The 238,649-nt window shown below is 40.1% G+C and overlaps 3 protein-coding genes and 1 long non-coding RNA gene across 13 annotated transcripts; all 4 read right to left on the reverse strand.

The window, feature by feature from the left end:
• Positions 1-18,557: 18,557 nt before the first annotated feature.
• Positions 18,558-65,163, reverse strand: LOC139356401 (uncharacterized). 2 transcript variants are annotated; one of them, XR_011608209.1, is made up of 5 exons: positions 64,962-65,163; positions 63,120-63,227; positions 39,706-39,829; positions 22,686-22,890; positions 18,558-19,263 (listed from the first exon to the last, which is right to left on the reverse strand). It is a non-coding gene; the product is annotated as an uncharacterized lncRNA (long non-coding RNA). The 2 variants fall into 2 exon arrangements; XR_011608210.1 differs by lacking the exon at positions 39,706-39,829 and adding an exon at positions 45,976-46,240.
• Positions 65,164-78,292: 13,129 nt separating this feature from the next.
• LOC105480042 (sperm associated antigen 6) lies at positions 78,293-144,055 on the reverse strand. Of its 4 annotated transcripts, none has more exons than XM_011738479.2 (11): positions 143,891-144,055; positions 143,709-143,804; positions 125,170-125,336; positions 121,539-121,722; positions 102,285-102,490; positions 101,257-101,430; positions 99,937-100,089; positions 97,331-97,522; positions 87,674-87,790; positions 83,688-83,833; positions 78,293-78,441 (listed from the first exon to the last, which is right to left on the reverse strand). In XM_011738479.2, exons 1-11 carry the CDS (start codon positions 143,913-143,915, stop codon positions 78,372-78,374), a joined length of 1,530 nt encoding a protein of 509 aa, XP_011736781.1. In that variant the 5' UTR covers positions 143,916-144,055; the 3' UTR covers positions 78,293-78,371. The 4 variants fall into 4 exon arrangements, with proteins under 4 accessions (XP_011736781.1, XP_011736782.1, XP_070926494.1 ...); XM_011738480.3 differs by having other exon boundaries at positions 143,901-144,030; XM_071070393.1 differs by lacking the exon at positions 87,674-87,790.
• Positions 144,056-157,969: 13,914 nt separating this feature from the next.
• LOC105480043 (BMI1 proto-oncogene, polycomb ring finger) lies at positions 157,970-167,890 on the reverse strand. Of its 6 annotated transcripts, XM_071070395.1 has the most exons (11): positions 167,755-167,890; positions 162,922-163,052; positions 162,498-162,594; positions 161,829-161,884; positions 161,686-161,736; positions 161,421-161,529; positions 161,300-161,345; positions 160,778-160,876; positions 160,344-160,424; positions 160,121-160,259; positions 157,970-159,809 (listed from the first exon to the last, which is right to left on the reverse strand). In XM_071070395.1, the coding sequence occupies exons 2-11, from the start codon at positions 163,031-163,033 to the stop codon at positions 159,682-159,684; spliced, it is 918 nt and encodes a 305-aa protein (XP_070926496.1). In that variant the 5' UTR covers positions 163,034-163,052; positions 167,755-167,890; the 3' UTR covers positions 157,970-159,681. The 6 variants fall into 6 exon arrangements, with proteins under 6 accessions (XP_070926496.1, XP_011736784.1, XP_011736787.1 ...); XM_011738482.3 differs by having other exon boundaries at positions 157,970-160,259; XM_011738485.3 differs by lacking the exon at positions 167,755-167,890 and adding an exon at positions 167,281-167,422 and having other exon boundaries at positions 157,970-160,259.
• A 1,271-nt stretch (positions 167,891-169,161) lies between these two features.
• On the reverse strand, positions 169,162-173,066 carry LOC105480045 (COMM domain containing 3). The gene is made up of 8 exons (XM_011738487.3): positions 172,928-173,066; positions 171,466-171,577; positions 171,295-171,358; positions 171,167-171,201; positions 170,764-170,824; positions 170,617-170,673; positions 170,448-170,507; positions 169,162-169,531 (listed from the first exon to the last, which is right to left on the reverse strand). The coding sequence occupies exons 1-8, from the start codon at positions 173,064-173,066 to the stop codon at positions 169,472-169,474; spliced, it is 588 nt and encodes a 195-aa protein (XP_011736789.1). The 3' UTR covers positions 169,162-169,471.
• Positions 173,067-238,649: the final 65,583 nt, after the last annotated feature.

A 238,649-nucleotide genomic window follows, 5' to 3' on the forward strand; every position in this document is an offset into this window, starting at 1 on the left:
CACGCCCCACCACCCGTCATGTCTTACCGGGTAATTCCTACTAATTAAATACTCAGGATAAATGTCAGCTAGATTTACTTTTCATGACAATGATCGCATTGTTTGATGAAAATCTTGAGCTATTTGGAATGATTGTGATTTACACTCATCTGTCTGCTGGTAGGGGTTCAGGCAGAGAGCAGGCAGGCACATACCTCCCTCAGCTATGATGGCAGAGGTGGTGCCTGCCAGCCATAGTGCTTAGGAGATATGGCTTTGAGTAGAGCAGTTATACAATAAATCCTTCCTCTTTTGCACCTAGTTGAATAAATCTTTGGATCACTGCTTTTCCATAATACAAATACACAGGTATCTGAGGGGCAATGCTAAATTGTGCCTTTAAAATTCAGTAAGAAGGCACTAAGATTTCTGCATTCATTGTTCATCACAGCTTTGGGAATAAATGGACTTCCAAGAATTTGCAATCAAGCCTAGTGGATTTTTCAGAATTTTGTAGCCAAACCTACCACGCTTCACAGAATTTATAGCTGCAGTTTAGCTACCAGGCAGGGACTTTGCTCTGGGGATACTGTACTAAATAAAAGTACTTAATGCCCTCATGTAATGAGTTCTTATTTTATGTGGCCTTGGCCTCCATTTTGAATAGAAGTTTAACTTTATCAGACCAGAAGCAAGGCTCAGTCACCCTTGACACAGTTTCCAGTTCTACTCCACACCCAAATGGTTTAAGCCAATGGCCAGAGATAAACACTTAGAAGCATCTCTCCCGCCTAGCAGGCTGGGCTCCCTACTTTCCCGACACTTTCTTTAAACTACCCATTCAGACATTTGCCAGTGAACTTAAAGTGACCCATGCCCTATTCCTTTATACAGATGCTTCTTGACTTACGATGGGGCTATGTCCCAATAAGCCCATCATAAGTTGAAAATCCCCTAAGTATACACCTAACCTACAGAACATCATAGCTCAGCCTAACCTATCTTCATCACACTCAAAACACTTACGTTAGCCCAGAGTTGGGGAAAATCACCTAACACAAGACCTATTTTATAATAAGCATTGAATGTCTCATGTAATTTATTGAACACGGTACTGAAAGTGAAAAACAGAATGGCTGTATGGGTCCTTGAAGTAGTTTCTACAGAATGCACATGGCTTTTGCACCACAGTAAAGTCCAGAAACTGGAAGTCAAACCACCACAGGCCAGGTACTTTCTGCACTGCTGGTTGCAGCATGCTGTTCATGCCTCTGCCTGACCCTTCATTCCTGCCACTGGTGACCCAGGGACAGAGGACTGCCCTCCCAGCTCATTGCACTCTCGTTGCCTAGAATCTGTAGGTAAAAACCTTTTAATTTGTTCCCTACCGTGGTGGTGTATTGAATTTGTGCCTTCCATCTGAAGGACCAGGGGCTGCCCCAGGCTAAGTTTTCCCCTTGGGTGCCAGGGAGAACACAGGTCAGGCTCCCAGGACCACAGCCATGGTCAGACAAGGGCATCTGCCAGTATAAACAAATTTCCCATATAAGGGACCACTGGTCACAGGTAGACATTAAGCCATCCTCCCGGTAAAAGAAGAATGCCGTGAAAGGCACATGTTAACCATCCCGATTCAGCTCCCCTTCATTTACTGTTAGGATAGCGTTGCTAGCTGCCCTGGCACTGGAACTTCAGTTTAGCTGGATCTCAAAACACCTAATCTCTGGGACATTTCTTATTGGAGAAGAGGACTGAGCTATCTACACCATTGCATGGGCTCATGAATGGTCGGCCCCTGGTTGCATCAGTTAGTTTTGCTTATCTGAATGGCTCTGGCATTCCTAATGGCAGTTGCGGTTTGCATATTTCTATTTCATATTTCTGTAGCAATATTTCTATTTCTTTCTCCAGCAACTAATTTGTATAAGGTTTTAGCCTATGAAATATTGCTCCATGAACAGAAGGTTAAAATGAGTTGGTTTTTTCAATAACAAACTCAATGGACATTTTGAAAACAGCTAGGCACAGACCTCTATAATAGTTCCTCTCACAAGATGTATTTATCTTTCCTGCTCAACCTCTGTAAACTCCGATGCAGTGGCAGAATATGTGATCTTAGTGTCTTCATTTATTAACGCATTCACTAGACATTTGGCGGGACTATATTAGTTAAGGTCACCTAGGTTCCAGTAACAAATAGACCCAAGACTTATTATGATGCCAACACTCTAGAATGTAGTTCTTGCTCAAGTTGTGGTCCCTGGTGGGTGTCCCTAGCTGCAAGGTGGCCTTCCTCAATGTGATAGCTAGAGACCGAGGCTCCTTTCATGTGTGGCTCCATTATCTTCTGCTCCTAAGTATCTGCAGCAAGCTGGTGGAGGAGATGGAGGAGGCACACCTACTTCTTAAAGGCCTTGGCCCCAAGATGCCACACACCTGCTCACATTGTCTCTGTGAGGACCAGTCACATGAGGACTTTGTACCTGGTGACAAAGGGGGCCAGGCAATGTAGCTTATGTTTGCACACTGCTTCCTAGCTCTAAGTCTGTCCTACGGAGGGAGAGCTGTCCTACGGCTTTGGCAGACAGCTAAGCATCTCTGTCACAAGGCCAGCTACTTTCTTGATTGATACACAGCTTTCTTCCAAAACAGGTTGCAGGGGCCTGAAAGCTACTCTAAGCCTGGCACCATATTGGCTGCTGGAAAGCATTGCTGTAGTGAGATGATAATGCCCAGTTCTGGGGTTGCATGAAGGAAGGAAGGTGGAAGTCACCTTAAATAGGAAGGAAGTGGTCCCTGTGGCTTATATGACACATACACCACAAGGCAGTGTTCCTACCTCACGGCATCTAAACCGGATCTAGGCATTAGCAGGGTTTACTAAGTATGTCTAGATGGTAAGACAGGGATCATGTTTTTACCTCATAACACCTTATGTTTTCCAAATTATAATAGACATGTTTTAGTTTCATAATCAGAGAAAACATCTTTTTTAAAGCAAAAGTATTATCAACAAATAAAACTAGCATTTAATTTACAAAAGAACTTGAAGAAATAAGACGAGCCCCTTAACTCTGCACCTAGATAGTGTGGTTCTAGAAAATCACTCTTTGGCCCTCTGTAATGGTGCCATGCAGCAGCACCTGTGACACTCCGGTTGCTTTGTAGTCAGCAGGCAACTGGCCCCATGCATGTTGTTTCAGCCCACTGGCTCTCTGCTGGCATGCTGCCCCTTGGAAGCTGGAGGTTTGACAATCACAGTCATGTGGGTAATGAGATCAGAGAGAGAGAATAAAGATCCAGAGACAAAAGGCTGCATCTCTGCAAACTGAGTGTCAGGGCAAACCAAAGAGACAAGGCGGATATGGGTGTGTACAAAGGTCAGAGGTAGTGATTGAGAGATGAGCTAATGCCAGACAACTGTCCCACCTAAGTACAGAGAACCAACCCAAAAGTCACTACAGAGCTGAAGGTAAAAGCCAGGTTTGCAACCAGACCAATGGTAGACTCCAGACACAAGAAGATTTTGAGTTGGGAAAATGCTTCCTCAAGCATGAAACCTTGTATGATCTTCCTTTTAGAAAAAGATGAAATATTTCCTGCAGTACAACTGGATGCAGGAGGCAGATCGTGACATCCAACCAATCACGTAGATAGATCCATTCATTTAACTACTATTTACTGAGCACCTATGGCAGGATGGAGACTGTCAGGTGCTACAGACGCAGAATAAGACAGGCAAGGCCTTGTCTTCGTGAAACTTGAATTATGTTAGACTTTGTATGCCACCTTGGAAAAAGTAGCTCATTTGCAAAAATTTTGAGCATATTTGAATAGTCCATTTAGCAGCAGAAGTGCCATTATTTGTACAGTAATCTAAGTTGTACCAGGTGGTATAGCTGAAAAATAACTCAACCCATGGGATGTTCTACTGGAACACTAGATAAGCAACATGGAGGCTGCTGCTTGAACTTTCCATTCCAGTCCCCCTCCCCTGCAATTCAGCCTTTCTGTTGGTACATGAACTGGAACTCCCTAAAGAGTTAACTCATCAGATAACGACACAATGCTAAGAACTCTCTAGACGTTGATGTAATCGTCAGCTCTTCTCATTTGGCTCTGCCATAATAGTTGTATGTCAGTGATGACTGTGCTCTCAGGCTGACCTTAGAAGTAGGCGAGAATCAATATCACAGGCTGGGTGTGGTGGCTCACTCCTGTAATCTCAACACTTTGGGAGGCTAAGGCTAGAGGATTGCTTAAGGCCAGGAGTTCAAGGTCAGCCTGGGCATCATAGTGAGACCCTTCCTCTGACAAAAATAAAATTAGCTAAGCATGGTGGCACACACCTGTGGTCCCAGCCACTTGGGCCCAGGAATTTGAGGCTATGGTGAGCTATGATTGCATCACTACACTCCAACCTGGGCAACAGAGTAAGATCCCATCTCTAAAATAAGTAAATAAATTATATATATATATATATATATAATGTGCATTCACACACATTTACACATGATCATCAGTGCTTGTAGCTAAATCTGGGAGGTTTTGTTTTTTTAAGAGAAGTGATACTTTAATCCTTGAGTTTCAGGTGTTTTTACTAGATTAGGTAACACTTTCCTTCTGTGGGGGGTTTAAAGTACTATGTACTCTCCCCTTCCTGGAACCAACCATAGTTGCAATTTTACATTAACGTATGTGGTTATTCTATTACTGTCTCTTTCACCTAATAGACTATAAGAGTCAGAAAGAAGCACCATGACTGCTTTGTCTCACATTTCATGCCCTGAACCTAATATAGGGCCCAGGACATGGTACAAAACTTTGTGAAAGGCCAAATATGGTGGCTCATGCCTGTCATCTCAGAACTTTGAAGGCCAAGGCAGGAAGGTCGCTTGTGCCCAGGAGTTCGAGATCAGCCTGGGCAAGATGGCAAGACCCCATCTCTACAAGAAAATTAAAAAAAAAAAATTAGCCAACCGTGGTGGCCTGTACCTGCAGTCCCAATAAATGTTTGTCATCAGACAGATGGGTCATGAACAGGTTCCTTTATTCCATTTAGCATTTCTTTCCATCAGCATACTGTTTTCTTTACCTCATCATTGTTCTTTAGGCTTCTCAGAATACCTTGGCATATTTTTAGTATGGCAATTCTTACTTCCCCATTATATTGAACAAATAGTGATATACTTAGCAGACAGGGCCAGATCTGGGAAGTCTTGATGATAAAGAAACAAGTTGGGTCTGCCCTATCTGACTCATAATGTGTTTCCCAAGAGAAAAACCCTATACTACATGGAATGATGCAATTGGAGTAGATTTTCAAATGTATTTTACTTCCCATAAAAGACTCCCATGACAAGTACTCCTTTTCATAGTTGGAATCCACACAGCTTCCAAAATACCCTCAAAATTGAAAGGAAACTTCTGTACAGTCAAGTACCTTTTTTTTTTTTTTTTTTTTTTTTTGAGATTTCATGATGCACTCTCTTCCAGTCTTCTGAGACCGGCCCAGGAATGAATGCTGTGTATCAGAGCAGTCTGTTTCCAAAATGACCCCTGGTTTCTCTGACAGGCTCTGTCATCTGGCCATCAGTTACAAGTTTGATGAGGACATTAAACTACAACTTTCCATGCTTCCTTGCCATTTGGAATTTGACAGTGAATTTGCTAATTTATTTTCCATATAAAACACTTACTTGGTCTTTATGAGTCTTTACATGAACTTCATCTCTTTTGGGCTGGATTCTTTGAGGGATTAACAAACTGACAGTGATGTTTGATAGAGCTTTTCCACCTGCCAAGGTCTTGTTATTTGCAGATAACTCAACATACCCTGAAACTATTCAGCCCTTTTCACCTCTGTGATTCCTCAAAAGTTGTAAGTGGTGTTCCTACGTTTAGCAAATATGTATTATAAAGGTACCATGTAGGAGGGTGCAGTGGCTCACACCTGTAATCCCAACATTTTCAGAGGCCAAGGCAAGAGGACTGCCTGAGGCCAGGAGTTCGAGACCAGCCTGGGCAACACAGTGAGAAAAATTTTTTAATTTAAAAATTTGCTGGGCACTGTGGTGCATCCCTGTAGTCCCAGCTACCTGGGAGGCTGAGGCAGGAGGATCGCTTGAGCCCAGGAGTTGGAGGCTACAGTGAGCTATGATGGCGCAACTGTACTCCCGCCTGAGCAACAGAGAGTGACCCTGGCTCTAAAAAGAAAGAAAGAACCACGTGAAAAGCACCAGGAAGGATACAAAGGAGGCCCTGCCCTCTTTCTCAAGAGGAAAATGTTAAACAATGTGCAGCGAAAGGTGTCAGTGGCTGTGCTTAGAAGTTCATGGAGGGAGACAGCAGCATCACCTGCGTGATCAGGGAGGACTTCTTAGAGGAGGGTTAGCTTTACGTGAGCCATGGGAAGATGCAAGGTATTACAGACCAGTAAGGACTGCTGATCAGAGGCCTGGAACAATACATTTACAACAATTTAAAAATAAGGAGTGATGGCTTTATAAATAAACAGGCAACAACAGGGTTATCGATAATGCAATCTAGTCGGGCACAGTGGCTCATGCCTGTAATCCCAGCACTCTGGGAGTCTGAGGTGGGAGGACTGGTTGAGCCCAGGAGTTTGAGACCAGCCTGGGTAACATGGCAAAACCCTGTCTCTACAAAAAATAAAAAAAAATTAAAAATTAGCTGGGTGGGGTGACTCACACCTGTGGCCCCAGCTACTTGAAAGGCTGAGGTGGGAGGATCACTTGAGCCCAGGATGTTGAGGCTGCCATGAGCTGTGTTCATGTAACTGCACTCCAGCCTGAGTGACAGAGCAAGACCCTGTCTCAAAACAAAAAATAATACAATCTATGAAATAGATAAGCAGCCACAATCAAGCTAACAATAAAGGCTATAAAGTGACTTCACTTCACACCTTTCATGATTTCTCCAGATCCAACCATCTTATCTTTATTCCATTCTTAAAATTATCTCAAAGGATAACTTGTCAGGGACCTAAGGTGATTCCAGGCCATACTTGGATTTAAGCCAGGTGGGGCCAACCCCAGCTGTACTGTTACGGTTTCAAAGAGATAAACCATGTAAGGCTCAGCTTCCTGATGTCTGAAATAAAGATCATAATGCCTACCTGAACAGATGGTTCAGAAGATTAAATAAAATTATGTGTGAAGAATCCTTAGCACAGAGCCCAACATGTGTTATGAACCCAAATAAATGCCAGCTATTATTGCATGGTTTGATTCCTCTGGTTTAGTAAGCACAGAATGACGGGCAGATGTTCCTTCCAGTGGGGGCATGTGACAGGCACACAATAAATGTGTACTGAATTAATTACTGAATTAATTAAGCAAAGGTCCTTTCACTTCATTTAAGAGCCACTGTCTATTAAATCAATACGGCATCCGTTTGATAGTCCAGTGACACTTGAGCTGTATCATTTTGAAGAAAGTCTGTGACAGAAAAATCTCTTCCCTACTTGACCTCAGAGATGATGAGCAAATAGTTCTGGTCCTTTACAAAAATTGCAAAGAACCGTGGATGGAGTCTTCCATAAATGAGAGAAGCTAAAGTGTAATCAGGAGACTGTAAGAACTATTTTGTACAGCAAATAATGGGTACTGAATTCAAACTTGAAGAATTATGAGTTATCTCTCTTTTTCCTCCAATAAGGGTTTTTCTGGGATAGCAGGAGTCCAGGAGTTTGAGACCAGCCTCGGCAACAGGACAAGACCCCACCTCTACAAAGAATCAAAACATTAGCTGGGCATGGTGGCATGCACCTATAGTCCCCGCTGCTTGGGAGGCTGAGGCAGGAAGACTGCTTGAGCCCGAGACGTTGAGGCTGCAGGGAGCTATGTTTGCAGCCACTGGAACAATAATTTGTAGGGAAAAAATAAAGGGGAGTTCAAGTAGGAAGAAGGCCAGGTGACTCTTTAAACATGTGAACAATGTTTGTTTCAAATAAATCTGCTTAGCAAAAAGATTCACCACCCATCAGAGAACACAGTTTTCTAACTCCTCTTTCTCAAAAAAGTACCTATAAACTGGTTTTATACATGAATGTTGAGATTTTAAGGAGATATTTCATGCCCTGGGCATACAGCCAGCTTGTTGGCATATTTCAAGAAGAAAAGTATCTGGAAATATGTCATAATTGGAGAAGGAAGGCCAAATGATGACTTGGTCATCCAGTGCAGCAGATCAGAATATGCCAGAGAGAGAACCCTGGCAGGAAAGCTGCCTCAGGATGGATTTCTTGGTATTCTGGACACCACATGGATTAAATTAACTTCATGGTTCAAGGATATCCTGTTTTCTGAAGCTACTGTGCTTTGAACAACTTCGTAGCATCTGTTGGAAGCAAAATATAATCTGTGGCAACTCATTTATATTTTCAGAACTTTGCCTTCAAAGTCCTGGGGAAGCTCCTCTGATGTTCTAAGAATATGTAACCCATTTTTGGTAGCAGAGCTTTGGCAAAAGTTGATGGTCTCTTAGAGAAACAAGGGACTCCTTCCCGGCACTGAGAAGGAAAAGTGGCAATGCTAACCGTGGCCATTGAGACAACAGGGCTGTGACCAAGTGCAGTGGCTCACGCATGTCATGCCAGAACTTTGGGAGGTTGAGGCAGTAGGATCACTTGAGTCCAAGAAGTCTGCAACTAGCCTGGGCAATATGGCAGCACCCTGTCTCTACAAAGTATTCTACCTCTACAAAAATAAAAATGAAAATTTTGGGGGAAAAAAAAACAGGAAACAAAAAGACAACAGACCCATAATTGCCAGGCCCCTCACACAGAGTTGGCACTATTCTGTAAACATTTTATTTTCTTGACTTCTTTTTATCGTTTGATTTTTCCTCTGCATATTTGCAGCAAAGAGATTTCCAAGACAGTCAAAGTCATATATTCTCCTATATTAAAAAGGAAAAACTGAGGGATTGTCTAACTCAATGCAAAGTTCTAATTCACCAGGGCTGGACACTTTACAAAACAGGAGTGTGTGAGTGTGAGTGTGTGTGTGTGTGTGTGTGTGTGTGTGTGTGTGTACAATAAGGAGGAGAGGAAGCTTCGCAGGAGAGAGCAACACTTTTTAATCATGACATTCTCTCAACTAATGGGTGTGTTCCTGGTCCTTAAGGGTAGACAGATTAAAACAAGAACAAAAACAAAAAAGGTGGGGTGAGGTAGCTCACCCTGTAATCCCAGCACTTTGGGAAACCAAGGTGAGCATATTGCTTGAGTCCAGGAGTTTGAGACCAGCCTGGGTGGCATGGCAAAACCCTGTCTCTAAAAAAAAATACAAAAATTAGCCAGGCATGGTGGAGCATGCCTGTAGTCCCAGCCACTAGGGAGGCTGAAGGCTGAGGCAGGAAGATCATGAGCCCAGGAGACGGAGGTTGCAGTGAGCTGTGATCATGCCACTGCAATCCAGCCTGGGTGACAGAGTGAAACCCCATGGCTACCCCCTCCATAAAAACCTCCATGGGTGGATTGTAAAAGATTCAGTACGCGTGTGTGTGTGTGTGTGTGTGTGTACATGTGCATGCACATGCATGGGGAAAATGCACAACTTTAGGGCATGTGGTCAGATACTGCACCTTAAATTAGAAAAAAAATAACTGATATAAATGGTATTTCCACCTCAGAAAATCTTTTTATAACTAGAGCAGAACAATCATGCGTAGTCCCCCAGAGGCTGTCGGCAAGACTACCTAGAAAAATCCAGAAAATGTTTTCTTTTCAATTTTGGGAAAGTACCAGGAAAAAAAAAAAAGTGAAAACTAAATCTGAGTTAACAACAAAATCTATCATTTCAGGTCACTCATGTGGACTTGAATGAAATATTATTTCTATTCTTTACTTGGAAATGTTTTTACAACTAAAAAGCATAAAATCAGAGATGCCCATGTCAATTTCTGTTAAAAAAATATATAACTATTTTTAATGAAAAACATAAAGGCTGCATAAGTCTACTTTAGTTACTTGATTTTATTTAAGTATCTCTTACTTCAATGATAGAAAATGGCAGAAATGTATTCTTTTTTTGAGCTTGACTTGTTAGAGTTAAGGTAGTTTACTCCCTACTTCATACTCATCAACTTCAATTAGCTTTCATAAATAAACTGTATAATCAAAGTACCACTGAGTTATCTGGCAAGACTGCAAAAATTGGTCATTTAAATTATTAAACTATTTTTTAAATGTAGTCTACCAAAACTTACAAGGCCAATCAGAGAGTAGGACAGTATTTTAACCAGATATGAAAGACAAGATTATGTATAGGATATAAAGAGATCATCCAAATTCATGAGAAAAATATTGTCACCAGTAGATAAATGGGCAAAGTGTATTAATTACAATTCACAGGTAAGAGGAAGGACAAATTAGCAAGCATCTAATAAATATGTCTTCATTTGTAATCAAAGAAATATGCATTTAAAACAACCCCAAGAAGCAATTTTTTATCTGCCCATGTAGCATCTTTTTAAAGAAATCACACATCTGATGTTACCAAGGTTAAGGTAAAACTGGTTTTCTTGTTCAGTGCTAACAGAATTATACACTATTGCAATCCCTACAGAAGGCAAAATGGCAGTACATAAACCATATGCATTTGTAAAGAAGAAATAAATACTCAATCACTTTGCTGGCTAATCATTTACATCTACTTAATTCAAAGTAATTCCATCTTAGACTAGCACTTTAGAGGTTGACTCATTCTGGCATAGGTACGTATTAGACCATTCAGAAGAAGCAAAGAGAAAATGCTGGAGTTAATTTAACCAGATATGGAAGTATAAAACATTTTTTGGAATTAGAATATAACTTCTTAATGTAATTGGCTTTTTAAAAAATTTTACTAACAACCAAATGCACTAAAACAAGGACACAAATATACATTTTAGGAAATAAATATTCTGAGAACATTTCTAGCTAATTAACCAATTGGCCTGGATTTCAGTTTCTTGATCTGTAAAAGGGAGCTGATATCTCTAACTTAGGGCTGTCTGGGAAATAAGTAAGGAAATGTAGGTAAAGCACCAAGCTCAGTGCCTAGCACTCAAAAAACTGGTTTTTCTTCTGCAATCTCACCTGCCCATTTTCTAAGAAAGGATAATATGTTTTCTCTCTCTCTTTTAATATAAGAAGAATAAATGAAATGATATGTATGGAAAAAGTACTTTGAAAAGTAAAGAAGCACTCTAAAAACAGAGTATCATTACTAAAAAATAGGTTTAGAGGACTAAGGGAAACACATATGTGCCAAAAAACCATTGTGAACTATTGGGATATCTAACAACTGCTGAAAACCAGATGATAGCTGGAGAGTCAAACAGTTCTCTATGAAAATCTTTAATTGCCATTGATTTAAAAAACTATTCATATATTAATCTAGTCGCTCTCATTCTCTTGCTCTCTCATTTCCAATGCTTGTACTTTTGGTTTCATTTCATTCACATCTACTCTCTCAGGTTTATTTCAGTTAGTTTTTATTCCTGTTCATTTCCTCTGATTTAAAAGATAAATTAAAAAGCAGTGATATGACAAGCCATAATGAAGGGTGGGACAAAAAGATCAGTAATAGTATTTTTAGTTAAAAAATTTACTATTTGTTGATTGTGAATTTTTGTGTTAATTTTGATTTTTTAAAAAAACATTGCATTAAAATATTTATCCAGGCCAGATGTGGTGGCTCATGCCTGTTATCCCAGCACTTTGGGAAGCCAAGGCAGGAAGATCGCTTGAGCTCAGGAGTTCAAGACCAGCCTGGGCAAAGTGGTGAAACCCTATCTCTACCAAAAAAAAAAAAAAAAAAAGTAGCCATGGGCAGTGGTGTGCCACTGTAGTCCCAGCTACTCGGGAAGCTGAAGTGGGAGGATCACCTGAGCCCAGGAGGCAGACTGTGCAGCTGTGATTGTGCCACTGCACTCAGCCTGCACAACACAGTGAGACCCTGTCTCAAATAAAATAAAATATTTTGATCACTGAGAAATATTTGGCAGCCCATTAAATCTTGTGCCCAAGGCCAATGTCTTATTCACCTCACCCTAGTACCAGCCCTGTGAAAAGGGGAAGAGGTCAGAAAGCTGGAAATGCTCCTAATAGAGCTAATGGAAACTGACACCACAGTGAAGGGTCTATACACACAGGAACCTGGCTCCAGTCTTCCATGCATCAAGTAACCTACATGTGACTGTTCTTTCTATGTTGCCGAACACATACATCTCCTTTCTGGAGAAACTGCTCTGACAGTCTGGATTTGGTCTCCTGTCTGAACGTCACCCGAAAGGGATAAAGGAGTGTTAAGTCAGAAGAGTCAGGAAAGCAGCTCTGAGCCATGCTTCCAGTTGGCTCCTGGATAGCAGGGTTTCCAAACTCTGATTGGGGGTGGGGAGAGGGAGGGCAGACAGGAAAAGAACGATTTAGGAAAAATGAGTTGCAATGTGAGCCACCAGTACAAGCTGAAAGAAGGTGAAACCCCCTATAGGAAAGTGTCTGGGCAGGACTGCCCTCCTCTTTTTGATCCTGAGGTTGATGAGTTTGCATTTTCCTCCTTCAGAAGGCACAGTGAATCACTAGCTTCTATCTGGGGGCAGGCTGGCCTAACCTGGGATCTTTTTAACAAGGGAAGCAGCCTTTCATTCTGCAATTAGAGACAAAGCCCCAAGTGCAAAGAGGAAACACCTAAAATGAGAGGCCATGAGTGAATTTTCTTTGTAGACTGCAAATGCATGTAATTCATGTAAAAGGCACTATTGTTACCGACCTAAGAAGACACATCTAGCCGGGCGCGGTGGCTCAAGCCTGTAATCCCAGCACTTTGGGAGGCCGAGACAGGCGGATGATGAGGTCAGGAGATCGAGACCATCCTGGTTAACACGGTGAAACCCCATCTCTACTAAAAAAATACAAAAACAAAAAAACAAAAAAAAAACTAGCCGGGCGAGGTGGCAGGCGCCTGTAGTCCCAGCTACTCGGGAGGCTGAGGCAGGACAATGGCGTGAACCCGGGAGGCGGAGCTTGCAGTGAGCCGAGATCCGGTCACTGCACTCCAGCCTGGGCGAGTCAAATGGCTAGCAGCAGGAGTTTTCTAATGCATGGCAGCCTAGCCAGACTCTGTCCAGGGCATTGCTGACTGACAGCTGTGTGGGACAGTAGGTTACAGGAGGAACTAAGGACAACAAGTCATCCCATTTTTAATACTTGCCACCTTCCTCCAGGCATGGCCACAGGCATCTCAGCTTATTCAGAGGAGAGGAGGAAAAAAATAACTTGAAATGTGTTCCCTTAAAGACAGTAAAAACTAGGTGGGGCACGGTGGCTCACACCTGTAATCCCAGCACTTTGGGAAGCAGAGGTGGGAGGATCACTAGAGCTCAGGAGTTTGGCACCAGCCTGGGTAACATGACAAAACCCCATCTCTACCAAAAACAAAACAAAAAAGAAAAAACAAAAAACAGCCGAGCCTTGTGGCCCAGTTACTTGGAGGCTGAGATGGGAGGATCACTTGAGCCCAGGAGGCGGAGGTTGCAGTGAGCTGAGATCAAACCAAGATAATAAAGACTTACTTTCCAAATGAAGCCACTTGGCATTAATGACTACAACTTTGGTGAAGCCGGCTTTACCTATTTGGTTGATGGCTTGTGCGTGCCAATTCACAGGTGAACAGAATTTAGTCAAACCCCAACTCTGCTACTTACCAGCATTGTTACAGAACATCTCTATGCCTCAGTTCCCTCACCTGTAAAATGGGTACACTCAGAGTACTCACCCCATATAGGGTTGTGGTGAAGATGAAAAGAGGTAATAGGTGCTCAGAGTGCCCTGTACACAGTGGGTGCTCATAAATGTCCACTATCATTATCAACCAGACTCACTGCTTTGGTGAATGGCAATTGAGCACTAATTTTCACACATTTATAAGTAGTCAACAAAAATCTTTACGCCCCGCAAAAGCTCATTAGACCCAGGCCTACCCATCAAAGGACACCATCTTTTCTATAATACCTACCTAGTTCTTTCCAATATTTTCTATGCCACCAAGCTTAGGACATGAGCAGCTCTAAGTACCAAATATGAAAATCCAAGCAAAAGAGAGAAAGACTGTATCCAATTATTGTAGATCTCAGTCTCATTTTCACAAGCTCTAACCAGGTGTGAAGTGTAGATGAGTGTTGGTTTTTATGAGCATGAGTGACGGGTGTGTCTGGGTGTCTATGTTATATAAAATCCAGTAGGTTGTATAGGTGTGAGATTGCTGAATATCTAGGGTTGATAAATAGCACATCCCGCAGCTTCTGAGGGCAAATAAAACTGTCCCAGCCCAGGCCTGCACTGCTAATTAAGGGCAATTGCCCAGGCCTGTGTCCAATCAGGGGCAGTGGAGGGAAGAGGAGAAACAGGATCTATGGCCACCACGGGGGTGGGTGTTGGGGACTCCTCCTGCTGCTGCTGTTATCTATCTTTGTGAAGGGGGCCTTCCAGCTTATGCATGTCACATCCTCCGCTGGACACCTTTGTCCTGTGGAAAGGTCTAGCTCCCACATGTGCCTTTGGTTCTGTGGCCTGGACTGCACCTGGTTTCTTGTCAGGCACTGTATTAGTCTGTTCTCACACTGCTATAAAGAAATGCCTGCGAAGGGGTAATGTATAAAGGAAAGAGGCTTAATTGACTCACCACTCTGGATGGCTAGAGAGGCCTCAGGAAACTTACAATCATGGTGGAAGGTGAAGAGGAAGCAGGCACCTTCTTCAAAAGGTAGCAGGAGAGAGAAATGGGAGCGGAAATGAGAGAGGAAAAACTGCCCCTTTTAAAACCATCAGATCTCGTGAGAACTCCCTCACTATAACGAGAACAGCATGGAGGAAACCACCCTCATGATCCATTCACTTTCTTCCCTTGACATATGGGGATTACAGGTCCCTCCCTGGACACAGGGGGATTATAATTCGAGATGCAATTTGGGTAGGGACACAGAGCCAAACCATATCGGGCACCCCCTGGTCCTTCTGCCACTGAGAGCTGTGTTTTGTGCGCCTCCTGCCAAACACAGCAAAACACAGTGAAGATGCAATATGAATTCCAGGACAAAACCATCTCGCCAAAAAACGATTATAGCTCAGTGTCTCCTGTTGACTCTACGGTGATGGTGATGGGTGTGGTAGCTAAAGCCCCAAGACAGACACAGAAGACCCCCATTCTCTGTATATGGCCTAAGCCTAACTGCTTAACCTCTCTCGGCCTCAGTTTCTTCACCTTTAAATGCAGATAATAAGGATCTGTCATAAGGAACCAGCAAAGATTATGTCAGATCTAAAGTCCCATAACAACAAAGGGTGTTTCATTGTGATTTCTGCAGCAGCTCCAGCCGTTGGGGGAAAATCACTCAGCAAAGCTCTTGTTTGGTCCAGTTCTCTGTGGCACCTCGAGGCAAGACTCAGCCAGCTGGTGACAGACACAGCAGCTTTCTGGGCCCTGTTCTAGTATTGCATCATCTGGGGAGGAGCAGGGTGAGGCTGAGCTAGCAGAATTCAAAAACAGCTTTCAGACTTTTACCGCCAGAGAAGACCAGGGGTTGTATGTAGCGTTTCCGAGAGACAAGTTGGTATGTGACTTTGATCTTTATCAAGCTAAAAAGGGCAATATAAAATACAAAAATGGCAGATTCATAAGTGTGTATATGTGGGTGAGTGTAAGAGAGAGAAGAGAGACAGAGAAAGTTGGGTGGGCGGGGGGAGGGAGAGGGGGGGAGAGAGAGCGCACACAGGATTGTCATTAGCAAAGAACAATTTTTAAACGCCTATCCCAGCCTTGTGCAACCCTTCTTGGTTGAGATGAAAGAGCTTCCGAGACATTCCAAGAAATACTCCCACTAGCAGATTTCCAGATGCCATCTTGTGCTCCAAAGGGACAGGAGGCCTTTGTGACTGCCTGGCTCCCACCACTGCCTGCCTCTCACACCACAGCAGAAAGAAAAGTGGGACAGAACACACTTCACTCCATGCAGCTCGAAGCCTGATTCTAAATGAAGTGGCTTAGCTCAACGGCCCGTTAGAGAAGGTCAACCCCACATGGTCTTCATGTAGCTCTGGGTCCTTTAGAACTTACTGAATCACTGCTGGGTGCAGGTATAAGTAAAACCCATACCTGCCCAAATGCCCACTGCTGCCATCCTATCGTCTTGCTGCTCCTGCCCTCAGTGACCTCCTCCTCCCAGACGACCAACTCCTGCCCATCAGGCAGCCTCCTTTCCCACCCAGGTGACCTGAGTGCTAGACTTGGGGTTGGACTGGGGAAGAAAAGGGAAGATGCAAACCAGAGTGGTTTTATGAGAGTAGCACTGACCTTCCACCTGCCCACCAAAATGGGTGTCCCCAGCTCTGGGCCTCAGTTAACTATTTGCTGCCAGAGCCTTGTGCCTATGTTAATTACACAGGAAACTTTGATTTAGCAAAAAAGCTGACCTTGCCTGGAATGACCTTCAGAAACTGCCCACAAGAGCTACAGTCTTGAAGCAGCTCAGGTGGATTTCTTGTTTCTCATGTCAGTGGAAGGTTAGCAATCATGAACCTCTGTGACCATCACAGTCTGATCACTGACAATTTCAGGTTGTGGAACACTTAGTGTCTTTTAATTGGGTCTGCATTCTAAATTGAAATATAATTAAAGCTAATTTAACTTCTTTGGGTGCTTTACCTGGATCCTTATTTTGCAATTTGAACTTTCCTCTTGTAATTTAAGTGGAAATGTATCAAGTAAACAGACAGTTATGTATTTAAATGACCATCATAATCCCCAGGGAGTAGACAGCACCTCTCTACCTTGGGCAGCGCTTTGCCGGCACACAAGTCTCAAACTGCAGTAAGAAGGTAAGACATAATTAGGCAGCGCCTCTCGGCCTACAGTGGTGCCTTAGGAGTCTGTGAGACCAGGTCTGCGCATGGAGAGCCCGGCCTTCTCAGGCGGCGACAGGTGTGTCCTCCGAACGGGCTCCTGGCCGCCTCCACCAGCTTTCCCGGGCTTAACGCGGCTGGGCTCCCCCAAGGCCTCCCCTTACTGACGGCTCCACGCCTGGGGGACGAGAAACGGCCTCCCCGGGGCGTCGCAAGCCCCTGGGACAAGAAAAGGAGCCTAAGTTGAGGGAGACCTGAGCAGTGGACGTAGCCAGCGTCAGCCTGGGCGTCCCCGGAGTCGCGGCGACACCTCGGCTCCCCACCACCGCCCCAGCTCTCAGCTTTGTCATCGCGTCTCCAGAGAGGGCGGTGGATGACGAGGAACTGCAGCAGTGCACGACATCCGGGCCTCCAGACCACCCCGGGGAGAGCGCGCTGAGTTCCTTGCAGTCGGGCACCCCTAGTCGGCCGCGCGCAGCCCCTTAGGGGCACAAGATGAGCCCCTGGGGAGGGAGCAGGCTGCAGGGGCTGTGGGGAAGAACGGAGGGCAGGCCGGGCCTGCAGACTGGAGAGACGTGGGCTGCGGTGAAACCGTTTGGGCTGCTTTGCCGCGCGCAGACGCGGAGGCCTTTACAAGGCCGGCAGGCCTCGCCCAGGGCCTGGGCCGCCGCAGGTGCCTTTGGGTCACACCGGGGGCGAATCCCACCCCCTCCCGGGGCGCTTCTGTTTACCAAACCCCTCAGACCATTGCTTTAGTTGTGCGGGGAAGGATAGAGGCAGGATCCTCTGGCAGAGGGGAGGGAAGTGGGAACCCGGGGCTGCTGGGGACGCGGGCGACAGAATAAAAGGCGAAGAGGCGGCAGCTCGAATCTGTCTGCTGGTGATTTTAACCGGCGCAGAGGTGCAGCATATGGTTTCCAGGTTGGACTGCGGAATACAAAGAACGACTCTGAGCCCGGGTAGCCTCCTGACACCGAAACCAAACGATCCTGACCTAGGGGGGCTGAGTGGCAGGAGACTGGATTTTTTGTTGAGTTGCAATTAAAGGAAGATAATTAAGCCCGTAGCCGCGCAGCTTATTAATATTTATAGCCCGGAGCGACAGGGCCTGCGCTCGCTGGAGGCGGATTTGCAGGCCCAGGCGCGGAGTCGGTGTCTCCAGAGCCAGGGGCTTCGCAATGACTAGGGAGGAGAAGGCTCGATTGGGGAAATTGGGGAGCGTCCGCCTTCTGCGTTTCTCTTAATCACGCCAGCGGTAAAAGTCCGGCTGGGCCGGGAACGTCCCGAAGGCCGGGAACCGCGCGATGCCCGAATGCAGGGCGACCGGGCCGCAGTATCTAGCGTTTCGGAAGCCCCGTTAGGTCTCGTCTCTTTGTTAATTACCCAAACACTGCATCTCGCAGTGTGTTTCTGGCTACGGGGACACACGGCGCATTAAGGAAATGACCCAATAATTAGGACTCGGGGTAGAATGTCTCTTATTTTCTTGGAGCATGCGGGGCAAAGGAGACAGTGAGTACGGCCCTGGCTTTGGGGCAATTTTGCAAAAATAAAACGCCCTCCGGCCTCGAACTTCGTCCGCGGTCGGCCAGGCGCCGCGTTGCGGTTCTTTTGCCACTCCATGGTCCCCGGGTGTCGGCCAAAGCCGGGACCGGCGGGAGGGGCTCCCGGTGTCCGCATCGCTGCCCCGGCCTGGGGGATGCGCCCGAGCGGGCTGGAAGGAGGGGCTGCGCAGGCGGCGCCCACGGGGTCGTAGCGCCGGGGCTGGGAGCCTGAGAGCGGTGGGTTCCCGGCCTGCGGCCGCGCGCTCAGCCCCCGGGAAATTTGTGAGAAGCGTTTGCCGTTTGTACTGCACGCGGTTCTCGGATCTCTGCTTTTCACGCACTGCGGGTGGGGGCGGGGAGGAAGCGCGGGTGGGAGTGGGCGGCCGCTGTTAGCTTCTCCTGTTACAAACGCAGGGTTTCGCTGGGGGCGCCGCCACGGTTCCTATGGCAACGCGGCTCCTCTACGGAGCCCAGGAGTCGCGGTCGCGGGAGGCTGCGCCGCGCACCGAGCTCTTCCCTGTGGCCGCCGCGGCCGCCAGCCTCTTCCTGCTCACGATCTTCCTCATCTTCATCTCGGTCTACGTGGGCTCTGGGCCCCTCCACCAGTCTCTGCCCCAGCACTGTTAACTGCGGCTTGGGGGTGGGGAGGGATGGAATTTGTCGTCACAACGCGTGTTCCGACGGAGCCGCACGCCACAAAGGAAGACTCATGCTGCACCCCACGGGGCACATGCGGCGACGCCGCACATCGCTGCACAGCTGGGTCTGCTCCTCCGAGCGAGCCGTTTCCAGAGCTGGTTAGCGCCGACGCCCATAAATGAGGAGGAAGACTCCCTGTGTATTAAAAGGGGGATCCGCAGGGTTTAATTTGATAAGGATTATAGCCTTCATAAAGTCATTTTTAACAAAAAGATGTAGGTGGCATGGTAATCGAGTATTCTTTACACATCTCTCCGCACACGCACTCATACCTGAAAACGTTTTGGCCTGCACAAAATGATTTTTTTGTGTATAAAGAATGTGTGTAACTCCTGGATGGTGCGGTTCAGCAGGATAGGTTAGTGGCATTAGATAATTTACACGAAGATTATGTTTGTGCTGAAAATAAAAGCTATATTGTTTATTTAGGTCATTTTCATTTACATGCGTCCAAGCCTTTTATTAACATTAACCAGCTAGAACATAATGGGATAATGACCACCTAACCTGTTTTATCATGGGAAAGTAAACGTGATGAAGAAGTATTCAGCACCAATACCCAGTAGATAAAAACATTTGCCCTTTGTGGCTAATTTACACATTGTTTGAAATAGATAATGTATACTGTTCTTTTAATGTTCACTTTCTTGACCTTCCTGCAGTATTTTCCGTGACTGTCACACTATTTATTTTCTCTCTTATCCTCCTTGTTTATATTTTTAAAAATAAGCTTTTTGAAATTATAGAATAGTTTTAGGCTTACAGAAAAGTTGCATAGTTCTATACCCCACCTCCAGTTTCTCCTACTGTTAACATCTTAGTGTGGGACACGTCACAACTAATGAACCAATATTCACACGTTGTTATTAACCGAACTCCATATTTCCTTTGGATTTCATTTATTTTTCACTTTTTCTGGTCTTGGATCTCATCCAGGATATCACATTTAGTCCTCATGTCTCCTAGGCAGGCTGTGACAGTTTCTCTGGCTATCCTTGCTTTTTATGACCTTGAGCGTTTTGGGGATTGTTTTTATTTTTAATGGAGGTATAATTTACATATAATGAAATGCAAAGATCTGAACTTATAGTTGTAAGAGTTTCAACCATTGCATACTCTTGATATCTCCTTTTGCCCGGAAAGCATCAAGTCTGATATTTGAAATATTGTCACGGAAATATTGCAGAGGTATTTATGTGTTAGTTTCTCCCACATATATACACATTGTAGTAAAAATTTTCCCATGACTTTTCAATTCTCACTTAATATTTAACATTTTTCCATTTCAAAGTTCGTTAAAGAGTTGTTAACATAATAGTAGCTTTATGAGTTGTTGATAGTTTACTTTCAACAGCCTTCTTTCGGACACAAGTTAAGCTACTGATTGTTTTTTATTCTAGAACATTTTCCTGTCTGTAGAGAGTACAGTCCAGGCATGCTCCTTAAGAAACCAGACAAACTGGGGGATAAATTAATCCAGGAAGTATACTGGAGTGGCTTTGAAATTTTAAAAACAGTTTCTTTGTTTTTTAGTTCTGAATATTAAAGCAATAATTAATGCATTTATTTGTGCACAGCTCTTGGAAGAAAAGTTTTTCTGTATCACATTGGTAATTTTGTCATAGATAACTGAATCTCCTAATTGTAAAAAAGTCTTCCACGTGTCCTTAAATCTTTGAGAATTTGACACATGGTGTAACCCCTAAAGATGTATTTTTAAGTAATGTTTAAAAACTTAGAACTGGTGCTTAACAATGAGGAAAAAGGAAAAAAAAGGTATTAATGTCATTGTGAACCATATTGTAGCCGAAAGCTTGAGGCAGACACATTTTTTAAACAACTGAGTAAAGCACTAAATTAATGGAATCTAATTTCCTCTTCACTTCTGTGATGTTTTATATGAGTAGGCTCATATAAAACATATATGAGTGGATCATATTTTTATATGAGTGGATCATATTTTTATGGCTTGGTAATACAGAGTGGTGGATATCAGAGAGAAAAGGTAAAATTTAAGGTTGATGTTTTTTACCAACTATTTTTAAGAAACCCACAAACCTGCCCAGTGCGGTGTAGACCTTCTGGCCACGTTTAGGTAAAGCTGGTCATCCGAGAACCTATCTGTCGGTAATTCCCTGAGCTGCCTTTTAAAAGTTTTTGGCTAAAATAGCTTTTAGAGTCAGGCCATATTCATGCCAACAGGATTCTGGCCACGTTATACTTATCTTTCTCAATCCACAAGTAAAAACCAAGCCAACTAGGGTAAAAAACTGTTCCAAAGGTGTGGGTGGCTGTAGGCAGATGGTTTTCATTCTTTTGCCATGACAAGTAAAGATTCAAAAATCCGTATGTTTTAGCACTAGAGTAAATGTATTTTGCATCCATTCTTTAAAAAACCTCAACTCCTATACAAATCAAGTAATATGAGCAAATATCTTCCAGAATGATAATTTTGAGAAAGATGTTGAGGAGTAATGCCTTTGAGTGAAGTCTACCTTCAGTTATAGCTAAGAAAACACATAATGTTAAACACACCTGAGCATGTGTGATTATTTCAATTACTTGCCTGAATTTGAATAAGCTAACTATGACTATCAGAAAGGAAGTCAGAAACAAAATCCTGGTTTTTCTCTGCCTGCTACAAATCAGATTTCAGCAGCTGTCTCTCACCGGCTGAGAGTTAGCTGAGCAGAGGATGACATAGATGTAGTCACATGTGCACAGATTTTGGCATAGTGGGCTCTGAAATTAGACAACCAGGTCCATATCTGGTGCCATTACTGACTTGCGAATGTTCTTAACCATGTCACTGAAGTCTTCTGGGTCCCGTTGCTCTCAAATGTTAGAGATAATAATAATACTAACTTCATAAAACTGTTGTGAGGACTAAATGAAATATTCACATCATATTCAGAATAGGAAGTACATAGCACATGGGAAGCATTCAAAAGATAGCTCTTATTATCATTGTTTTTATTATTTACTGTTTTTAAATACCTGCTATAACCAGGTATTATACTATATCATATGCTGAGGTTTTGGTAATATTGAAAAAACAGATGTTTTTCTACATCACAGAGCCTAAAAACTAAATCCTTAGGTTTGAGCCCTATTTAACCTGCCTGTTTTAATTTAAAAAGTGTATTTCTACAGTACTTTGGGAGGCTGAGGCAGGAGGATTGCTTGGGCTTATGAGTTTGAAACCAGACTGGGCAACATGGAGAAACCCCATCTCTGCAAAAAAAAAAAAAAAAAAAAAAAAAAAAAAAAATACAAAGACTAGCTAGGTGTGGTGGCACACATCTGTAGTCTCAGCTACTCAGGAGGCTGAGGTAGGAGGATTGCTTGAACCCAGAAGTTCAAGGCTACAGTGAGCCGTGATCATGCCACTGCATTCCAACCTGGGCAACAGAAAGAGACCCTGGCTCAGGAAAAAAAAAAAAAAGTTTATTTCTGACCTGTAATATTCATAACATTGTGCTAAATGTCATTGATTTTGCTGTGTTCTCATTCATTTTTGCAAAAGAGATGCAAACAAAAAAACAACTGGGACTTACCCAAAGCCACAGATGGAGAAGCTGTGTATTCACGCTCACATCCCTCAGGACAAGATTCCCCCAGGAACACAGAACACAGCACCAACTGCAAATCATCCTCCATTTACTCAACAGACCATGAGTATCAGTGATGTGTCGGGCATTGTTCAGAGCTGACCATTCAAGGATAAAACACAGTCCTCATCCTCAAGAAGCTTATGGTGAACTGGAGAAAGAGACAAAATTAAATATGTAATCAGTGTACATGGGATAAGATGCAGTTCTGCCAAGACTGAGGGATGCAAGTGGACAAGAAAAGCCTCCCACAAAAGAGGCCAAGCATAGATGTTGAGGAAAAACCATAGCATTAATCCAGGTGAGAAATAAGGAGAACCTGAGTCGAGAATGGGCTGTGCATGGAGAGGAGGTTCCCGGGTAAAGGCAAATCCTGATCACCATTTGGATGTGGGGAAGAAGGGAGAGGAGAGTGTGAAGGAAGGCCCCAGGTCTCTGTTTGGGGGACCAGAGGGGCAATGTACCCAAAGAAGGGGTGGAGCAGGCATGCTAATGGGTGTCCATGGTGGTCACATTGCAATTACCAGCTCTAGAAGGTACAATAGATACTTATCCCAAAGAGAGCACCAAGAATTGCACGTGAAGCCAGCCTATCTCTTCAGAGAAATCCCTGTAGCCGGGAAGAGAGAAGACAAAATAATAGGAAAATGCAGGGTGGGCACAGGGGCTAATGCCTATAAACCTAGCACTTTGGGAGACCAAGGTGGGAGGATTGCTTGATCCCAGAAGTTCAAGACCAGCCTGGGCAACATAGGGAGACCATATCTGTACAAACATTTTTTTTAAAAGAATTAAAATAAAAATTAGCCAAGTGTGGCGGTGCACACCCATAGTCCCAGCCACTTGGGAGGCTGAGGTAGGAGCATTGTTTGAGCCCAAGCAGTTGAGGCAGCAGTGAGCCATGATCACACCACTGTACTCTAACCTGGGCAACAGAGTGAGACATTATCTGAAAAACAAAAAAACAAACAAAAACAAAAGAAAAATAAAATAGGGTAAAGGGGAGATACTTGACCTAGAAACTTAAAGTCTGCTACAAGCTTTTCTAGGGTATGATCACTTTCCTCATCCTAATACCTTTAGGTCAGGATAATTTCCCGTGAAAAATAGACTTACGGCTTTAGCCAGTGGAAAAATCTCAAAGAAAAAATAGCATTCACTCTGTAGAAAGTCACTTCAGAGCCAAATTTGACACATATTTCAATCTTAAAATAAAGTATGTACAGAATTATAGTTAGTTCCCTCATATAGGATTAAAGTGTTTAACCCATATAAAATTTCTCAAGGAGTTTTAAGATTTGTGAAAATTGATTATTATAAATGTGTTTCACTCTAACCAATTCATTTGCTTATTCTTCAGGGAATATGAATGCCCAGATATAAAGCTCTAATTCATATGAACAAAGAAATCACTCTTACCGTATCACAGAGCCTGATTGGCATGAGTGTTGAAGGAGAAAGTACTCCTGTAGCTTAGACAGACAGTGTGGCATGGCAGACAAGAGCACAGGTGTAAGAGTAGCTGGGGTAATGTGAGCCCTGCCAGGCTCTATCACTTCCTTGCTCTGTGACCTTGGGCAAGCACATACCTCCAAGCCTCAGTTTTCTCCTGTAGAAACTGGACACAGTGATAGTACTTATCTTACATATAATTAAGATTGAATTAGGCAATTACTGTGGTGGGAATGTCCATGTCGCTCCAAAATTTATATGTTGAAACCTAATCCCCAATGCAACAGTATTAAGAGATGGAGCAGAACCCTCATGAATAGGATTAATGCCCTTATAAAATAGGTGGGAGCTTGTTTGTCTCTTCTGCCATGTGAAGATGCAGCAAGAAGGCACCAGCGAGAAAGCAGAAATCGAGCCCTCATGAGATGCTGGATCTATGACTTGGTCTTGGACTTCCCAGACCGCAGAAACATGAGCAATACATTTCTGTTGTTTATAAGTTACCAGGTCTAAGATACTTTGTTATAGCAGCCTGAATAGACTAAGGCAGTCATCCATGTAATATCCTTAGCACAGTACCTGCAACATAGTAAGTCTCAGTATATTTATTTAGTGCTGATAACCCACTTAACTATCTTGGTGCCAAGTTTTATTTACAGAGAGTTGTTATCTTTTAAATTATTTATTTCAAAAGTCTGGTTTTTCCAACAAGTCATTCCAGGATTTGCTATTGTACAAAGAATTATGCCTGCATTTAAAATGAATGATACCAGAAGGAATGGCCTTATTTATGTCAAGGGCTATAATTTTTAAATTGATAAAAACAAATGTAAAGTTTTGAGTATCATTTCTTAGGTAAATCTGACACCTCACTCTGTGCCTCTCCTGAGCTATAATGGCAGCGACAAGGAAAAGCTCTTTCCTCTCTGATGAATGTAACATTTTCTGAATTTAGGTTTGGTTGACTCTTCTGTCAACTCTCCAAACATTCCTGAAAGAGGGCTGCAGGGTGACCTCCAGCAGACTGGATGAAGGAGGCTGGTTTTTGTGTCAACAACTTATGCAAGCATCAGGTACTTCCATTAAACACAAGTGAAGATGCTTCTTTGCTCTGACCCTGGCATGCTAAAACTCAGCTTCAAAAGGAAGCACAATATTCTTTTTTTCTTTCCTTGTGTTTTTGTTTATGTTTGTTTGTTTTTGAGACAAGGTCTTACTCTGTCACCCAGGCTGGGATGCAGTGGTGAGATCATGACTCACTGGAGCCTCAGCCTTCTGAGCTCAACCAGTCCTCCCACCTCAACCTCCTGGGTTGCTGGGACTATAGACGCATGTCACCATGCCCAGCTCATTTTTTTACAGACAAGGTTTCGCCATGTTGCCCAGGCTGAATTCCTGGGCTCAAGCAATTTTCCTGCCTCGGCCTCCCAAAGTGCTGGGATTATAGGCATGAGCCACTGTGCCTGGCCTGAAATCACAATTTTCAATTTCGTTTCTGACAAGGGGGCATATTTAACTTAACAGAAAGTTTGCACCTAGCAATAATGGCAATTGGCCAATATCCAGCCCCCAACCCAGCAGAGAAAAGATCTGGCGGTAAACGCCTGCGAGAGGTTGTGCACTGTGTAAGACCAACACTCTCGTGTGCAGTCTCCATGGAGAGCCAGAGCCTCCCAGCATGGGTCAGGCTCAGGAGAGCACCACAGGGATGTGGGGATCCCAGGAGGAATGGAGCATTTTGTTCTTAAGCTCTTAGGCACCAATATATCACCCAGGGACTGTGAGTGGGCAGCAGAGATGCTTCCCCTCCTGCTCACTCCAGAATCCTTCATTGTGACTTCTGCAGTACCAGACCTTTCTTTTGCTCTTAGTACACTTAACATTCCAGTTGCCTGGTTATTTTCCTTGAGTTAAAAAAGAGCTCTAGGGTGAATGACCTCACCTAATCCTGGGGTTAGAAAGTGAAGGGTCCAAGAACCTGGAATAACACCCATGATTATTTTTTAGGCAGAAGAGTAAATATTTATCGAATAAATATTTGTTGAATGCTCAGTCAATGCTGCTTAGACATGTGTTTGTATTTCCTAATCATTTAACATTGCAATGTCATATCTTTAACAATCCTCAACAACCTCATGGGGAAGTCTCCTACATTGCCTCATATTTGGTAGGTTGAAGTGAGCCGTGCCAAAATAAGCAGTTTCTTAATGGTGGCAAAGAAGTTAGTTAGCTGAACTGCAATTTCAAACACCTTACTTCTGAATTCTACCAACACACACACCTTTCAGTATCAAAAATACCATTTTTAGACTCTTTCTTGACAGAAGTGCAGAAAATAGGTGACGGGTGACATATATGTCAAATGCTAAATTTTTTCCTGTGGTTTTTAAAAAATTTGTTCTTTGTTTTTATAATAAGCAAAAAGAGCAGAGAAAATTACCAGAGTTCTGATTTTTTTTTTTTACACAGTACTTACCTACCTAGAATTATTTCTATTTCCCAGGAAATATAGTTTCAACTATATAGAATACACAGTCACATTTTTAGAGAAATAATTTTCAATATAATCCCAACACACATAGTATGAGATACTTTGAGTATTTGCTGTCACATGGAATAAAATATGGTAAAAAGAACAAGCTGCAGGGCTGACCAGGTGTGGTGGCTCATGCCTGTAATCCCAAAACTTTGGGAGGCCAAGGTGGGAGGATCACTTGAGGCTAGGAGTTAAGACCAGCCTGGGCAACATAGCAAGATCCCCATCTCTAAAAATAATTAAAAACTTAAAAATAAAGAAGTACAAGCTCAAATAAGGATGACTGTCAAGTCAATGTATAAGTCCGATTTTGTTATTAGCCTATTACGTGCAGTAATGATATCTTCTGAGCCCAAACCTGGCATATGACCTGGTAAATGCAAGCGGGGGGAAATGGGACAACTATTTAAATTCCGAACGGTCTATGAGAATCAGATGACCTTTTTCACGGTACTATTAAGTGTGAGAAAAATATTTTGGAATGACTTGGAAATACTTGAACACTCTTAATATTGACTTAAATTGTTCCTTGAAGTTCTTATTGTGTGCATTCGCCTGTTACAAAACTAAAATTACTATTAGTAATGAGAATTCAACTTAAGAGTCTTAACTATGAAAACATTAAATATTAAACTTCAGATAATACAGCACTAACTTGTTCCAAGTCAAACTCCAAAGACTATTTCTATAAAGTCATTGGTTGGGCTGGCCTCCATGGCTCACATCTGTAATCCCAGCACTTTGGGAGGCTGAAGCAGGTGGATCACCTGAGGTCAGGAGTTCGAGACCAGCCTGGCTAACATAGTGAAACCTCATTTCTACTAAAAATACAAAAACTAGCCAGGCATGGTGGCACACACCTGTAATCTCAGCTACTCAGGTGGCTGAGGCACAAGAATTGCTTGAACCTGGGAAGTGGAGGTTGCAGTGACCTGAGATCACATCACTGCAAACCAACCTGGGTGACAGAGTGAGACTCTGCCTCAAAAAATAAAAATAAAAATACAATAAAGTCACTGGGCAATTGCACATTGAACAATGTCAGTGTGGGCAGACATCGTGGAAAATCAGTCAGAAAAGGATACCTTTTCCCTCAATTAAGAAATGTTAACTTTCCCTGAATTAAGTGGCTGCTTTGATCTGTTCTGTATTTTAGTCATGGCCAGATATGTCATTGTTTGTTCAGTTTGAAAGAAAAATAAAAAGAACTCAGAGAACTGTATCTGGAAAAGCATATTTACTGAGTACTTACTGTGTACCAGTGTCAATGCTCAGATACAGAAAAAGAACAAACAGCCAAACCAACAAATGGCAATTTGGCTCCTGGCCTTAAGGAGCCTCTAAGGAAACAAACCAGTAAGTAGATGACTGCAAAATAATGTGGCGAGGTTCTGACGGGGACAGCTAGCTATTCTACCTTGTCACACAGCCAGAAAGTGGTTGAGTGACATCATCTAACATGGCATCTACCTCCCAGAACCACTTCCCGGGGATCAAACCTCCCAAGTTTCCACTGAAGGAGACTTCTTAGGGTTTAATAGAATATATGCAATGGTTGAAAATAGACTTTGAGAGGATTAAGATGGGTGGTCATTTTGAGAATAATCCTTAAACCACACAGTGGCTTCTTACAGGGATCTGCTCAATAAGATGTTAATGTCACGTCTGAAGAGTGGGTACAAAAATGCAAAGCACCAGAAAGCATGCACCACTGACGAGTTTCAAGTCGTAACCTAAATATGCAGGCTTTTCAATGGTAAGATTAGGCCTGATTAGGAACTAAAAACAATGTGTTTGCTTATTTACCTAACCGAAGTGTTTGATATTGGTCAAGTTACTAATCTCCCCAGGCCTTATTTTCCTCATCTGTAAAATGGGATAATATTAGGACTGTTGTAGGGATTAAATGAGATAATCCATGTAAACTTGGAACTTTCCCTGCTGCATAATGCTATATATTTTAAGCCAAAGCATAGTGTCTAAAGTAGAGATAAAGTAGAGATTTTTGTTTTGTTTTTTATTTTGAGACAGGGTCTCCCTTTGTCACCCAGGCTGGAGTGCAGTGGTGCAATCACAGCTCACTGCAGCCTCAATCTCCCAGACTCAGATGGTTTTCCTACTTCAGCCTCCAGAGTAGCCGGGACCAGTGGTGCAGCCACCATGTCTAGCTAATTTTTAATTTTTTTCTTTTGTATTGATGGGGGTCTCACTATGTTGCCCAGGCTGGTCTTGAACTCCTGGCCTCAAGCGATCTTCCCACCTCCACCTCCCAAAGTGCTGGGATTATAGGCTGAAGCCACTGTACCCAGCAGGATATTTTTAAAAAGTGAATAGATGCAGTTTTAAAAATGTTTGGGAAGAAAGGCAGAAATCGTATTCCGAAATCTTCCTTCATTCTCTTTCATTTATTATTCGTGTGAGAATCATTTATTAAAAAATAGAGTCCCCATCTCTTAGAGATTCATACTGAAGTATTTGTGGGTGAAATTATATGATATCCAGGATTTGTTTAAAACTAATACAGTGGGTGGGGGCTGGGGAATGAGTGAATAGATCAACGAACCAAGCTTGGCCGTATGCTGATCACTGCGGGAACCCGGTGATAAGTACAAGGAGCATTGTTATACTATTCTCTCTACTTTTGTATGTACTCGAAATGCATACTAAAAAGTTAAAAAATAATAATAAAGGCCGACTGTATAGCTACTATCTGCTGTTATGTGTAAATTCTCTGGTGCAGATTGAATGTCCAATTTTTCTTTTCAAACCAGGCAAGCATGAATTTCTGTCAAGCTGAGGCAGAAATCATGTTGCTACGGCAACTCTTCACCACATTAAGTGGCTGTAGAGTCAAAATGGCAGCAGCTTTTTTTTGTTGTGTTTTGCTTTTCCGGGAAATGATCTTCATGTCAGAAAGAGAAACCCATCCCAAAGACCCCTGCCAGCCCCCATTCCCTAAATGAGCCTCCCTCCACTGCCTACCATAAGGACTGAGGGGTGTAGGCTTCCACGGTTTTGAGCCAGGAAGAATAGAGGACAAGGAGTCCCTGGGGCAGACTCGTGGGGGAAGCAACCTAAGTTAGGGGTTCTGCTGACTGTTGGCTGGGGCTTTACAGCTCAGGGAGGGCTGCTGGTGGACAAGCAAGGAGATCCCCTTATCAGGAAGGCGCCCCATCAGGAAACATCTGTTTCTTGCCTTTCATGCCCTTTCCTGACATATGCAACTGATCAATGACAAGAAATGGGGCCCAGTCCCCACTTCCTGCACATGGGACTCTATTTCCATAGAGGCCCACTATGTATCTTTAGAATTACAAGAAAACCATTCTTTGGCAGGGGATCTCGGGGTATCATTAAGTCCATCCCCTGCCTTCAGAGAGAAAGTCTCTAAATCATTCCATATGTTGACTCCAGTGGCAACATGAGGGCAGAGGGAGCCCAAGCAAGAGACATTGGGGTTAATTTCACAGCACAGAACAAACAGGCCATCCTGGCTTTGCTCACTGGAGAGATTAGATGGGGTGCCCACCCCTTGACTGTTTGCTGTATTATCCTGGGCAAGTTATTTAACCTCTGTGTGTTCAGTTATATAAGGCCAGGCACAATGGCTCATGCCTGTAATCCCTGCACTTTGGGAGGCCAGGGTGGAAGGATCTCCTGAGCCCAGGAGTTTCAGACCAGTCTGAGCAACACAGCAGGACCTCATTTCTACAAAACATTTTTAAAACATTAGCTGGGCATGGTGGTGTGTACCTGTAGTCCCAGCTGCTCAGGAGGCTGAGGTGGGAGGATTGCTTGAGCCCAGGAGTTTGAGGCTGCAGTGAGCTATGATCACGCCGCTGCACTCAGTGTGGGCAACAGAGTGAGACCCTGTCTCTAAAAAAGGTAAAATAATATGAAAAATTTTTAAAAAGGGTTCCCTCGAGGTTGTGGTAAGAATAAAACAAGATAAAATATGAGGAAATGGCTTGAAGAATGCAGGGATGATTTGCTACTCGTGTGAACAGGGAGGAAAATTACAAAGCCACTGTGTCATTTATTCTCTCCCCTTTTCCTTTCTTCCTTCCTCCCTCCCTTTCTCTCTCCATCTCTTTCTGCCTCTCTCTTTCTCTCTCTCTCTCTTCTTTCTTCTCCCCCTCTCCCTTTCTTATCTTTTGATTTTTAATTCCACAAACTAACCTGAGATTTATTTTTCTGGCATGTCCATAGAGACTGTCTCCTCATGTTTTCAACAAGTGGTTCATTTGTAGGCTTCTGGATGTTGATAATAAGCACCTAGTACAATGCGGGCTAGTCTGTGGGTCCAATCATTTATCCAATACCCTAATAGCACCTATCAGGCGATCTCACAGTGCTGGCTTTCTCCTTCCATCTCCCTCTAGCCAATCAAATTCAATACTTTATCATGCACACTATTATTAAGTGTTTCTGGAAATTTCCTGCACAGTACAATCCAGAAATCTGACTACCTGGAATTTCATGCACTCAGTCAAGAACTTGTCTTTATTATGAGAGTAATGAAATGTTTATTTCAACTGAGTCAACATGTAGGGGGTTTGGTTTGTTTGTTTTTATGTTTTCCTGACACTTGTGGCCAGCTACAAGAAGCCCCTAGCATCCTGCTTGGCATCTGGGATTCAAAACATTTTAAAGAGACAGGAAGTCTGTGCTGGCTTGTATTTTCATATATCTCAGTGCTTTTGAACAGGCCATTTTTCACGAGGCTGCTTCTGTTCCCTGGGTTGTTGTTTATTTGTTTGTTTGCTTGTTTTTATTACTTCAGGTAGAATTGCTGACAAAGGTAAACAATCAGAGCTGGGCCTGCTGTAAGGGTTGCCATGTCTCTCTCTCTTTACTCCCGAAAACAAAGTAATACAAAGTCCCAGTTTTGGTTTTCGGAATGCTTGATGCTGCTCAGGCCATAAACAGTGTGTTAGTTGTCAAGTGCTGGAGCATGTCTTTGTTTAGTTTCCATAGGATTTCGTCTCTGGGAAGTGAAGCACATTTCTCCTCTTGAGCTCCCATAGGGTGGAGGCCCCAGAGCAGATGTGGCTGAGGCACAAATTGCAGCACACAGCAAGGAGCCTGTGGGGCGGTGGTGGGAAGAGGAGTGAGAGTGTGGAATGGAATCTCAGGTGGATCCAGAGCCATGGGAAGCCACTGTAAAGTCTAGAACAGGCTGATGCAGTGAGATCCTTTGAAACCCCATCTGTCTTGTGGCCTCCTTCTGGTCACTTTGGTAGTCTATAACAATCACTTCAGGTCATAAAGCAATCTACCTGATGGCAGAACAGCCAAATGGCCTAGACGGGGCTCAAACCCACTAAAACTAAGACGTGTCAGTATTAGACAAAGGAACTAACAGACTGTGAACATAATCAATGAACTTTTAAAATGGGAGCGGAGGACAGGTGCAGTGGCTCATGCCTGTAATCCCAGGACTTTGGGAGGTGAAGTGGGGAGGATAACTTGAGGACAGGAGTTCAAGACCAGCCTGGGCAACAGAGCAAGACCCCGATCTCTACAAAAAATAAAAAATTAGCCTGGTGTGGTGGCATGCACCTGTAGTTCTAGTTCCAGCTACTCTGGAGATTGAGGCAGGAGGATCTCTTGAGCCTAGGAGTTGAAGGCTGTAGTGAGCTGTGATTGTGCCACTGCACTCCAACCTGGGGGATAAAGCAAGACCCTGTCTCAAAGAAAAAAGAAAAATGCAGAGGAGCATCTTTCTCATTTCTAGGAAAAGTACAGATACCAAGGATTTGTTAAGGAAGGAGGCCCCAGGAATTAAAAAGCTTTAAGAAGAAGATCCTATCCCTTATTAATATTTGCCATCATCATAAAAAACAGATAAAAAGTTGGCATTCATGCAACACTTTGCAAAATTCTTTACAAAGAAGCAAGTGAAGTCTTTGCAGAAAAGAACCTTGAACTCCAACTCAGAAAATACCTACAGTGATGTGGAAAAGATACAAGACCCCTCAGGCAAACAGACAACTATTCATTCACTGTAAATGTAAGTATTTCCCAGTATTTCCCAGCCCACTCATTTGGGAGTAGAAATAGCATCCCATCAATAATCACGATTTCATATTTCTCAGTACACAGTATGACTCACTGGCAGTAGCTCCCAATCCTTTCTTTTTCAGATTCCCAGATTCCTCCCAAACACTTCCAGGACTTCAGGGGCAGTGTTTGGCTGATGTGAAGAGTGGAAGTTCTCTCTTGGTTCTCATACCATTGTGTAATTTTCCTTCTTTTCTGCCCATCTCACAGCAAGGTGTCATGTGTGGCCATGGAGTAGGGGGAGCAAGGAGCTGCAGGGCCTGCTTCAGTCACTCAGGGTTTACTAAGGCTCTGTATATAGGATGTCTCAACTGGGAATGGTGGCTCACGCCTGTAATCCCAACACTTTGGGAGGCTGAGGTGGGTCAATCACTTGAGGTCAGGTGTTTGAGAGCAACCTGGCCATTATGGCAAAACCCCATCTATACGAAAAATACAAAAATTAGTTGGGCATAATGGCAGGTGCGTGTCGGTCCAGCTACTCTGAGGCTGAAGAGTAGAATTGCTTGAACCCAGGAGGCAGAGGTTGCAGTGAGCCGAGATTGAGCCACTGCACTCCAGCCTGGGCCACAGAGTGAGACTCCATCTCAAAAATAATAATAATAATAATTAGTTTGGAATGGTGACGTGTGCCTGCAGTCCCAAGTACTGTGGAGGTTGAGGCAGGAGGATCACTTGAGCCCAGGAGTTGGAGGCTACAGTGAGACATGATTGTACCACCGCGCTCCAGCCTGGGTGACAGAGAGAGACCCTGTCTCTAAAAAAAAAAAAAAGTAATAATGCCTCTGTCTTCATGGCCACCAAGAGTGCTGTTTTTGACTCCTGTGTTACATGGAAATGTTAAGGAAGCAGCTCTTAGTTTTTATTCCCTCCTATTTAATGGAAGACAGTCTACTCTATTATAAGCAAGCGATCTGAAGTCAGACAGACTTGGGATTTAGATTTTTAGATACTCTTTTCTTTAGCTGTGTGACCTAGGGCCAGTCATGGAGCCTCAGTTTTTCCAGCTATAAAATGGGGATGATCATAATAGTACCTCAGGACTAGGGATATCCCCAGGACTTAACTAATTGATCCGTGTAAAACGCTTGCCACGGCGCCTGATCTTTGTAAGGCACTCGGTAAACATTGTTATTGTTGTCTTTGTTGTAGTCAATGTTATGTTACTGCTGTTCCTACCACTGTCCCCTTCATGTTGGGATTTAGCTATGAGTCCACTGGGACAAGGCAAGAGAATATCATGAGTGACAAGCACCACACTTTTAAAAGAACCTTCAACCCTATAAAGCACCTACACAATGCCTGGCACATAACACCTTCTCAGTAGGGCTGACTTCCCCTGCCGACACAGTCTTTCCCCTCTTTAAATAAATATGTATCTGTCACCCACGGTCTGAAGGCAACACTTGATTATATTTTCTCCCCGTGTGTGTGTGTGTGTGTGTGTGTGTGTGTGTGTGTGTGTGTGTGTGTTTTAAGCTTTTGGGATAGCTTTTAAGAGATATATCATTGTGGTTTTGGGGAGGGGTTGTATTTTGTTTTGTTTTATTTTGACCTTTGTGTCCCTGGAGCTCCTAGCTAGGTTAACGGTTCCCATTCCATCTCTTCAACAACTCTCCCCACTGCTGGAAACAGATCGGCTCAGCACTGCAGGAGTTCCCATTTTCCAGCTCTAGTGCTTCTTATAGGAAGTTATAAAGTCCTGGGCCCAACGCTGCTGTCTGACCCACTGCTTCAACATCGGCCTGCTCCAGCTGTTCTTCCTCCCAGATTCTGTTCTGCCCAACAGCACACGTGCCTGGCTGGCCAAGAGTCTTCATTGACAGTGAAAGGAACCCTCAGATGATTTTAAGTATTTCAAAAAGTCTAACAACAATCAGAGCTGGGCCTGCTGTAAAGGTTGCCATGTCTTATTAAAATGCCATGAGCCTTGGCGTGTGGCTGGAAGTACCTCAGCTTTTTGGGGCAGTACTTGTCGGTCCTGCTGGTTAGATGCGCTGAGTGTCTAACAGAAGTGGAAAACCAATTAGTCATAACTTCCTTTTTCTCTTGATGAGGATTAGGAATAATAAAGAGTTCTTGGTGGCAAAAGGCTGGATGCCTCTGCTCTAGTCAATTCCATTTTACCAGTACGAATTTTCATGAAAATCAAACCAAAGGTAGCAAAGCAGGATACACAGGAATATGAGGATATTATGAGCCCTTGTAACCTAATTGCACTGAGTCCATTTGCCCACGCACAAGGAAAAGCCAAACACCGAAGCACCAGATTTTTGTAGAAAGAGAGGTTTATTGCAACGTGGCTGTGCAAGGAGACAGGAGATGGGCTCAAATCCATCTCCTTGTACTGGTCTCAAAGCAGTACATGGAAAGGAGAAATTCTGGCGGAGGGGTTTTGGGGTTGGTGAATGATTGGAGGAAGGGGAGGGGAAGTTTGCAAAGTCCCTTAAGTGGGTGCGGTTGTCTCTTTGTGCTTCTTTGTGGTTGTATGTGCAAAGTTGGGGGAAATTGGTAGGAACCATATGGTATGAATTCAGACTGTGACATCAAAAGGTCACCCATCTGGCAAAGTAAGACCATTCTGCATAGACTATAGCCAGCCATATTGGTTGCAATTAGTTTCAGCCAGTTTGGCCAGTTTTTTTGGTTTTGTTTTTTATTGTTGTGCTTCTTTGTTTGAGATAAGTTCTTGTTCTGTCACCCAAGCTAGAGTCTGGAGTGCAGTGGTGAGATCATCACTCACTGCAGCCTTGAATTTCTGGGCTCAAGTAATCTTCCCACGTCAGCCTCCCAAATAGCTGGGACTACAAGCATGTGCCACCATGCCTGGCTTTTCATGTTTGTTTTTGTAGAGACGAGGTCTTGCTATGTTGCCCAGGCTGGTCTCAAACTTCTGGGCTCAAGCAATCCTCCTGCCTTGGCTTCCCAAAGTGCTGGGATTAAAGGCCTGAGCCACTGCAACTGCCCCAGTTGGCCAGTTTTGTTGTAAGTGGAGGGGACTGTTACAAGCTACTTCCTTATATGCCATCCTATAAGACAAGCTCAAGAATTCCTGTTACCAACTTCTTTAACCCTTTGGGCACAGTTTCACCTTTAGGGTCGAATGCCTGATATTCCTGAAGCTCAAAAGTCTGGTCTCTTTTAGGCTGCAGGCACTGGGGTGAGCACTTGTTTTCACGGGTAAAATATGCTGTTGCTTTCCAGGAGCAGCATCACCCAAAACTTGAGAGATTTTTGACCGCCTAGCTTGTAGAGCGCGGAGACACAAGGAGGAATATTCCCTGGCTCTTTCCCCAGCCCTTCCTACACGGGACCATCCTGCGGTACTGTTGCCTATCAGTCCAGCTTTCCTGTGCCCAGCCAGTTACAACAAATGCACCGGAATCCTGTCCTTCCCCGGAGCCCTGCGGGTGGCAGATGAAGATCCTCATTCCTCATCCCTCTTTAAACAGGGTTAGTCTGTTCATACTGAAACCTAAACAAAACAAAACAAAACTTTTTTTTTTCTTTTTTTCAGACAGGATCTTGCTCTGTCGCCCAGCTGAAGTATAGTGGTGCAATGACAGCTCACTGCAGCCTCCAACGCCTGGGCTCAAACAATCCTCTCACCTCAGCCTCCTGAGTAGTTGGGACTATAGGCACACACCACCATACTCAGCTAATTTTTAAAACTTTTTGTAGAGACAGGGTCTCAGTACGTTGCCCAGTCTGGTCTCGAACTCCTGACTCAAGTGATTCTCCCACCTTAGCCTCCCAAAGTGCTGGGATTATAGGCGTGAGCCACTGTGCCTGGCCTCCCCCATCCTTCTTTACAAGTGTTTTCTGTGCCAGGTAGTTGATCATTTAAGGTCTTGCATTCTCCTCTAACATCTCATGTGCTTTCATTTTAAAATATATATATTTATCTGGGGCAGATTTCACATACTCTACAAGACAAAAACCCGTAGGAGGCATGTAATTACTTTATTATGCTCACTAATGTACTTCATGAACAAATCAGAGTTACAGCAACCCAGGTCCCTTGCTGCAGGCCCCAGGGAACTTTGCAATGAGTGCTTTATGATCCAGCCAAATATGAAATAAAGGTGTGTTTGACAAATCTTAACTCACATTGCGTGGCACACTAACGTTTTGCTTGTGGCTTAGATGGGAGTTTGCTGGCCCTGGTATTAGCAGAGCCAGCAGCCTTGGAAGTGATGCAGCTGCCTCCTGAGCCTACATTTGGGATCATTCCCCTCGCCAAAGCTTTGCCCAAACTTGGTGCTCAGTGTTTGTCCCCAGACTGGATCCTGGCTCACATTAGACAAGTCCAAGATTGGTGGCAAGCAAAGTACAGCAAGTGTCTACCAGGCAGGCAGGAGAACACAAAATGAAAATTTTAAAGCTGTATAAATCTTCCAGGATTAGAAACACATGAAGCAGGAATCAGGCAAGGGTCGTGACAGAGACTGCAGAATGTCTCTAAATATTATTTCTGACAATACAAAATCAATTTACATTTAATACATTTTAAAACAGCCAACCTACCTATATGATTTGATATTACTAAGGAGAGCTGAAATGGAATCTTAATGCAGTTTGTAAGCATATTCAGCAGAGGTTTATTATTTCTAAAAATGCTTTGTGTAATCACAGTACTTTATCGTTGAAATTGCCAGGTTTTGTGATACAAATATATTAGATTCATAATTAAAATGCTGTTGTCTATTAATGCCGCCACAGCATTTTCCCCAGGCAGACACTTAAAAAAAAAAATCCTATATACTTTCAAGGATGAGTGAGCTCCTCTTTTAGGAGAGATTCCTCCCTCCACATGCTTTATTTATTAATACAATCAATTCAGGGAAGAATAAAGCATCCTCAGAATGAGACTAATGAGGCCTAAGAGCACAAAATTGAAACTAGTCATCACCTTGGCCCAGTTGTGAAATAGTCTCTCCAGACTACCCACTCTTCTGTAGTTTTAAAGTGGTATCAATTTCTAAGGCTCATCAAACAGTGTTTTCAGAGTAATCATAGAAAAAAAAAAAGATACAATGAAATTTGTTGTTTTCTGGGCATGGTGGCTCCACCTATAATCCCAGCACTTTGGGAGGCTGAGGCAGGAGGATCGCTTGAGCCCAGGATTTTGAGATCGGCCTGGGTAACATAGCAAGGCCCTGTCTCTACAAAAACCAAAAAAATTGCTGGGCATGGTGGCATGCTCCTGTAGTCCCAGCTACTCAGGAGGCTGCGGTGAGGGTATATCGCTTGATCCCAGGAGTTCAAGGTTGCAGTGAGCTGTGATTGTGCCACTGCACTCCAGCCTGGGTGACAGAGCCAGACCCTGTCTTCAAAAAATAAAAAAACCTGAGATGAGGAGGATGAGGAGGAGAGAAGCATCATCAGGGCAGGAAACCAGCAGTTCAAAGACCAGAGGCAGGATGCACTGGAGAGCAGGGTGGCCTGATAGAAGCAGAGCAGTGCAGACATGGAGGGGTCCCAGCCGGGAATTACCTCAGACGTCTTAAGGCACTGAGAAGCCAGTGAAGGAGGGAGTGGGGCTGTCACCAGAAACATATTTTATATGCACATTTAAAAAAATGCTATAGTTGCTGTTGTAGTCTGTACCCTGTGTCATGTCCTGCTCTTCTCCTAGCTGTATATCAGAAACCTTTTCAATTTGTTCGTGAGAGCCACTGTTAGTTACAAAATGGTAACTCATTCAGCCATTCCCTTATAGTCAGATATTTAGACTTTGTTGAATAATTTTGATTATTATAGAGTAATGCAAGTGACTGTGTACATAATACCCTTCTTCCTATATAAGAATAATTTTGTGTCAAGATATGTTCCTAGATGTCACACCAGCCAGAAGTGACAATATTCATTTCCTTGACTATTTGAATGGGTGAAAAAATCATTATCTTCTAGTTTCAGTTTATATTCCTTCAATGACTAGTAAAATTGAGTAGGTCTCCATATTTTGTGACAAGTATTATCAGGGCAAAAGATAAAGTAATTTAGTGAACACATAAAGAGAATTTGGTATTTTACACCCCAGTAAACCTGTGGCATGTGAAGACCAGTGAAACCATTTTAGATTAGGCTAAAGTTCTTTAATAAAGCTACATTTTAAAAAATCACTGTGTTCTCTAAAGGCTAAATAAATTTTTCTTTGAAAGAAAGGCATTAACAAGCTAATAAAGTATACCTATAGACATGGATAGAGGGTGAAATCCAGTATCTATATGACTTAGATACCAGACTAATCTGTTTATATGGCTTAAGCACAAATCTATGCCCAAACCAGTGTCCAAGTATCCGCAAACCCGCCTAGTCTACCAATAGAAACACGGGCTCAACTTCTTTTTTATTGAGCTCAGGATGTATCTGTAATGATCTCATGGAGGGTGGCTTTTCAAGGAACTCCGGGTGGTTTTAAAATAGTGGTTTCACTGAGCCACCCAACACAGGAAAGCTATGTTTTTCAGCCCATTAGGACAAACCCCAAATCAATTTACAACTGTATTCAGGAAAAGCTCAGAGCAAGATTGCTGAAGGAATTCACTTCAAAGGCCAAGTTCTAAGAGGGATTTTTTTCTCCCTCCAGCTGCCTCCAGGATAGGACCCTAATCTTAAAAGATTTGTTTGAAATTTACGTAAAATCTGGCTGGTTCTCTGGGCAATAATCACAGCCACTGAGGCGAGGTCAAGCCTCTGATGGAGCTGATACCTGAGGTCTGCCTGCCTCTATAAGATGCAAAGATGACAAAAAAGGTTCTGGCGTGAGTAGAACCATCCTTCTTTCTGAGGGTTGTTTCCAGAAGCCACCCACAGAGGGCCAGCATTGGGAAGCCCCAGCAGAAGACTGTAGAGCTGGCCCCTGGCCGGCACATCCAGTAAAACACCAGGGCTGAGGATCGTGGTGCATACCTGTAGTTCTAGCTACACAGGAGGCTGAAGCAGGTGGATTCCTTGAGTCCAGGAGTTCAAGGCTGCAGTAATCTATGATTGTACCACTGCACTCCAGCCTGGGTGACAGAACAATACCCTGTCTCTAAAAATTTAAAAAAAAAAATGATAAAAATAAGCAGTCTGGTGCCATCAGTTCAATAGCTATTGAATACCCCTGTAAAAGCCAATAATTTAAAAACTAGTTTTAGAAAAGACTCAGAATTCTACATGGCTGTGAAATAAACTGTGAATTAGATGGAATGAATTCAGGAAGGAAGAATCATTCCTTCATATTTTGTATTATAGTATGTCTAAGACAAGATTATCTTACAGCTGAACTGAGACAGCTTTATGCTTATCTATAAGTCGAGTACAGACTATTGGTCAAGATAAGGATGGGAGTGCTAATTTGGAATTTGCAATGTGCTGTTTAAAGCTTGAAACTTCTGGGGCTAGGCCCTGGGGCCAGCTTGTCTACACTGCTTAAGGATGTACAGATAGATGGCTTATACCAAATTTAAACAGTTATGTAACCTGGTTTTAGCTATGTAACCAGTGCACAGAATTTGTGCAAACTCTTTCCCAAATTCCCCTGAAATAAAGATACTTCTCACCTAGCATGCTGGTTCATGATTTAAAAAAAAAAAAAAAGATTTCTATATGACACTCCATAGTCAAAGTGAAGTGCTGAGGATAATGACTAGTTTAAGCCCAGTCAGTATAAAGCCACTGGGAATAAGGTTTAGCCTCTTGACCGTAGTAGCCTGTGCTTCTCATGCTGGAGTCTTGCACATTACAACCTCCATATGCATCCAATTGAAGAAGAGAGAACATTTTGCCAAAACCCTCCACGTGGAGAGCCAGTGTGACTAGACAGACTATCTTTGATTTCATTATGGTCTGAGGTTTAGTCACCAAGCAGAGCAGCCAGCACAGGACCTGAGGGGGGATGAAAAGGTCTCCAGTGTATTTTCTGCCTCAAGAAATAGGGACTGTTCACTTTTGGGGACTTAACTGTTTTCTTCCATGCTCCTAAAACTGGACACCACTCTAGTGAGGGAAGGGTATGAAGAGCCAGGATGGCACAAAGAAAACGATAATTAATCAGGTCATTCCTTGGCACTCAGCCATAGGTTCCTTGGCAACATGGATCCTTCAGCTGTCGGCAATCAGCCTACAGGCATCTTTCAATTATCAACGCTATTGGAGGGGGCAGTGATGTGGGTAATCCCAAACAGCAGATAATCCCTCCAAATCATTTAATTTATCTTTTGAATGATTTTCACATGTACACACATGATTTCTTCCTTCCTATTTATGTTCTGCTTAGGCCAAAAATAAAACTGATGTGCATTCTTTGAGCATACACCAATGAATGAGAAGGTTGGCTGAAGGACACTGGTTCTCAGATTAGACAATTTCCTTGGATCATCCACTCCTGGATAATCCAGGGTTTCATATATTGATTTCATAGACTCATAGCACTGGAAGGAACCAAGAGATCATTTCTTATTTCAAACCCTTTGTTTTGCAGATGAAGAAACTGAGTCACTGGCCTAAGACCATGTGGCTAAATATGTATCCAGCTGTCATTATTTTATCCACAAAACTTCTGCCATTGACTGTTCCTTTAACCAGTTGTTCCCAATGAGGGAAAACTCATAAGAACCCAGCTGTAGCTTCTGTTCAATCGCTTCTCATGGGCTGCATAGTAGGATGCTACAAAGCCAGGCCCCAGTCCAGTGGCCCCCACTCTGGCAGCTTATTAGAATCACCCAAGGAGCATTTTAAAATCCCTGGTCAATTAAATTAGAATCTGGAATGGGGGTTGGGTGATTAGTGGGTGAGACCCAGGTATTCAAAGTGCAATCTGCTGGGCACAGTGGCTCATGCCTGTAATCACAACACTTTGGGAGGCCGAGGTGGGAGGATTGCTTGAGCCCAGGAGTTTGAGACCAACCTGGGCAACATAACAAGACCCTGTCTTTACACACAAAAATTTTTTTTTTCTCTTTTTTTGAGACAGAGTCTCACTCTGTCGCCCTGGCTGGAGTGCAGTGGCGCGATCTTGGCTCACTGCAAGCTCTGCCTCTTGGGTTCACGCCATTCTTCTGCCTCAGCCTCCCAAGTAGCTGGGACTACAGGTGCCCGCCACCACAGCTGGCTAATTTTTTGTATTTTTAGTAGAGATGGGGTTTCACCATGTGAGCCAGGATGGTCTCGATCTCCTGACCTCGTGATCCACCTGCCTCGGCCTCCCAAAGTGCTGGGATTACAAGCGTGAGCCACCACGCCCGGCCACAAAAAATTTTTTTAAAGTAGCCAGGCATGGTGGTGTGTGCCTGTGGTCCCAGCTACTTGGGAAGCTAAGAGAGGAGGATCACTTGAGCCCAGGAGGTTGAAGCTGCTGTGAGCCATGATTGCACCACTGCACTCCAGTCTGGGTGACAAAGGGAGACCCTGTCTCAAAAACAAACAAACAAAAATACCAAAGTGCAAGCAAAGTCAAGAATCATTACCCTAAAGGCTGACTCCTTCCCCTACCAGCTGTATAGCCTCAGACAAATCCCCTTACCTCTCTGGGCCTCAGTTTTCTCTATAAAATGGGATAATGAGGGTGGTAGTTTAATATTTGCCTTACTGAGTTGTTGGGAGGATTAAATGGTTTTGTATATATATAGAAAACACTAAAACAGTTCCTAATACATAGAAGGTGTTATATGAATTTAGCTGTTATAATTAGTACCACTACTACTGCCAGGACGATTACATGAGGACCCTGTGGAAGAAGGAACATGCTGAGGGTTCTTGTTGAGACACTGGGCTAAATGGGGAATCATTTTTGGAAAGTTGGCTTGGGGCCTTGAGTTTTAAGTTCACTTCTCCACTCAACAAAATATCCTAGGAGAGGTGGAAAGAAATAAATCAGCTCCTGAAAACAGACTTACCCTTCAACTTGGTGAGGAAGGAGGAGTATTTTAGTGGGTTATATCTGAGTGATATCTGTGTTTTTTAAACATACTTTGTTATTTTTGTTTTTATTTTTTGTAAAGATGGGGTCTTGCCATATTGCCCAGGCTGGCCTCAAACCCATAGGCTGAAGTGAGCCTCCCACCCTGGCCTGCCAGAGTGCTGGGATTATAAGCAGTAGCCACCAGGCCCGACTGGATATCTGTGTCTTTTAAATTACCATAGCATTTGGCTATTGTTCACTTAATACTTACATCCATATTGATTATAAGCATGCAACCACTACCAACAGAGTCTGAATTTAAAGCATTGTCAATCTCCCCTTTGCATTATAGCACAGCCCCCTTTGAGCCTCTGTGACACACCTTACATTGGGATGAATGTAGATTCCTAGGCCCACTGTGGTGGGGAACACTTTTGATATCCGTTTACTCGTGGTTTTAAGGACTTTTGTATTATAACTTCACTGTGATGCCAGAAATTTTTTGATTCCCCATTGTTACGAACTAAATGCCTGTGTCCCCAACCCCACATTCATATGTTGAAATCCTAATCCCCAAGGTGATGATATTAGGTGGTGGGACTCTTAGGAGAAATTAGGTCATGAGGGTAGAGTCCTTATGAATGGGATTAGTGCCCTCATAAAAGGGACAGGAGAGCACTCTCTGCTCTGTACCATGTAAAAATATGATAAGAAAATGGCCACCTGCAACCTGGAAGAGGCTTTCACCAGAACCCAACCATGCTGGCACCCTGATCGTGGATGTCCAGCCTCCAGAGCTGTGAGAAGTCAATTTCTGCTGTTTGTAAGTCACCCAGTCTATGGTATTCTGTTACTGCAGCCCAACTGAGACCCCCAATTTTATTTTATTAGCAATCTAATGAATTATAAATGATCCGTTACTGGCCTTCAGAAATTGACCTATTTACTATTGCTTAACAAAGTGGCAACCAATTTTGTTCTAAGGAAGCAGACACACTATACAATTAGTTTCAGGCTAAATAAAACAAACTCACATGCTTCTCACTAAACACTTATTAAAAAGATGCTAGCAAATGGGCTTCTTTCTAAATAGACAACTATCATTTTACAAAAAAATGTTGAGACTAGTTATATTTAATAACACATAAGGCACGTTTGTATGCTATAAGATTTCAGAATTTACTTTATTTCTACTGGTAAAGAAATGATGTAGAAGTCAACTCGTGATTTTTATTTTTATTTATTTTTATTTTTTACTTTTTGACACAGGGTCTACTCTGTTGCCCAGGCTGGAGTACAGTCATGTGAACGTGGCTCACTGCAGCCTCAACCTCCTGGGCTCAGATGATTCTCTCACCTCAGCCTCCTGAGTAGCTGGGACTACAGGTGTGTGCTACCATGCCTGGCCAAATTTTTGTGTTTTTTCGTAGAGATGGAGATTCACCATGTTGCCCAGGCTGGTCTTGAATTCCTGGGCTCAAGTGATCTGCCTGCCTTGGCCTCCCAAAGTACTGGGATTACAGGCATGAGCCACTGTGTCTGGCCTGCAACTCATGATTTTAAATACCTCTTTTAACAGATAGGTTCCAAAGACCTCACTGTATATTTTTTTGTAAATTGTATTGAAGTATAACACACATATAGAAAAGTGAACCAATCATGAGTACACAGCTTGATGAATTTTCACAAAATGACAAATCCATGTAACGAATAACTTTATCAAAAAGCAGAGCATTACCAGCACCCCAGAATTGTATAATGCCTAGTCACTGCTCCCACATAATTATGATCCTGATTTCTAACACCATAGATGAGTTTACCTTCAAAAATTGTTTTTTATACTTTAATATAAACATCTTGATTTTATGTAAGTAGAATCATACACTATGGACTCTATTGTGTCCGGATTCTTTGCTCAGCATTGTAAGATCCATGTATATTATTGCATGTAGTTGTAGTTTTTTCATGTCATTACTGTGTCCCACATATAAATATGCCACAATTTATTCATTCTACTATAGATGAACTTATTGTTTCCAGTTTGAGGTTAATATGAATAGTGTTGCTATGAACATTCTAGTACATGTGTACATCTCTCCGTTGGCTATACACCTGGGAGTGGAATTGCTGGGCTTTGGGGTATATACATGTTCAGCTTTAGCAGATTCTCCCAGGTTTCCAAAGTGGTTGTACTACTTTTCCCTTCTATCAGCTGAGTGTAGTCATTCCAGTTGCTCCACATCCTCACCAGCCTTTGATATTATATACCTTTTTCACTGTAGACACTCTCCCACCGAACATTTTAAGAAAATAAAAAATAGACATTACATATCATGATACTGGAAAATGCTAAGCCTGTCCTCAGGACAGGACAGTCTTTCAGTCTGCAATAAAAGTGAGAAAAGGACCTGACTGGCATGACCACAGAGTTACTGTCTCCATAGCTTTTCCACGTTCCATGGCTGAGCTCCTTAGGCAGTAGGGAAAAGAAGACCAGGAAAGAACATGGCCCTGGTTCTTGCCCAGGGTTCTCTCTTGACAACAGGAACTTGGTGATCCCTGGAACAGTTCATAGACATTTACTGAGCAGCTCCCATACTGGAATCTTGTCAGTAACCAAGCCTCTGCCCTCAAAGAGCTTACAGTAACCTCAGTGCTTTGGAGGGGTGACTCTGGAAGCCAGGCTGGGCATATCAAACTAGAATAGGGAGGAACTGAGGCCAGGAGGTGCTACAAAGTCCAGACACACAGAAGCAGGTGCCAGAAACAACAGGGCAAATTCCCAATGATCTCACCTACTCAACACCTCCCTGGAAGTGTTTCCTTTATTGAAAATTCAGACATCTTAAAGTTAGTTTACCTTTGGCTTTTTACCCTGGCTTCTAAATGCTGAGTTTCTGCTAAAGAGGTCCTTGGGGGTCTTGGGCCAGCAATCCTCCAACTCCTTGGCCTGTCACCTTCTTAGTTGTCTCTAGATATTTCTAGAGCATGGCTCCTCAGAAACAGTCTAAATGCTTACAAACTTTTGTCATTGGGGCTTGTTAAACAAAAATTCACCTTCCTAACACTACTAGTCACCCTCAGCTACCATAATCCCTGCCAGAATATGCCTGGGCTTTAGAGTCCAAGAGAAAGATCTTTTAGCTGCAAAATCCCAACTTCTCTAAGCCTCAGTTTCTTCGTTTGGTTCTGGAAGGATTAGATAACTTATGTAAAACACTTATTAGTGCCCCTGGCATATATTGGGCATGCAACAAATGGCAGATAATATTTTTAGCTATTACTTAACGTCTCACCTGTCAAGTCACATGGCAGCTTGAGTGGGGAGCGTCATCTCTGCTGAGATTGCACTGACACCATGAATATGGTCACATCAGGAAAACGTTCCTTCATTACTATAGGAATCAGGCAGGCACCCGTGGCCTGGGGAAGGGGTGCAGAGAGTCATCTGGTTGTGTTTTTCTCTCTGAAAATTCTGTCCTCTAAAACCATCAGGTGTTTTGACTTGATCCCAGTATTATATGAATTTTCTTCCATGGGTTGTTAGTTTCTCCACTTGTTCTGCAGCAAGATCACATAGTAAAACCCCGAATACATAAACTTTTCTGGTTAATTTATCATTTTCCAAATTTAAATCTCATTTTTTTTAACCTTGACCCCAGTCTTTGGCATCATTCCTTTTCTCCCATTACTTTATGTAGTTTGAAGCCTGCAAATGTGTTCTCAAACATTTTTCTTAAATGGTTATTCAATAATCACATATGGTCAGTCCCAAAAGTGAGTTTAAAATATGCTGGCAAAGAGCTTTCAACTCCTGTCCTGAGCTGACACTTGAATGATTTGCTGAGATTTTCTAACAAATATTTATTAAATATCCACTTTAGTTAAGGAGTTGTGAAATCCCCAAAGATTAATGGAAGGCTGCTCTTTAAGGGTTCACACAGGCTCGCATCTGTGATCACAGCACTTGGGAAGGCTGAGAGGCAGAAAGATCTCTTGAGCCCAGGAGTTCAAGACTAGCCTGGACTAGATGGCAAAACCCAATCTCTCTACAAAAAAAATTTTTTTTTTTTTTTTTTTTTTGAGACGGCGTCTCGCTCTGTCACCCAGGCTGGAGTGCAGTGGCGCGATCTCGGCTCGCTGCAAGCTCCGCCTCCCGGGTTCACGCCATTCTCCTGACTCAGCCTCCCGAGTAGCTAGGACTACAGGCGCCCGCCATCACACCCAGCTAATTTTTCTATTTTTAGTAGAGACGGAGTTTCACCGTGTTAGCCAGGATGATCTCGACCTTGTGATCCGACCGCCTCGGCCTCCCAAAGTGCTGGGATTACAGGCGTGAGCCACCGCGCCCGGCCAAAAAATTTTTTTAAAATTAGCTGGGTGTGGTGGCACACACCTGTAGTACCAGCTACTTTGGAGGCTGAGGTGGGAGGATTGCTTGAGCCTAGGAATTTGAGGCAGCAGTGAGCTGTGCTAGTGCCACTGCACTCCAGCATGAATAACAAAGCAAGGCCCCATCTCTTTTTTAAAAAAAACAAAAACAAAAAAGGGGGGAGGAGTGAGGTGTTCACAGTCTTGAGGAGAAAATGATTAATCAGAGTACAAGGGGGGAAATGGTATAAACCAGGGTAATAGGCATCCAACTCCCTGCTCCCCCTGCTTACAAGCTGTGTGACCTTGGGCAAGTGTCTTATTTTCTCTGAGCCCTTCTTTAATATTTCGTACAAATTGGAAATAGTAAAATTCTTCATGACTGTGTGTCAGGAAGGTTAAATGAAGCAACACCTGAAAAGCACTTAGCACATTAGCTGACAGAATAGCCATTCAATAAAGGTTGGGTCTTAACCTTCTACACCTGCTTCCCAGTTATACAGCAACATACACGTAGACATACACCTGAAAAATTCAGATATATTTAGAACTAAGAAATATTTTTAATTAATCTAAAAACTTAAAACGTTTACATATGACATTACTATTTCAACTAAACACACATTTAATGACAACCATCAATTACAAGGACTAAGGGACTCAGAACATTCATACTCTTGGGGGTAGGGGAGGCAGGGTACTGAGCCCACATCCTCAGACTCTACTGGACAAGTCTAAAAAAGAAAAACAAGTTTTGACACACAATCTTTAGGTTTGGGAAAATATTTATCATAAAAAAGTAATGTTAAATTGAAAATACAAATGATAAAACATTTAATATTCTTTCTAAGTAACCCATGTTGTGTAAAGTGATTCAACGAAGCTTTTTTTTTTTCCCCCCCAAAAGCACTGCCCATGTCAGTATCACCATACCTTGTTTAACCACACTGATAAGAACCCTTGGAAACCCACTGTTTAACTTACAGAACTTTGGACTTTGTGGAAGTGAACAAACTTCAAAATCTACTTATTGCTGACATTGTTGGTGATGGTGCTTAGAAACTATTTTTCCAAATTTGCTTTGCACCTAAGAACAACCTGCAATCAGTAGTAATAATAAAATAAAGTAGCTTGCTAGTTGATATATTATTATATAGATATCACTTTGAAAAACAGATGTTCCTAATTGGATTTACTCATATTTTTCTAAATTATGTCCCTTTGGGGAATATTTTAGCACATATATAAATACATTTTTAAAATTGCAGATAACCATACGTTCAACTTAAAAACTTTTTCACATTGAGGTGAGGAGTAATCATTTTAACTCTGTTATTAAAATACTATCAGAAAATGATTATTTTTTGTTTTTAAACAACACAAGAAAAATTTCAAGCACACATAACAATATTTATATAGTGACTCTTTGTATGCCCATCACTCAGCTGCAACAACCACCAATCCCAAAGCCAACCTTGCCTCATTCACACTGTTGTCCATTTCCTCCCTCCCTTATTATTTTGAAGCAAATTCTAGATATTGTATCATTTCACCTGTAAACATTTCATTACTTAACACTGAAATATGGCTACTCTCCTGTCAAAATAAGTACAACAACAACATCATGCTTAAAATAACTAATAGTCCTTCATGTTATCAAATATCCAGTCAATGTTTAAATTTCTCATTGTCTCATAATGTCATAATTTAATTTCTTAAAAATTAGATCCAAATAAAGTACATGCTTTGCAATTGATTGTTATGTCTTCTAAGTCTCTTTTTAATTAGAGGCCATCTTCCATCTCTCTCTCTTCCCTCTTTGTAATTTATTTTTCAGAAAACTAGGTTGTTTGTCCTAAAGAATTTCCCCTCTTCGGGTTCTGCTGATTGCATTTTGGGGTAGTGTTTAACATCTTTCTCTGCAGTCTATTTTCTGCAAACTGATCGTTGGAAGTTTTATATATATGTAAGATTTTTAAGGGTTTTTTCTTTGGCTTTTATCTCCTTTCATTCATTCAACTTTTACTGAATACCTACTATGTGTCTGTTACTGTGGGTTGCTATAAAAACAAAAATGCCTCAGAAGCTTAGATGAGTGAAGGAAATGCATGCAAACAGAATTATAATCAATGTGTTTGAAGTTTAAAATAGCTGCTAAAAGAGCCCTGAGAGGTAGCAACTAGCTTGCCTGAGGGAGTCAAGGGAGCCTTCACTGAAGAAGTGATTTTGAATTAGGCTTTGAAAAATAATGGGTAGGAGTTTTCCAGATGAGAACATAGGGAGAGAGGAAGAGAGGAAGTGCAGGCAATTTCCAGTCCAAGGGATCAGCACATGTGAAGGCAGAAAATCATGTAAGAAAATAAATACAGCTCACTGATCTAAGTAGAAACATTGACCGCAGTGCCCCTGGACTGGATGAAAAGAGCTTAAACTCTTTGGTTCCTGCCTCCTCAGTCTCTAGAGAAGTTTAAGGCTTTTAGAAAGAGTTGATCATCTCGTTCAAGGGGAGGAGGAGCAGTGTATGGAGAGGATTCCAAGAGCAGCAGAGAATGACAGCAGATGAGTAGTCAGGGAATCTGAGTACTCCATAACAGAGCTTCGGACAGAGCCCAGCTGGCCTGTTCCAGGACTGGGGTCTTTGGTATATCCAGTGACTGGCAAGTTTTACACATGCACTCAAAGGCAGCCTTTGGTAAGATGGTCAGGTGAGTAAAGTTCATTCTTGTTATTTCCTCAGCCCCCGCAGCACACTTCTCTCATTTTCCCTGCTCCTGCTCCCATCACCTCCACCCCCAACAGCAATGACCCTGAACAATATGAGGAAAGAATCTGATTCTGCAAATATGAGAAGATACCTGGGGGAAAAAGAAGGACCAAAGGGAAATGCAGGGTGGTGGGGCGGGAGCAGTGAGAGGAGTAGAAAGCTCCTGGAACAGCCCTCCTGAAACAATGCTCCCAACTACTGGTTGCTTCCTGAGATGATGCTCCCATTTCTCTCCTTCTCCAGTTGGCAAACTCCTACTCATCCTTCGAGGCCAGCTCAGGGGCCACTGTCCCTTATCCCTGTGACCTTTCACCTTGCTGGATAAATGCTCCCATCACCGTGCTCTCACTGCACATGTGCAAATCCCAATTCCCACATCCATCACTCTGTATTATAATCATCTACTTGTGCCCTCCCCATCTCCTCCACGTGACTCCTTCAAATAAGATTGTGGTCCACTCCTCTCTAAGTCCCTGTGCCTACTCTAGTGATGGCACATCAAGATATTCTGTAAACATTTGTTTTTTTGACAAATTAAAAGTATTTACTAAAAGCGTTTGGCCTGCATCCTTTGCCACACTCCATCTCTTTTTTTTCCTCCCAGTTATAAGAGGGCATAGTAGATGGTGGTCTAGAAATAATGTCCTGACTTTGCTATTGTGGTGTCAGACCTAAAAGTAAGGAGCAGTATTACTTGTCATCTGGGGAAAACCGAGAGGGCCGGCCTCAAATGGCCTAATTGAAAGTCTTCTTCCCTCTCTGTTTCTGCAGATAAGGTCCCCTAGCCAATCTACCCTCCTCATCAGGTGCTGTTCCTGCTTATCCCTGAGCGTTGGGTTTCCGTTCCCTGCCAGCCCATGGAATTGAAACAAGCCAATCACATCAACCTATAGGAAGCAGGGGGCATCCCACCCTCTTGTTACCACAAAGCCTGCCTCCCAAGCCCCTGCTTATTCATTCAGTTCCCGAGGACAACCTTCATTTGCTCTTGTGTGCCCTATCCCTCTCCCCCGGCTATGAGTATATGTGACTAATAAGCTACTGTCAATCCCAAGTGTCCAGTGTCAGGTGCTGTGTGTCTGGCCAACAGCATAACCTTAGGGTGAGAATCCCTTCCTCACCAATGTGGTAAATAGGAGGTGACTAAAACCGTTAGTGCCACAGGAATAGTAGTGATGGTGGGAAGTGGGAGCCAGCCCGGCAGGGATGTAGGAGACCTAGAAATTTTGGTTTGTCTCTGTCGTGAGTCTCATTTCGTGCTGGGCTCCTGAGGCCCTAAGGTAGTACTGGTGACCTGTACGTGATTGCCAATGTTGATTGGAAAAAAAAAAAAAAAACTGGCAAAATGTGCATTTACCTAAGTAAAAAGTCTGCATGGGTAATGAATAATATCACATGTTGGGTAGTCCAGATATTTCAAAAAATGGCAGCCCCGAGAGTGGAAATATCGCTTTTTTAAAGGTCTTTAATTGAAATATTTGGGCCCAGACTAAGCTAAATTTTGTAGGATTGCTGAGGTTAAACTCTAAGAGAGCCCTAAACTGATTTCTTTACATTCCACATTGTTTTTCCCTCTTTAATCCAACTTAAAGCAAGGGGAATCCGTTCGGTACCAAAGCTAACGGTAGCCAGCTGGGGTTATCCAAATAAGAGTAGATATTTTAGGCTTGAATTATTTCCATAATTGCACCACTTTCCACTTGGTAGTAGAGTTATTCTGCAACTGCATTTCATGTTTGTGAAGGAGCAGACTCCTCCCAGCCTGCAACTATGAGACAAAAGCCACAACTCTAAGATGCAAATCAGTGTCCCAGCCCTCATTTAATAAAATGCTTATTATATAATCGTTTTTAAGATATAGGTATTAGAAAAATGAGGAAGTAACAACAACCAAAACGAAAATGAAGAAAAACCCAATCTTCAGAAATGTATCAGAGCAATGTTCTCTTGAAAAAAACTTTCCCTGCTGAATCATTCATTTTTCAAATATGACTTTGTGTTAGAAAAAATTTCAGATTCCATCCAAAGTTCAAGTCCATTGTTCTCTGGGTAATTGCCACAGATCAGCAGGGTATTACTCTCTGATGTCCCAGCAGCAAATCATTCAGCTGACAGCATTTTAACATCTGTTGTAGACATTTTTTAAAAAGCATCTTTGGCATCCAAAGGAATTAAATACATCTGATAAATGTCTGAGACTTTGGACAAGGTTCAAAGTCATTTTTTCTGAGTGAAGAAAGTACACTAAAAAGAGAGTAAACTGTATTCACTTTTTCAAATTCCCTAAATACTAACATTTACATTTTACTATGGGTTGCTATACTATTTATTATTTCAACTCTATCTTACTCTATAGAGCACATTACAAAAGCTAGCAATAATTCTCACCTTACAAGTCTGAAAGGTGGGTTTATTAATTTAGTAAAATCTACATAAATAACAACATTTCAATCGTTCCAGATCCCTCCTTGTCTTTTCCCATCAATACCCTCCTAGGACACCCAAGATGGCACTGCTGGCCACAGATGTGTGGCATAGGTGCTCTTTTTTTCCCATGGTTTTCTATTCTGTTTCTAAACATTGTTCCATTCACTTTTATTGTAGACACTGACTCGCGAGGAATAGTTACAGGAATGTGTCCATAGTCTCTCAGAACTAGGAACAGAGCACAGAAATCTCTGTTCTTGGCTGTTTGTACTGACCCCTGGAAATTCTGTGTTTCAGTGGGACACAGGCCAGGCATCCTTTTCCCTGATCCTGTTGAGGATGTGGAAGGAGTGACAGGAAGACTGTGGTCAGGAGTCTGGATTCCAATCCTGCTTTTATCACAAACTAGCAGAGTATCCTTTGGCAAGGTCCACTTTCTGAGCCTCATTTTCCTTATCTGTAGAATGAAGACATTGGACCACAGGATCATTTAAGGTCCCTTCAGATCTAACTTTTTATGTGTGGTAGATCATTTCTGATGGTGGTCCTGACAATCCTTCCTACCTCCTATTTCGTACCTTTTTTTTAAAGGTATGCTTTACCTAAATAACTGCAATAAAATGCATACATTTTGACAAACATATACATTTGTATATATACTGCCACAATCAAGGTACAAAACACTTCTATCATGCCAAAAAGCTCCCTCATACCCTTTTGCTGGCAATCCCCATCCTCTAGCCTCAGGCCACCAGTGATCTTTCTGTCACTATAGTTTGCCTTATCTAGAATTTCATATAAATAGCATAATATATGTGCTTTTTTGTGTCTGGCTTCTTTTACTTAGCCTAACCACATTCCTTTTGTAATGTGCCTGTACTATCCACCCATCAAGGGTAGAATCTATTTTCCAGTTCTTTGAATCCAGAATGGCCCTCTGACTTGCTTTGACCAACAGAATACAATGAAAGTAATGCTCTGTGATTCCTTCTACCCCTTGGTAAACCATTGCCATGTAAAAATGCCTGAGCTAGACTACTGAATCACTCAAGACCATGTGGAATGAGAGGGAGGCACATGGAGGAGAACCAAGGTCCAGACTTGTGGATTAGGCCAAACTTGGATCCTCCAGCCCCTTGAGATACCCCTAATCAAGACCACATGGAACAGATAAAAAGCCATCCTCCCTGACCCCCGCCTGAATTCCTAACCCAAAGAATTTTCAGCAATAAAATGCTCTTGTTTTAAGCCACTAAATTTTTGGGTGGCTCGTAAGAACCAAAGCTAAAATGATGAGTCTTCTATCCTGTCTTCCTTAAGGTCCAACAGAATCTCTTTCCGGCCCTAAGACTATTAGCTAACTATACAGGTGTTTTCCCTGAAATCTTTTCTACTTCTCTTTCTTTCCTTTTCCTATTTTTCCTCCCTCAGGTGTCATAAATTGCATTCAAATTCTTGTAACTGTTTCAGGAACTTGAAAACTGAGCGTGTTTTTCTTCCATTTCACTTTACAGGGTTGAAGAGTATAAAATCTTTTCTCTCTTCCCTTCAGATCCAGTGTTCTGGCATTTGAATTACAGCATGTTCTAGACAAAAGGATAAAGAGTTTGGGAGCCAAGAACTCTCATTTTATACCTAATGAGCTGTAAGGTTCTAGGCAAGTTTGAAAGCTTCCTGCACCTGACTTTCTCCATGTAATCTCATGAGCTGGTAGAGGGAGCATAAACTGCAAAAACGGATGGGAAAATTAGTCAAAAGCAAAGTACTCTCTATTTCCATAACTCGGACAAGTTTTCTGCAATGATATCTGCATGCCCTTCATGTGTCAAGTTCTCTGTCACAGGCTTGAACATGCAAGATAAGGTTTGCCTATCACCAGGAAAACAAGATAAACACTATTTCTGCCTTATGCATTTTTGCTGGAAGTGAGATCTCTCTCTTCCACTCTCACTCGTGTGTGTGTTTTATGTTGCTATTCTCCACAAATGTTTTGTTGTGGGCTACTGTAAGACTCGTTATGGTCAGGCAAAATCTGGGCGAAACATTCTCATGGAGGGTGAAAGATGAGGTTTATATGAAAAAAAAATGCACAGGGCCTAAGACTTCTAGAAACTACCCCAACATAAAAGAATTATGGTAGTCCTCTTTTCCCAAATACAATTTTAAATTTAAAAATCACACTAAACCATAAAATAAAGGTAAAGAAGCTCATTTCTAATTTGCACCTTTATAACTGCTTCAAAGCTTTGTTTGAAATCCCAAATAAAATCTTTCCAATTTTTTCTCTCATTTTTTTCTTGCATGTCTTTGTTTCTGTTGGTCTGAGAACAGAGGATCTCAAAAAATGATCCCTGAACCAGCAGCATCAGCATCACCTGTGAACTTGTTTGAAATGCTAATTTGGGGGCTCTACCCTAAATCTACTGAATCATTAACTCAGCGGGTAGGGTCTAGCAATCTGTGTTGTAACAAGCCTTTCAGGCAATGCTGAAACACTGAAGTTTGAGAATCACTGCCGAGGACAGATACTTGGGCTGCCTGCTGCAGTTTGTCAAACTGGCTGTTCATTAGAATATCCTGGGAAGCTTTATAAAAATATCAGTGTTAGGACTCCAATGCCATAGATGCTAATTTATTTGGTCAGGGGTAGGCCAGGAAACCAGTATTTTTAAAGTCTCCTAAGTGATTCTAGTATGTCCACCAGCATTGAGAATCACTAGCATTTTAAGTAATCTGGCTGTGATTCCTAGGCTTGAGCAACCTGGGGGAGAGAAGTGAGGAGCTCAGCATGCTTCCTCAGTTTAGGCTGAAGAGGATAAGCAGGGAAGTAGGGAGAGTTCACAAGAATGTTTAAGCAAGTCTGAAATAAAACACATTTAAATGTGAAATGTGGAAGGGGAAGAATTATAGTTAAGCCATAGTCTTCAGGGAACATTTGAGGCAGTGAGCATTTTAGACTGAATGACAGGAAATAAGTTTAGAGAAAACTGGTGGAAGAGAGTCAGAGATAATACAACTAAGATAAATTAGGTTTGAATATTCCTTGTGGGGCTGTGCTGTGCACTAGAATCCCGTCATACATTTACATTCTAAGCCTCCAAGCTAACATTATTTACTCTTTAAAAAAAATCCTGGAAAAGAAACCTCTATTTTTCAAAAAAAAATGTGTTTAATTTTGCTATTCTCCACATTTTTTGTTGTATATTACTATAAAATTGGTTATGGTCAACCAAAGTCTTGTGAAGGAAATATTCTCATGGAAGAGTGAAAGCTGATTTGATTATAATAGCTAGTAGTAGGATTTGGGAAGTAATTTTCACTTACACAACAGTCAACTGAAGAAAACCAGCAAGATCATTTTTAGGCTTTTTAAATATTACAGGCATAAAAAAGAAAATTTTAGAAGTGGATTCGTTCTGGTTAAAAGTTTTTTTAAAAAAGGATCTGACTTTTAAATTGTATTTCATCATATATTTTTGGTATGTTCGTATCTCAGATGAGTTGAGGGATTGAAGAAATGAGTTTTTAAAAAATTAGTGAAGAAAGGGAACCAACTAGCAAAGAAGGTGGTTGTGGCAAATGCTAAAATAAGGAAAACAACATATTGAAAGGATGAAAGGGCCCTGGGAGTGGAACAATATGAAAGAGGGGATTTTTGTGTTTTGTTCACTGCTGTATCTACAGCATCTAGAACAATGCCTAGCACATGAAAAATGTTCAATAAATACAGTGTACTTGTTGAAAAAATAAATGACCTCCAAGGATACCTCCAGTTTTGTGTACCAGGATGCTATAATTACTGGGTGACTGAGGAATACACGAAATTTTTAACTTGTTTTTTATTTAGAGCTTTCCAACTGTACCGTGACAGGTGTTATAAATTTTCCCAGGCAATATGTGGCCTTTTCCTAACAAAAAGTTCCAAAGGAATGGAGATTGAGACTGGGGTAGTTTCTCAGAGGAGCTGGCTACCCTGAACCCCTTCACTCCAAAACAAAGTGTACTCCTCCCTCTCACTTCCCTCAAAACAAATCCACCACTTATAAATGTGCAACCTGTGGGGCCATTTTTGAAACAGGTAATAGGAGGATGTGGCCAATTTTCATCTGAAACACTCCCCAGATATGTCTCCAAGCACTATGTACACCACCATCTTGTAGGTGTTCTGAATGTCCCCAAGCCCCATGTTTTGCTCATGAGGCATGCCACCCTAACTCCCTGCTGCTGGAAATGAGAATATGTCCGAGGGTAACAGAGGAACAGTAATAAATGGCTTCCATTATATTCATAAATTTTTGATGGGTTGACCTCAGAGAACCAATCCCTCTAATGAAGTGGAAAGCATCCCAGAAGTGAGAGCTCACTTGTTTCACTTTCTTATTTGGAAAATGGAATGCTGGCGTGACTCCTTCTTAGCTAGTCCTAATGTATTACTGCTCCAAAACACAAAGAGCAGGTTCAAAGAGATAACTTTGCCTTGCATCATTCGCCTTTTGGTTTTATGCTTGTCTCACAATAACTTTAGATCATGTGCCCTGTTTCTTTTTTATCCACTGATTCAGCAAATATTTACAAAGCCCCCAGTACACTGCTAGGTACCGTGCTAGGCTCCAGGGAAGAAAAAATTTCCCGCTCTCCAAAAGGAGATAAAAATCAAGTGGGCAGAGAAGCCAAAAAACGTGTAAAATGCGTTATCATACCAGGAGGTTATAAATGCTACAAAGAGAAATAAAACAGGAGTATGGGAGATGGGCAGTAACAAAAAGCTCTAAATCCAAACTTTATTGCGCCGCTGTCAAAAAAAAAAAAAAAAAACTCTATGCTCCCCCCAACCCTGTTTTGTTTTTTGTTTCGTTTTTTGCCCTCGCAGCTTGCCTGCTCTAACAATAGATGCCTTTTAAATAGCAGTCACCCTGAGGGATGAGAAATGACCTAATGGGTCCAAAGGACACTATTTGGGTGGGGGCAGCACTGAAAGCCCAGACTTCACCGCTCTGCAATACCTGGAAGTAACAAAGCTGCACTTCTACCTCCTGAATCTATGAAAACAAAACTAAAATAAACAATAGAGCTTCACTGCTGACTCCAAGCCCCTTCCTTAGGTTCAGTTGCCTCCCGCTTCTCTGACCAGGCGCTTCCACTGGCTCTGCATTAAAATTCTAAGATTATGGGATCCCCAAACCAGCTTGCAGCCCCACAGCCCTCCCGCCTCCCTCAGGCCGGTGGTGCCGTCAGGGCCCGTGTCTGAGGCGCCCGGTGGATTCAGCAGAACAAACATCGTAAAACGATTATTTGCGAGAGGAGAAGACGATGTTGTGAGAACTTGGTCCCAGACACTGTCTCAAAGCAGCAGAAAAACCGCAGGAAACCTAAGGAGCACGACCCTGACGGCGACGGAGGGGGTGCGCGCGGACAGCACTGTCCCCTCCCGCCGACGCCAGAGCTCAAATCGGAACGAAGACGGAGCGGCCACAAATCCCGGCTTCTCCTTTCTTTCGCTAAGGCGGAGAAATCGCCCCGCGGTCCCTGGCGCGCCTCCCGCGGAAAGCGGGCGGTGACCATTCCGATAGGCCGCCCGCCGCGCTCCTTTTCCGCAGACAAAGCTGCCTCGAGGGCGCTCCGCGGCCCCCGAGTCACCACGTTCCGTTCGGCAGAAGAAAGCGAAAGCGGCTGCTCCCTGACAGGCAGCCAGACAATAGCGACGGGCAGGCCGCTCCACGCCAGCATCTTTGTTTCCCTCGCGCCGGGAAACTGTCCCCAGATACCACAGAAACCAGAGACCGCTCTTCCTGCTCGGTCCTTTACAGCAGGCCGGAGCGCGGCGCCCACCTCCGTGGCGGGGAAGCGGCATGCTGAGCCCCGCGCCTCGCTGTGCCCTCTAGAGCGAGCGGAGGAAGCAGGCGAAAAGCCGCTGCGAGCGGTTGCTGCCTTGCCGACGTCTCTGCTCCTCCGGGCCCGGCGGCCTGGTCGCGAGGGAAGTAGCACCGGCCCCGCGCGGAAGGAAACGCGCAGCGTGATGCGGCTCAGCGCGCCTTTATAGAACTGCGCCTCCGGAGACGCCGCGGTGGCTCCCGTCTGTCCGCGTAGTGTGTTGTCTGCATGTGGTCCATCGCTGCCCGCTGCGGCCTTGCCCTTGCGCCTCGGAGTAGCCGCCGCGGGCCTCTCTGGTGGGGCAAGGAGACCCGGAGGCCGTCCTGGTGGCGAGGGGATAGCGGCCCCGGCCTCTTGGGCCCTCAGCCTCGCGCCCGCCGAGCCCTCTGCCTGGGCTTGGGCGTGGAGCTTTCGACGCGCCTGCTTCCTGGGCTGTGCGTCTGCCCGAGCCGGTGCCTCTCGTTGACGCCAGGTCCCGTCTGTCCCCTCAGGCTTGACAGCGGGTGCTAGCAGGTCCAGGCCGACTGACCGGCGGAAGTCGGCCTTCAGCCCGGGTGCTCCCTCCCACGCCCACACGCCGGGCGCGCCTCAGTTTCTTCTATTGTGACAATAGAAATGAGATGATGCGGGTTAAAATTACCTAACGACGCATAATGAGTTCTCCAGCGTCTAGCTTGTCCTACCACAGGATTAATACCCGAAACCACGTGGGTGGAGCTGAAAAACACGATGCTGTGTGGGGGGAAGAACCCAAAAAAGCTATGGTCGGCCTGATGCCATTTATAAGACATTCTAGAAGAAGCAACGGTAGCGATGCAAAGCAGTTACAAAGGAGTGGAACTGGACAGAATGGAATGCACAGGAGCGGGGGAACTTTGGGGCTGTGGTGGGACAATTTCATATCTTGATAGGAGTGGCGTCAACATGACGTATACAGTTGCCCAAGATCATCAAACCGTAGTTTCTAAATGGGTGCGGTTTATTAACATTCAAATTATAAGAAAAATCATTTCCTCAAAAGTTGGGGGGTGGGGGGAAGAGTTAAAGAAGGTCGTGGCTAGGTGATCGTTGAGGAATAAGGGAGAAAATCACCGTTTACAAAATCTGAGAGCTAAATCCGTGCTGTTTCTGAATTGAGAAGCAGTGAACACCAGCAGCAGGAATGGCTTAGGTCCAAGAAGGCTATGCCCTACCAGACCCGGTTGATGTGCCTCCCCGGATTTACTCGGTCCCACCGTCCACCTCCACGCCGGCCTGCAACTGTTGCTTAGGGTAGAGGCCTGGCCTCCAGTGCCATCTCCCGACAGCCTCCCCCAGATGAGGGTCATGCTTCACCACTGCCTCCCTGACACAGAGGCTGTGATGATAGGATGCTCTCAGACTCAGGTGAGAAATTTGAAGGAACAGAATGCTCTTCCCTAGCAGTTAACCTGGAGGGATCAGGTGCTGCCCTCAGAAGACTGGGAGAGTTAGAGCCCCGTGAGGCATACTTTCCCCAAAGGGCACAGAAAGAATGAAGTAGCCAGCATAGAAACTCCTTTCCCTGCCATCCACACAGTCCCAAGGTATGCTGGTTCTACATGGTTTGTCTGGAAGCTGTCCTTGCATGTGAAGTTGTTTTCAGCTCAATAATGTACCACCTTGTATTTTTGCCTGCCTTCGCCTTTCCTTTCACCCTTAAAACCCTGGAATTGTACCTCCTAGTAAAATCAGCACTTAAACTTGGCCTCAGGCTCTGCCTTCATGTGAATCATTTAGCAGGCTTGGGCTTTAGATCTGTGCTTTTCTAAAAATTTTGCAACCACAATAACACAAAATTAGGATTTTTTTTTTCTCTGTTTGGGCTCTGGTTTACTGTCCCATTAAAGTGCTTCTGTAAAAGGCAACCAATTGAGACCAATGCTGAATATATAAATTTTTATACGTGTGCCCCTATTTGAAGTTGCTAGAGATAATAAAAGTTTGGACTTCCATTTATTGGTTCCTAGTGGTGTTTATTCTCAAGAGTAAATTCCTAGATCATTAGGCACTTAAATGCTTTAAAAATTTGGAAACTTAAACCTGAGATGCATGCAAGTGCAAAACAAAATGCTTTCAAATCATGATCATAAAGCTGTTAGTCTGGGGGTCTACTTATGGTTTTGGTCATGTTTTAGCTTTCCTAAAGACATCAGGGGAGGATATGTTAAAGCCTTTTTAAGTGATTTCTGGTTCATAGTGCTTTGCGAAACAATTTTTCTTTGCATTATTTTCTATATTAAATACTTCAGTAAGTGTTTAATGATAACGGCCACTGGCTTTGTGGCCTACTGTTTATTGCAATTTTGTCAGGGCTTATTCTAGGCTTCCCTTCCACCTGGGCTTCCCAACCATCTGTAACTTGATCAACAGTAATTTGAGATGGGACTGGCCAGGGTCATATGTTAAATAGGACAGTTCCACTTTTCTGACCACAAAATCCTCCCCTTCCTGACCACTTAAAAACTGTTACATAATCTACAAATACATGGCTCTAATAAGTTCTGCTGCATACCTTGGCAAAGGTCACACCTGAAATCTACCTTTCTATTGGCACAATACATTTTATTAGAGATTATTTTTATTGCTTATAATTGTGGCCTATCAGAGCACTTAATTATTTTTAATAACACATTCTGCCTTCATCCACATCATCAATCTGCTGAATTGGTTTTTGCAAGGAAAACCTGTCATTCTAGCATGTGAACAATTTTTAATATTTGTTTGAAAAATGTTTCATCTGAGGTTAATTTCTATTGGGAGCAAAAATGAAGCCAGACTGTATATATGATGTGTTTAAATACATTTTCACAAAAAGAAAAATATTAAGAATATCTTGGTTTACAGACATGCAATATCAGAAGGCATCCCAATAAACAAAAGTGAAAGCTCCTTTTTAAATCCTAGCACTTGATTATTTCCAAATATATAAGGGCAGATAATGTTCAGCAAACGTGCAGGTTTTACAAATTGGCTCCTTCAGAGTAGGTCATAAGCTTGCTACAATTGCGTTCCCATTACTCAAACATTTTTAGAATTCTTTAGAAATTTGCCACAAGAGTCTGAGTCACATTCTTTTAAATGACATCATCAGTGATAGCAAATCTTCCTCCTCTGAGAGCAGATTTTTAGAAAAATTACCCAAGTCATTTGAAACCACACTGAGTTTAGTAACATCATTTGGCAGGGAAAAATTGAACTAGAAAGAGCAAAAATAAGTGAACTGATTAATGCTTTTTAAAAAATTAAACTCCAAGAAATGGAGGATTAGGGGAAAGTTTGGAGCAGAAATTAATGATTAGAAAACAAACAATGTTTTTGATCAATTCCAAAGGTAATTCTTTGGAAAAAGATCAAGAAAATGGAGAAATCGCTGATGAATCTATTAAAAAAAGAAAAGAAAAGAAAGAAAATATAAAGGAAAAAGGAGATATAAAGATATAGAGACCTTTTTTTTTTTTTTGAGACGGAGTCTCACTCTGTCACCCAGATTGGAGTGCAGTCTCGCTCTGTCACCCAGGCTGGAGTGCAGTGGCATGATCTCGGTTCACTACAAGCTCCGCCTTCTGGGTTCACGCCATTCTCCTGCCTCAGCCTCCCAAGTAGCTGGGACTACAGGCGCCCGCCACCATACCCGGCTAATTTTTTGTATTTTTTAGTAGAGACGGAGTTCAACCGTGTTAGCCAGGATGGTCCCAATCTCCTGACCTCCTGATCCGCCAAAGAGACTTTTTATAAATTATGTGAGACTACTATATGAAATTAGCTACGTTCTAAACATTTTTTTCTGGAAAACCATAAATCACCCAAATTGAATCTAGGAGTAGAAAAAGTAAGTAGATCAAAGCTAGGGGAGAAATTTAAAAAGGCCTAAAGACTGAGAGAGGCTTTAGGCAAATTCTTGCAAATTTTGAAAGACATAAAATCCCCTTTCTAAATGAGTAAAGACACTAAAATTTAATTTTTTTTTGTGAGTGAAACTCTTTTTTATTATAAAACCTATCAAAAATGGTATATGCCAAACATAACGGCTCATACCTGTAATCCCAGCACTTTGGGAAATTAAGGGGGGAAGATGGCTTGGGCCCAGGAGTTCCAAGAGACCCCATCTATACAAAAAGTAAAAAATTATCTGGGCCTGGTAGTAGGCTCCTGCAGTCCCAACTACTCGAAAAGATGAAGTGGGAGGATCATTTGAGCTCGACAGGTCAAGACTGCAGTGAGCCGTGATCTCATCACTGCACTCCAGCCTGGGTAACAGAGCAAGACCCTATCTCAAAAAAAAAGAAGATAAGGAAAGGACACTCAAAAAATAAAAGTTCACGTAAGAAACTCAATGCTAGAATTCACCCCAAAATACCAAAAAAAAACCCCAGCAAATTATATTCAATAATGTCAGTCATTTTAAACAATCAGGTAGATCTTATCCTAGAAATACCAGGATATTTCAATACTAGGAAAATAGTTTATATAAAAATACATTTAGGTTATATAAGAATAAAAACCTTATTGTCTCGATAAGTGATAAAAATATAGCACCTATTCCCAATTACAACAACTATATTTTTAAAAAACTTTTAGTAAATGTTAAACTGATAGCCAACATCATATCTTTTAATAAAATTTTATAAAAATAATAATGCTACTGGTAAGACAGTCAAATTAAGTTTACACCTTCTCTCCAAAGGCCTCCTGAGTAGCTGGGATTACAGGTGCACGCCACCATGCCCAGCTAATTTTTGTATTTTTAATAGAGATGGGGTTTCGCCATGTTGGCCAGGCTGGTCTTGAACTCCTGACCTCAGGTGATCCACCTGCCTGGCCTCCCAAATTCTGGGATTACAGTGAGCCACCACAGCTGGCCTGCTTTTTATTTTTTAATTTCATAAAGTACCTTGTACATCTTCCTACATCAGCACATACAGACCTTCCAAAATTTTTCATAGTAGTTGAGTACAGTTATATGAATGAACCATATTTTTCACTCACCTGTTAGGGACCATTTAGATGATTTTCTCATTTTCTGCGATTACATACAGTTAGAGCATCCTTGAATGTCTTTGTCTATTGATGCAGGTGTACTTGTTGGATTAATGCCTAGCAATGGAATTGCAGATCAATATTTGGATAGATACTTCCAAATTAATATTCAAAAGACTGGATTAATTTATAATTCCACTAAAAGTGTCTGCAAAAATGTTGATAATTGTTGAGGCTAGGTGAGAGGCACATTAGACTTTCATTTACTTTTGTGTGTATTTTTAAATTTCCATACTCAATGACAGACAGGCATTTTCATTAAAAGCAGGTATAAATATGCCTGCTTTCACCACTATTATTTAAAATTATGCGAAGTCATTCTGTAATAAGACAAACAGAAATACTAAGTAAAATATTGCAAAGCAGTAGACAAATTGCCTTTATTTGCAGATACTTTTTGCCTAGAAAACTTAAGAAACTTGATTGAAAATCTCTTATAAAATAATTATTAAAATCAATAACTTTCTACTGATCTAGCAATAACTTATTGGGAAATATAACTTTTTTGGGGTGTTGAAACCTGGGAACAAATATATTTCTTAAAAAGATTCTATTCACATATAAATAATATTGGCAAGAACTGAAAGGGATTTATACAAAGAAAAAGAGAAAAAATGAAATAAAAAAGGTTTGAATAGATTGAGAAATATGTTATGCTCCTAGACAAAGATATCTATCCCTTAATTTGCAATTGTAACTAAAATTCCAACAGGACATTTTTAGAAGTTGAAAAAATGTATTTCCATCTGGAGGAAAAAACAGAGTAGCCAGAATACTTCAAAAAGGAAGAATAATAACATGAGATTTACTCTACCACATGTTAATACATATTATAAAGCCATAATAATTACAGTAATATTGAACTACTGAAGAAAGATTGACAAATATTTCAGAACAGATAGCCCTGAAAGAAAACTCAATATTCCAATAAATGAAGCGTCACTAATGGGGAAGACATGGATTATTCAATAACTGGCACTAGGAAAACTGGCCAACCATTTGGAGAAAAAAAATCAGATTAAATGTTCACTTCATGCAGTCTCCTGAAATACATTCCAGATAAAAAAATAAATGTGAAAACTGAACTAGAAAAGAACTAAAAAAACCAAAATCTAAATGGACAGCTAATTGATTTTTGGATGGAAAAGAACCACAAAACAATGGAAGAACTCACAGATTTATCTGAAATAATTATTTAAAGCATCTGTATACCAAAAATTATAACAATATCAAATAAGAAGTTGTGAAGTAGGAAGATATTTGTCATGACTATCGTAAAGTGGAGGAGTTAGTATTTACATCCAGGTCCTTAACAACCCTTCTGAAAGAAGAAATCCCAAAACATTTTGGGCAACAACAGCATCATTGAGCTTAAATTCAGAGAACCACTCTGAGAGGAGAGTTCATTTGGAAGAATCACTAACTTACTGAAGTTTTAGAATATTAGGTTTTTATTGTATATTTTGTTTCTTCTCACCTCATTTCCTGTGTTCAAAGTAACATTTGGAAATGCTGTTTTCTCCAGTTTATTTTTCAAAAGCTTCCTAGAATATTATACTTCCTTATATCTTTTGGAAGAGGTTCAATTGATCTCATGACAACCCCAGGGATAGATACTCTTACTATTACCATTTTCCAGATTAGGAAGGATGTATTTTTGTGGCTTTAAGCATAAATAGGCGGCAAATTGAAAAAATTGACATAAACAAGTCATTCTAAATAAAGTCATTAAAGGATAATCCAAGCCAAGTGAACACTATTTAGAGAAAGAGAGACAGCTGTTAAAAGTACCTGGCAATCCTCAAAAGACATGTGCTCAGCCAGGATCCCTACACCCGCCCTTATCCTTAGTTGTGACAGACCACGCCCAAGGGATATAGCCCAGCTTTCGCCTTGGGCTAGAGAGAGATGAACCTGTGAAGAAGTACACCGATATCAAGGGAGAAACACCGTCTGATCCCTGCACTTGTACTAGCACTTACTGGGGGCTTAAAACTGAAACTGTTCTAATCATGTTCTGACCTCATAATATGTATGAATCATCTCATGTCACCATCACCAAACAACCCCAGGATTTAAATACATTTATGATCCCCATTTTCCACTTTATGAAACTGAAGTTCCACAGAAAAGTTACGTAGCTTGCTGAAGTTCACACGGCTAGCAAATGGTACAAGCTGTATTTGAGGGCTGGAGCGGAAGCTCCTTGGCTACGTGAAGCCAGTAGCTATGTACAAAGCCCTTTCATACACAAGAGCTCATTTGACCTTCACAACTTCTTCATGTTGAGGTCAGGAAATAGTCTCCCCAATTTACACTAAGACAACGGGAAGCTAGAAATGGGTTATTGGAATTAATCACCTTTTAAAACAATATCTGAAAGAGACAGACAGCAGGGCATGGATAGACGTGTGATAAGGAATGACTGGACAGAAAACAAGGCTTAAAAAGCTTGAATCACAGAAAAAAAAGTGCCCTAAACCTTATATAGATTAAACACAAGCTGCATGAAAGGCAAGGGAGCTGGGGAACAGGTAGGGGAAGGTTATCTTGAGCACAGCAAGAATGAAAAGCATACCAGTTCATGAGCCAGCAAGGGGTAGAATGATACTAGATAATAAACATTGAGAGAAATCACACCCATAGCATTTCCATTATTTAGAAGCTATCTAACTTCCTGAAATACTAACTCCTAGTCCATGTCACTGTTTATCTAAGAATCATGCTGTTAATTTATGTCTGTTTATTTACATGACCTTTGTTAGTTTAGATAACAATACCAGAAGTTGTGTACAAACCACTAAGATGACGTTCCCACTGAACAATAGGATTTTCACCTAGCTTTTAAATACAATCATGGTAATAAAGTTTGTACAAATACTTTTAAAATTTGTTCACATAGAACTAAAACAACATCCGTTAACCTGTGAACTTGTTGCTTGTTTTTTCGATCACATTATTTTTTTATTCTGAAACACTGTGAGTACAAAGGAACTTCACAAGAAACATGCATGTTCTGAGAAACTTACTTTTATAAAATGATTCATGCTAAATGCACTAGCACTCCATCTGTTTAAAAGTAGGAAAATAATCCTTTTGCTATGACTTATTACCTACTTATTTATCTGATTTTGTTTAAGTCCAGTTTGATGGGTATCAGAACAGATGCATATGTATTCTATACTTAGATGTATTCTATACTTAGTTCACAATGTTTAGTTCTTTGGAATTTAAAATCAATATGCATCATCAACTGCAAGGGAAACTATTTTATCTACAGTAAATTATAGCATTCTCCTCAAGTTTTATGAAATGTTACTTAGTAGCATAGGATTTATCATAAGAACATTGTTTCTGTAGTATTCATATTCAATTCAACATTTTCTAAATAAGTGTCTGTCTAAATCCTTTCTCAAAAGTGACCAAATTCCCTGTAATCAGCCCTTCTTGACCTTCCTTGTATGTGTTCTTTCCTTCTATAATTCCGTTCCATCAAAATCCTTCAGTGACCTGTAGCAACCAAACAGGTTTTCAGTATTTGATCTCAAATAGTTTTTTTAAAAAATTGGAGGATTGTTCAGACTGAAATATTTTGGCTATGCCTCCAGGGTAAAAAGTAAAAGGCACTCTTAATCCATGGTTATAACAACATTGTTCTAATTTTTTTTTTAATTGCCAGTGTTGGCATGAATGAAATATAGGATGACTCATCCAATGAAAATTTGAATGCTGGTGTAAAACCATAGAGAAAATTCAGGTGAGTTGAAGGAAAAAGAGATCAGGGACTTGTGAAGAAAATGCAGTCAGAAAATGAAAAGAGAGTCTCTATGAATGCAGGAAATCAAACTGCAACGCTAAAACTGCATTTTAGAGTTCAAACAGGTTTGAATTCTAATAGTTAAATCCTGCTAAAGGCTACTGACATATGACACCAGAATGGGAGAAAAGCCGAAGGGTGAAAAGTTTCTAAGCTGACTATTAAATAGATGTAACTCACTGACGAGCGTGCCCATGTGGGATTTTAATTACTCAGACATCTGTTTGGCGAAGTGTACTACTAAATAGGGATCAAATACAGAGATCAAATTACGTGGGGCAGGGAGTGGAGATGACATTCATGAGTCAGAAAGGAGAGCTATCGGCCAGGGAAAATCAATCCCAGCTTTACATCTCACCAACAGAGAAGCAATTATTTTAGATGTGGGGCTGGTTAGCATCCTAGGTCATGAATTTAATTAAATAACCCTCGAGTGGCAGAAAACAGAACAAACCACTGTATTTAACTGTCAGTAAGACATGCTGCAAATAAATGGTCCCAATTCCTCCTTTTCTCCTTCCCTCCTCCCACATAGATTTGTTGTAGTTTTTCTTAAATTCACAACTCTCTTCCCTTTCCTAATGTAGCCTTCTCAGTGGCATCCAATAAATTCATTTACATACATGGCTTGAATCAGAGACAGGGTTTGTCTCCAAAATTCCCACAATGGGACACTTGGGAAGGGGCAGGAGGGGAGAAAGGCACGAATTAAATCACCATTTGAATTCCTTCCTTAGGTTCAATAAAAAGGCTAATAATTCACAGAAATATCCTGGGATCAAAGAGAAGATCCTGTGGCCTCGTTGGACATTAGTTGGTGCCTTGGAAGTTAGCAGAGGCAGGAGACACAAAAGAGTTCAAGTGGTTGGAACAAGAACTGTAGAAGTCATACCTAAGCACAGGAGAGGGGAAAGAGAGCATTCAATTGCTTTTGAAATGAATATTTAAAAACCAGCCTCACTCAGGGTGGCCCCTTGCAGTCTTCTGCTGAGTCAGCTCTCTGCTTGGCAGCCTCTTGTGCATAGCTGACTCAGCGCAGAAAGGTGATTGATTGCCTTAAGAGCCTTCCCCTGACCTCTCCACTCAGCTCTCCTTCCTCCACCCCACCATTCTTCCAGACCCCAGCTCAGATTCACTGGTTTCCTCCAAAATGCCTTTCTTCCATTTGCAGATAACAAAAAACAGTTGGAAAGAATATAGGTAAAAGTGTAAATTTACTGGAAGGAAGAGTCTTACAAGGAAGAGTTGAACAACTTAACCTCCCTCAGGAAGAAGTGGCCCAGGGCAGTTCCCAGGACCTCAGAGGCTGAAATCTGCAAGTTCCTCCAAAGGGTTGCTGCCATTAATGATGTAGCTACCAACTCCAAACCACTGTCTCTCTGCAAATCTAAAGTTCCTGGGAGAATCTGATTGGCACATATACACATGCACTCACATACACACACACACATGCACAAGCTGTTAAATAACCTCAGAAAATCATCCTACAATGTGGTTCATTCCTTCTAAACTGGTCTTTTTGCTACCATTTTAAAGTTCTAAGAAGAACTACTTCAGACACCATTAACCTGAGTTGAGCGGGTGTGGAGGATGGTAGAGCCAGATTCCCATGCCCAATGAAAACAAAGTGGCAGCAGTCCTGACAGAGTAGATCTTGAAAACAGCCTTTTCTTACTTGGGCAAGCTACACTTTTAAAGTGTCTTGGCAAAATTCCTCTCAAGGGTTGCCAGTAACTAGGATGGCTCCTGGAACTTTGAAGCCTCATTCATTTATTCAATAATTATTTCTTGATCTCCTGCTGCACACTAGGCAACTATGCTAAGTGTTGTGCTGGATACAAAGATGAATCAAGCATGGTTCCCGTCCTCATGGTGCATAAACATAGACCTGCATCTCTTGTGTGAGCAACACTCAAGGGCTTCCAATAATAATTTTTCATATGAATACTGATTTTTAAATCCCCCCCTCCTTGGATGAGAAACCTAAAAATTGTGCCTGAACTGTGAGGCAAGGTCATTTGTTAAGGTTAAGATTTCACTCTTGGTATTCAGAGCCTTCATTAGACTACATCAGATGAGAACTGAGATGGCTTCACAATTAACCACAGCCAGGCATCATTTATTTTTACCATGTGACTTGGAGGGTATGATGGTGGTGGATATGGAATTACCTTTTGAAACATCACTGATGTTTCTTTCTCCTCTGAACCAAATAGATAACTGAGCATAAGTTAATTTTTAAAAATTCTAGCCATTTACCTTACCTTCATTTGGGAGCGTAGTTGGAAAGATGCTTGGTAGCTAAGCTCCCAGAGGTAATACAGGAGCTTCTAATTAGCAAGGACTGCTAAGGCCACAGAGAGTCTACCCGGGCTGTATATACTAAGTGTCTGAACTTCTGGTTTGGATTCACATCTGAGAAAATGTGATGTTCTGGTTTGGTTGGATTCCAGTTTGAACCAGTTGCCTATGTGTTCTCAAATTTGGGGTGGGGGTGCTCAAATTAAGGTGTCAATTTTAAGATTTAGCAAATTATTAAGACCATTCTGGTTGTGGGTTGAGGATTTAATTCATTTCATATTTGTGGGTAAGGATATAAAACGTGTGACCAAAAATCACAGCAGTTGGAGGACGGGTTTGTTGGCCCTTGGTCCTAAAAAGGAGACATGGGTGGAGCGCTAGAGTATTGTGGGCCACCCTTTGTGCTGCTCAGATACACTTGCCGCTTGGGATAAGTTCATCCACCCAGTACTCGGCAATTCCAGGATTCTCATTGGCCTTTATTACTGGGAAACTTATAAGGTTAATCAGCAAATTATAGTCACTGCAGCTGCAATAGATCTCAAGCCTGAGGTAACTGACATTTCACCCTCTTCTCTACCCTGTCCTCATTCTAGAATTGTCTCAGCCATTGCCAGCAGCCATGCTGGTCTAGGCAGATTGCCTGATGGGGTGACCCAGACCCTTGTCTCCAAGATTGTGAGTCCCTGGTCCCCATGTCTATCCCAGCCATAGCTTCTGTTCTTGTCTGTTTAGTGTTAAAACTAGACATGAGAACATCAGGAAACATCCCATCATATCACCTGTGTGCCAAACATTCTTCCCTCTCTGTGTTCTGTGACAAAGTTCTACCTCCTCCTCATGATCAGGGTCAGTGGTCTTGCTAGTTTAGTGACTCTTTCTTCACTGGTCTCTTGGCATAAGAAGACTGAAGTGACTGAGTGGCAGCTGTAGTGTGAAGTACAATGGGACTGACTTTGTGTCCACTGATAAAGTATTACCCCAGTGAAAGCCAAGACCACTTGACCCACAGAATCTAAAGTTTTGGGGACAGGAAGCACAAATTCCCCAAATGTACCACTAGAAATGACCATAAGCAGAGCCATGCCTACTTCCCCCTTCTTCCTATAGTTTCTAGACCTATGTATTCTACCTATTGGGGACATAGCACCATATAATGGCATTGATTTAGGGTGGTATCTCAACCTTGTAGGGGTATCTTCTCCAAGCTGGAGCCTCAGTTGCGTCTTTAAGAGGACAGTCCACTATTCTGTCATACCAGTGGCTCATGAATGATGCAATATGTGTGATAGTACCAGTAGACTCTGATCCAAGGCAGTATCATATGGAATCTAATACCAGTGGATCAAGCATTCTTAAGTCGTTGGGTAGTGGTACTGGCTGATGTCCTATGGATAGGAAAGGCAAATTCATGCCAGAATATACAATAATCCCAATCAAGATGAATTCCTGCCCTTTCCAGGGTGGAAGAAGTTGAAGTCCACTTACCTCCAAATGTTTGGTTGGTCTCTTTGAGGGATACTACGTTGGGGTTTCTGTTATTGACAGGTTAGACATTTGGCAGCAGCAGTGGCAGTAGCTGGATCAGGTTTGGTGAATGGAAGTCCATGCTGTTGAATCTATTCATAGCCACCATCCCTGCCAGCATGGCTACTCACTCCATTACTCATTCCATTTATGTGCCCATTGTGCCAGCACTACAGTAGCCAACGAGAGAGGCTGCTGCACGCATGGCTGAGACATGAATGTTGTTTAGTGCCTTTTGGTAGTGGCTGCTTTGATGTGCATTAACGTATGACACAAAGTTCTTCACACCTTATATCCATATCAGTCCTTCTGCTTCTAAGCCCCTGACCAAACAACCACCCCATCCCCCACTGTCCATGAGCCTGCACATATTCTTTACCTTGAACCACTCTTCTTTTCACACAAAGTGGATGACCAAGTGCATCCAGTGGAACTTTGCCCATTGGAAGGATTTCTCCTTCACCACCCTCTTTCAAGATCACCCTAAGTAGGGTTGTAGTGCAGCAGCATCCATTTTTGGCTTGCACTCTTATGCTGAGCCAGCCAGCTATGAATGAAGGTCAGCCCTTTTCCTCCTCCATCAGCTGGCCACAAGGGACACCTCCATGCACTCATGGTTGTGAGCTGAGATAGTTGTGAACACCATAGTTATAAACACCAGTGCAATAGGAGTGGATGACATGTAGGTCTGGGCCATCAACTGCTACAACTTACTTGTGTCCTCTGACCCAACTTATGCCCAATCCTGTATCTACCACTTCCATTTTGTGATAAATTGCTGTCAGGCCCACCCAACTTTATAACTTGGTGGGTCTGATAGAGCCAGCTCATGATGAATATCTCAGGCTGCATAGTTACTTGATGTCTCATGGTCAGGTGCTTCATTTCAATCAGGGGTCTGCAAGAATTTCCTTTATTTATTTTTTTGAGATAGGGTCTCTCTCTGATGTCCAGACTAGAATGCAGTGGGGTGATCACGGCTTACTGCATCCTTGGCCTCCAGGTCCCAAGTGATCCTCCCACCTCAGCCTCCCAAGTAGCTAGGACTACAGACACACACCACTACACTCAACTATTTTTGTATTTTTTGTAGAGATGAGGTCTCTCTATGTTGCCCAAGCTGGTCTTGAACTCCTGGGCTCAAGCGATTCTCCTGCTTCAGCCTCCCAAAGTGCTGGGATTACAGGTGTGAGCCACCACAACCAGCCAAGAACTTTAGAATCGTATATTGTTGTTTACTACAGATAACATGGCCTTCTCCAGCATCCTAGGGGGTCTATGCTGTGATTCTCTTATTGAGATTGATTACCAGCAACTATCCCGAGCATTCTTTCCCACCACAGATACCTCTAATACGGGGTCTGTTGAGGGATATAGCAGGGCTTCTTGTACTGCTGTCTAGACCTGCCACAGAGCTCTATCATCTGGTAAAAGGGTTGGAACAATATTCTGAAGTGCTGGGGGAATAATTACTAAATATACTTGCTCAGGTGCTTTAGGTTCTGTTGGCATAAGGATCATCCTCTCCTTCAAAGAATGGGTCCCAGATCTGAGATCTGACTCAGGTTTGGAAACTGAGCTAGTGACTGACTTTTTACCTTGACAGCTGCCTTCAGCCTCATATTTATTTTTATTTTATAAATTGATACTTGTTGACTGCCCATTTATCTTGCTTCTAGGAAATTCTATTAAGCATTTTCACAGCTCTCTGTAGATTGGGCCCTGGGTGCCACATCAATCTTACCACTCATTGCAAAAACTGTGCACAGCTTGCTTCTGACAGTTAAGTCTTGCTACTTGGCCTCTGTTATTTCAGGATCCTATCATCCTTATTTCTATTAAGGATCCCAGTTCTGTAGCAGTGTCTCCTCCAATCAACCCTGGCATACAGAAGAGTGCCTCCACTAAGATTCTCAGTAACCCTCTTAACAATGCATTTCTTATCACTTTGGTAAATGGTATGTCCTCCCTGCCTTCACTTAAGAATGCAGTCAGCTAGTGGGTTTTCCATCCCCACACAGGCTATGCACTCCAGCATGCCCACCTCTCTGAGTCACTTGACACCTCTTCCAGTTGGCCCTAGCAATTATGGCATTTCCACTTCACTTACCATGGGCTGTTGCTTTCTCCAAGCTTCCAAGAGTCATCTTATCACCCTTGCCAGAGTGATAAATCCTGTCTCCTGGGAGACTGCTCCCATTATCAATAAACTCTCCTTTATCCAACTTTGGTCAGTCTTCTCCATGACTGTATAGCTATCTATGAAAATGAGCCAAATATTTCCTTTTGTGTGCAAAATGGTACTATAACATCCCTTCATTAAGGACTGTCTGGCTAGAAGGGACACCTGTTACATCCCAGCCCAGGTTCTGAGATGAAGAAAATGAAGCCCAGAAGTGTTGCTTTCTGGAGATCTGCCATCTTGCAGTGATGATACATGATTAATATAATATTTTTTATTCAATTTTTAAAGTCAAGATGAAAAGGCCATATGGGTTATTCCAAAATGTGCATTGGTTTTGCATATATACAATGTGGCTCCAAATTTGGTCTCGCATACAGTGTTTATAAATGCAAGAATAATGGCTTACTTAGCATCTCTGCTAACTTAGATTGCAGGTTTTATTGTAGAGCACACTTTTCTGTGGGGGAAGGGGGAAGTGAGGGAAGTAGTGGGCACAAATGTTTCCAGGTTTTGCAACAAAATGCTGATTCTTTTTATTGATATTAACTTTGACTCTGATTTTTTTAAATAAATTTCTTCATCCAGTAGCATTGTTTATCTGAAACTCTCTTCGAAATTCATTACAAAAGTGAGAAGAAGAGTAGCAAATATGATTTATCAAGCACTTATGTGCACGGTCACACAGGTTGTGTACTTCACAAGGGCACCAGCACTTCTAAGGGGGCACAGTTCACATATTAGACATCATGGATTTGCATATTTATAGAGAATTTTCCAGCAGATGGCAGTAAAGTGTGTTGCTCTAACAAAATAAGACTATTACAATAATTTCTGCCAGATGGAAATAAACTATCTTGAGGACTGGGCACCTTTTATATTTGTACAAAGATATATAGAGTAACAGTGGCACCATTTACTACATGCCGTGCCTTCTGCTTGCTCATCCTCACTTAATCCTCAGAATGTGATGAAGTGGGTGCTATTAGCAAACTGCCAAGGCCACTGACTGGGGTAGTAGTTTTGAGATTCTTATACGGGTCTACTAAGGCCTAGAGACTTGGGGAGACTTGCTGTGGTCAGAGCGAGCGTGACCTAAGGTCAACCAGGAGCCTAGAGGCCCTTACTCTCAGTCCAACCTGCTGCTAGTTCTCCTGTGTGCTCATCACAGTGCTGGGTGACACTGGGGACTGAGAACAGGGCACATTTCACTCATCTAAGTAAAAGGTCATCTTCAGTTAGTGAAGAAAAATATGGGAAAACGTTGACATTCCCTTTGGCACTTTACTCACTTGTTTGTATGACTTAAACTACACATGCAAACAGAAATATAAAAAACAGAACACTCAATATCGGTTACAATAGTTCATAGAGTTGGACTTCTTTATATCCAAAAATACTCTGAGTAAACATTTACTATCAGTAATGCATAAATTTTAGCAAGAGTGGGCCGGGCATGGTGACTCATGCCTGTAATCTCAGCACTTTGGGACGCCAAGGCGGGCAGATCATGAGGTCAGGAGATCGAGACCATCCTGGCTAACACGGTGAAACCCTGTCTCTACTAAAAATACAAAAAATTAGCCAGGCGTAGTGGCGGGCGCCTGTAGTCCCAGCTACTCGTGAGGCTGAGGCAGGAGAATGGCGTGAACCAGGAAGGCGGAGCTTGCAGTGAGCCGAGATCACACCACTGCACTCCAGCCTGGGTAACAGAGGGAGACTCCATCTCAAAAAAAATTAAAATAAAAAATAAAAAAACAAAATCAGCAAGACTGTATTACCACAAATTCTATATACGTGAGGAAATTTAGAGGCTTTATTTAATGTATAAATATCTATACCAAATCACTTTGCAATAATGATATATATTGGTATAATGTTCTTTATCCAGCATTCAGTTTAAATCTACTTTATAAAATGTATCAATAATGAATAAAAGAAGCCCATTTGTAAATATTTTGTATTGACCTCTAACTTAATCTCCAAGGAAATATTTTTTTCCTAAACCCATTAAAATTAAAAACACAGTGAAAACTCTTATCTTCCATGAAACAAGCAAACTGCGGTAACTTTTGGTTTTAATTTAAAAATAACATGTGTAGCATGAATACATTTTTCCAGAGTTTTTCTAGCTGTACAAAGGTTTGGAGAGCTATTTGGAATTATCTCACCTTGTTAATGACAATTCTGTTTTGGGTTGTGAGATCTGGAGTCATATTTTTGCTTCTTTATCCATTCATATACTGCCTAATTTTTAAAAAAATATTAACTTATTGATACCTACAAAACAATAAGACCCACCATTCTTTAAAGTAATATTACTGAATATGCATCTAATTTTATGGCCTACCAAGGCCTCATAAAAACAAAACAACATGAGTATTTATGTTACTAGAAAAATAAGAGCATGAACAAATCTAATTTTAAAAGTCAAAAGTATCTTAAACAACTGGTAAATGTAATAATTATAGGACAGCCATTTGATCCTTTTAATCTCCTGAAAGCTACAAATCATTTTTTAAACAGTGAATTCTGTGGCAGAATAAGCCACAGTGTACATAAACCTCAACATTTGGTAGCACCCATCTTAATCAAAGAATTGGCTATTTGAAAACACAACAGAAAAATTCTTCATTCTTTCAAGGTTAGTTTCTAAACTTGACATCTGGGATGGGAGATGGGCCTCACCCAGGAATTTAAGGTCAGGGTTTATGTTAAGCAGGACTTCAAATCAAGTTTAGAAACAAGCAAACCTTTCATCCTTTCTTTAAGGAATAGGGTTTTCTTTGAGAGGGAAGGGGTTAGAAAAACAGGTCAATATCCTGCAAATATGGGGTTGTCATTTGTTTTTCCATACTACATTAAATATGCCTGTTTTGTGTTCAGTGTCTCGTGCCTATTCCACTGCCTCTGTCTGGGCAAATGTGTTTATATTGGAAAACTCCATGAGGGCAGGACATGTAGGGGTTTTTTTAAATCACAAATCATCTGGCTTGAACTACACTTATGTAAGATTGTATGGGACCTGGGGAATACTGCACAATTGCTGGCTAAAATATGTAATCTACCATTGACTATCAGGTTTTCCATTAATCACATGTCGAGTTTGTATAAAATGGGTTTGTTTATAACATTGTTATGTTCACCACTGCAGGTTATTTTCATAAGCTTCTTATGAGTAAGCTGAGCAACTATTATCACCCTTACTATAATACTTAACAGAGAGAGACTAGAACCTATGTTTTCAACATCTCTTTTCAGGTACCACTGATTTCACCTATTTCCACAACACATGAAAGGACTGAATCTATAATAATAAGGTCCCAAGTAATTCTATTCCTGAACTGATGTCCTAAAAATAGTTGTTCATATAAGTTGAGAATTCCTAAGAACAGGGAAATTTTAAATAAACTCCTGGGGTTGGGGGTGGGTAGGGAGCAATGGGACAGGGGTTTGTTTGCACAGGGAATTGAAATTGACAAAATTCACATGGGGGTGGAAAATATCAGTGGATATCATTAATAACAGGCATTATTTTTGCCCTATGACAAAGGAAAAAGATTTTGTTTATATATATATTTTTAAAATCTCACAACATACTTTTCAAAAAGTAAAGCTTCATTTTGTTTAAAGTGTTTTATGTCAAGAAACATTTCATAGCATAAATTTTCCACAATGCATATGGTCAGATTATAACACCCATCTGAACACTATTAAGTATTTTATTACTTATTTGTTTAGTACTATTTGATAAGTATGAAATTATCTATGAAGTGAAAAACTTCAACTAGGAAATTTGACATTCCAACAATATCTGAGGTGGTTTTTACCCAGATAAACTAATTTCTGTCATTACCAACACATCTAAGAATAGCCCTAATGAAGAAAGGTAAAAACTACTTTTATTTTCTCCAATTAAAAGATTCATAAGACAAGCTATGTAGGCATGAAGGAAAGAAAGGAAAGCTATAAAACTGGGAATACAAATTACATTTTCCTATTCAACAGGTCAAAGAAATTGCTGCAAGGAAACAAAATAGGCCCAAGGAAGTATTAAAAAAAATGAAATCACCAACAATCTTAGCCGGATATAAGGCAAAACAAAATGGGGTAATCTTGGGTATTATGAAGTTTTAAAAGACGCAACAAAGTTATGCACTGTTAGGAAATAATGATGACAGAGATGAATCCAGAAAATACAAAAAACAAATAGGTAGCTCCTTTTGCATGAAAAATAACAAAAAAAAAAAAAAGAGAGAGAGAGTCCAAGAAGGAAACCTGAAAACACAGTCAGACTGGAAACACCGTGGCCTAGGGGCTGTGGGGGTTACCACTCACCTCATCCAGGAGAGAGCAGCAGGAGTAATATCCCTTTAAAGCAAAAGACACACACACAGCAACTAATCAAGACCCATAAATCCAATCACATATTCCCCAAGGTCAGTAACACACTGGATAGGAAAAATGAAAAGGACAATTGTAATGCTGTTTTTATTTAAAATTTTATTGAAACCCTCTTTCACCCGTTTACCGCTTCCTAAGTGAAAATGCATGTTGAAGTCTGAGCCTGATGGTATTATCTTCAAATTATTCCTTAAATACCTGAAAATGTGACTTTTGAAACTCGGGAAAGTGAAGCTAGGACAAGGATCCATTTTACATGCCTGCTTCTTTGTTTATTCATGAGCAGAGCTAGACTAAGAAACCTTTCAATGAGAAGGAGAGCATGTATACAGGAGTATAACTCTTTATTCTGAATTCTACCCTCACTGGCCCCATGAAAGGTAAGGAACACTTTAGATAGGGTGGGGAAGGGATTTTGGAAAACTTGTGATAAAGAGGAGTAAATTCTTCCTAAACTTGGCAAAACCTAACAGGTTACCCACACAGTCTGTGTCTTAAGTTAATGCACTTATGTAACTAGCATCAGAGTCTCCTTCAAGTGCCCTGTATATGTCATCAGTTTCCTCTTTCAAAGATTTCTCTTCTGTATCCTACTATATAGTTAGCAAGGCCAGCTTTCCTTGCCTATGTCTATGACGAATTGGCTAGAATAATTTAGGGTTTTTGAATGCCATCTCTTATCTATATCTCATTGGAGGTGTCTGCATGTAATAAATGCCTTAAAACCCTTTAACGTGTTTTTAAAATCTACTTTTAGAGCAAGTCCTATGCATGCGAATGACCAGGAATAGTTCTTCATATATTCAAGCTACTAATGTTTAAAGTATTATATAAATTTAGAAAATATTATCTAAAGGTATTTCCCATTAAATAAATCTAGAATATACTTAGTTCAAATATTTAGGAAGATTTAATTACTGTTACTCATAACTACTCTGCTGTGAATTTGAGTATCAAAATATAACTTTGCTTAGTTATTAAGTGGTTGATAGCTGTCCACCCTCTGCAGAAGTGTATCTGAATATCCAGGGGAATAATACCTGAAAAAGAAAATACGCCATTAAATGCTTGTGAAATGATCAACACAGCAGGCACATAAGATGCAGTATAGGGGATTGATCTGAAATAATCCTGTGAGTGAAATCTCAAATACACTCTGAATAATTATGCTCCAGTAACACTTTGTGCATAAAGTTAGAGGCTATCCAGGAAGAGAATACGAATTCATAAAACTGTGTTAGAGAAGTAGCAAAACATTTAAGGGATATAAATGTAATGGCAAATGGGAACATTTTCCAAACAAGAATCTTCAATCCAGTGACAATATTTTATTACAGAAACTTCATTTTAATCATATCAAGTGGCCAATGTTGCTTTAAGGATCATAGCTAATAGACCTTTTTCATAAGTTAGACTACACAGTCTATTGTTACTAATCAACTTCTGCATTCTAACTGCCTTAGAGATCATTCTCAGCATGGGTTTTAATCAGATGTGGTCACCTAGGAAAACAAAAATTTCTGGGAGTATAATTCATATTGTGTCCGGAGTTGCACGCCCCAGCCATAGCGAATAATAATTAAGGATTAAACGCCTGAGCTATATTCCTTTCCACCCCACACCTTCTCCCTATCCTTGCCTTTTTTCCCCTGTACTAATACCTCATTAAAGACGGCGCTCTTCCTGCTTCTTCTTCACTCACTTTTCCCGCGCCCGGGAAAATTGTTAATAGCGCAAGCGCAACATGACGTCCGACCGGAGAAACCGAAACTAACCTGGCCACGCCCTCGGCAATGAGATCATTTCCGCCTTAGCCCAACCCCTTCCCTTCCAAGTGTATATAAGGCAGTGCATTAGCGCCATTAAACGAGACTTGATCAGAGCACTGTCTTGTCTCCATTTCTCGTGTCTCTTGTTCCCCAAATTCCCACCCCCTCCTCCAGGGCCTACACTGACTATCCCGCGGGCTGGGATAATATTGAAAAACTATTTAATAAAATATAATTTCATATTGAAAAACTATTTACAAATACTTGTATCATACAAACCTATGAAATTAATCATTTTTACTATCAATAGTTCTTGGGCATCTATAGTACTATACATTTACATTCATAAATTGAACATTTTATACAAGATTTAGTATAAAGTATTAAATATGTGGATCAATCAATTGTGAGATGCTTAATATGTCATGGAAATAATTTACATGCAGATAAATGAATGTCAAAATTTAGCAGGCATTCTAGAATAATTTTTTAAAATTTATAAAGTATAATTCAAAAATTCTCAAATCACTCAAAATAGTTAAGCTTCTGAAGGCATTTTCTCCAGATAAAACCTAATATTAGAGACTTGCTTTGCCTTTTGTTAGTTATCTTTATCTATGCCCAGATGCTTGACCTAAAAACTCATAATTTATATTACACTAAAATTCCTTCCACAATTTATCAAGTTAAGGTGGACCAAAAAAAAAAAAAAAAAAATACAGCTGTATTTTCTTAGTAGTGTGCTTATAGGCATACATAAACAGATACTTATGTACACACCCAAAAAGCTACCTGAAAGAATGTTTCTCCTCTAACAGTCTCTTACTCTTGAAAAAATTGTCTTTTAACAGTGGGTTTCTTTGAAGTATTCTTACACTGAGAAATTCGCAACTGTTTCTTCTCTGAGTTAGTAAACAATTTTAAAGCAGACTTTACCTTCCTAGGCCTTCAAATGTATCAGACACCAGATAATATGAATTCAAGAGGTAGATTTTTAAATATCTTTAAAATTTTAACATTTTAATTTAAATATTAATAATTTTTATATTTTAATGTAATAAATATTTAATTTACCATACTAATATATTAATATTTTATGTATTTAATAATATAGTATTCTTAGTATTGATATAATGATGTTATCATTGATATTAGATTAATAATAATTGTTATTACCATGTTAAATATGGGAGCCACCAACTACATGTAGACTGAATGGGAGCCACCAGCCACTGAGAACTAGAAAAATGGCTCGTATGGGCCGGGCGCAATGGCTCACACCTGTAGTCCCAGCACTTTGGGAGGCTGAGGAGGGTGGAACACCTGAGGTCAGGAGTTCGAGACCAGCCTGACCAACATGGCAAAACCCCATCTGTGCTAAAAATACAAAATTAGCTGGGAATAGTGGTGCATGCCTGTAATCCCAGCTACTCAAGAAGCTGAGGCAGGAGAATCGCTTGAACCCCGGAGGTGGCAGTTGCAGTGAGCCGAGATCGCGCCATTGCACTCCAGCCTGGGCAACAAGAGTGAAACTCCATCTCAAAAATATAAATTAATTTTTTTAAAAAAAGGCTAGTATGTCTGTATTTGGATTATATAAAATTTGCAGTTGAAAAAATAGACTCACAAGTTGTTCCAAACATATCTAAAAGTTTTCCAATAACTGAATCAAGTGTCAGTTTTTAAATTTTAAATTCAGTATTAAAAATTCAGTTTAATAGACATACTAGCCATTTTTCTAGTCCTCAGTAGCCACATGTAGCCCTTTGGCTAAGCATTTTCTCATTTAATTCTAACTATATGAAATAGGTAATTATCTTTAATCACCTTGTATAGATGCGGAAACTGTGGCTAAAAGGGTTAACTATTACCTTCAAGGTAATAGTTAGTTATAGTAAGTAGTTATAACTGAGAGAGGAATTAAGGTCTGTTTGACACCTAAGCCTGAGCTCTTAGCATACTCCTTTGGAAAGAAAATGAGCCTCTAGATAAGACCAGGAAATTTCTTCCCTCTGGCCAGCAAACACGGCTATCCCAACTTACCTCTAAATGGCCTTTAAGAATGTAAGCGAATTGACCTTATCCTAGACCCACAGAGAATTGGGGTTATTATTATATTGTTATGATACCAGAAATATGCTGAATGGCAGACTGTGTCCATATCTCCCTCCCCAAATTAGATGTTGCCCCAAAGCTGCTTCCCCATCCCAGCTGAGGCAGAAATTTTGAAGAAAAATGAGTTCAAAAACACCCTATGGCTGTGGAGTGAGCCAGGCCCAGAACTTAGGTCTTCTAATGTCTAGTCCAGACCCCTTTCCTCTCATTTACCTACCTTTCTGTATTAAAAAAATTTAAAGATTACTAAATCAGAAGGCAATATGAAACAAATGTTTAGGTTAGTAACTGATGAATGTAAATGTACCAGTTGATAAACTGTCTTACAAAGGATAATTAATTCTAAAATAGTTGTCACCAAGTGATTCTCGAGAATTACGTAATTATAAAAATAAAACTATTTTGAGATTATATTTGTCTATTTTCATAGAAGGACAACATTTCCAAGATGTCTATAAAATACCATTTTATAGAACCTAATGCTTCAAGACATAACTGAGGTTTTCCTACTTGCCCTGTGTGGGTAAAATATATATATATCAGAAATTTGAAAACATTAGTCAGGTAACCAAAGTTCTTTGTGATAATTAGCCAATTTTAAAAATAAAATCTCAGCCCACAGAACTGGAGCAGTTAAAAATTTACAATGGTATTTTGACAAGGCACTAGATTAATTTCTAATGTGATGGAGTTGGCTGTTTTTCCTGGTGCTCAATTAAAATATGCCTTCAAAAAAGTGGGAAAAAAACTTCTCTTCAACAAAGCACCTTACCATTGGTTGATTCTAATAGGTCATTCATTCTGGGGATGCTTTAGTTTTTTTGTTTTTTTTTTTTTTCGCGTCTTTCTATAACTTTGTGACAAAATTGCATTGAAAATTACCTTAAACTTATATAAAATACCATTCTTCCTGAAGAGACATATATTCCATGTATAAAAATTAATTTTATTTTCTTCATAAAAGATTTTAATATTTCCTTCATTTAATGGTTTTACATTAAATGAATGTTATATAAACTTTTAAAATATATATTTGTGGCCAGGTACGGTATGGTGGCTCACGCCTATAATCCCAGCACTTTGGGAGACCAAGGTGGGTGGATCACAAGGTCAAAAGAGCTAGACCATCCTGGCCAACATGGTGAAACCCTGTTTCTACTAAAACTACAAAAAATTAGCTGGGAGTGGTGGCGCACACCTGTAGTCCCAGCTACTTGGGAGGCTGAGGCAGGAGAATAGCTTGAACCCAGGAGGCGGAGATCTCAGTGAGCCAAGATTGTGCTACTGCACTCCAGTTTGGAGACAGAGCGAGACTCCATCTCAAAAAAATAAATAAAAATAAATTTATATATTTAGACAAATTATACATGTTATGATATATCACTGCTTTGATGTATCATATATATTAATATTTCAGAACTGACTTATTGGAACTCTTTTGGTCAAGGAGTTCTCATAAACTTTCTAAAAGTGCACAAACTTGCAACTCTGGAAAGAATTTACTGGGTAAAAATATGTGGATAGAAAACAAATGTTAATCTTAAAATTGCTTTTGTGCTTTTAAAATTAATGTTACCATATGTATTAAACACTATTGATATTAAATAGGAAGAATTAACAGACATGTTACAACTTACGTAAGTATATGTTACAGCATGTAAGTTTTAAAAATTAGAATTTATATTTTCCAATATTAATCAAAGAAAATAAGAAATAAATGTAGGATTAGAAAACACAGATAAATATGTCTTTATCCTGCATGCGTTGGGGGCATTTTTAAAGATTCAGTTGTTTAAATCATTCTATCTTTTTTTGGTAACTTTGCTTTTATTTATTTTGAGTTTAGTGGAATAGTTCTCCTTTAGGTTTACAAGGACTGAGGCTTAGGCTGAATGCTCTGCAAATCAACTTCATTTAAAAATGAATCTTTTTATTAATCTTGAAAATAGCATCTTGCTATATTACTCTGAAATACCTGCATATCATAAACATTACTTTGGGGTTTTTTTGCATTTAGATAGTAACTTTTTTTTGTTACTCAACATCTGTTTAATATGCAGGAACTATGAAAATCAGAATCTATAGGCCTTTTATAATCAGATATTCACAATTTAAAAACTGGTTACTTTGAACTCTATATTTGGGTACTCTTTAGTAAAGCATGTGTTAAATTAGTACAAAAATGTATTCGATGACATTCCAGTTTGAATTGGAAATGTGTGTGTCTGTCAGATCATTAATTAATTTGGCAGGGGGAAGAGATCAAGAGAGGAATAAAGGTACATATTGGCCTCACATCATATTTCAAAGTCCACATTTTGACACAGTGGATATAAAACCTAGATTTGAAGACAGAAAAACTATATTCTAATATTGAACATTTCAAAGTCCATTTTCCCTACCTCACTATTTCCTCTGGGTAACAATTGTTAATACTGTTGATGTATTCTTGAAGGAGAGAACCAGGTTCTGCTTTTATCTCTTGAACTTTTTTAAGGCCACCACTTGTTACGAAAAGTCGTCGAGCTTTGCTATCATGCGGCAGCACCTTGCAAAGTGAAGCACATAAAATGTCAGCTTTTCTTTTCCAAGTTAGATTATTACTATTGAGAAGCAATAATGTATGTAAGAAAATGTAAAAGAGAATTTATACCCAATATACCTAAAACATAATGAGCCAAATCTGTGATGATTTGAAGTGAAATGTGCTCTTTTTAGAATGTGTTAATGTTTAGGCTAAAGAAATGAAATAAAGGCAATGAACATGGGCAAAGGCAACGGAGATCCACTCACAGATGTAAAATACAAAGCTTACACCATTCAAGGTCTCTCTGCTCCCTGAGAATTTAAAGGCAAGCTCCTTAACAAGGCACAAAGGGTCCCCTGGGACCCAGCTCCTAAATACCTCTCCAGCCACCACTACTCTCCGTCCTAAATATTGTTTCAGTAACATCACAGCAGGCATGCTGTGCCATCTCTTGCTTTTGCCCATGCTGTTACCTCTTCCCAAAATGGCTTTCCACACTCCACAAACCTCTCCCGTTATGCTTGGTTAGCTCTTAGTCATCTTTTAAGACTTAGCTCAAGTGTCACCTCCTTTAAGAATCCTTCTCTGGAAGCCCCTATCCCCTTATCCCAGGATGAATTGAGTCCTTCTCTTCCGTCAGCATTCTGTCAAACCACCATCGGTGTGCTTACCACATAATACCTAAATACCACACAATATTTTAATTTTAATTTTTAATTATGCATTATATGTCTGTCACAATGTCACTGAAGGCAGAAACTATACTTGACTTCATTCATTCATTTCCCTCTAGCCTGGTACCTAACAGAGGTTTGACAAATGTTTAACAAATGAATAAATATACTAAAGTGTAGGCAGAGAAAGGAGACTGAAATGTTAGAGAGACAGAAGACCAGAAATGTAAGGAATCAATAAATCCAAGAGAAGGTTTCTTAAAGCAACCAAGGAAAACTAAAAAACAAGTCATCACTGGATCTGACAGTGAAGAAAGGTGCTGAAGACTTGAGTAAAGGCAGCTGTGTGTGGAGGGGAAGTTGAGGAAGCCAGGTTATCAGCAGCTGAGGAAAGTGTCCCAAGTAAGGAAGGCAAGACGAACTTTAAAGTTTCAGAAAGAGAAAACAGAGGGAATCAGTAGACCAAGGTAGGGTAGAACTAAAGGCTAAAGATGTTGCAGGTTTTGATCTTAGGATCAAGGAGACTTGAGCACGTTTGCATGTTGACAGGAAAAAGCCAGTGGAAATGAAGAAATTTATTATGAGAGACAAAAAAAAAAAAAAGACTGACCAGACTAGGAAGGTCCTGGGGAAGGGGTGGGCTCACAATGTGGAAAGTCCTGCTCTCCTCCTTGGTCACTGCTACTATCCCTCTGACAGAAACACCCTTTTTTCCCATCTTGTTCCTTCTGCAAGGAGACCAGCTCCTTTTACTTGTCCTTCCTCCATTGAAGCCCTATCTAAACATTTCAGACTACATTCACTCATTCCTTCTTTTAAACAAGTTTATCTCCCACTCTAGTACATTGAAATGTTTTCTAATTGTTTTGTCTGCTCTCCTCAGCTACATTATAAAGTTCCCCGAAGAACAACTTAATCTTTTTTGTCTGTTCCCCAGTGCTCAACAGAGAGCTGGGTACATGTAGACATTTAACAAATAATTAAAACCACAAAAGGATCTTGCTAATAGAACAATAATATAAATCAACGGACAATAAAAGATTGCACTAGTATGTATTTGTAAAAAATGTAATATTCCATAAATATATTGGTTTTACATATTTCATTTGGCCTGGAGAATTTTCATTACTCCCTATCTCTGTCCCTAGCCACTTCAGTACCTCTTCACCTTCTACCTTGCTTTATCATCTCTTTTTAGTGCTTTGGTATCTTTCGATTAAGAAAATATTCCTGAAGGCACATTGATAAGTGTATATGATACAGGTACTGTATTTATTTTATCTTGGGGCTAACTTCCACACATCCCACTGGTTTTACGTATTTTGAACTCTTAATGTAGGTTAGTGTTTACTTTCATAGCTACTTCAATAAAACCAGAATATCTCACTCACTAGCCTAAAAGATTAAACTACAAAATGAAACTTTCAGAAATAATGTCAATTACCCAGTTCAAGAACAGATGACTCTGTCTGTAGATGATCTATGCAGCCCCGACCCCTTATCACTCTTAGATGACCAAATTAGCTGGTCACTTTCTTAGCACCCAAAAGTACAAAAAAAAAAAAAAAAAAAAAAAGAAAAGAAAGAAAGAAAGAAAGAAAGAAAGAAAGAAAGAAAGAAAGAAAGAAAGAAAGAAAGAAAGAAAGAAAGAAAGAAAGAAAGAAAGAAAGAAAGAAAGAAACTGATCAATTTCCCTTGCGGTAATTTAGTCTTTTCTCTGCATTATTTGGTTATTTAGTTGGTTTGTCAAGAGGGCATGCCATTATATCTCCCACATCCCATATAACTAAGAGGGGGAGGTTATTTTCTTGGAAGGAGGAAGAAAGGACATAGGTGTTTGATACACAGAACTGTATCCTGCCTGGGTGAGTGGCTTCAGCAATGTGAAACTTCTACTTTCCCGTGGCTCTGGCACTTGAGGGCCAGTTATACTGTTGGAGATCATGAACAGAGTTGAGAGAACTGAAGGCTGTTAGCAGACTCTATCTTTCAGATGAAGACCTAAAACTAGACAAACTTATTTGCAGGGACTACTTTAAAAGTTATAACAATACATAGTTTTTGTTCATTATTTGTAGAAACATAGTATATGAATAGTAATTTCTCATTTATATAGCATTATAACTGACTATTCAAATGAATTTGCCACCCCCCATTCATTTTTTTTTTTAATCTTTTAAATTAGCCTGACCTACTTGCACATTTTATTTCTTAAATACAACTCTTTGGTTGTTTTTGTTCTTTTGAGTGTTTAATATGTGCCTGGGATTGAGCTAAATGCTTAACATACGATAATATCTCATTTACTCTTTACAATGACCCTATGAAATAAGTACTCTAATTATTTACATTTTATGGGTAACCAAACTAAGGTTTAGAGAGGTCAATATTTTGTTAAAGAATTATAGAGCTGGTAAGTGGGAACTCCAGGTACTCCAGTTCAGAACCTGAGCTCATAACCACCATGGGCTACTACTCGCACAGACCCCATTTTCCTAAGCCAAATTCACTGAGCATAATTTAGCCAGCTCTTGACAGCTTAGGGTCACCATCCTGACTGTCAGTGTCTGTGGTAATAGAGTCATTCTCTTTTATCCTTTGCTATTGGTAATCAGCTCTGCTGGCTGTGCCCACTTCTAGCAGCTTGACCTTTCTACCTTACTACCATTTACTATCATTTAATCTGCAACAATCTAAGAAATATGACAGCTATATTTGTTAAAATTGTTCATAAAATAAGTCAATATGCTCCAAATGACTGTCTGAGAACATCTCCAGTAAAGCACATGAACTTTGTGAAAGATGTTTCAGTGGCTCAGAAACCTTTTTCCTTTTCTCTTTATGATCTTTGCAGTACTCCCAGGTGAGTGAGATGAAAGACACTAGAAAGATTACTAAAAGTCACTTACCAATATAAATTATCTATATTATGAGATTTTTATTTTCTGGGAACAGTTAAAAAGACAGTAGAGGCTTTGAGGAAAATGTGAGGATGAAGAAATGTTTTATTTACATGTGAATTTTGTTAAGGTAACTTCCCTGTCCATACAGATTGGTGAGAGTTAAGCAGTAAAACCATGACCCCGTCTTACAGAAAAAGCTACTGACCCAACAGAAAAAAATAATAATAATAAGTTAACAAATCATTTTGATTTTCTTCCTCCCCTTAGAGGCTGGCATTTCTTACCTTACTGAACTGTCCAACCACATGCTTCAGAATATTGGGAGGAGCATCATATAGAAATGGTTCAAGGGCTGGTAAGTAAGTGCATTTTTGCAGGATACTCTTTATGGCTTTTTTACTCTTGAAATACAAAGCAGAATGTATATATAAGTAAGTAATCAATGAAACCTTGGCAAGAATTCAAGTCTCACATTACAGGAATTTGAAAATAAAATCAACTTCCTGGTCTAAGCTGCAGTTGTTTCATTTTTTTAAATTGCTGTCAAAAAAAAAAAAAACTCCTGCTTTGATTGGTTTTATCATAGAATATCCTACAAGTTGTCTTTGTGTTAAGCCTTAAAATGTAAAGTGTATTACTGAGCTCTTAAAATGCCTAGAAGAAAATTAAAATTATAAAGCGCAAAGTTACAGACTATAAATTAATATGTACTATATTAGAGTAAAAATTTGTATACAGGAAACAGATAACTAATACATCCCATTTCTACTTGTCAACAAGTACAAGAAAATCATTTAGTTTTTTGAAGAATGTCATTACAGGCTTTCTATATTGTCCATGATTTCATGGCTTATACATAGGCAGTCAAAATGGCTACAGTGTGCATTATTCAATGAGCATTTGCAGAGGTGCTGCTATAGCTCGTGGGTAGACATTTCCCCATTCACAGAAGCAAAACAGATAGGATCTACTCAACTGCAGAGAAAAGATCTTCTCAACAGTAGGGAGTGTATCACCCACAAGCAGAAGAATACGTACCATATGTACCATTTCTACCCCCTCCTGCACTCCGTATTTCAAGGTGACATCATGTGGTGCTGACCCTTGCCACAAGTGGAGAAGGGCCCTGATGGGGCTGCTGCACATCATGGCAGCCAGCCCTCAGGCCATGGCTAGTTGTGGTTCATTTTCTTTGTCTTAAAGGCTGTCCCCTTCAGTTGGAAAGCTTCACAGTTGGGTTTGTCTCCAGCTATTTTCCACTAGAATTCCACATCTGCTTGACTGAGGTTTTGTGCTTCAGTGCTCCCTTATGGTTTTTCTCTTCACCTATTTTTTCTCTGAGGCCTTACCCAACCTGGTCTTCTGAGATCACCATATTGTTTTGCTGCTGAGTATTTTGCAATGCTCTTGAAATGTCAAGGAGCATTGTGATTTTCACATCATGAACTTTTTAATTGATAAATCGATTCAGCAAAACTTTATCACAGGTTTGTTATTAGTAAAGAATCTCTTGAATTTAAGGTTTCCTGGAGACCCAGGCTAAGTAGTCTTGCACAGCCTCTTATTGCTTGACACATTTATCCTCAAACACTGTTTTACAAATTAGATTAAATAAAACAAGGAATGTAAAATATGCAGCTCAGCTTTTTCCCACAAGTAGTATAATGTAAGTTGGAATTAAACTCTAAATTCCCAATATACTTGGGAACTATCTTAAATCATGGTAATCTTAGCAAGCTAACAAATTTAACTTCATGTTATCAGTGAAAACGTCCTTGAACAGTGTAGCAGAAATCACATACACTGTACAATAAAGACACCCTTATTCTAGTAGTTCTAAGTTGATGTGTTATTAAGTTATTAATCAAGAACTGTAGAAAAGAGTCTGATGACCCTAGAAATTCACTGAGCTTTACTATCTTTCATGTGGAAGAAATATAATCAGCTTATGATTACATTCTTCTAGATAGAAATGTATATCACAATTCATAATCAGCTGTATTATCCAGCATGATAGAAATCCTAGTTACTTAAGACTTTGTTTACATGTCTATTTGACAATGAAAAGGAATGAAGTGCTGACACACGCAACAACATGAACGAACCTCACAAATGTTACCCGTAGTGAAAGATACCAGGCACAAAAGTTCACATACTGCATAATTTCATTTATATGGATTGTCCAGAAAAGTCAAATTTAGAAAGACAGAAAGTAGATTATAGTTGTCTGGAGCTGGTAGGTATAATTGAGAGGAGGAAGAGGGAGTGACTACAAATGGGCATGAGGCTTCCTTCTGGGATGATGAAAATATTCTGAAATTTGATTGTGAAGATGGTTGCACAATTCTGTAAAGTTACTAAAAATCATTTAATTGTGTACCTAAAATGAGTGAATTTATGGTATGTAAATTATATCTCAATAAAGTTGTTAAAAAGACTTAAACTCAGCCGGGCACGGTGGCTCAGGCCTGGAATCCCAGCAGTTTGGGAGGCCAAGGGAGGTGGATCACCTGAGGTCAGGAGTTCGAGACCAGCCTGGCCAACATGGTGAAACCCTGTCTCTACTAAAAATACAAAAATTAGCCCGGTATGGTGGTGGGTGCCTATAGTCCCAGCTACTCAGGAGGCTGAGACTCTGTCTCAAAAAAAAAAAAAAAAAGACTTAAACTCCTTTCTTGAATTGCAAATGTTTTCTCCAAGTTTGTGTGGCTTGTCTTTTCATTTTCTTAATGTTAACTTTTTCTTTTTTAAAGACAGGATCTCACTTTGTTACCCGGGCTGCAGTGCAGTGTCAGGGTCATAGCTCACTGCAGCCTCAAATTCTTGGGCTCAAGTAATCCTCCTGCCTTAGCCTCCCAAGTAGCTGGGACTCCAGGGATGCACCACCACACTCTGCTAGTTTTGTTGTTTTTTTGTAGAGATAGAGTCTCACTATGTTGCCCATGCTGGTCTCAAAACGCCTCACCTCAAGTGATCCTCTTGCCTTGTCCTCCAAAGTGTTGGGATTATGGGCATAAGTCATGTGCCCAGGCTTAATGGTGTCTTTTGAAGCATAAGAGTTTTTTTTTATTTCAATGAAATATAATTTATCAATTTTTAAAATCACTTGTGTTTAGGTAAAATATCTAAAAAATAATTGCCTAACCTGAGGTCACACAAATTTATTCCTAGGTTTCTTCTAAGAGATTATAGACTTAACATTTATATTTAGATCTATGATCCATTTTGAGATAACTCTGGTATATGGTATGAGATAGGGGTCCAAATTAATATTTTTACTTGAGAATACAATTGTCCCAGCACTTTTGTTGAAAAGACTATTCTTTCCACATTAAATTGCCTTGGCATCTTTATGAAAAATCAGATGATAAAAAGGGTTTATTTCAGATTCTCAATTCAATTCCATTGATACATATGTCTTTCTGTAAGCAAGTACCACATTATCTTGATTACTATAAGCTTTGTGGTACATTTTGAAATTGGGCAGTGTTAAGTTCTTCTTTTTCAAGATTGTTTTGCTAGTCTGGGTTCTTTTCATTTCCACATGAATTTTCAGATAAGCTTCTCAATTTCTGGGGGGATAAAAAAGCCAGCTAGGATTTTGATAGATATTATGTTAAATATATAGATCAGTTTAGAGTATCGCCAGTTTAACAATATTGAATCTTCCAGTTCATGAACATGGAATGTCTCATAATTTATTTTTTAAGTTATGTTTTATAGTTTTCAGGGTACTAGTCTTAAACTTGTGTTAATTTGTATGTATTTAATTCTTGATGTTATTATGAATAAAATTATTTTCTTAATTTCATATTTGAATTTTTTGTTACCTGTATATGAAAATAAAATTGAGAGGCCAGCAGCAGTGGCTCACGCCTGTAATCCCATCCACTTTGGGGGGCCAAGGCAGGTGGATCATTTGAGCTCAGGAGTTCAAGACCAGCCTGGCCAACATGGCAAAACCCTGTTTCCACTAAACATACCAAAAAAATTAGCAGGCATGGTGGTACATGCCTGTAATCCCAACTACTCAGGAGGCTGAGGCACAAGAATCACTTGAACCTGGGAGGTGGAGGTTGCAGTAAGCTGAGATTGCACCAGTGCACTCCAGCCTGGGCAGCAGCCCAGCCTGGGCAACACAGTGAGACCATCTCAAAAAAGAAAATACAATTGATTTTTGTATATTGATCTTGTATCCCATGACTTTGTTGAACTCTTATTAGTTCTATGATTTGTGTGTGTGTGTGCACGTGTGTGTGTGTCTGTGTCTGTGAATTCCTTAGGATTTTCTACATACAAGATCATGTCACATGTTGGTTTTAAGATTCGTTATCTTCTAGAAGATACTCATTATGATTGGTTGTTTATGGCTGTGAGCAAAATAAAATAGCTCTTACAACTCCATACTATGAATTATACAGAAATTTTATGGGGCCAAAAAGCTCTCCCAGCCAGGTGCGGTGGCTCACGTCTATTCCCAGCACTTTGGGAGGCCGAGGCGGGCGAATCACGAGGTCAGGAGATCGAGACCATCCTGGCTAACATGGTGAAACCCCGTCTCTACTAAAAATACAAAAAATTAGCCAGGCATGGTGGCGGGCACCTGTAGCCCCAGCTACTTGGGAGGCTGAGGCAGAAGAATGGCGTGAACCCAGAAGGCGGAGGTTTCAGTGAGCCAAGATTGCACCACTGTACTCCAGCCTGGGTGACAGAGCGAGACTCTGTCTCAAAAACAAAAACAGCAGCAACAAAAAAAACCTCTTCTATTTACCTAACTCAGTAAATCAAGTAATATCTTACCTTGGACTAATGAATAACAGATTATAAATTTTGCTAATTGTCACTGCATTTAGTAGTTAATGTTTATCCTTAGACACAATATATGATGATGTCAGAGAAGGAATCCTGAGCTATATATTGAGGGCATTCTGAGGGTTTGAGCCTGGTTTCCTTATTAACTAGCATAGCATCTACCGTTCTAAATTCATTCATTTTTCTATCATTTCTAAAAACTGACTGCATCCTCCCCGATTCGGGCTATTGGAAAAACCACATAACAACACTATTTTTTACCTCTTAACACTACACATAAAAATAGCAATTAACAAAAATAAAATTGACAATACTATGGGAAACCAACACAATTTAAACTGCTTTTCACTGAAAATTGGAAGAATATCAAAAATTACTCATTGTTGCTTTCCTTAATGGATTATTGATGTGGCTTGCTCCCAGTGTTAGAAAGTAAACCTTATCAATAGTATGGCCTGCTCTCTGTGTTGGGGCCTGGTGGGTGGTGATTGGATCATGGGGGTGGCTTCTGATGCTTTAGCACCCTCCCGCTAGTGCTGTCTCATGGTAGAGTTTGTATTAGTCTTTTTTCATGCAGCTGATAAAGACATACCCGACATGGGGAAGAAAAAGAGGTTTAACTGGAGTTACAGTTCCACATGGCTGGGGAGGCCTCAGAATCATGGCAGGAGACAAAAGGCACTTCTTACATGGCAGTGGCAAGAGAAAATGAGAAAGATGCAACAGTGGAAACCCCTGATAAAACCGTCAGATATCATGAGACTTAATCCCTACCACAAGAACAGTATGGGGGAAACCATCCCCATGATTCAAATTATCTCCCACTGGGTCCCTCCCACAACACATGGGAATTATGGGAGTACAATTCAAAATGAGATTTGGGTGGGGACACAGAGCCAAACCATATCAGAGTTCTCATGAGATCTGCTTGTTTAAAAGTGTGTAGCACCTCCACCTTCACTCCCTCTCTCCTGCTCCATGATGTGAAGACATTCTTATTTCCCCTTTGCCTTCTGCCATGATTGTAAGTTTCATGAAGCCTCCCAGCCACGCTTCCTGTACAACATACAGAACTGTGAGTCAATTAAACTTCTTTTCTTTATCAATTACGCAGTCTCAGGTAGTTATTTACAGCAGTGTGAGAACAGGCTAATACAATTATCTTGAAAAACTCTTAAAATTTTTAAAAAATTCTTTTCAGAAAGTTATTTTTATTCTGAAAGCATTGTGGTCCAAAGAGTAACAGCTATTAAAATGAAGAGGAACATAGGAGTAAATCTTTATGACCTTTGGTTAGACAAAGCCTTCTTAGATACAACACAAAAAGCATATGCAACAACAACAAAAATCGATCAACTGAATTTAATTAAAATTTAAAACTTTTGTGCTGCAGACAATATCATCAAGAAAATAAGACAACCCATAGAATGTGAGAAAATACTTGTAAATCATACATCTGATAAGATCTTGCATCCAGAATATACAAAGAACTCTTATAACTCAATAATAAAAAGATAAATAACACAGTTTAAAATGAGCAAAGGGTCTGAATAGACATCTCTCTAAAGAAGATGTATGAACAGCCAATAAGCATATGAAAAGATTTTCAACATCATTAGCCATTTGACAAATGCAAATCAAAACCACAATGAGATACCAATTCAAACCCACTAGGATGGCTACAATCAAAAATAAAGATAATAACAAGAGTTGGCAAAGATGTACTACCTTACTGGTAGTACACTGGAAAACAGTTGGGCAGTTTCTCCAGATGTTAAACAGAGTTATCCATTGACCCAGCAATTTCATCCCTGGGTAAATACCCAAGAGAAATGAAAACACATATCCACATGAAAACTTGTTACAATAATGTTCATAACAGCATTACTTATAATAGTCAAGAGTAGAAATAATCCAACATCCATCAGCTGGTAAATGGATAAACAAAATGTGACATGTTAATACAACAGAATATTGTATTGGCAATGGAAAGGAACAAAATACTGATATATGCCACAACATGGACGAACTGTGAAACTTCAACTAAGTAGTAAAGAAGCCAGGCACATGGCTAGGTGTGGTGGCTCACACCTCTTATCCCAGTGCTTTGGGAGGCCAAGGGAGGGACTGTTTGAGGCCAGGAGTTTAAGACCAGCCTGGGCAACACAGTGATACCCTGTCTCTCCAAAAAAAGAAAAAATTAATTAGCCAGATGTGGCAGTACACACTTGTAGTCTTAGCTACTTGGGGGCCTAAGGCAGGAGGATCACTTGGGCCCATGAGTTCAAGGCTGCAATGAGTTATGATTATGCCACTGCACTCCAGTCTGCAACAGAAAGAAACCCTATCTCTAAAAAGGTTATATATGTTGTATGACTCCATTAAATGACATGTCCAAAAGAGGAAAATCCATAGAGACAGTAAATTAATGGTTGCCTGGGGCTAGGCAGAGGGGATACAGAATCACAACTAATGTGTAGCATTTCTTTTGTGGGGAATAAAAATATTCTAAAATTAGATAGTGGTGGTGGTTTCGCAATTCTGTAAATATACCCAAAACCATTAAATGGGACACTCTAAATGGATAAAGGTAAGGGATGTGAACTATAGCTCAATAACGCTGCTAAAAAATGAAGGAGGAACGACTATTACCATAAGAACACAATAATTAAATAACTATCTTAAACATGGTTTTATAACTAGAATGAGCTGATTCAATGCCAAATTTCAATACGATGCCTCTAAATCCAAACAAATAAAGATATATTTGAATGAAAATTTTCAAAACATGTAGATAAGCTTATTAGAAAAAAAATTATTCTCCATTTTTATTAAGAGATTTGGAATAACATGGGAGCAAATAGTAAGAAAATCTATAGAATGTGAGAAAGTATTTGCAAATCATACATTTTATAAGAACTTATACCCAGAATATACAAAGAACTCTTACAATTCAATAATAAAAAGATAAGTAACCCAATTTAAAATGAGCAAAGGGTCTTCTGAATAGTTATTTCTCCAAAGAAAACATAAGAGAAATTCCAAAAAACTGCTCGTTGGTTCTCCTGCATGGAAACCAATTAGAGAATGCTTACAGAAGCTGACATGCCTTTGGGACAAAATGAACTTCAACATGGGCTTATAATTTGAAAGCTGCCATAGAGTAACAAATGAGAAATACCATTAGACAGTTCTTGACACTCTTGGATACACTTTTCCCTACTGAGATGGTGTCAAATTGAACAGGCTTGAATGGACGTTTATTCTACACCCTTTAAAATAACAGCTGATAGAATTCAAGAGACCGTGGGGAAAGAAAAAAGAATGACCAAATCTCTACAATAATAAAATATTTGGATGGGCCTGAAGCCTTTAAAAGATTATTGATGGAATAATGATTGGTAACTTTTTAACTTACCACTAAGTGTATTTCCTGACAGTAATACTGTACTAAATATAGGCAGAAGGAAGTTAATTTCTATTAGTTAACCTAAAAATACCACTTGTTAAACAAAATGATATTTATCTTACTTCAAAAAGTGAACTTTTCAAATTTATTTTTCTCCAACGATATGCATACAATATAGTATCATAATAATTTATTAAAAAGCAAGTTATATAAGGTAGTAGCATATAAAAAGTACATACTCTCGCCTAAGGGACTATTTGCAAGGGCTTCTCAAGCTGAAATTACTACTGAGTCCACTATTAATGATTAATGCTCTAGCTCATATATCCCTTTACTTTATTTCCAAACCTTAAGAGGAAACTCAGGAGGGTGGCAGGAGAGGACGGAAGAGGAGAAGGAAAGGAAGAGCAGAAAAACAACAGTGATAATGGGTTAAAGAAATACAAAGCCAAAAGAGAACTACATCTGTAGACTAACATTATATACATGTATACATGTATATCAGCTGTGCTTGGACAACTCAAAGCTGGGAATAGAGTTTTGGTTTCTCATCAGAAAGTTAAAGAGACCTGCTAAACTAGAAAAGACTTTATATTGTCAATCTTTCTCTCTTTACCAAGCATTGCCAAAGAATACACATGTGACAGACATATGAGGGAAGTTCTAAATCTATTAAATTATTGTTGGTCTAGAAAGCCTTATAAAAACTGAGAAAAAATTGTTAAATCTTATAAACCAATTTCCCTCAAGGAATTAGTAAAGAAATAATATGCAAACATGACCAAATACACATAAATTTGCTTTTATAAAATTTACAAGTCAAATAGATAATTTGCTATACATAACTTTCAGAGTCCCTTAAGTGTATAGTTCAAGTAAACTTCCCATCTCATTATGCCATCTAAAGTTTCACCAAATTGTTTTCCTATTTGTTAGTTTACTGTTTTAATTAAAATGTAAATATAATTTAATTTACTGTTAAATTATTGTCTTTTCTGTGAACTTCCCTCAATCCAAGTCAATTTTACAAGCTGCTTTCAAAAACATACATGTTTTCCTAATAGGAACTATGCTGGAAAACATTTTATTTCTTTTTTTTAAATTCTAAAATCATTAAACAATCCATCCTTCTTCATATTCATGTTTTGTGAATCATTTTAGTAGTCAGTAATATTTCAGAAAATCTGCCTTTTAAAATGCATGATTTAAAAATATTTAATTTAGTGAGTCTTACAGACAATTTTTTAAAGAAACAAATACAAGACATATAATTAAAAGGTCAGGTGGCCTTGGAATTAAAGAGGCAAATTACAGGTTCAAAAATACCTGCTGACTAGTCATATGATACATTTGAAAGGTACCTTAAATTCTTTTGGATTCCACTTTTAAAAGTAAAATGAACTAGAGGTCTCTCTTGCAAATTCAAACTAAAAAATTCTATTATTCTTCAATTTCTACTTCATAAGTCAAAAGGAATGTAGAATGCAATAACCATTCATTTTACAAACAACTTTGTACCCACAGAGAACTTTCTCTAAAATATATCACTGATTTTTAGAGACAGGATAACTCATTTTCAAAGAAGAGTGAAGTCAATTCTGATAAATTTGTATTTCTTGACTCATAAAAACAATATTGTCCATGATGAAAACAAAGAGATTTTAAATGACATATTTTTTAAATGAGCCCAAATCTTCATAAAACAGAATTAAGCACTTACTTTTACTTGGAGATCCTCAGAACTTTCTGTTGACATGTACAAAGAAAGCAGAACTGGCAAAGTATTTGTGACTGCAACAGCCCGTGCGTGTTCAGGAGTGTGTCTTCCGATCTGTCCTAAGGCCCAAGCAGCTGCAGCCTTAATATGATCTTCTGGTTCTTCTGACAAGCAGACTGACAACTGGGGTACACCCTGCAGCGTGGATCAAAAGAGCAAGTGTTATGAATCTACAGCAGGATTAAAGAGTCTTCCATGTCTCTCAAACATGAGAAGAAATCATTTCGGCCTTGATCCTTTTTTTCTTAAACGGTTCAATAAATGAGCACATCACAGGGGCTGTCATTTCTTAAGTCAATAAAATGACTAGAACTAAATTACCTTAATTATCTGTAACAATTCAACTAAACCAAGAATTTCTCTACTAGCTTTTATCCCCCAAATAGAGAGGTATTTAACCAAACAACAGATATCACAGACTAGGAAATACGCAAAGCCAGATTTTACTGTGACAAACTAAAAATGTTTAGAATTTTAAAATCTTTTATTTTCCTTTGTTAAAAAGTTAATTTAGAATCTTCAAAGAAATTCTTTTCACCAAATATAATAAACCTGATATAATAAGCCTGAGAATAAAATAAATCAGTAAGAATCCTATCTAAGTACCTTGTCAACGGCATATATTCACTAACACCTTTCCTGAAACAGTACATAAATAATTTTCCATCAATTATGGCCAACTTTTAAATTATAGTTCTTTCCACTTTAACATGATTGAATGTCAAAACAACAATGATTACTTTTGTTACACAGCTCATGCTTACATTTCGCATCTTAGGCTTCAACTTTATCTAAATAATAAAAACAGAATTAACTAAAGAGCCTCAAATATATTACATTTTGTATACCCAAGGAACAATTTTAAAAAATCAAATTCTAATTCCAAATTCTGTATAGGTGTGATTTGCTCACTAATTTGAGATTATGGTAATCACCTTAAATTTAGTACCACAAAAAAAGATCCCATGGTTATGCTACCATGGCAAAGGCCAGAATCATCATATATACTTTTATTCTTTGCTTTTTAATTTGGTTATTAAGACCAATTTCCTGAAGAGATCAGCTATATTTCTTCATTGGCTTCTTTCCTACAACTAAAAATGTATGTCTGCCAATATTAAAGGTCAGACCTGTCTCCAGAATGAAGCAACTTTCCAGAAAGTCCACATGTCCAGGATGTAACAAGACTGAAGAAGCAGGAGGAAAAGGAGACAGTGCCTCTACTCCATCCCCAAAGCTCTGACTTTTTGGCCTCAGTTGTTATGAATAACAAATAAGATAAGGAATGAAAATTTGCTTTAAAATTACTATTTAAATGTAAGGTATTATTGCTAGTCTTTATAATACCACACAGGAAAAGGAGAGAGTGCTACCATACTATGTGGCTTGCCTGAAACTGCTGGAGTTTCAGCAAGCAACACCTTGATCTCTATCTGAAAAACAAACCAGGTGGGAAAGGCCAGCAGTAACCTTAAACCAAAGAAGGGGAGAGCTTCCTGGTTAGTTTCAGGAAGACATATGGGAAGCAACAGCAATTGCTTCTTCTTTCATCATTCTTCCCATGCATAAGCTTCATGACTATCCACAAAAGAACCAAGGATCAAAATCCTAGTAACATCCTTACTGTGACCCTTCAGAAAGCACCACCATTGCTCTAGTCACTATCACAGTCTGTGGTAATAGAAGAACAAAAGGAAAAGAGCAGGATAAAAGGGAGTAAAGCAAAGAATTACCATGAAATAGGTAGAAAATAAAGATCTGAGGCTCCTTTTTATTCTGAGGATTAATAAGGGATAAAAAAAAATCCACATTTCTGTTTAACATACAGCAGCAGGTTTTCTATGCTGATAAGAAACCCACGGCCCAGAGGGTCACCACACACACTGTAAGCACACAGGCTTTGAAGCATTCGTCCAGAGATAAATATTTATTCATTAGCACACATTTCATAAGCACCTACTATGTGCCAGGGCTGCACTAGATGAGGGGTTCTTACAAAGTTGTGAACTGAGATAAAGCAAAATCCCTAGAGCATGGAAACAAAAACACTGCTATCTGACACGTGCTCTGAATTGCCTAAATCTAAGAAGAGAAATAGTTCGTAAAAGCTGAAGAAGAGAAAGTGGATAAAAAGGGATGTCCAAGCCATTGTCATCTCCTACTCAGGTGGCAGGAAATGGAGGGGTATATAGACCTCCCAGAATACTGAAAATGACTACTGGGCATGGCATTTACAAATAGGTGTTTCTAACCAAGGTAAGATTTACATGTTTGTAGATATGTACAATTAATCCTTCAAGGCACAAATAATATTTAAATATAGATAATACTAATGCTCAAAAAAGTTGATATTCTGTTTACTCAGAAACACTGAGTAAAACTTTAAACTTCCCATAACCTTGCTAATAAAACTTGCTAATAAGCATTGAAACAATCAAAAGTTTTTTGCTCCAGTCAGTTATATCTTGCATTCTGTGGGAGAACATTAATCTGTGGTTCTCTCTTAGAATTTCTTACTGCAACTAGAGGAAAATGAAGCAAGAACAAACCTTAGAAATGATGACCGCCATTGCTAGGTTCTCAGAATGAGCTGCTACGTAACCAAGCATCATGATGCCAGGCAGCCGTGTGTTCCCTTTGCAGGACCCAATGCAGTCAATCACGGCAGCAACCCCTCCTGCGTTAACTACCAGCTGTGAAAGCTAAGAGATGGGAACAAGAGTTAGATCACCAGGACCGTACAATGGTCTTTAAATCAGTTTAATATTGCCACACTCTATTTAGTACCTAAAACCAACTGGTGAAATTGAATTATCCTTTAGTGAAATTATTATATTTATTAAAGAAATATACAAGTACACTAATCATGCTAGTTCAAATGCACAAATACACTCACTGTGAGAAGCTTTATTCTGTGGTTCAATTTTTCATGCATCAATGGCACAACTTTTATCCCAATTATAATGGATGTCAAAATTCCTCACCTAGACTCTAAGCCTAGGGCTAGTTCATAACTAACTACTGAAACCCCCAATCACAATGGGTGAGTATGAAGCAGATTAATCACTGAATGCTGAAAGACAATGTCAGACTTGAAATATTCTAACCTAATTATTTCTCCCTTGCTAGTAATGATTACTAGCTGAGTGCACTTTAATTTTGAAAAATCTCAATCAAATAAAGATGTTAGATGAAATAAAGAATGAGGACTTAAAGTTTAATGAAATAAAAATTGGTTAGTCAAAATATACACAGAAAAAAGATACTTCAGAATCAATACAGGCCTGCTTTCTCTCTTTCTTTCCCATCTAGAACTCAGAGCAGGAAATCACCACGTAAGAGCAGCTACTGGAGTGGTAACAGTAGGTCAGGGGACCTTTGTGATTTCTCCCAACCTGGAGCTATAATAGTGTTCTCACTACTCCCAGCTGACATAAAATGGGAAGGATGGCAAAGTTCCATAGTCCTCACAATCTAGAAATGGAAAGTTTGAAATGACTAAAAACAGATTTCAAGCTCAAACTCAGCTAATATAACCCAGTGTTCTCGACCGGTGGCAATTTTGCTCCCTGAGGAACATACGGCAAAGTATGGAGACATTTTTTATTGCCACCACTTGTGGGGGAAGGGTGCTTTTGGCATCTAGTGTGCAGAGGCCAGGGATCCTGCTAAACATCCATCCTACAATGTGCAGGACCAGCCCCCCACAACAAGGAACTACCCAGTCCAAAACATCAGCAGTGCAGAAGACAAGAAATCCCAACCCATCTAGATCATGTGCCACAACCCCTAGGCCCTATAAACAAATTGATGTTTTATTTAAAAACTAAAACTATTACATATTATTGTGGCTTGAAGTTTCTTTTCACCTCGGGTGTATGTTTTGCAATCTCTCTAATTAAAGTAGAAGCATTTTTCTTCACGTATTCATCCTTGTCCTTCAGACAGGTAAGTACAACTGGAAAAATCTCTGCTTCAACAACCATTTCTGCCAGATCCACGGAATGTTTCGAAACCTGACTGAGAGCTGAAAGGATCTGATGCTGTGAAGCAAAAAAAAACCAAAACAAAACACTATATAGCATCCACTACAGAGTTCAGATTTAAACAGTTTTATATATATTCAAATTCTTTTATAAAGGGAAAAAAATATACATGCCTAAACAACCTAAGACTTCTTAGTCTTGAGACATTCACATTCTAGTCTTATACCCAAGTTTTAAAAATTCCTAATTTCCAAATTAGTTCTTAATATTTTGAAACTCTATTACAGACGATTAAATAACATGACCTCTGGATGAATACCATTTCTTAATTATGCAATACTGAAATTGCTAATTTATGAGCAATGTGATCATTTAGTACAAAAATCATCAAGCAGAACAATATCTTTGACATGATGCTGATACAATTTCAAAGAATGTTCCATTGCTTAGTTAACATTAACAATTTTAAAACATTATAGGGTGTAACTATTAGAATATAAAAGTATAATTGGTGACTGTTGACTAAAAATCAGATTTTAGAAAGCTATAAAACAGGCTAAGATAAATATGGCAATTTCCATAAGAAACAATATTATGGTGGAGGGTTAAAAAATCTTTAGATCTTTTCCAAACCAAAGATTTAATCATTATGTGATTCTGTATTTTAATTATTAATGTTAACACTGTTGTTACTTCTGATCTTATACATAGTTTCCCCAATCACATCTTTGTTATCTAATCCTTATGGTATTATTTTCACATATTAAGAGACCAAATACATAATATATTCATATCTGTTTTCAATGATAATTTACTAATTATTTTTAGATGCAAAATATTCACATGTATGCATTTCCATTTTCTTACATTATAAAAAGGCTGATATGCTTTTCAACCTTATTTTGAAATACCTTCAATTTAGCATCAGGGTTCAGGAGCATCTGGGCTAAGTGAGCAACAGCTCCTGCATCCACTACTGTCTGTGCTAACTCTGGAGAATGCTTTGCAATATCACTGAGGGCGGAAGCAGCAATCCTTTTCAAAGCAATTTCTGGCTCCTGGATACAGAGTACTAAAAGAGGAACAGCTCCCGCATCCACCACAGCTTGTGACAGTTCTGTGGGTCCAAGAAAAGTAATTAAGTGAGTATGGGTGACTGACCCTTGTGCAAGCCATTTTTCACCCTGACAGATACAGCAAAGAAAAAAGGGGAGGGTGTACTTCACTCTCTCGACATCTGCATTTCAAATCAGGCTTCCTGGTTTCATAAACCATGTGGACCAATCCTGAGCTGAAAAGAATACAGGTCAATAGATGGACCTCCATTTACATGAACACATTTGAGGTAGATTAGGCTGAAATGGCTTGTTATTCTTTTTTTTTTTTTTTTTTTTTTTAAGAGAGTAAGCAGATGTCAGCTGTTTAAGCTCTGACAATTCTGCACTTCTCAATAGACAAGCATTTTATGCATGGTTTACAATAACAGAGAAAATTTAAGTACCAAAAATTTACCAACCACACTAATTAGGCAATATTTTGTGCTATTTACGTGAGTAAACATTAACATGAATCTTGTGCCAATAATGTCAATTTTTAGATTCCTTTTATCTTGTAGTACTTTTAAAAGATTTTTTAAAACTTTCATACAAAATAGAAAGCTGCCTTTTCATTGTACATGTAAAAATACTTTCAAAAATGAGATCTACTACTAATCAATAAACTTTTGTATATAAATGTTAATGTTTAGATACAATAATAAATTTATCTTACTCTTGTCAGAAATCAAGTACATATCTTTTGAATATACATGTTGATTTACTTGTATGTCCAAGAATAATAGCTTACAAAAATAGCACATTTTAAATTACAGATAATGGGAGACAGGCAAGCAGACCCATATAATATCATGGAAAAACTGCCGTTTGAGAAGCATAAAGCACCACATGCAGTTACAGATACTACTCACATTGTATTCATGGCCCCTCTTACTGAATCACAGACACCCATTTCTGGAATCTCTTCCTTTCAAAATATGTTCTTATTTTCCCAGATGTGTAGTGCCTTAGTTATATATAAATGTCTTAACTGTCAAGCTAAGAGCTCTATTTAGCATATCACTTAAAGTATTTAATTTGAAGATAATACAGTGTTTGATTTTTCAAAGTATTGGTAATATCACATCTTCTAAAAGAAAATGTTAGCAAATACAGGTTAGTGTCCAATATTTGCTTCCCTTAAATTATCATAATTATCTTAGAAGTCCCAATATTGTATAAACAGTTCATTCATTCTTTCATTAAACAAGTATTAATGGAGGGCTATTAAGTGACAGGCTCATTCAACTCGATGCCAATGACACACTTCTGCAAATTAACACTACATTCATTGGCAAAGGTATCTTTCAATTTTTAAAATTTGGTGTAAAAGCTAGTATACTATGGGAAGTTCTTAAGTAATCTCAAGAACGAGAGGTAGATGAGAGGAATATGCTTTGTTTTGCTTTGTTTTTAAAAAAGAAGACAATAGCCAACAGACTGCAGTATCAATCTAGCAATGTAACAGGTTCCTCAGAAACAGCCTCTGGGATGCTACTGCAATAGACTGAAGACCATGAAGACAGCAGGTGACATAGGTGATCACTATTTCTCTTCCCACACCACACCCCCACCCCCATCCAAAGGAAATGGGAAAAAAATATAAAATGTTATATTACATATAATTTCTAAATAAAATACTCATTTTCTGGTAATTAACATTCTGCTTAAGAATTCAACTCAATCCAAATTATACAGGTGTCATACAGTAATAATTTATACATTCCTATTTAAGAACACCTGGAATATATATATAATGGGCTGAATATTTTGTTTTGATATATTTTCACTTTTATACGCAGTTTATAGGAGTAAAGAATATGTAGCAAACTACAACTGTTTAAAAGTACTATTAAAAACTCAAGATGCTTTTTAAAAAACATCTATTATCTACCTTTATAATTCCCATTCATTTGACTTGCTCCTTGAGTAATTCTTGAGTGCAATATCTTCCTTCCTTAGAATAACATAATGTTAATAAGAAAGCAAATTCTGTTCTTCTAACTTGTTACCCAAGTTTTCTATTCTCTCCAGAGTAGCAATGTTAAATGTGGGGACGGCTAAGGATGGCAGTGGAAAAAGATTTGCCATGAAGGTAATGAAGTTTCCAAGGACCTAAAGTGGGCCTAGCAATTTTGTACTTGCAATTTCATATAGTTTACATCCCCAAATGTATATGGTTCTACTGCTCTTGAGTAGCACACTTTTTGCTTAGAAGTATTGTTCTCCTAGCTTCAAACATATGTTAATATTAAATATCAGACAGTGAATGTATATACAGGAAATAATACAATAGGCCTAAATAATGTAGACTCTACATATTACACATCCAACAGGCTATTTCACTCTGCCTCTGTCACTACTCTTTTTCCCATTATTGTTTCCTCTGATGTTTCTATGCCAGCCACTGTTGGCGTCTACCCAATAGCCATCGTCAGCTAGGGCAGAGGCTTGTGAGCAAATCCTAGACCTAAGCAGAAGTCAGCCGGAAGCAACTGTGAAAGCTCTGTAAAAACTGAGATACACAGCAGAAAACACCATCTCTTCTTTGTTGGATATGGTCATGTCTGCAAATAACATCTGGAACTCCTACATCCATCTTGCAACTATAATGGAAGAAATCACCAATATGCTGAGGATGGCTGAGTACAAAAATGAAAAACATCCAGGTACTCCATGACACTGTTCAGCTGCAAAACCAGCTTTGGAACTGCCCTTACTCTGAACTTCGTGTCATGTGAATTTAAAAAATGTCCTTATTGCTTAAGCCACTTGTAGTTTACATTCTACAACTTACAGCTAAAAACATCCTGATATAATTCCTTCCTCTCTTATGCTTGGTGTCTGTACATGGTTTTCTCTCCTCTTTCACTCACTGAGTGCTCGTTAAGTGCTTACTATGTGCTGCACACTTGGCTAGATCTTGGGGAAGGGGAATAAAAACATTGTTCTGTTCTAGAAAATCCTGCTCAGAGTGAATACATGAAGAGGCCACTACAAGTATAGAACACAGCCAGGAATCAGGTCTGTGGAGTGTTCAGGGAAAATGTATACAAAAGTATCATTTCAGGAAGTGCTTCCAACCTTCCTTCCTTCTCCTCTTTTCTTTTTTTCTGTATTTTCTTTCTTTCTTTCTTTCTTTTTTTTTTTTTTTTTTTTTTTTTTTGAGATGGAGTCTTGCTCTGTTGCCCAGGCTGGAATGCAGTGGTGCGATCTTGGCTCACTGCAACCTCCACCTTCTGGGTTCAAGCAATTCTCTGCCTCAGCCTCTTGAGTAGCTGGGATTACAGGCACCTGCCACCATGCCCAGCTAATTTTTTGTATTTTTAGTGGAGACAGGGTTTTGCCATCTTGGCCAGGCTGGTCTTGAACTCCTGACCTCGTGATCCACCTGCCTCGGTCTCCTAAAGTGCTGGGATTACAGGCATGAGCCACTGTGCCCAGTTTTTTCTGTATTTTCTACTCAAAAAAACCCAGCAGCAACCAAAACACATACAAAACTTCACACACCTAAAAATCACTTCCCATAGGAGAAATCTCATGAAGTTCATTTTAAGCTCAAAAGTGGAAATGAGTTTTTAGATGTTCAATTATCACACTTATGAAATCAAAGATTGATGTGTACTGACTTAGATGCTCATAAAAGGTTGGCCAAAAAAAGCAGTCAGCCAAGAAATTTATCTTCAGTCCCTGAAAATATCATTGCCTCATTTCAAATTTTAAGTAAATCTTCAAAAAATGTTTATATCTTCCATTATACAATAACATGTGACATATCCTATACTGTTACATAACAAACAAGATTAAAAAGTGGTTATAACTGTGTCTAAAAATGCAAAGAGAAAAGGCTACATGTTATACCAACATGCCAACAGCATTTATACTGGGTTGATGGTACTATAGGTAGTATATTTTTTCTCTGTTTGCCAAATTTTCTTCAATGTGATTTTTTAAAAAATAAATACAAGCATGTCTCTCACCCATACATATAGCTACTGCTGGGCCTAACTGTACTAGCATCATTATTACAAAGAAAAAACAAATATAAAATTTTTAGCTTATTTTTTAATACAGCTGAAAGTTTTTTATTTTAAAAGATGGTAGAATGTATGTCCTCTTTAATAAGGCACACCTAAATAATACACATCATACATATCACACATCCAACAGGCTAGTTCATCCTGCCTCTATCACTATTTTTTTAAATAAATTATATGAAAAGAGTGTATAATTCTTCTTCTTGAAAGAATTAATAGTATATACTAGAAATAATATTCATTTACTTTTTCACCCTTACCCTGCTGCCTTAATTCATACCCTTATTAAAGTTAAAATATTACATTCTTAAAACATTAGGGGTTATTTACTTTTAACCTTTTTTTTATATATATATACTTTAAGTTCTAGGGTACATGTGCACAACGTGCAGGTTTGTTACATATGTATACACGTGCCATGTTGGTGTGCTGCACCCATTAACTGGTCATTTACATTAGGTATATCTCCTATTGCTATCCCTCCCCCCTCCCCCCTCCCCACAATAGGACCCAGTGTGTGATGTTCCCCTTCCTGTGTCCAAGTGATCTCATTGTTCAGTTCCCACCTATGAGTGAGAAGATGTGGTATTTGGTTTTCTGTTCTTGCGATAGTTTGCTGAGAATGATGGTTTCCAGCTGTATCCATGTCCCTACAAAGGACATGAACTCATCCTTTTTTATGGCTGCATAGTAGTCCATGGTGTATATGTGCCACATTTTCTTAATCCAATCTGTCACTGATGGACATTTGGGTTGATTCCAAGTCTTTGCTATTGTGAATAGTGCCGCAATAAACATAAGTGTGCATGTGTCTTTATAGCAGCATGCCTTATAATCCTTTGGATATATCCCCAGTAATGGGATGGCTAGGTCAAATGGTATTTCTAGTTCTAGATCCTTGAGGAATCGCCACACTGTTTTCCACCATAGTTTAACTAAACTTTTTTTTTTTTTTTAATGCAAACTGTCAGAGGAAACTATCCAATAGCACCTTCATTATTCACAAATAATAATTAAAGTTGTTTATTGCATATATGTAGACAAAAATGTACAGTCGCCAAATTTGATGATCAGCTGTTTTTAATAAAGGAATAACTAGTTTTATTTGGCTGAGGAATAGCTCATTTTGAGTGAAGAAACTGAGGCAGCCTCCTCTGTGGTACTGTGACAAGGGAGAGGGAAGTGTCATCTTTTCACACTTCTCTGCCTCCCTCTGTTTTTCCATAATTATTTCCAACAACATTTATGAGGGTTATGTGCATACCATTTTTTGATCAGTAATAACATATAAAAACTTGGGGTGACAAGACTTTGCTTCTCACACAGTTGCATTTTCTTAAGAATTTCATTCTGTGCTGCTCTTGGAATCTGGGTTTTTGGTTTGTTTGTTTTCTAAGCTTGCGGTGATCTGTCAGTAACAGGCACGAGAAGTGTTACAATTTAAGTGGATCAAAATCTTCAACTTAGAATAATCAAAAACCTCAGTATGACTTTAGGTTTAAGTTTAAAACAAAAAGAGAACGTAAATTAAAAGGAGGACTTTTAAGATCAACAACATTCATAAGATTAGTACAATCTAAAGCTGCATGAGTGGAACATTAGAAATGACTCCATGTTGACTGGAAGGGAAGAGGGCAGACAGGAATGTCCCTTAGCATAGCATAAGTATGGTTGTTACTAGGTAAATCAGACAAAAGTAATCTTGCTTTAACAGTGCCTCAGTGCCTCCAACCTCTCTCAATTACGTCATGGCTAGTTGTCTGTTTAGATCAGAAGTGGTCAATGCAAATGCCCACAGGGCCCGGGAAAGTAACTATAATAAATAAATGAAGCCAGAGGATGCTTAAAAATAAAAATAAAAATAAGGTCAGGGAACGGCAGAGCAGTAGTGAAGTGCAAAAGTCTAGGTACCATCTACAAGGGGCAGCAGTTTCTGAGTTTCAGCCCAGTGTCGCCATGTAGGAATATAGATATAGGCCTAATGTTGTCAGGCCTTTTTGTTTCGTTTTGTTTTTAGAACACTGTGTGAGACAACATGGTGCTGGCCATATAAAACACATCCCTCTGTGGGCCTGCTGCAGCCTGAACCACCCCATTACAACCACAGGCTTAAATCTTACAGCCTCTAAAACAGCCCGTGCGGGGCTTTCTGGGCATGGAAAGGTGATGTTCTTTCTACTCCTAATTTTTGAAGTCATGTTTGGGGTCACAGAGGAAAAACCACTATTGTGGTTACATAAGAAAATTCAGAGAATTCTGAGAAATTAATAAAAACCTAAAAGTTGACTCATAAGAAAGGATTACTCTAAACATGATACTTGAATAATTTTTCAGCTCATAATGGAGATGTGAGACAGAATTTGAGCAAACAAGTGATCATGAGGACTCATAAAAAGAATTCAAAATGAAGAGGTTCTCCAAAAAGAAAAAAGAAAAAAATAAGTATCCAGCACACTAATTAAAAAACTCCTCTGGAACTCTAATCTCTTTAAACTTTATTGCTTTTTAATTTTTTTCAAACACTGCTTTTAACTGTTTCTAAGCCCTACAAAAGTTATATTTTGTTTCATTAAAAAATACAAGAAAGTTATAAATTAATCATTTATTTGCAGTTAGGTGGCCCTATTTATCAGTTTGAAGATGGGCTGGGTTTTGCCATAAAAATATACAGCTATATCACTTCAAAGGCTTTTTGAAATAAAGCAGGTTAAAAACAAAAACAAAAACAAAAAAAACCCTACATTTTGCCTGGGTACAGTGACTCACGCCACTTTGGGATCCTAGCACTTTGGGAACCTGAGGCAGGCAGATTGCTTGAAGCCAGGGGTTCAAAACCAGCTTGGGCAACAGCAAAACCCCATCTCTACAAAAAATACAAAAATTAGCCAGGCATGGTGGCAAGCACCTATAGTTCCAGCTACTTGGGAGGCTGAGGTGGAAGGACCCCTTGAACCCAGGAGGCAGAAGTTTCTGTGAGCCAAGATCATATCACTTCACTTCAGCCTGGGCAAAAGAGCAAGACCCTGTCTCAAAAAAAAAAAAAAAAAAAAAAAAACCCTACATTTAAAATTGGCTGCCACTTATATGATATTAATGTTATGTTAATAATAATTCCTCATCCCATTCAACCAAATTTTTCATGATTGGGTAAAATTATAATAACAAATATGTTGCTGCAATTACCACAGCTGGTTACTTACTGGTAACTCCAGTATGATTTTGGCAATAGCACTTCCAAAGTAAAAGAAATCTGTTGGCCAGGCACAGTGCCTCACTCCTGTAGTCCCAGCACTTTGGGAGGCCAAGGTGGGAGGACTGCTTGCATCCAGAGGTTCAAGACTAGCATGGGAAACATATAGAGACCCTGTCTCAAAAAAAAAAAAAAATCAAAAATTAGCTGGACATGGTGGCACACGCCTGTAGTCTCAGCTACTCAGGAGCCTGAAGTGGGAGGATTGCTTGAGCCCAGGAGGTAGAGGCTGCAGTGAGGTGTGATCATGCCACTGTACTCAGCCTAGGCAACAGAGCAAGACCCTGTCTCAAAAAAAAAGAAAAGAAAAATTTCTTTAGGTTTTGGTCTAACCCAGCTGTTTACAACTGGTTTAGTTATCTACTGCCATGTAACATCACACCAAATTTAGCAGCTTAAAACAGCAAACATTTATTATCTCATAGTTTCTGTAGGTCAAGAATCTAGGAGTGGCTTAGCTGCCAGGTTCAGGCTCAAGACCTATCACTAGGCTACAATCAAGAAGTCAACTGGGGCCGCAGTCAATTGAGGATGTGTGTCCAGGCACACTCGTGGGAAGGTTAAAGGGAATCTTTAGTTCCGCACCCTATGGGCCTCTACATAGGCTGCTCTTGATGAGGCTTCCCCCAAAGTGAGTGATTCAAAAGAGAAGACTGAAATGTCTTTTATAATCTAAGCCTGGACGTGGCATAGCATTGCCTCTGCTATAGTGCATTGGTGCAATGGGGGAGGGGACTACACAAGGATGTGAATAAGAGGAGGCAGGCATCATGGAGGCCACTACCACAAAAAGCTTTGTTCTACACCGACACATCTGCGAGACAACATCCCTCCATAGGCAACAGTGACTCACTAGAGCTATCATTCTCAGCTGAGAGATTGACATCTCCAATTGCAGGTGGAAGTGAGAAAAGCATAAAGGGAGAATTTGCATATTACTATGTAAAAGTCTCGAGTGATTTTTATTTTCACACACACACAAATGTCATTTTTCCTACTCTCACCCTTTCACCCTTTTTTTTTTTTTTTTTTTTTTTACTCTCACCATTTCTATCTCGCTTCCCTCCACCCAATCATCGGAGCAATTAGTTTAACCCTAACACATGGATTGAGTGTTTGAGCGCTTAAGGGTTAACATAAATACATACATTTGCTTTAAAGGCAAAATAATTCTGGCTTCTTTAAAAAGTCAAGTGAGTCAAGTAAGTCATTGATCTGAAGTTAACAGGGCTTTAGTAAGAAATTACAATCAGCTGGGAGGTAAGGCTGCTCTCAAAGGACTCAAGTAAAAAGCAGCTTCAAAACATGGTAAGAAAAAGTCAAGAAGTGGAGACCAGACAAAAGGAAAGTGAGAAAGAAAAAAAAAAAAAAAAAAAAGACTTGGTTATAGCCTTGAACAACAATAGGCTGAGGAAATTTGAAGTCATTTTAGCTCCCATCCCCACCACTAATTTAGCATCAGACTTTTAACAGCTGAGACCAAGCTGAACAGAGTAACTCAAAACTACAAGAGGGTCTGGAGTGTCCTGGTAAAGTAAAAAATAACTAAAATAATTGGAATTACATCTTTACAAAGTAATGCTTTTTGAATCTAGAAGTTATTTTATTTGTTTTCCACCTGCTTTATATAGCATTTGCAACCATAGTTGTGGTTTCACTCTACCTATAATTTTGCATTTTGCTTAAAAAAAAAAAAAAAACCTGCCCAGACTTCACCACTATGCGATGTATGCATGTAAGAAATCTGTACTCATGACCAGGCGCACTGGCTCATGCCTGTCTGTAATCCCAGAACTTAGGGAGGCCGAAGTGGGCAGATCACCTGAGGTCAGGAGTTCAAGACTAACTTGGTCAACATGGTGAAACCCCATCTCTACTAAAAATACAAAAATTAGCCAGGCGTGGTGGCATGCACCTGCAATCTCAGCTACTCAAGAGGCTGAGGTGGGTGAATCGCTTGACCCCAGGAGGCGGAGGTTGCAGTGAGCTGAGATTGCACCACTGCACTCCAGCCTGGGCGACAGTCAGACTCTGTCTCAAAAAAAACCCAAAAAAACAAAAAACAAAGATCTGTACTTGTACCCTGTAAATATATAACAACTTTTAATTAATATACAAAAATAATTTTAAAAATAAATAATAGAAAAACAGTTTAAAACCATGGAAAATGCATATGTTATTATTCAAACTTCAATGGTATGCACTCTTTGCTCCAGCCCAGTGCTAGGTAAGAAGTCCCTGTCTTCAAGGAGCACAATCTGATGAAGAAGGCTAGACAGCAAAAGGCCACAGGTATTCTGATGGGATTCTCTAGAACAGGTAAAGGAGAGAGAAAACAGAAAGAGGAAATAAAAATAAAACATTGGGAGGGTAATATGTTGATGTCATGTTTTTATAAATGTAGTCCCTGGTCAGCAGTGCTTGATGTGACTCCCCTGAGTGGTTCTCACACCCTCATGGGTTTCCACTGGCTACTTTTATTCCTGAGGATTCAGCTAATCCAACATTTTTAACAGTTGCCTAATATCCCACTGAGCAAATATGCCATCATTTACTTAACCAGTTTCCCACTTGAGGACATTTAATTAATTTTTGGTTTGGTTTGGTTTTGTTGTTTGCTATTACATAGTATAATGAACCTTTTTTGCATTCAGATTACATATTAGTTATCTATTGTCATGTAACACACAACCCCAAACTGAGCAGCTTAAAACAACATCACTTATTATTTCAGAGTTTCTGTGGGTCAGGAACTCAGGAGCAGCTTAGCTAGGTGGTTGTGGCTCAGAATCACAAAGTTGCTGTCCAATTGTCAGCTGGGGCAGTCACCTGAAGGCCTACCTTGGGGAGGATCTGCTTCCAGCTCAATCCCATCATTGCTGGGAAGCCTCCGTTCCTTGCTGGCTGCTAGAAACCTCAGTTCTTCACCATGTGGACCTTTCCATAGGCTGCCTAAGTGTCCACATAACATGGTAGCCAGCTTCCCCTAGAGCAAGTGGCCCAGGAAAGATACAGTGCCCAAGACAGAAGCACTGATTTTTTTTTTTCTTTTTTTTATCCAGAGGCAGGATCTCACTCAGGACAGAGTGCAGTGGCACCATCATAGCTCACTGCAGCCGGAAACTCCTGGGCTCAAGTGACCCTCCTCATCCTCTCAAGTAGCTGCACACCACTACACTCAGTTAATTTTTTTGTTTTTTGTTTTTTTTTTTTTGGAGATGAGATCTCGCTATGTTGCCCAGGCTGGTCTCAAACTCCCAGCCTTAGGCAATCCTCCCACCTTGGCCTCTCAAAGTGCTGGGACTATAGGCATAAGCCACTGTGCCTGGCCTCTTATCTTTTATAACCTGCTCTCAGGAAGTGACATACCATGACTTCTGCTGGTCACACAGACCAGCCCTGGTATAATGCAGGAGAAGTCTAAACAAGGGTCTGAAAACCAGGACATATGATCTGGGAGGTTGGCTACTACAGTCATACACACACATACACACATGTCCACAAGTATACACACATGCATGTATGTATACTTGTATACATGTATGTTTGTATACATGTATGTATAAACAAAAATAACACACGTCTTTTTAAGACCACAGGATTACCAGCACATTGCCTTTTAACAAGTATCTACAAAGCATAGACACAATAATTTCATGTGCTATCCAATAGAAATGTTATCCACATAATGTAATTTAAAACTCAAAATTAGCCACACTTTAAAGGTAAAAAGAAATAGGTGAAAATAATTTTAATATACTTTAACACAATATATCTGAAATGTAATTTCAACATGCAATCAATGTTTTAAACATTTAGTGAGATATTTTACATTTTTTCACACTAAGCCTTGGAATCTAGGGTGTATGTTGCACTTACAGCATTTCTCAATTCAGCCACTACATTTTCATCAGAAATGCTCAGTAAGTATTTAAATTTCAAAAAGTTTACAGTTGAAAAGGTAGATTCACATATCCAAGTTGCTCCAATTATACCTACAAATTTTTAAATAAGTTGAGTATCAATTTTTAATTTTACATTAATTAAATGGCAATAAAATAAAAAATGTAGCTCCTTAATGTGCACTAGCCTCAGTTCAAGTGTGCAAAAGTCCCAGGTGAATAGAGGCTACCATACTGCTAACACTGTAGTGTGGGATCAAAGGGGATCTAGAGAAATGGTCTATGGCTAGTTATAGCACAGTGACACCAAACGCTAGAGGTCCTATCTTTGAAAATCCTTTGAGGTGGCGGGGCATGGTGGCTCACACCTATAATCCCAGGACTTTGGGAGGCCGAGGAGGGCAGATCACAATGTCAGGAGTTCAAGACGAGCCTGGCCAACATGGTGAAAACCCGTCTCTACTAAAAATGCAAAAATTAGCCAGGCGTAGTGGTGGGCGCCTGTAATCCCAGCTACTCGGGAGGCTGAGGCAGGAGAATCGCTTGAACCCAGGGGGGCGGAAGTTGCTGAGATGGCGCCATTGCACTCCAGCCCGGGCAACAAGAGCAAAACTCCGTCTCAAAAAAAAGAAAAAAGAAAATCCTTTGAGGCAATTAACTTATTCCACACTTTTAGAGCAAACTGGTTCATTCATCTAAAACCCTGATAAGAGCAAACCAAGCTCCAAAAATTAACTGTGCAAAATCAGTCAGCTAACATGACGAAAATACAGCTCCTATTTTCCTGTAGACTGTGGATTTAAAAATCTATGGGAAAATAAGATGATGAACATGTCTTATCTCAAGGTACAATTCTTATGCTAACCAAGTCCTGAGTTTCTAATAGCAAACTCTCTTGTAGACGTTTGTAAAACGCTCAACTGGAATACTTTCAAATTTCAATCAAGTACATTTTGCTTCATGTATTTCTAGAAATTCAAATGTAAATAAAAGTGGGTTCCTCCCCCCAGTATCAAAAATGCATTAGGCAGATTTACAGGCCAGTGACTGGAAAACAAACTAAGTTCAAGAAACAATAGAGAAACATGTCATGGTGCATTGTTCAAACTTGATTTATTTCCAAACCACCAGTATACAAAATATCCTTCTCTTTATCCACTCAGCACACATAGACTTGACATTTCTCCCACAGGTATTTGCATAAAGCCAAAAACAAAGATTTAAACTACAAGAATTGTAGGTGTTACCAGGTAGAGGAGGTATTTTGTAGGACAAAGCACTTTCCTTCCTCTTACTACTGCATGTATCACTTCCTCCTGTATTTCTAAGCCAAGGACTGTTCAGTTGTTATCTGGATGTAACAAAGTTCTTGAGAAAGTAAAGATTCCTCTTTTTGCCATTGTACAAAAAATGTAACTCGTAATTCATCTTTTTTTTTTTTTTTTTTTTGAGACAGGGTCTCGCTCTGTTGCCCAGGTTGGAGTTCAGTGGCACAATCATAGCTCACTGCAGCCTCAACCTCCTGGGCTCAAGTGATCCTCCCACTTCAGCCTCCCAAATAGTTGAGACCACAGGTGCACACCACAACATCTGGTGAATTTTTTTTATTTTATTTTATTTTTACAGACAGGGTTTCACTATGTTTCACAGACTGGTCTTGAATTCCTGGGCTCAAGTGATCCTCCCATCTCAGCCTCCCAAAGTACTAGGATTACAGGCACGTGCCACTGTGCCCAGTTATAATTCATCTTTCATTTACTCTAATGTATAGTCACCCAATGCATTATATATGCTTTTTAATATAGTATTGTACCTTGTGTCAATGTTTGTCTAGATGACCTTCATGCTCATCTGTATTAATTTTTCTGCCTTAGATTATAAAGTCCCACACATGAGGTCTTAGTCAATTTATTTTACTTTATACAGTTGGAAAGATATGGGAACACAGACATAAATGCCTCAAGTACATTTTGATGATTACCATGATGATGACACTGTTAAATAAATGGATTGCTAGCCTCATATAAAAAGTTAGAGGCATGAGTAACTTAGGAATCTGAGCTTATATATTACATTTTGTTGCTCCAGATTCTAAGTTAAAAAAAAATTAGAAGATTTTATTAGCCAAGAGTTCCCAACTAAAAATATTACAAGAGGGGCCAGGCACATGGCTCAAGCCTGTAATCCCAGCACTTCAGGAGGCTGAGGTGGGCGGATCACAAGGTCAGGAGATCAAGACCGTCCTGGCTAACGGTGAAACCCCGTCTCTACTGAAAATACAAAAAATTAGCCGGGCGTGGTGGTGGGCACCTCTAGTCCCAGCTACTCGGGAGGCTGAGGCAGGAGAATGGCGTGAACCCAGGAGGTGGAGCTTGCAGTGAGCCGAGATCATGCCACTGCACTCCAGCCTGGGTGACAGAGCAAGACTCCATCTCAAAAAAAAAAAAAAAAAAAAAAAAAAAAAAAAAAAAATTACAAGAAACAAAAATACAAAAGAATCACAACTTTTTTACCAGCACCACACAAACTGAACCCTAAAAATAACCAACCAATTAGGTAACTACCAAGTAAAACAAGGTTATAATTAATTAAAATGTTCTTTTGTTTAGCACATTTGTTCTCGATGCCCAAAGAACATAGAGGGATATTTATTTTCACTTTATACCTTTTTCACTGGCACCTAAAAAAATACAAATATATTTGTGAAAATAAGTGTTAGGATAAAAATAAATGAAATATATAATATATGTTATCCCACATACCTCATTTGCCTCTATGTTTGTGTTCCTCAACCCCCACAATAGAAAAAAAAAGATATAAAAAGAAAGATAAAGCAGCAAAATATGTTACTGGAACCAACCGAAATCTATAGGCGTCAGTAAAGACGGCTGTCTGCAGGCCTTTAAAACAATTTTTAATTAACAGGCTCTAGTCCCTTCTCCCCATCCCTTCTCCCTCTAAGAAAAACCAAAGTCCTTAGCTGTTATCTCTGATATTTGTCACTAATATTTGGGTTTTTTAAAAGTTAATTACTTTGAAAATTGCTAAGACTAGATTTTGTGTTCTCACCGTAAATAAGTAGGTGAGATTTTTTAATTAATTGCTGCTTCCTAAGCCTGTTCCGCACATTTAAGCTATTGATATTTGTACATGGGTGGCATGAGAAGAATATTCACAAAAATTCTGAATTTTAAACTTTTCATTTTATCATTTAATCATTTGATATATGATAGAAAACAATCGGGCTGCCAGCTCATCTTGAGACCTTGCTTACATTATCTATCTAGTAAAGAGGATACAATCGACTCAATGTTTCCGTCATGTCCACATCAGCCAGCCCCTGCAAGCACTGCTCATCTCTGGCACAGCAAGTTCATCTCTCAACTGCCACAGAGCTGGACAGAAATCAGGTCCACAAGAGAAGGAAGAGTCAACCAGGTGGAAAGCAGCCAACAGAGATTAGAAACAGAGGTATCTGGCAAGACTTTCAGATATTACAAGGAGCCAAAAAAGAATGATGAGATCTTGTACACTTTCCTCCCTCACAGTGTAAAATGCAAGAATCTCTGAAAGTGCTGAGCAGTCGCCAAGCAGTTCCAGCATAAACTGCTGTGTGACCAGAATAAATCCTTTAACCTCTCTACTTCAGTCTCATCATCTACATGACAATCATATCAATAATTTAAAAGTTGTAGAATGTCTAATCAAATGTATTCCTCTTTGCCAGGCTTGAGATAAGCCAAAGTTTACCAAAAAGAAACACCTTTTTTTTTTTTTTTTTTTTTTTTTTAGCTAAAGCTCCCAAAATAAACATTTAAAAATCATTTTTGAGCCCAAATGTGGAAGACCATTCACACAAAACACTTCCGCACACTTGCAGCCAGGCTGCTGCTCTCACCTCAGTCCCAAGTGCTCTCATTGTGGCCCCTGTCTCCACAGAAGGCCATTCATTGGAAGCACTCTCCACAGAGCCGCAGGACTTCAGTCACAATGCCTGAGGGAGGCTGCTGGGGACCAGGGGAGGAAGGCCTGGGACCTCCTGCAGCAGACTCCCTCACCCACCTCCAGCAGATGAGCCATCAGCTGAGGAAGCCCAGTGGCTGGGGAATCCCACCATCCCTCCTTCCTTGCCTATCACGCTTCCAGCTGGCACAGGCTCTCGAGGCACCCTTTCCAAAAGCAAGACTATTCCTTGGAAACAGTGACAGATTTCATATTGGTTGAATAAATAAATATGTTAATAGAATAACTATACAATATATCTATTTACAAAACTGCACTTGTGCCCCTTACACTTATACAAACTTTTTAAAGTTTAATTTATAAAGTGGGCATGGTAAGAGATTAACAACAATAGCTAATAATAAAAGAGAAGAATTATAACAATAGACTAAAAAAAGTTGTGTGAATGAGGAAACAAAAGAAGAATTCTGCAGAGTGGGAAAGGGTTACAAAAAGTAAGAAAAGAGAAAGCCAATCTGAGAAGAATTTTACCTCAGCTGTCACTAAGGAGCAGAAAAAACTAGAAAGAAATCACTTATTTATCTGCAAAGTCAGAGGTAAACATTGCCATGTGTATTCAATAACTGGTGATTCAATCATAAAATGTAATGATATGATTTGTACACAGTTGGAAAAAAAAAACCCACCATTCTGGTTGTCAGCCTGAAGTTCCCTTTGTTTATCTGTAAAATGCTTCAAAATCTATACATAGAAATAAGTTTTAGAAGTTGTATTTTTCAAATAAGGAAAAGTCAGGTAATGCCCATTGGCTTCTCTCTATAATTATTTTAATTGTGTTTCCTATACACAGAACTTTTTCCTTCTATTGCCTTTAAAGGTACACATTATTTCTTTTGCATCTCAATTTAAGGTTTATATTTCTTAAACTGTCTAACAAACAGTTTTCCACTAATATTTATTAATCTCAATATATTTTGCTTTTAGGAAATCATAAAGAAATTAGGTTATTTTCAAAAAACAAACAAAACAAAAGCCAGACGTGGTGGTTCATGCCTGTAATCCAGCACTTTAGGAGGCCAAGGCAGGCAGATTATGAGGTCAGGAGTTCGAGACCAGCCTGACCAACATGGTGAAACCCCGTCTCTACTAAAAATACAAAAATTAGCCGGGCATGGTGGGGCGCCCCTGTAATCCCAGCTACTCAGGAAGCTGAAGCAGGAGAATCCCTTGCACCTGGGAGACGGAGGTTGCAGTAAGCTGAGATCGCACCACTGCACTCCAGCCTGGGTGACAGAGCAAGACTCTGTCTCAAAAAAAAAAAAAAAAATCAGGTTATTTGGAGGTAAATCCTCCATTTTCATTGATATGGATGTGAGTGATGACTTTTATTATTTACTAGGCAACAATTCCCTTTCCTTCTGAGAAATCTATGCAATAATATCTTCTGGGAGCTTCTGGGTCCCAGGCCCCTAACTACTGTGAAATATTGAAATTCCAGTGGAAATTCCATGTGGGAGCCAGAATATAGCAAGAATTTGGAATGGGACCCCTAAGACAGATCCTGTTTATGAACTATAATCATTTTGCCCCAGACTCAACAAAATGAAGGGGTGGAAATGTTATCTATGGGGCACCTGCTTCAGAGAGTATCTATACAGTTGTCCCTCAAAGCTCTTTTCCAACGCTCATGTTACAATCTGTAATGTGTCCCTCTGGCATAAAAAAAACTTACTAAATATACTCTTGTAGTTCCCCATGATAACTAGTTTTTGATTTAAAACCCTGCTGTAGTTTTCACAATCAACATGTACTAAACAATAGTCTTAAGGTAAACATATTTGGAAAATCAAAATCTAGATTTAAGAAAATAATAATTTGTAATTTAATTCTGAATAATTCTAAGCATGACAACAGTTGTCTTTTTCAACTTGCCTTTATACTGTTTTATTTCTATTTTGTCTGTAATAATGTCACCATTTTAAGAACCAAATTAAATATAACCATAGGAGAGCCTCTTCCTGTTTCTGTTTTGAAGTTTTTCTTCAATACTGTTTCAGGAAGTATTTAGTGAAGCTGTATGGTATAGTAGTTAACATAGGCTTTGGAGTCAGACAGACTCAAATTCCAGTTCCATCATTAATATAATTTTGGATATCCTTTCTAAAGTCCACTTTATTTCTCCATTTAACAGGGAGAGTAATACCTACCCAAGGGTAACTGCAATCAAAATGAGATAATGAGTCTGAAGCACACAGCACAGAGCCAGGCATATACTAATTACTCAATGCACAGTAGCTAATATTTTAGACATAGACACACACTGAAAATCTGGAACATGAAGAAAAAATTCCTTAATTTTACCACCTTAGGAAAACAAACACGATTTTTTTGTAATTACATCCACATAAAAACTTATTTTTACATTATTATAATTGTAATACACAATTTTATATCTTTTTTAACATTATAATCACTTTTCCATGTTACCATGTAGGTTCATAATTACCTTTTAAATTTGTTGCCTGAGATTTCATTAAGTTCCATAATTTATCCACTAAATTTCTGTCAAATATTTGAGGTGTTTACAAATCATGCTATAATAACATTTTCATGAATATAGCTTTTCCACCCTGTGGAATTCTTTCCTTAGGATGAATTCTCAAAGCAGGCTTCTTTAGGGTAGCCATGATCTATTTCACAACTTTAATAGTTTTGTCAAACTGCTCTCCACCAGTTTATACAATTTGTAGTTCCTCACCAATGTGAACACATGTCATATTGTCCACTCTAACCTTCAGTATTAATACTAATATGTTACATGTACTGAGTATTTCCATATGCCAAGCACTGATCTAAGTGCTTTACATGTATCACATCATCATCCTCACAACAAATCTCCAATGTAACCACTATTAGTCATCCTCTTCCGCAGATGAGGAAGCTAAGGCTCAGAAAGTTTATAAGCCATGTCCAAGGTCACACAGCAACTAAATGGTAGTATCTAAACTAAACTCAGACCCTGTCTAATGCCACGGTGCTCTTAATCACCTGGCTATATTGCTGCTTTACTCTTCTGCCACCACCCCCCACTCATATAACAGGTTAAAAAGATCTTAATTGATGTTTTTATATACAATTTGTTGATTACTAGCAAAGTTGATCATTTTTACATATGTTTATTTTAAAACTGTATTTTCGTCTTATGTTATTTGTTCATAAGCAACTTCTGTAAAGTGATGGGGAAAATTATGTTCCTCATGTACTTTTTACCAATTGGGTGCATCGACACAATCCTCTCACAAGAGGCCCAGGTCCCTTCTTTATGACCCCACTGAGCTGTCAGTTTATAGGAGAACATGCTCCTTCTCTTCTTCCTGCCCAGTATGAGTTGAATACCAATATTTTCCAGAAAGTTATGTCCATATCTCCTCAACATCACTCACTCATGATACGTCTTCTGGTTGGTTTGGAACTCCCTATCATGAATGGGCAGGAAGACCAAATGACCCCAAGAGGGTGACTAACTAAAATAATTTTTTATTAGGTTGGTGGAAAAGTAATTGGGGATTTTGCCATTAATGGCAAAAACACTTTTGCACCAACCTAATAACTGAACCAATTTACCAAGGCCTTTGAGACTCAAGCCCACTCTCCCATCCCCTGCCACCCCTCTCTCCTTTTCTCCACCTCTTCAAATTTCCCTTCTGTGAGATAAAGACTGAAATATATAGGGTTTTTCTGTTTGTTTGTGAATATATGATCCAAACAACTTGGCCATCTTTCAAAATGTACTTCTCATCACATACAGAAACATCATTAAAACCCCATCTATGTTTTACTAAGCAAAACTGGATTTACCTAATAAATCTGAATTGTAATAATCCTATTTTAAAATATGCTCGTGCATATTTTAAATTACCTGCATTATGTCTTGCAATATATCTAAGTGCCCAGGCTGCAGCCTCCTTGACTCCAGGGTCAAAATCTTCCAAGCATATGACCAGTGTATCCAGTGCTCCACAATCAACTATTGCCTGAGCTAGCTGGGGAGAATGTTTACCAACCGCTCGTAACACAAAGGCAGCTGCTTTCTTGTAGAAGCGCTACAAGGGTCAAACAGACAAAACTCAAAATGAATTGAGTACTTAGAAAACCAAAATCTAAAATAGACCAAAACTAGCATAAAAATAACATTAATGTAAATAAAGCTCAACAGCTTTTGAATATAAAAGATGAAAAACATCCTGCAAAATAATTTTGATTATTTGATGTGCCCTCATTGCTTCTGGTTCAGTAACTAAACTGAAAACAAGGTATGTTTAACATTGTATTTCAAATGTTTTATCCTGAAGCATGCATTTGGAAATTGTATAAAATTATAAACATACTTTCCACAAATTCATAAAATAATGAGATTTTATGTATCTGCATTACACCAAAATGTATTGTTTGACCCTTGGGAACTCTTAGATTGTTAGCATGTGCAACTAAGCTCACTGTCAACTGACCAATTCATTTCCTTTACTTGCCCTCATGGTAGGCCTTTCATGACCTCAACTAATCTTTCTGGTGTCCCCAATTATTCTGAAGTAACAACCATGTCCCAAACTGTGCTTACAATCATCAAATAAACATAAAGGCAAAACATTAATGACATATTTTAAAACTTTTCCTGGCAAATAAATCAGCCAAACAATGGGATATAAGTTATTTTCTCTAGAAATGCTTTTTTTTTAAGATAAAAGCAAATTACTTACCATTTTGTAAATTTTAAATACTGCTTCATATTTATATTTCCTATAGACACATTGTGTCTGACTAAGGAATGAGTAAATAAAACTAAAACACAAGACTAACATGTTTCTCTTCACATCGCTAAAAAAATTAAATATATAGGAAATATGTGGCTGTGACACTCACTATGGTTTTATGCTTAGCATAATGACTCAGTGATGGTCTCCTCTTTCTGTTATTAATAAAACCCACTTAATCCCCTATTTTACATTCTAAGTTTCTATTTCTTCACAGTGACTACTAAAAAGTGACTAGTTGACTACAGCACCTGTTTTGAAAGCATTCTATTCACTTAGACTATAATATTGATACAATGAAAATTACAGGAGAAAAAAATACATCGAGTATATCTTAAACATAGTATACCTTAAAAATCAGTATATGTTGCTAATATAAGAAACATGCTATGTTAGTACTGATGTTTTTGATTTGACATATTTTCTTTAGTTTCTTAAATTATATAAGTAACCAAATTTCTACTAATTTACTCTAAATATTACTGTAGAGCTTTGAAGTAGGTTTCCATAGATTATTTTCTTACAAATGTGGGGGAAAAAATGGTGATACATTTATTTTCATTACTTTACTTTAGCTAATTTGACTTTTTATAGTGCAGAATTATCAAATTTACAGACCATTTATGGGTATCAATAGTCACTATTAATTACAGTGCCTATAACTCACACTTTCTGATCTCATTCCCTCTTTCTCCTAATTTTCACTTCCCCCAAATTCCTAACACTCTTCTCTTCCATTCCTCATCAAAAGAAAGGCCAAAAAAAAAAAAAAAAAAGCAAAACCACAGGACTTTGTACCTCATAAAGAAGAGATTAAATCTCCTGTGAGAAATGACTTAAAGGCTGGAAGGTGAGGGAGACAGAAGCTGGTGCAAAGGCTTCGTGTTTTCACTGCCTCCTCACTTTTCTGCTCTAGTGTTTTGTCCCTCTACAACTAATTAACATTCATTCAACTTAGAAAACTTCTACTGAAAATCTTCTACGTGGGATACCAGAATACAGACTCTGCTCTCAAAAGAAAGAGCTAAGAGTCCAAGAGGAAGAAAGTCCAACAGTATTTGATGATAGAAGGAATACCCACAAGAAAAATAAAATTTCTGTGACTCCTTGTAGAGCTATAACAGGCATTAGTTAAGTGACTCTCTGATCTATAAACATAAGGCAAATTTCTGCACCATTAGGATTTATTTTTATTCTGGCAAAATACACATAACATAAAATTTACCATTTTAACCATTTTAAAGTATACAAGTTAGTGGCATTTAGTGCATTCACAATGTTGTGCAACCATCACCACTGTCTAGTTCTAGACTATTATCGTCACCCCAACAAGAAACTTCTTACAAATAAAGCAGTCACTTCCCATTCCCTTCTCCTTCCAGCCCCTGGCAACCACTAATCTGCTTCTGTCTCTATGGATTTGCATATTCTGGATAGTTCATATAAATGGAACCATACAATCTGTGGCCTTTTGTGTCTGGCTTCTTGCACTTAGCATAATGTTTTTATGGGTCATCCGTGGTGTAGCATTTACCAGTACTTTATTCCTTTTGTGACTAATAATCCATCATATGGATACACAACATTTTGTTTACCCATTCATCTGTTGATTGATTTAGGTTGCTTTCACCTTTTGGCTATTGTGGATGCTGCTGCTATGAACATTTGTGTGCAGGCTTTACTGAAGCATCTGTTTTCAATTCTTTTGGATATATAACTAGGAATAGAATTGCTGAGCCACGTGGTAAAAATGTTTCACTGACTGTGGACCTGCCAAAGTGTTTTCACAGTGGTTGCCCCCATTTTACATTCCTACCAGCAATGTATGAAAGTTCCAATTTCTCCATGTCTTCACCAACACTTGTTATTTTCTTTTTATTTTTTATTATGGCCACCCTAGAAGGTATGAAGTGATACCTCATTGTGGTTTTGATTTGCATTTCTTAATGACTAATGCTGTGGAGCATTAGTTTGTACATATTCTTCGGAGAAATGTCTATTTAATTCCTTTGCCTATTTTTCAATTGGCTTGTCTTTTTGTTACACAAATACGAATTTAATCCCAAAGATATGTCAAGAAAGCTCTATCCCTAGGTTACGATAAACTAACAGAATAGAATGAACAGTCCAAAACCTACCTACAAGTGGTCCTTAACTACTGTGGAAACCAAATAGCTGGCACTGTATAGAAATAGAAAGTGGTACCAGATAGGAGGGGGAAAAATGGGGCACTTTTAGGTAGTGCTTAACAGAGTTGACATGCCTATAACTTGGTAAAAAAAGATTTCTCAAACCTTCCATTACACATACTTATTCTCTTCCTCTTTTTGGTTGCTTCTCTAGCCCTTGCCTCAAGGCTGTCTCTCACTATTTCCCTTAACTTGGTTTCACCAGCATATAAGGATTGCTGAAATCAACTATTTGCCTAGGGTCTACATACTTCCCTAAGACAGATCCGATAGCATTGTTTAAAACTACCATATATAGAAATACTGCTTTATGTATAATTCCCCCCTAAAAAATCTGTTTTCTCTTTATATTATCAATAATAGATAAATGGTGGTTATTGGCACCAAAGCAAAATACCCTAAAAATACGATTACATGCAGCTCAGAGAATTGGAGATTTTGTTAACCCCCTAATAATTCTGATGCCTACAGGCTTGCAACTGTATCCAAACTGTCACATTTTTAAAGATCTAAAACAAAAAACATATAACTAGTTTTTTAAAATTCTTACATTCTGTTCTGCCAATGAATAAACAAGCTGTGGAAGAATGTCGCACTTCACAACAGCTTCTGCTAGGTCATCATTATAATTGGCCAGTCTCCCAAGAGCCAAAGCAGCAGTCTGTTGAATTGTTGGGACCACATCCAGAAGAAGAGTTCTCAGCAAAGACATTACACCTGAGTTAAATTATGAAAGAATAGAAATCAGAAAAATTAAAATTAAAAAGGAAAAATACAATTCAGCATATATGCAGACAGTAAAAATAAAGGGAAAAAATTAGTAAAAACAAAACTATTCACTAAAAACTAATGGAAATTTAGAAGTACCTAACTGGCCAAGACACAGAATAATACAAGCTATAATTATTAAACATGCAGTACAGCATGGAAATAAGAAAGGCTTTGGATTTAGGTAACAATCCCTGATTCAGCAAGTCCTGTCTATATTACCTGATAGGGTTATCATGAGGCATGCAGAGAAAGGTTGTAGACTATGCTATGATGTCTAGCACAAAAAATATAGGGCTCCCCCCAGACTTTGCAAATCTTATCTTTCAAGGCTCATTTCAAGGCCTCACCTGCATATTACCTCCAAATAAATGTCTTGGAGATGAGGAAGCATATTACTAGTGCTCATCATATTCATCCAAGGGTTGAATGCATAGTAGGTATATCATCATCATCACCACAACAGCAACAAAGTAAAAGTAGCTTATATTTATCAAGGACTTATTATATATAAGCACTGTTCTAAGGACTTTTTTCTATAATAATTCATTTAGCTTTTATAACAAAACTATGAAGCAGGCCCTACTATTATGTCTATTTTACAGATAAGAAAATGGAAGCTAAGAAAGGTTGTCACACAACTAATGAATGGTGAAGCAAGGTTATATACTTCATACATTTTTCATTGATAATTGTTAAATAACACATATTGAAAACTGAGGAGGTGGGAAGAGAGATACCAATAGTATTTGTATTGTGGTCATTATACTGGATATTCCAGCTCTATTAACTTTGCCTTACTGTAAAATCTGCAAAAGAGTAAACTGCTATTTCTGTTTTAATGATGCTGTTTTAGTCTAAGATTACAAGAAAGGTAATGACAGAATTCAAACTATAACAAAGTACCCCTTGACTTTCTACACTTTAATTTACACCAGTCTAGTCAATTAGATATCATTAAATCTTTTCTTTAAAAACGTATCCCAGTTATACACAAAAGCAAATATTACCAGTATTCTTTTATAGTATTATATGCAGAAACATTTGAAATAGAACAAAAAGAAAACTTTTACAGTAACATCTAAACATTTGATCTTAGCCAAAGGCTGAGAAGCCATTATAGTAACACTTAGGATTAGACTAAAATAAAAGAGTACTAGCAAATAACGTAAGCAGAGAGCAGTGATGCTTATCACAGACACATTTAATGATGTGACCTATGGATTTTCCTAGTTTCCGGTTTTACTTAGTCATTAGTTTTGTGCCTAAGTTGACTAGGTTAGATCATCTTCTATCACCTTTGCAGGTGTGAATACCACGAAGGCTGGTTAGCACTGCAAGCACACAGAGGCCCCTGCCCACACTTGGGTCATAGCTCATGTTCAACAAATCCAGTGTTCATGGGTGTTGCTTATATATTATTATCTATACTGTTTGCTAGAGATAATTTCTGAAATATCTCACAACAAAAGTTTACAGCACAGAACAAGGTATTAGCATGACTACTCAATGTTATAACATAGGTTATTTCAGGAAAGGTGGATTTAAAACAATTGTCCATCTCTTTGTAGTTTGCTTTATTACTTGATTCATTGTTGTTGTTGGTTTTTTACTGGGTAAAATACAAATAAAACAAAAATTACCATTTTAACCATTTTTAAGTTTACAGTTCAGTGGAGTTAAGTACATCCACAATGTGTGACCATCACCACTAACTGCCAAACTGTTTTCCACAGCAGCTCAGCCACTTTACATTCCCATCAGTAAAGTACCAAGGTTCCAATTTCTCTACATCCTCACCAGCACTTGTAATTTTCCATTTAAAAAAAAAATAACAGCAGACTGGGCGCGGTGGCTCACGCCTGTAATCCCAGCACTTTGGGAGGCCGAGGCGGGCGGATCACGAGGTCAGGAGATCGAGACCATCCTGGCTAACACAGTGAAACCCCGTCTCTACTAAAAATACAAAAATAATTAGCCGGGCATGGTGGCGGGCGCCTGCTGGCGGGCGCCTGCAGTCCCAGCTACTAGAGAGGCTGAGGCAGGAGAATGGCGTGAACCCAGGAGGTGGAGCTTGCAGTAAGCCGAGATCGTGCCACTGCACTCCAGCCAGGGTGACAGAGCTAGGCTCCATCTCAAAATAAATAAATAAATAAATAAATAAATAAATAAATAAATAAATAAATAACAGCCATCCGAATGTGGATGAGGTAGTGTCTCACTGTGATTTTGATTTGCATTTCCATAGCACTGATAATGTTGAGCATCTTATCTGCTCATTGGCCATTTGTACATCTTCTTTGAAGAAATGTCAGGCCAAGCCCTGTGACCATTTTTGAATTGGGCACAGGGTTTGGCCTGACATTGTGTTGTCATTATCATCGAGCATTACACGTTTTCATTTTTTGTTTTTTGGTTTTTTTTTTTTTTTTTGAATCATAGCTTTGCTCTGTTGCCTAGGCTGTAGTGCAGTCGTGCAATCATGGCTCACTGCAGCCTCAACCTCTCAGGTTCAAGCAGTCCTCCCACTCAGCCTTACAAATAACTGAGTGCACCATACCTGGCTAATTTTTTTTTTTTTTTTTTTTTTTTTTTTTGAGACGGAGTCTCGCTCTGTCGCCCAGGCTGGAGTGCAGTGGCCGGATCTCAGCTCACTGCAAGCTCCGCCTCCCGGGTTCACGCCATTCTCCTGCCTCAGCCTCCCGAGTAGCTGGGACTACAGGCGCCCGCCACCTCGCCCGGCTAGTTTTTTGTATTTTTTAGTAGAGACGGGGTTTCACCGTGTTAGCCAGGATAGTCTCGATCTCCTGACCTCATGATCCACCCGTCTCGGCCTCCCAAAGTGCTGGGATTACAGGCTTGAGCCACCGCGCCCGGCCGCGGCTAATTTTTTTTTATTTTTTGTAGAGATGGAGGTCTCACTATGTTGCCCAGGTTGGTCTCAAACTCCTGGGCTCAAGAGAACCTCCCATCTTGGCCTCCCACAGTGCTGGAATTACAGGCATGAGCCACTGTGCCTGGCCTTACTTCATATTTTTTATAACAAATATGCACTATTATAATTAAAATAAGTCAATACTCTAAAAAAGAAAATCTAAATTTGTTAACATATATTTAAAGTTTCATAATAAATGCATGAATGAGGTAAAAAAAAAAAAAGTATGCTTAGAATAGCTTTAAAGAATCACAATTAAGTTTCATGTTATTTTTTCCTGATTATTCTGGGCTTTTTGTTTTTGGGGATATATATATATATTTGCCCACTTGATATGTTTATGTAAAGGCAGTGGTTTATCATCTTTTGAAATTTTTCATATTGAATTATATTTTGAATTAAATCTAAAGAACTGTGAACACATATTAAGGATTTAAGAATGAATTAATTTACCTGGCATTCTAATACTTAATTATAAGTGTTTGTTATAGTATTTAATCTACCACAAATCTCCCAATTTTAAAACATTTTAGTTTATAATTAGGAAGTAAAATATTTTGCCCTCTCAAAAAGGTATTAACTATTCCATATACCCAAGGGAGTATTTGTTTTTTCTTTTGAGATGGAGTCTCACTTACTCTGTCACCCAGGCTGGTACCATCTTGGCCCACTGCAATCTCTGCCTCCCAGGTTCCAGTGATTCTTCTGCCTCGGCCTTTTAAGTAGCTGAGATTACAGGGATGCACCACCATGCCCAGCCAATTTTTGTATTTTTAGTAGAGACGGGGCTTCCCCATGTTGGCCAAGCTGGTCTCAAAACTCCTGAGCTCAAGTGATTTACCCACCTTGGCCTCCCAAAGTGCTGGGATACAGGCCTGAGCCCCCACACCTGGCTGGAATTCTCTTTATTATATATTTTCTCCATGTTTATATTGCATCTGGCTCATTAAATATTAATATAAGGCCAATAAAATGACTTATAATTCTCTTCCTTCTATTTCTATATCCAATGTCAAAGTTAGGCTTATATGTGAAATATTTCTGCTCTATTATAATTTTCCTATATTGTTTAGTTTAGACAGTAGCACAGTGAGAATTCTGAAAAATTTTTAAATCTACAAATTTATGTAAATAAAAGCTAAAGTGTCCATTTGAAATATCTGTTGGAATAACCTTATTCAATAAATGACTTTCAATAAGGCCATTTTTATTGGAGAAGAAAATAAATTCTCAAAAATAGTATCCCAAATTTCTAGTCCTTAAATTGCCTCTTAGTGTTTCATAATTATCAGTCCCCATATGCTTCTCTTCCTCTAAAGAGACATGTTTTTACCTCTTACACATATTAAACATGGAGACTTTGTTATTCTAACTACAAGTTCCTCTTAAAAATACAGATAAATATTCAAGGAAACTGTAAAAAAAAATGGTGACAATGGAAGGAAGGAAGGAAGGAAGGAAGGAAGGAAGGAAGGAAGGAAGGAAGGAAGGAAGGAAGGAAGGAATATAAAAAGAAATTTTTCTTACCTGCCTGTCCATTAGGTAGCCAGAAATCCATGGTGAGTGAATGCATGGAAATTTACAGTTCACAAATTAAAGTAGTCTGAATAGTTGCCACAATATCTGATAAACAAGGCCTCTAGTATGGAGCAAATGACATCACTGGGGTTCAGCTGAAGGACTCAACATATACTATGTAATATTATATTCAATACTAAAAATAATTCACATATCAAACTCAATTATCTATAAAAACAATTGTCTGCTCTATGAAAACTGATGAAAGTATGTGAAAATATTTTTGAAATTTAACTTAAAGATAAATCTTTACAATGCTCCTATACACATAATTTATAGCTTTAAGTTCTTGTCTATTTTTCTTATTCTAGTGCTATACTGAAAACACTACTTTTGTTTTTGTTTTGTTTTGCTTTGTTTTGTTTTGTTTGAGACATGGTTTTGCCATGTTGCCCTGGCTGGTCTTGAACTCCTGGACTCCCAAAGTATTGGGATTACAGGTGTGAGCCACCATACCTGGCCTGAAAACACTGCTTTTAATTCCCACATTGCAATCCAATTATGAAAACAACAAAAACAAGAAGCCACTCAAAAACAAACAAACAAACAAATAGTCACACTGATCCTGTCCACAGTCATTCATTCAAAAAAGATATCAGGGCTAACCATGCAGCAAGCAATAGGAATAATATATGACTTAAGGTTTCTTGACACCTACTGTCAAGAAACCAATAGTCTAGTGAAGGAGATTATAAAATACCCTCAAAACAATCACAACTTTTTCATTTAATTTGTTATAACACAATGCAGGCCAAATTATTTTATTTTGCATACCAGTGACATATAGAAATCATCAGGAAGAAAATGTCAAGTTTTTCCAATGACAAAAAATACCTCATTCATTCTTATATTTCAAGCATATAATTTATATACATATTAACTCAGTCTGCTGTTTTACAAAGACATTTAACATTGCAACTTTGTTCCTTTAAAAACAAGTATTGCCCCCAACAAGTTTACCTATGTAACAAATCTGCACATGTACCCCTGAACTCAAAATAAAAGTTAAATGAAAAATAAAACAAACAGTATCTGCAAACTGGGCCTTCAGTCCACTTATGTCATAGTAAAGTTATCTTGTTGCCCTGGTTACCTCTAACCTGCTTTGTTAATTTTTTTTATCGTGGCAAAATATACATAACAAAATTTATCAATTAAACCATTTTAAGTGTACAATTAAGTGGCATTGAGTACATTTACAGTGTTGTGCAACCACCACCACTATCCATGTCCAGAACTTTTTCATTATCCCTAACAGGAACTCCATACCCAGCTGGGTGCTGTGGCTCATACCTTTAATCCCAGCACTTCGGGAGGCTGAGGCAGGAGAATCACTTGAACCAGGGAGGTGGAGGTTGCAGTGGGCAGAGACGGTGCCACTGCACTCCAACCTGGGTGACAGAGTGAATGAGACTCCATCTCAAAAAAAACCAATCATAAAGTTATAAAATATGTTAGATATTTGTTACTATAAATTTTACAAAGCTTTAAAAATTCAAATTCCAATAATATGCTTCATTTTAATCTAAAGCTACATTCTATGCAACCACTTACTATGAAACTGCTACTACAGTTCATTCAAGTTTTACAACAAGTGATTTTTGCACAAAATTAACCAATTACACAGTAAAGGATTCACCTTTCACTGTCAATATTACCATCTGACTCAGGCATTCTTTCTGGGGTCCAATAAGAAAGAATATAATAGAAACTTCATGCTTTACAAACAGAAGGAAGCTTACATGACTGCCCATGTTGAGAGACAACAGAGTAAGGTGGTTAAAAGCATTAATCTAGAGGAAAACTAATTAGGTTTAAATCTGGACTCTGCCACTTCTTAGCTGAGGGATCTTGGCAAGACTACTTAACATCTCTGTGCCTCAGTTCCCTCAAATTCTAGGACTACTCACACAGTTATTGTAAGAATTAGATAAAATTTCTAGGCCGGGCGCAGTGGCTCAAGCCTGTAATCCCAGCACTTTGGGAGGCCGAGACGGGTGGATCACGAGGTCAGGAGATCGAGACCATCCTGGCTAACACAGTGAAACCCCATCTCTACTAAAAAATACAAAAAACTAGCCGGGCGAGGTGGCGGGCGCCTGTAGTCCCAGCTACTCTGGAGGCTGAGGCAGGAGAATGGTGTGAACCCGGGAGGCAGAGCTTGCAGTGAGCTGAGATCCGGCCACTGCACTCCAGCCTGGGTGACAGAGCAAGACTCCGTCTCAAAAAAAAAAAAAAAAAAAAATTTCTAAGGTGCTAGGAAGATTAGAACAAAATAAACACCATCAAGTGCTTGATAAATAAAAATGCTAAAGAAATCAGTTCCCTAAATTTACTATATTTTCATCAACATAATTTTATTATTAGTGAATGACTCATTAATTAATACCATCCATTGTAATGAAAAACTATTAAAAATTCAATGGCCCCTGGGGAATTCTTGAATTGGTTGATTTGGTTTCTTCCAGCCTTTGTTGATTATATACCTCTGGCCATTGTTCCTGCATTTGATTAAGAAATCACAGATTTTGGTATCACATATCTATTTGCCTTGTTTTCTTGAAATACTTCTTCAGACATAAAGTCAATTGTGATTTAGGGTGTTATCCCTTATAATACACAAAAAGTCCTGTAATTTATTTAAAGTGTCAGAATGAATCACAAAAAGTATGGCCTTTTTACATAGAATTCAACTGTAATAGTAAATAACTTAAGAAATAATTCCCCATGGGAAAGCAACACAGGGGAAATGACACTGAAGATGAGATCTGAAGGCTCTCAGGCAGACTTTACCTCCCTGCTGAAAAACTTGGAGGGGATGGAGAGAGGAAGGATCGAAGAGTATCGCACCCAGAAGGAACTATATAAACAAAGAGCAAAAAGAGTTTGATATGTTGACAAAACTGAGAATGCAGTGTGACTATAGTGCAAGAAGGGAGACAGGAAGCTGGAGAAAGAAGGCTAAGAGATAAATAGAGACAAAAGTCCTGAAGTATCCAATAAACTATTTTAAGTGTTTTGAACTTTATCTGAACATTGATGTCAGTGCAGTAACAGGATCAAAATCACAGTTTGTAAAGAAGGATCACTCTGATTACAGTGGGGAAAAAGGATGACAAGGGACAAGATGAGAGGCAGGGAAGACCACTTAGGAAACTATCATAGCTACCGAGCCAGATATGAAGATAGCCTGGAGAATGGTAATGGCAAAAGGAAAGGTGAAAGTGAAAGGTCTAAGGAGATATTCAGAAGACAAACTGATTATTGGAAAGGAATCAGTGGTATTTCCAAGTTTCTGCTTTGGTCAAAGGATGTACGGTTGTTGCCCACTGTTGAAGAAGCCTCCATAAATTCATGCTGGCTTGAAACATAAAATGGGAGGAGTGAGGCAGCTAGGAGGTTTACTTGGGGTCAGATCAAATTTGGCTGTAGGCCCAACTAAGATTTTCTGATTTTATTTTAAGTGGAATGGAAAGTCACTGGGGAGCTTTACTGTTTGCCCCACTTACTCTCAGGGAAATTAATAAAAATGAAAACTTTGAATAATTCCAGGTCCACCATGTATAGCTGTGCAGGATGTGCACTGCACAAATCCAAGGAATGCCATTCACATAGATTGATATAAATGGCACCCCTGAAGTTGTGCAAAGCACAGCACAGCAGCCATCCTTGACACAGCATGTTATATGGTTCTCCAGTTTGTGTGAATAAATGTCTTATATCCCGAGTAAAATAATAAACCTCTCTAGGCCAGAGCTTATGTTTTAAACTTCTTTTCTATTCTTCAGGTGACCTAGCATAGGTAATTTGTAATTTGTTCTCAATATACAGCTAGCCCAACACTTGTGGTAATGGACCTAGAAACCTTCATCCACTTTGATTTTACTACTACAACCATTACATATTCTCCTGTTACAGTGTAAGTCTAATTATACTCACCAACCTTACTCTAATACATTTTTAAATATTTCTATAACAAATTATGATATTTATATGACAATTTTTACTGAACCAAGTTTCACAACACTGATGAATTGTATAACATGATCTCATTTCCTTCACTGGTCATTTTTTACTTAAAATTATTTGTGTTCCTCCCCTGCCTGTTTTTAGAATAAGAATTTTCAGGCCTTGATTTGGTTTCTTCCAGCCTTTATTGATTATCTACCTCTGGCCATTGTTTCTGCATTTGATTAAGAAATCACAGATTTTGGTATCACATATCTATTTGCCTTGTTTTCTTGAAATACTTCTTCAGATATAAAGTCAATTGTGATTTAGGGCATTATCCCTTATAACACACAAAAAGTCCTATAATTTATTTAAAGTGTCAGAGTGAATCACAAAAAGTATGGCCTTTTTACATAGAATTCAATTGTAATAGTAAATAATTCAAGAAACTATTATGAGCAAGAATAATCTATTTTCTCCTTTGAAATTTATTCTCATTAGCTATAGTATCTTCCAAGTTTTGTTTGGTGATTCAGTGTTGATTCAGTTGTTTGTGAGGAAAGGACTACCATACCTGATATATCATTTTGAGTGGGAAAGGCTGAGAGGAAGATGGGATGGGGACCAGCACATCATAAATTCATTCACTTATTTAGCAAACACTTATATAGCATTTCCCATGTACCAGGTACCTCTCTAAGAAATTTACAAATAGTAACCCATGTAACCCACATTACAATCCAGTGAGGTAGATGCTCTTCATGGCTCGAGTCTATGCTCTCCCGTTTCTCCTCCCTGCTGTCTATTACAGCCCATTTGCCAAGAAAAACTGGCCTATGAGCCAGGATTGGAACGTATACCAAAGGGTATAGTCTGTTGAATTCATATTATTTCTACCATTAGCATTAATCATAACTGTCTTCCATTGGTACTGTATGAAACCAAAATTTAATTCATTTATTCAGTGCAACTGTCTGACTCTTTTCTTTTTTTTTTCGAGATGGAGTCTTACTCTGTCACCCAGGCTGGAGTGCAGTGGCACGATCTCAACTCACTACAACCTCCGCCTCCCAGGTGCCTCAGCCTCCCGAGTAGCTGGGATTATACGCGCCAACCACATCTGGCTAATTTTTGTATTTTTAGTAGAGATGGGGTTTTACCACGGTGGCCAGGCTGGTCTCGAACTCCTAACCTCAGGTGATCCACTCACCTTGGCCTCCCAAAATGCTGGGATTACAGGCGTGAGCCACCGCGCCTGGCCAGCTGTCTCTTGATTAGGTCCCAGCCATCACTATCTGTCTGTGAGATTCTCAACTGAGTGAGATTTAGAACATGAAAGCTATGCAAAGTTGGATTTGCATTATACTCTAGATAAAATGACTGGAACTTAACATATTTACAATTACATGAGGAAATATAAAATGGGCTTTTACTATACTTTTCAAATGAACGTGTTAGTTCCACATATCCAAATCTTTCTTTCCAGCTCTCTCTCTCCTGAGCTCTAGCACTGTACATCACCATAGTCACTGATGCATGGATATCCCAGACACGCTTCAACCACTGAAGAGTAAAATCACCATTTCTCTCTGCTCTTTGCATCCTTTCTCTACAGATGAATGGTGCTAATGTGTCCAAGCAACCAGAAGTCCAGGAGTCATCTTGAAGTAATCTCTCACCTTACCTGCCCCAACCCCTACTCCTGAGTCACCGAGTCCTGCAGATGTTACCTCTTTAATATGTCTTATCCAACATGACTGCTATAGCAAAAATGAGCACCCACTCTCCTGATCCTGATTTAACCCCCTCCTATCTACTCTCCAAAACACTGCTAAAATTGCCTTTCTAAAACACAAAGTGGATCCCATGATTCTCCCAATTAAAACACTTCAATGGCTTTCCATCAATTTCAGGAGAAATCTAAACTTCATATGAGGCCCTTCATAATTAGGCTTGTTTCTTCTCCAACCATGACTGACTCTCCTCTCCTTGCCCTATTATCCTGAGCTCCAGTCATACTAAACATCGGCCTTTTCCATCGGCACAACCTTTTCTCTTGTCTTCGTGCCTTTACACATAATGGTCCCTCTACCTGAATGCCATTTCATCTGGCTAACTCGCAGGAAATTCAGCACAGTATCTGTGTGATTAGATACCTCCTCCTAGATGTCCCCCTTGAACGATATCCCTCATTCCCAAATCTTGAGTAAGGTGCCCTTCGAATAAACAATAATCTATTTATATGTCTCTCCATTAGCAAATAAGCCACTTAAGCACAGGGACTATGCCTCCTATTTTTGCAGGGTCAGCATCTAAACATCCATCTGGCACTTGGACACTCAATAAATGTTAATTGAATAATGAATAAACCAGCTGTGAAAATTAATGTGCAATTTTATCTCTTTTCTGGTAAATTTTAGTTAAAATAAAAGCAAAATCACTAATGTTGTGTTCACAGTTATTTTCTTTTTAGATACAAGAAGTCAGGTACGTACATAGCACTATTAACATAAATTCATAAAGCTTTAAGGAACTCAAGTGGATCATTCAAACTGTTTCCTCACCTAAAATCACCCCATATCATGTAGACAAAACTCTATTTTAATTTGAAAGTCTTTTTAGAAAGCTGCCAATGTTGAATTAGTCCTGTCTTCTTTTACTAATGTGTTTTCTCTTTTACAGTAAATACCTAATTACATCCATCTGTTTGCAGAAGACTGAAATCAGGAATGGGGCAGCACAGAGAATAAACAGGACAGTACTAACAGGATTATCTGCTCCAAGAGTTTTCATGGGTAACATGTCAAGAGAAAATGTATGGAAAGCAATCAGTTTGAAAAATCTATCTTTAGATAGAATTAATGTTTTATTTTACTCACACTTCACTACTCTAAAATATTTGAAATAGTTTACTCCAAAATATTAATATATGTATACAAAGGTACGTACACAGTACCATCTCCCCTATGTAGTGGGGAGGAGAACTGATATTTTATCAGAAATGTAGGTTAAAGATAGCTGCTGTAACTGAGTTCTGAACAGAGCACTGTTTCCTGACAGCAAAAGTAAAAAGGAAAACATTTTGTGAAATAAAAATAAGCAGGAACGTTTTTCCTGAGATTTCATATCTAGCACCTATATATTATATATTATACCTATACCATGTAATACTTAATAAATATTTTGTTGCCGGGTGTGGTGGCTCACGCCTGCAATCCCAGCACTTTGGGAGGCCCAGGCGGGCAGATCACCTGAGGTCAGGAGTTCAAGACCAGCCTGGTGAAACCCCATCTCTACTAAAAATACAAAAATTAGCCGGGTGTGGTGGCACATGCCTGTAATCCAAGCTACTAGGAAGGCTGAGGCAGGAGAATCACTTGAACCCGGGAGGTGGAGGTTGCAGTGAGCAGAGATCGCACCATTGCATTCCAGCCTGGGTGACAAGAGTGAAACTCCATCTCAAAAACATAAATATTTGTTGAATATATAATTATATCTTCATATTACAAATTTAACAAGATAGACAATGTCTTCACAGATTTATAGCAGCTACTGGAAAATCTAAGCATCTATTTCTTAAAATAATCCCTCAATTTTTTAAAAAAAGGGGGATATATTATTAAACTAAGTCTACAAAGACATTTATATGGGAAACTAATATAATCTAGCCTATGAATATACTTTAATAGTGATTCTAACTTGACACAGGTATAGAACACAGAATATTTAGAAAAGTGAATAGAGATCATTTCATTTAGACACATACACACGCGCGCACACATGTATCACTTGTTTCAGCAAGACTTTTAACAGAAACTGAATAAACAATAAATTTCAAATTGAGCCATCCTTATGAAAGAAAGCATGGAGTATATGGGAAAATCAAGATTTAACTTTGAAAATTAGGGAGGCCTGATTTGTATTCGCACAGGCCATTCCACCCACTACAAGACAAGGCCAAATTTTTTCTCAAGATGTAGCCCTGAATTTCTCCTAAGGCCAGTACAACCACTCAATAGACATCCCAAAGTTCTGCCCCCATGAACAAAAAGTACTTCACACAAAGCATGATTAAAAAGCAAGAAATGTTAAGTATATACTCACATCAATCAATCAACAAACACCAAGTGCCTCTCACTTCACTGTATTCTACCCCTGGGTATTCTCAAAAGTCCAGGAGAGCAGTCAGTGAGTCACAGGCAGCTGACGGCCCAGGGCTCTGAAAAATTCTCCTCTAGCCTGCACTTCATGCAGACAGGGTCTCAGTCCAAGGTAGTCTCTGCAGGACTACCTTGGTTCCCAACTTCCGGTGGATTACAAACTTTCCTCTGGGTGCATTTAAAGAGCTCCTGGTTTGATAAGATTCTAATTAGAAGCCCAAGGAAGCCTAAAGGCCCTCTGGAGTTCTGAGGCCAGCTTAAACACTAAATACTACTCCCACTCCCTCAAACCTGCAGGAATTTATCAATTAAAGTTAGCCTTCTGTATCTGGCCTCCACTCAAACTCCCACAATAGTCCTCAAGGAGACCTCCAAAGCCACCAAATTTCCCAGTTATTGGACAGCCATTGGTACTCAAATACCTAAAGACAGCACTTGTTTCAACAGTTAAAACCAAGGTTTATTAGGAATTCCTAGAATCACATAAAATAGTTTACTAATACATACAAGTTAAGGTAGAAAGAGCACAAAATGAGGCAGTATTAAAAATGAGTTCTAGTTCCAGTTTGGGCCCTAACTCACTTTGTGAAGAGAACAATTATCCAACCTGTGGATGTGAAAACAATTACTACTTCAAAAAACTTTTCTTCCTCATTCAGCTACTCCTTCCTTCATCCTATTTAATCATTTTGATTTTGCTATGCATGGAATTTATGCATAGCATAATGGGGTTAGTGGGGTTAGTAGGGAAAACAGAAATACTGGGAGCAAGGGTAGCATAAATCGAGCGATTTAATTTACTGTGAGGGTTCAGGCAAGATTTCCTTGAGGAATCAGCACCAAAACAGAGCCATAAAGACTGAGTAGAAATTAGTTAGTCAAATAAGTATAGGGAAAGATTCCAGGCAGAAGTGCAAAGGTCCTGAAACCTCATTCAAATGTAAAGTAGGATTATGGCATACCTAAATAACTTCAAAAACTTTTGAAAATATCAAAACTTTAATCTGTAAAATTTAACCTACGAAATTTGCTATTTGTAAGCCTCACCTTTCTTATAGGCTCATCTACAGCTTGGATTTTTTTTAATTGTCCATTTTTTTTCTAAGGAAACAATGAGAGCCTAACCCTGACTATTATTTTCTACTATGTACCAGTGCTTAGCTAACAAAACAGATCAATGCCCATGTAGGAACAGTGGTTTGGAACACTGAATAAAACTCTGACTTAAGCTTTTGTTTTTAGAACATATTGTTTGGTGCATACAAAATCAGAATGTGTATAGTTCCCTGGCATATTTTCCACTTAAGCATATGTAACAAACCTCTCTATCCCTATCTTTTAAAAAGAAGTTAGTGTTTTGAGTTAATTATCGTTCACATTCACAACTGCTAAGACTCTTTTCATAGCAAAAAAAAAAAAAAAAAAAAAAAAGGTCAAACTTAAATAGCATGATTGGTTTAATTTTTTGTAGTTGCTTTGTTAATTTTCTTTTGTTTCAATATCCTTTGAAACAGCAGGTTTGTAAGAGGATCATAACACATGTACATATCAAGGTATGTCTTAAATACATGATAAATGCTTACTCAGGGTTTTTCCTTCTCATAGCATATTAAGGGGCACTAGATAGTTAATCTGGAGCTTTTATCCTGCTCCAGATACATGTAATCTAAAATTACTTTATGTCAACAACATATTTGACTTATTTTCTTGAATGCTGAACCCATTAAATTGACTCAATCTGAAAATTAGCTTCATACAGGTGCACATGTAAAGTGTTATACAAACTTATTTATTCCTACTCTTCTGAAAATGTTCATAACTACTGATTTGCTGTGTTTTACTATAGGTTGTAATATGTGAAATTTTGAGTAATATTTTAAACTTTACCCCACTTATATAAATAGCTGGTTCAGGAAAAGTTTATTTTATACAGCTAAGTTTAAAAGTCATTTTCTTGGAGCTTTTATTAGTGTATTTCGAAAGACCTCCTAAACAGAACTAAAAGTGGCCTGGTATTCCAATAAGCCACAAAACATGTTTTTTATATTTTATAACTAACAAAACACTTCCAATTGCTGAAATTTTACATTTGGTAGAAGCAACAATGTATTGTCTCTACTATTACAGTCATGTGTTACTAATTATTCAGACGGGGAAGTATCAAAATTTGTTTTTAAATAGCTGCAAGAGGTAATGGTTCGAATACAGAATTTGAGAGTACATAAAGAAATTTTATAACAGACATTAAACTTTTTAATCGTTCATATGTGTTCTTTTAATTTAGAAGGAATAAAACCTCAGTGAGGAAAAAAAAAACACCTCAAGGTTATAGATGCTTTGTACACAGTTCTTTCTAGTAATAATTTTGCTTAGAAATCAAACTTAGTGCCCAGGCATGGTGGCTCACCCCTGTAATCCCAGAATTTTGGGAGGCTGACGCGGGTGGATCATTTGAGGTCAGGAGTTCAAGACCAGCCTGGCCAACATGGTGAAACCCCTTCTCTACTTAAAAAAAAAAAAAAAAATTAAATACAAAAATTAGCCAGGCGTGGTGGCACACACCCATAATCTCAGCTACTCGGGAGGCTGAGGCAGGAGAATCACTTGAGCCTGAGAGGCAAAGGTTGCACTGAGCCGTGATAGTGCCACTGCACTCCAGTCTGGGCGACAGAGTGAAATCCTGTCTCAAAAACAAACAAACAAAAAACAAAAAAAGAAAGAAATCAAACTTACTGTTTTGCAAATAACTCTGAAGAAAAGATCTTGCAACATACTTTGTCTGCTTTGGCAATTACTTTGGACATATTTAATAAGGCAAATTCTCTTATTAGCATATCAAAAACACAATAAAAAAGATCAGAGACTTGAAATAAATACTCCACTGACAATTTTCACCTTTAATATTCCTTTCACATAGAATAATTTGAAATATTCTTAATGAGGGAATTACTGGTTTGATCATGATGCCTATATGGAAAGTATTTTTTATATTATCTTGGATCCATGATATATATTTACTTAGCATATTGGAGGGAAAAGTGAGAAAACAAACAAAATCTTCCTAGATATGTAGACAGTATGTCAAAGTCAGGAGTAAAATGCATTGGTATCTTAAGCTACCAAAATGAAGGCATTTGACTGAAAAAATGGTTGATCACAATGTAGAATTGATTTATACATACTGAGGCTCATTCTAAAGCACTTTTAAATCCATTGTAATTTTTTAAAAGAACAAAATCATTTGAATGGTTAATTGACTATTAAGAAAGAAAACTGGCCTGGCCGGGCAAGGTGGCTCACGCCTGTAATCCCAGCACTTTGGGAGACCAAGGTGGGTGGATCATGAGGTCAAGAGATCGAGACCATCCTGGCCAACATGGTGAAACCCTGTCTCTACTAAAAATACAAAAATTAGCTGGGCGTAGTGGTGCGCACCTGTAGTCCCAGCTACTCAGGAGGCTGAGGCAGGAAAATCGCTTGAACCTGGGAGGTGGAGGTTGTAGTGAGCCGAGATCATGCCACTGCACTCCAGCCTGGCAACAGAGCAAAACTCTGTCTCAAAGAAAAAAAAAAAAAGAAAGAAAGAAAAGTTTTCATAACAAAGCTTACAGGTTATTTTTTAATCAAAAGAATAAATACATTGAAATATTCATTGTCTCTAAAATTGCTAAAGGAATGCTTGAATTGAATCTAGATAACATGAAATATGTTAAAAGTAAGTTCCTCAGGAAAAGAAACATTTTAGCATGCTACCCAGATATTAGTCAAGTGCAGAAAATTTCAAAACATAAAGTTATATTCCTTTCATATTTGTCTTTCCTAAGCCAGACCATAAGTGTAGAATCTTATATCTAAGCCACTTACACTGTCAGTTTGGATTAAATTCCATTGTGAACTCTACATTGCACTCTTATGGGAGGAGCTAACCTGTCACTACTAACTAAAACATTATACTCCATATCTTAAATGTATACTTTAATATCTCAGTATTAAAATTTAAAAATAATAGCAATTATTTTGCTATTTTGAAGTTTTAGTTTGGCCCTATTCATATTGTCCAGAAAGTAAATCTTTGTTAAGTAGTAAGTGTCCATTCACAAAGGCCATTGAGAGTGACTGAGAGAAAAAACTTTAAAAGTTTACACTTTAAAATGTACTTTTAAATGCACTTCTAAAATGTAACATATTCTAATACCTTAGTCTGTGTTAGTCTGTGTACATGAAATACTGTGTGCCCGGTATTGTTCTGGGTACCTTGAGGAGTACGAGTGCACACACATACACACAGAATACAGAAAATTAACCCATATAAAACAACTATAGAACAAAGGATTATCAATTCTGAAATGACAAAATTTTAGAAATGGAGAACAGATTAGTGTTTGCCCAGGGTTAGGGACAGCAGGAGGTGTGTGTGGCTATAAAAGAGCAACAGAGAGGATCCTTGTGATTATGAAAGTGTTCTGTATCTTGACTGTGCTGGTGGTGGATACATATGGAATAAAATTCTATAGGACAAAACACACACACACACGAACAATTAAAAGGAGGAAACCTAAATCAGATCAATGAATTTTTATCAATGTCAATGTCCTCCTTGTGATATTGCACTACAGTTTTGAAAAATGTTACCATTGTGGGCAATTGAGTAAAGGGTACACGGGATCACTCTGTATTATCCCTCACAGTTGTGAATCTACAATTATCTCAAACTAAAATGCTTTTAGATTATAAAATACACTTTATTGTAAATACATGCCCCCCAATAAAAACACACAAGGAATGAATGTCAAAAATCCTAGTGACAAAACGAAGTATCACATAGGTGCAGTAGTAATTCCCCTCAAAGAAACCCAGAGTAATCATTACACCTTAAGTATTCTTAATATCAATATGTTCTTAATTTTTAAAATTATGTGTTAAAGATCACATCCTATAAACTGAAGATTTCTCATGACACAGTAGTGATAAAATGCTACCTTACAGTTCAGATGATGGTAGAATCATCCAAAAAAAAAAAAGAAGAAGAAGAAGAAGAAGAAGAAGAAGAAGAAGAAGAAGAAGAAGAAGAAGAACCATCTTTCTCTTATCAGTTTATGTTATGAGATAAGAAGATCTCTCTCCCTCTCTCTCCCCCTCTCACATCTGCAAGAGTTCGGACTGAGGACTACAATGAACGCGCCACAAGGATTTCGCAAAGTCTGATCTCTGTCTACTTTGAATTTCTTAGAAAAAATTTAAGCATATCATTCCTTTTTCACTAAAGCAAGACGAGAAAACACGTGTAAACCACTGGAATTGCTTTGCGGTGAGGAAGTCGAAGGTGATCAAAGGCAGGGTGACACGCAAAATGGCACTTGGATATAATGGGTCTCATTAGGGTAGAGTCCCATTCACGTAAAATGACTTCCAGGCAATTCCTAGGGCCTCGACTTTCAACCTGACACTTGCCTGTGTGCAATGAAGATGGAAATAGTGACATCGGGTACCTCCCACACCCATCTGGAAGCTTCACCCTCTCGGCCTGAACCCCAAAGACCCGCTGAAAAGAATGGATGCTTTTGCGAACTCCCGTTCCCACCCTGCGGCTCCCCCAAGAGCTCCACGGGCAGGGGAGCGGGGCGGAGGCGTCGGGGACTCCATGCGCAGGGCGAGGCCGGTGATAGGGGGCGACGCGGGTTCGGGCTCCAGGCTCACCCGCGTTCTGCAGCGTCTCGATGTTTTGGGGTCTGGTCGCCAGCTCCGCCACCATCTGCACGAACTGGGTCCTGGCCTTCTGATATTGCTCAAACACTGCGGGAGAGAGAGTCGGTGGACCCCGCCGCACCCGGGTTTCCTAGCTGCCAGCCCGTCAAGGCGCCTGCCCACCCCGGCCCTACCTTGCAGCACCTGCCTCTGACTCATGACGCCCCCGCCACGGTCTCCCCTCCTTGAGCTCTGCGGGGAAGCAGCTCAGCCTGCGAGTCAGCCCAGAGGGCAATCTTGGCGACGACTCGGCCTCCGACGGGAGCCTCCTCTCTGTGTACTAGCGTCTCCCGGGCAACCTACCGGAACCGGAATGCGGCCGTCTTGCGGCAACGGCCAGTCCCGGGCGTGACGTCATGGCCGCGGTGCCTGTGCTCACTGCGCGGGGCGGCAACGCTAAGACGCCCGAGGTCGAGGACTCGGACTGCAGGGACTCTCAGCGCGCCAGGCTCGCGGAACCGCTGGGACGTCGCGCGCCGTCGAGTGTCCCTCCACCGCCTGGAGGTCGGAGCTCTTTACAAAGCGACCCCAGATCGGCGAGGTGTCCTGACTGCGGCATGGGTCGGGACCGAGCGCCGGGAGAGCCCCACGCGCCAAGGGAGCCTGGTTCGAGTGCGGCCAGACGAGTAAACTGCAGCCCTGGAGTTGTCTGAGCTTCGACGGTCCCGAGAAATCTCACACGTGACATTGTAGAATCCGATCAAAACAAGAATGTCAATGCAAAACTTAAGATGCATTGACATTTAACACTGCACTGACAGTAAAACACTGATTTATGAATCGGTGTTTTCCTTTGTAACCCGCTGTTATATACCTGGCATTCCTGGTTTCAAGATTCCTGGAGGAGCATGAGAACTATGTTCATGCACTTAATTACACAATACTAATGCATTTAAAGAGCACTCAGAGACTCAATGAAGAAAGCAGATGAGGAAAGGATGTGATAAATGTCCTGTCTTCCCTGGCTTTCTCCTTATGACTACTAATTTTGCTGTTTCCTCACTTTTATGTGATTTGTAAACATTTGGTCTTAGTCTTTTAAATTTAGGCTTCGTTATGTTGATGAATGACATCTCCAACAGAAAAGGAGAGAGAACCTTTACCTGGAAAACCAGACTTCCCTATCTTACTTAACTTGAACCCTCTACCCAGTGTCTTTTAACAAAATTGAAGTACTTAGTCTATCACTGGTTTCTAGCTTGTCTCTGAAAACTATATGCCAGTTGTTTCAATGACAGTTGTCAACTTTAAATGTTCCTCCATCAGAAACTACAATTTCACCAGATGTCAAGTGGATACATAGCCGCAGATGCTGCTAAGTAGTGCCAAGACAGGAAACCCCTTGATACTTCTTCAACAGAAGGGGGCATGCAAACTTAGCTGGTTCTATATTTGGAATGAGTCCTCTATAATAATCTTTGAGATCTCACCCTGACCTGAGCTCTTTGATGAAGTCCTGATATTTTGTGGAGCTCCAAATAGTTGGGGAATTGACCAGCAATCAGAGAGAAGAATAAGTGTGTTTAGTCGGGTCCCTAATACCCGCAAAGAGCAGGTACATGTCTTCTGCTTCTGCAGCTCAAAAGCCAGTGATGGCCATAATCTTTTTACTTAACTCAAAGTCGTAAGTTTTACAGTGGTATCTATATTTCCCTATGGGAATATGTCCTTTAAAATTAAAGTTGTGCGTTCCCATTTAGAGACACGGGAGGAAACAGTTGAGTAAATAATTAAGATTGCAAATAAGCCTTGTAATTTTCAGTTCCTTGTTGAATGATGAAAAAAAAATCCCCTTAAAACTAAAAGTTTTTATATTTGGTTTCAGTCCTTAAACAAACAATTCTAACTCTTAAGCTACGCCAACTGCCATTTTTAGCAATTGCTTTACTCTTTGCTTTCTATTTTAAAAGTGTTAAGAGCTCAATAGAGGGAGAAGTCTAAACCTATAAACATAACACAGTATGGGATGCTACTAAGTTCTTTGAAAACATACGTTCAAAAGCTATGTAAATTAGAGTCTGAGTATCTGTTATTAACAATATATTTAAGTTAAATTGTATTGTTCCTGATAAAACATAATATAGGATGCCTACTTCATATCTGAAATTGGACATATTAAAGAAGCTAGATCTTTGCTCTTTATTCTAGTTTCCTTCTTAAAAAATCTTAAAAACTAAATGGAGAAATGTATGTAACACAGAGTGTTTATAATATGCATATAAGTGAAATTATCAGTAATTCAAGCATAAAATATGGCAGATTACTTTTACTGATAAGAAAACAATCTGTATTTTCTGACCCATTTTTCAATGTACTGACTCTAAAACAAAATACTATTCTGTTTTCTAAAGTTAAATGAATGTCCCATGATCACATACACACTTCTAAACTAACAGTTAAGCAATGAAAAAGAAAACAATTCAAAGGGATACTTCGGTATTTTAAAAAGTATTATAGGAAGATTACTGTTCTTAAAGTACCAGCTGACTTTAGAGATATACAATGCAACTGGCACATAAGAGTATACATTTGATTGAGAATGAACCATTAGCTGAACAACTTGCAAAAAAAAGTGTTTCCATGATAGGTTTGTTTGGAAGCCTTTGGCTACTTTTGTAAAAAGCTCATCATAATATGTAACTTCAAAATCACTTTTTCAAATAATTCTTCCTTTATGAAAATGAGACTGAAAATGACAAAATAAAGCCAGTTTTAAAATCCTGTTCTCTTTGCATATCTCCTTTGAGAATTCAGAAAATCCCACTATCGTGGGAATATATGCTACACATGCCTAAAAGCTTTGCTAATTTTACCATCCATGTATTTTTTCCTCAGTTCCTAGCTGAATTTTAAAATTTAAACATTTATATATGCTAATTAGATATTAACATCTGCATTTTAAAACTGTCATTGAGTTGAATCAAGTGTTTATATATATTCTTCATCAAGCCTAACATATATTCATTATCAATGTGTGTCAAACACCTTGCTAATAAAAGAATGTGCCTTTCTTCCAGGACATGAAGTCTAGTAGGAGATAGACATCACTTCATTCTACCAGCATATACCACAGCCTGCATTCATTCAATGGGCATGTACTGCAGTCTGCCACTATTTTAAGGGCTGTAATTGCTCTAACTGCTATTAGTGTTTTGGGGGCAAAGATGAGGGACTTATAGTAAAGTAGGCGAAGAAGTGAGCATATCTAAAACATTTAAATAATAAAAGGCTTCTTGCTTTTAATAAAAATTAACTGAGTTCTGTGCAGCTATGAAATTTCCCTCCCCTAAAATATTTTCCCCAAAATCATTGTTAGCATTTAAGAAGGCATTCAACTGGCAATTGCATGTAATTACTGAAGTTATGAGACTACATTAATCATTTTGCAAACACTAAATTTAAAATAACTAAAATAACTCCATAGTTACATACAGGAATTAAAAATAAAGGCATTACTTAGTCCATAACCAAGTTAGTGGAACAGAAATATTACCTATAATGATGAAAGTAAATATGACTGTCTTAAATGGTGCATCGCGCCTATTTTGGGAAATGTCAGGATTTTAGGTCTGAGCCGACCATCCAGTTATTTCATCAAGTTTGTCAGCAGAACAGAAGAGATTTGTACACTTGCATCCGGGAAGGGAAGATTAACATTTCTATGCATGTTTTGTGTTGATGCCTTACTCCCTATTCTTGGCTTTTCAAACCTTTAAAGTCAACTCTTTGCATTTTAAAGTTTTTCTTTTTAGCGTTAAGGTCAATGTCAAGATGACAGTGGTTTAACTGGCCCCAAATTCCTCAATATATACCTGTACCTGTCTTCCTTTCCAGTAATTCAGAGGATGAAGAGATGGAACTAATCTTTTCCACTTTCAAAGAAAGCCGTGATTAGGGGGATTCCATACACGAATAATTTTGCTTCCCCAAAAGGCACCAGGTAGTGCAAAGTGATTAATACTAAAAATGGGTGCTTTCAATGTTAAGTCCGAAATGCAGCACGCCGTTTTCTAAGGCAATGGTGACATTCCTAAAAACAAATTATTGGAGCTTGATGTGTGAGTGTGATATAAATATCTTCCGTTTAGACTTGGGTGCGTTTTAGGTAATTCAAAACTGACCAAAGCCTGCATAACGAGCTGGAAAACACTGAGCGCCCTGCTCCAGATGCCGGTCAGCCCTCCCTCTCAATACCTCCCACCCCTTTAAAATGTTGGCGTTGTTGGACTTGTGTCACAGAAGGTCCGTACTATCCTCTCCACCCTTCAATCAGTGCAAGACACAGCAAAGATGGAAAGTGCCACATAAGAAACGACTCTAGAGAGCCCACCAAGCCCGCGTCCGGGCCACGCATTCCCCAGACGCGGGTCCCGCGAGGATTGCGCCGCGGCTGGCCGCCCGCCCCAAGCCGAAGCCGGATGCTGGCGGGTCCCCAAGCGGAGTGTCCACCGGGTCCGCGCTCCCCGGCGCTGGCAGGCAGCCGCGTCCAATGTGGACAGGAGTGTCGGGGCGACGGCAAGGGAAAAACGTGGTCCTCCCCGGCTTCTTTGGCTTTTTGCATTCTTCCCAAGTTTCTCCAACTCCAACGAGCAGCCTCGCTGTGTCTGCGAAGTTTCTAACGGGGGAGGCGGCGCTGGGAGCCGGCCCGGAGCGCGGGCGGGGGCCTCGTGGGTATCGCGGGAGGAAGGGGCGGAGGCGCGCGGCCCCAGGGCGCGAGTGCGGAAGCGCCTAGCGGGCCGGGTCGGGGGTTCCCTCCCGCGGGGCCTCCCGGCGCGGACCCGGCCGCTGCGGCCGAGGTGCGGGCGGTAGAGGGGGCAGGCACCGATTCTCCCGGCCTGGGCTGGGAAAGGCGCGGCGGGCAGCTGGCGAGGAAGGAGGCCTCTGTCCTTTCGCTTTGCTTCCCGGGCCGGGCCTCTAGCTGCAGCCGCACTGCCGCGCGGGGGCCGGGGCGGAGGTCCGTGCCGGAGCCTCCCGGAGGGGCGGCTGCCCCGCGGGCGGGGGAACGGTGCGGCCAACTCGCGGGGGCGAGCCCGGAGCTGGCGGAGACCTGAACCCGGGGACCCAGGCCCCGCGGCGGTGGCGCTGCCAGAAAACTCGCTGCTGCCGCACCGGTCGGCCTACTTCGCCCCGGCTGTCGGCGCCCAGGACTTAGAAGAGCGCCCTGGCCGGGAAAGGTGGGGAAGGGCTTCGGGCTCTCTCTTGGTGGAGTGGGGTGCGGCACCGCCTTACACCGGCGGGTCCCCTAGGACCCCGCGGCGGAGGCCGGATCCCAGAGGCGGGATAGGAGCCAATAGCTGACATAGACAAAAAATAAAAAGCAGCTGCACCTCATTGCGCATGTGCGAGCCTCGATTTTTTTTTTTTAATTTTTTGACGTCATTTCGCGATATCAAGTCCCAAGCCAAAATGTCTTGTGCATTGGTTACTCTGAAGAATAATGGACTGTATGTTCTGACTCCTGGAAATAACTGCAAAAGTACCAAGGGATGGTTTTCAAGGTTTCTGAAACCTTTGAAAAAAAAAAGTGTCTCCAGTTTAACCACTCTATCTGTCCGTTTCTCCCCTAGAGATGATCTGAGCGGAGAGTGAGCTCCGCTAAAACGTAGGCTAAATTCGAGAACACGGCGGCACTACATCTCTCATTCTTTCAGAGGAGATGCTTGCACTACAGTTTGAACCCTTGCTTTTTGACATTTCAGAGAAAACATCTAAATATTGCTAAAGCTGGATTACTTTACCTCCTACTCCAATATTACCTAATTTTTTTACAGTGAAAAAATAAAAGTTCCTATGTGAACAATATAAAAGATTAACAACTTATATGAAGAAAATACTAATAATTTTCCCAAAACTAAGACAAATCTGGTCTTAAGGAATTGAATTATAAAGAAATGCTTTTTATTCAAAGAATGCTTTTTTTTTTTTTTTTTTTTTTTTTGCCCTGGTGAAATAATATGCAATTGCTTATTTTACTTATAAGTCAAGGGTAACAGTCTTGGAAATTTACAAGCAAAACTGGACGTATGCAAGTAATTTCAATATGTATATGGTCATTTCCCAAAGAGAAACAATTTACTAATAAATTCCTGGCTTAAAGAGTGTCTTGCAATACTAAAAACACACAATGGGTAAATGAAAATAGAGATCTCTTGTAGCCCAATTGAATAGAAAAACATTGAATTTTTTTAAAATGTGGTTTATGTATAATGCCTTAAATGTATGGCAAAAGTTTAAGAAAGAAACCAAGTAACTGAATCAGTTCTCTTCCTGGGAAAGGATATTCCCAGAACCCACTACAGACCATGATAATAGACTTTTGTTGCACTAGAGTCTCTTTTTAGGTTTAGAGAGGCTATATAAATTGTGTATATTAAAGTTCAGGAAAATGCAGTTTCCTAAGTCTATTTTAAAGGTTGCTTGCAGAATTGAATGACAAGCTTACTTTATTGTCATGAATTTCCTAAAAAGTGTTATCCAAACTGATAAGCATTTCAATAAGAATTATTTGAGCAGAGTGATCACTTGGTGAAAGTGAGGGGAGTTCCACTGAATCTAGTAACTTCCATCTCCTTAGAAAATGATGGGACAGTTTGAGAAAAACCCAAATGAAAATGTCTTAAGAAAACTGTCATGAGGCATATTTAGAAAGAAACAGCTGGTAAACACATTTTCCCAAGCTTACTGTAACTGAGTTCTTCAGTTACCCTAGAAAACCTGTAATGTATCATGTTCAAAACAAAAACACTCTCCTGAGGTAATTACTGATAACACTAATTTGTCTGATTCATGAACAGCTATTAATAAAAGCTTCTGAAATATCACTGTATCTTCTCAGTACAATTTACTCATAAGTTTTTTGAAAGTGTACTTGCCGAACTTAGGAGTTTTGTTGAGAAGGCTGGAAAGAAGTCAAAAATTGAGTGGTAATAAGATTCTATAGAAATGTAACCGATTCCAATAAAAAGTCCTCTGTACGGAAGTACATTATGGAAATGACGTGGTTGTCAGACCTAATTGCTTGGCTTTTGAGTCCTCAGAGAAGAAATTCTACAGCCTTAGGGGTGTAGCCTCAAAAGCAGCAGCGTTCCTGGTTTCAGTTTAAATAAAACAATGAAATCCATCATTATTCAAGTCAATAGCGATAATTCACATGAATATGAATGCACTTTGATCTTATCCTTCAATTCATTGAAAGACAGTCGTAATGAAAAAGGGAGATAATCTCTTTAACTTGGTCCAAAGCAAGTTGTTGGAGCTTTTCTTTCTTGAAAGACCGTAGAAAGGAACTTTTCACTAAAGCCTTGCTTTCCTATTTTTAAGATGGTGATGGGGGTGGTTTGGCAAGCTACAGGTCGTTATGCTCCCTCTAGGAACCAAGCAGTGCTTTCTTCTTTTAGGTAAACTGTCTTATTTAATGAACTTGATATTTCGTGAAGCTTAAAGGTGAACCTCATTTAATAATATATCTAAGAGTCATTTCAGGAGGCAATAATTTGAGTTTACCATCACTTGTGAGTGAAACATACTATTTTCAGTATGCTTAGAGCTTATTTAAATTAAAGAGGATATTTCAAGGTCTTAATAGATTTGCAATATCCAACGCTAGATCCTTAAGCATTCCTGTCCAGCTGTAAAGACAGTTAATGCCATGTCTGTGCTATAAGAAAGTATGAAAGCACTTTAAAATTGCACCTTACTTGTGGCTATTCAACCAAATTTTCAGACACTAGATGAGAAATTAGCAGTTTCAAGTTCTTATGTACAATTTATCATTCTCCTTAGAATCCTGGAAACATCTGTCAGATATTTTAACATACAGTATATCGTATTTGAAATATAATGAAGTAAAACACTCATTAATGAGAGTATCTGATAATGCTACCAGCTTGGAAATTGTTTAGCTTTTCATTGAGTTCATTAAAGATATCCAAGCTTTGTGCTAGTTATCAGTAAGCTAGGGTTTTTTCCTAATAAGAGTTGTTGAGACTTCTGAAATTCCCTGGAAGTCCAACAAATATTTGTTATGTTCAAAGGACTCTGAAGCTTACAAAGATGAATAAGGCAGGTGCTTATCCTCAGGGAGCTTTAAACTTGGAAATTTCAGCACATTTGTGATTTACAAGAAATTTTAACCCATTAAGACCACTCAGCTAACAACGGCTATTCAAAGCCGGGACAATTATTAAGAGCGAAGAAACTTGGCAATGCACATATTTCCCGAGTTATCCTAGTAGCTAAATAAAAGACTTAGCTGGATACTTTAAGGACTTTTCTTCAATAAAACCTGCTTAAAACATTAACAAGAGTTCTCTTGTTATAAAATGTTAAATTGGTGTCCTAGAGCCACAGAAAAAGTAGATCCCTCAAGGGTTAATGCCAGTCGTTTTCTTTATGTTTCAAACCACGCAGTCCACACTGCCAAGGGTTGATGCGGATCATTCAATGAAATGGAGAAAAAAAAAAAAGTGTTCCATCCACTAATGAAAACTAGTATCCAGATGCAACAGTTAAGCCAACGCAAATGGTTACGTTCTGGATTTCATGCAAAATATTCGTGGTAGACGAAGAAGAAAGATTGCAGCGGGTGCTTGCGCCTGTGGCTCTAACCCAGAGGAAAGCCACTGTTACCAAGCGCAGACGCAACCATGAGCTCTTCTTTGTGTCGATGTTATTAGAAAGGGAGTGGGCGTTTGACTTCTTTCTTTGGCACCACCCTTATTGCTGATGTCAAGAAAAGCTCTCTAATTGGCCACTGAAAAAGAATTTCTGATCAACTCCGCGAAGAGAGCACCTGGGGCTGGGACTCAGCGACGCGCCCGGATTTGGGGGCCTCAGGTGCCCGCTGCTCGCGGCGCGCGCCGCACTGTGCGCTCCCAGCCGCCCCTATTGTCTGCGGTGGGGGCAGGGCCCAGCCGGGGGCGCTGGCTTTTGAGCAGAGCTGAGGATTTTGGAGGCTGAGGACCGGAGGTGGGGGCGAGAGATGTCACCGAAGGCAACCCCCAGGGTTTCAAATGCTCGAGCCCGAGGTGTAGGAGGAGGCAGAGGTACCAGCGGCTGCGGCGGCGGCCCTGGCTGCGAATCGCCGTCGTGTGGTTGCTACTGGCAACCGAGCCTCTGCCGAGCGCGCAGCCCCGCAGCCCCTGGAACGAAGGTGGCGAGGGAAACGGCTGCGGCGCCGCGGCCGCGCCGGCTTGCCCTCCCAGCCCCACCCCAGGGCTCTCGCTCCCGCCCGCGTCCCGCAGCCCCTCCGGGCCTTGACCGCAGCTGTGCGGCAACGAGGGCCGAAGGGCTCTCGGGTTCGGGGCGTCGCTGTCTTGTAAGCGTCAAGTGACTGGCGCCCTCCGCGAAGGCAACATGGCAGCTCGGGCTCCAAGAATGGGATCCCTGCGGTCGCCTGCGGGGCGGGGGTGGCGGGCTCCCATCTCTAGGCCGAGAGTGAGCCCTTCCCGCGCCCCCAACTCCCAGCCGGGCCGAGCCAAGGGAACCGCGCGCGTGGCCTCGCCTCGCCTTCGCCCCTCGGCCCTTTGTTCTCCACTGGGCGGGCGCCTCACTCTTCGGGGGCTTTTCATTAAAACCTCGAAGCCTCGGCCACCCGAGGTGGTGACATCGGCCCTGCTACCACTCAACAGAAATGCCTGGCATTCCCCGTCCCCGGGGGGACCGGGCAGAGCAGGAGGCGCTGGGGCGGGATCCCAACCGACCCTCCCTGCGGAGCCGCCTCTCGTCGGGTCGGTTCCTTCCCGCCAGGCCTGAGCTCGCCGTTTCCCCTCCTCACCTCGGAGAGGGGTGAGGCGGGAGACCGGGGAAGGGACACGCGGGGCCAAAAGACAATGCCTGTCACACCCACTACCCCAAGGAAATGAGATTCTCCCCGCGGGGGAGAGAAAAGCTGCTGGCTCAGAGTCGTCCCAGTCTCGAAAAATCGGGGTGCCAAGCGCGCCTTTAGGTCTGCGCTGGACTCCATCAGGCTTTGGCGCGGGCAGAAGCCGGGGGAGGGCACCTCACAGAAAGGACCCCCGGCGCTCCCCGGGTCTCGGGCCGCGGCGGCTGCACCACCCGGGGGACGACCCGCGCCCCGGAGCCGTCCACCCGGAGCGCCGAGGGGGGGGGTCGACGCCCGTGGAGGAGGAAGGCCAGGGGGAAATTTGCATTTCGTAAAACCGCGGTTAAGAAATGACGATGCCACGTAGACAAGCCAGTTGTGACGTTCAGCACAACGTGCTACTGAACTACCGAGATCCGCCACCAAATGGCGGCTCCGGCAGCCTGCTGCACTGATAATGAGGACTCGCCCGCCGTCGCCCATTTTAGGCCGCTTTCACTTCTCCGCTGATTCCCCAATCCCTTTCCCCAAGTCGTCCCTTCCTCTCCCGGTTTTAGGGCGCACGGGGAGCTCTCTTATCCGAGAAGCCTCTGTGCTCTGGGGATCCGGCAGACGCGGGCTCTGCAGGAAGCCGCCGCGTCCCGGCAGCTTTCGGAGGCGATGTCCCAGCCTCGGCCCACCCGCTCCTCTGCCAGGCCGGAGGAGTCGGCACTCCCAGGGTCGCCTTGTCCGGGGACCTATTTTGGCGTCGCCTTCGCGTTCCGAGATAAGAGCCTTTGCCCAGATCTTGAGATTCCCGCCGCGCAGCCACCCCTCCTCAGCCCTGTCACCCGATCAAGGCTCTTTCCCAGGGGATTCGAGTGTGTTCTATTAAACGAGCCCAGCGGGAGGACCCTCTCCCCTAGGCCTTTCCAGTCACAGACATGAAGTCGCTTTCGGGAACCTTCAGGGTGGCCACTTTATAACTTAATGATTTTATTTAAAATCATTCAACAAAACCCCAAACTCCAAGGACACCTCGTTCCTTAAGGAGAAAGGGCATTGATAGGACTCGAAGAGGGAGGAGGACAAAGAAAGGTGATTATCGGGCCTGGCTCCTGGTAGGGCGCGCTCCCGTGGGCTCTGTCCGCGAAGCCGCTGCCTCCCCGAGTGCGGGTCGTTTTCCTGCCCGCGCTGAGCTCGGGGGACAGGGACCCGTCGCTGCGCCTCGGCCCGCCGCTGTGGAGGGCTTCGGCGGGAAGGGGGAGCACCTCCGGAGGCGGCGCGCACCCGGCTGTAACCGCCGCTCGCCACGGGGTCCAACTTTGGAGAGCGACGTCGTTCCCCCGCCCCTCAAGCCCCTTAGGGCCTGACAATCTCGCTTTCAAATTTGGCGGGATCCGAGTCCGCAGAGCCGAGGGCGGCGCGAGGCGAGCAGCGCACGCGCAAAATGGCCTCCCGGTGCCCCGCGGCCTTGGCTCGCGCGCCCAGCAGGGCCGAACCGGGGTGGCGCAGTTCCGAGCAGGGGACTGGGTTGTAGCTCTTTCCCCTACTCTGTGAGCTGCTAATTAGAAAATAAGGAAAAAGAGAGGGGCGGTTGCTTCTTTAAGGTATCTTTTTGATAAAGGTCTCCCTTACCAGGGAGGCAGCGCTTGTGAGAAGAGGTCAGGTGATTTCCTCCAGGCCAGTGTACTGTGCCCTTTCCACCGGGCACTAGAACCTAAGAAACCTGTTTTTTGGGAATGCCGTGGGGGTTTCCCACCCTAATCACCCTCGCCTGGGCTTTATGGTCCACGCCGTGCGGTGCGCCCCTCTCTCTGGCTTAGTTGAAAGATCTTCCACTCCTGAGGACTTCGGACCTGTGACTTGGGCTCCTGGACCGACTTCTCCACCTGCACTAACCTCGGTGTCCGTCTCGGCCACCATCCCATTCCTGGCATCCCACTTTCCGACGCGCTTCCCTATCACCCGGGTCTGCAGCCTCTTCTCTCAACTTGAGTTCCGGCTAATTTAGGACCGAGTTGGAGATCTCCAAATCCGCACCAACGTTGAAATCACGTCCACGGTGAAGTTTGCATTCCATGATGACCCGACAATTAGAGCAAGAAGTAGCATTTTACTGAAGGGTAGGGAACAACACCTGCTACTTTTGAAAGTAACTTCGAATTGTCTCGGAAGGGACATTGTTAAAGGCTAGGGACTGAAGAATGAGAGTAGTTTTAACTCCTTTGTTGGAAGTTTTTATGAAGCTCTTACTATTTATTTGGAGGGCTAAAGCGACTTCCGAATGAGTTTTCCACTTGAACTTCTCCAGAACACTTCTCACAAGAGTTCTACAGAGGAGCCTTTCCAGTGATAAATATGACATGACTTCTGATGTCGTCGACTTGATGAAGACAGATAGTGAAGTTCTTCATGTGAGACCTCTAGAAATTGCACACTAAGAAAAAGAAACTGGTGCAAATAAAGGAAATCCGTTTCAAGAACCAAAAGAAGAAAAAACGTTAAAAAAAAATTAACTGCGGAAACAGGAAACACTCAACTGTGTAAACATTTTCGGAGACTTTCATAATCAAAACTGGGCGATCTTGAGATTTGCAGGGAGATCGGCTGGCTCAAGGTCTTCGCGGTGGGTATTTCCAAATCTGATTCGCTGCAAGGCTGTAATATGTGGATATCTCCTTCTATTCCTTGTAAAGAACTGGAGACGTCTCCTCGCTCTGAATTCTGTAGTGCTAATTTACCTCAAGGGCTTTTTTTTTTTTTTTTTTTTTTTGAGGAGTCATAATTTTTTTAGAGCAACCTTCCAAAGTATTACCTGTGTTAGTGTTCATTTTGTACATGAAGAAACATCCTCAAGTGAAATGCTGTATCTCAAGAGCTTTAAGTTGGAGCTGGGTTCAGTGATTTTTGCACCACATTAGTGTCTTAAAGGCATAGACGGTTTTTGAAAAGGGTTTAATTAGTATACTGTTAGATGCAGCACAGATCTAAAATGATGTCTAGGCGTTTTTCATATAATGTGATCAAGACCCTTTTGTTTTGGATAAAACGCAATGAAGACTGTGTGGGGAAAACAGCCAAAGTATTTTAAAAATCTTATGGAGCCTCCATTCCAACTAAGTTAAATTAAATCAGAATTTCCAACTATCATTCTTCATGCATTAGGAAGAAAAAGATCTCATTTATCAAACCTTTAAAATACAAAGAGAAATGGAAAAATTAACAATTGCTTCACCCCAGGATTTTAAGAGACTGGATTCCATGTGCAGATTGTTTCTAAAAGTAAATCCTGTCCCCTCAAAAGATACCACAAAATAAAGTATTTTAAAATACCAAACGTCCTCCTTTCGTGTCGGTCAATGTAAGGCGCATTTCACATGGGTATTTAAGTTCCTATTGTTTTCGTAACAAAACCTTAATAGGCCCATACAATGAGTGTAACAAGATTTCACAAATTAACTGCACCTTCAAAATATTCAGAAAAGAGGAAAGGATGAAGGAAAGTCCCTAGCAGCTTATTCTGCCAGTTGCATTTTCCCTCCAGAGGTCCAAATAGTATCAGAAATGGATATGGAAATAGCAATATGGTTGGCAGGTTAAGACAACTGAAGGGCAGTTGTTTTTTCAATGCAGTGCAATTAACGGCCGGCAATTTTAAAAGCAAAAAGTACTTGTAAAGTGGTATGCATGTGTAAACCAAGATAGATCACTATTTACACAACAGCAACCAGCCTCATTTTTCTCTTTGCATTTAAGCTAAAAATCTGTAAAATCAATTTAGGCATTTTCTCTGAAACATTTTGTTAGCACTAACTTTGTGTTCTAGAATATTTTCAGAAGCAAAAGTCAAACTTAAAGCTGACTTTTCCTGTACCCTGCTTTGGCTACTAAAAGTTACAAAGTTAGCAGCTTTTGATATGGGTTTTCATAAGGTTGAAATTTTCTAACATATTAATTTAGCAAATGTTTTTAATCTTAATTGTCAAACTGTAATAGCTGCTTATTTAAGAATACAAAACATCTTTCATTCATAGAAAAAATTTTGGCTGAAATGTACTTTTAAGCTTATGCCATTTTCTAATTGAGGAGAAAAAAATCTTTTCAACTAAGTAACATTTTCACATATGGTTAAATAGTGCTAAGTAAGCCATAACTGCAGTATCTGATTAATAAGCAATTTCAAAAATCCATCATAAAGCGATTGAGATGTAAAGTTTGAATTCCATGTTGATCTTATAACTTGGTTTTATGTAAATCAAATGACAGTCCACTAGCATTTAAAGTTTTTAGCCTTTTAAAAATATTTTTTCATTCTTTATATAAATGATCATCCAAAGTAAAAATATCACGACACTTCCATTAACTTTTGTCTTAAACATCATGAAAAACTTAGAGCCTAGAAAATGAGTTAAATTCACCAAAATTGGCAAACATTGGTAACTTTTACTTCAAAGATTGTAAATAAACAGATACATCTTTCAATGGGCTTTCAAGCAGTTTTACAACAAAGCACGTACTTCTTAGCAACATCACTATAAGACAGCAATGTATTCTCTTTAATGTTTACCTGTTGTAATCCTCTATAGGGTTTCCAAAACTTCTGCACATTGTGCTTTTCATATCAAATTTTTATTAAAGATCTTAGCTATTTTCTAAATGAATATCCTTTTTATTGGATTTTTTCCAATTACAAATGAAATTTCATTTTACATCTATAATTAGAAACAACACTTACAATGGGACTGTACAAATTTAGGTCAAAATAAAAATATATGTATTTTGTGACTTCATAAAACATCCTTTACTATATCTTTAAAGAAAGCAGAAGTAACAGCAATATATGTAAAAGTAATGATTTAATGACTATAAGCAAGACAAAGCAATAGAATTGTGCTTCTTTTGCAGACTGGGGACAATGAAATGTTTAGCTACAATTTTCCCATACAAACATGAAACAATATTCATATAGAATAAACACCCTCACAAATAACTGATGGGTGATGAACACACACCAAGTTCGACCAAAGCAAAAAACAAATTGAACATTGTTGGGTGGGGTTATTCATATTTTAAATTCAACATGCTTGCTCTATTTAAAAATACCTGTAGAAGCTTATAATAAATAGCTTCTACTTCCAGACATAGCAGAGAAGGCATATTCCATTGTTAACTGTAAAAGCAACTCTTAAATTTGAAATTCCTGCTATACCACATATTAAAATAACTTTAAGATAAAAAGCCTTCTTTCAGCAACTTGCTGGTTTATTTAAAAAATTGTTTTAGAATTACAGTGATCAATATGAATTTTTAAAATACAATATTAATTCCATCATAGCCAATGGAAAATTAACACGCTAAAGTTAAAGGTTTTTCTTTACTGCAGCAATTTTTAAAGTAAACATGTATTATTGGAGAAAAGTATATAAAGAAAAGTATAGAAAGTATAGAAAGATGTGCCAATTGCTTCTAATGGAACAGACTTCAGAATTAGATATCCACATTAAAAATATTATTTGCTGGTAAGCAACGCTAAACATAGGTTATGGGTATCTGCAAAGGTCGAACCAGTTGGGAGAATTTTAACAATCATTTCTGAATGCATGAAACACAATATTTCTTTATAGCATTTATAAATATATCATACAATACTGTTTCCTGTTATGTCATATACCAATATGGCATTGTACAACAAGCATAATGCCATCTGATTCTTACAAAAGCGAATCATTTAAACAAGTCAGTAAAATAAACGGTAGTACCCGCTTTTAGGCATACAGATTGTAAAACTGAAGTTCACTTTTCTTTGATCGGTTTTGCGTAGCAACAGAGAAGTATAAATCAAACAGGAATCAAAATGGCTAAATATGCAAGAAATCGTTATTCACAGTGACATGGCTACATAGAATGCATTATTCTATGCATATTCTTTCCGTTGGTTGAATTTCAAGATAAAAAGCACTTGTTTTCTACAGGTTCACAAAACAGCATAATAACAAGAACAATCAAGGAGAATGTAATGTAGGCGTTAGTTGAGATTAACAAACTATGGCCCAATGCTTATGTCCACTGGAGAGTATTTCCAAATCCAACAATGGTTACAGAAACCATTTCCCATCTTTCCTAACACAGAGAAAAAGTCTTGCCTGCTTTCCAAGAAACCAATTCTTTGTAACAACAATCTTTCTTTTCAATTAACGTCCATAGGAGTATCACATGTAGTCCATCTTTTATAGCCAAATTTAATGTCACTACAAAAGAAAGCAAATTGGACGATAGTCACATGTATTAGCATCTATAAAGCTGTAATGGCATGAAGATATCTATATAAATCAGGGGTTTAAAATTTTTTTCCTTAACAGTCTCAGGTATCAACCAGAAGAAGTTGCTGATGACCCATTTACTGATGATTTTCGAGGTCTATTGGCAAAAGAAGATTGGTGGTTACCGCTGGGGCTGTTGCTGGTTCCATTCATAGTACTGGAAATGTGAGGAAACTGTGGATGAGGAGACTGCACTGGAGTACTGGGGCTAGGCAAACAAGAAGAGGTGGAGGGAATACCTCCTGCTGGGCTGTTGGCCTTGTCACTCCCAGAGTCACTTTCCAGTTCTCCAGCATTTGTCAGTCCATCTCTCTGATGACTGATCTTCATTCTTTTACAAGTAGGTCGAACTCTGTATTTCAAAGGAAGTGGACCATTCTACAAAGTTAAAAGGAAAAAAATTACTCTTAATTATTTAAATATAGTTTACCATCATAATCTAACAACAGACATGCTACTTACCCTTCTCCAGGTATAAATGTAGGCAATATCCATTAGTGTATAATAATCCTTTAAAGGTTCCTCCTCATACATGACATCAATCTAGTGAAAAATATTTTTATTAGGTAACAAAAGAACAAAGGTAAATCTACATTTTTTATCATTTAAATATAATCCAAAAGTGCTTTAAAAAGCACATTCTCTAAACATTTTAACAAAGAAAGACTCCTTCTGAAACTTCAAATGAGGAAAAAAATATTTCTAGAGAGTGTTAAGGGATTTGTTTTCATAGCATAAAAGAGAACGCATACCAAATGTTTTAAGATAAATTTCAACTTTAGCACTAACTTAACATTTTTTTCCTATTGCTTTTTTGGGTTCAAAATTCAAAGTGAAAAATGTAATTAAAACTGTAAAATCTATATAAAATGCAAGAAGAATATAAAAGTAGATACCTGGAAAGTATTAGGTATGTCCATTTTACTTCTGAGAAACTTTCTTAAGTGCATCACAGTCATTGCTGCTGGGCATCGTAAATATCTTTTATCATTCACCTAAAAGTACATTTAGAAAAGTAACTTTTTTCAGTTACTTTCAGATACGAAGTTTCAATTTGATTGCTTTAATATGATAAAAGATACTAGTATCAAACAAAATTGGAGGTGACCAACCTCTCAACTAATTACTTTGAGTTTACTATCATTATAAATACTAAATGAACAGATTCCTAATATAATAAGCAAACTTCAAGCATACCAAAGTATTAACTGTGAACTATTTAAAATATTTTGTGAGACTAACAATCATACATAAAATAAATTCTAATTATTAAATATCACATGTAGACGTTTCTTAAACATTAAACATGACCATTTTCTTCTATTTAACAGCCGAATATTCTAAAGGGCAACACAATCCCTGATAAAATCTGGAATCCAAACAATGTTTCTTCTATGTTTTTGTAACATGAAACATACCTCCTCCTTAGATTTCTCTTTGTCTTTGTTTACTTTCCGATCCAATCTAAGAAACAGAACATTTATTAGTGAAATAATCTAATAAAACATTACCATAAAATAGATTGCCTAAAGATTTTACCTGTTCTGGTCAAAGAATTCAATGGATAAGCTTATTATCTCATCATCAGTTATAATTCTCTTATCTTCATCTGCAACCTCTCCTCTATCTTCATTAGAGCCATTGGCAGCTATAATGATATAGTGAAATGTAATTTTTAAAAATTAGATACCTAATATATTTTATATATAAGAGGATGGAAGTGGTTAAGTCAATTTCAATAATTTTAATTCCTAGATAAGCTCTCCCCCCAAATAAAATGTCTTCCCTCCCCTAAAAGGTTTACCATCAGCAGAAGGATGAGCTGCATAAAAATCCCTTCTTCTCTTCATTTCATCTGAATGGGGAAAAAAAGATGTAAACATTTGGCATAACACAAAGAACTAATGAATAATCTCTTTAAATTCACTTTCTAAGCAAGTTACTCACTTTTGAAAAGCCCTGGAACTAATTTGTATACAATATCTTGAAGAGTTTTATCTGACCTGAAAAAGAATTAAAATAGAAAACTATGAATTAAGATGGCAAGAACTAAAAATGTTCGTATGTTTCTGCAGTCTTTTTTCATGCTATAGTATTTTACTTTATTGTGATGCTGTCTATAACTATATTGATAAGATAAAAATTAACTGAGAATAAAAGTTCTCTGTATATAGCACTTTTTAAATCAGTAGAAAAATATTTTATATTCACTAATAAATTCCTCACATTTGCTAAGTCAAGAGAAGTGTGCCTTTCAAGTTACTAAATTAAGCGAATATGAATAGAGAATGAAGAGGAAAGAATGGAAGCCCTTTTAAATATTTATTCTTGCCTGTCATGAAGTCCATAAAGCAATGCAAAAAAGATTAACTAATTCAATTTGTAAAGGACAGTTAGAAAAAAAAATCTTAAAATCACTTGTCTACTACTAAACTTTGTCTAAACTTGGTCACCATTAACATGGCAAGAAATTAAACGGCTACCCTCCACAAAGCACACACATATTAGGTATGTATTCAAGAGTAAATTTTCTGTGAAGAAATAAAGAGGGTAGCCTTCAGTAAATTATACAACTTCAATAACAATTACAAACAAGGAATTTAAACAGTTTCCTACCTTATATTCAGTAGTGGTCTGGTTTTGTGAACTTGGACATCACAAATAGGACAATACTTGCTGGTCTCCAGGTAACGAACAATACACGTTTTACAGACTAGAAGTAGAACATGTAAAGTTTTTTTATGTTTAGAAATGAGTGGATAAAGCATTGGTGTCAGAAACCGAGAACTAGTAGAAACAAGGAGGTAAATGCCGAAAAGCATTTCCAACTAAATAAACTAATTCATACCCTGAGAACACATACACTGCATGCTTGTAATACAATACATATTAACAAAAAGTCATTATATGCAAGAGAAGAATATGACTTCACTTTGAACCAACATTCCCACAGACTGCAGGAATCATTAATAGTTTTCAAATTTCAGGTCGAACTGTAAAATACACATGATACAAAAAAGAACTAAAGCTTGGTACTTACAGGAATGTAGACATTCTATTATGGTTGTGGCATCAATGAAGTACCCTCCACAAAGCACACACATCAGGTGGGGATTTAGCTCAGTGATCTTGATTCTCGTTGTTCGATGCATTTCTGCTTGATAAAAAATCCTGCAAGACACAGAAATAATAGCCATAATTCACAGAACAAGAATGGAGATCATCTAGTAATCACACACCCTGAAACACTGAATTCAGAAAACCCATTTAACACTGTACAGCTGGGCTGTCCCAACGTTTCTACAGAAGGAATTTACTCATCAGATCGGAATCACTTCTACCAAACTGATGAAAAAGGATCCAACTAACGTTACTTCTGGTCTTTCAGATCATTCCTGTAGGAAGAAGAAAAGGTCTGGGGTGGGGGCTGGGAGCTGAGCGTATTAGGGTCTCTTTCTTCCATTTGTCCTCCAGCCCAGCAGCCCCAAGGCTGCTGCAGACGCCACACAATCCCCGCGGATATTTACCAACCACTAGGGCTTGTTCCAGCTCTCCAAATTTATTATAAAACTTCCTCAAGAATCTGCAAGCGAAAATCCCGGGGTTCCGGTTGTTTTAGACGGTTCCAGCAAGCAGAACCTGGCACGTTTTTACGCGACGCGCAGGGAAAACAATTCTGCCCTCCCTGCATCCCTGGCATTTCCGGAGCCGGGTGCCGGGGCCGCAGGAGGAGCACCTCCAGTCGGCCTGGGCCGGGGCCTGAGCGCGGCGGACGCCCGGGGGCCGGGATGCGAGGGGCGGATCCGGCGGCGCCCGGGGCTCCATCTCGCTCCGGATTCGGAACTCGCCTCGGTCGGGGTTTCCATAGCAACTTACACTTACACTTGGCATCCGGCCACCGCTGCAACTCCGCGCGGAGCCCGGCCCGAGCCCCGAGCCTCGGCGGGCGTGCGGGGCGGCGGGCGGGGGAGGGGCGGCGCGCCGCGGGGGCGGGGCCGGCGCGGGGGCGGGGTGGGTGCGGCGACGCCGGGGGGGCGGGGCGGCCCCACGAGGCCACGGCGCTGGGGAGCTGGGGAGCGGGGACTGGGGACCAAGTCCTGGGCGGCGGGGACCCGGGAGCCTGCGGCAGCGCCCGCGAAAGGAAAATGCAAACCGCACTCCCGGCCATTTCGAACACTCCGGGAGCCTCTTTCCACGTCGACTTGGTGCGCAGAGCTGGTTTCAGATCTCGACTCCCTCGGTCTGTCCTGTCTGCAATCACTAGGTCAGAAATTTCACGAAGGGATTTTTTGAGAATTGCCAACTGTGCACTTAGCCCGAAACCGTCAGGGCTCAAATTGCAGAGATGTTTATTGAACCGAACCTCTTTAAAACTTCTTTCTCTAATGTGACGCTCTCCTGTATATCAAATGAGCGATACAAAGTTTTGGAAAGGCTGAAAACTGAAATCTGTTTTACAAGAAGAAGAGGGGGCAAAGCCCAGTGTTTTATTTGAACAAACTATGCTGGGGGCAAGAAAAAGTACTTTAATCAGTACGATAGTGACAACATGTACAGAACCATGTGACCAGCCCATTCCCAACGCTAAATCAACAGCTTGTCAACCCATAGCAGCGACAGAAGAGAAAAACAAATGTAAACCCCCCCATACGATGAAATGATATTCCCAACAGGTATCTCTATTACAGGAAAGTCACAATGGGGAACTGTCAGCAACAATACACCAGCCGACAGTCAGGGAAGTCAATTACTTCATGTAGTATTCTTAAAAAATAAACTTCAACCCCCCTCCTTCATTCATTTCAGAACCTGATACAAGACTAAGCTTTCAGACCTCACTGAAGTACACTTTTAAATCTTCCTTGAATGGAAATCCAGGACCTTTTGAAACTTGCAGTAAGATGTACCTGCGGTTTTAATTCCTAAGGTGTATTAATGCAGTAAAGGGAAACACCAATCAACACAGCTCAATGGCTGAAATTAAGAGCTAACCTCAAGAAAATGGTAAAAAACAAAACAAAGCCTCTCTTATGAAAGTGACCACAGTGGCAACTGGCGACCTCTACCAGAAAACTTCTGGTGTGACGACTCAGTTATCTTTGGATTACTTGTTTTGGAGAATACTGTCAACATGTTAACATAAATCTAAGCGGGGCATAGAGGAGTTGCAGGTAGAGCAATGTCCCTAAAGAGTAGCAATATTTAAATCAAATTGTACTTGGTAAATTAAAGAACAGCCTTCTTGGTGCTTAAAGAAAATTCTCCTTCTGAAACCACAGGATCTTTCCTAGAAAGATAGTGAGGTAATACTTCTGTTTGCCTGTGAAAGCATACTGCACTAAAAAACCACTGATCACAAAGTTCATGAAGGGGCTCCAATAAAAATAGCTGCCTTTATTTCTCCTCTACCTTGCAGAAAACCAACGCCACACAAACACAAGTATTAACAAGGAGAACAATCAAACCTCAGTGGAGGGTTATCTACCGGTTTGCTTTCAGCATTTAAGTCACAAGTACTTGACCAAAAGTCTTTCAAATTCATCTTAAATCTTAATTCACAGAATTCCTCTACCTCAGTTCAGAAAAATTTGGTCACAATCCTGTGACCATTTATAATGCTAATAAATATCACTGTTACTTATATAAAAATCAGTTCTTTATGTTTTTATACTATTTGAAAGTAGTGGCAACCTAAGGAAGACTTCCAAAGTGTTTGACGTGCCTTGATAATATTTGAGAAACAATCTCTTCCACCACAGAAGTGAAAACCTTCCAGGTTCCAACCTAGAAAGTGCCAGTTAAGCAAGCAAAAATGCACCAAACATATTATGGTAAAAATACTCAACCGTTAAAACTTGCCATTGTAACACACTCAGTTGGGGCTGTCAGTTTTTAGGTGGAGGCCTAACACCAGGAATGTCAAAATGAAGGAAAACAGAAGCAAGTTCTAGTGTTAACCATCAACTTGCCTATTGCAATCTAAGAAATGCAAATGAACTCCATAGCCCCAGTTGGGGTTCACAGCCCAACATAAGCATGGGTAAAGTTGGGGTTAATTTGACTCCTGGAGAGAAATTTGCCTATCTGCACACTTAACATACATCCAAGAAATTAGTGATAGAGTATTAATGGACTTATCATGTACAGTTAAATGCTTAATTTTCTTACAAAAGCTTTAAGTGTATACATGCATACACAGTGACTTGTATATGGCTTTAAAGATACTTTTACTAGGCATAAGACTCACACAAGTAGGTTATTTCATGATGTATGGAATTAACTCAAATCTAAAAAATTATAATTTTGTTTACAAAATCAACCCCAAGGATTTCTGATCAGTCTACTTAAAACTCAAATGTTAACATATAGAGTCTCATAACTTGTTATATACTGTCAATAATTTGCATCCTTAAGTATCAACTCTTTCGTGGAGCTTATAATGTGTTTCCAGAACATGGGAGTTAAGGTTCCTATAAAATATACGTTGAACTACTCATAATGTTGTACACACCACCAACCTACACTTGCATTTGGATAAATATGCTCGGAATTTTGCCCACATTAAGGGAAGGGGTTAATACATACTTCTCTTTCATATACTGAACCGTGACCACTAAGCCCACTAAATCCTTTTACTGCAATTGGTAATGATCAAAGTCTCTCTACTTGTTTACTTCCAATTATTAACTGTAAATCTCCGGGAAAAAGATCATGCCATATTGCTGTCAAGCCCAAATGACTGCGTAAACATATGCAATCAACTTTTTAGTGCTCCTTTCTAAAGCATCCCTTTGCCAAATGACCTATGCTGACATTTAGCAAAACCTATAAAAGGTAGTGGACTGGAGTCATGATGCTGAGTGCATCCCTTCTACGTAGAAGTCGAGAGAAAAGTTGCAGTCTCCAAAAGGGGAAAAAAGAAAAAGGAGAGAAAGAAGTAGTGAGAAAGGAAGCCTCCAGCAAGGCTAACGTCCAGTCACCATCTTCACTCCACAAAAAGCTCCAAATTTGAAATGCCCACTTCCCAGGGAGCACCTCCCAAGTGATGTTTAGAGCGCTTATCCAAGACTCCCAACACACAACACCTTGAAAACTTTAGCATTTTAAACACAAATGCAGGAGACCTTGGAAACAACTGGGAACCGCCATCTTACCAGCCATCCAATCTCACACAAGTGTCCCCCCAACTTAAGTTAATAACATTTTTGTCGGGGCTCTCTCCAGCCTAACACCCACCTTGGCGGGTTGGCCGCCTCCCACGCAACCCGTCCCTATAAAATGGGGGCGTTCTCTGGGGGCTGGAGCCCCTCCAGAGCCCTTTCTTCGGGAGAGGAGGGAAGCCACTTGACCCAAGCAGCTCCCGATTTCAGGATCCCGTCCCCGTTTCATCCAAATCTACCTCTCAACAAAGGGCGCTGCGGCCGGGAGAGCCGCCGAGGCTGGAAATACGAGTGCTCCTCTTGGGGGCCATGTGCGTCGCGAGGGTGCGGAGGGGCGCCCGGGGTAGCGGGGAACTAAAACGTGGGGCCGCGCGCGGCGCGCCGGGGCTGAGCGGGCGGCGGCGGCTGGAGCGGCGCCGAGCCCTGCTGGCGGCGGCGGCGTGGCGCGGGCTGCGGGTCGGTCCCGGCGCCGCGGGAGTCGGCGGGCGGCGGCGGGCGCGCGCTCGCGGGCGCGGGGCGGGCTGCGCGCGGGGCCGGCGGGCGCGAGGCGGGCGGCGCGGGGCGCGGGGCCGGGCGCCCACGCTGTCAGCGCCCTCCCGGCGGCGCGGCCGGGGCGCGGGGGGGGCTCCCCTTCCACCCGCGGCCGCCCCGAGCCCCGCGCGGCCCCCGCCGGCCCCCAGCCCAGTCCCGGGGGCGCCTCGCCTCCTACGTACCCGGAAAGAGCAGCCGGCGCGAGGCGATCGAAGCGGGCGGAAAAGACAATGAAAGTTAAAAGTCGTTCAGCAGAAAATGAATGCGAGCCAAGCGGCCATCTTGAAGCGAGCTGCAGACGCCGCTGTCAATGGGCAACCAGCGCGGCCCCGAGCAGCCGCGGCCGCCGCGCTCGCCTCATTCCGCCTCCGACCGGCCTCCTCCTGCTCCGGCGCCTCGGCCTCCTCCGGCGCCTCGGCCTCCTCCGCCTCCGCCTCGACCTCCAACGCCTCCTCCTCCGGGGCCTCCTCCTCCTCCTCCTCCTCCTCCTCCTCGGCCGCCGCCGCCTCCTCCCGCTCCGCACTCGGGGGAGGGCGCGCGCGGAGGGGGCGCGATCGGTTTTATTCTGCGGGGCTGGGAGGTGCTGCTAAGCCGGAGCGGGGCTCCCGCGCCCACATCCCCATTGTCTCGCCCCGATCTCTGCCTCTCATACTACGATTATTTCATAGTTGCTGTGGGGGAGGCGGGCGGGCGGGGGGCGCCGTGTGTGTGCGTGCGAGCGGGGGGAGGGGAGGAGGGGGAGGGGAGGGTGGAAAAAAATGCACCGCTGAAGGCAGAGTGGAAACTGACACCGGCTCCAAAATGGCTCGGAGTCCGCCCGCCCCCTCCCCCCGCCGCCCCCCCAGCGGGTCACGTGCTCCCCTCATTCCTTAAGGGCGGCCTGGGAATTAGTGTCGGTGTAGTCAGGCCCGTGGCCGCCCCCTCCCCTCTGCGCCGCGCGCCCGGCCCCCTCCCTCGCCCCGCGCCGCGGCGGTGGAGACATTTCTCCACAGCGCCACACGCGCCGCCTTGCTCCGCGCGGCCGCCACTCCGGCCCCGCACGCCGCGCAGTCCACCCCGCCCCCCGTTCTTTCTTTCTCCCGGCCGCCCGCCTCCTCCCGGGGCGCATACGTCCCCCGGCCGCCGTCCCCCGGCCGGCCCCGCGGGCTGCGGCCCAGGCTCAGGCGCCGCGGCGCGGAACCTGCGCCCGAGTTGGGCTCGCAGAAACAACAGCGCCCGCCCTTGCCCGCCCGCCCGCGGCCGCGCCGGCCTCTTCCCCGCCCGCCGGCGGCCGAGGCGGGGCGCGCGCGGGCGACGGCTGGCTCCGGGCAGGGGCTCCGCGCCGGGCCAGGACCCGGCGGCCGAGGGTCGGGATGTGGGCGAGCCCTCGGGCGCAGGTAACGGGCCGCGCAGCCGCCCGCGCCCGCCCCCGCCCCCAGAGTCCCGAAGCAGGGTTCTGCGACAGACCCGGGGGGATCGCATCCTTTCCTCCTTGTTTAACTTTAATCCTGAGAAAAGGCTATCGTTAAAAGTTCACACTACTCCTATCTAGCTTCACACAAAGTAATAATTAACACACGAATTCAGATCCAAACAAAATATCATCACTCTTTGTGGAAAACAACACCTTATTTATTCAGGGTGTAATACTGTCTACTTCCTTTCAGAAGACTTGAAAAAGATCAAAATAGAATAAATGGACAGTTAGTACTAAACGATTCAATACTTGGGCAGTATCTTTCCCTCTTAACCCTTTCACACGTGTTTTTTAAAGTGTCAAAATTGATGAATGGTATAAATTCAAAAGGAAAATTCTTTTCTACTGAAAAGAACATCCAGCTCGCACAAACGGTGGTTCAGCTCAAGGCAAGGCGTTTCTGGTTTTCCTCTGCACTCGGGCGGATCGTTAACTTCCCCAAGTTACAACTGAGTTGCTCTTTCCAGGCTTTTCGAAGCATCTTTAAGTTTCCCCACCAAGTCCTAAAAGACGTGTATACAATACCACGTTTTTAGGATAAAACATGGAAAGAAGTATCCAAGTTCAAGAAAGATGCAAGAAAAAAAGTCAGGACACATCTTCCAAACAAGTTTAAAATTCAACAAGATTTTAACCTTTGACAAACTACTATCGGTCAAAAGAAGCGTTTCCTCAGAAATATCTCATGTTCAAATCGGTTATTTGCCCTCACACTGAAACATGATTTCTAACCGAATCCTTAACCGCCCAGGTACATCTGAATTTTCTCAAGTTATCTAACAAAGGTTATGCTGTATATACATTTTCTGAAAGTTTAAAGTTTGATTCACAGTTACATTAAAACGGCTCTGCAGAAGATGCCTTTGAAAAATTCAATTTCACTTAAATTTCCAGTAATGATCTTCATTTTTTAAGAGCTATGAAATAAATTCGTTGCCATATCCACTAATCAATGTAGTTTTGAATTTCCCCAGTCTTAAATGGGCAATAAAAACAGTTTTAGAATGTTATGTATACTTCCCCCTTTATAAAAAGTCATTAAAACCACGGTTTCAAAATCCAATTTTGACAGTTTAATTCAATTTCTGAAAGCAAAGACATTTTCAAAGCCATGTCTTAATTTTGCTTTATCTTATTGGACCAAACTCATCATGAAGAAATTTACACTAACACTACAGAAGTTTATTTTAACCAGCAAAAACAGCAAATACAGACCAATTCTCTATTAATAACATCTTAATTTCAACAGTGAAGCCTATGTTAAAATACTACTTTTGATGCCCCTTTCCCATTAAATCCTTAACCAATCTTCATTATCTGCTGACAGATGGTTAATTTTATTTTGAACTGTCCAAGAGTATAACTCTCAAGTAAACATTTATAAAAAGACAGGCATATTTATAGATCCTAATACTGTACCTGTAATTGTTCCATGCTGCAACTAAAACTAATCTCTGGGTAGGATGGGGAATCAGTGTTCTAGGGCAGGGAAAAAAAACACGCAACAAAAAACGCTGTTTATTTAAATCAATGAAATTATAAATTTCATTACACATTTCATTATTGGGTAAGACTTATCTATAAATACCTGTATACTTAAGGTCACCAAATATGCAGGTCTGTGCATCTTATGAAGTTGATTGGTCTAAAATAACACAACAAACACGTAACAGCCTTTAACTCTGTGTTTTAAGAAGTTCCCTGATCCGCCCTAGAGAAGTTGGTTAAACTTTACCTTTATCTGATATTCCAAGCGCCAAGAAACATCCGTTATATGAGGGAGAGATCTACCTATGCTGAAAGATGCAATGATAATTTTGTACATAGTCTCTACAGAAGAACTTTTCAGTTATTTACTAAGAATGGCTCTACTTTCCACCCCCAACTCCATTTTAATCCATTCTCAATTTAAACCATTGTTAAACTTTACTTTTAAATTCTGAATGGTAAAAAAGCATTTGAAAATCATCTCAATAAACTTTATCTTTAAAAACATTAGCTTAACTTCAATTGTTTGACGTGCCCTTTGGCTCTTTTTCTTTGGGTCAAGATCCCGAAGATCTTGTTTCACACCAACACTCTCCATTCATACCTGCAAGTGAAAAGTGCCTCAGCTTGACACCTTACACAGTACCTACCTTCCCAGTAGGATTTCTAGGGAATTCTTATTATTCTGGAGAGGAAAAAGAAAGAGAGAAAAAAAACAGATCTTTACAAATAGAGTAAAAGAAAAATAGTCACTGTTAATTAAAAATTTTAAAGTAACCTGATATTCCGTGCAAAACAGTTCTATTCGCTCTCTGTCAAATTTACAGTCTTCTAGATAAGTGCTAGAAGAAAAGAAAAAAGCCAAAGTTCTGTCTCCATTTTTAAAACTGAAATTGAAATCATAAAGGTAGCATTTGAAAATAAATGGATATTTAAATAAATCCTGTACCTTAGAGTTGACTTGTCAGCTCGGTGCTTTCCTGCCTCTAGTATGTAAGTTGCAGCTGCTGCATGACAATGTTTTAAAACCACTGGGTCGATATGTTTCAAGTCTGGATGATCTAAAATAAATTAACTTCCAGTGATGCCTATGATAATAAATTCTTTATAGTCATGTTCCTAAAAAGAATATTTTAATTTGGGTTTAAAAACCCTTTAACAAGATAAAAAAAATTCAACTATAAGGACAGTCATAATTATAAGTAAATGAGATGAGCAACAAGGTCAAGTGAAAAACAATAAAAAGAACACATCAAGAACTCTACTATTACTGGTTTCAATTAACTTACTTTGCCTTAATATTTTTACTATTAAAAATATTATAGCCCCCAAAGAAAATATTACAATGCAATGGTCATTCTAACACTGGGGTAAATTCAAAGGAAAAACAAGATAAATATTTTACATGGTGTCAATTTTAGAATAAACTTCCGTCCTAAAAATGACGAGCTTAGGGTAACTGGCTCCATGAACAACACATCAAGGGGGTAGAAGGTAAGGCATGAGTTCAGAATATAAAATACAAATTTCAAAATTATAGTAGTACTTTCAGGGTTTGACAGTCATCCTTTTTTTTTTTTTTTTTTTTTTTTGAGATTAACCCAGGTGGTGGTTACTATTTTCGTTTAAAGAACTTCCACTTTCATACTTTTTGTACAAGTGTTTAGTTCATGAAACTACAGAAAAAAAACAAAAATTTGAATTGTTGGGATATTTATATTTAAGAAAATCATCTAAAAGCGATCTGTCTTAAAATATGTCTTCAATCCAGACTGACACTGCACCTCCGCAGTCACTGACCAGATCGCTTAAAAGACACTCGCATCCTGGTAACTGGGGCGGAACAAAGTATTGTGCATCATAGTTTAAGGTTCTAGGTGTAGAACCTGAGTAAAACATGCTGAACTAGAGCGCTGGAGTGATCACAGCAACTTGAGGTATGCTGTAAGTTGGCAAATGTCAACACTATCTGACCTAGTAATTACTTCGGAAACAGACCCTTTTAAACCTTTGCTAGCCTAGCCCTGGAAGCTTGAATTGCAGGGAGCTCCCCAGATGAAGTCCAACTGTCAAAACAGCCGCAGCCTCAGACAAGGCTAAACACCTTAGATGTTTAGGCCACAAACAAGATTTGAACACGGGCTTTACAAAAGAACAAAGAGACTGGGAGGGAAACCGGGCCAGGAACGTGGAGCTGGCTCTATGCAGGTGCCAAGCGGGGCCAAAACAATGCTCAGGGTCTGCTCCGAGTCCTAGCAGAGCCACGTCCCCAACACTCCGTCCGGAGCGAAGGGCAAAGCCCGGAGACTTCCTCTTCCCGGGGCTTTCCCCTTCTCGCTCCGCCGGCTCCTCTTCTTCGAGCGCCCCTCCACCCCGGCGGATCCAGCTCCGAGCCGAGCCGAGCGGCTTACCTAACACGGCCTCGTCCGCCTGGGCGTCCAGCAGGCTCTGGAAAGCCGCCCGGAGGAGAAGCGTGAAGGCGTTGGAGTCGAAGGAGCCGGGATCCGCCAGCATCTGGAAGCCTTTCTGCACAGACTCGGAGAGCTCCATTGTGAGCGCGCCGTGACCTTCGACACGCACACCACGTGACACGCGCCGCGCGCTCAGCTGATGGGGCCGCGCGCGCACGCGGCTCGGGGCGGCTGGCGGCGGCGCGGGCTGCGGGGCTTCCCCGCCCGCCTCCGCGTCCGCGCGCGGGTCCCGCGCCCCCAGCAGCCGCCTGCCGCCTCCCACCGTTTCGGTTCAGCCTTTCCTTGTCCAGCGCAGGCCGCGGGATCTGCCGAGCCTTGGCGAGAAGGGCGGCCTCGGGCGCTTTGTGGACGCGCCGGGCGCTTTCTCCTTGGCTCAGCGCTTACCTCGGACGGTCACCAGCTCGGTTCCCTGAGAGATCCCGGGGAGACGGCGGACGGTGTCGGGATCCCGGCCCCCGCCTCCCGCAAACTGCGCCCTCCCCGCTCCTCGCTCTGCGCGAATCCTGCGGGGAGCTCCGATCTCAGGCAACTGGATTTTGTTTGTTTTTGTGGGTTTTTGTTTGTTTTGTTTTTTAGCTCACCAGCTTAACCTCGCAGCACTGCCCTTTTATGAGACTGTAAGACATCTAATTATGTGATTCTTGCTTATTTTTACTTTTTCTTTGTCATTTCTGGAATACGGCAGTAGAGTCCTTCGTGCATGGGGGGTGTGTACACATGCACACATACATAGAGTTCCTGTATGCACTGCACTCCAGCAATCGGATTATGAACAGATTTGACAGGATTATTAACAATTTTATATGCCGCTGCAAATAAATGCCAACTGCCATACACATTTTGTGCTACTCTACTCACTACATCTGTGGGTCCAGTTTTAGTTGCTGTATAGAATCTGCATAAATATGTTTTTATTAAACAGCTACCTTAGTAACGTACAGTTAGGAATGGCAAGATCTTTATTAGAAGTGAATTACTGTTTAGGATGCTCATACCTTTAAAAATTCGAATACTGTATAAAGTTTAACTTCCTCTCTATTTCTACGAAGTTGGTTTAGAGAACAAGAATGATTCTTTAAAAAACCCGTGAAGCAAAGTAGTTAGGCATTTTTAATCAAGAGAACTTGAAAAGTTAAAAAATACAAGTTCTTGAAGGGTGGAGGGAAGGGATGCGGAACAACAAAGATGTTTTAGTCTTCAGGAGCGATTATTTGCTACATTAGACCCAAAGTGAAATATATCTTTTATTTTTCTAACTTAGATGTCTATTTTAAAAATTTTTGATGGATATAGTCGCCATTTATCTTGGCACCAATACATAAAGAGTACCTCATTTCACAACAGGATGCAAATGGAGTAACAGCATCAGTAACAAATTGAGTAACTCTACTCAGCCCTCCTTTGAAAGCTTTAAAAGGCACGTGCAGTGGCTGTTCACTCGGTGAGAATATAGTAGCAGTGAAGGATTTAAAAGTCTCCCTAGAGTCTTTATGAAACAAACACCTATTAATCATGTTCATCTTTTCTTCCCATCACTCATCTTCTTCCTAATTTGTTTCTCATCAGTAATAAAATGTCAGTTGAAAAACTTCATGATATCTGATTACATAGAGAATAAATAGGACAGAGTTGTGTAAATGTTCAACAATATTAACATCCAAGCTTATTACATTTATTACACATGTATTTATGACCTAGTGTAACACTGATTATTAATACTAATAGATTTGAGTTGATAACTCTTAATACTCAATTTTAGTGTCAAAAAACAGTATTAATCATGGGGATAGATTTTAAAATATTATTTTAAAAGAGAAAAATAAACACAAGTGGTTGTGAATTTGTGGGCATAAAAGTTAGGAAATTCACAAGGATTGTTTCCATAATAGCTGTCATGTTACTCTGTTGCCCATGTACGAGTACTTTCTCTTAGGATGTTTTGTCCTCTTAGGCCTAAGTATATTCATGTGTTAGGCCTAAATGATGGGCACATTTTAAGCTTGCACAAAAATTTTCACCATAGAGTGTTCTAATGCTAGAAAAACTGAATTTTCCTACTACAGTTATATTTATTTAAACTTCCTTTGAAGGAGGCACAGGATTGAGTGTTTCAAACATGTGTGTCTTTGACAAGCCATTGAAATACATGGAAGTATGATTATCAAAAGGCATGACTACCCAGATGTAGACTCTCTTGGTTGCAGCCATAAAAATCAATGCGTTTTATATTAGAAAAACTACATATGAATATATTCTGAAAGTATGAAAAATACTGTTTAAAATTTTGCTTTACTCACTGAAAACAGCATTGGAACTTTGACTAAACTGCAGGCTCAAAGCCAGTAAACTAACTTTGGCCCCAAAAAGTTCTTTAAAAGAACAATTATGTGCAACTGAAAATAAGAAAATACAGATGTAGCCATCTTCACATGAATAATATATCTTGCCTTCTAAACTGCAAATATTAGGTAGACAATGCTGATAAATTTATTTTTCTTTTTGAGAATCTAGAAATCATTTGAAGAACTAGAAGTTACCCTTTTAAACAATGTTTTAAAGTTTCAAGTACATTGTATCCTTTGAACTGGTTAATTTTTTTTAGAAACAAACTTAATATTGGCCCCTTTATTGTGATTACAATTAAATAGGCTAGGGCTTTTGCAGGATCTATGTGGTCAGCTTTTCCCACAGGCCTCATTGCTGCATTTGTTAGTGTTATGAATTTAAATATTTTCTTTTTTAGATTGTATAAGTACTTTTGCTCTTGTGCAAAGAACGCTGAAGGAAGATACTCCTTTAGATTGAAGAGTTCATGGAACTCCATGGGGAGAAAAAAAATTTTAATAAGTTTAAGTGCCATTGAGACAAAGACTAGTTTTAACTGGCTTATATATTTATTATATATTCTAGTGGAGATCTGTTTTATCTGTTTTATTCTCTGTAGCCTACTCATATGCTACAGAGAAAAAAGTTTAAAACACTTTTAAAACTACCTATAAATAAGAAACCATTCTCTCTGTGTTCCCTAACACCAGTGCTTTGATGGTTACTTTAAACTTTGAGATATTTGTTAATGATATAGGCTTTACTGTTTTAAAGCTATTTTAACCACAAATGGACAGTTGGAAGGAGTATTTAACTGAGTTATATATGACACTTGAGAGTATAAGTCAAAAACTGTTTCAGTGAAATTTATAAAACCTATCTACATTCTTTTATTAAATAACTTGGCAAGGCACAGATTGTGACTTGGAATTTGAATGGTAAAGTTTTTGCACATTCATGATCACAGAGTTGAGTGGTCTCAAACTGCATTTTGTATCACACTGTCAAACACCAAATTGAGTATTCAGAGGGGACAGCAAAGCTTTTATTTTCAATTTAAACATGTAATCCAATCCCTAATTATTTCTAAATGGTCATTGCTGCAATAATTTATAGGGACAAATATAACCTTTTCTCACATTGTATAGCTTAATTTGCATATATGGATTTTAAAATGTGTGAGGGAAATGAAATACTAAGTACATTAAATAAACTGGAAACACAGGGATTAAAATTAATGATACAATGTTCTCTAAAACAGTTAGCTAACGTATGCTTATGGTTTTGCACAAGTGTTTTGTATTTTTCCCCTAAAACTTTTTTGAATACATTTATATTAAGTAGTAAATAGTACAATTTCTATTTAATATTGTTATCATTTAGTACCATTTTATTTTATTTATTTTTTTATTTATTTTAGTAGAGACAGGGTTTTGCCATGTTGGCCAGGCTGCTCTCGAACTCCTGACCTCAGGTGATCTGCCCGCCTCTGCCTCCCAAAGTGCTGGTATTACAGGCATGAGCCACAGTGTCCGGCTGGTACCATTTTAACTATTTCATTTTCATAAGTTGTATCTGGGAAATATAAAACATAAAACTTCAAAATATAAGAAAAATTAAATATTTTAAATCTAAGTTTTAAAAGGTCAAATTATCATGCTACTAAGAAATTGAGTTTATTATATAAGATCTCACAACATTTCCTGAAATTTTTTCTTTTCTTTTTTTTTTTTTTTTTTTTGGAGACAGAGTCTTACTCTATCACCCCGGCTGGAGTGCAATGGCATAATCTCAACTCACGGAACCTTTGTCTCCTGGGTTCAAGTAATTCTCATGCCTCAGCCTCTCAAGTAGCTGGGATTACAGGTGTATGCAACCACACCCAGCTAATTTTTGTATTTTCAGTAGAAACAGGATTTTGCCATGTTGGCCAGGCTGGTCTCAAACTCCTAACCTCAAGTAATCCACCCACCTTGGCCTAGAAAACCATAATTTTGTTAAACTTTGCAAATAAGAAATTCTATAGTCAAAATGTTGGCAAAGAAAATACTATTTAATTTCTAAAGTGAAATTTGGGAGCTGTCATCAGTGTTGTCATGCCATGATTTTGTTAGCTACTTGAGTGAGTATAAGATAATGGCAAAATTAAAGGAGCAGACCTAAGAATGAAATTATACTTTAAATATCCAATCTTTGTATCTAACCAGTCCATAGTTTTAAAAGGATTTTGTGCATATTGGAAAAGTCATGTCTACTCTTTAGGACTTCAATGTAGCATGTTGAAATGTACTTTAGGAAGTTTGATCCCTTATTTTTAAGCAAAGCAGTTAATGTCACATGGGGAATATCTGAGTTGTAAAGACCAAAATTATGAAGTCTTCATCTAAGAAGAAATGAGAAATTGATTTGTAAAAAAGAAATGAAAATAAACAAATATAATTTGGCAAAAGATGAAGGCAGATTTTTAAGTTAAAGGTAAGGAAGTTAGGAAGAAATGAAAGAAAGCAATCATACTCCATATAACATTTAATGAGGAAAGAACAGGTTGTATTATGTGTCTGAGAATTTCTCTGCACAGACAAATAAAAAATAATTTTCCTTTAAATTCAGTAAGTGATTTAAATGATTCACTTATCTTTTGTATGGATTATAAAAAGCAAGTTCAATTCTTAAATCACATAATTTCTGTCTTCACCAGTTAATTTATATGAAAATTAGCAACTGGCCAATCATCTAATAAATTCCATCAAATAGACCATTTAGATAATAAGCACAGTTACCTCCTCACCAGCAAGTTGATTCTTTTTTTTTTCTCTACCAAAATTATAAACATCACCACTTCAGTTTTCTATATCATTGATCTGGTATCAGCCAGGATGACCCATGGCTTAGCTGTAGGAGGGTAAAGTGAAGAAGAGACATGAAACAAGTCGACACTGATGAATATATCTAATTCTTCCATGTGTACACAGACTGTCCTTTAAATTGTTTTATATTTTTAAAAAGAGAGAGGGAGGGAAGGAGGGGAGAAAGAGAAGGGAAAGAGGAAGACGAAGGAAGAGAGAAAGGACCTGAGAAGTGTCACAGAAAGCTTATTTAGTGTTTGTTTTCTTTGACACAATCCAAGATTCTTTTAGCTACAATGAATTCAACTAAGCTTCATAGTAAGGCTTGAAAAAGATCGAAAGATCATCTGTTATGTCCAGAATCTAATCAGTTTCAAGATGTCCTACATTTAGACTACAACAGCAGAGAATGTCTAACAGAGTCTCTTCCTTTTTTAGGTCTGAATTTGGAATCTCTGTGTTTTTTCATACCTTAGAAATTGGAGTTTTGGTTGGTTTCATGAATTCCAGCAAAAAATGGAACAAATGGGCCTATGCTGTGGGATATTATTGTTGAAAGCCAGTAACTTTTTAAAGTTTGTATTTTGAGAACATGCTTTTTACATGTTAAAATGTGTACAAATAATTATCTTTTGTTTAAGGAACTATAATTTTACAAAGAAAAATGAAAACAAAAATAAAAGTTTTTGTAGATTAAAACTCAGGTAACAGTACACTTGCTTATAAACTAAAAAATGTAACTATATTCACTTGTCAAATGAAGCATTTTAGGATGGAAGTTATGTGTATAAGAAGGGATGATTTGCATTAAATACATTATAAACAGTTAAGGAGACTATATAGCTAAAGTACTTTTAACTCATTTAAAGTAAGCATTTAAACCAAAGTTAATATTTCAAAAGAGCTTACATGGCAATGAAAACCTAGATAAGAGTTTTAATATTTTTAATTGTGTACAATATTTAAAATAATACTGGTTAAGAATTTAACATTTTATTATGGTTGTTATATTCAACAGAATATCCCCCTTTTCAAATTAAATATAGACTTGAAGCCATTTTATGGATAAGTCAGTCTGAAAACTACATTTTGAAAAATCCTAGTAGAATAATTGTGTTCAACTTTTTCACATTTGTTATATAGCTAGAACTATTCAGAAAATACTTTGAATTGTTTATACATATCTGATTTTTACACCATGGTGAATGTTTAGAAAGTAATTTTACAGAGTTTTGAGAAAACAAGCACGTAAAAAAATAAATTAAACTTTTCCACTGTGTTTCTTCCCATATGCTCAGTTGTTTTTTCCTGAACTTTTGTTTCATTATTTTATTAAGCTTAAAACATAAATGTTTTTCTCTCTCAAATGTTATTTTCAAAATTAATTTTCTTTGTGTAAGCATTTTAATCTATACTTTATGAAAGGGGATGGGGAGGCAAGTTTTATAAAATCTTTTTAATGTAACAAAACACCAAGAAAATAATGACTAGCAACAGGTGAAAGGGAGAATTGTGTTTATATAGTCAGTTTAGTCCATGTAATGAGAAACTTGGACCTGAATTACTGGCGTAATTACTCAACTTTCTTTTCTTTTTTTCTTTTTTCTTTTCTTTTTTTAAATGCTAACAGAAATAGGACGGATCATTTAGAGCAACAGTATTCTAAATCAAAACTCATCGGATAATTGGCAACTTTTATTTGACTTTTAGTGCTCTATAAATTACGACCAAAAACTGAGGAGAAATTTTGTAAAGAATTACAATGTAGATGGAAATAATGTGGGTAAACAAGGCCCTAAGAAAACTGAATTTTCAAATGGTTTTCTTAAAATTTGAAAATGACAGAAAATTTAAAATTCGGCCTAACTATAATATATAGGTGAGTAGTTGATAGAACTATAAGAAAACTTTTATTGTTGCTAAACAATAATTTAATTAGAATGTTTATGAATTGAAATAAAAAATAGTTTTATAAGACCAAAAGTATCAATAAAGACATACATATTTTGTTTTATAAGTTTCAATGGCAATATACATTGTTCTTTATAAAGAACTTTCAACAGTGTATTCTGGAAATGTTGGAAAATAATTGATTTTGCACTTGTCAATTATAATAGAAGGAAAATAATATTCTTACATATATGTTTTTATATACTTTTGAAAGTTGCCTTATTTTTGTAACAAGGTGAACATAAATAAAAATATAAAATACAGATGTCTAGAAGTCAGTTTAACCAATGATTAAAGTGCTTCTAGAAACCTAAAAGAGCATTTGCAAACAAATACTTTCAAATTAATTTTAATTTCATTTTGGTTTTATTCTGTTTCTAAAAGTTGCTAGGATCAATATTTGTTTGTAAAAACTGTGACATCCATGATGACAAATGTTCAAACTGAGTCATAATGATAGTCTGTTATATTAAAATCAAGAGTCACTACAGGAGAGTAGTCATTTTGCAAACATCCTGTCGTGTTAACAGGAGTTGGGGGAAAGCATATGTCATAAAGTAACAGACTTAAATCTTTAGCTAAGTAAGCTTTAAGTATCTGTCCATTGCCATAAATAGTATAAAGACAATCTAATTGTGTTTGCATAAGCTTTTTCTCTTAGCTTCCTTTTATGGTATTAAAGTTTAAGAAAAGTATAAAGATAAAAACTTGGCTAGATTTAAACATATTCAATGTGATTCCTAACATGGTTTAAAAAAAAAAAAACCTTTACATAGAACTGTCATCAGATCCTCAGGCATAGTTATATGTTAGCCAAAAATTTTAAATCATTCCAGCTAAATATAATAATAGGAGAGTAGCCAATACTTCTTTGAGTATTATAAGAATATTGCACCATTCTTTGAATAAAAATAGTCATTATTCTTTTTTCTTTAAGATATCTCAATAATTATATGAATGATAATTTTGGAAAATATAAGGGGTTAAGTGGCAAATTTAAGTATCAGGGTTTATCTTTCATTTCAAGTGGAATATCAATTTTTCTAAAAACATACTCATTTATAACAAGATTTATTGAAAAGAAATATCAAAAAACTCTTTTTGGGGGAGCATTTATCCAGTAATGTACTCAATTTTATTTAATAGGGAGATTTTAATAACTTTGTTTAACAAGCTGTTTTTTATCTTAATAACTGTAAGGATTACTATAAAGTTATATAAATAAGTTATAATACCTTCTGAAAGTATACTGAAGTTGATAGGATTTTTAATATGAGTTATTAAAAAAAGCACCATAGGTTGTAAGTTCTTTACTTTTTTACTTTGTTATTCTTATAAAGAGTCCTTTATTAGACAAGTACCTGGTACCTAATAGATAGTCAAGAATATTTGTTCAATGAATGAAGGCAGTATAGTGCATGGAGTAGAGGAAATGGGGCTTATGCCCACATCCCACTTGCTTCCAGTTCTATGACCTTGGACTAAAGACTTATTTTCTCTAAGTCTAATTTTCCTAAAGTGTACAGTGGAAATAATAATGGCGTCTCTTTCACATGGCTCTTGGAAAGTATTAAGACCTAAGGCACATGCACCATTATTGGTATTTATTTGGTAATTATAACCAAATTGTGTAATTCTATAATTGTGAGATTTTACTGGTGCAGGTGTGCATGTGATGTAACCATTTGAGGACCCCAAGCACATAAGCCCCTATTTAGAAAATGAAAATGAAAACCTTCTGGGGGCTGCCTGGTACTTCTTCACTATCAGGAACTGTAAAGTGAACCTGACAGAGCTCTTATAATAACAGCAGTCATATGATGCCCTCAAAGGCCTTGATGACAGTAATTCTCTTATCCTCTCACCTCTTGGTCCCCCAGGAATCTTAGAGCCCACCAGGGTTCATTATGGTCAGCCTACTTGTAAACATCCCTCTCTTTAGAAGGTGTAGTGGGCCATTCCATTCCCTCTCTTTTCACTGGTTCTTCCTCCAGTTTTTCTTGAATCATTTCCTTTGGTAAGCAGCTCTTTAGAAAATCTCAGGGAACAAAATCGAGATGTCTTTGTATTTTTCTCTGGCACATCCTTTGTCTGGGTTCAGGAGTTGCTGTCTCACACTGTCGTCTGAGTGATTCATAACTTGTGGCACTTTTGACTCTGCTTGAAACATCTATCTACAAAGAGCCCAGAGTCTATAAGGCATTGATAAGATTGGCCAAATTAAAAAAAACAAAAAAAACAAAAAACAGTAAGAACCCTCATTTACCATGGAATGGAGGCACATGATTTGGAATGTAGAGGTTTAAACTCTACAACTCCAAAATGTTGAACAGTTCAGTGAGTTCTGGCAAAGGTATGCAGTCGTGTAACCGCACTACACTCAGGATGTAGAGTGTCACCATAATCCCAGCAAATTTCCCTGTTCCCATGTTCCTATTTGCAGTGATTATACTTGCCCCACCCCTGACCCCAGGAGACTACTGATCTACTTCATCTCACCGTAGTTTTGCCTTTTCCGGAACATGATACAAATAGATTCATGCGGTATGTAGTCTTTTGTGTCTGTTTTTTTTTTTTTTTTTTTTTTTTTTTTTTTTTTGAGACGGAGTTTTGCTCTTGTTGCCGAGGCTGGAGTGCAATGGCGTGATATCAGCTCACCGCAACCTCCGCCTCCCAGGTTCAAGCGATTCTCCTGCCTCAGCCTCCCGAGTAGCTGGGATTACAGGTATGTGCCACCACACCTGACTAATTTTGTTTATTTAGTAGAGACAGGGTTTCTCCATGTGGGTCAGGCTGGTCTGGATCTCCCAACCTCAGGCGATCTGCCCACCTCGGCCTCCCAAAGTACTGGGATTACAGGCCTGAGCCACCACGCTCAGGTGGTTTTTTACCTAGCACAACATTTTTGAGATTCTCCCTGTTGGTATATCAGCAATTCATTTCTTCTTATTGCTGAATAGTATTCCATTGTAGGGACATACCAGTTTGTTTTTCCATTCACCAGTTGATGGACATGTGGATTGTTTCCAGCTTTTTGGCAATTATGAATAAAGCCTCTATAAAGATTTGTGTGCTAGTTTTGTTTAGACATAATGTTTTTATTTCTCTTAAATAAATTCCAAAGTGTGGGATTGCTGGGTTATATGATGTGTATATGTTTAACTTTACAAGAAGCTGCCAAACTATTTTCCATAGTAGCTACACTGTATATATTCCCACCAGTATTGTATGGGACTTTCAGTTGCTTCACATCCTCTTTCGTATATGGTATTATCAGTTACTTTTATTTTAGACATTTTGATAGGTATATATAGTTTGTTATTGTGGTTTTAATTTGCATTCCCCTAATGACTAATATGTTGAGCATCTTTTTATGTGCCTATTTCTCATCCAAACATCTTCACCAATTAAGTGTCTATTCAAATATTTTGTCCAGTTTTTAATATGGTTGTTTTCTTATTATTGAGTTCTGAGAGTCCTTTATGTATTCTAGAGACTTGTCCTTTATCAGATATGTATTCGCAAATATTTTTGTAGATATTTCATGGATTGTCTTTTCATTTGAGTGTCACTCAAAGAGCAGAAATTTTAAGTCCAACTTTTTTTTAAATGAATCATGCTTTTGGTATTGTATTTTAAAATATCATTCCCTAACCAATGTCACAAAGATTTTCTCCTATGTTTTCTTCTAGAAGTTTTATATTTTACACTTTAGATTTATTTTGAGTCAATTTTTATGTATGGTGTGAAATATGAATTAAGTTGTTATTCTGTGTGTTTGCATATGGATGTTCAATTATTTTGCCCTATTTTTTGAAGAGACTATCTGATCTCCACTGAATTACCTTTGTACTTTTTGCAAATTTCAACTGACCATATGTTGTGGGTCTATTTCTGGATCTTCTATTCTGTTTCATTTATCTATTCATCAGCCCTTTTGCCAATACCATGTAGTGTTAATTATGGTAGATTTATAGTAAGTCTTAAAATTAGATAACGTGAATCTTCTTTGTACTTCTTTTTCAAAGTTGTATTGGCAATTCCATTTTGTTTGCTTTTCCACATATATTTTAGAATCATCTTGTTGATTTCTTTGTTTTTTTTTTTTTGTGATGGTCTCACTCTGTCACCCAGACTGGCTCACCACAACCTCTGCCTCCTAGGCTCAAGCGATTCTCCTGCCTCAGCCTCTCGAGTAGCTTGGATTACAGGTGTGTGCCACTACTGCCTGGCTAATTTTTATATTTTTAGTATAGATGTGGTTTCACTATATTGGTCAGGCTGGTCTTGAACTCCTGACCTCAAATGATCCACCTCCCTCAGCCTCCCAAAGTGCCAGGATTATAGCTGTGAGCCACTATGCCTGGTCCCATCTTGTTGATTTCTACCAAAAAAAAAAAAAAAAAAAAAAAAAAAGCCTACTGGGATTTTGATTGGAATCACATTTAATCTATAAATCATTTTGGAGGTGAAATGACAACAATATTGAGTCTTACAATATGTAAACATGGTATATTTCCACTTTTATTTACATCTTTGATTTCTCTCTTTGATGTTTTATAGTTGAGCATGCAGATTTCATATTTTGTTAGATGTATACCTAAATATTTTACACTTTTGGTGCCATTTGAAATGATACTTTAAAATGTTTCATTTTAAAATTTCTTCATTACAAGTATTCCAAATATAATTGATTTTGTATGTTGACCTCATATCCTATGACCTCACTAAAACTACTTCTTAGTTCCAGTAGCTTTTTTATAGCCTCTTTGGGAATTTCTGTAAAGCCAATCACGTCTTCTGTGAATAGAGATAGTTTTATTTAATATTTTTTCCTTTTCAATCTGCATATCTTTGATTTATTTTTCATGCCTTATTGCACTGGCTATGGCCTCCAGTACGATGTTGAATAGGAAGGTGAAAGTGTCATCCTTGCCTTGTTTCTCATCTTTAAGGAAAGCATTTGGTCTTTGAGCATTAAGTATGATGTTAGTTGTAAGTTTTTCATAAGTGCCTTTTCTTAGGTTGAGCAACATAGGAATATTCCTTATATTTCTGGTTTGCTGGTAGTGGTTTTTAAAATGATTGAGTAAATGTTGAATTTCGTCAAAGCCCTATTCTTTATCTATTGAGATGATCATACATCTGTTGATATGGTGAATTACTTTGATTGCTTTTAAAATTTTGAAACTAACTTACATTCCCAGGATAAAGCTCACTTGGTCTTGGTGTTTTATTCTTTTCATATATAGCTGGATGTGATTTGCATATATATATATGTAAAAACAAGGTTTCACCATGTTGCCCAGGCTGGTCTTGGAACTCCTGGGATCAAGCAATATGCCTGCCTCAGCCTCCTAAAGTGCTGAGATTACAGGCGTGAGTCACCGTGCCCAGCCTTGATTTGCTAAAATTTTGTTGCAGTTTTGTGTGCGTGTGTTCATGAGGCAAATTGGTCTATCACTTTCTTTTCTTCTCATGCCTTTGTCTGCTTTTGGTTTCAGGGTAATGCTGACCTCTCTCCTCTTTTATTTCTGGAAGAGTTTGTGTACAATTGGTATTATTTTTTCTATAAATATTTAGTAGAATTCACCAGGGAGGTCATCTGAGCCTGCAGTTTTCTTTGTTACAAGGTCTTAGACTATGAATTTATTTTTGAAGTGAATATACTACAATTCAGGTCATCTATTTTTTTTCTTGAGAGAACTGCCACTTGTCTTCATTTCTTTGACGGTGTCATTCAAAGAGCGAAAGATTTTACACTAGTCATAGTACTTAATACAATAGACAATAGCAAACAATTGTAAGTTCTTAAGCAGCACAGTACAGTGAAACAGTAGTGTTCAGGAAGATGAGTAGGATTTAGACAGGATCAAAGAAGGAGACTGGAGTTAAGGAGACTATCTAGCAGACAGGGGTCAGGGCAGAGGTGAAGGTAGCAAAAAGGAGGAAAGTGAACACTTGGAAGTCACTTTAAAGAAAGAATTGACAGGACTCAGTAACTGTCTGGAAGTAGGGGCACTCAAGAATGAACCTAAGATTCTTTGTGGAGAGATTGGAAGAATGGCAAAACTGCAGACATAGCTGGCTGGATGGAAAAGGTAGCCATTGTACAAGGCTGGGTCATGCTTCCTCTTGGGATATGTTGAGTGTTAAGTGAGTTGCTATGGAAATTTGTGGTGAAAATAGCATTAGAAGGGATGACAGTAAAAGAGATTCCTGAATTAGCAAGGCCTGGGTGCCCCAGAAGGAAAAGAGAATCAGGTAGGATTTCCATATGAGATATAGCGTGCCTAATTAAATTAGAATTTCCAATGAAAAATGAATGATTTTAAATAAGAATGTTCTAAATATTGCACTTGACATACTTATATTAAAAATTAATTCATTGTTTAGCTTACATTCCAACTTCATTGAGCATCCTATATTTTTATTGCTAATTCTGGCAACTCTAGGATCTGAGAACTGTGATTTCCTTGTGGAATTGATCTCAGGAACCACAAAGAAAGACAAAACATCATAAGAAGAAATCACAAAAGTTGCAGAGGAATTTAAAACTACCAGTCAGTGTAGGTTGAGGACCAGGCGGTTGATGACAGAAGAGCACTAAGACTCTCCAAATCATAGGCCTATTTTCAAGTTTGGGTCCATAAATACAAATGTTAGCCGCATTTGAGTTTCTCTCTGAATAATATTAAAAATCACTTATGACCTAAGAAAATGACAGACTAAACATTATTAAAACATATTTCAAGAAAATTAGATATTATTATTTTAGTTCAGTTTATTAGAGACAGGGTCTAGCTCTGTCACCCAGACTGGAGTGCAGTGGCACCATCATGGCTCACTGCAGCTTCAAACTTCTGGGCTCAGGTGATCCTCCCACCTCATCCTTCCAAATAGCTGGGACTACAGGCACATGCTACCATGTCTGGCTCCTTTTCAAAATTTTTTATAGAGAGGGGGTCACGCTATATTGGCCGGGCTGATCTCAAACTCCTGGCCTCAAGTGAGCCTCCTGTCTTGGCCTCCCAGAATACTAGGATTACAGATGTAAGCCACTATACCTGGCCTAATTTATTTTAAAAATAGCAAATTATAATAATAATCTTATCAAGGGGGTAATTAGAAAAATTATAAAACTGGCATTAAATGCTTTAAATTAATTTGAGATAAATAAATTAATTGAGATAAATGATACACTACATACTAGGGAGCTATGCCTTAAGATATGCATCCTCTCAGCAACTCTCTGAGCATAAGTACTAATATGCCTTTTTCACAAATGAGAAAACTGAGGCTAAGAGACTTTTGTTCTCTTCAAGTAACAGAGTGTGGTGGCTTCATATTGGGGCAGCTTAGCTAAACTGGAACTATGTTTCCCGGAATTCCCTGAACTTGTATGGCTCCTGTTTAGAGTTGGCCACAAGAGCTTTCTGTGCGTGATTTGGAATGCAGAAGCGAAGCAGCAGCCATTGCATGCAGAGCAATGTTGCTGATCTCCTGGTTCGCTTTATTGGCATGAGGCAGCAGCTGCAGTCACAGGTCCCTTCGCTCCCGCCAGTCTTTGTCGGGTGCTCTCAATCCTCGGCCAGGTTAGATGCAATGAGAGACAGTACAAAGCCACCATCCTGTGTTACTGCAAGTAGGTGTTCTGGCTTTCTACCACTTTGTGTCCAGCTTTCCTTGCCAACAGCCTGCCCTGCTTGTCATTTTGAGTGGCTTTGGGCCCTCCAGCAGAGGCAACATTGAGCCCCATATAGGCTCCAATCCATGCTCCCAGATTAGTGCTTTATCTGCTCCTCCAACTATCCCCTCCTTTGCAGACCTTTATTATCATATCTCCCACAGTTGCACAAATCTAATCCCTATGATGAATCCTTTACTCCATATTACTCCTAAGAGTTCTGCTTCCTGGATTGAACCATTGACTGATAACCAGAGCAAGCAAATTGCTGAGCAGCTTCCCAAGCCCAGGTCTGTCTGGTTCCAAGGCTTGTATCAGTCTTCCTCTTATATTGAAGAAAAACAATTAAGATTTATGCTTTTATAGCCCAGCAAGGTGGCTCACACCTGTAATCCCAGCACTTTGAGAGGCTGATGCCAGAAGATCCCTTGACCCTGGGAGTTCAGGACTGGGCAACACAAGGAGACCCTGTCTCTACAAAAAATAAAAAATTAGCTGGTTGTGTTGGCACGTGCCTGTGGTCCCACGTACTTGGGAGGCTGAGGTTGAAGGATGGCTTGGGTCCAGGAGCCTGAGACTGCAGTGAGCATGCCACTGTATTCTAACCAGTGATAGAGTGAGACCCAGTCTCAAAAAAAAAAAAAAAAAAGTATATATATATATATATATATATATATATATATATATATATATACACACACACACACACTGTGATATTTGGATAACATTTATTATCAAGCTTGGCTTATTGTTATAAATGGTATAATTGCTTAGTTATCTTGCTGAAATTGGTGGGTTTCATAGCAGTTTAAAGCTCGTTCATGTTTCCCAATACATGCTATTTTGAACTTCAGCCATTGTGTATATGTCATCTCTCATACTGAATAATAAAGTTCTTCAAAAACAAAACAAAACTTTTGAGATTTGTTCTCCAACAACTTCTGCCACAGTCTTTTGCAAATAATAGGTGCTCGATAAATATTTGTTGGCTAAGCACAGTGGCTCACACTTGTAATTCCAGCACTTTGGGAGGCTGAGTGAGGAGGATCAGTTGAGCCCAGGAGTTTGAGACCAGCCTGGGCAACACAGTGTGGGACCCTGTCTCTCAAAAAATTAAAAAATTAGCCAGGTGTAGTGGCATGCACCTGTAGTCCCAACTACTTGGGAGGCTGAGGTGGGAGGATTGCTTGAGCCAGTGAGGTTGAGGCTGCAGCTGCAGTCAGCTGTTATCATGCCACTGCACTCTAACCTGGACAACAGAGTGAGACTCTGTCTCAAAAAATAAAGTTTGTTATTTTTAATATGAGTAGTCCAGTTCCTCAAAAATGTGCAGAATACTCCCACATTAGAATATGAACTTACATTTAGGGGCACAAGGGATATATCATAATATGTACAAAAGATGTTGCAGTTGTAATGTATAGACAGGCCAACAATTGTAAATAGGAATTGGACTACTGTCCAAAGGGCTGGAATGTTCTTGTTACAAGCTGAGAAGCTTTACAATGAAAGAAAATCTTGCCCTCCCTTAGTCTAAGGCATATTGTGGAGATTTTGTCACAAATTACTGAAAAGATCCCTGTCCTGTTACCAATAGAGCAGTGCATCCAGCAGTTTTCTTAGTCCTCGGAAACATACTCTGACACTTAATGAGAAAAAGATATTTTTGAAGGATAATAGGTTGCCTCAGAATCTCTGGATCAGAGAATGAGACTTTTGGGCAGTGAAACTTCCCAGGAAAAATGTGTTTCCTTAAATTTTGTGCTATTTACAAGTAATGGCCGTAGACGTGACACACATTTAAGTTTAACCTGTATTATTATTATTGTTATTTTTGAGACAGTGTCTCGCTCTGTCGCCCAGGCTGGAGTGCAGTGGCACGATCTCGGCTCACCACAACCTCTGCCTCCATGGTTCAAGCGATTCTCCTGCCTCAGCCTCCTGAGTAGCTGGGATTACAGGCACCCACCACCATGCCTGGCTAATTTTTGTATTTACTAGACAGGGTTTCACCATGTTGGCCAGGCTGGTCTTGCACTCCCAACCTCAGGTAATCCACCTGCCTCAGCCTCCCAAAGTGATGGGATTACAGGCATGAGCAACTACACCTGGCCTAATCTGTATTATTAACATTTCTTCATTACTTAAAGTCCAGTCAGCAAAGTAATAAATCAAGCCCTGATTTGTGTAATGTTTGCTAATTTTCATGGTGCACATATTGCCACTGCAGCCAGTCTCAAACTCCCAATGTGATGGCATTGAACATGGAATTGGGAAGAGATGTACCATTAAAGATACAATAGATGTAAATAATCTTATATCCATATGTAATAGTAAAATAACTAGGAAATGATGGATTTTGAGTGTTTGCTACCTTTTAAAAATATAATTTATTTAATTGTATGTTTATATAACTTCATTTTCAGTATTACATTTAACAACTGGTTCACAGCCTTTCTGAAAATTTAGCAGTCAGCTTTTGCAAGCTGGTATAGCTGGCTCCAGCACACCACTGCTTTGGGGCCACCTAGTCAGAAAACAGCACCCCAAGTCACCCACAGCAACGCTTCAGAGAAGATGGCGTCATACCATAGCTAGACACTGACCCTGCCACTAGCATTGGCTTTGGGCACAGGAGGGTACAGCTACAGCCAATGCTCTTGCTAGTTCAGGAGGCATCCACAGTTGGCATCTGTCACCAGAGCACCATGAACCTGTGTCCTTTTGTTGCTAGCTCCCAAGACTGATTTGGTAGATACATCTGATGATAGCCCTCAGGGACACAGAATCTGCAAAAAACAAAGAAAAACAAAAGCAAAAGAAAACTCAAGCATTTCACACTTTCAACTTAATAGGTAGCAGACTCTGCCTCATAATGAGAGGGATTCTCCAAATATAGAAAAAGAATTGAGATATTGGGTGGCCAGGAGAAGAGCAAGTGTCTGCCCAGTTCTGTATTTCCTCCTGTTGATTGCCTTATATCAGTATACAATCTTTCCCTGCATCTAAACTTCTAAAAATAGAAGGAAGAAAGAAGAAAAATAAGAAAGAAAGAAAAGGGAGGAGGAAGGTTTGGAGAGAGAGAGAGAAAAAGAATCTTGGAAGGAAGTAAATGATTCTAACTCATATGATGAGTGAGCTCCAGTCCAATGGAAAATGTGCTCCCCTCCTTCCCGGAAATGGTCAGCCAGTGTCATCATGAACTCATCCAGTTCCAAGTCAGGATCTCAGGATGCTGTGTACGTCTCTTCTAGTGTCATCTCCATCCCGTCTCAATAATCTGGAATCTATTTATATAAAATAGTAGGACGAAAAGAGAAATTAGTTAAAATGTATAGTTAAACCTGTCTCAAGAAAAAAGAAAATAGGTTTTTGTTTGTTTGTTTGTTTTGTGTGTGTGTGTGTGTGTGTGTAGTCTCGCTAGGTTGCCCAGGCTAGTCTCGAACTTCTGGCCTCAGACAATCCTCCCACCTTTGCCTTCCAAAGTTCTGGGATTATCCCCTGCACCTGGCCAGTAGTTCTCATTTATATCAAGAATCACTAGCCAGGGAGAAGTTATGATTTCCTCCTCTACTACACAATCCATATTCTCTTTGCCTTCACCTAGTACTTCAGCTGGTTGGAATTCTTAACCCAAAGGGATAACTCATACCATCATTCCTGAAAGAGGGGAGCCCTTAATGGTCCTGCATATGTGGGGTTTCTATAATTTCACCACTACCAAGATAGTATTAAGAGGTGAACTGATGGGTCTTTAAGAATTTGTGCAGCTGGGCGCAGCGGCTCACTCCTGTACTCCCAGCTCTTTGGGAGGCCCAGGCAGGTGGATCACTTGAGGTCAGGAGTGCAAGACCAGCCTGGCTAACATGGCGAAACCCCCTCTCTACTAAAAATAGAAAAATTAGGGGCCGGGTGCGGTGGCTCATGCCTGTAATCCCAGCACTTTGGGAGGCCAAGACAGGCGGATCACGAGGTCAGGAGATGGAGACCATCCTGGCTAACACAGTGAAACCCCGTCTCTACTAAAAATACAAAAAATTAGCCGGGTGCCGTGGCGGGTGCCTATAGTCCCAGCTACACGGGAGGCTGAGGCAGGAGAATGGCGTGAACCCGGGAGGCAGAGCTTGCAGTGAGCCGAGATTGCGCCACTGCACTCCAGCCTGGGCGACAGAGCGAGACTATGTCTCAAAAAGAAAGAAAGAAAGAAAAATTAGCCGAGCGTGGTGGTGTACACTTGTAGTTTCAGCTACTCGGGAGGCTGAGGTGGGAGAATAGCTTAAACCTGGGAGGCAGAGGCTGCAGTGAGCTAAGATTGCACCACTGCACCCAGCCTGGGTGACACAGCAGGATTCTGTCTCAAAAAGAGAAAAAAATTGGTGCATACTCTTTTCTTACTCTTTATTTAGTGACAATGTTCCTTTTTCTTAATAACCAGCAGTATTCACTGAAAGCAATGTAATAACTTTCTTGAACTGTTACCTGCTGCCATGAGAAACCTGAACTGGCCATGTGACACTTTCAGTTTATAATCTGGTTTACCTGTAGTAAAAGCATTTCTCCCTTGGGTACTAAGAGCCCTATGCCAGAGTCCACTGTCACAGGGATAGTCAGCAAACATTTTGCAGGTGGGTCATTAGGGATGGTAGTGGAAAGTTTCACTCTTCCTTCTACCTCTTGGTTCCAAATCCAACCCTCTAGCTGTGGGAAAATTGGTTGCTAGTTAAGAGTATTTGCTGCGTTCCGGAAGACAGGGCACCATGTATCATTAAGTGTTTAATTTGATGATTAGGTGTTAATCATTTCACCATTCTACAAGGCCCGCTACCCCTGAGTAATGTATATACAATAAGTGCATCTTATAAATGCAGGATTACTGTCTTGAATAAATTTTTTATAATATCGTCTTTTTCAAGATGTCTGTCAGCTTCACTGACTATACTGGTGAGTTAAACAGCAATGTGAAAAGAATCTTCATTCCTGTATCTCTTAGGGATAGAGTATTGCTTTTGGGTGACTTGTTGGTATAGAGGGAGTAAAGAGGGGACATTCTAAGGACTCTGAATGTGGCCCTTCCCATCATAATAGCTCTTACTACAATAGTCAGTATGAAGATTTCTTCCATTTCTAAATTTACTTTCCATTATGCTCTTAGCCACAGAGGAACTAAATGCAGTATAATCCTACCAGGTCTAGTTGAGACAAACTCATATCAGAACTTTATTTCAAGGTGGGCGTGGTGGCTCACACCTGCAACCCCAGCACATTGGGAAGCTGACGTGGGCAGGTCACTTTAGGCCAGGAATTCAAGACTGCCTAAGCAGCATAGTGAGACCCTGTCTCTACAAAAAACTTAAAATAAAATTAGCCAGGCATGGTAGGGCTTGCCTGTAGTCATAGCTACTCAGGAGGCTGAGTTGGGAGGCTCACTTGAGCTTAGGGGCTGGAGGCTGCAGTGAGCTATGATCTGCACTCCAACCTGGGCAACAGAGCAATATTTTTATGGTCTCTAAAAAAATAAAAATTAAAAAGCCAAACAAGCTTTATTTCACATTTTTATTTATTCAATAAATACTTCTGTGTATCAGCCACTTACAAGGCATGGTTCTAGCTACTTGAGATTCAGCAAGGAACAAAACAGACAAAAATCTCTGTCCTTATGGAGCTTGTTTTAAAAGAAAAAAAAGCAGACAACAGGCCAAGTTCAGTGGCTCACACCTGTAATCTCAGCACTTTGGGAGGCTGAGGCAGGTGGATCACTTGAAGTCAGAAGTTCGAGATCAGCCTGGCCAACGTGGTGAAACCTCTAAAAATACAAAAATTAGCTGGGCGTGTTGGTGTGCACCTGTAGCCCCAGCTACTTAGGAGGCTGAGGCAGGAGAATCACTTGAGCCGAGGAGGTGGAGATTGCAGTGGGCCAAGATCATGCCACTGCATTCCAGCCTGGGCAACAGAGTGAGACTTCATCTTAAAAAACACAAACAAACTAACAAAACCAGACAATAAATGAAGTAAGTAAACAAGTAATGTGATACACAAGAAAGAAACACATTCTGTAGTGCAAAAAATAAATCTAGGAAAGGGGATAGGGCATTCTAGATGGGGAGGTGTTTTCACTTTTAAAAAGGGTGATCAGGGAATGCCTTATTGAGCTGGTAACATTTGAGCTAAGCTGAAAGGAAGTAATGGAGTGATTCCATTCTTTCCTACAAAACACACTGCATTCAAGAATTAGATTTAAACTGGCTCTAAGCCAGTTGCCAATAATCCCTCCAAACAAGGTATTTGCCTTTACAGTGTATATTTACCCTGATTAATGACCATGGGCACCTTTGGGAAAGCCCGGGAGGAGAATTTACGCTTGACATGCCTAGTGACCACAGATGATAATGTAGCTAAAGTACCGTATAATAACAAAGTCCCAGGTAGACTCTGGCTGTTTTGTCTCACCCAGGTAGACTCTGGCTGTTTTGTCTCACCACCACCACCACCACCACCACCACCCTCTATGGAGGGCAGCAGAAACACGAACAAACCTGTGTCTATTTTTAAGACTCCATTCATATCATGGCCCTTTTGTTATGACAATGGATGTGCAGATACATTGCAAGTAATTCAGTTATAGGGATGAGAATGTTACGTTATTTCACATTGCAAGTAATTCAGTCATAGGGATGAGAATGTTACATTATTTCTGTCTTTGATTTGTAGTGGCTGAGAGCATTGGCTTTGAAATTTGGAAGACTTGGGTTTAAATTCTAGATCCATAACCTACGTGTATGATCCTAGGCAAATGACTCAACCTCTCTAAGCCTCAGATTCCTCATCTGGAAAAATGGGGACAATAATATTTATTTCATTGTTTGATGAGGTTGTTATTGAGAATTAAATAAAATAATCTGTAAAGTGCTCAGGGTTATGTATTAAGAACTTAATAACCTCTGAACTTCTATTTCCTAAGTGAAGCCTCATGAGGATTTGTAAAGCACTCAGTCTCATCAGGAAGACACTTACAAATGATCATAAAATGCCTCAGCAGGTGTCTAATCTCACCCACTATAAAACTGTCATGATTAAAAAGCAACACATAGACTGCATCAATTCTATGGAAAGTCTCAGTGTCAAATTTAGAAAATAGCAAGGCTGCTCCCTGAGCCCTCGAGTGCAGGTACTGAGTCTTGTTCCCACTGTGTCCCTGTGCACTACCACACCTCATAGAGGACATGACAAAAATCAGGCACTGAAGAGATATTTATTGAATAAATCTTTTTTTAAATCATGCTTCCAAATGCTAGAGGTATCCTTTATTTATTTATTTATTTATTTATTTATTTATTTATTTATTCTTCAGCTTCCAAAGCCTTATGCTACAACACACTTCCAATCAAAATTCCAGCAGGGTTGTTTTTCTTTTGTAGCAATGGAGAAGCTGATTCTAAAATTAATGTGGAAATGCAAAGGGTGAAGAATACTCAACACAATCTTGAAGAACAAAATTGGAGGACTTTTACTTTCAGATGCTAGGACTTAAAACTTTGGGAGGCCAAGGGAGGTGGATCACAAGGTCAGGAGTTCAAGACCAGCCTGGCCAAGATGGTGAAACCCCGTCTCTACTAAAAATACAAAAAAAAAAAAATTAGCTGGGCATGGTGGCGGGTACCTGTAATCCTAGCTACTCAGGATGCTGAGATGGAGAATTGCTTGAACCCAGGAGGCAGAGGTTGCAGTGAGCTGAGATAGCACCATTGCACTCCAGCCTGGGCAACAGAGCGAGACTCCATCTCAAAAAAAAAAAAATCTACGTCATTAGGACAACATGGTATTCATGCATAGACAGAAAACTTGTCATATAGAACAGAATAAAGAATCAAGAAACAGACCCATACATACATGATTATCTGGCTTATGGTAAATGTGACATAGCAGGGCAATGAGGAAAGTATTGGTGTTGAGTCAGCTTGGTATCTATATGGGAAAAAAATGTACCATAACTTTACCTCACCCCTTACATAAAAATAAGTTCTGTGTAGAGTACATGTAAAAGGTACATACGAATAGTGCTTTTTAGAGAAAAACACAGGAGAAATCTTTATGATATTGGAATAGGCAAAGATGGCCTACCTGCAACACAGAGGGCTAACCAAAAATATTTTTTTAAATGATATAATAAGATATATTAAAATTAAGAACTTTGTTCATCAAAAGACTCCCTTAAGATAATAAAAAGAGAAACTATAAAATGGGACAACATGGCCAGGCGTGGTGGCTCACGCCTATAATTCCAGCACTGTGGGAGGCCGAGGTGGGTGTATCATGAGATCAGGAGTTCAAGACCAGCCTGGTCAAGATGGTGAAACCCCGTCTCTACCAAAAATACAAAAATTAGCTGGGCGTGATGGCAGGTACCTGTAATCCCAGCTACTCGGGAGGCTGAGGCAGGAGCATCACTTGAACCCGGAAGGCGGAGGTTGCAGTGAGCCGAGATCGCACCACGGCACTCCAGCCTGGGTGACAGAGTGAGACTCCATCTCAAAAAAAAAAAAGAGAGAATATATAATAATACGTATATCTGAAAAGCACTCATCCAGGATATGTAAACATTTCTACAAATCAAGAAAAAGACAGACTACCAATAGGAAATGGAAAAAAGACTTGAACAGACTTTTTTTTCTTGAGACAGAGTCTTACTCTGTTGTCCAGGCTGGAGTGCAATGATGCAAGCTCAGCTCACTGCAACCTCTGCCTCCTGGGTTCGAGCAATTCTCTCCCTCAGCCTCCCAAGTAGCTGGGATTACAGGCACATGCCACTGCACCCAGCTAATTTTTGTATTTTTATAGACACAGGGTTTTGCCATGTTGACCAGGCTGGTCTCGAACTCTTGACCTCAAGTGATCTGCCCACCTCGGCCTCCCAAAGTGCTGGGATTATGGGTATGAGCCACCACGACTGGCCCGTGAACAGGCTTTAACAAAAGATTATGTAAAAATGACCAATAAATCTATGAAAAGATAATATCATTAGGCAATAGGGACATGCAAATTAAAACCACATTGGCTCTACCAAACATCTGAAGAAGAATTAACACCAATTCGTTTCAAACTCTTCCAAAAAAGAGAAGAGGAGGAAACACTAACTCGTTTTATGAGGCCAGTGTTACTCTGATTCTAACGCCAAAGACACCACAAGAAAACTACAGACCAGTATTTCTTATGAATATAGAAGCAAGAAACCTCAAAAAACACTATTAAATCAAATGAAATGGCATATTAAAAGGATTCGAAACTGTGACTAAGTGGAATTTAAAAATCAGGAATACTAGTGTGGTTCAGTATAAGAAAATTAATCAATGTAATACATAACATTAATAGGATGAGGGGGAAAACCCACATGATTATCTCCATTGATGTAGAAAAGGCATCTGATGGAATTCAACACCTTTTCATGATGATAACACCCAAAAAACTAGAAATAGAAGGAACTTCCTTCAATGTGATAAAAGGCATTTGTAAAAAACTCATAATTAACATTATGCTCAATGGAATGAAAGACTAAAAACTATTCCCCTAAGATCAGCAACAAGACAAAGATATCTGTTTTAATAACTACTGTTCAACAGTGCCCTTAAGTTCTAGCCAGAGCAGTTAGGCAAGAAAAACAAATAAAGGACATACGAATTGGAAAGGAAGAAGCAAAACTAACTATTTTCACAGAGGACATGATCCTACATGTAGAAGCTCTCAAAGACTGTACAAGAACAAACAGGAATATTTGTTTTTTGCTCTAGTAAAATCTGCTTTCAGTATTAGATTTTAGTAGAGGTAAAAGCAAATTTAGCAAAGTTGCAAAGTGCAAGATCAACACACAGAAAAAATGGTTTTGTTGTGTTTCTTTTTTGAGATTGAGTCTTGCTTTGACGCCCAGCGTGATCTTGGCTGACTGCAACCTCCACCTTCTGGGTTCAAGCGATTCTTCTGCCTCAGCCTCTTGAGTAGCTGGGACTACAGGTGCGTGCCACCACACCCGGCTAACTTATGTGTTTTTAGTAGAGACAGGGCTTTGCCACGTTGGCCAGGCTGGTCTCCAACTCCTGACCTCAGGTGATCCACCCGCCTTGGCCTCCCAAAGTGCTGGGATTACAGGCGTGAGCCACCGTGCCTAGTTAACAGTGGTTTTTCTATATACTAACAACAAACAACCAATAAGGAAATTAAGAAAACAGTTTCATTTTCCATAGCATGAAAATGACAGTACTACACAGAGTGGTCTATAGATTCAATGTGATCTCTATCAATGTTCCAATGATAATTATTGCAGAAATGGAAAAGCCTATTCTCAAATTCAAATGGATTGTAAAGGACCCTGAATAGTGAAAAGCTACTAAAAAAGAACAAAGTTGGAGAACTCACACTTCCTAATTTCGAAACTTATTTCAAAGCTACAGTAATCAAAACTGTATGGTACTGACATAAAACGGAAATGTAGACCACTGTAATAGAATTGAGAGTATGGAAATAAACCCATAAATCTATGAAAATTTGATTTTCAACAAGACCATTCAATGGGAAAAAGATACTCTTCAATAAATGATGCTGGGACAACTTGATATACATATGCAAAATAATAAAGTTGGACACCTGTTCAACAGTGCTCCTTAAGTTCTAGCCAGAGCAGTTAGGCTACCCCCTACCATATATAAAAATCAATTCAAAATGGATCAATAATCTAAACATAAGAGCTAAGATCATAACATTATTAGAAGAAAACAGGTTTTCTTCTATATCTTCATGATCTTGAATTTGACAATGATTCTTAGATATGACAACCCAAAGCAAAAGCAACAAGAAAATAAATTGGATGACTTACGAAAATTACAAGTTTTTGTGTTAATGTCAAAGGACATTGTCAAGAAAGTGAAAAGACTGTATACAGAATAGGAGAAAATATTCACAAATAAGTATCTGATATCTAGAACATAGAAAGAACTCTTAAAACTCAATGACAAAAAGACAAATAATCCAATTAAAATATAGGCAAAGGACTTGAACAGATATTTCTCCAAAGAAGATAGGCAAATGGGCAATGGAAACCTGAAAATATGCTCAACTTCGTTAGTTATTAGAGAAATGCAAATCAAAACCACAATGAGGTTCATACCTGCTAGGATGGCTATGGCTATAATTTTAAAAACAAATACAACCTGAAAATAATAAGTACATTTGCTGCCAAGGATGTGGAGAAGTCAGAACCCTAGTACAGTGAGAATGTATTTTTTTTCTTTTTTTTTTAAGGCAGAGTCTCACTCTGGTGGAGGGCAGTGGTGTGAACTTGGCTCACTGTAACATCCACCTCCTGGGTTCAAGCGATTCTCATGCCTCAGCCTCCTGAGACTACAGGGATGTGCCACCACACTCAGCTAATTTTTTTGTATTTTTAGTAGAGATGGAGTTTCGCCATGTTGACCAGGCTGGTCTCGAACTCCTGGCCTCAAGTGATCCACCCTCCTTGGCCTTCCAAAGTGCTGGGACTGCAGGTGTGAGCCACCGCACCTGGCCAATCGTGATAATGTAAAATTGTTCAGCCACTGTGGAAAACAGCTTGGCAGTTCCTCAATAAGTTAAAAATAGAATTACCATATGACCCAGGAATTCCACTCCTAGGTATATACCCAAAAGAATGGAAAAGAGGTACTCAACCAAATACATGCACACACAGATTCCTAGCAGCACTATTCACAATAGTGAAAAGGTGGAAATGGCCTAGATATCCATCAATGGATGCACAGATAAACAAAACTGTAGTACCCACACACCAGGAAATATTAACCAGCTATAAAAGGAATGAAATACTGATACATGATACAATATGAACGAACCTTGAAAACATTATGCTAAGAGAAAGATATTAAACACAAAAGGCCACATATTGTGTGATTCCATTTATCCGAAATATCCAGAGTAAGTAAATCTATAGAGATGAATGCAGATCCATGGGTGCCAAGGGATGGGTCAAAGGGCAGGAAACATGGAGCCATTGCTTCATGTGTACAGAGTTTCCTTTTGGAGTAATGAAATCTTCTGGAGCTAGATAGAGGTGGAGGTTGTACTACATTGCGAATGTCCTAACTGCTACTAAATTGTTCACTTTAAAAAGGTTAATTTTGTTATGTGACTTTCGCCTCAATAATCAAAATAAAAATAAATTTAAAAAAACACATTGGAATATCCACCAGAAGAGTTAAAATGAAAAAAGACATACAATACCAAGTTTTGGCTGGGACGTGGAGCAAGAGGAGCTTTCAAAAACTGGTGATGGAGATGTAAATTGGTTACAGTTACTTGGGGAAATTGGCAATATCTACTAGAGCTAAACCATATGCATACCCTATGACCCAGCAAATCTACTCTTCAGTGTATACACAAATAAGTGCATAAATATGTTCATCAAAAACGTGTTCAGAGGAATACTACTTGTAATAGCCCACAGCTGGAAATTAACCAAATGCCCATCTACAGTAGAATAGATAAACAAATGGAATACTGTACAGCATTGAAAATGAACATTCTAAAACTATATGCAACAATATGGGTTTACCTCATGAACATAATGTTGAATGAAAGAAAGAAACCAGATACAAAAGAGTACATGCCACATGATGAATCTATGCGGTTGCAAGTTAGGATAATGGGTGTTTTTGAGGAGACACTGGAAGAAAACAGTGCCTTCTGGGGTGCAGATAATATGCTAGTATTTTTTTTTCTTTGTTTCTTTTTTTTTCTTTTTTTGAGACAGGGTCTCCCTCTGTTGCCCAGGCTGAAGTGTAGTGGCACAATCACAGCTCACTGCAGCCTCCATCTTCCAGGCCCCAGTGATCCTTCTGCCTCAGCATTCCAAGTAGCTGGGACCACAGGCACGCATCACCATGCCTGGCTTTTTTTTTTTTTTTTTTTCTTTAGTTTAGGAGCTGACGTTTAATGGGCAGAAGAAAAGAGAAAGAAAAACAGCTCTCTCTATTGAGAGAGAGGGGTAAGAGATGGCAGTCATGGACAGGAAAAGAGGAAATTATGATAGAAAAGCTGGAGATCCCGTTGCTGACACCCCAACGGGCAGTCAGAGGCTGGGGTCAGTCAAGAAACCTTTGGATAACACTGGGGTGGGGGGGTAGCACCAGCCATAAATCCTCCGTTGTTCCAGGACCTTTTCCAGCCCACCCCACGGCTAAGTTCTCCGTGAAAGGAAGCTGGTTCAAACATGGCTAACATGCCCAGCAACCCGTGCGTGCTGGGGGATTCTCCATGTTCTCCGCAGTAAGCCTGTCCCCCAAGTCTTGCAAGGCTGGCAGTCATGTTAATCATTTTTAAATGGCTGAAGGGGGCCCAGTATTTGGTTTGATGTGGTTCTAAAATGGAGGCCGAGCGCCCCAAATGAAAGGACAGAGTTGGATTCTGCTCCTCTACTCACTGTTTCGATGAATGCTGTACTTGGGTATCCCAGACAAGGTCCCCAATATGATACAGTGACATTGTCTGGGGTATATACCCAGGGTTCGTAGTCTCGCGCCAGGAAAATGTAGGACACAAACACACACAAGGAGTTTAGGAGCGGAGGATTAATAGGCAGAAGAAAAGAGAAAGAAAAACAGCTCTCTCTATTGAGAGACAGGAGTCTTCTGAGCAGAAAGAGCGTCTTTTATAAAATTTTTAGTAGAGACAAGGTCTCACTGTGTTGCCCAGGCTGGCCTCAGATTCCTGGCCTCAAGTGATCTTCCTGCCTTAGCCTCCCAAAGTGCTGGGATTACAAGGTGTGAACCACAGCATCTGGCCTATTTTCTGATTTGTTGCTGTTTTCATGCACATATTCAATTTATGGAGGTTCATAGCTATACACTTTTCTGCTTATATCATTCTTCAATAAAAAATTTAGAATAGTATTATGGAGAAGTTTTGGGTGATGGGGAAACGTGTTTCTGGAAGATCTTTGAGAGTTTCGGGATAAATCCTGACTTCCCTACTTCTAAAAAGCTTAGCGACCCAGAGAAGTTTGGATTGTAGAGCAGTCATCATCATGCTCTGTCTTCTTCTGGGGTTACAATAAGCCATGAAGAGACTTCCACTCAGAATTTCCATTCCTAGTTCGAAAGGAGAGCATCATTTCATTTGTTTGCATGAGAAATAGAGAATTTGTAGCTGGAGAGGACTTCAGAGGTAGCCTAGTCCAATTCCTTAATTCTACTAATTAGAAAAAAAATACAGAGAAGTAATCCAAGCAAGTATAACATAATATCATGTAAGTAATATAAGCAATATAATTAAGTAATATAAGACATTAGGTAATATAAGTTTAAGTAAAATAAGCCATATATTCTCTTCTCTGTTCATATTAATGATCTTAAGGGATTCTAAATCTCAATCCTGCATGTCCCTCCTCCCATTTGTAATTCAAATTATGTAATTTTAGGATTTGAGATATTGAAATTATTATTAGAAATAAAAATTTAAAACACTGATAAAGTATCCCTTTAGAATTATATTTCCTGCATTAAGAAGAATGTAAAGTAGATCTCAGGCGTTTTTGAGATTTAACAGATCAAGTTAGGAAATTGAATTTAATTGATCTGCCAGGACAAATTTCCTTAGAATTATAGGTGACATTGAAGTACTAAACTTGAATGCATTTCAGGAGTTAATAACAAATGAGAAAGTAATGAGCTAATTTTATAAAAGGGTCCAGTGCTACGTATCTTTAAGGAAAGCTTAACAATCATGAAAAATGGAAAAGTGGAAACATTTTCTTCTCAGAAAATGCCACCAAGTCATTTACTGCAAATGCCTAAGTTGAATTTATATTTTTATGAAAAATAAATTTGAGTTTCTATCAAAATATGTCGGTTCTCTTGAATTTCAGTTCATTTATATTAAACCAGGCATGAATTGACAAGCTCTTAACCATAAGCTTGAGACAGTCATTTTGATCTTCTCAGTTGGAATTCCTGTTCTGAACACCTATACTTGATGCACATACATCGTCCCTTGGCTATCATCCCTGTGCCCATCTGTTGGCATGGCTAGCTGCCCACTCACAAGTTTGGACTCCCGCCCTAGTGTGGAGGTGCCAGGGAGTAACAGTTTACAGCGGCAGCCTGCACAAGAATGTCAATGTGTTCTCTGCCCAGTGTTGCAACGTGGTGTCCACTGAACTTAGGTGCTGTGTGTTTCCCTTTATTGGATCACATTGTTCATCATATGTTCTTGATAAATGAAATGTAGAGAACAATAGTAGAGTCCGGGGAGAAGAGGATGAGGGAAGTGAGCTTCCTGGTTTTTAATGTTTTAAAACCTGCAGGGTGGGCCTGATGCAGTGGCTCAGCCTATTATAGCACGTTGGGAGGCTAAGGCAGGTGGATAACTTGAGGCCAGCCGGGCCAACATGGTGAAACCCTGTCTCTACTAAAAATACCAAAATTAGCTGGGTGTGGTGGCCATGCCTGTAACCCCAGGTACTTGGGTGGCTGAAGCACAAGGATTGCTTGAACCAGGGAGGTGGAGGTTGCAGTGAGCCGAGATGGCACCACTGCACTCCAGCCTGGGTGACAGAGGGAGACTATGTCTCAACAAACAAGCAAACAAGCAAAAAGAAAATAATAATAAATCCCTGTAGGTTAATTTCACTGGAGCATCTACCTTGGGAAACCAGGAAGATCATCATAAGTACCCCATAGGATAAAACATCACCCCCACTCCGCATTTTTTTTTTTTTTTTTTTTTGAGACGGAGTCTCCCTCTGTCGCCCAGGCTGGAGTGCAGTGGCGCGATCTCGGCTAACTGCAAGCTCCACCTCCCGGGTTCACGCCATTCTCCTGCCTCAGCCTCCTGAGTAGCTGGGACTACAGGCGCCTGTCACCATGCCCGGCTAATTTTTTTGTATTTTTTAGTAGAGACGGTGTTTCACCCTGTTAGCCAGGATGGTCTCGATCTCCTGACCTCGTGATCCGCCTGTCTCGGCCTCCTAAAGTGCTGGGATTACAGGCGTGGGCCACCGCTCCCAGCCCAACATTACCCCTTTAATGAGATCAGTCACAGCAGACAATTGAGCCACTTTTAAAAGACTGTACCCATTCCTTTAAACAACCCAAAGGGCCAAAACGCTAAAGTTCTTTTCTTCCAAAAAGTTTGTGATGTCTCTTCATATCAGGCTTAGAAACACTAACAGGTTTTCTGGGTGTTTCTAGGCTTTAGAGAAACTACTATTTATCTCAGTGTGATTGAAATAGAAAAGATAAAAATATATTATACAGAATCTTCCAAATTCTTCTAAGGCTGTTGTTTATAGCTCAGTTACAAACACGACTTTTTTTTTAAACATAGGTCATTGAATATAAATATCATGCAATTTTCTATATTTTATTATATCTAGGAGTATGCAATGGAATGTTAAAGCATAAGGTTTTAAGACCCTATGTAAGGCAATTTACAGTCAACTCTCTGATCCTTCAAATTCAGGAGCAGAGGGGTTAGAATCACACATATAGAAGGAAACATAAAATCTTACACGGTCTGATGATTTAGGCTTTGGTTCGGAAGAAAATGTCTCAAGTCATGAAACCCAGGCATTAATCTTGCAGAACTCCTGGGAGATAGATAAGGTGACTTTTTGTTAGAAGGACAAATGATAAATAAGAATATCAATAGAGGCTGGGCGCAGTGGCTCACGCCTGTAATCCCAGCACTTTGGGAGGCCGAGGTAGGTGGATCATGAGGTCAAGAGTTCCAGACCAGCCTGACCAACATAGTGAAACCCCGTCTCTGCTAAAAATACAAAAATTAGCTTGGCGTAGTGGCACACGCCTGTAATCCCAGCTACTTGGGAGGCTGAGGCAGGAGAATCGCTTGAACCTGGGAGGCAGAGGTTGCAGTGAGCCGAAATCGCACCACTGCATTCCTGCCTGGGCGACAGGGCGAGACTCTGTCTCAAAAAAAAAAAAAAAAATAGAATATCAGTAGAAATCATGGGTCCATTACGATTGCTTTTGCACCTTTACAAAGTGCTGAAATATGGCCGGGCGTGGTGGCTCACACCTATAATCCCAGCACTTCGGGAGGCTGAGACGAGTGGATCATGAGGTCAGGAGTTCGAGACCAGCCTGGCCAATATGGTGAAACCCCATCTCTTTTTAAAAATATATATATATACAAAAATTAGCCGGGTGTGGTAGAGCACGCCTGTAGTCCCAGCTACTCAGGAGGCTGAGGCAGGAGAATCGCTTGAACCCGGGAGGCAGAGGTTGCAGTGAGCTGAGATTGTGCCACTGCACTCCAGTATGGGCAATGATACAAGTCTCAGTCTCAAAAAAAAAAAAAAAAGTTCTGAAATAATGAGTAGGATGGTTACCAAGATTCGGGGGTGAATTTATTTTCTGCCAAATGACATGAATTATCTTTGTTCTGTGACGAGTCTATAAGCTAGAGGAAAAGAATAAATACTTTTTTTTTCTTTTACCTTAAACAATTAGTAAGCACATAGTATGCATCTATTATGTGCCTAGCACTACAAGGGATTTGAAACCTACTTGTTAAATTCAGTATTTATCAACAGAAGGCTGTGGTAAAAGAATCCTTGGATTTGCCCAGTGCGGTGGCTCATGCCTGTAATTCCAGCACTTTGGAAAGCTGAGGCGGGCTGATCATGAGGTCAGGAGTTCGAGACCAGCCTGACCAACATAGTGAAACCCCATTTCCACTAAAAATACACACATACACAAAAAATTAGCTGGGCATGATGGCGCACGCCTGTAATCCCAGTTACTCAGGAGGCTGAGGCAGGAAAATCACTGGAACCCGGGAGGCAGAGTTTGCAGTGAGCTGAGATCGCGCCACTGCACTCCAGCCTGGGTGACAGAGTGAGACTCCGTCTCAAAAAAAAGAAAAAAAAAAAATCATTGAATTTAGTCTCACAAGAATCAGTTTTCTGATCGTGGATATACCAATTGCTAGCTATGAAACCTCAAATAAATTGTTTATTCTCTTTGAATCTTACTTTCCTTATATTTCCTAATGAGGGTGACTCCTATTCTGGTTTCTTTTTAGTGTGGTCACTGTTGTAAATACACTGACTATGTAAAAGTTCTTTGAAAATCAAACTGTGCTGGCTGGATGCGGTGGTGGCTCATGCCTGTAACCCAGCACTTTGGGAGGCCGAGGTGGACGGATCGCCTGAGGTCAGGAAACCAGCCTGGCTAACATGGTGAAACCCCCGTTTCTACTAAAAAAGTACAAAAAAGTAGCCACGTGTGGTGGCAAGCGGCTAATCCCAGCTACTCAGAAAGCTGAGGCAAGGAGAATTGCTTGAACCCAGAAAGCTGAGGTTGCAGTGAGCCGAGGTCGCACCACTGAGCTCCAGCCTGGGCGACAGAGTGAGACTCCGTCTCAAAAAAAAAAAAAAAAAAAAGAAAGAAAGAAAATCAAACTGTGCTATAAAATAGGAGGCATTATTTACATCCCTAGAGAAAAATCATCCTTATACATTTGTGGGGAATTACTTTCCTTGGTATTTGAAAAAAATAAAATCTTGTTAGCTTTTTAACTTTGATTTTAGGTTCAGGGGTACATGTGAACGTTTGTTATATAGGTAAATTGCATATCACAGGGGTTTGGTGTAAGATTATTTCATCGCCCAGGTAATAAGCACGCTACCCGATGGGTAGTTTTTTGATCCTCACTCTCCTCCCTCCGTCCATCCTCAAGTAGACCCCAGTGTCTGTTGTTCCCTTCTTTGTGTCCATATGTACTGAGTGTTTGGCTCCCACTTACAAGTGAGATCATGCAGCATTTGGTTTACTATTCCTTTAACTTTTAAGTTAAATGTTGGATACATATGTAGAAGGTTTTTTTTTTTTTTTTTTTTTTTTTGAGACAGAGTCTTACTCTGTCACCCAGGTTGGAGTGTAGCAGTGCGATCTTGGCTCACTGCAACCTCCACCTCCCGGGTTCAAGCGATTCTACTGCCTCCCTTTCAAGTAGCTGGGATTACAGGCGCCCACCGCCATGCCCAGCTAATTTTTGTATTTTTAGTAGAGACGGGGTTTCACCATGTTGGTCAGGCTGGTCTCGAACTCCTGACCTCAAGGGATCCACGCCTCAGCCTCCCAAAGTGCTGGAATTACGGGTGTGAGCCACTGTGCCTGGCCTGTAGAAGGCTTTGAATGCAAGATTGGAAGTTGGGATTTTGTCACAGTGGTAGTAGTTATTCACAGATTTTCAGCTCGGGAGTGACATGCTACTTGGTTATTTCATTCAATTTATATAGTCTTTTCACTTTTAAAATATATAAATGGTTTAAGCTTAACCAGGAGATTGCCATTTCATGATGAGTTTCATAGGACTATCATCATCATCATCATCATCATCATCATGATTTGTTATTTTGTGCCAAGCACCATTCTGTAGTTTAAGTATATTTACTCATTTAATCCTCACACAACCCCATATATAATTACTATTATAATTATTATTCTGATTTTATGAAGACACTAGGCACAGAGAAATTAAATGCTTTTCCTTAGCTTACACAGCCAACAAGCAGAGAAGCTGGGATTTGAACACAAGCTTCAGTCTGTGCTCTTCAACAAATATTCAACTAGATTCAATATTTATTGAATATCTACAATATGACACAACTGTGTTAGATGATGGAGCCAAAAAGAAGGAAAATAGCCAGGCATAGTTGCTCACGCCTATAATCCTAGCCCTTTTGGAGTCTGAGGAGGCAGGATTGCTTGAGCCCAGGTGTTTGAGGCTGCAGTGAGCTATGATTGTACCACTGCACTCCAACCTGGGTGACAGAGCACGATCCTGTCTCGGAAAAAAAAAAAAAAAAACAAGGAAAAGGTATAGTGACAGCTCTTATGGAGTCTATCCTTCATGAAAACATCCTTGTTAATTACATTTTCCCCTAGTTAGTCATAAATAATCACTATTTACTTATTTATTAATTTAACATTAATCTGTTGAGCACTTACTTTATGCCAAGCTTTGTTCTAGGTGTTTAAAGCCAACAAAATTATCTGCCTTCATGGAACTTACCTGCTAGTGAGGGGAGACAGACAATAAACAAATAAATAAGTAAAATATATATCTGAAGATGAGAAGTGCAATAGATAAAAGAAGGGACGGAAGATACTGCTGCGGTGAAGGTGGGAGTTGCAATTTTAAAGAAGCTAGTCAGGTAAAGACTCATTGAGAAGGTGACTTTTGGTCCAGGACCTGAAGATATCTAGGAAGATACCTGGAGAAACAGTATTCCTGGCAGAGGAGCAACAGTGGCAAAGATCTCCAGGAATGAGCACACCTGGAGTGCTGGAAGAAGAGCAAGGAACCCCGTGTGACCAGAGCAGAGGCAGAGCACAGCGGGGGACCAGGCAGAGCACAGCGGGGGACCAATCCAGGACTTTTGAGACAGCCATGAAGACTTTGACTCTATACCAGATGGGAATACACTGGAAGGGTTTGAGCAGAGGAGATTTTAAAAGGATCCTCTTGGATGCGCTATTCACAGTAGGCATTAGGTATAGGGGTTGGAGGAGAACCTGAAGTAGGAAAGCCAGTTAGGAGACTATTGCAAGAATCTAGGGGAGAGATTATGGTAGTGTACGTCATGATGGAGGTGGTAAGAAGGGATTGGAGTCTGGATAGGTTATAAAGGTAGAACCAATAAGACCCCCTCACAGGTTAGATGTGGGGGTGCAGGAGAAGAGAGAAGAGCCAAGGATGACACCAAGGCTTTGGACCTGAACAATTTGGAAGGATGGAGTTACCATTTATTGAGATGGGGAAGAGAGTGGGATTTACAGTTTTTATCTAGGGGGAAAAAGTCAGAAGTTCCATTAGGGACACATTAAATTTGAGATGCCTGTTACACATTCACTTCATGCTCTATAGGCAGGGAGATATTTGAGACTGCAGTTCAGGGAGGAGGTGTGAGCTATAGGTATAATATTAGGAGTTGTCAATACAGAGGAAGTTTGTCAAGCCTAGAGATTACTTGAGAATAACCTAGGAAAGAGACCAATTGAAAGACTGAGCCTTGGGGTGCATCAACATGTAGACTTAAAGGAAAAAAGCATCAGGAAGAAAATCAGTAGAAAATCACTGCCATGTTTGGAAGGAGCACAGGAAGATCTTGTCGCATTTTTAAACCAGATTCATCAGTTTCCCAACACCATATTCTGTTTGTTTATTGAAAACTTGGCAGCCGTGTGTAAAGTGGCATTGTTTCTTTTCACAAACAAATTAGAGCCCATTTAGTACTGTGTTTGAGTGCTATTAAATATTTAGGTAATCAGTTGCAGGACTAATTGACCTTTGGGGAGGTCTTTGTAGCCCCTTCTAGAATGTCAAGTGTTTTGTTTTTAAATAATAAAAAATTGTTGCTTGAGAGTATGCAAATCAAATTCTCAGTCCAATTAATTACATATTAATGTTTCGTTAAGTAAATCTGCTTAAGGTGAAATTGCTCTACGATCAGTTTTAGCAAGTAACCAACTGATATTCGGGGTCATAGAAGGTCTTTAATGCAGGAATAATGTGAATCAAGGGAAATGTCTGTGAATTATATGGTAAGAGTTGTCTGTTCTCTTTGCATGGAGGTTTTCCAGCTAATTGAGTTCATTACTTGTCCCATTAAAGGAGATTAAGTATGTCAACACTGTAGCTGGATAATAGAAGGTCTGTAGCAAAAGTACGGCTCACGCTAAAGTTCAAATCTTTATTTCTAGGGAACAAGATATAGAGATAACAAAGGGAATGAGGAAACAGAGGTTTTAGCATTCCAGACTGAATATGAAAAGAGGCTCGGCAGGCGACAGGGCGCAGCGAAGAATGAAAAAGGTGGGGGAAATCTCACAAGATATTCTCCACTTCTTCAGTTCTGCCCCTCTGCTAGATACATTTCTGTTCTCCTGTCTTCCCCATCTTGGTAACGTTATAACATTCACCATGAGGCAGGAAAATAGGGTCTGAAGGCAGGGAACCTAAGGCCGATTCACACTTCAGCTGTAACAGGAAATATCCTCTCCATAGGGCATACACTGAGAAAATGACTTTGTAACTTCACTTCATCCTCTTCATTTACATAGGCTATACCCCAAGTAGAGGGAATTTAAATTCACAAAAACTGTGACAGGGCCTTTGTGCCCCTATGCTCAGGCCCGTTTGAATACTGTGAAGCTTACTTTCTTTTTTTTTTTTTTTTTTTTTTTTTGAGGCAGAGTTGCAGTGAGCGCGATCTCGGCTCACTGCGAGCTCCGCCTCCCCGGTTCACGCCGTTCTCCTGCCTCAGCCTCCCCAGTAGCTGGAACTACAGGCGCCCGCCACCACTCCTATCTAATTTTTTAAAATATATTTTTAGTACAGACGGGGTTTCACCGTGTTAGCCGGGATGGTCTGGATCACCTGACCCGGTGATCCGCCTGCCTCGGCCTCCCAAAGTGCTGGGATTACAGGCGTGAGCCACGGCGCCCGGCCGGAGTGCACTTTCATTTTCCGTAAATCCCTTTATTCCTTCCTTGTTTTGTTTGTGCGTTTTGTCCAATTCTTTGTTCAAGATGCCAAGAACCTGGACACCCTCCACCGTTAACAGCCATGCTATCCCACCTGAGCAACTATTTTATTTTACTAGCCAGAATATTCCTGCTAAGGATCTATACTAAGGACTCACATGTATTGTGCATCGCAGCCAGATGTTGCCTTCCGGCTGCAGTCTGTATACATAGGAGCCAGGTGTGGCAGACACTGCTATTGGCTCCCAAATCCATTCACTCCCTTTCTCTACAGTAACTCTGGAATTTTAGCAGACACGGACCACACAAAATAAACATTAGTTTTTCCAGGCTCTTTTGCCATTCCATTCTGACGACATACCCATTTTGAGATTTGCAAAAACTTTTGCCTCTTCCATGAAACCTGATCCAAATCATGTACCAGAAAGATGATTTTATTCTCCTGTGAATGCTCACAGGATTTTACCTGCACTTCTGTTATGACATTTATAAAAATGTCTGATATACATTCCTTAACACTTTTTTTTTGAGACAGAGTCTTGCCCTGTCACCGAGGCTGAAGTGCAGTGGTGCACGTATAGCTCACTGCAACCTTGAACTCCTGGCTCAAGTAACCTTCCTGTCTCAGCTGCCTGAGTAGCTGGGACTAGAGGCATGGAATCCCATACCCAGCTAATTTTTAGTTGTTTTAGTTTTTTTTTTTTTTTTTAATTTTGTAAAGATAGGATCTCTCTGTGCTCCTCAGTTTGATCTTAGATTCCTGGCCTCCTTCTACTTTGGCCTCCCAAAGTTCTGGGATTACAGGCATGAGCCACTGCACCAAGCCACATTCCTTAACACTTCTATCTTGTAAGCTCCTTGGACACATGAATTGGATTTTGTTTATGTTCCATAGCCTCATATCAAGTACTTTGCAAGTAGAAGGCATTCAATCAATATTTTTTGTGTATGGCGTTGTGGAAATAGCTCCTTTGTTACTCTCTTCCCACTTGTTTTGGACTTCACTCTCCTTCTAATGTTTGATTTTCAAATCTTTATTATTATTGTTTTTTGAGATGCAGTCTTGCTCTGTTGCACAGTCACGTGATCTCTGCTCGTTGCAAACTCTGCCTCCTGGGTTCAAGTGATCCTCCTGCCTCAGCCTCCCAAGTAGCTGGGATTACAGGCACGCACCACCATGCCTGGCTAATTTTTGTATTTTTAGTAGGCACGGGCTTTCACTATGTTGGCCAGGCTGGTCTCGAACTCCTGACTTCATGTGGTCTGCCCACCTCGGCCTCCCAAAGTGCTGGGATTACAGGCATGAGCCACCATGCCTGGCCATCTTTATTCTTTTGAATGGAATACAGACAACATAATTAAACTTGAGCAAACAGAAATTAAGTGGTTCTACTTTTATTTTTCTGTCATCTTTTAACATCTTTGCCAAATAAGAGGCTCCTAATTATTTCATTAATTACACTTTTATTTAAGACAATGGTGGAAAGCTTCCTTAAAATATACTCTCACTGTTACTCTTTTGCTTGAGAACCTGTCGTGGGTCTCCACTCCTTTCTGTGTCAAAGCTGAATTCTTCTGAGTCGTTTTTCGGTGAATTCCTCCCGTGGCTATCCAAATGTAATTTCTGCCACTCCCAGGGATAACCTCCAATGCTGTCTGGTTAAACTCCTCACTGCGTGGAGTGAACCCTGTTAACTCCCACTCCTGTTATTTCGTTTTTTCTCTTCCTCCAGCTGATACCACCTTTTTGCTCTAAGTTTCTTGCGGAAATCCTATTCATCTCTTAACTGCCTACTTGAAATTCACCCTCTCTTTGTAATTTTACGGTAGTACATTAGCACTTATTAATTGCTTTCTTTCTTAAACTGCATTTATAATTTACAATGCTTTTCTTAATTTAATTTCATTTAAAATGACCTCTGCTGTTTAATTGTTTGTACTCAACTAAATTATAAGCTGTTTGAATTCAGGAATATATATTTATATACTGATATTTAATTATGGTTAGTTATAGTTACATAATCACCAAGTAGCCACCTAGTCAAGGGCTGGGTACATAATAGATATTCAATAGGTACTTACTGATGGATGGATTTTTTTGGGTACAGAAGCATATTCTATAACCCTGAGTTAAATATAAACTAATTTTTAAAAAATTTTCTTTACATAATATATACATCTAATTTTATTTTTCATATCATTTTAAAATGAACTGAATGCCTATTGTCTACCTATATCACTCAATTTTATTTTTATATTTATTTATTTATTTATTTTTAAAACAGAATCTCACTCTGTCACCCAGGCTGGAGTCCAGTGGCATGATCTCAGCTCACTGCACCTTCTGCCTCCTGAGTTCAAATGATTCTTGTGCCTCAGCCTCCTGAGTAGCTGGGTTTACAGGCGCCTGCCACCACACCCGGCTAATTTTTGTGTTTTTAGTAGAAATAGGGTTCTACCATATTGGCCAAGCTGGTCTCTAACTCTGGACCTCAGGTTATTCCCCTGCCTTGGCCTCCCAAAGTGCTGGGATTACAGGTGTGAGCCACCATGCCCAGCCAATTTTAAAGTGATTTCTGGGGATATGATCCCTCTTCAATGAAAATAAAAACAAAACCATACTTTGATAACTCTTTCTTGAAAAGTCACTTAACATACAAAATCAGCTTAAAATTAGAAATTAAAGACAATTTGATAAACTTAATTTTACCTATTTAGAAAAGCTTAGCAATCCACTTTTGTCTGAAATGAAGCCTTTTTTGAATTATAGATTTTGTCAACATATTTTATTGAATAATAATAACAAGTTTTTGAGAAAATAAAACCAGATAAATTATGAAGAAAAGATTATGAAGAAGGCTATGCAAGACTCCATTACAACGTAAAGAAATGCATCTTCACTAAGATAGTTTCTCTCAGTGCTAAGTTGTAATTCTTTGGAAACTACTGTATGCTGCAAGCATAAGTACTCCTGAATAAAATACTTACAGAGTCCTAAGAAGTTTATCTGAAGTATAAAAAAAATTTTTTTTTTTGAGCAGAGTCTCACTCCATCACCCAGGTTGGAGTGCAGTGGCGTGATCACAGCTCACTGCAGCCTTGACCTTCCAGGGCTCAAGTGATCTTCCCATTTCAGCTTCCCAACTAGCTGGGACTATGGGCACACACCACCATGTCCAGCTTTTTTTTTTTTTTTTTTTTTTTTTTTTTGTATTTTTTAGAGATGAGATTTGGCCATGTTGCCCATGCTGGTCTCCAACTCCTGGGTTCAAGCCATCTGCCCGCCTCAGTCTCCCAAAGTGCTGGGATTACAGTCATGAGTCACCATGCCCAGCCTAAAAACATTTTCATGTGGAATCTAATTTATATGTAAGAAATAGTTATAAGCCCTTTTAATAGATCATTGAAAGGTGAAAATAGGCCGGGTGAAACAGCCTGGACAGAAACCCCGTCTCTACTAAAAATACAAAAATTAGCTGGGCGTGGTGATGGGTTCCTGTAATCCTAGCTACTTGGAGGCTGAGGCAGGAGAATTGCTTGAACCTGGGAGGCAGAGGCTGCAGTGAGCCAAGATTATGACACTGCACTCCAGCCTGGGCGACAGAGTGAGGATCCGTCTCAAAAAAAAGAAAAAAAAAAAAAAAAGAAAAAAAGAAAGGTGAAAATACGTTTATAATAACAATTATAGCAAACTCAAAATTCACAAGATGTAAATTAAGGAGGCTTCCCATGACTTGATATTAAAAGCAATAAAGTAATTCTTTTTGATTTTCCAAATAGTTTTGTAAAACTTTCATTGCTTTTATAAAAGATGACTATCTAATTAGGTGACATAAGGAAGAGAATATTTTGTTTTCCTGCTAAAGACTAAGTCTAAATTTCTATTATCATCGTAAAAATATTATTATAAAAATGACAAATTTTTATCAGCCTGGAAAAGCCTTAGTTCAGGTTTGATTTCTGGAGGTCACAGATGAAGTTGAAAAAGCTTACTGTGTTCTAGGTGCAGTATTAGGTTCTGGAGTTGCAACATGTTTATAACGTTTACAATACTGTTCAGAATTTCATAATTGGAACAAATTATGCTAACAAATTTTCTGCAATAGGAAAAAGAAAAGAATTATTTTTTGACTTTAGGGTTCATGGGTTACACTTACATATCAGTTGATAATAATGACTTACTGATTAATTAGAAAAAATTCAGAAGCGTGTATAATTTTCACCTTATAATAAATCAAGAGCTGGCCAGGCGCAGTGGCTCATGACTGTAATCCCAGCACTTCGGAAGGCCAAGGCAGGTGAATCATGAGGTCGGGATATTGAGACCATCCTGGCCAACAAGGTGAAACCCCGTCTCTACTAAAAATACAAAAATTACCTGGGAGTGGTGGCACATGCCTGTAATCCCAGCTACTTGGGAGGCTGAGGCAGGAGAATCACTTGAATCAGGGAGTTGGAGGTTGCAGTGAGCCGAGATTGTGCCACTTACTCCAGCCTGGCATGAGTGGTGTGATCAAAAAAAAAAAAAAAAAAAAAAAAGTCAAGGGCAAACATCCTATAGTCCCTTATAGGGACTCATGCATCCACACTTATGAATGAGATTCATGCTATTCCAGATCAGAATTTTAAGGTTTTTCGTCATGGTCATTAATAAAGTTGCAGAACAAAAGATTGCTTATTCTGATAATGTCATTGTAAGTTATAGAGACTGAGTTTCCAAGCATGAAAATATGTGACATTCCCAAGTGATTTAAAATTTGGAAACATCACCATTTCATTTTAACCACTAGGTTTAAAGTGTGTATTTCTCTTATCTTTAAAACAGCTAATTTAAAATACCTTTAAAAGGATTAATAGTATTATGTAAGAGCATAACACTCCTATTCTCAAATTTATCTTAAATATATGTTTCTGAGATTGTTCTGAAGGAGTCTCTGCTTTGATACTTGTCATACTGATTTCAGAAATTAGTCAGACATAAAGTAGAAGTACGAGAGACACCCAATTATATCCAGGAATTGACACCCTACAGTTATTTTAAAGTGCTCTTTGCTTATTTCTGTGGTCTTTTGTTTGGGACCCAATATAGCTGGACCTACATTTGAACTGTATGAGGAGAGAATGCGGCTGGGTGCAATGGCTCATATCTGTAATCCCAGCACTTTGGGAGGCCAAGGCGGGAGAATAGTTCAAGGCCAGGAGTTTGAGACTAGCCTGGGCAAATAGTGAGACCCTGTCTTTACGGAAACTGGAAAAAAAAAAAAAAAAAATTAGCTGGGCGCAATGGCACACACCTGTAGTCCCAGCTACTTGGGAGGCTGAGGCAGAATGGCTCAAGCCTAGGAGTTTGAGGCTGCAGTGAACTGTGATCATGCCACTGCATTCCAACCTGGATAATAGCAAGACCCCATCTCAAAAAAAAAAAGAAAAAAAAAAAGGAAGGCAGGATAGAATGTAAAATTTGTGAAGAAATTTACTACTGTTGTGATGTAATGGTGAATTTAAAATATTTTAAATTTTACTTATCTTTCCAATCTTGTCTTCTAGTTAAAGGGTTCTTTCGTTACCTAAGATTTGTCTTTGAAGTCTAATTTTTATTTTATTTTATTTTATTTTATTTTTAGCAAGACTCTGTTGCCCAGGCTAGAGTGCAGTGGCACAATCTTGACTCGCTACAACCTCTGCCTCCAGGTTCAAGTGATTCGCCTGCCTCAGCCTCCCAAGTAGCTGGGATTACAGGCGTGTGCCACCATGCCCGGCTAATTTTTGTATTTTTAGTAGAGATGGGGTTTCACCATGTGGCCAGGTTGGTCTCCAACTCTTGACCTCGCCTTGGCCTCCCAAAGTGCTGGGATTACAGGCATCAGCCACCGTGCCTGGCTCTAATCTAATTTTTAAATCATTTGATTAAAGTGAAAAAGCCAATAAATGGAAACCTAGAACTTAGCAGTGAAACTAAGACATTCCTCTCTTCTTAGCATATTAAAGCATGTGGGGGGCCAGGTACAGTGGCTCATGTCTGTAATCCCAGCACTTTGGGAGGCTGAGGCAAGAGGATCGCTTGAGCCCAGGAGTTGGAAGCTGCAGTGAGTGAGCTACGATTGAGCCACCGCACCCCAGCTTGGGTGACAGAAGGAGACCCTGTTTCAATAAAAAGAGCATGTGTGGTAGGCAACCTCTAGGATGACTCCCTGTAACCCTCATCTTCCCGTAGTCATGCCTTTGCATAATCCCCTGAGTCAGGGCAGGACTTTGTGACTCAGTTCTAACGACTAAAACAGAATAGAAGCCATGAAGCATCCCTTCAGAGACTGGTTTACAAGACCGCTGCTTCCTTCTCTTTTGGCTGCCCAGTCTCTGGCTGCCTCAAGGATCACTCAGAGGAAAACCAGCCTCCATGCTGTGAGCTGCCCTATGGAGAGGACTGTGCTGTAAGGAACTCAGGGAAGTCTTCCTCTTTGATTAGGAATCCAACATCCCATAAGGAATGGAGGCCTCCCAACATCTGCATGAGGGAGTCATTGAGCACCAGTAGACCCTTGAAATAGACTTGACCATCAGCTTGACTGTAACCTCACAGAAGATTCTGGGCCAGAACTACCCTCCTGGTTATGCGGCCCCCAGAGTCCCCAGTTTCAAAAGCTGGGAGATAAAGAATGTCGTTTTAAGCTGCTACATTTTGGAGGTAACTTGCTTTGCAGCAGTAGATAAACAATATAGAACATAATTTCTAATACTTTCATAACTAAAACCCATTGAATGGAAGCCAGAAAACCCAATTTTAGACCACGTTCTACTCAATAACTGGTAGTGTTATATAATGTACAGAGTAGGAGTTCACCAAAACTCAGACGTAGCTTTTTTTTTTTTTTTTTGGAGACAGGGTCTTACCCTGTCATCCAGGCAGGAGTGCAGTGGCACAATCAGGGTTCACTGCAGCCTCTAACTCCTGGGCTCAAGTGATCCTCCTGCCTCAGTCTCTCAAGTATTTGGGGCTACAGGAGTGTGCATACTGCCATGCCTGGCTAACGTTTTTATTTTTATTTTTGGTAAAGATGGGGTTTCGCTATGTTGCCCAGGCTGGTTTCAAACTCCTGGACTCAAACAATCCTCCCACCTTGGTCTCTCAAAGTGTTAGAATTACAGGCACTGCACCAGGCCAGCATCTTATGTTTCTTAATGTGAAATTTCATTTTCTAGAAGTCAGTAAAGATCTAAGCTCTAATGTCAGACTGCCTGGGCTTCAATCTTAAGTCTACTAGCTATTGAGTGTGCACAGGTGCATGAATCTTTTCTCCAAAACTTATTTTTTTGTCTTTAAATGAAGGTAATCGTAGTACTGTTGTAAGAACTGAATGAAGTAATTCAGTAATTTAAAGTGCTTGGTATCTAGTACACATTTAACAATGATAAATTATTATCATCATCATTATTATTACCGTCAGGTCAGATAAGAGACTGACAGCTTTGATTCTTGATATTTTTCTTCCCAGCTTGCAAAAGAGCCCTTCATTCTTTAGAAAATAAAAATACAACTAGTTTGCTTTTTTTTTTTTGAGATGGAGTCTTGCTCTGTTGCCCAGGCTGGAGTGAAGTGGTGTGAATTCAGCTCACTGCAACTTCCACCTCCCAGGTTCAAGTGATTCTCCTGCCTCCACCTCCCGAGTAGATACAGAAGTGTGCCACCACGCCCCACTAATTTTTGTATTTTTAGTAGAAATGGGGTTTCACCATATTGGCCAAGCTGGTCTTGAACTCCTGACCTCAAGAGATCTGGCTGCCTTGGCCTCCCAAAGTGCTGGGATTACAGTTGTGAGCCACTGCACCTGGCTAGTCTCCTATTCTACAGGAAACTATGACTAAGAGTTGTTTCAAGTTTTAACTTAATAGCGAGCTCTATTTAGAAAGTATTTTTATTCTTTAAAAGAATATTTTGATTTATACATTTCTCATTTAAGCTATGATGAAGTTTTCATAAATTTAACATGGGACAAAAATGCAAGTAGTAGGATTACCAACTTGCATGATACTTTTTAGGTACTTATTAGGAAACCTGAATATTGATAAGACATAAATTGTGTCCATAAATTAATGCTTTCTTCCCTGAATACTGCAAAACTATTCATGCAATTATAATGTTTCCTTCAGAATAATAGCTTTCATTCATTCAACAAATACGTATTTAGCACCTCCTGTGTTCCAGGGACTCTTTTGGGTGCTAGAGATGTAGTGATAAACATAACACAATCCTTGCTTTTAAGGAACTTACAGCTGGAGCCAGAAGTACACAGACAACTTTAGGACAGCTTAAGGAATACAACTGAGTATGGGATACAATGAGGTACCAAAAAAATAGGGGTGAAAGGAGGTTCCCTGGTGGAGGTGAAGATCATGGGCCTCAGTCATCAGGCAAGAAAAGTGGACAGAGGAGTTGGGCTACAGTTCTGGGGTTACTGTGTAGATACCTAGAGGCCAAAGAGTGTGTGGCATATTTATGGAGCCACATGTAATTCAGGATGGTCCCATCTTGTAGGGCAGTGGGGAGTGACCAGAGATGCAGCTAGGGAGAAGAACAGGGTTCAGATAATAAAAAATCATGTATACCATACCAAGGGTTTTGGATTTTATTTTATTGCTATAATTTTTGAGAAGGAGTCTTGCTCTGTCGTGCAGGCTGGAGTGCAGTGGCGTGATCTCGGCTCACTGCAACCAAAACCTTCTGGGTTCAAATGACTCTCCTGTCTCAGCGTTCCGAGTAGCTGGGATTACAGGCATGCCCGGCTAATTTTTGTAGTTTTAGTAGAGATGGGGTTTCACCATGTTGGCCAGGCTGGTCTCGAACTGGCTGGTCTCGAACTCCTGACCTCGTGATCTGCCTGCCTCAGCCTCCCAAAGTGTTAGGATTACAGGCGTGAGCCACCATGCCCGGCCGGGTTTTGGAATTTATTGTGAATGCATTGGTGAAGCAAGGACTGGTTTTAAGGAGGGAAGACTCCAACAGGTTACTCCCTTATTCAATAATGTTCCTTTACTCAAACCTTAGATTTTCTCAATTTAAGAGAATGCCTCTTAAATTGCCTTCAGCTCACTCTTTTGAATGGACTCAATGCTAATAAATGCATTTGAGAGTGAGCTTGAACTGAGAGTGGAATGGGAAACAGAAACCTTGTAGAGGAACTGTGTTTAATAAACAAACTTGATGATGAAGCAGGTTAATTATTATTTGGGGTAAAAATTTTGCTCTGATTATAAAGCCGTGAGGCTGAATCATTGCATCTTATTACATTTCATAAAACAGACATTTGTATGCGTCTGAATTTGTTAATTGGATGGCCAATCACATTTTTAACTGGCTTGATAACAGCAGAATACCTCAAAACTAGAATCTCTTCTAGTATCTCTTCTAGTTTTAAGAAAATGGCAGCCTGGGAAGCTTTTGGTTGGGGCCAGGATGCTGCAGTCAGAGCAGGGCTGTGAGCAACCACTGCCTGCTTCCCACACATCGCTCCGCAATCTAGGTTGTGGTCCCACTCTCAATCATCTCAGATGTCACCACCGTCATTTGGGTGTGGGTTTCTCACCTGGCAGTGCTGTCTACCAGTGTTCGGAACATTGCTATATGCATTTGTCTTCTTTAAAGTGTTGGTACAAACACGTCCAGTTAAATTCCGTGATGTGTGGAGTCTTTCTCACTATAGTAAGATGGTTTAAGGCCAATACTGACCGTCTTTTACACTCATCCTGTTCATAGTTTATGGCAAGCATATGGAGGAAAGTCTGTATTTTTTTTTTTTTTGAGAAACAAAGCAGAGATTCATGTTTAAGACCAACTTAAAATATTCTACTAACATTATTTTATAGCCATAAAGTGTTTATTCCCCAATTTTTACTTATGATATGTAGCATTAATGACAGTTTTTCTAATTTGGGAGATCAGATGTCTTCACTTTTTTGCGGTTTTATAACTTTATTTCATGTATTCGACAATCAGTGCTTAGTTCTCATCCATATTGATTGTAGATTATTATTATCATTTTTTCTTGAGACAGGATGTGGCTCTGTTGCCCAGGCTGGAGTGCAGTGGTGCCACCTCGGCTCACTGCAGGCTTGACTTCCCAGTCTCAAACAATTCTCTCACTTCAGAATCCAGAGTAGCTGGGACCACAGGCATGTGCCACCATGCCCAGCTAATTTGTGTGTGTGTGTCTGTGTGTTTTGTTTTGTTTTGTTTTTTTGAGATGGAGTCTTGCTCTGTCACCCAGGCTGGAGTGCAGTGGTATGATCTCGGCTCACTACAACTTCCATCTCCTGGGTTAAAGCGATTCTTCTGCCTCAGCTTTCCAAGTAGCTGGGGTTACAGATGCGTGCCACCACACCCGGCTAATTTTTGTATTTTTGGTAGAGATGGGGTTTCACCATGTTGGCCAGGCTGGTCTTGAACCGCTGACCTCAGGTGATCCACATGCCTTGGCCTCCCAAAGTGCTGGGATTACAGGCGTGAGCCACCACACCCAGCATTTTTTTTTTTCTTTTTTTTGAGATGGAGTCTCACTCTATTGCCCAGGCTGGAGTGCAGTGGCGCAATCTCGGCTCACTGCAGCCTCCGCCTCCCAGGTTCAAGCAACTCTCCTGCCTCAACCTCCCAGGTAGCTGAGATTAAAGGTGTGTACCACCACGCCCAACTAATTTTTCTGTATTTTTAGTAGAGATGGGGTTTCACCACGCCCGGCATTTTTTGTATTTTTTTTTTTTTTTTGTAGAGGCGCGGTTTCACCAGGTTGCCCAGGCTGGTCTCAAACTCTTGAGCTCAAGTGATCCACCTTCCTCGACCTCCCAAAGTGCCGGGATTACAGGCATGACCATCGTATCCTGCCTGTCTGTAGATTTTTGAAAGTGGCAACAGGTGCATAGGTAACCAAAGTATAGAGCTCATTTGGTGAATCTTCATCCTCATTACGTTTTCTGGATAACCACACATGGATGGGTATGGAACACCCTTATTCCTTTAGCCTAGACAGCTTTGTCAAGCCTGGTATCAACAAGCACATCTGGAGTTCCCACCTCCTTCACAGCAAATTTCCAGATCTCTTTGAATGCCCGAGGGACATACTTCTTGAAGCCTACTCCATGGATGCATTTCTGAATGCTGATGGTGTATTCTTGGGTCACCACCTTGCTGATGGCAGAACAGCCTTTCTTCTTGCCACCCTTCTTTGCAGGAGCCATTCTGCCAGGCCCAAGTTGGAAAGGAAGCCAGATGTCTTTACTTAATAGTTTTTCTCCTTTAGCAGACATAGTCTTATAATCCTATTTATTTCCAGAAAGAGTTTCTGCCAGGTGGAAAAAACATATGCAACAAAGTGAAATAAAAATAAGTAAGGAAACCAAGAAAAAGGGAAATACGAGTAGAAAAGACAGAATGAGAAGAGAGGTTATCACACAAAATATATACAAAGAAGACTATGCTTTCAGGAAGAAAGCCATGCATTTGCCTTAAAACTTCTTAAGGGTCAAGAGGGAGAAAAAAAACACCATTAGTTGTAATTCCCAGTGCCCAGGTGATTTAGAGAAATCACATACCACCACCACCATTACCATCAGCAGCAGCAACTGTGCCCTTGGAGAAGCCTGGTAATTTGTGGTTCTGAGACCAAAGAAATTTTTCTTGCTCCAGGCGCCACTCATCAACCATATATGCTATGAAGTGCTCTATTGTGGGTTACTTAATTTCACAACACTTTTCATTGAAATAGCAGGAAACAAAAGCCAAAATGTGACAAACTTAATGGAGTTAATAATGACTCAAATCATTTTACAAAGAAGAGGCAAAGAAGCACCTATTTAATTGCTCCAGTACCACTCTACCTCTGCTAATTGACATCAACAAAATAGACAGGTGTACCCTACCTTTCTCCCCACTCCGCTCCATTCCCTAGCTGCAGGGGAGCCTGGGAAAGGTAATTTTTAGCTTCTCAGTACAGGAAGGCACAGTAGAAGAAGGCTGGGGGAGATATTGTGTAACGAGTCTACTATATCCACTTGTATTAGTCTGTTCTTATGCTGCTGATAAAGACATACCCAAGACTAGGTAATTTATAAAGGAAAGAGGTTTAATGGACTCACAGTTCAGCATGGGTGGGGAGACCTCACAATCATGGCAGAAGGCAAGGAGGAGCAAGTCACATCTTACATGGATGGCAACAGGCAAAGAGAGAGAACTTTTGCAGGGGAACTCCTCTTTATAAATAAACCATCAGATCTCAGAAGATGTATTCACTATCATGAGAACAGCATGATAAAGACCTGACCCTATGATTCAATTACCTTCCACTGGGTACCTCCGACGACATGTGGGAATTGTGGGAGCTACAGTTCAAGATGAGATTTGGGTGGGGACACAGCCAAACTATGTCACCACCCCAGTAATTTTAGTCCTTTGGATATTGGTTGGTCTAAGAATTGGTTTGGACCCCATTTCTGGCTGATAAGATGTGAGGTGGTATCTTCTGGCAAGGGCTTCCCTTCCTGAATAGACAGAAAAAAACTTCTGAAGGAAATCATTCTCTGCCCTTACCCTTCTTCCTCTCTGGAGCCCAAATGCAATGCCTGGCTATGTAGCAGCCACATGGAGACAAGTATGAGAACAAAAGTCAACACATTAAGGATAATAGGAAAGATAGAGCTGGGTCCCTCATAGCATTGTTGAGCCATTGCTCCAGACCTGTATTGACTTCCCTTGGACTATTTTTATTTGAGACAAATAAACATTCATTTGTTAAAACAACCAGAGTTGAACTTTCTGTTTGCTGCTGGATGCATTCCTAATCTAGAGTCTGTTGCAGCAGCCAGGCTAGGACAGACAGCTGTGAAGATGCAGAGACATGGTCAGACTCAGGATATATTTTGGAAGTAGAACCATCAGGACTTGATGACAGGTTGGCTGAAAACAGGAGAGAAGGGGATGGAAAAAATCAAAGATGTCATCTATGTTTTTTGCTAGATATGACTGATGGAAATGTGTAATCTTGTTTTAATTCAGAAGGTGGGAAAATTCCTACTCTCACTGCTGCAGAAATACCTAAGGAAGATAAAAACACTTTTGTTGCTCCCTTGAAACCTGTTTTCCACTGAGGCAAACAAAAAGTTGGGTTAGATTAATGTTAAATAATGCAGAAGACAGTTGGAAATTCCTAACATCTATTCTGGACACTGTAGCTGGAACATATTGCAGCCTCTCCATGCCTTCTCATCTCCCAAGCCTCTTTTCCATCAAAGTCCAGGTGTACAAAACAAAATCCTTACATCAACTATTATGTTCTGGTTTTTATTGCTTGCAGGAATAGACTATTAGAATACTAATACTTCTAAAGAATATATTAACTTCTCGAGTCAGTAAATAACGCTCCACAGCTGGATCAAATAAGCATTTCAAATCAGAGCTATTTTTTTAAAAAGAATATTTTCTTTTTTTAATGAAAAATTTTTTTTAGAGATAAGGTCTCACTTGTAGCCCAGGCTGGAGTGCAGTGGTGCAATCATAGCTCACTGCAGCCTCGACCTCCTGGGCTGAAGCACTCCTCCTGCCTCAGCCTCCTGAGTAGTTGGGACTACAGCTGTGCCTCGCCATGCTTGGTATTTTATTTTATTTTTGTAGAGATGGTGGTGGGGGCGGGGGTCTCACTGTGTTGCCCAGGATGGTCTAGAACTCCTGGCCTCAAGCAATCTTCCCTCCTTGGTCTCCCAAAGTGCTCAAATTATAGGCATGAGCCACTGCATCTAGACCATATCTTTCTTTCTTTCTTTCTTTCTTTCTTTCTTTCTTTCTTTCTTTCTTTCTTTCTTTCTTTCTTTCTTTCTTTCTTTCTTTCTTTCTTTTTCTTTCTTTCTTTTTCTTTCTTTCTTTCTTTCTTTCTATCTATCTATCTATCTATCATCTATCATCATCTATCTATATCTATATATTCTATAATCCTAGCACTTTGATATTTAAAAATTTCAAGTAAAACAGTTACATGATGTGTATATTTTGTATCTATTCTTACATTGCTAAGGCTTTACTTTTGTTGATGAGAATAAACTAGGAATGTCAAATACATTGCCTGCTATAACCACAGTTACTTTTAAAGAAGATGCATCACCCCCCTATACCTCCTGAAAGGGCAGCCTTTAGGTACACATATTGCATGACCTCGTCATCCCCTGTCCCAACCCCAGCTGGAAGGATAACACATTCATAAGTTGGCATGAGTAGGCTTGGAAGGGTAAATGGGTCATTGAAATCCCCCTCCTCACCTCCTGTCAGAAAATTGATATAAAAAACTTAAGTGAATGAAGCAGTCTTCAGCAGAAGGTGAAACTTGAAAGATATGAGGTAAGCCTGGCATGGTGGCACACACCTATAATCCCAGCTACTCAGGAGGCTGAGGCAGGCAGATCGCTTGAGCCCAGGAGTTCGAGACCAGGCTAGCAACATAGTGAGACCCTGTCTCTACAAAAAATTTAAAAAGCAGCCCAGGTGTGGTGGTGCACCTGTGGTCCCAGTGACTCAGGAGGCAGAAGTGGGAAGATAGTGTGAGCTCAGGAGATCAAGGGTGCAGTGAGCCATGATTGCACCCCTTCACTCCAGCCTGGAGTAAAGAAATGCCATGAGAGCCTCCAGGTAGGTCCTGAGTGGGGAATGGCAAACCAAGTAACTGGCTTGAGCACAGAGAGCCAGGTCACAGTCTGTGATGGTAGAATATTCCCTCCATGTGCCTCTTCTCCTGCCTAGCACTGGGTGGCAGGAGGAGGAAGCCCGGGTTGCAGCAGTGGCAAGATGAGCCTCAATAGCCAAAACCAGTGATAGCCAGGAAGTCAGCGAATTCGTCTGAAAGACCTTCGAGGACAGACAAAGCCAACGTGGCCTCTGTCTCCTGTAAAGTCATACCTCAGTGAACTGAGGGAACTAGAGCCAGGCTCTGCCTTTTACAACAAAAACAGCCCAACCAAAGCAGCCCAACCAAAACCCCAAACAGAAACAAATTCTACTATCTTTTATACTGTAAATACAAATAATTACACTTTTGTGTTCTCTCCAAGCTTATGCTATATGAGAGCAAGCCTTTGGGGCTCATGGAATACTTTCATATGAATAATCCCAGACATTACATTATGATCTAGCTTCCTTCCTTCCTTCTTTCCTTCTTTCCTTCCTTCCTTTCTTCCTTCCTTCCTTCCCTCCTTCCCTCTCTCCCTCTCTCCCTCCCTCCATCTCTCCTTCCTTCCTTTCCTCCTTCCTCCCTTCCCTCCTTCCTTTTCTCCTTCCTTCCTTCCTTCCTCCCTCCCTCCCTCCCTTTCCTTCCTTCCTTCCTTCCTTCCTTCCTTCCTTCCTTCCACAGGATTTGTTCTGTTGCCCAGGCTTGAATGCAGTAGTGCAATCATGGCTCACTGCAGCCTCAACTTCCCAGGTTCAAATGATCCTCCCACCTTAACCTCCCAAGTAGCTGGGACTACAGGTGCATACCACCATGCTCAGCTAATTTTTAAAATTTTGTATAGAGATGGTGTCTCACTGTGTTGCCCAGGCTGGTCCCAAACTCCTGATCTCAAGTGATCCTCCCTCCTTGGCCTCCCAAAGTGTTGGGATTACAGGTGTGAGCCACCACCCCACACCTCAGACATTATTTTCTCTAAAGGAAAACCTAAATTGTACATGAGGCATTTCATTCAAAAATCCCACTGAAACTGAAACATTCTGTGAAACTAAAGAAGGATTTCTAAGGAAGACACTTTTGCAGCCTTCCTCCCCAGTCACCTGGCCCATGTTGTGTGAGGTGGAGGAGAGTAAACCAGGACCCAGGACTTCCAACAGCACATCTCTCTCTCTCTCCCTGCCTCCCGGGTTCACACCATTCTCCTGCCTCCGCCTCCCAAGTAGCTGGGACTACATGCATGCACCCACCATACCTGGCTATTTTTTAAAAAACTTTTTGTAGAGATGAGGTGTTACTATGTTGCCCAGGCTGGTCTTGAACTCCTGGTCTCAAGCCATCCTCCCACCTTGGCCTCCCAAAGTGCTGGGATTACAGGTGTGAGCCATTGAAGCTGGTCTCTGTTTGACATCTCTTTTCTAATTCTTCCACTTTTCTTGTTAACCAAATTTAGCCAAATCAAATACCCCCACAAATTGTGTGTGTGCACAGTCGCTAAAACCTTCTTGTGACTCTTGTTTGCCAAGCTACAAAAGACACTGAACCATCCCTGATACACAGAAGCCGTGTCCAATGACAGGAGGGTGGGATAAGTACATGGGATATGATGACTGTGGAAAGCTCTCTGGGGCAGTAATGTTTAAGGTGAGAATTTCAGGAGAAGAAGAAACCAGCTATGCTGGAACTAGCATTGTAGCAGAGGAAACAGCATATGCAAAGGCCCTATGTCAAGGCATTTGGCTATTTCTTGGCATATCCAAGGAATAAAAGAAGACTGAGATGCCTGTAATCCTAGCACTTTGGGAGGGCGAGGTGGGTGGATCACCTGAGGTCAGGAGTTCGAGACCAGCCTGGCCAATATGGTGAAACCCCCGTCTCTATTAAAAATACAAAAATTAGCCTGGCATGGTGGTGGGCGCCTGTAATCCCAGCTACTTGAGAGGCTCAGATAGGAGAATTGCTTGAACCCAGGAGGCGGAGGTTGCAGTGACCCGAGATCACACCATTGCACTCTAGCCTGGGCAACAGAGGGAGACAAAAAAAAAAAAAAAAAAAAAAAGACCAAGTGAGCTGGAGTATATTGAGAAAATGGGAGAAATGACAGGACATGAGCCTAAGGAAGTATGTAGAGGACAGATAGTATTGGGACTACAGTAACATGTTTGCATTTTACTATCAGTGTAAAGAAAGCCTTTGAGAGGTTTAGGCAGTAAAAGTGTCATAATCTGTATTTCAAAACTGTTGACACCAGTTATACAATGTTCACAAATGGGCAAAACTGATGGCAATAGAAGGTAGAAGAGCGGTTACCTTTGGGGGTGATGACTGGGAGGGAGAAGGAGGGAGTGCTTTTGAGGTGCTGATCTATTTCTTGATCCAGGTGTCGGGTACACAGGGATGTCCAGGTTATAAAACAGCACTAAGCTGCATATTTATGATTTATGCACTTTTCTGTAAAATGTATTCTGTAATATTTTGGTAAAAATTTAGCTAAAAAATGGAATACATGCTTACAATAGTTTGAGGAAGAACAGATTTCAGGGACAAGGCAGAGGGGAGACTCCTTCAGAAAAGGATGTTGGCTTGAACTAATATGGCAGCTGTCAGGCCAGGTGCGGTGCTTCGCACCTATAATTCCAGCATCTTGGGAGGCCGAGGTGGGAGGATCACTTGAGTCCAGGAATTCAAGATCAACCTGGGCAACATAGTGGGTCCCTGTCTCAACAAAAAATTTAAAAATTAGCCAGGCATGGTGATGCATGCCTGTAGTCCCAGCTTCTTGGGAGGCTGAGGTGGGAGGATGGCTTGAGCCCAGGAGGTCAAGGCTGCAGTGAGCTATGATCATGCCATTGCACTCCACCCTGGACGACAGACTGAGATCCTGTCTCAAAAAAAAAAAAATCCAGTAAATTTTTTAAAAAGGTACAGTTGTTGTCAAGATAGAGAAAATTAGACAGATAGGAGATATTTTGGAATGAAATTGCTGGAACTTGCTGATGGATCAGATACTGGCATCTTAAAGAGAAGAATGACTTCTAGGTTTCTGACTTGCACAGCCAGGTGAAGGGTGATGCCATGCCATTCAGTGCATTGTAGGCAGAAGGTCAAGGATTCAGCTTTGGAGATATTATGTGATTTTTAGACACTCCTGAAGCATCTACCAGGTGGTTGTAGCTTCAGGTAGATTGTTGGATCCCTAACTGATGCTCAGAGAAGAGATCTGTGAAAGGGGCATAAGCGTTGTTATTGTAGGCATACAGATTGTAATAGAAGCTGTGAGAATGTTTGGGGTCATCCATGGAAAGAGGGTGGAGAACACAGAGAAGAAGACCAGGACTATCTGAAAGAGCTGCTTCCTTTAGAGTTGGTTAAAAAAAAAGAGAGAGAGAGAGAGAGAGACAGAAAAGAAGATCAAGGAGATAGGAAAAAAGCAAGCAATTGCGGTGTCAGTCAGAGGGTTGCCTGGTGCTAGGTGGTTAAGTAAGATCATGATAGGGAAGAATCCTTTGGATTTGACAACATGGAGACCACCAGTAACATCTCGAAGTATCTGTCACTTTATTAATGATCCCAAGCTTGTCTTCCTCTGTGAAATGCCCTAATAATTTACCTACTTCCCAGAGTTTTTGTGTTTAAAGCACTTTGCACACTTTGTGCAAGACCTGGCTAAATATGAGTTGTTAGTTTAGCTGAGAACAAATGCTTGCATTGGTATAAAATAAGGTTTGATAACACCCTCCTAATAAACTTGTTAAAGGAATACAGAAGTAATGTTACATTTTAGAAAAGTAGATTTTAAAAACAGGTATAGGAAGTAGGTCTTCCTCATACCTCCATCTGAATCGATTACAGCTGGTAAATCTGAGAATAAGAGGACCAAACCACATCTTCAAGGAAGTGGAATACTCAGCGGCAAGGTTAGGCCCTGCCACCCATTTATTTAATTAAGAATCCTTTAGAGAGGTAGTTTGAGTATTGGTAAAAACAGAGAGATCTGTGTGGCAGAAAACATGATGATAAATTAAATCACCAACATATATTTCAGTTTCTATACAAAACAGTCTAGAATCGGCTCACTATAATTGTATGGCTGGTAGAGATGCTTCAAAGACATGCTGCAATTCAGCAAAAGCTGCCACAGGGCCAAACAAAGCCAGTGGCCCAGGATTAGGGGACCTAATACTAGTAAAGATAGAGTCACAGTGCTCCCTACAGTTTTTAAGCCTGAAGGCCAAGACGAGGCCAAGGATGCTGATGCCTTTCTCCAGGTCTTTCTAGTGTTCATATTCTACCACCCAGAAATCTAGTCCTAAGAAGGGAAGTTACCAGTCATTGCCAGGGCTAGCACAGCACTGGGACAATGGGAATATGCAGGAGATAGTTCCTCTATTGCCTTTCAACTGAAGATGGACCAGGCTGGGTGCAGTGGCTTATGCCTGCAATCACTGCTCTTTTGGAGGCAGACAGAGATAGGAGGATTCCTTGAAGCCAGGAGTTCAAGACCAGCCTAGGCAACATAGCGAGACCTCCCCCCAACCCCCTGCCCCCGCATCTCTACAAAAAATTTGAAACAAAAAACAATTAGCCAGGTGTGGTGGCAAGCACTGTTAGTCCCAAGTATTCGGGAGGCTCATGTGGGAGGACCGCTTGAGCCCAGGAGTTCCAGACTACGGTGAGCTATGATTGCACCACTGTACTCCAGCCTGGGTGACAGAGCTGTCTCCAAAACAAAAAAGATGGACTAATTGGCCAGGTTCTCAGATAAACCTGGTGGTGGAAGGTAATCTTTGGCAACCAACAAACTGGAAAACATATTACTCATTTTTAATCTAGTTAATAAGAGAAATTGAGAGAAGTTCTAGCACAACTGTCAGGTACTGCAAAGGCACTATTTTTCCTGGTCTGTTCTGCTGGAACTCCCATTCCTAGACAGCCTGGCGTCAGGCACAGCTGCGGGGGAAACCCTGTCAACAGAGGACAGGTCCCTATTCTTACTGAGGGGCAGGTGATCAGGTCGCCATGCTACCAGAAGAAATAGCATTGACTGTTGGCTGAGCCACTGGGTTTTCATGCACTGGGATCGGGAGGCTGTGATCAGAGAAACAGATGAGAATCTTTTCGAAAACAGACAAATATTAAAATGCAGGAGGTCTATTTACTTGTCAAGTCAACGTTCAGTAATAAGGGAGAACAAAGTTTACCCTGCTATCAGAAAATAAGAAATCAGAATCCAGTCATATGGGATGGGAGAAGCTCGCAAGCTACTAAAACTGAACTCAGGAAGCAGATAACCAGCTAGGAAAGAGGTACCCTTAAATGCCTGGCTGTATCTGAGAGTGTATCTCCCTTCTTCAGAGCCCAGAGAACAAGCTAAACAATTCCTTCATAAATCAGCACACATCAGCTTCTAAAATCAGCAAGATGTCTCCAAACATCTTGAACTGACATTAAGAAATGCTGCACCATTGAGAAAATGGTTTCCAAGCATTTGAACTTAAAGAATTAACTTGTTGAAACACATCTTTGATCATTGATAAGTTATTGAATTCAAAGAGAAGTAATCAATAATGAATGGTAAACCAATTAACTAGGAATCATATTTCAATTTTTTTTTGTTTTGGCAAACTTGATGATTAGTTGATATTTTTCAAATATTTAGGAACAAGGAACACATATAAATTTCACATTTGTGTCATTAGCATTTTGACCAGCAATTCATTTTTCAATTTCATGTGTGAAGCTAAACTTTCTGATGATCTGTTAATCTTCATTTGTTTGGAATTAGCCTGAAAAGTACTAAATACTGCTTTTTGGATAAAATCTTGAGTGGATCAGAACCAGTTTGTTAAGAAAAAATAAATCTGAGTCCTCTTCATGTTTGAAGTAACTGAACTATTACTTCAACTATTGCTTGGCTATCTTAACAGTTGATCTTGATTTCCACACAATGTGAAAACTTATTATTAATATAACCAAAGGGGAAAAAACCCTTAAATCTATTACAAAATGCTTTAAGAGATAGTATTTGGTCATGATATTTATTAACACAGTTCATAGTGAAGCTGAAATATGGCAATAATCTGGTTAGTTTGATTTATGTGGATAGACAAATTATCTGGTTGTCAAATACATTACAAAACTCATATTTTGCTTTCTATTTTATAGACTTGATTTTAATGATCTGTATATTTTACATTCATGTCACGTTTGTACCTGAAATCTCTAATTAATTCATGTTTTCCATTACACCTTGGAGTAATCATTGCCCAGCTATAGGGAACAGTATGAAATGAAGTGTGTTATGCATCATTAAATGTTAATGATAAAATAAGGTATTATCTAGTTAGTTAATTTAGACCAGGTAAAACTGTACACAAAAACGTTTCTCTCTGTTGCTCAGCAATTCAGTCGTTTCTCTGCACATCCTTCCCTCAAGTTCTCCTCTCCCATTCATATTAATTATCCGAGGTCCCGAAACTTTTTCTTCCAGCAACGTTTGCTCTGATACTCATTCAAAGGTATAAATAATTGATAACAACTTAGAATGTGAGTTTTCTCAGTAGCATTTGGATTTTACCGAGGTTCAAACTTTTAAGCTACAAAAATGTTGAATGCATCAGTAAATGGGTGATGGAAATATTTGGGGAGGATGCACTCTTTACAGTTGTCCTTGAAATTGTATCAAGTAGCCACTTGCCTACTCTGTCTGCTAGGAGGGCAGACAAGAATTCTGCACCTTCCTCTTCCACCCCTTAAAACTCTCCTTTGTTTTACATAACCAGAAAATGTTTATTTTAATTATCTAGATCTTCATTTCTAATTTTCCTTTTTTACTGTAAGAAATGGCATGGTAAAAGGTTCAATAAAACTATAGTATTTTATGCTCAATATTCTAAATTAAGAATTAAAGTCCTACTATCCAGATGCCATTCCAAATGATTTTGTTTCACACTGTTCATAAAAATAATACATTACTTTAGGTGTTGTTTTTTCCCACCAAGTTGCTTAGTTAAAAAAAAAAAAACCATTAGTAATTGCTAGTTCCTATTATGTAAGTAGATAAAATATAATTAGAAAAACAACTGGATAGTTTCACTCTATGTTGTTCTCAGTGCAATGTCCAGTTTGCAAATGCTTTATTTATTTGTTAATTTTAGAGGACAGCATTTCAGTGCAATAATTGAAAATAGCTCATAGCCTTTTCTGTGAAGAAACAAAACATTGTTTGTGTTGGTGTCAAGTAAGTTAATTATGCTTTATCATCTTCAAATGGAGCATATAATTGATTTATGAAATTCTGTTATCACTGTGTTGAGACCATTGTTAGTAATCAAGAATTCCAATAGTTTCTTCTTATTCTTCATGTACAAAATCATCTGGGTATTCCATAGGTTAAAAAACAATTCAATTTGGAACACCTGTACTATCATAAATTGAAGAATTAAAAACTAGATAAAAAGTGTGGAAACTACTGTAAAAGATTACTGACTTCTAAAATATATTGCATTTATTGTAGCAATACTCTCTTATTCAGCAATATGACTATGTAATTTTTCTCTAGTACTTTGTAGAATTTTCATTAATTCCACTTAAAATAAATGGCTTATATGCAGTTCTTTTTTGTGACATGAAAACTGTAACATTTTGGCTGATCAATATTCTTTTGCTTATTTATTTTTAGGTCTTTACAATTACCTAAGGAATTGCCTGAGGCATTGAACATATTGCCGGATATTTAACTGAAAACAAACAAAAATGTTTTCAAACAAGGATGTAGATTAAAAAGCTATAAGATGACCTCAATATCACCCCCACTCCATCGCCTCTACCACCACCACCAGCCCTGCCACACACACTCTCAGAATGTTTGGTATCATATACAACTCGCCTAAAGCAAGAGATAATGTCAAAAATTTAAAAAGAGAATGCTACTCCTACATTTCCAGGTAACATAAAGAGTTGTAACCCTTGAACTTCCTGTATATATTAACATTTATTTTCAACACACTAATTGCTCTTGTGACCTTGGACCTCAATGAATTTTATGTATTTAATAAATGAATGCAAGTGTTCATCTTGATTTTAGATTTAAATTTACCTTTGAACCATATCAATTTCTCATAAAACAATTAAGAAACAGCATAAACAAAAAGGGAAATGAAAATATTTCATTTAATTATTTAAGTGTTTGATGATGCTTGGTATCAAGTAGACATAATCAGAAGAGTATTAAATAAAGCAATGGGTTAGGAAGGGGCTGTTAGAGAACATAGACGGTATTACTCTTTAATAATTAGGTACAAAAATAAGGTCTTAATAAATTGGAAATTTATGTTTTCCATTGAATGTTCTTAAAGTGCCAATAGAATTATAGTGAAATTATTTTCTTTGCTGATTCCTATGATAGTATCATACATACCTTATTTTAGATATTCACATTTTCATTCTATTAGAATGAAATACCTGTATGTATTCCATGTGCTGACATATAACAAAATCTGGGATTTAAGAAAATGTACTTCAAAAATGTAAAAATTGTAGATAATTGAAATTTGAGGTATTTATAACACAAATAAGGACCATTTAACAGGTAATATTAAAAACAAGTATATACTTCTGTAAAGATTGTGTGTGTTATATATTGTCTATCAAATACTGGACATTTGTGAATTAACTTCTTCCTAATCCTAAGTATTATCTTTCCAAAAACTTGCTGTGAAGGTCATTTATATTTCCTTTCTAAATGGATTTTGAATAAAACATAAGAGCTGTATTTAACATTCTGCATCTTAATTCCAAGACTCTGATTGTATGCCTTCTTTTACATTATAAACATCAAATAGAGATGATTTTCTTTTTGAATTCCATATTACCTAGCAATATTTAACACATGAAATGCTAGAAGTGGCACTCATTGATCTTTGCTCTGCATTGAAAGTTGATCAGTACATGGCCTCATGAAAAGAAACGTGTTCTTTCTAGGGTTTAATAAATGTTTCACAATGATTTTTTTAAAAGCAGGCCTTAATATCCAATCACTTGCATTCAATGGCTAGATTTGAGTGGATAACACCACCTACCAAATTACAACTCCCAATTTTTATTTCAGAAGGAAGCAATCCTTGATAGATGAGAAAATAACTTACCTTAAGCTTTATTCATTTTTCTTTTTGGCTACCATAAAATATCTTTTTTTCTAAGTAGCTTTAGGGTTTTTAAAAAAATCTAATCCAGATTAAATGTTTAAAAAAACCTGGCAAGTTAATTGTAAGTTTTCCCATAAAAGAGAGAAGCACAAAATGCCATGGAGTATATCCAAGAAACATAACATAAACATAAGACTTACAATGCACAATTTAAAATTTCATATATTGTCAAATGATAAATGTCTGTTCCAGCCATGAATACTTTAACTTCAAAAATCTTTCATAGCCTTAAAAAAGAACTCTCACAGAAACAGAAGCTGGAATGCTATTTGTGAACTAGGCCTTGCACCTTGTCAATATTTTTAGTTCTTAAATTTCTGGAATTTCTAGAGCCGTAAAACAGCTATTTCATTTTGAAATTTTGATTTTAACATTTCACTAACACACTGGGAACGGATCATCTTAACTAAAGGTGTCAAGACTAACGTTTGAGCTTAGTCGTTGAATTTTCTCTTACGGGAAACAGTTTAATCCCCAAGTACTATGAGATAGGCATTTTAAGGCAACTTTTAAAAAAGGAAAATAAAAGAAATCTGCTTTTTGCCGTCTAGGAAAGATACATTTTTCCTTGTGGAAATCTGCAGTCTGAAAAGACAGATACAAAAAGCATGAACTGTTGAAAATAACCTAAATGTTCTTTGAATGTTTAAAGGCCAGCTCATCCTGCAGTGGTGATAGAATAGTCGGCTTACAACACGCAAAGCCGAGCCGCGGGTGGGCAGGCGCCGTCCGTGGCTCGCGGAGTGGATGAACTCGAGGGCGCGGCCGCTGCGCTTGGGGAGCTTCCAGGGCGCCAAGTTCGGGTAGCGCTTCTGATGGATTCCCGGGTCTGGGAGGATCCGATTATCCCGGGGCCCGGTGACACGCACAAAGCTGAGGTTAGAGTTGGCCAGGAAGGGAGGACCTAGTGAGCCGGTGGAACACAAGCGGGAAGGCCTTTCCTTCTAGGAGCAAAACCAGCCACGCGCCCGGGACGCCCGGGGACCCCTTTGGGGCTCGGTTTCCTTCGCTGTGATCCTGAGTCTACCCTGACATGTTCCCCTCCACCGGCCCGAAGAAATCGTCGCTTCCAGCCTCCAGCTACCGTCACCTTTGCGGGGCTGAGAGCGGAGGACCGGGACAGAGAAGGAGCCGGTGGTCCTGGTCAGCTGCGCAAAACCCGACGGCGCGGGGACTCCGGGCCTGGGGCCTCCATGGCCGCGGCCTCCTTGTCTCCCGGGCCGGCTGCTCCCTACGCTGCGAGACTGAGGGCACTGGGGACCCAGGGACTTCTCTGGCACTAGCGAGGTCCTAACCTTGAGTGAAGAACGCTGTCGAGTGCAAGTGAAGAATAACGGGGGTGGACGCAAGGAGAATGGTCTCGGGGCGCGCTTGCGCCTCTACCCAAGGACCGAGGTGGGGATTCGACAGACGCCAGCGGTAGGGACCCGGGACGAGAAGCCCCGACTTTCTGAGTCGTGAGCCGCCTCCAATCGCCCCAGGACGTAACCCCGAGGAGCTTTCAGACACGGGCCGCGCCTAAAGTCGCTGGGAACCGCGAACACCGGAGTCCCAGCCACTTCCCGGACTGGCGCCCCGAGGCCAGGGGACCCGCCTGGGGCTCCCGGCCGAGCCCCGACCTCGGACGTTTTTCCGGGAGCTGCGAGAGGCCTCGCGGCCTGGGCCAGGCGCAGCGGCAGGCATCGATCGCTGGCTCCCAGCGAGTGGCCCCGCGCAGGTGGAGGTGGCCCCGTCACCTCCAGGAGCGCCCCCAAGCCCGGGTGCCCCCAGCGTGCGCCCTCTCCTCCTCCCCGAAAGTTAAGTTCGTGTTTTTCGGTTCTCGGTTACGCATCCCCTTGGCACGCGTGCCCAGCCACACCCTGGGCGAAACTAGAGGGCCTGCGTCCTCTGGGGGCTGCCGCGAGACCCCGAGTGAGGTGTCCCCTCCGGCCCGAGCCCGAGTCGGAGGCCCCCTTTGCAGCCTAGAGGAGTGCGGGGCGGGTGCGGCGCAGGAACCGCCAGGCCGGGGAGGGGGCCACGCCCGGGCCGGGGCCAAGAGCGCGCGTCCCCCGCCCGGGCCCTGCGGCCCTCCCCAGGTGTCTGAGCAGAGCTGCCGAAGCTGTAGAAATGTGCTGGCGCCTGTCCACCGCTGCACACAAAACCCAGCCAAAAGCGGCGAGAGGAAAAGCGAATATGGCGCTGCTGAAAATGGAGCCTCGGCATCTAGAAAGTCTTGCTTTCCTTTCCTCTTCTGGCTCTTAATTCGTCGATCTTTTCCCCCTTGCCCTCTCACGAGGGCCTCCTGCGCTTTCCTTCGGGTGTTCTCTACCCCTCGGCCCCTTTCCTGTTCTTATGAATAATCTCCTTTACTCGGTTTTCCTTCTTCCTTTCCACTCTCGGTTCCTCTTTCTCCATTTTGTGTTACAGGCGCCTTGCTTCTTGTTCCCTTTCTGGGCGCGCACTCCCCCGCCCGGCTCTCTTTATTTTGTGTGTGGGTGTCGGAGCAGGGGAGGGGGTGGCAAGGATCGTCAGGCTGAGTATCGAGTTTGTTTGGTTTTTTTTCTTTCCTTCTTATTTTTTTAAAGGTATTATCTTAGGAGCCAAGCATCTCCTTTGGTGGTGCGCTCCTTCGCCTCGCGCCTGGTGCCCCCCACCCGGCTGCACCCGCGGCTTGCGCGGCCGCGTCCCACCAGCCGAGCGTCGCCCGCCCAGGAGGAGCCTCGGGTTCTCCGCAGAAGCGAATACTTTCTGTTTTTGTTTTAAGCTAGAGCCTTGCTTTTGCAGTGATTCGTGGCTGTGGCGTGATTTTAAATAGGTGAGGAATCGGAGTCTCATTTCCCCAGGGGGCTTCCAACGAGGATTTTAAGAGAAGCGTGCAAAGAAGACAGCAATGTCCTTTTTTTTTTTTTTTCTTGTTTTCTTTTGAACAGAGGGAACCCCCCCGCCCCACGATCCACGCGCTGAGATAGTTACGTCTTTAAGGCTAAACTTTTTAAAATTAGTTTTTCTTTTACACTTATGGCTGACTTTTGATCCTTTTAAAAAAAGGATGAAGTCAAAACAGACTGATGCTTTTGAATACACAACGTCCCCACGTCCCCACGTCCCCAAATTGTGATGCTGGGATAGTTCCTCTAAGATGCGTTCTGATTTTGATATTCAAGGTCTCTAAGCTCTGTTAAGCGGAACCATGAAAAATATATTGCTACATTAAAAATAGACGGTGATACTGACTGCTACTGCTGAATCGTAGTAGAAATCTTTTTTTTTTTTTTTTGAGTCTGTGCAGGATTTGCCTTGGTTTTATTAGGGAACCTGCTAATAGAAGCAATTTCAAGTGATGGGCTTCCCTCATTAAAAAGCTGGCAGCAATGACATCTTTTCTGAGTGCCTCTCCTTAGTCGTGGTAAAAAAAAAAAATTAAAATAAAATAAAATTAGTTTACATGCAGTGTTTGAAAAGAAAATGATTTTGCTTCCCAAGTTTGTATGTATTTTCTTTTTTTTTTTTTTTTTACCAACTATATTTCACTTTATTTACAATTGTCAGTTTATTCTCACACCTGGTCAGTTTCATCTTCTCACCATGGTCTGTTAGAACCACATCCTCCGGCAAAAAAAAAAAAAAAAAACCCAAAACAACCCCCCCCAAAATAAACAAACAAACAGGTGTTCATCCCTATGAGATGCTAATGCCCCTGGAATTGTTTGAAAAGAGCAAAATTTTGTAAGGAGTTTCTTTTTTAAAAAATGCGTTATAGAAGTATTCTTAAAAAAAAAAATCTTAGAATGTTTCCTTTAAAAATTACCTTTGTTGGTTTTTCATTAATTGTCATTGATTAAAATTAGGTTATAAACCTATCTTAATTTCAGACTGTTTCTTTATGAAAGAAAGGAGAAAGTAAATAGGTGTTGGCAAGAACTAAACCAATGCAACTAGGCCCTATTGAGAGCCTAAATCTGTAAATTGGTATCCTTAAAAAACATTAATCAAATTGAGGTTGGTACAGGTAGTTCTCTGCCTCGAACAGCTGATTTTTAAAAGTCTTATAAAACAGGTTAAAATGTGTTTTTAGTCTAGGTTCCTACTTCTTTCTTATGCATTTCTCCTGGTAGATAAATAAATGAATCTAACTTGATGAGTAGGTAGATTTTTCTCCAGATGAACTTTCTAAAAATGGGCAAAGTTAGGGAAGTGATTAATACCCTTCAGTTTAATTGGAATGATTCAGTGCTTATACCCAGTTAATCCTATTAAGATGCTATTTCCTGCTCAGGGGGATAAATTAAGCACAACTCAGATTGTTTTAGATGGACAACTTGGTATATATTCTAAGCAGTGGGGGCTAGAAAAAAATATCACTTCTCCGAAAAATATACATTGTGTACCAGTAATGTTCAAAGTACTTTGAGGAAATGTATTGATGAGATGG

This window comes from Macaca nemestrina, chromosome 9 (assembly GCF_043159975.1).
Source record: "Macaca nemestrina isolate mMacNem1 chromosome 9, mMacNem.hap1, whole genome shotgun sequence".
In the NCBI taxonomy this organism is placed as follows: domain Eukaryota; kingdom Metazoa; phylum Chordata; class Mammalia; order Primates; family Cercopithecidae; genus Macaca; species Macaca nemestrina.

Excerpts from the sequence above, each read along its gene's own strand:
- LOC105480042 (XM_011738479.2), bottom strand. The coding sequence starts at position 143,915 with ATGAGTCAGAGGCAGGTGCTGCAAG. Across the intron at positions 125,337-143,708 it reads CGAGACGCTGCAGAACGCGG|GTGTAATGTCTTTGCTGAGA; the intron begins GTGAGCCTGGAG and ends AATTTAACTCAG. Across the intron at positions 100,090-101,256 it reads TTGCAAAACATACACCCGAG|CTTTCACAGCTGGTAGTTAA; the intron begins GTGAAAAGAAAC and ends CCCATCTCTTAG.
- LOC105480043 (XM_011738482.3), bottom strand. The coding sequence starts at position 163,033 with ATGCATCGAACAACGAGAATCAAGATCACTGAGCTAAATCCCCACCTG. Across the intron at positions 162,595-162,921 it reads AATAGAATGTCTACATTCCT|TCTGTAAAACGTGTATTGTT; the intron begins GTAAGTACCAAG and ends TTCTACTTCTAG. Across the intron at positions 160,260-160,343 it reads ACATTTATACCTGGAGAAGG|AATGGTCCACTTCCTTTGAA; the intron begins GTAAGTAGCATG and ends TTAACTTTGTAG.
- LOC105480045 (XM_011738487.3), bottom strand. The coding sequence starts at position 173,066 with ATGGAGCTCTCCGAGTCTGTGCAGAAAGGCTTCCAGATGCTGGCGGAT. Across the intron at positions 170,825-171,166 it reads CTAGAAATCCTACTGGGAAG|CATAGGTAGATCTCTCCCTC; the intron begins GTAGGTACTGTG and ends TGCATCTTTCAG. Across the intron at positions 170,508-170,616 it reads TGGTGACCTTAAGTATACAG|AACACTGATTCCCCATCCTA; the intron begins GTATTTATAGAT and ends TCCCTGCCCTAG.